Below are 240,757 nucleotides of genomic sequence, written 5' to 3'. Positions count from 1 at the left end.
TGTATCAATCTTCATGAAATTTGGTCAATATATCCGCAAACATTATATGAAACTAAGGAGATATCAAAAGTCTAAAAAAACTCGTCAAAAATAACTTATATATATATATATACGGACGGGGGAAAGTGCATAACCATCTGTACTGCGGGGCAGCGTATTTTCGTCCAGGTTCAAGCCCAGCTGCTTGAATGCATGACCTCCGAATTACCTCCCGACCTCGCGGGAATCTGAAGGATCGGATTGCCGAGAGCGTATAGTCTATCAAGGAGCTATAACTACGCTGACGGCGTCCCTCGAATGCTTGAGAAATGGTGATGGGCGGGTGCTTGTCGGTGGCGGTTGTCAGAGGTGCCTTTACAGTAAGCATGGTCTCCTGTAGGGGGTGGGGGTAGTTAGTGATTTAGAGAGCGTGTCCGGAGGTTTCGACGCTAGAGGAGTCCCTTCACCCAGAGAGAGTCTTCTCTATCTAGGGAATGTGTGGGCGACTAGGAGTTTGCATTTCGACCACCTTTTGGGTATCCCTTTATGCGCGGCACTGGTTAAGAGCACAACGTTAACCCACCCCCTCGGAAGGGGCAAGAGGGAGAAGTCGACATGTAGGCAGTTTGCTGCAGGATTTTGGGTAGGAATCGCGTGGTGGTAACAGATTTAAAATAACTTTCTCACATTGGTCAAGTACAACTAAGCACTGGTCGTTCCTATCAAAATTTTCCTTTCAGTAAAAGTGGCATAAAATAAGCTCTTGAAACGAATTGTACAATAAAAAAAATGGGATTATCATTTAAAATAACAAAGTTAGTGTCATTTCCCAGCTAGATGAGAAAGTTATGTTAAATCTGTTACCACCGCGCGATCTCTAGCCAAAATTAACTTGGGGTTTGTATAAGATCATTTTTTGCCAAAGTTAATCGTTTCCGAATTAAATGGGGGCCATCATGTTACAAAAAGCATACCCCCTCTCGCGCTTTCCGTAGAACATAACTCAGAAATTATTTAGAAATCGTGAGATGCGGTCTGGTGTGATGTAGGTTTCAGAAAAACATTTTCTTTATCGTGCCAACGTTTCGATCTTTTTTGAGATCATCTTNTGAGCCCTGAAGATGATCTCAATAAAGATCGAAACGTTGGCACGATAAAGAAAATGTTTTTCTGAAACCTACATCACACCAGACCGCATCTCACGATTTCTACATAATTACCGATTAACGGTCACTAATCACCACACATAACTCAGAAAGGTCGATCCTATCAAAATTTTATTTCCAGTAAAAGCAACATAAAATAAACACTAGAATCGAATTACACAATAAAAATATGAGATTATCATTTAAAATAACGAAGTTAGTGTTACTCCCCAGCTAGATGAAAAAGTTATATTAAATATGTTACCACCACGCGACCTCTAGCCAAAATTAACTTCGGGTTTGTATAAGACCCTATTTTTTCCTAAAGTTAATCGTTTCTGAATTAAATGGATGAATTACAGAAGTAGATACACTCTCTCCTTCACACCATTTTGTATGTTACTTCCGTATTAAATGGGTGGATTATAGAAGTTGATACACCCTGTATATATGAAAACAAAAACGTCGCGTCCAGTAAAGCACATAAAAAATTATAATTCGCTTTAAGTACACTTTTAAGTTTTTAAATATAATTTATTATAAATGTGAAAATTTTTGGGCCGGGGTCAGTCAGGGTAATTTTTTTCTTTGATGACCTGTTTCCCATTTAGAAATTCATAATTCTTCAGGATTTTCTCTAATATTCGAGGTATGGTAACTGTTGAAAGGCAACATTTCTCTTCTTTAAAATTTATAACAATTACTTTTGGTTTTTATGTCACTATAAATGTGAAAAATAAAAATGAAGTCTACGAAACCTATTCAAACATTTTTTTAATATATTTCTTCCGTTCTCATTTATTACTAGGCCAAGTTTGTGCTTATACGTTTGTGTTATAGGATTCTAAACTTCTTTGCCGTTTCCGAACAGTGCAGCTTTTTAAAATCATCACCATTTTTTTTTTCGAATAATTATACGAAAATCTTTCGTTGTATGATTTTCTCAAAAATTTGTCAATCAACATGGTTTTATACTCAAAATTTTTTAAACCTACTTTGCTAAGTCGCTTAGTTAGAAAATAATTATGTATTGTATACGTACATACAGTGACTCACATATTTGTTCACATCAGTAAACAATTTTCTATTATCTGTAGTTTGCAAATCCCGTATTTTTTAATCCAGACAACAGCAATAGGATTGAGTTCGTTGAACTGTTGGTAAACAAACATTCACCATAATAATCTTTATTTATGTTTATACCTTTGAATTGAGCCAGTTTATTACTAGTCTTCATGTGAACAGTTTTGTGACTCGGTTTACTTCATTGCAAATTTCGCAAAAACCATTCAATAATTCGTCTCAAATTTGTTATCAGATATCATCAATTTAGTTATTTTTCTTACATATTGAAAATATATCCTTTCCTTAATGGTTATGATCTATTCCGTTTAATTACAGTATGAAGCCATTTTCAACATTTTTGAAAGATCAAATAATAAAATCTCTAAAAGAAGGACTTCCTTATCGTGAAATTTCAAAAAAATATAAATTGTTATTATTGGGGTAATAACAAAACCTGAAAGATCGTCCGGAATTCACGACAGTTGTTTTCAAAAGAAGAGGAGTGGTCATAAAACAAAATTTTCCGAGGCCAAAAGGCGTTGTATCTACGCTCCGTTCGATCAGGACAGGTTGACAATGCTGTCCAAATTCAGCTTAGGCCGCATGTTAATGATAATATGGATGTCAGTGCTGAAACAAACGGAGATGTTTGCTGAGGCCGGATTAAGAGCGACGGGAACTGAAGAAACCGTTGCTGGCCAAAGAGTGGCTTGCTGATCGTGTTTTTAATGTCATGGAATGGCCCCCACGGTCACCTAACCTTAATCCAATTGAGCACTTGTGGGGAAAACTAAAAAATCTTTAGTCGATACCGCAGAAAACGGTTCAAACTTCGATCAACTTTGGGAAAAAAACACACGTTGAATGGGACCTAATTCATCCAGAACAGTACAGAAATCTCGTGAGAAGTATGCCCAGAAGGACTGATGCAGTTTTGAAAGTCAAACGAGGACATACAAAATATTAAAGGACTTTCTATGACACAATCATATTATCGTTCGCACACGATAATTTATTTTCTATTATTTTAATACTCATGATAAAGAAACATTTAATTTTTTGGGTGTTTTTTGTGTTAAGATAAATAAAATTATTAAAAAACTAGTTTATTTGATGTCCCACAATTGTTTTGTAAAGTAGATAATGATATAACCCAAATTGCATTCAGCTGTGAACGATCTGTGAGTCACTGTATATTCAATGTGTAGCTGGAATTTGCTGGGGTTTATTATTTTTTTAAACTAATTTACAATATTTTTTATCGATAAATAAAACTGATACAAGCGATTGTTTTGGGGAAAGAATAATTTCTGCTATCACATTTTTTGCCTACATCTCCAATTTGTTTCAAAAATAATAAAAATTGTGATAATTTTGAGACGATTTAACCGTTTCACAGCAATATTTACCGGAATTTAAAAAAATTGTTCTAATGGTTTTCAAATAAAACAGAATTATTAAATTTGTCGTAATATGTTCAAATTGTTAACAATAAGGCCATATTGACAGCGCTGGGCGAGATCAAACGTATGGGGAAAGGAAAATATGTTATATGTACAGATTCGCTCAGCGCGGTCTCAGCTGTCCAGAATAAATTCTCTGTCGACCCACTGGTTAGATTATTCTACGAGCAATTAAATGACATACAAGTTAATGGAAGCGAGGTTGTTATCCTATGGATTCCCGGTCACGTCGGCCTCAAAGGAAATGAGGAGGCCGACAAGGCGGCTAAGGAAGCGGCGGTGATGCCTAGTGACCCGGATATCGCAATCAGTCCAGCGGATGTTAAAAACTATTTAAGAAGAACGAGCTGGGACAACTGGCAAACCCGCTGGACTGGGATGACCGAAAAGCTGAACCCGATTAAGCCGAATGTTAAGCCGTGGGTCTTAGTGAATTTAGATAAAAGAAAAGCCATCATCCTAACAAGACTGAGAATAGGCCACACCAGATTAACACACGGACACCGTCTTATAGGAAAGAGACCCCGGAGGTGCCCCTTATGTGGCGCTAGGATGACAGTACAACACCTGATACAAGAATGCATCAACCTAGCGCCATATCGTGACAGGTTAGGCCTTCCAGCAGAGATGATTACAGTATTAAAACACAACAGCGAGTATACCGATAAACTCGTTGCGTATCTGAAGAGGATAAATATATACTATCAAATCTAGCTCTCTTCACACGTGGCTCTTTTTATCTTACTTTGGTGTGAATGTTTTTATTGGCGAGAATGGTTTCGTCTAAGGGAGTCGGACCTGTGGCGGAATATAGAGTACCCCATAGGGCCGACAACCGGACAATTTAGTTATTAGTGAAAGTGGTCGGGTCTGTGGCGGAATATAGAGTACCCCACAGACACACCACATTTAGGTTTAGTTTAGTTGTAGGGAATTGTATGAGTGAGAGGTGAGGCAGCGGCGTTTTATTCCACACCCCGCTGCCCACCTTATTTTAATTGTACATATTGCGTGGATGAAATCGTGTGAATGTATTTATTAGTATGCAAGTATTTATTTGTGTGAAAGGTTCATTTTAACATTATTTTTGGTTAGATTTTAAGGGAGGGCTCCGGTGGAATGTCCCACCCCCGAGCCCGCCAACCTAGGTTAGTACATTTTATTGTATGATGATTTTATTGTAAAAATTGTATTAGGGCACTGCGCCACGTGTGAGGGACAGCACTGGGTCACCAAGCATCCGAACGCCCCTCCACTACAAGAAGAGGGAGTCGGTAGTGAGGTGACACACGTATCCACGCGATACGAATTAGTCCAACGTATCCGGTCCTGAGAAAGATCGCTTAGAGAATCTCCAATCACTCCAACACAGATTCGCCTAGTCCAATACAAAACAATGAAAAGAAATAAAATTCCAAAACGAGGAAAAAGAAGAAGAAAGAAGAGGAGGGAAAAAAGAGATGAAAGGAAATAATTGAGAGAGGGTGGGGGACGAGGTTTATGAAAACTACTAACCCTCAGAGCTACAAAAGAGCGAAAGATCTGGAGGGAAATAGTGAGGCCGTCCCCCCTCCTTATGCTCCTGCGTGTAGGCGTGGGTGTTGCATATACGCTCGCACGCACACGCATAAAATAGATAGGAGAAAAAAAAAGAAGGTAAAAAAGAAGGGGGTAATGGAAAAACAAAACGAAGAAACACTAACCCCGCATTTAAATATTCTAGCGTGTCGGCTATGACCTTTGCCGTTCGCCGACCCAAAAATAAAAAAATAAAATAAGGCCGACAAATGATTATTTGATGTTTTTAATAATAACAATTATAATTATTAATAACACACCGGCACGTCGGGTGTTGCTATGACTATTTCTGTTGCGAACCCCACAAAAAATTATTAATAAATTAAATCTTTTAAATTTGTAGATCTATATTTTTGATCTGCCTGTTTTGCTAACCCTATATGACTTTGAATACACAGTGAATAATTCAAAATATTCACCTAACATTTACAAAAAAAATATTTTCAATTAACCCAATTCAATTCACTCTACGTATTTATTAACTTCATGTAGGTTAATATTGAATAATTTGATATGGTTATTTTGACCATTGATGATACAACCTTCCTTCCGTTAGAACAAATGCTAATTACTGCCCCAGGATGCTTTGAGCCTAAAGCTTTGGGGCTCATTGTTGGATCGCCTTTTGTTCTCATTGGATTTTCAGATATTAGTGTAGTTTATTATTCAATTTGCGCCATTCAATGGGTTATTAATTTTTTCTAATAATAACTCGTTAGATATCAAGACAAATCTTTTCTTGGTTTTTAATTTGATGTATTAATTTTATTTTCTGCTGTAAAAGATCTCATTTATTCTAATTAAGAATCTACAAACAATATTAATTGTAAGATATTACTTGGTCAAGCGGACCACGAAACTAGTGGAATTAAACATTAATGTCAAACAGAGGTATGGAAATAATATACAATATTATACTTCGCCGTTCCACAACATACGGATGAGAAAACATGGCCATAAAAATTTTAAGAAATTAGTATTGGTTCTTTTTTTTTCAAAGTAGATACATTCTGAAAAACTCTAGTTGATTTATCACAGAAACAGATGACAAAATTCGTTTAAAATCAAACTAACTTTCAAATATTTGATTACATTGTTCCAGGGATTGTGGTTATTATCAATTTTACAAAATATGAAACGTCGTGACTACTTTTAGTGAATAAAACAGCTCGAGCGTTGCTTAAGATTTAATTGACCAATTAATTTGTGAAGCGTTTTTCTACGGCTATTGGCAGATGAGTAACAATCGTGATAATTCTGAAGAAGTACATAAAAACCTTACATCTTTAGCAATTGTTTATATTGTTACGAAACAACATCATTGTCAAGCAACGCTGCCGTACTGGACCTACTAGGTCGACAAAAAAAAGAAGAGGAGGGCAGTCCTACGCTGAACGCGGTACCACAAACATCTCCCAAAAATAAGGAGACGCATTTATCAACGGCGAGCCATAAAAAATACCTATTCACAAGAATGAAATCTTTTTTTGTTTGATAATTAGATAAGAAAATTAAATTTTGATTTATAATTATATTTGGATGGTGAAAGAATTAATGTTTATTCTTTAATTAATTTTTTTTTATTGTAAAAAGGATTTTGTTTTTAGTTTTAAACTTACAACACAAACAATAAGAGGTTTATATAAAAAAAGGAAAGTTTTTACTTTATTTTTATTTTATTATTTAAGGTTTATTTTTTAATATTTTCACTTTCACCAGCTTTCACCCAGGAGGTTCTGATTCGCGGTACCGGAAACAAAAATACCTTAAAAAATAACTATTAATTAAGGTTCTTAGTTGAGATAAAAAAGTCAATGGCACGAGCGGGATTCGAACCCACGATCTTCGGCTAGATACACCGCTGCTCTACCACTTGAGCTATCGTGTCCTCGATCCACTCGGACACCAACTTCCCTCCTCAACCCCACCTTTTGAATTTTCCCTCCTTTTTGCCATTTAATTAATTGTAATATATTAATTGGTCAAGTGGACCAAGAAATTAGTGAACTTAATAAAATAAAAATAAAGTAAAAACTTTCCTTTTTTTTATATAAACCTCTAATATCTCTTGCTTGTTTTGTAAGTTTAAAACTAAAAAAAATTTCCTTTTTACAATAAAAAAATTAATTAAATAATATACATTAATTCTTTCACCATCCAAAAATAATTATAAATCATAATTTAATTTTCTTAACTAATTAACAAACAAAAAAAGATTTCCTTCTTGTGAATAGGTATTTTGTTATGGCTCACCGCTGATAAATGCGTCTCCTTATTTTTTGGGAGATCTTTGCGTTACCGTATTCAGCGTAGGACTACCCTCCTCTTCTTTTTCTTTGTTGATCTTGTAGGTCCAGTACGGCAGCGTTGTCTGACAATGATGTTGTTACGTTATATTTATATTTTTTTAACTTTAAGAGGTTGTATTGTCTGATTATGAAAATCAAGTCATCATTGCTGCCATTCCTTATAAAAAATAAAATTTATAACCATTATTAAATCCTTTATGAGAAAACTGATCTCACATATGATAGATTTTAAACACATGGCGAAATGTAGGACAATTTAAACAGATTTATAGAAATGAAGTTATTTTTAAGTGTTTGGGGAATAATGTGAATGAAAAAAACATTTTCACTTTAGTTAAAATCGTAAAAGCATTTACACCGTGCATTATGCTATTGTTTTATTAATTTTATTAATCACTGCAAGTGCTTACTTTGTATGAAATTAATAAATAAACAAATGAAGGAGGAATACTTTTGTAATGAATGTTTTCTATGTAAATTATTGTTAAGTGAGAAGAAATAATGCAAATTATTATTTTTTTATTCAAACTTAATTAAGGATTTAAAACCATGTATTAACTGATCTTCTCTGAATAAATGTCAGTTCGTTTTCACGTTTTCGAATCGGAGACTTGTCCTAATGGGCAGCTCTTGCTGTCGATCTCAAGACCAGGACACACTCGAAAACATCCTCGCGAACAACAGGGTTGTCCTCTTTTCGAGCACGTACTGCCACGAATGCCTGGAGGTGAAGAAGGAGCTCAATAAGACCTGGGGCGACTACCTGACTGTCGAGCTGGACCGGTACCTCCCGTCGGAAAAATTCATGAGCCTCCTGAGGAAGAAAGTGGGCTACTGCGATTTGCCCATGGTCTTCGTTGAGGGGGTCTTCATAGGCGGATACAATGAAATAAGAAACCTCAGTTCTGACGGAAGACTCACGAAAATGCTCGGAGAAGTTCCTAACAAAAGATACCAAACAAGGGGGATCCGGCCGAAATGTCCTTATTAATTGATTCGGGAAGTTAAGTGTAAAATTTGTCCTAAAATTCCGTTAAAATCTAATTCAATAAAACAATTTTTGAAAAACGTTTATTTTGTAGTATATACCTATTATATTTTTTTCACCACATGTTTTTTACAATTACCAAAATTTTAAAAGCTGTTCTTTTTGTGAGTGTCAAATTTCACAATCAGTAATATTTAATCGATTGTTTAATCATATAATTGAGTTTAAAAAAATTGCACAAACTGAAGGAAGATAGGTACTTTGAAACTAATCTTTTTGGAGAAGGGTTGTTTCCACGAAGGTGTTGAATAGTCAAAGTTAGTGTTCTTTTCAAAGCGAATTTCTCCAAATTTTGAATTTTTTTACAAAATGTTTAAGTTGGACAAATTGATATAATTTGTTTTAAACGAAATATGGTTGGATGAATAAAACAAATGCACGCACAACATGGCAAAAATTATCTTACTTTATTTACATTCACTAATTTTTATATAATTTAGCTTTATAATAAATCTAGTTAGAGTATAGTCTAAACTATAATCAAGGTAATAATTATGCCGGCGTTATTTTTGTGCGTTATTTGGTAAATGAATTCTGGGTTTTTTATTGTTTCGGGTAATAACCTAACGAATAGGAAATTTGTACAGATAGATGGCATAAGGTCACCTTTAACAAATAAAAGAGCTGATGCTCCCATTTCGGAAAATATGCCTAAATACAATATTGCTACGCTCCAGGTAGTCCAAAATGCAGCTCTAAGAATTGTTGGAGGATTTCCTCGCAGACTCTGATGGACTACATTCATTTAACTAAACATACCTACCACACAACCCACTAAAGAGCAATTGTAAGTTTTTATAATTCATGCAAAAAATAGGCCCTTAAAACCCTTTCTTTATACTAGGGAAGACTAACTACCGTAAATACAAGCATTAAAGGCTTAAACATATATTGTTTGAAAAATAATGAACATGTGTTAAATGGGAATGTGTGTCTGTCAACGGTACCTGGTTCAACGAAATAATGTGAAAATAGATACTAAGTCTTTTTCTGTTTGTTGATTTGTTGAGTACAGTATCTACTTGAATATTCTCATTGCCTTCTTGTAAACGATAATTACGTTTTGTATTTTCTAGATTATCCCTGATCTATCCTATCCCCGTCCATCTTTTTCCTCAATATTGCTCTGCGAGTCTTGTTCTTACGTAAATTTCTGCAAGTTTTTCTCTCACGATTTGTCTAAACATCTCATATTTGTGGTGTTTAGTGACCGTTAGTTAATGTTTATTCGGAGATTGTGAGATGCGGTCTGGTGTGACGTAGCTTTTAGAAAAACGTATGTAATATTTGGTGATTAGTGACCGTTAATCGATATTTATTTAGAAATCGTGAGATGCGGTCTGGTGTGACGTAGCTTTTAGAAAAACGTATGTAATATTTGGTGATTAGTGACCGTTAATCGATATTTATTTAGAAATCGTGAGATGCGGTCTGGTGTGATGTAGGTTTCAGAAAAACATTTTCTTTATCGTGCCAACGTTTCGATCTTTATTGAGATCATCTTCAGGGCCTGGGATTTACAAACATTGTTTACATATTACAATTACATTTTTGATGTGGAAAAGTGAATTTATACAATGCAAAATATATTTTATATATTCAATCAAAGTATCTCTACTCACTCAAAGTGTTTGTCTGAATGACACAATTACACAGAAGACAAACACTTTGAGTGAGTAGAGATACTTTGATTGAATATATAAAATATATTTTGCATTGTATAAATTCACTTTTCTACATCCAAAATGTATTTGTAATATGTAAACAATGTTTGTAAATACCAGGCCCTGAAGATGATCTCAATAAAAACCGAAACGTTGGCACGATAAAGAAAATGTTTTTCTGAAACCTACATCACACCAGACCGCATCTCACGATTTCTAAATAAATTTTAGAAAAACATTTTCTTTATCGCGCCAACGTTGAGTGAGTACAAATAATTCGATTGAGTCTAAAATTTCTAGCATTGTATAAATTCACTTTTCTCCACATCCTACATGTATTTGTAAAATTTAAACAATCTTTATAAATCCCAGGCCCTGAAGATGATTTCAATAAAGATCGAAACGTTGACACGATAAAGAAAATGGTTTTCTAAAACCTACATCCCACCAGAGCGCATCTCTCGATCTCTAAATAATCTCATATTGTTTCTAAAACAGTGTAATTTATTTATTTTTAAAACTTAAAATTTAATTTAAAATCCAGCGAGAGTTGCCATTAGTACGAAGTTCTTTGCAGGCTGGACCAAGACGACCTGGATGATATTTCGGGCCTGAAAGTAGCTAAGAAGCTCTTCGTTGCCAAAGAATGGGAGGGATTTTTATACTCTTGGCAAGACTTCCCCAATTTATTATTATTTTATTTCATTATTAGTTCACTCGATTTTTTCAATTTAATTTAATTTTGATCATTTGTGAAAACCAGTGCCGCAACACTTATTTATTTATTGATGATTTATTGCTCTTTATTGTTGCGTGTAATGTCGGGAAAGGGGGTATACATTTTCCTCTAAACTGTTTTATGCTTAAAGTATATTGTAAGATAATATGTTTCTTACCTTTAATTTAGACTAGGTGGAAAAAATGCAATAATGACTTCGAGCGAACTGAATACAATTGTGCAAACAAATAGTGTAAATGTGCAATAAAACTATTAATTTCAAATAAGAACAATGGAAAAACCGTTGGGCGTGAAAAAATAGAAATAACCCTGCCAAACTGTGGCAGGTTAAGAAAGACGTCGGTTCTTGATCCACGGAGAAAAGGCCGTACTGACAAAACTAAGTATAGGCCATTCAAGAATAACTCATGGGCACCTTCTGGCACGAAAACGACACTAGGTGCCCATTATGTAAAAGAAAATGACGGTTGCGCACATTTTCAATCGCGGAAGACTTAACGGCTTTAGGAAATATTTCAATATGTCGTCGGATCTATGCGTAGTCTTGGTGCCCGGCAGATCTCTGTGCCCGTACCTGAAGGAGGATTTTGAAATGTATATAATGTTTGTGTTGCCTCGTGTAGTGTGTATTGATTTACGGGAATGAATGTAATTTACAAGCGTGAAAGGAAATTCAACGCTGCCCGGAGGAACTTCTTTAGAAGAAGAATGCTCTGGGATGAGTGAGCGACGGCTGGGGAGTAAAAGTAAAGGTAGCCATTCACGATCGCTCCTAGCAGTCCAAAGCGTCGCCGTTCCAAAAACCACGTCAATGGCAAAACTGAACTGACGTGCCCGGCTGTGCCGAGTATTCGACCGGTCCAAACTCCATCGCGTCACTTCAAATATCTACGGCGCGACGACGGCATGGCGCGTTCGTGAATGGAAAAACCTGGAGTAAACGGTGGAATATTGGAGCGCTGGCTTGGTCGGTAATGGGAAAAACCGCGTTTTTTTGGCGCAGTCTGTCACTGAGCAAATATCTCCGTCGTACATTCTCAAAAAGTCAAAAACGTTTATTCTTTATTGGTCATGACATCCAATCGAGATTTTATTGTTGAGCTGATTGAATTGTATGAAAGTTTACCATGTTTATGGAAAGTGGTGGACAATGATTACCACGATAGAAATAAAAGAAATTCGATCCTCAACCAGTTGGTCGACGTTTTCAAAACAAAGGATACAAATGCAACGAGATTGATAACCCCTAACGCTGATCAGAAATCGTAGTAGAGAACTTAAGTTCTTTGTAGTTCATCCCTGTAGCAAGAAATCGTAATGTGGTTGCCAACCTTTCATGTAGAGTGATGATTTCTCTCATGACTGTCTTTTGTTTTCTAATCAAGAGGGTAACAAGCTGGAGTAAATATAAATAAGACATTAATTCACTATTTTCGTGGTCCGCTTGACCAATTAATACAAAACAATTAATTAAGGTTTTTAGTTGAGATGAAAAATGGCAAAAGGAGAGAAAACTCATAAGGTGGGATTGCGATGGGGAGTTGATGTCCGAGTGGATCGAGGTCACGATAGCTCAGGTGGTAGAGCAGCGGCGTATCTAGCCGAAGGTCGTGGGTTCGAATCCCTCTCGTTGCCATTAACTTTTTTTCATCTCAACTAAAAACCTTAATTAATTGTCTTATAAATAAGACGATAATTATTTTTTGTGTAAGGTTTTGGTTGAAATGAAAAAATAGTGTCACGAGGGGATTCGAATCCACGACATTCGGCTATGCCGCTGCGCTAACCACTTGAGCTATCGTGACTTCGATAGTTCGATCCACTCGGACACCAACTCCCCATCTCAACCTACAACCTTTCGAATTTTCTCTCTCAAGTGGTAGAGCAGCGGCGTATTTATCCGAAGGCCTTGGATTCAGATCCCGCTCGTGGCACTAGCTTTTTCATTTCAACCAAAACCTTACAAAAAAGATTAATTAATTGAAAGAAGTAATTTGGTCAATAGAACATTAAATATAATGAATAAATAAGACGTTGATGTGGGTACTACGGCTTCTGTTCAGGAACCACTTCTTACACCATTTCCTCTTCGATTTTTTGCTTTTAATATATAAATAAACAGAAGCGTAGCACAAGAGATCGTCATCCATTTTGAGAAGGTAATTCACTGGTTGACGTTCGGAGCGACTGGCAGTGGAGCGGTCGTGAATGCCCCCTCAAATTTCAGGCACTCCAAATGGAGCTGTACGGCTTGGCGCGGTTCCATTTGGAGTGATCGTCAATGGCCACCTTAAGTTATTAGCGTGATTAGCGGGTTGACCCCGCCCGAGAAATACCAAATACTCTGGGAGGATGGATGAGACGAGAATTCTATATTTTAATAGGGTGGTGATGTATATACATGTATTACATGTCTAATGTCTGTTCTGTAGTGGACATTCCGAGGTACAAGTGAGTGGATATAATTTTAGATTATCGACGTAGTTCTCGTATAAAGCAGAGAGTCAGTAACATATCTAGATGCTCAAATTCCCGCAGTTTAAACCCAAATAACGTGAAAAAACAAAAAAAATAATAACACAGAAGGACGGCAATGTGTAATAAATTTCATACATTTTCATATTAATTCTACTTTACGCACATAGTACAGTTTTGTTTTGTTCAATTTTTGCAATAAGTAGGTTATAAGATATTACTGTAATTGCCAATAAACACTTGCTGGGGTTGATGCTCAATGGAAATTAATTCTGATATCCTTTTTCAAGAAGTTAAATTTTTTATGAACGATAAAAAAAGTTTAAAATTAGTTGCATCAGTGGTACAAAAAATACAAGATTGCATATAGTCACTATTGACTGATATAAATAAAATGTAACATTCCATTTTTCACTGCAATTCTTTTAATATACTCGATATATGTAAAATGTGATAGAAAATAGAATAGAAAGTTTCTTCCAGGTTTGTTCCTGGGATTTAAACCTAAATGTAATAAGAAGATTTTTACTTAAATAGTTTCCGCATATGTTGAAATGTGTTTCCTATTTGGCAATTAATCGTAATTGAGCAAAGGTGTCGTGTTTGCACGAGGCGAAATGATGCTTTAGACGTGTTGTGCTTACCGAACCGGGGAGCATTCCTCGCCTGGATTACTTGATCCGAAGACATTAACACCGTCATTGAACAGGCACAAAGCACATTGTCTGTTTCGAGTGATTTACAGGCATCGATTGCTTTGGACGTGTTCCGTCGAATCCATAATTTAATATCCGAACTTCTCTTCCATGCCATAAAGGGATTCTGTTTCTAATTTAGCAATAGTAGTACAACTCGACTCAAGCTAATCTGGCGATGAATACAGTGATTGAACCCGATCTTCCGCCTGTTCTGGTGTTCTGACGATTTATGAAATTTTTTTTAAAAATAATTTGTAACAATTACAAAAACCAGCTGGAATTTTCAGACACCTTCAGCTATTCTTTCTATCCAATCTCTACCATATATGTTCAGGTCTACCTTTCCCTTTGGATAGTAGTCTCAAAGAAAAAGAAAAGTGAAACAGCTACTACAGTTTTGGGGTTATTATAAATTGTCTTTTCTATGTCTCCTTTCACATTTTCCGGAGTGAAATGCGTAACTCTTACTCTACTTTTTAAGCACTGTTGATGTTTTGTTTGTTTTTCTTTTTCAATTAAATAATCATATAATGAAGACGTGAATCCATAAAATCTATTAAAAATAATAGGACAAAAGCAGAAAGTAACAGAGAAACTCGGGGAGAGAAAAAGAAGAGCATTAGAATAAGTGATATATATCTAGATATGTAGATAGCTTGAAAAACAGTTATATAGATAGAAAAAAAAAGAGAGAGAGAGAGAGAGAGAGAGAGAGAGAGAGAGAGAACTAACAGTAGAGAGGACGTAAGATATATAGAAAAATAAATGCATACACATATAAATAGGGAAATAGTGTTAATGAAAAAGACAAACAGATAGATTGAAAAATATAGGAAAAGTATGATGGAGAAAATCATCCTTCAGTGGCATGTCAATATTTTAAAAAATAACTGTATTTACGATTTACATCCTTTTTATTTATTTATTTTATTTTATTTATTTTTTTTTTTTTTTTGTATCTTGTACATATAACAATTTTTTCTGTTTACTTGGGATATGTGGTAGTGGTAGTAGTAGTTTTGGGATAGGTTAAAAGCCGTTATATTTAGTGGTCTAATGACCAACTTACTTCTTTCAATTAATTAATCTTTTTATGAAAGGTCTTGGTCGAAATGAAAAAGTTAGTGTCACGAGCGGGATTCGAACCCACGAAAATTCGAAAGGTAGGGTGAGATGGGGCGTTGGTGTCCGAGTGGATCGAAGACACGATAGCTCAAGCGGTAGAGCAGCGGCGTATTTATCCGAGGGTCGTGGGTTCGAATCCCGCTCGTGACACTAACTTTTTCATTTCGACCAAGACCTTTCATAAAAAGATTAATTAATTGAAATAGGTTAAAAGGTTGGAATGAACCTTGAGGAAGCGTAAACGGATCATTTCTTTAACGAAGGCAATGGTCATTGTGGATCGTGAGGTTAGACAAGTAGTAAGGAACTTGGAGAATTCTTCTTGAGACGTTTGGAATGAATTAGATCAATATTAGTGGCTTGGCGGTACCTCCCAGCTTTCGCTTCGTCTGTCCCATTATGTCGAATTAATGTTTTGTACAGTATTAGACTGTTCTTTAAAGTCATGCCTGATTTCAGTCTTAAAATATTTCGTAGTTGTCGAAGTCGTCTGTTTAGCCTTCTCGCTTGAGTCTTACTTGATTTCACGTCAGTCTACTGTGAAAGTACAGTCCTAGGTCCTAACTTGTGACGTAATTTTGGTGGATTTGTCTTCCTTCAGTTTTAATTTCCACTTCCACACCATTCTTCGATGAGCTCAAAATACCTCTGGATAATGGATGTGGCTTGGGTAAGATTGGCGTTTGCAGAAAAATTGGCGGTAATGTTTATTTTGTAAGGACGGTGTTGGGCTATATGCTTCGGCAAGTCAGCAATGTAGATAGTATGTAGGATAGGGCCAAGAATGCACCCTTGCACAACGCCGGCTTGGATCGGTCAAAAATCAAAAAAACTCATTTCCCCACCATACTTTGAAACACAAAAGTTTAGAAGTACTTTTAAGAGTATTTCTGCGTGCCAGACCATGTCGAAAACTTGTCTCTAAAAAGCACCCGGGCGTCAGCGACTCTGAACCTTTGCGGATCGTGGAATGATGAGTACGGAAACCGAATTGATGAAAAGGTGTGATTTTATGTAAATCCAAGATAAGCATTAGGAGTTTTAAAAAAAGTCGAAAGATTTTGGACATTACTGTGACGTTTTGGACATTACTGTAGGAGGATATGCGGCTAAGAAGTTTGAGTGGTTTAATATGAGAGTAAGTAGAGAATATTTTCGTACCGCTACTGGGTCCGTCATCACTCAAGTGTTTTTGAATTGCTCAAACGCGTTTCTGCAATGCCCCCATCTTCAATAAAAAACTGTCTCACGGTTGTCAACAGATAATTCCTCACTGAAGATGCCGCAATGCCGAAATGTGTTTTCAAAATTCGAAAACCTGTGAGATGAGACGGACCCAGTGAGTAACCCAGTACCAGTTCAACATGCGTTCGCCGATTCGCAAAACAAATTATGAACACTGATAAATTAAAAATAATATTCTTTTATAATACAATATTTCAGTACTAAACAGGTATATATGACAAACGATTTTTATTTTTTACACTTCAATCGAAAAGACTATTGTTTTGAAGTATTAACAATTAAAAACGTAATCAATCTTTCATTTTATTTGTATTAGTCTTCTATTCAGTGGTTTCAGGCAAGCCTTTCGAGGGTTTGCTCCAACACTCTAAATGGAATCTAACGAGATTAAACATTCCTACAATACATGAAATTATACAGTCCTAAATCATAGCAAGCGTGCGGATAGATGATGTTCCAAGCTTTCATCACTGAGTGACGAGTTTTTGATATATGTCACGTTGAAACGGAGAGAGAGGGGGGTTATGATTATAAGCACAGTTATAAATAATATTGGGTTGACATGCAGGTCATTAGCGTTGCTTTACTTCCACTAAGCCTTTCCGATATTAGAATTACAATGTTCATCTCGGCTCATTAACAAAGAACAGTGGTGTAAATAGAACGGTGGAAATTTGTAGAGCCAACAAACGCATTACCCCTTGAATGGACCCTGAGAGCGACACCTATAAAGCCTCTTGGGCCGTTATAATTACGCCTGATTAATTACTCTCGGCGAGATGTAATCTCGAGCATTCTGCTCACGGGACCTTTATAACCCAGTGTTTATTATTTTTGGCCCAGGCGCATTTTTCAGGACTAACAATACTAAGTAAAATGAAAAATATTTACTAAAAAAGACAAAAACAGAAAAGGAATCGGAGGAAATCAAAGCGAAGAAAAGAATGTCGGATGGGAAGACAGTTTGGAATTTCAATAAGGAGATTGCGGTGTCGGAGGGGCAAAACTCGATCTTCCGGCTTTTGTTCCTTCTAGGACGAAATGCCGATTCGGTTAGATTTCATTACGCTTTCTGCAGAAAGCATGAGTCAATTTTTTATTTCATTTTTACCCTCACACGAAATATCTTCATTCATACGTATGCAGATGCGATGATTTTCGAAAAAAAGCCAATGAGCTTTATTTTTCCTATATAAAAACAAATTATAGAGTTTTAAATAAATAATACAATTTTATTACTAAATCTTATTAATTTAAGATTGATATTTTCACTTTGACTAAAAATGATATTAACACTTTTACCCTACTTTCTATTTATCTCTATCCATTATCCATATTTCTATTTTTCTGTATATCCTTTTATGTACTTTTATGTATGTATATATATANAGTCTTTTAGGTTTTTCAAAATTTTATATTTATTTTTTTCCTATATATTCTACATATCTACCTACTACTCTTTTGCTCCCACTCTCTCTCTCTCTCTCTCTCTCTCTCTCTCTCTCTCTCTCTCTTTCTCTCTCTTTCTATCTATCTATCTATCTATCTATCTATCTATCTATCTCAATATCTATCTATCTATTATAACATTCCATTTGTTTTTCTCTTTTTCTCTTTGTCTTTTTATATCTCTTTCTGCTTTTAAAAATCTCTTTTCCCATTTGATAGGTATTGTTTTTAATGGATTTTATTTATATAAATTTTCTTCATATGAGTTTTTAATTTTTTTCAAAACCATCAACCGTGGTTAAAGAGTAAGAGAGGAAAAGTTAGTTCCTTCTCGGTACAAGGTTACCCTCCGGAAAACCTCCGAGGTTTATATTAAACAGTCTACTTCCGAACTGCGCCTACATAATGAAGAGATAATTACAGCTAAGTAGAAGGAAAAAAGTTCGGAGCTCTCTTCTTCCAACTTTTTCCCAACTCAGCTGTCTTCTTGGAAGGGTGAGGAGGAGAGAAAAAAGAGAGTTGGTTTCTTTATCCATTACGCTCCCACTCAGCAATTATTCCCGGCGTTGCATTAACTCAGCACGGCTCCTTCCACAGTCCGTTTACCAACTTTCCCTCTTTGTCGCCACTTTTCCTCGCCACTCTAATTTTTAGTGATTTAAGTTGAGGCCGGAGTTGAATTATTTCGGGACGAGGCCAATCCGTTAATAATCCCTGTTTTAATGGTCTCCGATCTTTCAGGAAGGCAACATCAACATCATTGTAAGAAAAACTCGACTTTCCTTCCATCAGAACATTAGAGTTGTTGAACAAAGTTACAACAATATGAAAAGGAAATTCCACAATTGGTTCACCTTATAAAAAGGAACAGAAAAAAAACTCCAATCTACTTTATCACAGAAAAAAACATTATTTTAACACTTTGTAATGTCCTTACAGAACATTTTTTTATAACGCCTTATTCCAATTAAATTGAAACATTTTTGGTCATAAACAATCAGCAAAAATAGGCAACTTAATTTCCCGAAAAATTAATCATTTCATCGGCGAACATGTAGATTTAATTTTAACGTGAAATAAATTTTACAAAAATTCTACATATAAAACAAATCTTTGTACTCATCACATGTATTATTACTATTTAGATGTTATTATTTTTGTTTTAGCGAAAATATAAAATCTTAATGTTATTTACGTGAAAAATATTTTCAGTAATGATTGTGTTTTAATACAGCCTAATTTAGAAAAATATAATCTGTTTAAAATCCGTGTATAACTTAGCTCAGTCTAGACTTACATAAGCATTATAATTTTAAGTAATTAATCGTTATTGATACGTTCAGTTATGTTAATAGTAATAATTGAAATTGATAATTTATATATATTAAAGTTAATAATAAAAAATATATTTAAGATATTTACATTACATCGATATTTTATAATATTCATTGTATTGATATTAGAAAATATCAATAATTTTTACCAAAAAATTGTTATTATAAAAGTGGTCAAAAAGATGCCAGGTTACCATTGTAATATAGAATAGGCGGTGTATCTCATCCACTCTACCAAGCTAATCTCATAAATTCATTATAGTTGAAGATATAATTTTTAATATTGAAAATACATGTTTGTATTTGGTAACCGTGTAAAACATTAGAAATAGTTTCAAAGTCCTGATGAAGGGGTTTTATATTCGTCAAAAGCTGGTAAAAACCTGAGTGTTACCTTTCTTTCAAAATTTTCTTATCCCTGATTTTTTATATACGATTATAACTATATTAGTCTTTTCTTCGTTATTGGTCTTCTTAGGATGCAAATTTCTTTTGTATATGCCTTATTATTTGAATGTTTTCTTTTTAAATAAAAATCCTGATTATGCGACGTTTCGGCCATCCAGAGCCATTTTTAAGTCACAGGGAAACCTTAGGAAAAGACAGTGACACGAGCGGGATTCGAACCCACGACCTTCGGCTAAACACGCGGCTGCTCTAACCACTTGAGCTATCGTGGCCACGAACCACTCGGACGCTAACTTCCCACCTCAACCAAACCTTTCGAATTTTCCCTCCTTTTTGCCATTTTTCAAATGTCATGTAATCTATTTGATTCTCGGCGACAAATGAAATGGCCACGGAGAGCTTTAGTGAAGTATACTTCATTTTGCTTATTAAATTCATTAGGGTTCGTGGTCCGATTGTTAAGTTACTTGTTTCACTTAACCAAATAAATTCTTTTCAATTAATTAAGGTTTTGGTTGAGAAAAAAAGTTAATGGCACGAGCGGGATTCGAACTCACGACCTTCGGCTAGATACGCCGCTGCTCTACCACTTGAGCTATCGTGACCTCGATCCACTCGGACATCAACTTCCCATCTAAACCCCACCTTATGAGTTTTCCCTCCTTTTTGCCATTTTTCAAATGTCGTGTAATCGGTTTGGATTCTCGACGACAATTGAAATGGCCACGGAGAGCTTTAGTAAAGATAATCTTCATTTTGCTTATTAAATCCATTAGAATTCACAAGGTGGGTTGTGGTGGGAAGTTGGTGTCCGAGTGGATTACGTCACGATATTGGCGATAGCTCAAGTGGTAGAGCAGCGGCGTATTTAGCAGAAGATCGTGGGTTCGAATCCCGCTCGTGCCATTAACTTTTTTTCATCTCAGCTAAAAGCCTTAATTAATTGTAATGATTTAATTGGTCAAGCGGACCACGAAAATAGTGAATTTAATTTTTTGCAATGTTAAAATTAAGAAATAAAGTATATGACTTGAAAATGGCACAGAGTCTGCGAAACGTCGCAAAATAGTGATTCCTTTAAACTCCTTCAAACAATAAAGCCTACAAAAATTTAATTTTGTTACATATTAATTTAATTAATAATTAAAATTAAATATACAAAATTCCCCAAAGTTGGACTAAAATAACTTACAATAAATACATTGATTACAATTTCTTCTGTACCAAACTTTAATTTTAATTTATGAAATTTTATATTAATATACAAAAATGTATGTAAATAAAGANTATATATAAATTTGTGTGTTCTTTAATTTGATTGGTTTTTATTTTTATATATCTTTGTTTCAGTTCATCCTCTGATCCAAGTGCCAAATCAGTTGGTAGGAGCACCCCCCGGGACAAACGTCACACTCCAATGTTTGGTGGAGGCGTCACCAAAAGCAATCAATTACTGGACAAGGCAATCCGGTGAGTGAGCTTCGATTGTATGTTTTAGTGAAATTATATATCGCAGAAATAGAGACGGTCAATACGATGCGGGTGTAATAACGTGGACTTAATTCGAACCGGTGCTTTGGGAATAGTTTACGCTGGGTCCCTTGGGGATACGGAAAGGGGCTATATCAACCTTTAATATGCCTTAGAATCCAAGCTTATCTCTCGCAAGAGCCCCGATAAATTCAGCGGACCACCGTAGGCAGATTGAGGCTGTTTGGGGGAACCTTAGTCGCTAAGAACAACTCCTTCCCGAAATAAACCGTTTGTGTGAGAGGTTTTACTTCCCAGGCCTTTTTTCGACGTTGGGCGAAATCCAGGACGGCTCACCCGTGACAATATCTTTTGAACTAATCGGACGTGGATGAACGTCGGAATAGGAGAGTTGGCCGGTTTGCCAGCTCGGAACAAACTGCTAATTTCTGCCCCGTCACATTCTTGACTGCCGTTTCGTCCAGATAAGAAGGAAAACCGATATTTGCTCGAACGTGAAATATCTGTTTAGAAAGTGAGTTTCAATAAATCTCTGAGAGGAAAGTAACTATAACATTATCCCCGTTGTTTAAAAGTGCCAAGGAAAAAATGTTCGAACTTGCTTATTTTCTAATTCTTTTTCAGTTAAACTTTACGAACGTCGTGCCATGAAAAACCTGGGCCTGACAATATTTTACATTAACAAACTGAAAAAGAAAGTACATTTTGGCTTTTACTGAAAAATTACGTAGGTATCTAAATGTTTCCTTTTGTTTTAAATAAAAACTTAACTTATCCCTGTACTTATATTTTTTTAATATTCTGTTATAAAGGAAAATAATAAAGCTGCCATCACCATGCTCTTTCCTTTTTCTGTTTTATCTCGGTTAATCAAGCAGAAACTTTATTTTTTTATCTTTAAATGAAAGATACTTTTAAAGGACCTTACTAAATTTCTTAATTAAATATATGAATTATAGACTGTTTTAATGTGAAATGTATTTTTTGGGGATTGATGTATATAATATTATAGATTATTGTTTTTGTTTTTTTGTTGTTTTTTTACGAGGGTTCGCAACAGCAAAGGTTGTTGCGAGTGTCGATGTTTTTGAAAGTAGTCCATTTGTAAGTATGTCGGGTTCGAATGCAGGGCCACTGGATTCGAACCCGGGACCTTTACCTTACAGTGATGAGCGCCGTGTCAACGCCTAAACCGTTACGGACACCAACACCCCTATTGATTATTGTTATCGTTAATATAAACAATTAAGTGAGAAAATCATCTCATTACATATCCATGGATTTATCTGTTGAATCTTCAACACAAACCATAGAAACTTCAAATTTTCTTAATAAATCCCTCTGTTTCTAAATATTTTTTCAAGTGCAGACTGCGTTACTATCTGCTTATGTCTATATTCATCTATGATCAAACCGTCGGGTGAATCCGCTAGAACAAAATGATTCTTTTATTTTCCAGTATAGATTTATGAAGGAAAAATTTAAATAATTCAAAAAGATCTGTTTTTAATTATCCCTATAATTATTCTTTATTCGTGATAGACTAACAATATGTATACTTATACGATATAGTTAAGATGAACTATGTGAATTGAAAAATTTTCTCTCCCGTTCTCTCCCTCCTCTTTCACACTCTCTATCTTTCTCTCCTCTCTCTCTCTCTCTCTCTCTCTCTCTCTCTCTCTCTCTCTCTCTCTCTCTCTCTCTCTCTCTTTTTACAACATTGTTGAAATCGTGGATATGATTCACCCGCAAGACCCTTATTACTCTCCACTATATCATCAAATGAATTTACGCATTTCTGTCTCGCACTTCCTCCAGATATTAATCTGGTAAAGTTAATCATTAAATTTTAAATTAATAACACCATAATAACGACCAGTCTGTGGTCTGTCTTCTCTGGAGGTTTCCCGAGTGAAATGTTCAGCTGGAAGTGGAAGCCAGCAAGACGTATCAGTTTTGAAGGAGGGGTATAATCTGCGCCGTGTATAAGGACGAAATTCGACTATAATTCTAGTCCGCTAATGGAGATTTTTAGGGATATTTAAGGGTGGAAAATAGATTTACACTCAAAGACAAAAACACCGGACACCGAACGTATTTTGTTTATTTTAAACTATATGTATTACATCGTTATATTAATTATAACATACTTCTTTTAATGGACTACATCAGAAATTCATGACTTTTAATAAAGACTATTTAATGATGGTTTGAAAGAAAGTTCACCAAAAAAACCAAAACAACTTTTAATGATATATTAAAATTTAATTAACAACTTTTTACCTAGTTTTGCTCTTAATGCGTTTTTAAGATATATATTCAATCGTTTTTTTGGAATAGTATTTTTTTAAAAATACTTTATTACAGATTTTATCCTGAAAATTTTTGTCATCTTTGTACACCGTTTCTCAAATTTTTCTTTAGTTCATTTTTTCAAGTCAATATAGTTAATAGTTCATTGTTTCATTGTTTATAGTTTATTGTTCTTTTTTTATAGCTCAATACGTTTGAAATACGGTAAAATACGGTCCAATGGTTTCTTTAATTTATTCAAAATTGTTCATTTATTAATTGTATATTTACTAGTATGGCTTAGTAATTCATTGAAAAATATTTATTTAATATAATTTGATGGTAAAGTTGATGGTAAACTATTTAAAATGGGAACTGAAAGAAATACTAAAAAATAAAATAAAAAATGAAATTCATAGTCATAAAAAAATTAATGCAAAAATTAGAAATTATGTTTTTCGTGTTTGGAATGGAGTTGAGGTAGTGATTGATAAACCCAGGCCGTGGTGCGCCTGTCCTAAAGGTCAAATTGATCTCATGGGCCGTTTGTTTTGAAGTCCAATTTTTCCGGGCAATTATCCCCTTCAGATAAGGCCGATAAAGCCGCGATTTCGTAATGGTCCAAGTTTTCATTCGTGTACGCAAGTCGATAAAAGAAAGTTGGCCCAAGACGCAGTGGCATGACTCCGATATTTCAGTAGACCGCCGGATTCCCCTTCAACTCCCCGTCCGTCAGCAGGAAATGAAGCAACGAGGGGTCACGCCACCGCAATTACCAAAATGCCGTAATTACGTCAGCCGGAGGTAGACTTGCCTTAAAGTAAACTCATTTAAAGAAACGGATATGGAGTTTAGATGAAGAACTGCAATAGTTTCCCACCATGAATACGTAAATGTAAATGTATAAATTTATGTACATATATATAGTATATAAGTAGCTCATATCCTTATTTAGATTGAATTTTTCAAATTCTAAAATAATTACTCACCCTTACATACTTGTTAATATAATTTACACACTATCACAGAGATACACACACACCCACTTTTCAATTCCTGATTCGCATCTAGCACTCTTCGAAGCCCTTAATTACTAATTTTTATAGCAAAAAAATATACATTTTTGGGCTGGGCCCAAATACTTTTACCCAATATCTGGTATTCCACTTTACTATTATTAACTCATCCGGATTTTATCTACATGCAACGTTGTTACAACGTTGTTGTTAAAGTCACGATAGCTCAAGTGGTTAGAGATGCGGCGTATTGAGCCACAAGTCGAATGGGTTCGAATCCGGTTCGTGACATTCATAATTTTTCATCTCAACCAAAAACATTAGATCAAAATAATTAATACGGTCAATTATGACACTAAGCAACTATTGGCGAATGAATTCTTTTAGCCGTTGATAAAAACTTTTTTTTTATTACAATCTGTAATTAGTATTTACAATATGTAATTTGCGGATACATGAACTTATGTACAACTATTTACATTGAGGGGAGAAAATAATCAATGTTATCCTCCCTCTTCGCTTTGTTTATGTTTTGTTTACAGTTTACTCGGAAAGGAGGTCGCGGGGCCATTTCCTCTTAAGACGTCTTATGGGGTTGTAGGGATGGGTTTTATCAGACAGGGCTTGGACTATTTGGATGGTGGGAGAGTTTTTTGTGAAACTTGGTAAATTTTTGGGGAATAAATTTTTGGATATACGGAATTCGAAGGTCGTTGTGGAGGGTAGCATTTGAGACATAATAAGAAGCATTTACAATGGATCTGAGGACTTTAGATTGAAAGGATTGGAGACGTTGGATATTGGAAGGTTTAGCTGTTCCCAACAGTTCTATTCCGTACGTCCAAATCGGATAAAAACTAGAGCTAAATTTTTGGAATATATATCATTACAGCCATGTGATGAAACATAACGTGTGAGGAAATTCACAAATACTCCAAAAACTTTTTATTTATTTCTCTTGTTATAATTTATTATAGAATTCTAAATCCTTCTAAAGTTTATTGCAGATAAGTGGAGTTATTTTAGTTTTACCAGTACAGCAGATTGAGCAATCAATCAATAAATAATGTTACGGCATGTGTGTCGTACATGGGTGACAGAGAGTGGGATATCTTAGAGAGAAAAACGGAGAGTCAATCATTCCTCAGGATTGCCTTTTCTTTCAAATCCGATATTGGGGCAATGAAAGAATAATACCAATCTTACAATTAATTAAGGTTTTCAGTTGAGATAAAAAAACCAATTGCACGAGCGGGAATCGAACCCACGATCTTCGGCTAGATACCGCTGCTCTACCAGCTATCGTGACCTCGATCCGCTCGGACACCAACTTCCCATCTCAACCCCACCTTTTGAATTTTCCCTACTTTTTGCCATTTTTCAAATGTCGTGTAATCGGATTGGATTCTCGACGACAAATGAAATGGCCACGGAGAGCATTAGTGAAGTTTACTTCATTTTAAATCATTAAATTCACTAATTTCGTGGTCCGCTTGACCAATTAATATCTTACAATTAATTAAGGTTTTTAGTAGAGATAAAAAAGTCAATGGCACGAGCGGGATTCGAACCCACGATCTTCGGCTAGATACGCCGCTGCTCTACCACTTGAGCTATCGTGGCCTCGATCCACGCGGACACTAACTTCCCATCTCGACCCCACCTTTCGAATTTTCCCTTCTTTTTGCCATTTTTCAAATGTCGTGTAATCTATTTGATTCTCAGCGACAAATGAAATGGCCACGGAGAGCTTTAGTAAAGGTATTCTTCATTTTAACTTATTCAATTCACTAGTTTTAGATGATATAAAAAAGTCCGAGTGGATCGTGATCACGATAGCTCAAGTAGAAGAGCAGCGGCGTATCTAGCCGAAGATCGTGGGTTCGAATCCCGCTCGTGTCATTGACTTTTTTATCTCAACTGAAAACCTTAATTAATTGTAAGATATTAATTGGTCAAGCGGACCACGAAATTAGTGAAAATAATACCAATCTTCAGATTTCAGAACAGCTAACTGCTTAAAATCCAGGACTATCTAAGCTGAAGCCAACCATTCCCCTTCAAAAGTTCGCTCGTTTCATAAAAATCTAACAAAAGTCTAGCCCATTCGTATCCGCTTTTGCAACCAACAACTGTTGCATTCAAAATCCAACTTCTAACTTATCACTTGGCACTGACCAGTGAAAAATTCTAAACTCTAAAAGTCCAAAGTCTAAACTGTAAATGACTCGTGACTAACTGTGCACTCCGGCTTCACCATGTTCCATTTCTTGAACTTCTCGTTGGAGGAGATCCACGTTCAAATAATACACGAAATTTGTTTCTTCTACTTTTACATATCCTCATTCTAATATTTCAATACAGTTAATACAATAATCATTGCGCAATTAATTATTGATTAGTTACACAACTAGTTAGCTATACAAAAAATTATTTTGCTGACGACGTTTTTAATAACCAAACAATTGTTGAACCAACCAAGTTACGATTTCAATAACAATTAATACAATTAAATTTCATTTTTCTGATTAGCAAATATATTAAAACTAGTTATTCTTCCTGAAAAGTTTTTCTTCTTAAAACAATAGTTCGCTCGTGACATATAAATAATTAAAAATTTAGTATAGATAATAAATATACAGTAGAGAAAAGAAATTGAGGAAATTTATATTACATCGATATTTTACTGAACAATATTAATTATAACAGTTCTTTGTATTGGGGGCTTCGGTGGCCGCAACGGTTTAGGCGTTGACACGGCGCTCATCACTGTAAGTTAACGGTCCTGGGTTCGAATCCAGCATCCCTGCATTCGAGCCCGACATACTCGCAAATGGTTTTTTTTTTCAAAAACACCGGCACCCAAAAAAAAAATCTGTATCTTGCCACAGTATAAAAGATTAAATTTTTTCAACAAAAAAAAGAAAATAATTTATAACTATCAATATTTTATATTATGATAATAGTGATTTATGATAATATATTAACGTTGTCAAAGTGGTAGTAGACTTCTCGCCACTTAAGTCAACAAGTCACATTCCTGGTGTAGGTTTAATTATTAATCAACTTTGCGGAAAAGTCTTGGTCTTGGATACATCAAACGTCTTGGACTTGATACGGCTAAAAATATATAAATAATTAAAATAAAAGTTTCCCTTTCTGTTAGAGTTTTAATTTTTTATATAGGAAGTTTAAAAACAAGCAACTACGACCGAAATGGTTAACAATAGTCAAACGTTTAAATATTAAAGAGACAAAAAGTTCAAAGGTTAATTTAAAACCTTGACATCGTGATTCTGCTACAATATTTTATCTTTATGAAAAGTTTTTCTTTTTTAACCTAATTTTAAGAATCTTTTCCCAATTTTTAATGTGTAATTCACACCCTTCTAGTTAAGTCGACTTTTTTAACAATTATTTCTTTTAAAACACGTCAACACGTTGTGCCTTGTTGAGTCATGAATTATTATTGTGAAAAATAAATAACAATAAATAATATAATTAATAATAAAAATAAACGAATCGGTAAAAACAAAAAAACTAGGGAAACTTTTGATTATTGCATAGCTAATGCCGTATGTAGTTATGTACTGCTATGCCATGTAAAAACATTACAAAATATTTTTTTTTAAATAGAAACCTAAAAAAATAGCCTTGCCCTACTTAAGAGCCTATATTAATATATTTCCAAATTATAATACTATTTCATTATTTTGCAAATTGTTTAGTAATAGTTAATAGTTTACAACACTCAGATATTGTAATTTCTTTGTTTATTTAACTTTATTTGTGAGATAACTATCTAAAATAATTTTGGTAGATATTTAAGTTACCAAACTAAAAATAAAGTGTATTTGCTGGATGAACGTATTATGACACTTTAAGGATAAGGGACATGAACCATTAAACAATATTGATATATCCAATCAGAGGGACTTGACTGAAAAAAGAATCTCTGAAATCTCACAAGACGAGACGGACCCCGGCTTGCATGAAAGTAATTGGATTTTTTCCTTTAAGAAACATTTAGCAGGAAAAGGAAAAAATATACCAAGTACTAATATTTTTGTAGGCATAACTCACCTCCTGGCAAATCCGTTTTGGGGGATTCGTATATGGAGGAGAATATCAATAATTTACCGTCGGCTATATTTCCCTAGATATTGGGGTTGAACTCATTTTATAGACCACCTCCTTCATCCCCCTCCTAAATTTCTTGCAGCAATAAAGGCCCACTGAGTGAGAGGCTTAGGCACAGAGCATTTCGTATTCATGTATACGATATATTGACATAATACAGCGATGATTTAATTTGGGAGAGGACGCCTGCCGCACACTTTCTCATACGCTTTCAGACGTCTAAACCTACGATTTCAGGAAACGGTGTATGGCATAGTAAAACATCTAAGCGTGTTGAAAAACATTGAAACATTAACCAAATCAAGATTTATCGCATAGCCTGTAAATGTTCCAAATAAAACGAAAAATGTCAGGATATTCTTGTAAAACACTATCCCGCTTATCAAAACCAAGCATATCTGCTTTATTTTCACACATCGTTCTAAATTGTCACATACACCCAAAATCCTTCATAATGGTTAATCTGGTAGACCAACTCCAGTACTCATAGCGTCACAGAAATAAAGTTCGTTATAAAACATTCGAAATGTCAAGTGTGAAGCTTTTTAATCAAGTACATCGCTACAAATGCAAACAATATCCTAAAAGAACAAAAACTATTTTAATTTTCATCTAATATCTAAAGATAAAAAATTGAAAACATGTAACAAATTTTTCAGCTGTCGCTTATTATTCTGTTATGCTAAAAAGTTGATAGATTTCCTGCTAACTTAACTCATTTGGCTTGCAGATTTATTACCACTTCTGCCACTGTACAGTGAGAATAAATGAGCCAATATTTACCCAAATTATTGATATATCAAGCACTCGTGTCTACTTTCTAAAATAAATTCATAAATTTCAACTAGTTTTCTATCATATATTAATCTTCACCAACTCGTAAAAAAATAGCTGCAACGTTATGATATTATTGAAATTGAACTAGCTTTTGCATGTGCTTTTTTTCTTGAAAAAATGAAACATAATTTTTCAGTTAACGTGTTACAATTGGGAGAAAATTTTGAAAGATTTCTACAAAAGCGAACAGAAAACCGCAGAAATGCAGTGCGTTTTTTACTTTAGTAAAGCCAGTGTTATACATTTACTTTTGCCTTTAAAAACGAGCTGATGCAATAATTAGTGGATTATAATCCATTAGTGTAATATTTAAACATAACTTTGGTTAAATTTTTATTTTTTCCCAGATTTTTCTTGAGTGAAAAATATAAGTTCTTGTCTATAGGCTCTCCTAGAAAACAAATATTTTAAGTACTAAGTTAAATACTTTTTTCTTTTTTGACTAGGAATCTACCTTAATTTGGAAAAAACGGATCTTTGATGAGGTATCAACAGAACTACAATTCTTTAAGTTTTTGCCGAGCTTCATCAGAGCTTATTTATTAGAAAATATACAGTTAGAACATTTTATATCATTTACCAAAACAACTTAACAAGAAACTGCATTTATGATGAGATTATTTAAAATTAGGTGAAATTCAATTATACATTATCCCAACTTTAATCTACTTTAATATTTAGAATAAGAACGTGAGCTATGGAAGAAACCCGATAAAGGTAAAATAAAAACAAAATTACAAAAAAAATAATAAAAATAAATTTTTAAATAGTGCAATGAATAAATAAGCCAATTTTATTTATTTATTTCTGCCAATAATGGTCGGCATGATGATAAAAGTTTTTATCATTTTTGTTTTATGATTTTAATTAGCATGGTAGTCCACGTTTTTCTCCTCTCCCAAATAAATACCTAAATGTCATGGTGTGCATATTTCGGAGAGCAAATTAAACCAAAATTTTAATAAAACGTAATAAATGCAATTTTTTATCTAAGATAAGCTTTGTAGATTTTTTTAAATAAATAATTTATCTAAATTTATGCACAAATATGTATTTTTATCTCACAGACACAACAATGTCACTATGACCAGCATTGCACCCAGAGGACACAAATTAAAAGAAACAACCCAACGCTGGCACCTAATAAAAGGAGGTGTAGTTAAGGCAATGTGCCGGGTTCTCGGGATAGAAAAATGTAGGATTGGCCAGTTGGATTAAAATGAAACGAAACATAAAACTTGTGTAGAACTTTTGGAATCGGGAACGGATCAAACAAAAGGAATGTTGAGTTCCTTGTGATAGTGAGGTTAGTGACTTAGTAAGGAACTTTGACAATTAGTCTGAGGACTTTTGATTGGAAGGAATGGATACGCAAGATGTTGGAAGGCTTGGCAGAACCCCGAAGCTCCACTCCATATGTCCAAAGTTTTGTATAAGGTTAGTTTAATGTTGACGGTCCATACGGTCTTCGTAGTTGCTGTTGTCTCATACGTCTTGTGGGGATGCCACGTCAGTCTGCTGCCTAGGCATAGTCCTAAGTATTTGACTTGGATGGAAATCAGTGTCTCTGCGTTGTTGATGTACAACGAAGGGCAAGACTTTTTTCTCCTTTAATGTGAACACTGAGTACATTGTTCTTCATTCAGCCGTGTCTTTCAATTTGGCACCAGTCTTCGATGAGCACAAGGTGTTCTTGAATGTTGGAAGCTTGGATAGGGATCGAGTTGGAGAAAAAAATTGCATCTTCCGCGTAGGTGGTGATGTTGGTTAGCCACATTAAAAGAAAACTGGAATCCTAAAAGCACAACCTATACTGGGAAAGTATCACAGACATGAGGCAAAAAGACCACTCGCAAATACATTACAAAGTAGAATACTACTTTATGAAATGTAACTATTCACAGATGGCCAATAAAGGAAGAAAAAGAATATTTTTCCTAATAAAGCAATTCTTGAACAATATAAAACTCAGAAACATACTCCCGAGAAGAATTTTGTACTTCATAAAAGGAGCATAAAATTTGAAAGGAAACCATTAACATAGCTCATACGTAATAGACGAAATTTAAGGCGCAAAAGGAATAACTCCAAAAGGAAAAGTTAATATTTGCTAACTTCAAAAATAATGATATAGTCTTGATACTTTTGTGTTTTTTATCTGATAACTTGCGTCTATGTTAATTACTCAGTTTTTTTTTAAAGAAAAAGGGAAATGTTACAAAAACTCTGTTAATAGTGCACGTTTTTTCTTCAAGAATGGTCAGTTTTCTATATTTACACCTGCCTATAGGCATTAAATCTACGATGTGATGAAATGTTTCATGTTATAATTTATTTTAGTATTTACATATAACTGTTTTTTAGTTTTTCGTTTTTCAACTGGAAAAATTTACATGGCAATTTTGAAATTTATAGTTTTCCACCGTTGAATTAGCACACCGAAATGGGCCGAGTTCGATCGGCCACCCTCCCTCGATCCGCCGCCAACAAAACAATGACTGAAACAACTAATTATCTATGGAGGACGAGGCATGATAAACACTCATTAGCTACCTCAACAAACTATAGTTACCGCTTGCAATCTAACGAATAATAAACCAAGTAACTATAAAACCGTTGTCAATTCATCTCAATGCCCGCATTGCATCGGATGAAATAAACCTTTTGTGTGTGGAAAAAAAATGGCTGGTTCTAATTAAATGCATTTAGGTTTTTTATGGAATATGTAATTTATGGGATTGTTTAGAATTGCGGTGAACATTTGCAGAAGCGGACCGCGTGAGTTGTAAATAGCAGAAAGTGCAATTTTGTAGAATTTAAATTTTGACGTTGCGGCCCCCACGAGGGGAGTAATAATGAAATATTAATTTGCTTCGGTATCGGTTTTCCTGTTTAAAAAAACGGGCTCAGGAGATCTCGGTTTGGGCGTCACGTCCCGCCGATATGTAAATCAGCATCACTCGCATATCCACACAACGCAGCCACCGCTCTGGTTTTTTACAACCCTCCCGCCCTTTCGGGTCAGGCCCACAAACAAAATATATGTATATTAACGCACGGGTTTACTAGGAGGGTGATAAAATCCCGAAAACCTTGTCGCATCCCGCGCTCTAGCCCCGGGGGACCCGGTTTGACATCTTTGATTTTACGGTTTTCCATCTTTTACAGGTGAAATGATAGTCCAAAGCCCGAAATACGAGATGAAAGAGACCGCCGGGCCATACTACACAGCAGCAATGTTGTTAACGATAAAAGACATACAGAAAAGTGACCTGGGTGGTTACAACTGCGTCTCCAAAAACAGCATAGGCGACGCAGAAGGATCAATTAGATTATACAGTAAGTATACACATACATAAACTACAACTTGACCTTTTAGAGAATAGAATTAAGTTTGACGTTTTCTATACTTCTTGTTGAAAACTAATTTCACCCCATTCTCTTCTTTATTATTTACTATGTCTGGTGTTTAGTGCCCTGTAAAATAAGGGACCGCGGTGGCCTAGTGGATTTGGAGATCGTGAGGTGCAGTCTGCTGTGACGTAGGTTTTAGAAAAACATTTTCTTTATCATGCCAACGTTTCGATCTTTATTGAGATCATCTTCAGGGCCTGCGATTTATAAACATTGTTTAAATTTTACAAATACATGTAGAATGTGAAAAAAAACAAGAATGACACATCTAAACAGAAAACAAACACTTTGAGTGAGTACAAATATTTTGATTGAATCTAAAATTTTCTAGCATTGTATAATTCATTTTCTTTATCTAAAATTTTCTAGCATTGTATAAAATCATTCTTTTTTTTAATCTAAAATTTTCTCGCTTTGTATAAATTCATTCTTTTTTCATCTAAAATTTTCTCGCATTGTATGTTTATAAATCCCAGATCCTGAAGATGATCTCAGTAAAGATCGAACCGTTGGCACGGTAAAGAAAATGTTTTTCTAAAATCACCAGACCGCACCTCACGATCTCCAAATCCACCAGGCCACCGCGGTCCCTTATTTTTCTCTGTTTTTCTTTATTTTTCACTAATTTTTTAAACTATTTTTTAGTATGTTGTACATTGACGCTATTACTACTTATTTATTATTATTTGATACCTTTTTGCATATTTATTACTAGCATTATTTATGACTTTACTAGTATTTATTAAACCATTTAGTTATTTTTCATTTTCTACATTCCAAAAATATTAAATAACTTCTTTCAATTAACTATTATTTTTATGTAAGGTGTTGGTTAAGATGAAAAAGTTAGCGCACGAGCGGGATTCGAACCCACTACCTTCGTCTCAATACGCCGCTGCTCTAACCACTTGAGATATCGTGACTTGGATAACTCAAGTGGTTAGAGCTGCGGCGTATTGAGCCGAAGGTCGTGGGTTTGAATCCCGCTCGTGACACTAACTTTTTCATTTCAACCAAGACTTTTCATAAAAAGAATAATTATTGAAAGAAGTAATTTAATCAATTAGACACTAAACATATTGGATATTAAATAACGCTCAATGATTTAAAAGGAAACTATCCGAAAAATGACAATGGTCTCATTTTCCAATAACTGTTCGTCATCTACAGATATAACAATTTCCTTCGTCCCATATACTTTTACCTCGAATTCATCACCAGATGATGTGTTACTCTGACCTCAGGATGAAAAGCAGAATCTTAAAATTTGACATTACTGCGATTCTACCGGCAATCACAAAATCACAGTTGACTGGCCGTACTTTTCTGAAGTTTTTAACGATAAAAGCTGGACCTCATAAATAAAATATAAAACGAATGAATGAAGATAATAATTGTATGGGGGGATTCACTTGAAACGATTGAAAGTTTTTTTAAATAATTTGGTAGATTAGTCATGCTAAGCAATCTAGACCAAGCTCCATCGCAAAGTCACTCGACTAAACTCTTCGAATGGCTATCAAATGTGCTACTCCACACAAAACAATGTGTACTACCTACCAGCTAACTTCTTCACCTAATACATACCCAGATCTTGAGGTCCAGTCAGACTCTTGGACATATACATATCTTTCAAGGCCAAACATACCTAACAGCTAAGGGATGACACAAACCTCTATTCTAACGGATCTTGACTTAAGTTTTTAAATTTAAAAGAAGTCCAAATACCTCCTAGAGCCCGACGCGAACGCAAATGTCAAGCGTTAGGTTTGAAAATAAGACCAAGTCACATTTGACCCGTAGAATAACTATTCTGGCAACTGCTGGAAAGTAAGTGATCAAAAAAAAAATCGAGTGTCCTAGTACTCAGACATGAGTTCTTTTGCATGGGATCCGACTAGAGTTAACATTGGCCCAGATTTAACACAGTCGGCGAATTTGGGCTGTGGTGTAAACTAGCAATCTGAGTACGGACTCACTGTCTGGCTGATTAAGTTTTCCAACTCTACTGTTGAAGTCACCTCCAAGGATCACATTTGCATGGGAGTGGACGCTAGAAATTCCCTCCAGTGTTCTCTAGTTGATCAACGACGTAATCTTCCTTGATGTTATGTAGTAGGTAGATTAAGAATTAAGCCCAGTACGGTTGGGGTTTCTAAGTAGTTTATCTGGCGTCCACGTATCCAAAAACTCTTTCCCTCAGTTCTCAAGAGGAACAGTTTATCCCAAATAATATGTGCTCCAATCCAATGTGATCCAAATGTATCGGTCAACTTGGCAGAAATCATCTGAAACCTTTTTTACGATTTTTGATGTCGAGAATCGTTTAAGGAATTCATGCCGTTGTCCCTACGATTTTAGTTCTTCCACTATTCGCCTGTAATATTTACACTTTGCTGAAGTGAAAACGTAAATTATTATCTATCAAGGCTCGAAGTTGGCCAATGTCGCCCTTCATCGAACACCATGTTCAGTTCGTGCAGTTAAAACCAAACGTATAAATAAATTAATACTCAATATAAAATTTTATTAGAGCTCAAAGACACCAGCGTACAGATTTACTGCCAATCAAACACTAAATAATTTTGAATACTACTTTCAGTTTAAATTTTAACCATATAAGGTATTTGAGCTTTATTGGCCCACAACGTAACAAACAAAATATGTGATGATATTCTCTGTTTTTTAAATTTAAATTTCATCCGTTTAACATTTTACAAATACAAACTACATTAATGAAAGATAAATTAGTTAAATAAAATTGATAGTTCTATCGATAAGCGAAATCGATGGGTCAAATTCATGAAAAACAACTCTTAGCATTGCCTGACGGCATTAACCAGTGATATTTGCTAACCTTTATAAGAAAACAAGAGGGGGTCACGAGGAGTAGCTAATTTAGACCGTGCTCTATACTTGAAGTTCAATCCAATGAAGTTGGAAAATAAATTGAATGAACCACAGATAACGCTTTAAATTATCTTATTATTAAGTCAAATTGTACAAACGTTGATGTTTTTAATATGTTATTATTGCTGGGTTAAATTTTCGTTTTGATGTCCTTTGTCACCCTTTTGTAGAATAAACGAATGATTTTTCTGATTATTGATTTAAGTGACTTAGACGATCTAATCCACAAATTAATAAAATCCTGGAATATTGCGAATTTCTAAGCAAATTTGTAAGTTGGCTTTTTTTTCAGTCCGATTATTTTGGTATGCCTATCCGCAGAAGTTACACATTTTTATTCACAGTTCGTGAGATGCGGTCTGGTGTGATGTAGGTTTCAGCAAAACAATTTTCTTTATCGTGCCAACGTTTCGATCTTTATTGAGATCATCTTCAGCGCCTGGAATTTACAAACATTGTTTACATTTAACAAATACATGTAGAATGCGGAAAAAAGTTAATTTATACAATGAAAAATATATTTTTTTATATTCAATCGAAGTATTTCTACTCACTCAAAGTGTTTGTCTTCTTTGTAATTGTGCCATTCTTGCGTGTCGTGTTGAGAGTGCCAGTGAGATTTTGCTGTTTTGTGTTTACATATGTTGGATTTTGAAGGGGTGGGGAAGGAAGTCGGTATAGAAAAGACATTTTTGTATAAGGCTTTTTTCCACATTCTACATGTATTTGTGTTTGTAAATCCCAGGCACTGAAGATGATCTCAATAAAGATCGAAACGTTGGCACGATAAAGAAAATGTTTTTCTGAAACCTACATCACTCCAGACCGCATCTCACGATATCTGAATAATTATCGATTAACGGTCACTAATCACCACAAATTACACATTTTTTCCTATTTTAATCATTTTTTGAAATCATGGTTGTAGTACAGACATACTGAAAATGATGGTTTTTGATGAACGAAAATAGATTTACAATCACTGCATTTTTTGAGGCCTTATTGGCTTCCTCTTCAAAATATCCGTGATCTACAAATGATTTCAGTAATCTTTAAGAGCCCGGTCGTTTTTGTTCACCAAAAACCCAAAAATAACCATTGTTTTTCCGGTTTTCTGTTTACTTAATTGAAATTTTACGATTTTTTAAGCCGTTCCAGTGGAGAACAAGAAAAAGATGAACGACGACGGGCGGTACCAGTCTGAGGATGAAGACGACTTCGCCGACGAGGACGACGACCAGAACGGGAGTCAGGGCTCCCTCCGAGAAGAGGACGGCGAAAAGGACTCGACCAAGGACAATTCCTTATCAAGAGCGACGCCAGGCGCTTCGTCCTTCTTCGTCTCCTTCTTGCTGCCAGTTTTGGCCAACTTCCCAGCGATCGGCTACACAAAAGTGCGCTGAAAAGAAAAATCGTAGGGCAAAGTTTAAAGACAGTCAACATCTGAAGACTAAATTTTCAGATACTCTGTGCAAAAAAATAAATAAATAAATAAAAACACTTTGCCCATTGAGTTATACTGTGCCAACTCGTTGTTTACGAGAAAATAGCGTATTTTCTTGTGTTTCTATCTTTCAATAGCTGCTGGCATTGTATTCGGCTATGGTTTGAACATTTAAAATTGGATTTACATAAAAAAACATCTTAAAAATACATAAATAAAAACAATATTTACAGCATAAATTATAAAAACACTTTCCTTTTTTTTCTTTTCACTATGGATTAGCAAACCAAATCAATTTTAAAATTGTATCAAAATGGAATCAGAGATTGGATAAATAACAATAAAATAATTTAATAAACACATTTTTTTAATCGAGCAATAATCCAACATGAATATGCTTAAACATATTGTTTTAATACAGCACACTTCAACAGGTGCAACATAAATATTTTGCTTTTGGCAATAATAATTTTTTATAATATAAACAGTAAAAACAAAAGTTTTATTTATTTTATTTGACATTATCTCTGTGCTCACGTATTTTTAATATTTACTCAATTCCACACAAATATTATACACGAGTTTCCGATTACTGTAAAATGGAAAATTATGCAAAATCAGTCTTTACAGATTTAAAGGTGGAATGAAGATTTTTACAAATGACAAATCATAGCCAATGCGATTGATAAAGTGTGCAAAAAAGTCAAATTACAACCGAATAATTTTATTTTATTTAACATCCATGTTTGCATTTAAAGAATACCTGATTTATAAATTGTTAAAAAAAAATTAAAACTTTATAAACTTGTTTCTTGCTACGAGACACATGTTAAAACTACATCATTAGGTGGATATATCTAAGAAGTAACGAACAAAGGATGTTAACGGTTAATTTTACAGGCCTAAAGTTAATTTTATAAAGCATGTTGTAAAAATGAAATGCTTGTAAATGTCAGTGAAGAAAAAAAATCCTTTATTAATAAAAATGTAAAATATTTAAATTATAAAGGTAAAATTAAATAAATGCTAAATACATTTGTTTCTGAATGAAACTAGTCTATGGTTAGAGTTGTCTTCCTAATATTTAAACAAAAACAAAACTTTTTGTCCATAGTCAATAGTACCATCCCTGGTTGATTTCTTTTATTCTAAGTTAAATTGTTAGCTTGAATTAAAAACACATAATGTATATTTCTATCTATAGTTCTTTAGGTGTACATAAGAAGATTTTGGCTGTTCTAACTGTTTACCAATGAGAGGAAAAATATTACTTTATTGAATTTACAAAACCCCCACTTAAATCCTACACAATGTATTTATGAAAATAAAGTGGGGCGGATAAATGTTACTGATTAAATAAATACTGAGTTTTTTTAACATTGCGACTTTCAATGACTACTCTGTACTGCTCATAATTAAAAAAATGCTTACTGATCCAACTGTACCAGCTTTAGAGATAAAATCAAAACGTCAATAAACTTTTTACAATTTTATTTGTATCATTGCTGTTATTATTGTTATAAAACATAATAAAAATATGCAATGATATAAATAGGTGTGTTATTGGCCGCAACGGCAAACGCGGGGAGCAAGCATACCCGACGCAACGCAACGCGACCCAACGACACCTCATAACATGTCGGTGGGGTTCGCACATCTGATCGACGCAAGCACACGCCACTCGACATTCACACAGCACACGGGATTCAATCACGATAATATTCGCGAAATGGATAGCTCTGAGGAAGACTTTCATCGGCGGACAGAAAAACTTGGGCATATGAAGTGAACCTCACTAGACATGTATACAGGGTGAATTGCTACTCGTGCTACAAACTTCACCAGTAGATTCTTGACCCTAAAATGAACAAAAAAGTTCATATTGACCATGGTCCGATTCTCAACCATTTCAGAGTAATTTCGCTTTTTATCGATTTTGAAAGATATCACGTCCTGGCGTCGGAAAATCGTGATATCTTTTAATCTAAACATTTCTCTTAAAATCTATAAGCACCGTTGAAATCCCCGTTAATTTTTAGAGAGAATCAAAATCATAATTCCATTGAAATTTTTTAATTTAATTTAATGCCCATTTAGTATGTAATGCTTAAGAAGTTTACAAACAGCTAGAAGGTCAAGGAAGAAAGACCCAAACGTTTTGCCACCTTCATCTTCTTATTGAAAAATTAACGGGGATTTCAACGGTGCTTATAGATTTTAAGAGAAATGTTTAGATTAAAAGATATCACGATTTTCCGACGCCAGGACGTGATATCTTTCAAAATCGATAAAAAGCGAAATTACTCTGAAATGGTTGAGAATCGGACCATGGTCAATATGAACTTTTTTGTTCATTTTAGGGTCAAGAATCTACTGGTGAAGTTTGTAGCACGAGTAGCAATTCACCCTGTATAGTAATATCATACTATCATTTCATTTGTCGCCGAGAATCAAATAGATTACACGGCATTTGAAAAATGGAGGGAAAATTCAAAAGGCGGGGTTGAGGTGGGAAGTGTCCGAGTGGATCGAGGTCACGATAGCTCAAGTGGTAGAGCAGCGACATATCTAGCCGAAGATCGTGGGTTCGAATCCCGCTCGTAGCACAAACTTTTTCATTTCAACCAATAACGCACATAAAGATTAATTAATTGAAAGAAGTTATTTGGTCAATCGGACCACGAAGTATAATGGATTTTAGTATCTTATACAAGGTGTTCGGCTACTAAACAAACTTTGCCAGTAGATTCTACATTCAAAATGGACCAAACAGTCCTTATTAACTATTGTCCAAATGTCTACAGTTTCGGAGTTATTCTACTTTTTCTGATTGTTTACGATTTCACTACCTTGGTTCAAATAAACAATGATAACTCCAAAACTAAACGATTTTAGACAAATCCGTTGATACCATTGATAACTACGTTAAATTTCCAATAAGATGTGATTAGTACTAAACTTGTACACCTTCGTGAAATAAGCGTTTAAGTAGCGAAACTTCAAAAAAAATTTCAAAGCTGAAAAACTTACTATGGTGATTTTAAACTACTATTTCCAAACCAAGAGACCAGTAAACTTCAGAAAACGTACTCCATTTAAGATCCTTTTTGTGGTGTAATTGCTTTTTTAATTACTTTTTCCAAAGAGGAAAAAATTGGCGAAGGATAGGAAAACCGTGGTTGATCGATTAGTAGGTTTATAAGGATAGGTAAGGTGGAAAGATAAATAATAATAAAAAATAAAAAACTTAAGTAAATTTTGGATGAATTTATTAAGCGTTTGTTAATTTTGATTCTGCTGAAATTTGCTGGTCTCATCTCAACTAAAAACCTTAATTAATTGAATGATGTTAATTGGTCAAGCGGACCACGAAACTAGTGAATGTAATATTATACGTTGAATTGTATATTAGAAAAAGAAAAAATGCTTATCGATTCCACTTGTTTTTTCAGATGATGAAACAATAATTTGATTATCTGGATGGAGCAATAAAGGAACGAATCAGGAAAGCTAATACAAGTTACTATATACCATAAACCTTATATACATACATATTCAAAAAGTTAGTATATACACAATAAAGCCTGACACCGGACGATTTTTTGTTTATTTCAATCTCTATGTATCTTTATCGTTATATTAATTAAACGAGACAAATTTTTAATGGAAACGACCGTGATGAGTAGATTGGTGCAAGAATTAATCTCGTAAACCTCATAGTTTTCGAAATATTTTTTCCCCAATATTTCATTACAATTTGCAATTCTTGGTTAAAATATGTAATTTGATGAATATAGATATACAACTATTTACATATTTACTTTTTTGAAGGTATCCATCTTGTGGTCTCCATAATAAGATGATAGGTAGGAAATAAATTGTCTTTTTTGTCCTCTTGAGAACCTAATGGGATTGTAGGGTTGGGTTCTGATGGGCAAAGCTTAGGCGAGACTATTGGGGTCGTGGGAGATTATTGTGGAACTTGGTCAATTTTTGGGAAATTAACTTTTGGACGAATGATTTATAATTGATCTGAGGGTTTTGGATTGAAAGGATGAAGACGTTGGATAATGAAAGGCTTAGCGATGCTCCACTATTCTATACCGTATGTCAAAATCGGTTGTAGTATCGTTTCGTAAATTGTGAGTTTGTTTTCCGTCGATAGCTTGGATTGTCGTCCTGTAAGTTTGCAAGATAAATGTACCGCCTGTTTAGGTCCTGTCGTTTCAGTCGTATTCCACCTTATGCGTAAATCAAGGTGGAACCCAAGGTAACAGTCGGATTTGGGGATAGGACCGTTGTAGTATATTGTGAAAGAAAATTTTTAGTTTTTGAAATAAACGCAAAAAAAATTGCAAGATTTTTTTAGACATATTGGCACTTGTTTTCGATGTAAACGAGCCTGCTGAGTCGATTGGCTCATAAATTAAGCTCGTAAACTTTGTAGTTTTCGAGATAAACAAAAAAAACCGATTTTTTTACGTATGGACTTTTTTCAATGAACAACGACCCTGCTTAGTCGATTGAGGTAAGAAGTAACTTCGTAAACTTCATAGTTTTCGAGAGAACCGCAAAAAATCCGAAAAATTTTTTTCGACGTAAGGACTTTTTCAATGAAAAACGACCCTGCTTAGTCGAATGGCGCAAGAAGTAACTTCGTAAACTGTATAGTTTTCGAGATAAACGCAAAAAACATTCGAAAAAATTTTGTCGTTGTATTTGCACTTTTTTGCAATGGAAACGACTCGGTTGACTCGATTGGCGCAAGAATTAACTTCCTAAACCTCCTAGTTTTTGAGAGAAACGCGAAAAAAATTTAAAAACAATTTGTCGATGTATTTGCACTTTTTTCAATGGAAAGGACTCGGTTGACTCGATTGGCGCAAGAATTAAGTTCCTAAAACTTATAGTTTTCGAGAGAAATGCAAAAAATAAAAAAAAAAATTTTCGACGTATGCACTTTTTTCAAAGAAAAACGACCCTGCTTAGTCGATTGGCGCAAGAAGTAACTTCGTAAACTTCATAGTTTTCGAGATAAACGCAAAAACATCCGAAAAAATTTTGTCGATGTATTTACACTTTTTTCAATGGAGACCCGATTGGCGCAAGGATTAAGTTTCAAGAGGCGCAAAAAATCCGCAAGTTTTTTTCGACGTATTTGCCCTTGTTTTCAATGTAAACGAGTCTGCTGAGGCGATTGGCACAAAAATTAAACACGTAAACCTCGTAGTTTTCGACATAAACCCCAAAAAAATCCGAAATTTTTTTTTTAGACGTATGAATATATTTCAATGCAAACGACCCTACTTAGTCGAATGGCGCAAGAAGTAACTTCGTAAACTTCATAGTTTTCGAGATAAAAAATCCGAAAAAATTTTGTCGATGCATTTGCACTTTTTTTCAATGGAAATGACCCGGTTGACTCGATTGGCGCAAGAATTAAGTTCCTAAAACATATAGTTTTCGAGAGAAACGCAAAAAATCCGAAAAAAAATTTTCGACGTATGCACTTTTTTCAAAGAAAAACGACCCTGCTTAGTCGATTGACGCAAGAAGTAACTTCGTAAACTTCATAGTTTTCGAGATAAACGCAAAAACATCCGAAAAAATTTTGTCGATGTATTTACACTTTTTTCAATGGAGACCGGATTGGCGCAAGGATTAAGTTCGTAAACCTCATAGTTTCAAGAGAGGCAAAAAATCCGCAAGTTTTTTTTTTCGACGTATTTGCCCTTGTTTTCAATGTAAACGTGTCTGCTGAGTCGATTGGCTCAAAAATTAAACACGTAAACCTCGTAGTTTCCGAGATAAACCCCAAAAAAATCCGAAATCTATTTTTTTCGACGTATGAATTTTTTTCAATGGAAACGTCCCTGCTGAGTCGATTGACACAAGAATTAAGCTCGTAAAATTTCAGTTTTCGAGATAACGCAAAAAATAACAAAAAAACCACCCTTATAATACGGATCAATAATTTCAGTTGCTTAGAGTTGACTTGATAGGTAGTCACCTATCTGTCCGACATTTTTCCCCCATGTGTAAATGTAGTTTAATATTTTGCACAAAAGTATAAATCTTTTGTTATAATTAACCACATAAAAACCTTCTTAAACAATAAACTCCGTAAAACATATGTTAAAAAGGTATATGTTAAAACTTTATAAACTATTATAAGTCATTTAAGGCAAGAAAATGATAAACTCCATTACAGATTGAATTTCACTCGCTTATCGCTATCTTCCTAATTTAAAAAATAATTATATATTTATTTTATATACATATTTATTTCTTGTAACTGTGCCTATTACAAACACACCTACTATGTTAATTCACGGTGCAAATAAATTGTTAAAAATTAAGGGCTGGAAAAGTGTCTGTAACTTAAGGTAAGTACATTTTACATTTGTCACAGTGTTTTAGATTAAATTTTAGAAAATATAATAATTAATTAAGATAATTAATCAAATTTAGTTTTATTTTTTAATTATAAATTACTGTCATTTTTGGGAGAGTTTACAAGTTAATGCCTGCAATTTTTGTTGGCATATAATGTTAAATTACTTATTTAATAATTAATAACTTTAATGTTATTAAACACAGTTTTGAAAAACAAACAAAAATAATTTATGTGCAAGCTGTATTATATTACAGTCTTTATATTTTACCTTTTATTGATTTCTATATGCAGAAGTTATTTGGAGTTGAAGTGCTGGGTTTCATAAAAGTTAAATAATATATTTATACGAAGTTTGGTTCCTTAGTAGAATCACTGTTGAGATTTAACTTATGAAGAAACAAATACCAAATATTTCCAAAAAATTTATTTTTTCATGTTTATTTTGCATGTACTACTTTTCCAGTTTGTGCACACCAAAATATGCTCAAACGTGGTATCCTGATATTGAATATTTAAAGAAGTTCAATAATCCAGTCATGTATCCTGATGAGGTAACATCAAAATGGAAAATAGAACATTGGACCACGGAAGTCGTACCCAAAGAAAAAAAATTCAAAACAGTGCAGCTTAATTTTGGTCCGGCACACCCAGCCGCACATGGAGTACTGAGGCTGATCCTTGAGCTTGACAGTGAGGTAAATTTCTAAAAATTTTGTCGCCATTGCTGACTTATAAAACAAATATTTTCAGGTGGTTGTGAGAGCCGATCCTCACATAGGACTCTTACACAGAGGGACTGAGAAATTAATCGAATATAAAACTTATGTTCAAGCTCTTCCTTATTTTGATAGGCTTGACTATTCGTCAGTCATTTACAATGAACTGGCATACTGTCTTGCTGTTGAAAAATTGCTCAACATCGAAATCCCTTTAAGAGCAAAATATATCAGAAGTAACCACACATAAACAAAACCAAAAAATTCAATTTTTACAAATATAATCAATTTTAGCAATTATGTCTGAACTCTCAAGATTGCAAAATCATCAGGTATTCTGTGGCACTCACATTTTGGATATAGGCGCAATGACTCCATTTTTCTGGCTGTTCGAAGAAAGAGAAAAGTCTTTTGAGTTGTTCGAGAAGTGCTCTGGAGGAAGGATGCATAGCTGTTATTTCCGACCAGGAGGCGTAGCACAGGTATGAAAAATTATAAACACCTTTTTCATACTAAAGTTATGAATGGAATTTTTAGGACTTTCCGATGGGACTACTAGAAGATATATATGATTACTGTTTAAACTTTAGAGAAAGAATTGACGAAATGGAAGACATGGTAACAAACAATCCTATATTTAAAGAGCGTACCGTTGGCATTGCAGTTCTTTCTGCAGAGGACGCTCTCAACTCCAGTTGCTCGTAAGTTCAATAAAATAAGAAGTATATTATTATTATTTATTATTTTATTATTATTATTTTAATGCTTAGTGGAGCAATGCTGCGTGGTTCAGGAGTAAAGTGGGACTTAAGAGTTGAACAGCCGTATGATGCTTACCCCTTTGTCGATTTTGATGTGCCAATAGGCTTAAATGGAGACACATACGACAGGTACAATAAGCATAAATTTGAATTCAATTTAAGAAAAATCGACAATAAGCTTTTCAATAGATATTTGGTCCGTGTGCAAGAAATGAGAGAGTCTTTGAGAATAATTGAACAGTGTTGCAATCAGATACCGGAGGGTGAAATAAAAGTCGATGACATTAAAATATCGCCACCGACAAGAGCTGAAATGAAAGTATGTTGAATGAATAAATATTGTTTTTTCCATATAAACTAAATAAGTTTAATTTTGAAATTCCAGAATTCCATGGAAGCATTGATACACCACTTCAAGCTGTTTTCCCAAGGCTTCCAAGTGCCACCTGGTGCAACATACACAGCCGTAGAAGCACCCAAAGGTAAATTAAAATTTACAACAGTTAAATACATAATATTTCTACCGAATGGCAGAACACTGGCTAAGATGGGCAGAAATGCTCCTGTCAAGCACTGTTGATGAACCGCCGAGGACCTGAATCATAGAAGAGGGATCATCATCACCCGATTAAGACTTCATGTGAAAATGGATGCTTATTTTGGGGCCAAAGCCGGCTGTGTCTGGCATGCAGAGAAAGATTGCTCATTGTGTCCCACCTAATTGAAAGGTGCAATTCCTTGACTCCATATAGAGAGCATGTAGGAATGCCACCCTATAATTGTTCTATTTGGGACCCATATTATTTCTTGAAGGAAACAGGGCTATTTTACTGTATATATTACTGATAGATATCCTGTTTTGTATGCATTGTAGAGTGAAATTGAGTACCACCATTGAGTACCCATTTTTTTTTTTTTTTTTTTTTTGGGGGGGGGTTTACGCTGGCATATTACCCATGAAGTTTTCTATTTTCATTTTACTGTCGAGCGTGATCGGCCGACCAGGGCCAGGTCCCCGCCGCGCGCCCGCACCACTCATTCAGCTCCATCATCTTCTCATCTTCTAAATTTTCATGGTTGAAGATAATCAAAAAGAAACGTTTATCGACTTTAGAAATCCATAGATTATGTTGAAAGCTGATGGATTGTTGCTTATTAAGACAGATTCTAAGTTTATTGGTTTGGAAATGTTTGGGATTTTGCTCAGATTTTTTAGCAGTTTGTCTCTTTCATTTTCATATTCTGGACATTCAAACATTATGTGGGAAGGATCTGAAGGGCAATCGCAAGTGGGACAGTTCAGAGACGATGCCAAACCGATTCTCTTCTTGTAGCTACCCCATAGGCCATGATTTGTCTTCAGTCTAAAAATAGTAGAATAGAACTCCTTTGACATTCCTTCTGGGCTATCGCCTTCCGAAAACCATGGATTTTTCTTGAGCTCAGGGAACAGTGACCTGTAATAATTGCCAACATTTGATGCGTTGTATTTTTCTTGCCACAGATTTATAATACAGTTATATAATATGAGTAAAGGGTTATGGAAGAGTAATACTCCGCCACCCTACTTGAGTAAGGGTGAGTGTGCTTAGGCTTAAATACCTCCATGCATGGAAGGCAGAAATGACCTGGTGCTGAAGTTTGGTGCCAGTCATATAAGACCAAGATTTAACCCCAATCTGCTTAAATTCAAAGTGTTATCAATTCTGTACATATGTGTATGCATACATGTGCTGTGTTGAGCTAATATAAATCAATTAATCCATCTTTCTTTTTCTTTCTTTTTTTTTTTTTTTGTTACAGGTGAATTTGGAGTTTACCTGGTATCGGATGGCACCTCGAGGCCTTACAGGTGTAAAATACGAGCAGCATCATACCCCCATCTTGCTCTTATGAGTGAAATGAGCCCTCGTCTGCTGCTCGCAGATGTAGTCGCACTAATTGGTAAATTAAAACTGCTAATTTACATTATATATTTAATTTTTAAACATCTGAATTTTTTTAAACAATAATTGGTATTATTTGACATCATTGCATGGAATAAATAATAACAATGAACAAGATTCAGAAGTTTGAATTTTATTTTATTTTTATATTTGGATTTATAGATTTGCTTGATTTGCCTTGCAAGTAAATGTATTTTATTTTATTTTTGTTCCAGGCAGTATAGACATCGTCTTTGGAGAAATTGATCGTTGATGTAGGGAGCTCAGGGGAAATAAATAATAACAAAAACTTCTGAAAATATCACAGTTCTATTTTTGTTAAAGCACACTTTTAATACTATGCAGCTTAGCATTTATTTAAAACAATAATTTAACATTCCCTTTTACTTTCCAATAGTCAATTTTTGTTCAACTTGTTCAGTTTGTAACGTAAAAAAAAGTAGTTTGTAAACGCAAATCTAAAAGATTTAAATAGATTCGTTTATATCTGTTGTCTTTTTAAAATGATTTTTAAATTATTTTTAGGCTTTTTTATTCATCATTAAATATTTTTGTTATAAATAAAGATTTATGTATAGTTGTGCAAGCTTTAAGCATACCTAAATTGCTATATTAAAAAAATTACATAGATTTAAAAAACCATTGTCTTCAAATTATTGATAGTCACGAGACCAAATTTGTTATTTTATGCTTTAATTTAAAAAATTTTCATTTAAAAATTAATTTAATAAAGTTGAGTAAGAATAGGTTGTAATGTTTGAAAAAAGAATCTACTAAATAAAAACCAATATTGAATAAACCTTATTTTTTAAATTGCCTTGTATGGATTTATTAAAAAAAAAAATCTTTTTACAGAAGATATTTGAAAGTTTACCGACAAATTAGGACACTCAGTCAGTTAGAGAGTTGCCTTGGTGGACTTCTTCCTCCTCGATGGCACCTTCACTTCCGTGTTCACTCTCGTGTTCGCCCTCTTCGACTGGCAGATCAGGCTCTTTGGCGTCTTTTAAAGAGACAACGGACTGTTTCAACGGCAACGGCCTGTGCTCCATCATTCTGTGGTAAGGCCGCGGATTGTATGGGCTGGCAACTTCGATCGAAAGGATCGACCCAAAAAGGACGTGCTGAATCACGGGGAATTTCGCCAGAACCTGAAATTAATTGCCGCTCTTTTAGTTATTTATTGTAACAAATGTTCAAATTGCAAGTGATATAACACAAATACTGTTTATTTTATTTTTAATTTATTTTATTTTTATTTATTTTTTATTATTCAGAAATCGTGAGAAGCGGTCTGGTGTGATGTAAGTTTCAGAAAAACATTTTATTTATCGTGCCAACGTTTCTATCTTTATTGAGATCATCTTCAGGGCCTGGGATTTACAAACATTGTTTCAAATTTAACAAATGCGTGTGGGATATGGAAAAAAGTGAATTTATACAATGCAAAATATATTTTTTATTAAATTCACTAATTTCGTGGTCCGCTTGACCAATTAATACATTACAATTAATAAAGGTTTTTAGTTGAGATGAAAAAAGTTAATGGCACGAGAGGGATTCGAACCCACGATCTTCGGCTAGATACGCCGCTGCTCTACCATAAAGTGACCACATTTTCATTGAGACAAAGCGGGACAAATGGGATGAAATAAGAATTAAAATTTAGTTTTATATATTTTATTGTATACATTCATATACTTGTACAAAAATGTATTTATTATTAATTATTGGTAACTATAAAAATATTTGTAAAAAATAATAATTTGAACATCATGATTTTTAATCAAATTAAATTTTTTATTTGAAAAAATTATAATTTTCTTTCACGGTCATATTTTTGATCCGAGTGAATACTTTGCAATAGATTCGGATCATTTATTAAAATGTCGTGAAATATTTCACATGAATTGGTCAAATTATATTTTACACTTAATACAGATTTTAAAGTTTTACTGTTCAACTGCGTTTTTTCAGTTGTCCATACTTTATTGATACTAGAAAAAACAAGTTCTGTTGCTGCATTTGTTCCTGGAAGGGAGAGCGCAAATTCTACAATTTTCAAAATATTTTGATAAGGAATATTATGCTGTTTAAATTGAAGGAATAACTCTGTCCATTTTTTGTCTGTTTCCACATTTGCAGACAACCAACATTTAATTTTTTCATCTGTAACATATCTTTTTACCAATGACACCTCATCAAAAAGATCATTTTCGCAAATATTATTTTTCGGAAAATGGTTACTAATATATTCAAAAGATTTTTTCAAATATTCCCATAAAATCTCCTTTTTTAATGTCACCCAATGAAAATTTTTAATATCTTCGAATTGAACTGTCCATTCTTCAAGATATTCCAAGCAGTTATTATAAAATTTTTTGACATGTTTCAGAAAATCAGGTCGTTTAATGGCACCTTGTTCTTCCAACCTAGTGATGTCTTTTCGAATAATTAAAGGAATGTAATCCTTATCAATTCTTTCTCGTAATTTTGTTTTTAAATTATTGATTTCATTTGTCACTTCCGTAATTGAAATTTTGTCCCCTTAATAATTTTCACAGCACTGTCTAACGGCAGTCCGCACTTATCTGAATTAAGTCGAGACGTAAGGACAATGATCGAACACCACCGAGTAAATCTAACTCGGTACATTGCCTAATTTAGTGCATGCATTTTATGTGTTTTTTTAATGTATTTTTTATTTCTTTATATTCACCATAATACTTAATAAATAATAGGTAATATATTTTTACAGTACATTTAAAATAAGAAATGCAGATATTTTCTAAAAAGCGGGACATTTTTAAAAATCAGCGGGACGCGGGACAGTCCACCAAAAAGCGGGACTGTCCCGCCGAAATCGGGACGTGTGGTCACTTTACTCTACCACTTGAGCTATCGTGACCTTGATCCACTCGGACATCAACTCCTCATCTCAACCCCACGATCGAGGTCACGATAGCTCAGGTGGTAGAGCAGCGGCGTATCTAGCCGAAGGTCGTGGGTTCGAATCCCTCTCGTGCCATTAACTTTTTTTCATCTCAACTAAAAACCTTAATTAATTGTAATATATTTTTTATGTTCAAGCAAAGTGTTTGTTTTCTGTGTAATTGTGCCATTCTTGAGTGTCGTGTTGAGATTGGCAGTGAAATATTGCTGTTTTATGTTTATATACGTTGGATTTTGAAGTGGTGGGGAAGAAAGTCGGTATAGAAAAGACATTTTTGTATAAGGCGTCGGCTTCTTTGAGGTGAAAAGAGCCGACGAAGGGAAAAAACGTTGGTAATGGTTCGGCCAGAAATCAGATTTACACAGGCACAATTACACAGAAAACAAACACTTTGAGTGAGTAAAAATAGTTACTTATTACGAGTAAAATTACTGAATGTAAAAAAGATATTTTGCATTGAAAAAATTCACTTTTTTCCACATCCTACATGTATTTGTTAAATTTAAACAATGTTTGTAAAGCCCAGGCCCTGAAGATGATCTCAATAAAGATCGAAACGTTGGCACAACAAAGAAAACATTTTTCTGAAATCTACGTCACACCAGACCGCATCTCACTATTTCTAAATAATCATCGACTAAAGGTCACTAATCACCACACATTTATTTTTTATTTTATTTATTTTTTAATTTATTGCATTTCAACTATGAGGTTATATGAATCCTCGAGGTGCCAGTGTTTTGGAAATAACCCATTTGTAAGTATATCCAGGGCCGCTGGATTCGAACCCGGGACCTTCACATTACAGTGATGAGCACCGTGTCAACGCCTAAACCGATGTGGCCACTGACGCACCAACAGGATTTTTAAAAACAAATTATGGCACAGATTAATGAAAATTTCAAAAATGTATATCAACAATACATTTTATTTATTTCTATCAGAGAAAAAAACAAATTTAAATAAGATATTGAAGAAAAAAATCATTTCAAAGAAAGATTACATGAAAAAATGCATAAATGTATAAATTGGATGAATTTATATAATAATGAAAATATTAGCTTTCAAACAACAAATTTGTAAATTATGTAATTATTTTAAATTGTTTTAATTTTATTATGTAAATGCACTCTACTGATTGCTGATTTATGTACATTCAAATCTGCACATACAAGTGCATACCTACAATCCCAACTTTTATAATTTACCATAAATTAAGGGTAGGTCTCAAGAATTACCCACCCCATTTGTTGGCAATCACACTCTCACACACCATTAAAAACATACATACTTATTTACAGACCATTCCACATTCCTCTATCACCCTTGATACCTATTATTCCGAAATCAGCCCTCTCACATTACACATTCATGCTTATAAATACTTTCGCTCAAAACACACACTAGCGTACACAACAATATCATATTGAACATACAACAAAACTGCCCTATTTCTGCCAAGAATCAGAACAAGGATCCAAATGCTTGTTCAAACACAATTATCATATTGGGAAGCATTTCTATGCGCTCTCATATCAAGAACACATCAATCAACCTTCTCTGCGTGCCAGACACATAAGCAAGTGTTTGCCCAAAAGTAAGAATCTGTGTGTAAAACTCGCTTGACCTATCCTTAATCAGGTGAGTATGACCCTTCTTCTACGAGTCAGATTTTTTGACTAGTTGTATGTACTAGGTGTAATAAAATAAAAAATATTAACTTACTTCCGCTTTGTACATTTTTATTAGCCCGGCATTCACTTTTTCCCAGCTGAGGACTCCACTTATGTTCCACAGTTGGTTAGAATGCTCTGCAAAAAGACCAGTCTTGTTCTGAAATAAAAATTTCAACGATTTTTTTATACAACAGATATACTCAATTAAAATTAAAGTTAAACATTTAATCACCTCATTAATATATTTGATACACTTTAGAAACATGTAATGTTCACTGTATCTCATTATGATGTCTTCTTTGAGAAAATCCGATGGCTCAATATGAGGATTGCCTGTAAATATGAATATAAACCTTTATTGTTAATGGCCTTATGATCGATGCATATTAGCCAAGGAGACAATAATTATGCGTATGCATATTGTGGGGGGGGTATTTTGACAAAAATTCTAGAGGTGACAGTGGGAATCGAACTCATGACCACAGGGTCTATGAGCTGAGAGTCTCTCACGCTAACCATTTGGCTACTGTGGTCCCCAATATAAAACTCTTTGAACTTATCAGCTTGTAAACAAGTCTGTAGCATTTTTCAAACATTTGATTTTATCCCACTTGTATAGTTAAGATGTTTTTATTCGTCAGTTTCTTTTTCTTATTGTGAAAGGGGTAGCATTATTATGAGCTTGTTCCACCGAACAAAAACCATTAATTCTAGTGCATACTTTACACAATTGGAGCAATTAGTCATCAATCGTCCAAAAATGACCGGCATCATCATGATTGTTTACCACAATGTCCCTGTGATCCAGAAATTATTGAAGCTTGGCTAGGATGAACTACCCTACCCACCGTACCTGACTGAGATTGTCAGATTTTTACTTGTTCTCTAAAAAAATTCAATTAATGGGAAAAACTTTATTTCACTTGATGACTGCAGAAAACACATTGAGGAGTTCACTACTCAAAAACCTGAGAACTTCTGGGTGGACAGAATTACAAAATATCATTGAAAATGGTGACAGATAATGGAACAAAATGAGATTAATTTTTTTTTACAAATACTTGAAATTTTGAAATTTACCATCAAAAAACGCAACAGACTCATTTTACAACCCAATACGAACAATTACTATTAAAACAATTATACCAACCTATTAGTTGTGCAGATCCCCATATAAACGGTACAAATTGGAAATCGTCCAAGGCCCATACACCACGTGAGCCTGCTGGTTCCATTTTGTAGACAGTCTGCAGTTTCCTCACAACGTCCAGATATCTGTTGAAATGAATAAATTTAACAACTGCTAAAACAGGAATTCGAATATGCACTTAAAACAGACTTCGTGAAAATTATCAATCCTCCTGCCAGCTTCTCCCTTTCAGTCAGAGCGTTGATGTTAAACATACAGCAGAGAAACATGCAAAATGCCATTTCGTGGCCGGTCCCGTAGTCGATTCTTGTCGGGTTGCCAAAACTCTCTGCAAAATAGACCTGGGAGGAAGATTTTCTGTTTCAATTAAACGTCAATTGGTATATTTTATGGGGTATTACATGAATTTCAGCTATGGCGACATGGAACTTATCAGGGAAAAGGTTCAAAAACATCTCATGGCTTTCCTAAAAAATAAGTTGGGCTTTAATTACATCATAACAAATTTAAGTCCTTTTTTATGCTAAAAAGAAAATAGTTACAGTTTCACTTTAATTAACTAATTGAGAGATATTGTGCTGAGGCCTATAAGGATACAAGCCCACCTCTGAAGAAATTAAAAACATTTTTATTAATATTATAAAATATTAGTAATTTCATTATTTTGTATTAACTTTATCATCTCAAATAATAGCCTGTCAATACTTGTTCGTTTTGTCTGTCTGACTTATTTTGCATTAATCATATTCCCTGATCACCTTTCAAATAACACATAATATCTCACAACATTACCATTTAATTGGAATCAAGTTAAAAACATACCTTTCTAAGTTTCTCAAACCAGATTTTGAACGCTTTGTTTCCAAACCGTTGAGGCTGCTGTATCGGAGGAATCTGATCGATCCATTCTAACAGTGTGTTTAGGATTGTTAAGATCGCATCGGATATAGGGTTCTGCTGGTAGGCTGCAATACACGATCGGCCCTTTACCGTGTTGTTCATATCCAAGATAAACTGCAAATACATCTAAAAGAAAAGGGAAAATACAAAAATCGTGGTAGTATTAATTCGGGGGATCTAGATTGTCGACTTATACCTTGTAAGCTCCTGACTTTTCCCAGGTAGCCATGTCTTCGGGAGATCGCACGGCTCTCTGAGGAACCTTGAATTCGCGGTCCTCGGCAATCTCCCTTGGGGTTGAAAGGTCATCTTCACTTGCTGCACAAATGAAAACATCCCATTTTTATCAACTTTTTTAAAAGAGTGAAAATAAATTGTTCTTGAAATTTGTTTGTTTTTTTTTCCTTCCCCCCAGGGTAGATGATGGCATGGGATATAAAGTCCTAATTAATTTGAAAACTCTTCAGTAATATAAATTATTGTGAAATTTCATCTTGAAGTCTGCAGGCTAATCGACCATCTTGATCATTTTGGTATGCCTGTCATAGCAGTTTGGCATTAAAATGCATTCTAACTTTTTGCCAACTTTGGTAATGGTTTTGTGTGTATTTACCCTATTCATAAGTTTGTAAAGTATGAATTCCCATGTAAATGACAAAACAACAAAAATTAATTTATTTGTTCTACATTAAATACGTTATTCTGAGAAAAAAAAATTAAATTAAATATAAAACAAAATAGTGCAAAATGACTTCTGCTTGAAAGCAGGAGTTGTAAGCTCACAAATAGTTTTATGCATTACAAAAATAAGCAATAAACATATTTATGTAAACTAAATAATAGTGTGAGGTGATTGGTGACCGTTAATCGATAATTATTCAGAAATCGTGTGATGCGGTCTGGTGTGATGTAGGTTTCAGAAAAACATAGAATGGCACAATTACACAGAAGACAAACACTGAGTAAGCAGAAATACTTTGATTGAATACAAAAAAAATATATTTTGCATTGTATAAATTCACTTTTTTCCACATCCTACACGTATTTGTTAAATGTAAACATTGTTTGTAAATCCCAGGCCCTGAAGATGATCTCAATAAAGATCGCAACGTTGGCACAATAAAGAAAATGTTTTTCTGAAACCTACACACCAGACCGCATCTCACAATTTCTGAATAAATAATAGTGTCCAGAATATCTGCTGTTATTGTAAAGAATCCGTTTTACATTACAACCTAACCTATCCAGAAAAGTTCATTTCTATTTCAGCAATAAAGTGTTGTGCAAACTTCATAATGATGATTTTTTGGCAGTAGTTTGACGCATGAAGAACTCTACTTTCGAGCTTTTTCACCTGTCCTATTGCATTAAGCAACAGTCGATTTGCTAACTGAAAGATACTCTGCAAGTTCTTGAGCAGCTGTTCTGAGATTTTCTTCTACTAAAGCTCCCAGAATATAATCATTTAGGGAAAAGATCCTTACATGACCTGTTTTGTCTTCAAGGCTAATGTTTCCATCTCAAAATTTTTTAATCAATCTCTGAACATTACTCTCATTCACCCTGCCATAGCCCCAGGCATGTTTGTGCCATTAATGTTTCTGGCTATTTGGGCACTGTTCCGACCAAAACTCGTAAAACAAAATTATGCAAAAATCATGCGTGGCGAAGACTGTAACATTACCGACAAAGACAGCAAGAACAGGCAAACCAGGATCATAGAAGTCAAACAAGCTTAAGAGAGGTCTAGTAAAAACATCAATACTTTTGCGGGATTTCGGGATTTTTAAGAAGAAGAAAAATAACTTTATTCTGGGACTGGTATCCCCTAAGAATAATTTACTTGAAATAAATAAAGGAAGTTCCTTCTATGAAGTTAAAAGTAAAAAAAAAGATAGAAATCTTGGCACAATGTATACACAATGTAAGGCAGGCCAGAAGAGAAAATTACGAGAATTTAAACAAAAATAAGAAATGTTAATGTGAGGTCTCTGCTTGGAGGGAGAGGAGGTGATTATATAGATGGGATTTAAAGGAGGAAAAGGAGGCAGCATGACAAATAGAAAGGGGAAGGGAGTTCCAGAGTTTAGGGGCTAGGATCAGAAAGGATCTTTCGAAGGGTTGTATGTTGCGGAAGGATAAGGTCGATTGGGGATGAGCGGGTCTTACGAGTGAGATGTGAGGAGTTGAACTGCTATAAACTTTGGGCTGTGTAACTGTGTGAAATCTGATATTACATGTCACAACACCAGGCAAGTGGTTTTTTTGTAATTATTATCATATAATGTTGTGCTATTGATTCAACGAATCGAATGGACTAACTTCACTGGCTTTAAGCCTAGTTTTTCATTGGACACACAGAAATCTGTCATCTAATTGATATAATTTTTTTAAAAACCGGTCTCGCGTGAACTTACCCATTTCTGTTTTTAGAGCTACTCAGCCTTTTGCTGAAGAGGACGGGATCGCATCAGCTCGATCCACGATTCTGTGATTGAACGAAGTCAAACAAATAGAAAATACAGAACAAGAAGAAATGTTTTGCACTGATAACTTATCAGCCGACTGCCGAGGGTTGGTTTCACGGAGGTTATAAATAAAAAATGGAGCACGCCGATTTGGCGGTCAAAATCGATAGAACTTTTGAAAAATTAAAAAAAAAGTCAAAACATTTTAAATAATTATAGTTGATTCACTTAACAAAAGCTTGGAGTTAAATGTTTGTATGGTTGAACATTCCAAGCGGTATAATTACAACCAATCTCATCTCCTATCTTTCTGACAAAAATTATAGAGTTAAAGCTCCAAATTCTATCTCTTCTTCACGCTCAATTTGAGCAGGTGTACCCCAAGGCTCGATTATTGAACCTTTACTCTTTTCCATGTTTCTAAATGATATTTCATGTTCTTAATTTCTCCCAATTTCATCTTTATGATCATGACAGTCAGCTTTACATCTCTGAAACTATCTTTTCCCTCAAGTGACCCTCATTCTCTCAATCAATCGTCAAGAAATAAAGGCATTCTATAGACATTAAACCCTAACAAATCCCAGTCCTTATTAATTTAAAATATACCCATTAAATCAGATTGCCTTATATCAACAGCTCCCCTATCAATTTTTGTCCTAAAAATCTCGGCGTTATTTTTAACTCCCACCTTAAATGGCAAGACCGTGTGAGCTTTATTATTGAACAGGTCTACTCAAGCCTTATTCACTTTGATGCCTTAGCTTTTTTCACTCCACAGAAAATTAGAGTTTTCCTTACATTCCTATAGCTCTATTTTTTCACTTTCCTTAGAATCTCAATCAACCATCGCCTTCAAATTGCTTATCATTCCTGCATAAGATACTGTTATAAACATAAACCAAGAGATATATTTCTTCCTATATTAACGTCTTCAGCAATCTTAACATCCAATGCACTTATGAACTCAGAGTTTTAATATACACATTTAAAATTAAATTCAATAAAAGTCCTCAATATTTAACTACTTTTTTTACCAAATGCACTAATCATATCCCAAGCCTTCAACACTCCTCTAAAACTTTAGCTTTATCCTTTACTTATCCTTTAGAATTGCAGGGTCAAGACCAGTAAGTACGTTCTGCTTCCTTGTGCAGCTAATAAGCATATTAAAAAATTTAAAGGTGGTTGATACCAAAAATTTTTATTTGGTAGATGAATTTTTATTGCCATAAATTCACCTTGACTTGTGTGTTGTTTTCATATTTGTTATTTGTATTTGTATCCGAATTTTATGACTAATTTCAGTACTACACTACTGTAACCAATGGAAATAATAAATAAATAAAGGTAAGGAATAGACTGGACTTAAATTAGTAGATCTGGTAGTTCTAGAAAAGCAGACCTGGCTGCATTTAGAGATATTAAAAGAGAGATAGATAGATAGATAGAAAGTGAGAGAGAACATTCGAAGAGCACCAAGTGTGGAGAAAATTGTAGTTTTCTGTTATTTGAAAAAATTAATAAAAAAGTTTAATGTGGGTAGGCTATTTGGCTTTTAACAATAAAAAAATAAATACATATGTATTTCTGTTGAGTATAATTTTTGTATTTATCAATGTTAATTTCAGTCTCAAATAAAGTTATAATTATTTAAATCGGTAACAGCAATTTAACCTTCGAAAAAACTTTCTACTGATAAGAGGGAAGTGGGAAACCTCCTAATTTTTTATCAAATGCGTGAAGGTGCACCGTGGTGGCGTCCGGTTCCTGGTTTCTATTTTAATGACTTCAAATGACCAAATTATTGGGGACTTTGAGTTTTAATTTGATTAGGACCAGTTTAACCAGGGCGATGTCTTCTGGGCAGAGGGTAATATATATTAGAAGGGAGGCTAACTCGGAACAATTCCAGGTCAACTTCGACTTCGTCCACGACCAGCTCAACATCAAGAGGAGCTTCAACTTCAACCGGAACGTCTATGAGACCGTCGAGGCTTTCTTGGGCAGAGTGAAAGCCAATGTTGGTAAAATCTTCGAAAGGAAAACGAAGAAAAAGCTGAAAAAGGACGAATCGAGTAAATGAACAAATATGGATATTATTTGTTTTATACCTTATGGGACGTTACATCTTTGATCTTGTTCTTACAATTGTCATGCTAGACAAGGGTTCAGTTTTAGTCACGACTGATAACATCTTTGATATTCTTCAGAAAGTGATAGTACCAACTAGCATCATACACACCAACACAATTTATTCCTTGCATTACAACTAATAGTTGAAGATAATAGTCATAGTTATTACATCACACTGTCCAGTATTTTAAGTTAACAAAGATTCAATCTTCTCCACTGATCCATCTGTAGCGACAACATAATATGTCAGGATAAAAATCATTAAATTTTATACATCTTCATTTAACATATTAATTAATTTCATTCACAGACTTCTTGACCCATGGACACTCACTTTTGGAGCAAATGTGTCCAGCATTAGAGAAAGGTTGCTTTATGTATCCCTCCTAATTGAAGGGTGCAACTCTGGCTCTGTATAGAGAGCCTGTAGGAATGACGATATGAAAATTGTGTTTGAGAATGGACTCGAAAGCTTGATGCAGGGACTGAATGTTTTCATTTTCTTTCAAATTGGTCTTATCCAGAATTTTTGAATACAAAAGTAATAAAATATGCATAACAGAACCAGTAATTTTGAAAAACTCATCCCAGTAAAATCTGCATATAAAAACCTTTCTGATATAAACATGCAGTTAAAATCATGATATATGATGATGCTCAGGGGCCATTAACTCTCATATTCAAAACCTCACAGACTACTTATTGTAAATGTGTAGACTGTATTGTTAGCAAGTTAGTATTTCATAATGTGGTTAGTGAAGTCTTTGTTAATTTTTATAAATTCATTTTCGATTTATCCATCAGTAAAAATATTTTAATACTTGTTTGATTTAATTTTGTAGAAGTAGTGGAGGTTGGTGAACTAAGCATCCAGCTTTTCCATGGCCTGAATGAGGTAGAAAGGACAGAAAAATGTTTAGACGTTTTCTTTAGTGATAAATACAAGAATGGACTTCTGATGAAGTTTGTTGACAATGAGTATTCGGTGGCTGTCAACCATCCATGTGTGCTCCAGCTCACAATGCCGAAATTCGCCATGTCCGATTGCCCATTGTACCCAAAGTCTTTGAGAATATTCAGTGGCGACTTGGCCCATTCGGAGATGAGTTGGCAGGCAAGTCGGGATAACGGTGAGATCCTTCAATGTGGATGTTCTTTCAAATGCAACTGAAATTATCTGTCAAAGGTAAAACGTGGAAAGTCGTCGGGGATTGTATTTTGCACTACCCCACTCAGAAAGATGTCGGGAGCTTTTTGAAATTTGTGTGCAAACCAGGAAATGAAGAGCGTTTCGGACCTGAAGTGGATGCGGAAATACCGAAGAAAGTCAGCTTGAGCCCCGTGTCCTATCGGGAAGGCTATTCAGATTTTGCGCCTGCTGACCAGTACAGAAAATTGATATAATTATTTTAAATATATATTTGTTTTAAGTGTCTTTTTTGCAGGTTCAGGGTGATGTCTTACAACTTACTAGCAGACTTGTATGCTGAAACAGAAGTTGCAATAAAACAGCTGTTTGCTCATTGTCCTCCTTTCGCTCTTTCCATTGACTACAGAAAGCCACTTTTATTAAGAGAAATTATGGGTATAAATTACAAAATAACCTTTATTGTTTTATCAAAATAAAAAGTTTTATTAAAGTAGTCATAAAAACAATATCAAACAAAATAAAGTTTTTTTTTTTACAATTCATTCTTTTCAATCTTTTGTTAAGAAAAATTGATTTTGAAGGGAAAAGTTCATTGAATTATTATTCCCTATTGAATGTACAACAGAAACAATTTTATGCCCTTAAATGAACATCTGTGATAATGCATGTAATATTAAATTATACAAAATCATGAAATAATTAAAACAATCTTTCTTAGGGTACAAAGCAGATATAATCTGCCTCCAGGAGGTCGATGTGAAAATTTTCGAGTATGACCTCAGTTTTTTACTAGGCTGTGTCGATTTCGCAGGGGAGATGGCGAAGAAAAATGGCACCGTATCTGAGGGCGTTGCTACATTTTTCAATAAGACGAAATTTCGGTAAGGCCAAATTGTCATGGCATGTCTTCTCTCTTTCTGTCCTAGTGCAGGGGAAATAAATCAAGGCCGTGCAAGACCAAGAAAAAAAACTTTTCAGGTCTTTTTTTTTCTATAGTTAATTTTGATTTTTAGCCTTGTTCAACAATGCAAATATGTGTTTGGTGAAGAGGTCGATAAGGATAAAATGTTTGCAGATATTTGGGATCAGATCAAGCTTAATGAGAAGCTTGTTGAGAAGATAAAAGACCTAGGAACTGTATTACAGGTATTACCAATTTTCTTTTATAAAATATATAATATATACTCAAAGACAAAAAAAAACCAAAAAAAAAAAAACCAGACACTTGTATTTTTTTTTTTCAAACTATCTATTTTATCATTATATTAATTACAGCATACTTATTGAATGTAAAACAAAATTAAAAGAGATCAGAAATTTATGAATTTTAATAAAAATTATTTAATGATGATGGTTCTAAAGAAAATTTACTGAAACACTGGAAAATCATTTAGTGTTAGATTTAGATAAAATTTAACTAACAAATTATTAACTAGTGCTCTTAATAACGCTGGCCTTGCAGAGTGTCTTAAGTCTTCTAAGCATCTAGTAATTAAGTGATCAGATTTTGTCTTGTGAAAGAAAGAATTTCATTTGCCAACAAGAGCGGTTTGAAGCTTGTTGTTCAACGCTTGTTGGAGGTGGCGAACAAAGTCTAACCCACCGCCTTATTGTGTCCCATAAATGTTCTATGGGATTCATGCCAGGAGAACCACCCATTAATTCATTGTGGTATTGCCTACACACTCCAAGTGACTACTACATGCGATCAAACATTATCAAGCAAAGCACAGGTTTCAGAAAAACTACTTCACTGTACCTTAGTGCAGTCAATGATCCACTAATTATCTCAACTTACAACTTTTTCAAATTTCCGTCTTTTTGGCATAATTTCAAATTTTGTATAATCATATTCAATTCTCGGCAACACATGAAGTGGCCATAGGGAGCTGTTGGTGAAGTGTAGGAACTTCAGTAATTAATCCAAATGTTTTTCAGTTGATCCTATTTAACCAAACTAATGATTTAAATTGATTTAAAATTACACTAATTTTTTTTTACATTGGTTTGTCTGTAAGATAAAAGTAAACTTTTAATTATTATTATTTTAGATTTTGGTTTTGGAATCAGTGCAGAACCCATCGAATTATCTCGTTCTGGGCAATACGCATTTATATTTTCATCCGACCGCTGACCATATTAGACTCTTACAAGCAGCCATGGCGCTCCGATGGATGAACAGCACCATTAGCCAGTTTGAGGTGTCTACTTTTTGTTTTATTTTATTATATTTTTTTTACAATAGTTATTATTGGATTTTTATTTAAAGGAAAAAGGTAAAAATATATCAATGATATTCTGCGGGGATTTCAACAGCACACCTGAATCAGGGGTATACGAATTCATGACTGCCAATGTGATACCTCCTGATTACAAGGAATGGAGTTCTGGTAACTTGAAAGATTTAAAAAAACTTCTTTCTTTAACATTTTTTCTTATGTTAAGTTGAAGAGGAAAAAATAACAGGGCTGGAATTGAAGCACAATTTCCAAATAAAAAGTGCTTATGAAGTGACAGAAAAATTCCCGCTTACAAATTACACACCATTATTTTCTGGCTGTTTGGATTATATCTACTTCACTAGCAAGTCGCTCGATGTGGTCGAGGTTTGTGTGTGGGTTTAAATGTACAAAACAAATCAATAATATACATTTTTTTTCTATAGAAACTCAAGCTACCTGACGAACAGTTTCTCAAGGAACAGGTGGGCTTGCCAAATCCAAACTTTCCATCGGACCACCTCGCAATCTGTTCAACTTTCAAATTTATTTGAATTGTAGTCATCGTGAATTGTTAACGTGTAAATAAATTTAATACGGAATTCAGTTTTAACATTCTTGTTTTACCCTTTCATTAAGGATGTGAAAAATCAGGATTGCCCTGGTGTAAGCATGGGAAGAATGGTCCAGGCATATTTTATGAGTGCCCTGATAAATCCTGATTTTAAATAAGGGATTAAAAAAAAATAACTTTATTTATTTACTTCCGGAAAATGCTAGAAAACTATGTGACAATACCGATTTTAATTTCACTTTAAGCATTTGGCCTTCTAAATAGGATGCAAACAAAAATGTAATGAGTTGCCAGTATGCCTAACTTTTTTCATTTTTGTAGTAGAATCGTATGATCAACGCTTTCAAAAGGAGGGAAAATTCAAAAGGTGGGGTTGAGATGGGAAGTTAGTGTCCGAGTGGATTGAAGTCACAATAGCTCAAGTGGTAGAGGATTGGCGTATCTAGCCGAAGGTCGTGGGTTCGAATCCCGCTTATGACACTGACTTTTTTATCTCAATTAAAAACCTTAATTAATTGAAAACTATCAAAAGCTTTTGAAAAGTCAGTTTAAATACAAACAAGTTGTAGTCCTTTAGAAAAAGATTGTAATATATAATTTTGAAATATAAGTATGATTGTTAATGTAGATACAAATCAACATGAAAACCATGTTAATTTGTAATAATAACGGTTTTAAATATTGGGTTTAAGAAATTTAGTTTGATACTTTTAAAAACTTTGCCTACAGCAGGTTGTATACAAATTGGTCTATGATTACAAATATTATTATTATTACCACTTGTAAAAACCGGAACTATGTAACTACTTTCAAGGACATAAGGAAAAATTTCTGTAGATAGGGATTTATTAAGGGAAACTAAAATAGGAGCAATAGCAAGTTTGCAATATTTTAATATTTTATCGTGTATCCTATCCGTTGACACATATTGGCATGTTCTAACCTTAATCAGGTGAGGATGACCCTTTATGCATGAGTCAAGTTCCCCGAAGGCCACCTATTGACAGTGCTCTTTAAATGTCTAAAGATCTGAGAAAACATCATTATTTGCGAAATTTAATTTAAATATGAGTTAAGCTTCTTCTTAGATAAAAATGATCTTTTGAAGCTAATCAAATATTTTTAAATTTCTTATTGTTAAAGTTTTAAAATATATTAGGAAAAGAACTCATAACTTATTAAGACTAGTCAATTTAATTCAAACAAAATAAAAAAGGTTTTGCTTCGTCTGCCCTCAGATTTATGATATAAACAGACAGTATTATTCCGTGGTCAAGAAATATCGATGCTTCGTACTTTACTGCAGTGAATTGAAGTGTGTATGTATATTATTGAGTGGTAGTGTGGTAGTGGTCGCCGGTTGGTGAAGAGAAGTGGCATGAAGTGTGGAGGGGTTGAGGTCTGAGGACGCCGGTTGCCAAGGAGAGGGGGCGACGCCATGGATTCCCCACTCTTCATGCTCGAGTATGCAGTGAGCCGGCAGTCGTTTTCCAACATCATCCGGGGTGTGACGATGGAAGTTTCGCGAGTGGAAGAAGTGCCGTGTGTTTAATTCCAGTGGATCATCAGTCATCATGTTGCGGGCGGTCGTCTTGGTGACGGCGGCCGCTTTCGTCGCCGGCGCCCAGTACCGCGGTTCATCGAGGTCCGTCGAGAAGGACAGTCTGAGGCACCACGGCAAGTGCGAGCCCATCACTATACCGGTCTGCCAGAACATCCAATACAACGAGACGATAATGCCTAACTTGATGAACCAGGCTAAGCAGGAAGAAGCGGCGTACGAATTGGTCCAGTACTCCCCTTTGATAAAGATCAAGTGTAACTTGGACCTTCAGTTTTTCCTGTGTTCCGTGTACGTGCCGGTCTGTACGATTTTGGAGAAGCCGATCCCACCGTGCAGATCGCTCTGTTTGTCGGCGCGACAGGGCTGCGAGCAGGTGATGAACGTTTTCGGGTTTCCGTGGCCGGATAATTTAGAATGTAGCAAGTTTCCAGAGCCGCCGGATATCTGCGTCGGGGACAACAACCGGACGAGCTCAACCAGCGGGAAAGCGAAGCCGACCGGACCCCAGCAGGGCTACCCGAGGCACGAGGAACCCGCCGGCCTGCCCGAAGGGGCCATGGATTACGGTTTCATCTGCCCGTCTCAGTTCAAAGTCCCCAAGGGGATGGATTACCAGCTCAAAGTGGGCGACCGCGTCGCCAAAGACTGCGGGGCCCCCTGCGACGGCATGTTCTTCTCTCCGGAGCAGAGGAAGTTCGCGAGGATTTGGGTTGGCGTGTGGAGCGTCCTCTGCTCCGCTTCCTGCCTCTTTACCGTCCTCACTTTCACCATCGACACAGACCGTTTCCGCTACCCGGAAAGGCCGATTATCTTCCTCAGCCTTTGTTACATGATGGTCGCTTCGGCCTACATCGTCGGCTTCGGTTCCGGCGATTCCGTCGCGTGCAGGAAACCGTTCACATCGCCTGTCGAACTGCCTAAACTCCAGATGGTCTCGACTATAACGCAAGGGACCAAGCATGAACCGTGCACCATACTCTTCATGGTCCTTTATTTCTTCGGCATGGCTTCTTCCATCTGGTGGGTCATTTTGACGCTCACATGGTTTCTGGCAGCCGGATTGAAATGGGGACACGAAGCTATTGAAGCCAACTCGCAGTATTTCCACCTCGCAGCCTGGGCCGTTCCTGCAATCAAAACTATAACAATACTCGCCATGGGAAAAGTAGAAGGTACGCTTGTTTTATTCTTACTAGTTTTCTTTCCAATTTATTCCTACATTTAGTATTATCACGGAAAAAATAAGCCATATATATATTTAGTAGTCATAATTGACGGTATTAATTATTTTAATTAATTACACTTTTTATCTAAGTTCTTGGTTGAGATGGAAAAACTGGATGTGTAGCTAGCCTTCCGGTGGTGGGTTGGAATCCCGCTCGTGACATCTCTTTATCATCTCATCTTAGACCTTAGATAAAAAAGTATAATTAATTGGAAAAAAATAAGTTTGAACCTATATTTAGAACACAAATGTTGAAATATAAACAAAATGTGAAAATATTACTCTTGCACTTGTGCTCCAGTTAAAGTTTTCCGAAAGAAAAATCTACCCATTCCTTGTAAAAAGATATTTTACCTGGTTTGATGAAGTGCAGGTAAGATCTTAAGCTACCCCTCTCAGAAAAGACCGGCTTAGCCGGAGAACCAGTTATCTCGGCTATCCCAAGATTACTCACACTTTAACACCAAAGTCATATTTTTTTTGTCGTAAATGTCCATGGGGTAGAACAGAGGACCTTAATATATAAATCACAATAACATAAATCTCAAAACTATAAACCAGCAGGAAAACAAGTCCTAACGCAATTTTCTATTTATTTAATTGGTTAGTCATTGTAGTCAATAGCTTGATATTTTCTTAAATTGTGAGATTTTTCGTCTGTGGGGCAATGAACTCGATAAAATACAAATTTTTCTATTGTTAACCGAGTCGTGTGATATATTTTCTCGGAAAAAAATTATACTATGCCGTAGAGTACAGCCTTCAATGATAAATAATAAAGCCAGATCAGGGAATTAAATAGACTCCTGAGGAAGGCGTCAAATAGAGCAAAAAGTTCAACATCAGAAAACAATTTTTTTTTACCTTCATGGCTTCATCCCTGATCTCGTAGCTTTATTATTTATATTAAGTCGTAAATATAAAAGATCATTTTATTTAGTCGATTCCACGTCTTTTTTTATTTTCCTAAAAAGATTTTTTTTTAAATTAGGGGTAATCCAAGACTCATATGGTTTTTTTAAGGATTAGTTTATTTCACATTTTTTCTTCTCGTTTCGGGCTATTTTTTTTTCTGCCCATCATCAGAAACCCTAACAAGAAGTACAGTCAAATTTACTAATGCTATAATATGCACTAATTTGACCTTATTGGCTTCCTGATGATGCACAGAGAAAAAGCAGCCCGAAACGTAGGAAAAAAGTGTAATAAACTAACCTTTAAAAAAACCTCGTGTCTCTTGGATTACCCCCAATTTAAAGAAACTCTTTTTAGGAAGGTAAAAAACGATCATTAAAAATTTTTTTGTAAGGGCAATTGAAGTTAGTTCGGTCGTTTCTATTCATTTTTTCCTGGCACACGTGTTTAGTCTTCTCTCCATCTTCATTGGGTTTTTGGCTTTTTTTAAAGTAAATTAAAAAGCTATGAAATACGTCTTTCTGACCAAAATTATCGGAAACGACCAAACTACTTTCTCAGATTTGTTTACAAGAAAGGTTTTTATGATCCTTTTTATTATACGACTTATTATAATTACAAGTTATTTTATTTCTTCGGGAAAATGTTTGACAATACTCAGTTAAAAACCAATAATTTGGTTTTTTATCGTGTTCGTTATCTTCTTTTCCCTGGAAAGAACATTTTATGAAATAAACGCAGAAACGTGGTCGATCAGTTGGAATGAAAACATTTCAAACTCTCGCTGAACCGGCATTGGGTCCGTCTAAACTCGCGGGTTTGTTGCTATCTCTGTTTTGAAGTTCGAAATTTACTTGTTAGGATTAAAATCGTTTTGTTTACATAATTCTTGAAAAAGTGTAGGCGAAATGGAATCCCATCCAGATAAGGTAATTTCACGTTTGTGTTTCTATTTACAATTATGTGACATAGAAATCGTAGTAGAAAAATTTTCAATTTGGAATAAATTTTCACGGGCCCACTTTTTTTCTCCATTTGCTTAAGTTTATCCCATTTTGGAGGGAAAAGGTTTAAATTAATATAAATTATTATTAAAACTTACATAAAAAGAATTCGTTAATTGAAAGAAATAATTTGGTCAATTAGACCACTAAATATAATGGATTTAATAAATTATTAGGGTCGTCAAAACTTTTTTAAAAATTATTGAAATAATCTTCAGTGGTGAGTCTACGAGGATAGGCAGACCAAAATGATCGGAAATTTTAGGTTGACCTACAGACCCTATGAAAAAATCTAAAAATTATCCGTTAATGTCCATATTGGCAGCATAAACGTTCGCAAAAAGATCGTTCAAGTGGATTTAACAAAATAGAAATATTCATTGTATGTCTTTTACTAAAGATAAATCTTTCGGATTCTGTAATCGAACGTTTTTGTACTTCTAAAGAGGGTACATACTCCAAGAAGAGAAGCCGTTTCTCATAAAAATGATTTAGGCCGGCCTCGAGCGACGAACGAGCCATAAAATGGGCCGTTAAGCCAAAACGGTGAGGCAATCTTTCCTGATGATTTAAAAACACATTTGAAGAACGACGTCCGTGTAAATGTAAAAACTGTCAAAAATTACATTTGAAGCTCCTAATCTCTTAACACCGCAAATACTTTTTAGAATATGTTACTCTCATTCATATAAAAAAGAATGGCTAAGCTGAAAGTAATGAAAACAACAATAAGCTGGATAAGTAGAAGAAAAAAATCATTGTCATGTTTTTCTAATTGATAACATGATCGCATGAGTAATTCCTAACTAACAGGAGTGTTAACGTCCAACTACCCGTTTTGGGTGTCGCGGACGAGAGGTCAAACCACACTACATCTCTACATTTTTACGCTTTTGATTACTCTAATCCATTAAACCTTGGGCACCGCCGGGATTCGAACCCAGAACCGCTAGCCGTGGCAAATACGAGTCGGACGCTCTAACGACTGGCCACCGCAGCCCCCACTTTTGCTTATTAGTCTTATGGCAATTTTCAACAGCTTTTTAACTGTCATATGAAGACATCTACGGAAAATGATTTTGTGTGGTAGTTTTTGCAGCGTCATCAAAACGTGTGGTGTTTGAAGTCATCTTGCGCTGGACTATTCAGTAACGCCGGCCAATTTTCCCCTGATTTGCGTTTATTTGACGTAGAGGTTCCGGTATTCTACGGAAATGTCGGTTATTTTTTCTTTCAAAAAGCTGTTTATATAGCAGGCTTATTTTTCAATTCAATAAATGCGCCGTTGAGTGATTTTGTTTTTTATAAATGATGGATGAATTCCTGATGAACTGTCCTATCTGTAACAATCTTAAATATATGGTAATGGAAACGAAGTACTCCGATCCTGCGTAAATCTTCTTTATCTCTTGAATTTTTATTCAAATTCTGTATTGGAGCCATAGGATAACAATATAGCTTTTTTTGCCTTTCAGAGATTTTTTTCAAGCGTAATCTGTAAAATTCGTAGGCTACACGCCTATTCAAATTATGTTAAATTCAAATTACGTTAAATTCAAGTTACAAATTCAAACAAATTTTCACAAATCAAATTACATTAAAATTACAATTTACTCACAAATTCAAATCTATGAGCCAAACTATTATTCCTATTATTCGCCACAATTTTATAAAAAGTAATTATTCAGAAATCGTGAGATGCGATCTGGTGGGATGTAGGTTTCAGAAAAACATTTTCTTTATCGTGCCAACGTTTCGATCTTTATTGAGATCATCTTCAGGGCCTGGGATTTACAAACATCGTTTACAATTAACAAATACCAGACCGCATCTCACGATTTCTGAATAACTACTTACAAATGTTCCTCATTCATAGTACTATATTTTTTTAATGTGCAATATCTATTTAATATNGTTTAAATTTAACAAATACATTTAGGATGTGAAAAATATTTTTTTGTATCTTATAAATCCACCTTTCCCTGAAGATGATCTCAACAAAGATCGAAACGTTGACACGATAAAGAAAAGGTTTTTGAACAACCACATCACACCAGACCGCATCTCACTATTTCTGAATAATTATCGACTAACGGTCACTAATCACCACACATTTATAAAAAGTAAACACCTATTTTCCTGCCGAAATCCACCAGTGAAGCAGAAATAATAGGAAAGAGTTAAAACAGCCAGAGCAACTGTTTACATATAAGTACCATTATATTTTAAAAAATCGTAAACAAACAGGCTTTTAATGCTAATTGGATAAAGCATATGGTGATGGTGCTGAGCATAGAATTCTTGTCATCCCATCCATACTGATCAAACCGATAAATAGAAAAAAATCGTTTTACGACTCAGAATTTTTATTAGAATATAAATCATTTCTTGGCAACATGACATGTCGTAAAAGTGGGATGGGCGGATATGAATGGGTATTCATTATTTTGATGAGTTTTAGACTAATAAAAAATAAACTCCAAGTGGAATGGCGTTTTTCGTAATTTGTGACAAAATTTTATGTATCGTTTTCCTATAAATTTCATTACGGGCCGTTTGACCATTATTGGACCTCCAGTTTTCGCTTTTTCTCAATGGCTTCAAAAATTTTCAATCTTGTCAAGTTTTATCCGTTTTCCTCAGTATATCAGACCTGTAGGGAAGGTAATCTCCAATATCTTGGCAGCGATGGACGACCCTTCGGGCAGTTGTTCTGGAAATGTTAAGCACCCTGGCCACAAACGCTTGACTTCTCCCATCTTCCAAAAAAGCTAGCTAGCCGAATCTACATCTCTTAAAACCATCACTCAAACAAATTTGAATCTTAAAAGTCGTACAATTTAAAAAACTCAAGCCACAGGAAAGTTAGAAAGAAGCTTTGAAGAACAACCAACAAAGAAGTGATTGACTATTAAAGATTTATTTACAAATATTCTAAACACAAGTGAGAGATTTTATTTATTTGTAATAATTTAAAAGGGACCAACTATTGCTGTAAGATGTAGGATTGTCTATGATGTCATTAAAAATATTAAGGGTGGCCACTTTTTTGACTCTCAGTGTAATATTACGTGTTTACGTTAATGAAGATAACGTAAATAACAAGGGATTCAGACAAACGCATCTATTTATATTTCATTGGCATTTTTAAATTAAACTAATTCCAAACTCGATGAATTATGATGTTCTTTGGAAATAAGATAAAAATATTTATGTTATAAGCTCATATATGATGGTATTCTTAATGGGATACTCGATTCTTTTGGTATCTATTTATAAAAAAAAAGGCCCGTTCAAATGAAAAATATTTATGTTATAAGCTCATATATGATTGTATTCTTAATGGGATACTCGATTCTTTTGGTATCTATTTATAAAAAAAAGGCCCGTTCAAATGAAAAATGCTGCGGATTTATATAGTCGATTTACGCTTGCGGTAAAAGCAATTCGTGTGGGTGAATCCATTAGTGGAATTCCATTTTTATTATCTCGTTAAACCGTTCGTTCGCAGCATTTCCTTCGAGGGCCTGTTGCTTCGTTTGTCGCAAGACCTGCCAACAGGGATCCTCGAGGGGGTCCTTTTATAGAAATGAATTTTATCTGACTCATTTGGACGGTGACCTTTCTCTTAAGGGACTTTTTTCTTCTTTTAGCAGTATGGTTGAGAAATATTGTCGCCTGGCTTTAAAAGGAGTGATGTGTGAGTTTAGGTGAGTCCGCTTTCTAAACCAATCCCGAATGGTGTTTAACGAAATAATAATAAAATTTGCGAGGGAATTTCGGTGGATGTGGCCTTTTGTCACTTCCTGGTGAACAACGCAACTTCGGAACCTGCAATGTTTTATATTTTCTTATTTCCTTTATATTCTTATATATAAAATATATACTCTTTATATATAAAAGTGAACATTTGATAAGTGGTGTTTTGATATTCGGTGGTCAAAGATGTACATCGTTGGCCTATTGATTCCTTGGACTTTTCTCGCCAGAACAGGAATTTTTCAAAAGGCTAAACCGCAAAACACGCACTTTGTGTAATTGGATCGATTAACTTATTCTCAGTTTTTAATATCGACCTGATTTACAGATGGGACATAAACTATCAATTGCAATATACATTTTACGCAAAATAAAAATCTGGATTATTTCTAATTCTATTATCTCAGAAAAGTGTTACAAACAGCGAAACTGGCCGGACAAGAGATATGCAGTTAAAAGGCAAAGCAGACCAAACAAATCCAAGGTTCACGTCGTTTCTGTTAGCCTTTTATATTGCTAAAAAATTGAACAGATGCACACAAAATCCTGTCTTTCTCAAATACAACACCAGACGGTCAGGTAACGTGCAGTAATTATATGATTTAAATGTCTCGATTTTTCACGTCACTTGGTGATAAAGCATAAATCTTGATAGAAAGAGGCTAATAAAATAGTAAAAACAGCGGAACCAGCCAGGCCACGAGATAGTTTCTTCCGTTCAAAAAACTGCTGATTAATGATACCATCCAATGCTTGGTTTAGGTAGTTCATGATATCTTTTCACAGTTGTTTTTCTAAACAAATACTTAATTTTGCAAATAATTGAAGAAAATGTCGCATCTTAAAAAAATAATATGCAGAACGAGCTGATCTGGGATCGGGTTTAAAATCAATCAACCGTGCTGTGCTGTTTTGACGATATTGGCTTTATTAAGTATTCAATTTGTTCTTAATTTTTCTCCTGTGTGAAATTGTTTTCATATATGTGAAAGGTATAGCTTGTCGTTTTAACCGGATATTCCTGTCAGGATTTTGCTCAATCGGTTACGGCAAGTGCACACGTCTTGTGTAAATATTTCCTACATGTGCCGCTTTTTATGGAACGCCGGACATCTAGGACCTTGGCATGAAATTGCAAATCTTTAATTTAATTTATGCAATCGGCTCGATAATTCTCGATTGAACAAAGAAGGGGATTGATCGTAAGGAGAGCTCGTTTGATTACTTCCGCATCATATAACATTACTATTTATGGAGATTATGACCTACTTCGCATCAAAGCAGAATTTGTAAGCTTGTACTACATGTACGACCAATTTACTCTCAATTCGACAAATTGACTGATATGTAGATATCGTTTTTTATTTATTATTTATTGTGTATAGGTAGATACGCATGGACAAGTCAACAAATATAAAAGGTACAGAGGAAAAAATAAGTGAAATCCATCATGGATTATTTAACAGTTAAAATCTTCAGTTAAAAATTCTTGCAGGAAGTAGTATATTTTTTACAAGGTGTTTCACTTTTAAAAAACTGAGATCTTTCCTAAACCTTCCTACCTTACCGATTCTTCAGAGTACACCAAGGTTCGGCCTACTCTGACTATTTTCCTCTGGGAGAAGTACTTCAGGGCACTGTACTTAGACCGATCCTTCAACTCCTCTACATTACAAATAGCCCAACTTCACCATCCTTGCATTCTTTGCCGTCGACAGCTGTACTGAGCTCCAGACACATGTCTGCAAATAGCCGACGAACACAGCAAAACACCTGCGTAGAAGCTTAATGGAAGCGAGTGTACCCATGTATCATTCACCCTTTGAAGCAATAGCCCTCGTACAATATTCCTCAATAATATCCCATCCCAAAAACAGACTGCGTGCTACCTTGGGTTCCAGTTCGACTAAGATTAATCTGGAACCAACATACACGTCCAAAACGACAGGAATTAAACAAACGTTTGACTGTTCTACAGATTTCTGTTAGATGTTTCACAAAAACCGACTGACAATCTACAAGACTAGAACTGTGGGGCACTGCTACACCTTCCAACATTCAAAGAATACGGTCTTTCCAATCTCAACCTTAGAACCATGTCAGTGTTCCTTATTACATCTCCAATATTACACTTTACAGTGTCATCAAAAACCCCCAAAACATCTCTCGTTTCCACAATAGACGCTTCTTTCACCCCAGTCAAGTTTATAAATAATTTGTAATAGTGTTAGTAGGTTGGTGGTTTTGTTACGTTTTCGTTTGCGTTTCGACGGTTTCTTACTGAAGATGTCGAGAAACCGAAAAGAGGGAAACCAGGAAGAACAGACGTAGGAAAGTCGATCAGCTCAATAATTTGCAATGGTAATGGTTGATAATGATGATAGATACTAAGAAGTGGGCGTTTACGATCCCAGGCAGCAACCAGCTAGCTTATTAGCTCTGGCTTATTGTAGCTTCCTAGTTCCCTAGATCAGTGCAATCTACTCGTCCCTTATTCTGTTCTATCCATTCTATTCCTTCTTCTCTATAAGATCATTGACTGTCGCTGCTGCAATTGCATTTTCTGGGTTTTCTTTGTATCCAAGTTTATGTCTCCATTAAGAGGTTGCTTGCTTTTGAAGATGATATGTTAGCTGCTTCTTTCTTCTCATCTATAGATGGGATCATCATTGAATATACCCATGTTGTGTAAATGTTTTCTCAGGTAGAGACTGGTAAATAATTATATCACTCCTACGAGTGTCGATCCCTCTCTAATTGCAGCAGTGAGTTTGCCAGTCTTGATGAGGGTTGTAAATGTTAATGGAAGTAGGATCTTTCGACAAAACATGCTCCTTCCGATTCGTTAGATTATTATGATGACATTTGGCTCATTGTATTAGCACTGCCATATGCTTCTATTAGGATTATTCTGAAAGGTTTGCGAAAAGACAATTCAACAGAGTCAACGAGGGTAAGTAGGCGTAGGAAAATTAAATTGCGGACTGATGTTCAAGCTCCTTTTTTAATAATTGTAACATCTCTGGCTAAAATGAAAATAGTCGAATTATTGGATTCATATTACTGTTCATATAATAATTTTGCAATTACTTAGAATCATATTGAGTCATTAAAAGAGACATTGCTAGAGGGAAAGTGACAGCCTGAGTGCACAGAAATTATTTCGATCTCTTTGTGGAACCGTTGAATCAATTATAACGGGTGGAGAAATGTAACGACGTGTTTCGGCCTACGTGCAATCATCTTCGGTGAACGCGTTCCGGTTCACGGGTCATCGTAATTTTTTTAATTGCCACTTCAACGGCCTAGAATCGGCAAAACGGCTGTCGAGGAACTTCGTTTCGGCGGAAGCTGCAACCCTCGTCTGTGGTTTTGAGCCATGGGAGGAAACCGGAGCCAACCCGCAATCAATCTCTTCTCGTAGCGATATAAATCAAGACCGTAAACAAGGTCTTTGAGCGGTGTATTTTCATGTTGATAAAGGGGTTCTGAAGAACGGGCATTATATCGGGCTTTAGGGAAATTTACTGGCTGTTCCGTTCCCGATTGGAGAAAGGGAAAGGGCTTCATTTAATCCCGTAGTGCTGCAATCTTCTCGATTTGATGTTTATTCGGTGTAGGCCGAAATGGGAACAGACGAGCGATTTTCATCGTAAGTAGAGGGCTCACATGCCATAGAGCTGGTGATTGTCGGAAATTAACCAGCCTAGGAACGGTCAAACCCAATTATGGTACACGATAACATGAAAATGATTGTGAATATACATAAAACAGCGTCCTTCTTCGGAGCATAGGTCTGAAAATATGTGTCAGAAAAACTTTTAGAGAGTCTCAGTTTTCTTTGTACAGTGACATGCCCAAATATTTGGCTTGGTCTCCGTGATCTCCCAACCGGTCAACTCAGGTGATGGTTCAATGAAAATATATTATTGTCTTATGACGAACAGGAAGAGAGTCTCCTTTACTGAATCGCGCTAACTTTTCTGTGTTGCGACATTATTTAAGCCGTTAACTTCAGATACTGCGAGTTTTCGTCCTGTGGTCTGCGAGTGAGGTCTTGGTCGTTTTAGCTGCGTTTCACACGTCATCTTCAGTGCTTAGTGTGTCAGGTGGTGAAAAGCCGGAGCACTTCTGACAACCAAACGAGGATGGAGAGAACAAATTGATCGGAAACGTCAAACTACCGTACATTACCAGATATAGTAGTCCTATCCATCTATCCTTTCTTGGTCTGTACTTGTCTTTTTATGAACTTCTTTTAATTTTTCTCCTGTGTTTAAGAAACTACTAAAAAGCAAAATTCTAATTTTCTCTTCTCACACATTCCACATCCTTTTCGTGACACTCACAAGGAAAACTGATATAACTGAAGGATAACTGTACGAAAAGCCATATTTTAGTCAATATTCTTGGATTCAGCCTGATAAACAAGCTGTATGGTTCCCATCAAGAAATGGGTATGCAAAAAATGAATGATGAGGTTTTACAGTACCTCCCCCTAGCTTGAAATTTATGACTCCTTGGGATCTGCTAAGAGGATAATTGAACGCTGAATGTAAAAAACGATTCTGAGTAGATTGGAATTCACTCCCCTAAGCAAACAATCGTGATATTTTATTAGGAGCTATCAAACCACAAAATACCGTTTGGATCTCCTTTATCTCATGGATTAGTCATAGACGCACGTTGTACTCTAGAAGAAACTGTTACGGCTTGCGGTTTATTTTCCCTGGCAAACATCGCGGTTCTGTTGTATATGCGCATAGCTCGAACGTCGTGCAATAATTTCTGGACAAGTCCTTTAATAAAGTTGTTCCAGAAAGGCAGCCTTGAGATTTTAATCCTTTTTCGTTTTGAAAAAAAAAATTATGTTAAACAAGGCGAAGAAGTTATCTGTATAATCTAATGGGCGAAGCCATGCGAGTACAAGTCGTAAATGGATACGCCTTTTAAAATAGGCTAAATGCCTACACTCAGAACTTCAAAAAATGTCAACAATACTATATAAAACATTTGCTTTAAAGATATTTTCCTGAAAAATTCTTATGGTAAATAATATTAAATTTAATAAAATTGCTTACAATTTAGTTTACGCTTGAATTCTCCAGAAAAAACTATCTATTTTTCATTTGTTTTTGTTTTTTAAATACATTTTTATAGTATTGTTGTACGAAATTAACTCTTTCAAAAAGCTATAACATTTCTATAAACTTCCTTCTTACAATTACCAAATTTTACATATTTAAGAAAATATAGAAAATACTTATTTTTGTAGATAACTTTTTTGTATTTCGTAAAGACTTTTATTTATATCTTATGTAAAGATATCCCCAGTCAAAAAATTTCTGGACGCAATAGAACAGAATTAAAAAAATGAAAATTTTAAAAATATATGTTGTTTCCCCTACAGAATATTATAGAAAATTATTATGGCATATAGAAAAATATTGATTTTTTCAAAAATAATTTTACACATAAACTTAGATTTGCTTTTTAGAAGGAAGTTTATAGAAGAGTTACAGCTTTTTGAAAGAGTTAATTTCGTACAACAATACTATACAAATGTATAAAAAAACTTAAATGAAAAATGCATAGTTTTTTCTGGAGAATTCAATTTATGAAAGCAAATAGAGCATAACAGATAAAATGTAAGACAAAATATTACGTCGCTGTTTTGACTTTCTGATGTAATAATCCTTTTAAATCAAACGGCTTGAAGTTCGTAAAAAGAAATATGTACGCAATTCTAATAATAATATTCTACACTTACAGAATGTTGTTATAGCTTTTTTATATGCATAGGTACGCTGTCATATATTTTATTACCTTATGCAATTACAGCCATTTATCAGTTATTAAAACGCCTAGGTTTTTTTCCCTTTCATCTGGATCAATAATTTTTATGTTTTAGAAAGTCGAATAAAAAGATATCGGGCCACGTCGATATAATAAAAATAGCATTTGTGATAATGATTATCACAAATTGCCAGAAATATTCACTTATAGCCAATTTTAGAAATGCAAATTCCAACAAAAAAGTCTCTATTAATTGATTGGTCGGTCTGTTAGGAAGTTTAGCGAGGCTAGGCGAACGTAAGTTGAGAATGTTTGTTTTTGCAGATTTATAGTTATATTTAAACAATTTTCGAATCTGCCTCGTGACTGTCTTATTTTATCCCAACTAAAAACCTTAATTAATTGAAAGATATTAATTGGTCAAGCGGACCACGAAAACTAGTGTAATTATTATTAATATCTAAATAATAATAAGCTGCAGGGGGAGTCGGTGGCCGCAACGGTTTAGGCGTTGACACGGCGCTCATCACTTAGAGTAAAGGTCCCGGGTTCGAATCTAGGGCCCTGCATTCGAACCCTACATACTTACAAATGGGCTTTTTTTCAAAAACACCGGCACCCTGAGGGTTTATATGACCTCTGCTGTTGCGAACCCTCGTAAAAAAAATAAAAATAAGCTGCATAGCGTGTGTAGTACAAAATCTTCACTAGGCCGCGTATGGTGGATGGACAAAGGATCATGAATAAATGAACGGAATATTAAAAAAACGTAAATTGTATGCTTGGGCGCAAAACATTCTGAAAGAATTAATATATGAAAAACCATCCCAGGTGCATATAGACACCTTGTAAAACATATTGGAAACTTTATGAGGTCAATTTTTGTTTGTTAAAGCAGATTGAAAAATTGGGATATTTGTTTTGTTGTATTGTGAGAATGACTTTAAATATTAAGTTGTGGTAGAGTTGAATAAACCAAAAATCATATATATATATATATATATATATATATCGTTACGTGACTTACTGACAGTCAACACACAGACCAAACCACTGGATCTAAAGTGCTTAAATTTTGACATTGCCGTATAATGGATAACCTCAAAGAAAGTTTTTTTCCCCCATCCCTAAGGGAATCATATGGACAATTTTTTACCATGCAGCTTCATGTAATTGAAGGTCACAGAGACCGCTATTACGCCCCAACAGCTAATGAAGTTGCGTTAGTGGTGGCCGGTCAAGTATTTGAGAAAAGGGACAATATAGACAATATCTATTAGAAAGCCATACTAGCACTCTGCATCGCATTAGAAAGGTACATTGAAACAGAGTCCCGCGTGGACGATGTCGCGGGTAAAAGCTAGTTGAATAATAAGAAGTTTATTTAGAAATCGTGAGATGCGGTCTGGTGTGATGTAGGTTTCAGAAAAACATTTTCTTTATCGTGCCAACGTTTCTTTATTGAGATCATCTTCAGGGCTCAAAGAGTCACTCTCGACACGACATGCAAGAATGGCACAATTACACAGAAGACAACACGTTGAACCCTGAAGATGATCTCAATAAAGATCGAAACGTTGGCACTATAAAGAAAATGTTTTTCTGAAACCTACATCACACCAGACCGCATCTCACGATTTCTAAATATCGATTAACGGTCACTAATCACCACACAATAATCAGAAGGTAGTATACAATTCAGAAAGAAGAAAAATCTGAAAAAGTGCAAGTTTCGTGGGACTTCTTGGAGATGTTCGATTATTTGAGAGCGTTGTGCAAGTAGAGAGATCAAAATTGTTTATTGACTTAACCAACGTGTACTTATAAATGAGGCCGGAGTGTTGGACACCGCAATTACCATATCAGATGTTGAGTTTAGCAAGAAGGAATGCGTCTAAACGATGGTGTCGGTGGAAATCATTGCCGGACGGTCGTCCTTGGGGTTCCTGCCAGCCCCGGGCGTAGCAATGCCCCCTCATTGAGCCGTGTGGAACCCATTGTATTGAAATCCGAGCTTTTTTCCCTGCCGGTGGAAGTAGGCCGACCCGTCGTATATTCTCCGGGACAAAGACGGCGTCTTAATATACAGCCCAGTAAAACTTTTTGCCCGGGCCTTTTACGAGCAGTATGCATTTTTCAACGAGGCCTCGTTGTACGTTGGATTTGTACTTTTTGCCGTGCCTTTTCTATTTTGAATGTTAGTCCTTGAGTGCCTTGGGATACGAGGGAGGATACAAGTTTTTAGAGTTGCTATCTGATAAACGTATCAGTTTTATGTCATCGGTGTCTATTTACATCTATTTTGTTGTTTCCAATTTGACATGCTGCTTTGATTTGTTTGAATTTTTCGGCAATCGCCATCCGAAATACCCAGCTCTGAAGATGGCGGTAGGCAGTGCGATGTCTATCGGATGGCGAAAAGCCGAAACACGTCTGACACACGTTGGTACACGACCAAACTTCTTCACCACGCCCACTAAGAGTAGAATCTTACAATATAATATATAGGTACATAGATAACCATTAGGCCATGCGCTTCATAAAAGATATAAAATTTTATTTAGTGTTAGAAACGAAGTAATACAGTATGCCTCTTGATAAATATCAGCAATGATTGAAAATAAACTACATGCATCTCGCTACCAAAATATTTTGTTCTTAAGCCAAGTATCGCGACCATTTAGTTAGAGAAAATTATGTATAAGTTATATAGTAGGAAAGCCTATTTCACATGGCGTATTTGTTGGTTATTGGTACGTCTGGCGCAGAGTTACACACGTCTTCAGAGTACAAACCCTTTCCTCAATTTTCACTCTAAATAAACCGTCAACAATAAATTTCAACTGAAGGCGTTTCGTAGACAACAGATTTTAAATGACCTTAGAAGAAAAAAATGGAATGAAAAATCGTGGACTAAATAAAATAAAGTAAACTAAAAGTAAACTCAATTTTAGTTGTTCTTTTCAACAATTAAATTTTTTGTTTTTCCTTGCAAATTCATCCAAAGGTAAATAAATAATTTAAATTCGACTTCAATTTCAATTACTGTTGTGAACGAACGTGTAATGATGATGGTCTACGTTAAAATTAGTAGCCTACAAAACTCCATCGATGTTAGTTGACATCGACGATCTTAAGGAGCATCTTTTATCCACATCCATGATTTTTCCATTCTTCACAAAATAGGTTACTCAGGTTTCCTGAAATGGTGTTTATTGTAACTGGTCGACGTGAAAGAGTGAGTAAAGTAAAACTTTCATTTCGGTAATTGCTATAAAAATTACGATATCGAACTCAGACTAATGCCAAAAATTCTTAAAAATTATTATTCGGAGATAGTGAGATGCGGTCTGGTGTGGCGTAGGTTTTAGAAAGACATTTTTTTTTATCGTACCAACGTTTCGATCTTTATTGAGATCATCTTCAGAGCTCAAAGTGTTTGTTTTCTGCGTAATTGTGTCACTCTTGTGTGTCCTGTTGAGAGTACCCACTTTCACGATTTCCGAATAATCATTGACTAACGGTCACTAAACACCACACATTTTTAAAAATGTTCTAGTTTTAAAATCAGAAATAACAAATTGGGTTTCTCATTTAAAAAAGTTACGCAGAGTATATTTTATGTCGTAAAACATTGAACCAAAAAGTTATTTCAAGAACCAATGAAACAAATAAAAATTAGACATCACAATGGAAATTAAAAAAATAAAATAATCGGATCAAAATTAAGGAAGTTGGCGGGGACATCTTCCGTGGGACATCCAGTATATTTCTCCAATCTTATCAAATATCTATATTTCATTATAAAAAATATATCCACTTAATTAAATAGATATAAATAACATATTTAATTATGACTTAATGCCATGACTTGTTATTTTCCCCTTCATTTAAACTCTTTTAATATTATTGAAATCAGTATAATTTGTTAAATTAAAAACTAGCTTTCAGGCTGCCTCGTTCACACTACATCGCAGTTGTGTTCCATTTTTTCTCATCGGGGCATTCAATTAGCACATTTAATGAACTTTCATGTGTTCAATATGTGCATTTCATATCCTATTTCCTCTTGAACTTTTGAAGGTAAAATCTGCATCCCTTTTAAATGTTTAAATATCCTAGTTGGATAATGAATCATGAAAGAAAATCTATATTTAGAGTGACGATAATGATAATGACATGCGCTGTACAACAATGCAATTTGTTGCATGTACTGCATGCTAGAACGGTTCAATACTGCCCGGTATAGGGGTGCCTGTCCTCTACAAGTTTTAACACTTCAATGAAAATTCCAGTTAAAATATATAATGGAATGACTGCAAATAACTCAATTCTGTTGTAAGTATTGACAAACTAGATAATTGCAAGAACAGGGGCCATTGCGTAGTCCTTTTTACTGCAGAAACTTGCTTTATTTTATGAAAAACCTATTTACTACCCAGCAATTATCTTAATCAAAGCAACTTTCTACAGCAATCTATAAAAAAAAATAACTAGGTGACTTTAATTGTACTTTAATTAGATTCTCATTTTCAAAAACATCCGTTTTATTAAAAACAGCTCCCTGCATTGGAAGATATTCGTTTGTATGGCGTTTCGGCCGGTAGCAAATTGTTCATAGCCATCCAGCCTGTCTGCCTCGCGGACGAGACCTCCCATGGGCCGATTTCACCGAAGAGTTTCCATTTCGCTTTTGTCCCACGGCCGATTTTGAAGCGGGACCCAGTGAAAAACCGAGGGCTCAAACTAGTTTGCCTGTTCATCGGAACGAGGCCGCGGCAGACTGGCGAAAACGACCAAATGGGCAGGTTCTTGAGGATGGGTTATGCCCTGTGAGACAAACCATTTATCCAACGTGTGGTGTTTAGTGACCGTTAGTTAATGATTATTTGTTTATCGTAAAACGTTGGCACGTTAAAGAAAATGTTTTTCAAACCATTCAACAATGCGGTGAGATGGTGCAATGTAATTGCATTCTTAAATTTATTTTCTTCAAATAAATTCTTTGACTGGGCTTTCAATTTGAATTTTATTTTGGGGAAAGTGTAGTGACTTATAAGTAGAGACGAGATTTTTATGCAGTTGCTTATTTTGTTTGCCACCAACATATGACCGAGGAAATGATCTATCCGAATCATGTATCTAGGAAGCCGTAGGCTAAATTTTATAGATTATATTTTTGCATATTTGAAGAATATCGCATAAAATTGCATATTTCAACAATATCGCATATTTGAAGGATTTTTTTACGTAAAATTGCATATTTCAACAATATCGCATATTTGAAGGATTTTTTTACGTAAAATCGCATGTATCGCACAAAATATTTTAAAAATATATATATAAATAAACAATTTTTAGTAGCTGTAGTTTTAGCCCTATTTTTGAAAAACTGTAAAGTTAACTTTTTTAATTTAATTTTTTAAAATAAATATTATATATAATGATAAGCAACAAGTGTTAAATTTTTAATAAAAAGCAAATCAATGATCATAGTTTATGGGCCAATGCGTTCCAGACCTAGTTTTCCCATTTTTTATCTGGTTAGAAACTGACTTTGAGAAATTGATAGTATTTTTTAAATTTAATTATTATTTTTGTTAGTTTTTAAATGGAGTCGCATCGGGCACAATAGCCAAAGCTCAGTACATAATTTTTGATGAAATTTTGGGGTAAGGATGTGGGTCAAAAATTCCAGGTGTTTCTGTGAGAATCGAACCCACGACTGCGGGGTTTTTATTTTTATAAAATATATAATATTTATATAAATATAATAATATAAATATAGTCTACGAGCCGATAGCTGTCACTATATTTTACATGTGGTTGGGTCGTTTCCGATCATTTTCGGCCTACCCTGGCTGTTTCGGTTTTTTCGTCATCTTTAGAGCTCGATCTGTATTATCGATCAAACCTGAGAGAATGGACAGACCAACTTGATTGGAAAACACCAAGCTATAAATTCATAACACTGCAGGGCCCAAGAGGAAATTGAACTGATATTTGCTCTAGGATGATGGCGAAAATGCTGATGCGAATGATAAAAAAGGACCAAAACGACAGGTCTATCACCAAAGGAACATAAGAAGAATTCAAAAAAACATTGACGGAGTTATTTTTGGATAGATGACAACTTGACGCTCCTTGTTGAGAACGAATGTGCCGTCCTTGGCGACTGAGAGAATGCTGGCAGCAACCAAATTAGTAATACTTGACAGCAAAAGGCATCCGACGATGTCTTCTTTTATGCTTTTTGAGGAATCTGCTTGAAAACACGCGATGACAAGGCCGGCATATGCCAATAACGAGCTATCAGGAATTTGGCCTTCTGCCTCGTTATGTCTTATTTATTCAAGCATGACGCCTGGGGGAAAAAAATCGGCGAAAACACGTTTGAGGCCGGTAGATGTGTTGAACTTGTAAAAAGAGGTAGTGAATATGACTATAGTAAAAAGATCAACAGTTGAAATCATCAATTTCAAAGCCACACTGCTTTAAACCGGTGAATACATATTCAAAAACCTTTAATTAATTTTTGTTTGTTTTGTATCGAGTAACATAAGGGTGTTATAATACTTTTGTGAATTAATGAACACTTATTAAATCGTTCAGTCCATATTTGGCACCATTGATAATATCTCTCGGTATTCTTTAGATATTTTAAAGGCTGACTATGAATAAAATTCACGATGAAAAATGACAAAAAGGAGGGAAAATTAAAAAAAAGTGGGGTTGAGATGGGAATTTAGTGTCCGAGTGGATCGGAGTCACGATAGCTCAAGTGGTAGAGTAGCGGCGTATCTAGCCGAAGGTCGTGGGTTCGAATCCCGCTCGTTACACTGACTTTTTTATCTAAAATAAAACCCTTAATTAATTGAAAAATATTTGTCAAGCGGACCACGAAAACTAGTGAATTTAAAATTCACGATGTTCAGCAATTGGTGAGGGATGTTTAAAATTTTAAATGTTTACTTATGTTTTGTTATTATATCATATTTTTCTAAATTGAACTTTTTCAATGTCGTTTAATTGTTATTTTTCAAAACCGTAGAGCTTAAAATTAAAAAAGTTAAGTAACTATTTTTGCCCTGAATATCAATAAATATCTCTTGGAATTTAAAGATGACCATGAATCTCAATGAATAGGTTTTATTTACTACATATATATAAATGTACACAATTAATAGAGGTTTCAAGTTTTCTATTGTGAAAACAAAGAATTTAGAGAAATTTGGGGAGAAAAATACCCTTAACCGAAAGGTTAAATTATAATAGGATATCCTTCATTTTCTTAGGTTTATAATATTTTATAATTGCGTGAGTTAATATTATCATTAACTATCTCATTTATGAGCTGATGAGGGTTGTTCTCACAATTCACAAATCTTCTGTCACCTAGTAAATGTCTATGGATAATGCTTGGCACGCTTAGGAGAGTGGTTAAAATCATCAATAGCAGTTCAGATGGAAATGCACCCATCATTCTCATAAATTTGTTTTCTGCAACTTGTGTCTTAATTAGTTTAACATGTATTTGACCAAATGGGACAGGCATAAGTTAACTTGGGCCTTATATAGAGAAGGGAGAATTTTTTTGTTTTTAACATTTAAGCCAGATTTGTTATTTAGTAAATGGAATAATTTATGAAGTACTCCAATGGTTTTGTCACAGACAAGGTTGATTTGTGGATGTACGTCAGCTTGGAGTCCCTAACTATTTTAAGGAGCATTTACATGGTATTTCGAAATTATCGACCTGTACATTATATGTCACCGCGGGCCGACTTTTAGTGAATAATTATGTTGCCAAGGTTGGGTTTGATTTTCCATTTGTTAAAATATTTAAAAAAAAACAGGATTGGTGATGATGTCGATTCTAAATGAGGACACAAAAAAAGCTGCGTCATCAGCGTATTGTAAACATGCAGTTCGTAACTTTACCTTTCTGACTCGATTATTTGAGATCGTGAGATACGTTCTGGTGTGACGTAGGTTTTAGAAAAACATTTTCTTCATCGTGCCAACGTTTCGATCTTTATTAAGATCATCTTCAGGGACAAAGATCTCCAAATAATCATTAGTTAACGGTCACTTAAACACCACACCTTTCTGACATCATTAATAGAGATGCTACATTATGTGGGGTCATGAACTGAACCTTGTGGAACCCCGGCCTTTGCGTAGCAGATATCAGATTAACTGTTGGAAATGATAACGAAAACTTTTCTGTTGCATAAATAGCTATGGAGTAACTGGGGAAACTTAATGGATTAGCTTAAAAATTAGACCATTGTAAAACACACACACACACACACACACACACACACAGTCGAAGGGTTATCTCCATACCAGAGCAGTATGTTTTTTCAAGTTCAAGTGAGCTATTACATGAGCTAACATGGTCAGCTACGCAGTAGTGGGATGACATGAACGGAAGCCAAATTGATTTTTGGATATTATGTTGTTATAATTTAAAAGTAAATTGATTATTGTGAGAACAATCCTCTCAACTATTTTTTCAAACATTGTAGTAAAGAGATTGGCAGTTAGAAAGTTTATTTTAATCAGTTGTTTCCATTATGAGCATTCATCTCGCAATTCATTTACGGCTTATCTGAAGCTTCTAGTGAGAAAAGGCGAAAACTATGCTGACTTTTCAAAATCCAATTTAATATGTAAAGACTTAGAGTTTATAAATTGTTCTATCGCGTTCGCTTCACTAGATTCTATAGAATTTGGGTACTTTTCGTCTTTCTTTCAGTAAATTTAGCAGAACAAGGGGTCAATTACTCTCCAAAGTTAAAAGAAAAATTAAAGGTGTCAAGGATTTTCGTATTGCTGGGATTCCTTTGGAAATAGTTTTACGACCCATGCCTAGAGGATTGTATCTTTAAAAACTGCAGGTCAACTATATTGTCCCCGGTACGGTAAATCCCCGATTTTTAAGCCCTCGCCGTTTAAATCTTTTCATCGGTTTGACAGGTCGCCACTTAGCAGTTCTGTCTGGGACAGCTTTTAAATCAGGGTGGCCATGGGGTGCGTCATGTGCTGGAGGTCATGAGGTCTTCTCCGCAGTCAATTCGCCCCTCGTTCTAAACTGTGGCCCTCCACCCTCCTTTAGGAATTTCGGATCGATAAAAGACAAGCACCGTTAACTACGAGGACAGGGGTAATTAGCTAAATTCCCCACCTATCCGACTGTACATTGGAGTGCCTATTCGAAGGGTAGATGCCGAGCATATTCTAAAGATAATCTTCACTGTACTGGAAGAAAGCCAGAAAAGCTTCTCTCAAATACCAGTTATTCAAAGCATCTTATACATGAAACTCTGGGGAACTTAAACCTTGCATAATACAATCCTGCTCCTGCAGTAGCGAATATGCCAATCAATAATTTTTGTAAGAAAATTCCTTCCAAATCTAATTATTTTTAAGTATATGATTGTAGAACATACACATAATGGAAACGTCTGTATCATGTGTATATAGCAAACATATTAGCAACAATTATACAAATATGTCAACAACATTTGTTTTTAAGGCACAATCCTCTTCAATGTACGAAGTATAAACTCTATCAACGAATGGGCCCATAAAAATTCCCTAGTCCTCAATCTGTCCAAATCTACCGCCATAATTATCGGGTACAGGCAACTCTTCAATTCCCTCCCCAGCATCCCACCTCTCATGCTAAATAACCATCCCATCCCCTTCTGCTATTCGGTTAAAAACTTAGGAGTAGTCTTTGACCAAAACCTCTCCTGGCATTCTCACATTTCCCAAATTTCCCGCCATTCCATTGCCTCCCTCAGCCTGTTTCGTCGGTCCTGGCTTCTCTTACCTTTCTCCACCCGCAAACTCCTTGTATCTTCCCTTAAACTTCCCTTCTTCGATTAAAGCTGTTTGGCATACGGTGGTCTCTTGGAGGGGGAGAACACGCGATTGAAGCGTATAATGAATTGTTGCGTAAGATTTGTGTACGGCACCCCACGGGGATCTCGGGTGTCGGGATTGTACTCCCAACGTTCCTGGCTATTCCCCTCCTTCTATGCACAGTATTTCCTAGGTTGCTTTCTTTTCCAGTCCATCCACACTCGTCGTCCTCCTTACATCATTCAATCCCTCCAATTCAACTCCTCACATCTCACTCGTAAGACCCGATCATCCCCAATCGACCTTATCCTTCCGCAACATACAACCCATACCTTCGAAAGATCGTTTCTGATCCGAGCCCCTAAACTCTGGAACTCCCTTCCTCTTTCTATTCGTCACTCTGCCTCCTTTTCCTCCTTTAAATCCCACCTGTATAATCACCTCCTCTCCCTCCAAGCAGAGACCTCACGTTAACATTTGTTATTTTTGTTTAATATTCTCGTAATTTTCTCTTCTGGCCTGCCTTACTGGTATACAGTGTACCAAGATTTCTATCTTTTTTTTTACTTTTAACTTCATAGAAGAAACTTCCTTTATTTTTTCATGTAAATTATTCTTAGGGGACACCAGTCCCAGAATAAAGTTATTTTTCTTCTTCTTCTTCTTCTTAAGTATCGTTTGGTCGTTTCTGATCATCAGCAGTTTTCGTTTGTTAGATGCGTTTCGGCTTCACGCCATCTTCAGTGTTGGGCCAGTGTCCAAAAGAAATTGGATCTGCCATGGTCAAATAAATTAAGTTTTTATAAAAATAAAACCAATAAACAATTATGAAGGTTTCTAACGTGGCCTTATTATAATTACTTAATAACTTTAAGGGTAAAAAATGCTGTTTCATTATTCAATTGTTGATTGTTTATGAAAGAAACCATGAAAAATGCACAGGTCTGTCATTTAAATAAGGGGTTCAAAGGATAAGCTTAAATGACATATCAATAATTCTCGGAAATATTTAGCAGTTCACTTTGAGTTGATTGTCCTGTTGTTATTAACATAGATTGTTTCAGCTACTTTGTATAGAAATCTATGTGCTTGACATGCTACTCCCAGTGTGTTCAAGGCATTCAGATCCGCCAGAATTTAATTTTCAACCGAATATCGATCTGCGTTCACCGACCCCCGCGGCGATGCATGGTCGTGCGCTGGTTTTTATCGGTGGACACGACCGTCCTCCTGCAATGAATCAGCAGTCCGATCGGTTTAATTCTATGCACACGGGATCCCAGGAATTGACGCGGGTCTCCATGGCGACAAACACTCCCTAATTTGAGGGAATATGTCTTTTTCAAGCCCCTACCCGCAAGTAAAAGGACGAGGGGATGGCTCCTTCCCGCAAGTTTACATCTCCCGTCAGACCTGTTTGTACGTAGAGCGAGTAGAAATATTCCGTTCTCGCCATCCCACTAATATTCTCCAGGGATAAAGATTTTCTTATTAATGCGGCCGAAGATTGTACAGCTTGACCAAATTAGATAACGATTGGGTTGGTTTTGGCATATTTATCGGATGCGTGGGCATATCAAGGCTGACATGTCATCGCGTGACTCCGGCCAAATTTATCGATCATAGCTAAAACGAGTTTAACGGATTCGAGGATGAGTTGAGTGGCTTTATCTTTCCAGGTGATATCACGCCGCCAGTAGAAACGGCCTTGCTGATAAAGCGGCCGGTAATACCGGAAACTTTTTCACAGGCTTGAAATTCAACGGTACTCACAACTCTCTATTCTGTTTCTTTTTCTTCTATCTTATTCTTTTATTTAGTTTTTTCTTTCACTTCCTGTCTCCATCCAACTACTTTCTTTCCCGACTCTCTTTTCTCCTTGCTTCCAAGGCCAAAAGGAAGTAGGCCGATAATCTGATACATATTACATACTAAGATAAATATTTACCGAAAGTAAATCTTGGTTATTTTCCAAAAAGGCAGTTGTGAATGCATAAAATGTCATGGTGTATTTTCTTTCAAATTGACAACTGACAAATTTATATCGCCTGAAGAAATAGCTATTAATTATTTGTTTATGGCATGAGCTACGTAACTTTATAAGGCTAGGTTTTCCCATTTTTCTTATTGCAAAAAAGAATACATAATAAATTATATTCATTCAGAACTAGCGATAATGGTGTTATTTGCCGATTTGGCAGGTCATAATATTTTAGAAAAATCAATGACATTACAGTATAAACATCTACTGACAGAATGTTTTATGTAGGTTTGTTATTGTATTATAGATCGGTATTGGCAGTTTAACGATCCGAAACATGTTTATCATTAAAGGTCTTAATGTGTAGCAGTGTAGAATACGTAATATACTCATTTATTATTTTCCCATTAGCTGTGTATTTTGTGATTAAAAATATCTATTGAATAAAACCACGATATAATTATTCAGAATTATAAAAATATATTTTTTAAAAATCTATCTGGGATTTGGCCAATCAGTCCCTCCGTAAAGATTTCGAGAAACATATATTTTGTTTGACTTTATAACTGATCCTAATAATTTGAAAAGTAAGTATGAATACTTGGTTTAATGTTTATATTTACATCTGTATAGAAATGATAAATGATGGAGTGAGTGTGGTGTTCAATACTTTTTAAAAGGATAGTTCCTACTCACAGTAAGTTGTTTTGCAACGATCCGGATTTCGAGCCCTTTAGCTCATCATCAGGTTGAAGGACTTCTACAACCTGATGATGAGCTAAAGGGCTCGAAATCCGGATCGTTGCAAAACAACTTACTGTGAGTAGGAACTATCCTTTTAAAAAGTATTGAACACCACACTCACTCCATCATTTATCATTTCTATACAGATGTAAATATAAACATTAAACCAAGTATTCATACTTACTTAAGTGTGGTGCTATTTTTAGGATTAAGGAGTTTAATTCACAGCCAAGCAGTATTAAAAACTTGCCAACAAAATTTGTCTATATTGGAAGAAGGTTAAGAAAGTATTCCATTTATGCCAAAAGAGAATTAAATATTTAATTATTTCTAACTGACTACAATAAAATCATATTTATTTATTTATTGAACCCACTTTTGATAGTTTTTTCATATATACTTAACACTGCTGGTTAAAAAAAAATGTATCCAATATTTTTAGTTTTGGTATAGTACAGGCACAACAAAGTGATTCAGTTAATCATCGTGCAGAACTCAAGTGGAATTATCGCCAATTATTTAATACTTTTTCGCTGATTGATTGTTTATCCTTGCCCATTTATTCACCCTGTATGGCTAATCGCACAAGTTGATAGATACAGCGAGAACATACTTATAATTTAATTATGGAAATAATTGGAGCAGAAAGTATAATGGGTAATCTCTTTAACAAATTTGAGAATGATTCAATGAACGTTGGTTTTCCTTTTATCTTGAAGGATCAATTTTGTCAGGGGTTATTTTACATATTTTATAACATAGTCGCTGATTAACAAGAACTCGAAAAATAGATAAGTTTAGACGATTTAAGTTTAAATAATTTATCATTTAAAAAAACTGGTTATGTAAAGTCATTTTTTTTATCTTTACACACTTCACGTTTAATTTTTAACTTGGTTGCGTGTAATAATTATGTCTTGAACTCGTGTAAGTACAACCTGACGTGTCAAGTTACCACGGAATCTCATACTCAAGAAAAATAATAAATATCTGTTAATATTAAAAAAGAAGGCATTTCGTATAAACAAGGCAAAGGATTGAAGCGGTATTAATGCACATGTGCAAAATAAACCTTGAGCGGTCGGTAGCCCTATGTTTACATTACATCCCGGTTTTTCGTGAACCTTCGTTTCGTAACTAAATTTATAACTGCATTAATCACTGATAAGAGCGTTGGCGTGGCTGAGGCCGAGGCCGATCCACGTTTAAATCCGTTCCTTTTTTTCTTTTTTATTATTTTTTCTTTCTCTCGAGGCCCCACTCAGGCTGTGAAACCAACCGTTTCAACGTTCCTTAGAATAAATCTCTGCAGATTTGAGAGGGCGAAGTTCGCGAGGCTCGGTGTTCCCTCCGATCCGGCTTGTTATGTATTGGGCCGGGTGGAATTCACAAAATCAAGTTCATTTTTTTCAAAGGCAGAATTCATAATTCTATCATCTAAACTCTCAAAGCCGCTTTCTTGAAGAAGTCCCAAAGAAGTCACGGTGATTATGGCAAATCGTCACTTTGAACTATAAAACTTAAGTAATTACAAGATCTTTTTATTCTACATCAGCATTGATATGCTGGACAAAAAAGATGTTGAGGTAAAAAAAAGGAACTTATCCAGGGTGTCCTTTTTAGATGGCTCGGCTGAATTTCTCTTGAACCAATGACGCTACAAAAAAAAAAAGAAGTTTAATATTTTTTAGTCTATTTTCAAAATTTTACCTTTTTTGAGGATAAATCAAACAGGGTATCTTAGGCCCAGTTAAACTTTTCAAATACCACCCTATACATCCTGACACATCATTTTAAAGGATTTATACCCTGAAAACGTTGGTGCAATCGGATTTTAAATTGGTCAAAAAATGACAAAATTATGGCAAAACGTTTCAGAAAGACTTGGTCATTTGGTTTGGTCAAAAAATGACAAAATTATGGCAAAACGTTTCAGAAAGAAAACAACATTGGCCATTTGGTTTGCTATTCATTAATAACATTTCATGCTCGAATTGCCTGCTTTGCCTAAAGATGTCAGGATTTTCTCTATTTTAACACTCTTCACCGATGCTCAGAGCGATAGAGTCAGGGGAATGGATTAACAAGCATTTTATATCCTTTGCCGCAGTTCTCCAACTGAGGTTGCTGGCTTATGATTGGTGTTTTTTAAATGGTCCCACAGAAAATAGTCAAGTGGAATTAAATTGGGTGACCGAGGAGATCAACAGATTGGGCCATATGGTCCAATCCACCTATCCCGGAAGTGACGATATTCAAATAACATGTCACCTGCAAAGGATTGTATGCAGGGCATCCATCAAGCCGAATAATCTTCATTGTCGTTGATTCAGAGGGACATCATCTAATAGTGTTGGTAAAAGCTCACGCACAGAAGTGAAGAACTGAGCACCATTTAAATTATTTTTGTAAAGATACGGCCAAATTAATTTATTTCCGAGAAGTCCACACCAAACATTAATACTGTTAACCACCTGATAATGACAAGAGTACGAAATTCTTTGATTTTCCTCTGCCCACGTTCGAAAATTCCAACGGCTTAGTATGACATTAGAATAAGAACGTTTTCTTCATTCTCCCAAATCGACATTTGTGCAAGGAACTTTAGACGCCTGTCATAATCAGAGTGCCGAAGTCCCTGGACATGTTGAGAGCGATATGGCTTAAAATTATAAGTCAGGAATCTAATCTCTAATTTTATTTTTTGAAAAACCTAAAACCCTTCCAACATTTGGGAGAGAGGAAATCAGATTTTCGCAAACGTACAGTAAAATATTAATCCATTTATGTTTAGTGGTTTAATTAACCAAATTACTTACTTAAATTAAATATTCTTTTTAGCCGAAGGTCGTGGGTTCGAATCCCGCTCGTGCCATTGACTTTTTCATTTCAATCAAAACCTTACGTAAAACGATTAATTTCTACTTGTATTTACAATATAATAACATAAAAAAAGAAGAGGTCTTTTATATCTACTTTCGCCATCATAGGTTGAACTTGATGGTTAATGAAAAGTCGGACGGAATAAAAGTACTTTATTAAAAACCGACATTTTGAAATTGAATAATATTGTTATTTTTCTAAAAATATTTATAAATTAGAAATGGATTTTGTCGTTATTACACTTTGGATTCTAATGCTATTTCTGAACGATATTCGTTTTATAGATATTTATTGTTAAATGCTACTACATATAATAATTTAACCTTTAAGGATTAATCTCTAATCCTAGTTAGTTCAAGTAATCCTTGATATCAGCTGGATCCATTATGAACATTTGGAACATAGAGCAATTTCTATATCGATTATAGAATTGTAATTACATTAATAAGTTAATTTATGTGTATTACACTCAGGTCTATAGGGCCAATGGTTATTACGTACATACACAATTATCCAACACATAGACATACTATTTTAGGAACTAAATTTTTGAACTTTGGAAATTGAATTTAATTAATTTAACCTATCGTGAATCTGCAAAATATCTTTATTGGTTTTTCTTTATGCTGTACACAAGGTTATTTTGACTTAATATAATGGCGGTCTATATTATTATTTCATAACATTGATTTCACCACTAACCCGTGTTGTCGGATAATGTAAATCAGAAGAAGAAAGCGTGACGATATTCTTGATTTTTAATTGTAAACAATTTATGACGAAGAGTAATCAAATATACTGTGAAATTCGACTATAACGATTCCGCTTATAGCGATAGTCCGGATATAGCGATGTGAAACGGGTGTCTAGTTTGGTTTGCTATGTAAAAGTGAAGAAATAAATCCGGATGTAACGATGTTGGATATAACGATATTGTGTCTATAACGATATAAAACTAAGAAAAATGTTTTTTTATTCCGTTTATAACGATTTAACACAAAAATAATTCGTAGAATACCTATTCTATTTTTAAACGTAAACAAGTCTTGTCTCTTTCCAATCGTTTATTCGGTACTCGTTAGATATGACTCCTTCCTTTTTTCACCGAATTTTATCCCACCCCTATTCACAATTTACTTTGACCACCCTTCCTCCTATAGTCCTATTTACTGTGCACTATTCCTTCAAAATGCGAGTTTAGAATTTAGATTTAATCTTCATTTTTTTCCTTGTGCGAGATGGCGTCGAATAAACGCCGCGCGTTTTCAATTGAAGAAAAAGTGAAAATTATCCAAAGGATTGAGAAGGGAGAAACTATCAAAAGTTTAGTATCCGAGCTCAATATTTCACAATTAACAATATCAACGATTTGGAAATAAAAAAAAAATAAAATAAATAAATAAAATAAAAGCAATTTTCGAAAAAGATGTCAAATCGAAGAAAAAGCTTCGTAACAACCAACACGAAGATCTGAAGCAGTTCTTTTGGAGTGGTTTACGATGCAAAGAAGAAAAAACATTCCGATTAGTGGGCCCTTCTTGCAAGCAAAAGGAAATGAGTTATTCCTTTAATTTTATTCTATTGTATAATTATAATAATACATATTAAGCATTTTTTTAACTGTAAAAATTGAATTAGGTTTGTACTTATATTTAAAAGTAAATAATATATAAAACTGTAAGCTATAAAACTGTTTTTTTCCTCCCCCCTCTCATTCCGGGTATAACGATTTCCGGATATAACGATCAATTTTACCTGGTCCCTTCAATATCGTTACAACCGGATTTCACTGTAATCTCATTTGTAAGGCTGTTGTGATCAATTATGCCGCTATTGGCTATGGAACGATTTTCGCATTTGTTTATTTCATAGTACGAGGAACAAATTTCCAATTTGGTTTTTTGTAGTTGTCGTTTTGTTTTTGTCAGGTCTGCAGACAGGCTGAAAACTAGAGATCCTTGAAGCCGAACCGATCCCCGCATGTACACACGTGATGACGTGATTCGTGGGAATCTGACAATCGCCTTGGGTCAATGATGCCCTCTCTTCCCTGAATTAATTTCATTGCCTTGCATACGAAAACAAACATCCACACGATTGTTTTGAAACATAGCCAAACACCTTGGTCTTGGAATAATGGCGGTTTAATAACAGCATTTCATTCAATGTTTAACATACAATCACCTTGGTATTGCGATATAACCACAATAACACTTCAGACTTTTTACTAAATATTTGTCTATATGTGAGAGAATGACAGAAGAAGGGAGAGAGAGAGAGAGAGAGAGAGAGAGCGAGAGAGAGAGAGAGAGAGAGAATGAATGAGAAAGAGAGAATGAAAGAGAGAGAGAATGAAAGAGAGAGAGAGAGAGAGAGAGAGAGAGAGAGAGAGAGAGAGAGAGTGCAGGAAGGAAGGGAGTGTTATGAATAAGAATAATAAGTAATAGAATATTATTAAACATACAATTTTTTGTACTGCATGTTTCTGAATTCATAATATAATCTTTTTTTCTTTTTCAGGTAACTTTTAATCTGATAACTATCTGTTCGCTATCACACTTGTAGGGTAAGCCATGCTTTCTGTATGTTATTGTGTTTATAAAGAATATCACTATTTTGGTCTACCATACCACGCTGTATTAGACGTGTTTCGATTCGTTGTGTTAGTGTGCCTCGCCCTGCTTATTTCCCTCACACACCAAGAAATGCAGAAACGTAACACAGATCAAAACACCTAAGATGTCCAAAAATGATCAGAAAATATTTGATCTAAACTATACAATAAACTAAAGGTTCACCACCTCACAGAGGAAGTCTTACAATCTTATGTTGCAACTCGGTTGCAGTTTTTAGAGAAATGATGACAATTGTTAATAATGGAAATTTATTTTTTTAAATGTTTGTTAATTTTAACCCATGTGTCTGGTAAAAATGTGGTCCAACCCACATCGAACTGGACGGAAAAGAATTATTGATTATAACTGTTAAGAAATTCGTTTTGGAGCCTTTCCAAATAAATTTTTATAATCATATTGAAGCTGAGACCGGCCAATTTGAAACTCTTCTAAATAAAAATTGATCCTCTGATCAGAAAAATAATTTGAAAATGACTTCCAACCGGGTGAAATCTAGTTCGATCTCGGATTTATCCGGCACGGCTCGTCTGTTGAACATGGATGTGTACGTGCTGCCGAGAACGAGACCCACTGAGGCGAAAAATCACCGTGGAGAATCTCAGCGAGCTTTGAAGCTTTTAAACCATGTAGGAACACCGGCACACGTATATAGAGCCGTTGATAGTTTGCGATTTCCCCTTTTTGAAAACATATGTTCTAGCCGGAAATAGACTGACGGAACGAGGCCTCCACCCTGGATATTCCAGTCTCTATTAATAAAACGGGCCGCCTACTGTAAATTATGTCCGTTCTGTTGAAAGAGTCTGTAAACGAGGCTTGTTAATTATTTACGATAGTCCTTAACCGGAAGGATTATAAATATCCACAGATACTTGAGTAGAACGACGTACTTATTATTTTCATAAAAACTTTTTTGAAATATAAGCGATACTTGTAAATTTCCGTAACCTCCTGTTAGGCATCGCTGTTTGTAATAATTTTTGTTTAATCTATTGTCTTTCTCATTCTGAACAAGGTGGTTTACACCTTGCACCACAAAAGCTATGGTCTTTAGCTAAATCAGACAACCACCGAAAAACAAAACTGAAACGTGTTTTACCCGAGAAACAAACGCAGCGGTGTCACATTAGTGTAATTATAATCCGTGAAGCAATCCCTGACTATTTAATATGTAATTAACTATATAAAAATCTCAGATCTCAGTAATTACGAAATTAGTGAGTCGAGCCGCGTTTAACCTGTCAGAAATACGTTCGAACTGTAAATTGCTTTTGTGACTATAGAGGCTCATGTAGGCTTTATTAATTAAAAAACCCTTATTACCCGGGTTTTCAATTGTGAGTTTTGAAAATAAGAACAAAAGAGAAGACTAGTTCCTTTTTTGAATAGTATAATTATCTCTGATTATCTTCAATTTTCTTACTTTAATTATTCATCTTGAACAGGCCATTTTTATAAGACGCGAGAATCCTGCAGTCTCATTCTTTTTATAATGTACCATTTCTAAAACTTGACTGTATTTTTCAAGTAAAATATAACAAAGGAGATGAGAATTATTCCAGTGCTATTAATTTTTTTATGAGGTTCGATACAGTAGAGGTCCTTTTAACTCCCGGGGGGGCGTTGGTTTTGAAAAAAAAGCCCATTTGTAAATATGTCGGTTTCAAACTCAGGGCCGCTGGATTCGAACTCGAGAACTTTATCTTACAGTGATGAGCGCCGTGTCAACGCCTAAACCGTTGCGGCCACCGACGCCCCCGACATGTTTTTCGCAAATTGTTTAGAGTTTGTGCTTCTAGAAGCCAACCGTTTTGATTTGGATTGAACGCCGTGTCAGTTATTAATTAATTTATGACGCAACAAAACTTTGCATTTGATTCATTGGTCTGAACAGTTTATATACAGGGTATCTGAGGAGCGTTCTATAAAACGGCCAATCATAACCCAACAACCTCAGGTGCGACAAAAGAGTCATGGTTATTTTTTGACCTATCTAAAATACGATTGCATGCTTGTTTTCACCGTGAAAAATCCTTTAAAATGTTGTGTCAGGATGTATAGGGTCGTATTTGAAAATTCGAACTGGTCCTGAGGTACCTTGTAGAATATTTTTCTAAAAAAGGTACAAATTTGAAACTAGACTAAAAAATATTAAATACATATTTTTTGTTTTTTGGTAGCGTCATTTGTTTAAGGGAACTTCAGCTGGGCCATCTACAAAGGACACCCTGTATATTGGACATGATTCTCTGACGTCCATATCGTGTTCCTATGTCCAAAAGATATATTTTGGTCTGACCTGGTATAGTGTTATCTAATGCGGTGACATCTTTCTTTTCTTTTTTTTGTAACGAGGGTATTTCAACTACGAGGTTATTTGAACCCTCGGGATGCCGATGTTTTTAAAAAAGAGCCCATTTGTAAGTATATCGGGTTCGAATGCAGGGCAGCTGGATTCGAACCCGGTACCTTTATTTTACAGTGATAACCGCCATGTCAACGCCTAAACCGTTGCGGCCACCGACGCCCCTGACATGTTTTTCACAAATTGTTTAGAGTTTGTGCTTCCAGAAGCCAACCTTTTTGATTTGGATTTATTTGATCCGTTGGTTGAGGCAACATGTGTTCGGAGTCCTCATTTATTTCTGTGGATCGTTAGGAAACGCCCTTTCCCAGTTATTTCGGCATTTTCTTGTTCAAGTACATCGGGATACGAGGAGGAAGCTAATAACACTTGTTTTAGAATTTTAATGAGGCTTCGAAAAGTCTTGTCGAATGTATTTTGCAAGGATATGATCGTATCTACAATTCCCATCCTCCTCGAAATCAACATTACTCACATCCAATTGTTTCTTCTGCTTTCGTTTTGTTTAAATTTTCCCTTAGCAAGGCAGCAATACTGTTGGCGTAAGAACCTGCGCAATTTCTCACTTACTAGTTCTCTAGGTACAGGGTGTCCCGTGAACATACTGTCAAGATTTCAATAGGTGTCATATTTGACTAAATAGCTCCTATTGTCCAAAGTCTGATTCTCAGTTGTATTAGAGATATTTTACTTTTCAGGTTACTTCAACCTTTCACAAGTTTATTTAAATGCATTATTTTATTGTAACCTTAAGCAAATAAAACAAAATCATTTAGATGATAAACTTTTATAAGTTGTCAAAGTTCTTTTCTGCTGTGTAAGACAAATTTTCTTCATAGGTCCGGTTTCACGTTTAATTGCTTAAAATTTAATTTTTCTGTTTAACATTTCAGCCCTCTTTGAGTATGCATGGCAAAGATGCGTGGTGATTTTGAACATTTAATTTAATTTTTTAAAACTTTTTCCTTTTTCTTATGTTCAATTTTTTACCAAAGGGTCTATTTTTCTTTACTTTGTATTACTATCATTATTTTTGAATACAAATTTCAAAATCGTAATCGCAATTACTTTATGGTAGTTGACCTTTAGAATTTAAGTATATATTTTTACGGCTCATTAGTAAGGGCAACGTTTCTGTAACAGCCATAACTATCTTGTATTTTACTGAAATAAGAAAATCATACTTAAAGTTTACACAAGAACTTCAGAAACTCGAAAAAGTTTATATTCTATGTAATTTTGAATTTTGTTTGCGCCAGGTTACAATATTCAATTTTAAAAAATGATCTCAGAATTTTTAATACTCTTTCCGTTGGTGTAATTAAATTTACTGTAGGATTAACATTTTAACATACGAGGTATTTTTATGGAATAAAGTGAAAGGTTGAAAAGTGAAATATGAATAAATATTTATGAAAGGTATTGGTTGAGATAAAAAAAAGTCAGTGTCACGAGCCGAATTCGAACCCACGACCTTCGGCTTGATACGCCTCTACTCTACCACTTGAGCTATCGTGACTTCGACCGCTCGGACACCAACTCCCCATCTCAACCTCACCTCTCGAATTTTCCCTCCTTTTTGCCATTTTTCAATCAGCTTAAGTGGTAGAGTAGCGGCGTATTTAGCCGAAGGTCGTGGGTTCGAATCCCGCTCGTGACATTGACTTTTTTATCTCAACCAATACCTTTCATAAATATTAATTAATTGAAAAATGTTAATTGGTCAATCGGACCACGAATTGTAATGGATTTGAATAAAACTGGGAATCACACTTTGGACAGTAGGTACTTTTTAAAAAGTACAATTTGACATGTAAGATAACCTCCTGAATATTAACGTCTGTGCACGGTCTGACATCTTGTATACATGCATGTATTAATAATAAATAACTTGATTATTTATTATATATAACGCTATAACATATAACTTTCTTTTTATTGTAGCCTCAGTGGGAAGAGTTTTGCAATTGCTGACCGTCCATGCTTTCATCGCCGGTTCAATTGTGAATATTTATACTTTAATAGCGGAAACCGCTCATAATGTTGTCTAATGATCCGATAGAATCGGTTTTCTTCCTATGAGAATCTAGTTAATGATGCGGTTCTCCCCTTCCGTGAACCGGGCAGATCATCGAACAGCTTAAGGGATTCGACCTATCATTTTCCCCTCCACACTTAGCATACACGGAACCAAAAAAAAAAAACAAAAGGCCGTGATGATTTGCCTTCGGCTCTAATAGTCTAACTAATAGTCAAAAGCCTAAGCGGTGCTACAATTAATTTGAATTCAATTCTGGATCGAAGGAATGTTTTCGAGATTGGATGAAATTTCACGGTAATTGTCTGTTTGGACTGCGTTTCTTGAACAGAGCCCAAGTTGACTATTTTGAATATTGATAAGTAATTACGGGTTGATACCGGTATTTTAAGATGTGTAAGTGTTTTGTTTCTGGCCAGTCCGATTTCTTAAGCATCTATATTATTTATTAACATTCTTATTCTTTATAATAAGGCAAAATTATCACTCAGCAGCACCGAGCGCCAAATCGAATACCGTCTTGCTGTTTGTATATTTATGCAGTTGTTTAAATCCACGAAATGATATTGTTTATTAAAAAATAACATTTAGTAAGAACTGCTTTTCAGATTATTTACAATTCTACTCGTTGCTATGAAGATGTCTTACTTCGCATTAGTTCGTGGTTTAAGCTTGGGCGTTATAATTTACGAGCAATTTCAAACAAAAGCTGACAATGAAACAAATTAGACTGTTTACTTAGAGCATTTTTGATTTCTTTGTGTAAGGTACTTCGTCTTTTTTATGTTGCATTAACATAATGGCTTTTAATTATAAATAATTTGCATAATACTGTTCACTGACCATGCTAAACCGATACTAAATACCAATACGCTGGTATTCTGTATTTCTTACGTTGCCTGGTACTCATTTCGGCTGCATGCTATGTTCACTGAAGAATTGTAAACCCGTGAGGAAGCCCAAAAAGATTTTGAATAAAACGCTTTGAGGAAAAAACAAACAAGCGAAAATAGAATATACTCATAAAAACGATTAGGGTTCATTTCATCCACTCGCAGGCCGACCACCGTCAAGAAAATTTAATAACTGTTAAAAAACGTACCCAGAAAAGTGATCAATGTGGATCAGTTTCGATCAAAGTTAAAATAACGTAGTAGTTTATTAAAAAAAAAAGAAAAAAAGAAGCGAAAATGTAATGTACCCAGAAAAGTCATCAGGTCATTCCATTCACTTGCAGATCGACCAACGTCAAAAAAAAGTTAATAATTGTTTAAAAAAAATGCACAGAAAAGTAATAACTGTCGATCAGTTTCGACCAACGATAGGATAACTTAGTAGTTTGTTAAAAAACAAGCGAAAACATAATGTACCCAGAAAAGTCATCAGTTCATGTCATCCACTCGCAGACCGACCACCGTCAAGAAAATTTAATAATTGTTAAAAAAAGTACCCAGAAAAGTGATTAATGTGGATCAGTTTCGACCAAAGTTAAAATAACATAGTACTTTGTTAAAAAAAAAGAAAAAAAGAAGCGAAAATGTAATGTACCCAGAAAAGTCATCAGGTCATTTCATGACTTGCAGACCGACCAACGTCAAAAAAAGTTAATAATTGTTTTTAAAAAATGGACAGAAAAGTTATCACTGTCGATCAGTTCCGACCAACGATAGGATAACTTAGTAGTTTGTTAAAAAAACAAGCGAAAATATAATGTAACCAGAAAAGTCATCAGTTCAAGTCATCCACTCGCAGACCGACCACCGTCAAGAAAATTTAATAACTGTTAAAAAAAGTACCCAGAAAAGTGATCAATGTGGATCAGTTTCGACCAAAGTTAAAATAACGTAGTAGTTTGTTAAAAAAAAGAAAAAAAAGAAGCGAAAATGTAATGTACCCAGAAAAGTCATCATGTCATTTCATCACTTGCAGACCAACAACCGTCAAAAAAAGTTAATAATTGTTTTTAAAAAATGCACAGAAAAGTTATCACTGTCGATCAGTTCCGACCAATGATAGGATAACTTAGTAGTTTGTTAAAAAACAAGTGAAAATATAATGTACCCAGAAATGTCAACAGTTCGTTTCATCCACTTTCAGACCGATCAATGCAAAAAAAAGGAGTTGCTTTATATTTGCAATTAGGGATATCTTCCTAAGTTTATTTTAAGTTCTACACCCTTTGCTTAGATATAATTTTTACATTTTAGCTTGTTGCAGTGGCATTCCTGGTGCACGATCGGGTTGTATTTCGTGGTTGAACAATTATTAAAAAGTACTTTGCTTGATTTGCCCATTTTTCATATTTACATAAACAGTTCTGTGTTTATGTTACGCTACACAAATTTGCTAGCCATTTTATTTTAACTATTTTTATTTAGTAGTTTGATTTTTCGATCCGCCTATCCTCGCTGGTTTGGTCTGTCAGAAGCGTTTTTACTTGTCGCCATCTTTTTTAAAATTTCTGTTCTCGAAAGGGACTCCTCAAAGCAGAAATCACCCAAAAACTATAACTGAACATGGTTAGACTAGTAAACTGCGGGTCAATAAAAGATAAATGTGTAAAGCGTAAACGATATTTATCGACCGATTTATTAATAAATGAATCGTTTTCAATCCGGATGTTTAAAAAATTAATAGGACAATTCTGAAGACTGAACGGAAACACCTACCTCGTGCTGCAAATGATGTTCTAAGAGGAATTCATTTTTCTCCAGTGAGAATAAAAATGAATCGCTTTAAATTAAGAACGCGTTAGCTCCTTGTTAGCCTGCCTCACGCTCTTCACCAAACGAATAGGATATTCCCGCTCTGTAATTGATATCCTTGCCGTCTGCCAGTCTTAGCAGGAGCTAATTATTACCGTTTCCTTTCGACGAATCGAAATTTATACCGTCCGAACATTTATACCTGCGCTAGTTAAATAGAGCGGAGTAATTTAATAGAAACCACCGTGGTATGTGAGGTCGGTCATCGCACGTGCGGAATAATCTTCTATTGTAGGTGAACTCTATTTGACCAGTGGAGCGTGAACGCGTCGTGAGGGTCGTCTAGGATGAGTAATGGAAGTCTGCGTGTATCGTACAAAGAGATTGAGAAGAAAGAAAAAAATGGATCCTTTTCGACTCTGGAACCCCTTTGTCCTGGAAATTATCCACAATTGGAAATGGATTCCGGGCCGCACGCGGGACGAAATAAATATATCGGTGCCCCGAAAATCGAATGGCAAGATATTGCCTTGGAGAGAAATGAATCTAAGCTCTAATTGGCTTTTAACCCCTTTGAAACCTGATGCGCAAGTTTTTCTGATGTCTGTTTACAAAAAATCCCTTGCCGCCATTCATTGACCATATTTACTCTTTAAATCCTTCTTTTTTTGACGTAGAACAAAAATGCCCAGATTTGTCTAATTGGTTACATTTTTGGTATATGAAAGTATCACACAAAATATTTTGTCACTTTTTTAATATTACAAGACGACGATAGAGAGATGATGACAATTAGAACGAAAACCACTCAGTTCATTTGTCAAGGAATATAAATAAAAAATAGTTAATATTATACAAAAACAAATCATTGAGTTTTCTTTAGGAAAAACAAGACAGGATATATATTTTGAGATTTATATATATCTACTATAATAATACATGTTGACTCGATCTGGGTTAGTTGTTCGGTGCGTATACACTCGGTTGAGGTTAGTCAAATGCGTTTCGGCTTTGCGCCATCTTCAGTGAGGAACTGTCACCTGACCTTCAAAAATAATATGGTTTCGAGGAAAAAACAAATCCAATTTCAATTCAACCTTTTCACCTATTTTAAGGTCATCATTAGGTCAAAACAATCTTAAATATGTGTACCAATTGACATAATTAAGTTATTAGTAAATGGTTTCAAATTTATTTGAAGATCGACTCCATCCCAACACTACCAAAGACTGTGCGTTTCTTAGTGACCTGTTGTTTAATAATCTGTTGAAGTCGTGAGGAGCGGTTAAGTATGAGGTAGTTTAAAAAAACAAACACCTTTTTCATTTTTTGCCGACGTTTAGACCTTTATTCGGGTCATCTTCAGGGCATAATGCGTGATATCAAGAATCGCACCACACTTTATGCCCTGACCCGATTAAAATGAAAAAGGTGTTTTTCTAAACTACCTCATTCTTGATCGCTCAACTTTAACAAATTATTATCTAAGACTGGTACAGTGTCACACACACCTTAAAATTGGTCTTAAGCTTGACAGATATCAATTGAATTTGTTTTTTCGACCAAACCACACTGAGAATCAGATTATTTGTGAGTAGTTTTTAATATATGATTTCAAATATCTTTGAAGAAAGACTATTCCGAAGTGTGGAGTTACAAAATAAATCTCTAATATGTATTTATATCTTTAATACTAGAGAAAAACTGTGAAATTTCCTCCTGGGGTTGTCGGAGTGATGAACCTGTAGTCTGGTTTGGACTGTCGCTGTTTTGTTCTGTCAGATGGTTTCGGCCTTTTACCATTTTAGGGGAGGTGGTGGGTGTTATTTTGCCTGCCATATTTCTTATAATTTTGTAATAGGTAAAACGGTCGAAGGATTGTGCTGGTATTTCCTCTGCAGGCCAACAACAGGCCAACCGATGAAGATGACGAGAAGCCGAACGCGTTTGACATATCAAAATGGCAGTCGTTTCACATTAAGATGATTAATTTTTTTTTCATTTATTCATTTTTAGCTGTTAATATGGCTCTATTACTCATTTCTTGCTTAGATAAATCTAATGGATAAAACTCTTCGATTAAATCGTCGCATTGCCTGGGGTATTTCAAGTGTTTTTATGATATTATTTCCTATATCTAATAACCAAACTGAGAATTCAATCGAATCCCCATCCGCACGCATATTATTTGACAATTTTTATTTGCTGAAAGCTATTCCATAAGAAACTATTTTTTAAGCATGCTTCATTAATTTGACTCTTGCCTCCTTTTTACGACTGGTAAAACCTGTCGAAAGTTACTACCAAGTAATAAAATATTTCCAAACAAATGCACGACCGTCATTAAAAACATCTCTAAATGTCCTATCGATAGTTGTTAATATAGTTTGGAGAATCATCGACGCTTTATCCCAGATGAAAATATCTGTTTCTTTGAGTGCCTGTTTCATTTTACGTAACCATTTCAGGGTGACTCGTGAATAGATAAAATCATTACCTTAAATAAAGGCACAATTTTAAACAGATCTGGGCGTTACTTATGAAATACATTTTCCACACTACGTACAGAAAATGTTGATCATTTCAATTTAACAGCAATGTAATATAAAGATCAAGATAAAATATCGGAAGACGGTAGCAGCAGACAATCATCTGCTCTTCGAAATATTGGAGAACATTAACTACATGAAAAACATGGGTTATAGCTTGGGTCAGATCACATGCAGGTTTATCGGGAAATGAAAAAGTAGATCTATTGGCAAAAAAAGCTAGTATTCAGGATGAAAGTGCATCTTTCGCGCTCCATTACAGTGAAATTTTTAGCAAATTAAAGAATAAATACTATGCCATTTGGGAGAAAAGATATATCAGCTCGTGCAAAGGAAAATTTTATAAAACCACTCACTCAAAATTTGGGGTCTGCTGGTTCAAAGGTAGATTACTTACTAAAGCCCTGTAAAGGCGTTCGAACTACGCGATTTGCAAAGAATATCTATTTAGAGTAAATTAAGTTAGTTCGGATAGGTGCTTAATGACAGTGCGAACATATAATTATGACTTGTTTAAAATATCGCAAAGAAAGAAGAAGTCGTTTGATTCATTTGGAAAATGCCTGGACACCCGTTCAATTATAAAACTATCTTAGGGGCTATGAACTTAGAAGTGTACATAGCAATAGTACAATATTTGAGAGAAATAAATCATGAAGTTTAACAAGTTGGCTTAATAATATGTGACATGGCTATGGCTGTTTGGGCTATTGCAAAAACAAAAAAACAAAAAAATGTAAAGCTAGCCCGACAAATTTGGTCCATTTGTAATAGGCATGATCATTTTTGTAAAAGGCCAATTTACTTTACTGCGGCAAGGGAAAAAGGGCCATTGCAGCACAGGGCTGCTAACCGCGATGTAAAAGGGCGATAGATGGCAAGCCCTCCGAGGGCGTTCACCTTTTACGCTCATGGGGAAAAGCCCCCACAGAAGGATAACGAGTCCTTCGGGGGTGTGATAAACCCCCGATGCATTTTTCGCTGCTGGTACACCCTCGTAGAAATCGATATTTTTCTCATAACAAAAGCCGATTAATCGAGTTGTACAAATACGATTTCACTATGGACGGTGTCGAGAGATTAACGCGCCCTTTTTTTTAAGCATGCGATCTAAAGCGTGTCGTTGATATAAAAATCTGAAGATGAGTTACTTATACAGATGATGAGGTGCTGAGGAAGTTTCTTTTGTCTGCATTTTATGGCTGGCTCTGTCCATTACGTTAATGTCCTTGGATACCAAGAATGATCTAGTGCTCACCGCAATGGTATGTTTTGTTCTTAAATCATTATAGTCCCTGTTAAAGAGAATACAGTATGAGTAGAAACATGAAACTATTTGTCTTTTGTATGCATTTTTTTTAGTTTAAGGTGCTTATTTATGTATTTTTGATAGCGTATGTGTTTGCTTTAGTTATTGTATTTGTTTGATTGTAAATTCGTTTTTCGATTATAGCTGTTATGTATATGCATGTATAAGTGCATAATGTAAAAAGTGTTCTATTTCTCTCTCTCTCTCTCTCTCTCTCTCTCTCTCTCTCTCTCTCTCTCTCTCTCTCTCTCTCTTTCTCTTTCTCTCTCTCTCTCTCTCTCTCTCTCTCTCTCTCTCTCTCTCTCTGATATTGATTTGATTATCAATCGATATTCGTAAGTCAAGTATATAAAGGGGCGGTGAGGGTGATGGGTGATATTAATTTCTTGTGCCATTCCAACCTTTTACCTTTATGCTACAATTAATCCACATTTGATGTTTCCCTCCTACCTTTCACAATTACCAGGTAGATCAACCGTGGAACCAATGGTTTCATTCGAGGATAATAAAACGAGATGATCCGGACTGATTGGCTAAACGCCTGCGGATTTTCATTTCCGAATCCGTTGTAATTACGCGGGTTTCGGCAGGCCCTGATATCCTGAATAGGCAATCAAATAAGGAGTTATACACGCCTGGTTTAACATTCCGAAGAATAGTGGAAGCCCGTGTGACCGAACGGCAATTAAGCTTGAGAACTCGCGTTTCTATGTGGTGAACTATATGTAAATAATGGGGCCGTAATATTGTGGGAACTGGGTGGCAGCCACTAATTTGGGGGTGAATTAAACGACTTCCTTTGTTATTTCAAATTAGGGCACGGCATGCTCAATTTCGCAACACCGTTCCGAAAAAATGAAAACGTTTATGTGCGTTTAGGTGTCATTTTAACTATTAATGAAATCATGCGTTCCAAATTTATGTTCGAATATAATTCAAATTAGATGATTTACGCTGAATCCCGAATATTTTGATAAGTGAAGGATAGTTAACATTAACCCCTCACTCAAAGATAATCAGAGAAAATATGACAAAACAAAAATTTACCAAATACATATAATATTTGGCATACCATTGCCGAAAAGTCCAGTGTTCTAAAGATTTATACTTAATATATTTTAGATTTGTATATTTAAAACATATTTTTTTAAATAATTTATTTGTAGCCCTTACATATTTGAACATATTACAAATGTGATCACAGTATATTTTTTTCACACGGTGACAGCATTAACACTAATTCCACCGTTGCACCTGGAGAAAACATACCATGAGAAACAAGCAAATACTGGCACTCAATGTGAGGGATTAAGAAGCAGGGAGGTCTCGAAGCCGTCGTCGATTAGGCGACGTGGCAAGTGGATGGAAATGTGTAGAGAAGATTCGAGCAATAAGGTTGGGTTGGATCGAGAGGTTGGTGTGAAACTTTTGAAATCGGGAACGGATCAGTTCGTTGACAAAAGGAATGTAGAAGTCGTATATAGTAAGGTAAGTTTCTTTGTAAGGAGCTTTGACGATTTGTTTGAGGACTTTTGATCGGAAGGATAAGATGCGCAGGATGTTGAGTGGCTTGGCAGAGGAGAGTACATTTTTCTTCATTCAGTCCCGCCCTCCTCTTTCTGCTTCTGTCTTCAAGCTAAAGGTGTTCCTGGATGTTAGAGATAGCTTGGAAAGGATTCGAGTTAGAAAACTAAATTGCCGTGTCGTTCGCTTAGGTGATTATCATGGTAAAGGGGTGCTGGTAGTTCAGCAATATTGATAATATAAAGGATGGAACCAATAATGCTCCCTTGTGAGACGCCGCGCGGCTTCTATCTGTCTTTCCGAGAACTCGTTGCCACACCACATTCTGAAGCAGTATTTAAAAGCATGATTTGTAACTATTCTAAAAACAAAAAGAACAATTTTTCACTATTAATTCCCTGTAATACATAGTCGTATGTCTTCGACCATTGTTATAATTGGTACTCTATCTTTGTTTCTCTCTCTCTCTCTCTCTCTCTCTCTCTCTCTCTCTCTCTCTCTCTCTCTCTCTCTCTCTCTCTCTCTCTCTCTNTCTCTCTCTCTCTTTCTTTTTCTCTCTCTTTCTCTCTCTCTCTCTTTCTTTTTCTCTCTCTTTCTTTTTCTTTTTCTCTCTCTTTCTTTCTCTCTCTCTTTTTCTCTTTCTCTTTCTCTCTCTCTCTCTCTCTCTCTCTCTCTCTCTCTCTCTCTCTCTCTGATATTGATTTGATTATCCATCGATATTCGTAAGTCAAGTATATAAAGGGGCGGTGAGGGTGATGGGTGATATTAATTTCTTGTGCCATTCCAACCTTTTACCTTTATGCTACAACCATTTTTTTGTGCGTAAAACTCTTATTTTGCGCAAATGTAGCGGGATGTAAATTATTTGCGTAATTAAAAATAGACTTCCTAGCTTTACGCGTCCTAAAATATCAATTTACACCAAAATTTTTATTGCTTCTTGTTGTATTTTTCACCAAAGTAGAATTATTTCACATACTTCTTTACACATGTAATATGGATTACATAGAATAATCATTGTGCTAGTTAACTTAAATTACTTGAGAGTGAGATATTTTAAACGTTTAGATAATAATTATGCTCTGGGATATACCTTATTAAGATATTACTTTTCCAGTTAGGTATATACAGGGTGTCCCAGTTCCTTCTGACGAAACTCAGGGAATCGATTCTACTCATCGTTTGGAGCAAAAAATGCTCAGGAGAAAATTTTCTGAAAGTTCTCTATTTTGAAGATATTCGTCAATTTAGGTTTTTTCAACTTTTCACATAAAAACGCTTACAACTTCCAAAATGTTAAGACTACAACAAACCCAATTAAAATACAATCCAAGTTACACCATTTGAAAGAACGCTAAATTTGCTGTAAGATACTTCTTTGCAATAATCTGAATGACATAAAATGTTAGCCAATATCAGTTGGAACATTTCAAAATTACAAAATTTGATTGCACGTTCTACTGAGGTTACAAAAAAATACCTACAACTAGTCAAATTTTACAAAAACTTCATCTGTTACGTTGTATATCCAGGTTTTTAAATAACGTTCTAGTAGAGTTTAAAAACAACAATTGAATGTTCGAAAACATGAGCTAAGGTAAATTTGAAGGGGGGGGGGGTAGAAATTCAGAAAGTCAGTTATTTGCGTCAACCTTGTTATGTCTCCTAATGATAAACTAAATAATGAAGAAACATGATGGACTTCTTAACAGCAGGTGTATCGTATGTAAAGAGGATTATTCTCGGTACAAAAAGAGAATGTCTAGGAGATTTTTTCCATTTGCTATCTCCCTTATCCCTGGTGTGTTTAGGCTGGGGTGGAGAGTTACAAATCACTCCAGAGACGTGTCTTCCCCACATCATGGAATGTTATCCTTCGCCCTCTGGATAATAAGACCGTAATGGACCCTAGGTATTAATACGTGGTGCTCGTTTCCATTTTTTTTCTCTCGTGACCCTTTAGATTTTGATGGGTGATGCCTCTTAATAATCGCCCGTGGGTCATTATACCGGCCATGTTAGACAAGCTTAGTCCGCTCGTCCGGTTGATCGCGTCCAAACCACCAAAACGATACGTCGAAAATAAAAAATACTCATAACCCGGAGCCCGGAGGTGTTTGATTGCCATGGACGCCTGGGCCTACAATCTTTCATCATTAAAGATCAGGCAATTTCTTTTTATTGACACCCATGTGTATAAATGTGAGATCGAGACGGATAAATTAGAGCAAGAAATTACAACACGAATATATTTAATGGTTGCTCCGAGTAATCGGCGGCTCCATTCGACTGTGCCTCCAAATAAACTTGTTTCTCTCCTTGGAAAGCAGTTTGGGTTTATGTTGCATAATCTTTGTGTTTTCTTTTTGACTCGAACTATGTGGAACTGGAAACATGTTAATTACCGCCAATTATATAGGACTACACAATCGATAATAAACCACCATTTTTTTCCACTTCCATTTGCAAAAGAATTCCTGTGTGAAATTGCAGCAGTTACAGTAAAAAAGAAAATATCATTGTAGGCACCCCGGGTGACCTCTGCAGTTGCGCATCCTTGTAAAAATAAATAAATGATAATAATTTTATACTTTTAGATACTACAGTCACACACTTTAACACCACAAATTCACACATTTTAACACTACAAAGGCAAACATTTTAACAATGAAATTTAATTCATTTTAACCCTAAAGATTCACCCATTATAACGTTAAAATTTGATACATTTTAATAATGAAATAATTGGATACCTATTTACAATATTGGGTTGTCCGGAAAATAATGCAGGATTTTGGTATTAAACAAAAAAAAAGAAACTAGTTACTTTAAAGCAATGTTCTTTAATCAAAATAATTTCNTGTTGACATTCATACAAATGAGTAATCCTGTAAACGTAAACAGAATATTTTATATAGATTTTTTTTAATGAAAACTTAAAATCCTGCATTATTTTCCGGACAACCCGATACAAATCCCCACATTTTAACACTGAAATTGAAACCATTTTGCCACTTCCTGTGCCAAACATTTTAACAATAAAATTTGATGCATTTAACATTACAAATTCACACATTTTAAAGATGGAATTTAACAATGAAATAACTTGATTCTTATTAACCTACAAAATCACACATTTTAACACTGAAATTCGAACCATTTTGCCATTCCCTATGTCAAAATTTTAACAGTAAAATTTGATCCATTTTAACACTACAAATTCACACATTTTAAAGGTGGAATTTAACAATGAAATAACTTGATTATTATTAACAAAATCAAACATTTTAACAATAAAATTTGATGCATTTTAACACTGCAAATTCTCTCATTTTATCAACTAATTTTAGTAATGAAATAATTTGATACTTATTAACACTTCAAAGTCACACATTTCAACACTGTGATTTTATGTGTGGTGATTAGTGACCGTTAGTCGATAATTATTCAGAAATCGTGAGATGCGTTCCAACGTTTCGATCTTTATTGAGATCATCTTCAGGGCCTGGGATTTACAACATTGTTTAAATTTAACAAGTACATGTAGGATGTGGAAAAAAGGGAATTTATACAATGCAAAATATATTTTTTATATTCAATCAAAGTATTTCTACTCACTCAAAGTGTTTGTCTTCTGTGTTTGTCATTCTCTTGCGTGTCGTGTTGAGAGTGCCAGTGAGATATTGCTGTTTTATGTTTATAAACTCACTCACGATAAAGAAAATGTTTTTCTGAAAACTACATCACACCAGAACGCATCTCACAATTTCTGAACAACTGTGATTTTATCTATTTTGCCACTACAAAGTCACACATTTTAACTATGAAATTGGATATATTTTAACAGTACAAAATCACACATTTCAACTATAAAATGTTAAATATTTTTAAAAACTAAAAATTAAAAAGTGTGTTGTTTATCGGAAGTATGACCAGCTTAACCTTGTATCTGTGTAATAATGAATAAATAAAATGCAATATATTATTACTACTATAATGTTAAATGTAATCAAAAATATCATAATTCCATGTCGAAAATTAACTCTATACTACTATATCAGAAATTTAAAAAAAAAAAAATCACTTAAATAATGATGGATATGCGTTTTTTAGTATTGTATCTACTTATGTTCGCTTTAACAATGTAAAAGAGAATAGGAAATATGATTTTATACAAATTTGTACTTACAACTTGTATTATGTTGTACTAACAACAAACCGTACGATTTGACAATGTATCAGCTTGCCATTATCAAATTTTAAAAAATTAAATTAATTTTTTTAAAAATCAGAATAAATACTATCGAATTCTCATCCTCAAAATAACCAAGTACAGACTGGTTTCATAAAAAATATACAATTGCACATTTTATGAGTACAAATTCAGCTATGGTAGCTTCAGCTGCACTAATGAGTTTACACGGCGGATTTGTATGCGATCTGGCGCGTGCTTGGCACTCCAAGTTTCGACGTGCTGGTTGCTCTGCTGCTTGACTTCACTGGCGCCCTGAGCGTGGTTATGCTGTCTGTGATAGGTCCTCTGAGACTCTCGTTGGGTTTTTGTAAAACAGATACGCGGAACCGGAAAACAGTGGTGGTCGGTGTCCGTCGGAGGATCTGATTCGAAGAAGAGGTAGCCCAGTGCAGGTAGGCATGCGAGGTCCAAGCCGAGAATTCTCTTGTTTTAAAATCTTGTGGGTAGTTCATCTGGTAGCTAGTTCTCATACTGGTGCTGAATATAATTAAAATAATTAGAGAAAGAAGGATGGTATGTTTATTTTAAAGACACAGATGTCCAAGTGTTTTCGTTAATTAAATTAATTGTTAGTTATTTACATATATAATTTATAAATAAAAAAACATAATTTTGTGTTATTTGATTCTGATAATTGACACGCACCGTCAGTGGGTTCGATTCCTGGAGATGCCCTTGATCATTCTTTCTCAATTGGAAATCAGTCAGTATGGAGTATTGTAAAATAGTCAGCCATTTCATCATTTTTTTACAATAATTAGGTGAATGTCAGAATGTTTTGTTTATTATGTTACATAATTCATTAAAGGAACTTCATAATAAATAAATATTTATTCAGAAATCGTGAGATGCGGTCTGGTGTGATGTAGGTTTCAGAAAAACATTTTCTTTATCGTGCAACGTTTCGGTTTTTATTGAGATCATCTTCAGGGCTCAATAAAGATCGAAACGTTGGCACGATAAAGAAAATGTTTTTCTGAAAACTACATCACACCAGACCGCATCTCACTATTTCTGAATAATTATCGATTAACGGTCACTAATCACCACACATAAATAAATATGCTAGCAAGTCCTAAACACCAATTATTATTATTCTCCAAAAAATATTCTTCTCATTTGACAAGAAAATTTTACTCCCATTTGATGTATTTTCTCTTTTTACCAGCTTGAGGCCTCTATTCACGAAATAAGTACTGCTAATATAAAATTCAAAGGGTGAACATGGCTCGACTTAATTACCGGATTACACACTTTTTAAACCAGGTTATTTCAACTATGTGGTTATATGAACCCCCGGAGTGCCAATGTTTTTGAGAAAAAAAAAGCCTATTTATAAGTATGTCGGGTTCGAATGCAGGGCCGCTGGATTCGAACCCGGGACCCTTAGCTTACAGTGATGAGCGCCGTGTCAACGCCTAAAGGTCGATTCATTTCTACCAGCACAGAGCGTGTCCAGCACGTAGCGTGGCAGACACAAAAAACATCATTACATACAAAACATATAGGAACGTTCATAATTAGCGAACGTTTGCGGAGCGTGTGAGTGCAGACACGTACCAGCACCGGGCAGCATTGTCGCCGAGAATGTTTTGCTTGTGATGGTTGGGGCTGGTTAGGAGGGATCCTAGGTTAGGGATGTCTGCCGTTGTCTTTTCTGTCTGTGCGGTTCAATACGGTTAGTATGAATAGACGACAGACAAGATTTGTGCAATTCCAATAGCTTAGGTGCCTACGTATAATAAATTGCATTATAATTTTAATTATAATGTCCAATCTTGGTAAAACGAATTTGCGCTAATCCGAATTCGGGCTAAAATCCGAATCGCCGATCAGTACATATTCAAGATTTTTTTTAAATTTTATTTTACAAAATATGCATAATAATAATATATAATAATATAAATAATAATAATATATATAAGAATATTATATGTGATGAAATGTACGTAATTTGTAATACACGGACGTGGAAAGAATCCTGTCCATTGGTTTTCTGAAGAATAGTGTGTTGATCTGTCTGTTGCTGTGATTACCGCATAGTATGAATATTAGTGTCTGTGTCGTGTCTGCCACGCTACGTGCTGGACACGCTCTTGTGCTGGTAGATATGAATCGACCTTAAATCTTTGCAGCCAATTCTTTAAAGTTCACGCATGTTTATTAAGCTAGATTTATATTTACTCTGTGCGTTGTCGCTTCTATTGGATACAGTGGCCTGGTTCTTATCTTCTATCTTCCTATTGAAACCTCATGAGATTTGTTGTTAAACGACTTTAAAATATAAGCAATTTGATAGAAATGACAAATGACGGAGTGAGTGTGATGTTCAATCCTTTTTAAAAAGATCGTTCCTACAGTAAGTGGTTTTTGGAGCGATCCGGATTTCGAGCTCATCATCAGGTTGAAGGACTTCTACAACCACGTCTCTCGACATGAATTGCAAAAGTAAACCCCCTGATACCCCCGCCAACGCGGCGTTCCAATTAGCAGCTGGTTATTTAATGGCGCTCAATTTGAACGTGCGAAAAGCGGGAATTATAACACAAATAAATATTATAATAGCAAATACTTAATATTATTAAATTATTACAAAAATAATAACAATTACAATAATTAATTTAATTATTTGAACTTTAATATTATTTTTGTACATATTTAAAATGGGAGGTAGATCAAAATCTGTTATATTATTAATGCATTTATCACCATGTTCAATTTTACATTTTTTAATTTCAAATTTCTCATACCAATCTAGTTCTCTCTCTTTGTTGAAACTATGTAACACTGTTGTATTTAAATTTTAATTGAAATTATATTGTTTTTTTTAGATGGTCATTAAATTCCGAAAATTTGCTCGATTTAAATTGCCTCAATCGAGCAAATTTTCGGTATTTAAGGACCTTCTAAAAGAAACAAAACCTAATTTCAATTCAAATTTAAATTCAACAGTGTTGCATAGTTCCAACAAAGAGAACCTGGTTGTAGAAGTCCTGCAACCTGATGATGAGCTAAAGGGCTCGAAATCATCCGGATAGTTGAAAACAACTTACTGTGAGTAGGAACTATCTTTTTAAAAAGGATGAAGCAATTTGACATTTTATTTTTAAGCGAAAAATTTGGTTTTGTATTTAGTAGTATCTTCAATGATTTTGAGTGTTGGCGTAATAATTTTCTTTTTTTGTATTTTATTTAAGAAAAAGGAATGCAGTTGTCACATTAAAAATGCAACTTGACGAACTGGAAGGGGCGTTGTTTGGCTTCCACAGATGAAATCGTTTACAGTAGAGAGAAATATGCAGCTTGCATCCAATTAAAGTTCGTCGAACTGCATGGCGTATCAATTTCACGGGAAAACTCACGGTTTCGAAGCGGATCACTTCGACGAGAATAAGACATGAAGGTTTGATAGGGAAGAGAAACCGGTTCTCCGGATTGATACCATTCAGCCGGGTACGCTTCACGTTTACAGGACCCGTTTTCCCCTCATTTGGTCCCTTTATCGAACGGCAGCCACGTCCTATAGGCCGTCAGACGACAGGAATCGGCCAGCAAGTTTACTGGCGGTGTCCTCTCTTTTTCTAAATTCAGACGTTACAATTTTAGGATGCCAGCTACTTCAAGAAGCGGCCTTCTTTGCCAGCCGCGGCAGATTGACAACTTTTTTTTCACTTAAGGTATTTCTCTTTGACATCGTCTCATTATAATTTCAGCCACCTTGAGACAACCGGCTGTAATAAGAGGTATTATCTTTTTATACGCAAATCTACGGGGCGGGGATTAATTAAATGTTACGTCCGAATAATTATCGCCTATATTCGTGCGTAGTATTCGGGTTATTTCATTTGCGGCCGTGAAACTCTCAATAATTGAAATCATTATGAAAGTACAAGTTTTTGGACAATTGTAAGACTAAACCTAAAGCTAACCCTAATTCATCCACAATTTATTTTTTCACTCTTTAGAAACACCCAAATGTAATTTTCGAAGTGTAATTCCTAAAAACTGTATTATTATTAATGAATATATTTTTTTCAACAGGGGTTTTATTCCGTCTATGCCGCGGCTTCCCAAACTGTGCTCCGCCAACCCTAACTCGGGGATCGAGGCAAACTTTAAGAAAAATTAATATTTACAAAAATAAATTTAGAAGGAATGAATAGAATTTAAAAAAAGTCGCGGTTATTGAAGTCATCATGACTTTTCGCAATACTATGTGACGATATGGGAAGCCTTCATCATCCCCTGCTTCTCCATTGAGAAATAAAATGGCGCCTCTCGATTTACGTTCTGAAGTCTCATCTGGTTAATGGATCACAATGTCAAATTGGCCAACGTTTTCCCTGATGAAAAATGGCAAATTGTACTGACATATCAGATATTTCTATTAGAATTAATGAGATGAGTCTTTCTTTTCAAGAGAAGAGCATCATATTTTTGATGCTAATGACAAAGGTAGCACCTTCAAAAAATCCAGTTTTGGGTTTAATCTGTTGAGAAGGAAGAGGTGGTGTTTTCCAGTGTTAACCGATTTTTTAAAGAACAACTGGAGCTTGCGATGATTGATGCGGTCGATTGATGAAAAATGGAACACCTTCGAACCATTGAGCACTCCCAACTGCTCGAGATATAATGCTGCAAACCGTTTTCTGTTTCGTATTCAACTGTATTCGAAATTTGTTTTAACTTCAGACTCCACCTTGAAATCTACTTTCAATACTTACCCCCATTTTTGACTCCGACAGGAAAATAAAAATTTCAACCGCTTGTTGTAAAAGCAAAACTTTCTTCCATTTGCCACAACTTACCTATGCGAATCCGGATTTTCTATGTACTAAAACAACCTCCCTCTTCCCATTAATTCATTAAACATTCTTGTTCAAATTATTACTTTTGAAATTGGCTCGAGTTTTACATAACTACTGATTGCGTTCTGTCCAATTGATTTTTTTGTTCCGGGTTTTGTGTATAAAGTTAAGCATGTTAATCTAATATTTTACTTTTTTATATAAGCATCTAATTTTAAATACTTGAATGCGAGGGGTCGGCCCTGGATTTTGTTCTGTGAAAGGGGTCCGTTGGCTATAAAGTTTGGGACGCCCTTGTCTATGGAATAAAATAATTAAGGGCAACCACTTGCTAAAGTTTATAACCTTTAAAAAAAGTGATAAAACCTAATTTTCGAAAATCAATATCTTTGGATAATGTGCAATCGTGCTTCTTTCTTGCTGCAATCAAAGAAATTTATAGTTAACGGCAATAGTAAATTCGGAAATCCATTACAGTTCGTGGTCCGATAGACCAATTAACATTTTTCAATTAATTAAGATGTTATTAAAGTATTGGTCGAAATAAAAAGTCAGTGTCACGAGCGGGATTCGAACCCACATCTTCAGCTAAATACGCCGCTGCTCTACCACCTGAGTTATCGTGACTTCGATCCGCTCGGACACTAACTTCCCACCTCAACCTCACCTCTGGAATTTTCCCTCCCTTTTGCTATTTTTCAAATGCCGTGTAATCCATTTGATCCACTGAAAAATACAAAAAGGAGGGACAATTCGGAAGGTTGTAGGTTGGGGAGTTGGTGCGATCGAAGTCACGATAGCTCAAGTGGTAGAGCAGCGGCGTATTTAGCCGAAGATCGTGGGTTCGGATCTCGCTCTTGACATTTGACTTTTTTATCTCGAACAATACCTTTCATAAAAATATTAATTGGTAAATCCGGAAGGTTAATCGTCCTGTAAGGTCAATTAGTTTTTTGTTTAACATACAGCATTAACTAAAAATAAACATTACAAAATAAATATTATATATACGTATTATATATAAATAAATCTAAACGAATACTCTCTTCTCTCTCTCACTCTTTCTCTCTTTCTCTCTTTCTCTCTTCTCGCTCTCTTTCTCTCTCTCTCGCTCTCTTTCTCTCTCCCTCTTTCTCTTTCTCTCTCTCCCTCTTTTTCTCTCTCTCTCTCTCTCTCTCTCTCTCTCTCTCTTTCTGTGTCTGTGTCTGTGTCTGTGTGACTATAGATTAGATATGACAGCCAGTTAGTCGTATATAGACAGCCACATAAAATAAGACAGCGATAATTTAAAAAAAAATGAATTTTTGACAAATCGATTGACTACTGCATGACATGTTAGCATTATGAATTTGAGCGCCAGACTGATGTAGTAACAGACAAAATAAATTGGTGACCCAACATGCTTATAGTGTCTGGTGTTTAAAGCACTCAACACGACACACAATTACGCAGAAAACAAACTTTTCAAGCGCTGAAGATGATCTCAATGATCGAAACGTTGGCCCGTTAAAGAAAACGTTTTTCTAAAACCTACGTCACACCAGCCCGCATTTCACGATCTTCAAATTATCATTTAATAAGAGTAGCAAATCAGTGGGTCGTTGTTTGTCGGAGCTTGTCCGATATGTTGGTGGTGGGATACTGAATCTCCCTCGAATGATTCCCCTTAGCAGACAAACAGAAAGAGACAGAAGTCGAAAGGGAGTAGTGAGTGGATTTAGTCGTTTGTTGTGTGTGTTTTTCTCAATACGAAAATATGATTTGTTATTCGGTGACGCGTTTTCTCATTCATCTTGCTTCTCCCTCACAAATCCATACAATTAACGCTTTTTGCCTTTCATAGTGTGTTCATTGAATTTAATCCATTTAAAGATCTTAGGGCTTATAGAAATAATACCGGTAAAGGACAGTTTCTTTTAGGTGTGGTAGCTATCTTTGTTTTTCTATCTTTTTTCAAGTTATTCCGGGGCCAATTAGATCCCGCCGATGAATATCTCATGTCCTTCGGCCAATATTTTTTTTTTTTTACAGCGTGTGTGTTCATCGGTTAATGATCATGTTAATCATCGTTCCAATACACTGGAGTGGGATTCCATCCTTTCTTATCTAATTGGTAAAGTAGATAGCTGGTTCGCGTGACCGTCGGACGAACGGCAAACCCACAGTCGGACGGACACCTTCCCCCGTTATACTTATTCACACGAAACAGCTAATTACAGGGGTGAGAAACGGCAACATTTGCTCTTTTACCCCCTTTCAAAACTAGATAATTCAACAGCTGTCACGCCGGCGACTATTACAGACTTATTAACACAGTCCCGTTTCTACTAATTCCTTCTCGGTGACCTCTACTAACCTCAGTACTGGGCTGGTTATTTTTATCAAATTGATGCCTCCTTGTAAGCTGTCGGATTACATTTCAACAGCTCTGTGCAAATAACGGTGATGATTTTTGATTGTCGTTGATCAAACATTACGTAAGCTTGGTGAGACAATATACAATCATTGTTACTCAAGGAAAGTATAATATTGTATACGTAAACAATCGACCTCTCAGATGCTTCATAGCACAGAACAATGTCTATTGTTTTTCTTGTTGGTTGGCACATCAGAGGATAGTTGAATAATGGTCGTATTGTATAGAGGTGCTCTTATAGCGAAATGATAGCGGCTCGGATTGCAGTATTAATCTAAACTACTCATGAGATAATATGTGGAATGTTCGGCGTCAAATCCTTGGATTGAAACGATTGCTGATCGTTCAACGTGTGCAAATTTCCTGTAAAAAATCTTATCAACAGTCTTTTTTATTTTGTCATCAACCAAGAACTATTTAAAGTAAAATTTCAGCAATTCTGAAGAACTGTAGGATTATGGAAAATTCTTGATATAAATATAGAAAGTACAGTTTGGTCGTGTCCGATTTTGCTCTGCCTATCATAGCCTGATAAGGGGCCAATTAACGTGCCCATAATTTTTCCAAATTTAATGAACAATCTCAATTTATTTTGTAGATTCCTATTACTTTGGCGATGGTTTCGTATTGAGCCTCACCCTGTCATCCCTGACTACTGGTGATGGCGAGAAGCCCAAACGCATCTGGCAAGGCCAAACGGTGATACTAGTCTCGGACACGAACTATAGATTAATCACCTCACGCCGATATAGTTATACGTTATACTTTCGCTTGTTCTTAAATAAAATATAGTGAAATTCTAACATTCTGAAAACATACTATATATGTATTTGTTTTTTTACAAGCTCGGTTTAATTTGAGGTATATTTGGTGAACTGGACAGTCGAAGTTCAACAGATGAAGAATTACATTTATTATTATTTTTATTTATTTTTTTTTACGAGGGTTCGCAACAGCTGAGGTCATATAAACCCTCAGAGTGCCGGTGTTTTTGAAAAAAAGCCCATTTGTAAGTATGTCGGGTTCCAATCTAGGGCCGCTGGATTCGAACCCGGGACCTTTACCTTACAGTGATGAGCGCCGTGTCAACGCCTAAACAGTTGCGGCCACCGACGCCCCCATTTATTATATTATTTTGGTTTTTACTGCCTCCTACTCGACATCATCTTTCTGGATTAATCGAGTTGGTTCGTTGTTTTGTGACATTTTTAAATTGAAACACGGTATTTCTTTCAAAATTTGCATATTTCATTTGTTTATATGTGTGCAATCTGATCAGCAATCAGCACTTTACTGTAAAACCTTGGCAAAAGTGTCACATTCGATCATGTTTTCTGATTAATAAAATAAATTTGAATTGAATAAGGTACATTTAATAAGCGGGAATTATTGTTGATATATTGTTCGTATTTCAGTGTTTGTTAACATTTTTCTGAACTACTTCGTCGAATTTGAACGTTTTGGCCTGATAAGAATCATGAGTTTTCACAGTTAATTGTTGAGTTTTACAAGAAAATTGCATCGTAATTTCCCCTTTTTTAGTTCAAGTCGATATCGGGCCCAGTTCGGACCCCAAGGGTTTTAATATTTTGAGCCGGCCCAATGGCAATATCCATTATTGGATTGGGGGGTCTTTCCCTTGGTGTTTTTCCGTACGTTCTTTATTAAAGCCGAAACGCCGTGGACCGAAAAAAGCTTCTTTTTCTCACTTTAAGAAAATATCCCTTGGTACTTTTGAAGCTATGTGTTTCTTTATTTGGTCTGTCCTGGATTATTTTGTATCAAACTTCGTTTTCCTTCTTCAAGAGAATTTCTTTCTGACGGCATTCAGCTTTAAATTGTTAATAGCTTTGTGCAATTTTTTTTTTCATAATTGTCTAAACTAATCCTCTCTTCTTAATTGTCTTAGGTAACAATGCGCTTTCTGTTCTAAAACATAAACGGAGGAAATGAACTTTATTCAAAATGTGTGGTGATTAGTGACCGTTAAACGATAATTATTCAGTAATCGTGAGATGCGGTCTGGTGTGATGTAGGTTTCAGAAAAACATTTTCTTTATCGTGCCAACGTTTCGATCTTTATTGAGATCATCTTCAGAGCGTGGGATTTACAAACATTGTTTACATCTAACAAATTCATGTAAGATGTGGAAAAAAGTTAATCTATACAATGCAAAATATATTTTTTATATTCAATCAACGTATTTCGACTCACTCAAAGTGTTTGTCTTCTGTGTGATTGTGCCATTCTTGCGTGTTGTGTTGAGGGTGCTAGTGAGAAACAAAAACCAGCAATATCTCACTGACACTCTCAACACAACAAGCAAGAATGGCACAATTATACAGAAGACAAACACTTTGAGTGAGTCGAAATACGTTGATTGATTATAAAAAATATATTTTGCATTGTATAGATTAACTTTTTTCCACATCCGACATGTATTTGTTAAATATAAACAATGTTTGTAAATCGCAGGTCCTGAAGATGATCTCAATAAAGATCGAAACGTAGCACGATAAAGAAAATGTTTTTCTGAAACCTACATCACACCAGACAGACCTCATCTCACGATTTCTGAATAATTTATTCAAAATGATTATTTGGAGATCGTGAGCTGCGGTCTGGTGTGACGTAAGTCTTAGAAAAACATTTTCTTTATCGTGCCAACGTTCAATCTTTATTGAGTTCATCTTCAGGGCCTGGGATGTATAAACATTGTTTAAATTATACAAATACATGTAGGACCTTTTCAAAATTGTCAAGTCGTTGGTTAATAAAAGTGCGTTCTGCACTTTGTTGCTCTCAATTTCTACATTTATTGCGCTGTTTGTAGTAAGACAATGAGATGTACCATACGTTTTCCTTCTCAGGAAGATGTTTGTTGTTGTAATGCTCACCGTGACCTTATTTTGGTGCAGTTTACCCTTGGATGTTGTAATAGGAAGCTCATTCGACTTTCTCCTTGATCCCTATCTTTTTGTCTTGTTACACAGAACCATATAGCCAATCGAAATTACTGAAAGGAGTAATTAAAAATTCTTATCTCATGTTCATTGTCAGCTTATGTGACAAATAGTGTCTTCATGTTATGTTATTTTATTTTTTATATCATTGTGTTATAATATCTTGAATAATATTTGGATGTGATATTTGTTATATTTATTAGTTAATATATTTATTTATTATCTTTATGAAAATATACTAATATATAATCCTTTTTTTTCAGGTAAGCTAAGAATATTTGCAGTTTAGTTACAGTGCAAGTGTAATTATAGTAAGTACTTCATAAATTTTTGACAAATGTAACGAATAATTAATAATATAAAAAATATAGCTGGTGGTATTTTTAAAAAAGATTTGCATCTGCTTCCAAGCGGTCGGATAACGGGTCATGCCGTAGACGGCGGCAGCCTTGCCGGATCTTCGTTGACAAACGATGACTGTTTGTCGAGTTCCATTGGGACGTTCCCGTTACTCCTGTCAACGTTGATACCAGTGTATTTGTCCCGGGTTTAGCCTAAAGGGGTCCGTTTAGTTTCGTAGGCGCCCTCCTGGATTTTTTGGAGATGGTTCGGAATGGCGATCTCGTTGGACCGCATTTCTAAAATGGCAATGCTGTTTTTGCTGTGTCGTGGAATTTAAAGGAAGTTATGTTGTCAAAAACGGTCGGCAATATGAACAACGTCGTATCTCACAAGGAATAATTCTTTTGGAGACCGTTTTACCTTCTTTAAGGCAAAGACCGTTAGTAATTTTATAATTACAACTTGTTTCAGTTAGCAATTTAACAATTCTCCAGGAGCATGTTTAAAACTGCGATTTTTAAAGTGAAATACAGTGTTTTTTATTTCATAAAATATGTGTTAAAATCACTTTTTTAAAAATTTGATATTACCTTGTAGTTTTATTTATTATAATTATGGCCACACGTTAAAATGTTTATTCGGAACCTCGGTTGACCTAGATTGAGACTCTTCGCAGTTATTTTTATTCTCATAACCCTTATAACATGCCAAGTATGCAGGGGAGTAATTTATTAGCAATAAAAACTACACCAAGGCTGAAAGGCGACCGATTTTAAAATTACAGAAAATGAACATTAATAATTAATAATATTTTACATGTACAAATGAGTAAAATGAACAAATTGTTATGATCATATTTGAAATTATTAACTGTATTAATTACAATTAATAATTTCCGGCAGACGGTTTTTATCCATGCCGTTATTTTATGTTACGGCATATGTTTTGTTTTGTAAACATTTTTTGTACTAATAAAGCATTATTATTATTACAATTAATAATTTTGTGTGGTATTTAGTGACTTTTAGTTAATGATTATTCGGATATCGTGAGATACGGTCTGGTGTGACGTAGATTTTAGAAAAACATTTTCTTTATCGTGCCAACGTTTCAATCTTTATTGAGAACATCTTCCGGGCTCAAAGTGTTTGTTTTTCCCAACACTGGCACTCTCAACACGCCAGACAAGAATGACACATCTACACGGAAAACAAACACTGAGCGCTGAAGATGATCTCAATAAAGATCGAAACGTTGGCACGATAAAGAAAATGTTTTTCTAAAACCTGCGTCACACCAGACCACATCTCACGATCTCCGAATAATCTTTAATAATTTTAATTAATTTTATGTATCTGTCAAGTACATAAGTTATGCCGACTATATATTTGTAATGTGCTTAAATAATACCGGGTCGATAGGAAAAAATCACGGCATAGACAACACGTTACATCCATTCAAGAAATTCTTTTTGTTTTGGTTAGCAATAATTATTAAACAGTAAAAATAGAAATGAAGAAAGATCAAAGAATAATCCCGATCAATCAATTTGTACAAACTAACATTTAAGTTTTATCCAGGGTAATTTCAATTTATTTTCTAACAGGTTTATACAGTATGTATAAATGTATGTATGGTTAAGACATGGCTAATCGCCAAAATCGAGTCATGTTTAATCAAATGATCCAATATTTATAATTTGTTTAGTTCCCTGGGTTGAGAAAAACATTAAGGAAGTAAATAATGTCAAAGAAATAAGTAACTGTTAAATGACAACAGGCCGAATAAGGAATGTAGATAGAACTGGGACAACTTCTCTAGACAAGATATACTTCATAAATTCATACTTTATTCTGTATTTAAACAGTTTGACCGAATAGATTAATAAGCAGCTCTGAAATGAAACGGTAATTAAATAACAGACGAAAAGACTCGAAACTATAAAAAAATAATAATAATAACAACGTAAAGTTTCCTGGATGGGCTAATGTTCTACGTCGGTGACCGATGCGCCCGATTAGTGTTTCCCACGCTACCGGTTCTGGGTTCGAATCCGGGCATAGCCAATGAATTTTTAATTGAGAATAATTTTGAAAAAGTGTTGTCAAGTGGTTTGTCCCAACGTCCGCGAGACCAATCGGGTGCAGATTTGGAAGAAAAGCCATTGCGGGATTGGAATTACACTTACATAGATAACTTGTAGAAGAGTAAAAGTAATCAATTATACTCGAACACAGACTATTTTCATGTTGGCCTACAGAGTTATGTATGCATTAAGCAAATTAACCAAATGTTATTTTAAGCATATTGTATGATGAATACTATGATTTTTTCCCATTATGGATAATTTTTATTATGACATTTTGAAGGCGCGATTGTTTTTTAAATAATACGATGCATAAGTTAAGGGTTATATTATTTCGAATAACACACCTTCAAAAATAGGGCTAACATACGGCTTAATAAGTGCTATGATAAATGCGTGATAATAGATTTACAGTGAGAATAATGATCTTAAAGACCCATGAGGCTGTTATTAAAATACAGTCAATAAGTAGTTTTCAGGTGCCCCTTATGCAGAGAAAGGTTGCTCGTTCTGTCCCACATAATAGAATCATGCCTTGGCTCCATACAGAGGGCGTGTAGGCATGCCGACGTATTTAAGAAGAGTTCTCGAACACGGTAGCGAGTTTCAGGGTCCCCTGTTCCGCTTTGTAGGGGAATTGGCAATTTTTTATTGTATATAGCCTTCAAAATATTGTTTTGTATGAGAGAGTGTATTTATTAGAGTAAATGGGGAGGTGCTGTTGGTCGAATAGCAACCCCATCGCCCCTCGAGCTGTGTGCGTGACTTGGTTCGATGGCGGAATATTTATAAAAGTACCCCATCGACCCCGATTAGATTAGTTTGTTGTTGTGTTCAGGTTGATGGAATATTGAATATTCCATCCACCAAATAGAATAAATGCAATATATATAGGTGTGAATGTATTTATTTGTGTGAACGCATAGAATGTGTGTTTTCGCATGCGTTCGGGGCTGAAATGACATTTTAATTTTGTGTGAGTGAATGTATTTACTGGTGTGAATGGAGAGTGGCTGATGGTGACGTAGCACCTCCATCGCCACTCATGTTGCGTGCGTGACTTGGGTCTACGGCGGAAAACTTTTCAAGTACCCCATCGAACCCAAATTAGAGTAGTTTATTGTAGTGGAGTACTCCATATACCAAACAGTATGAGTGAGATCAATTTATATAGGTATGAATATATTTATTGGTGTGATTGTCGGATGCCCCTGTCAAAAAAAAGTTTTGTAACTGACTCATGAATGACTGCCTACAGCCAACATAGCGAGAATTTGCTGATTCGGTTTTTATTTGTTACAAATTTTTTAAAATTTTTATATTAATAACACAACAAACTACAATCTAGTAGAAGCGGAATCATCTTTTTACATCTGTGCACTTATAACACTTTTTTGTAAATATTTTTTTAAACGTTAGCATGGGTGTATATTTTTATACGTAAACAATTACATTTAATTATATATTTAACTATTAGCTTTAAATTAATTGATGACAACTGACTTGTGCCAACCCATGACTCATTTAATTTGTAGTCAACTGGTGTAAATAAACACTGTTATAAAAGTGTTATTTTAAATTTTGATACGTAGTAGAAATTTTATTTATACCGTTATGCTTAACTGGCAAAACACCAAAAACCAGAATTAGATAAGGTTTTTTTCTATTAAAATTTGTTTACGTCTGGCATACCACCTGAATTTATTATTAATAAAACTGCTGTCAACAAATTCTTACGTCGTAAGTCAACACTACAAGCAATATTAGGATGACAAGTATATACTGTATGTATTTTATTTAATGGATGTCTCGTATGCGAACCTGCTTCTTATTTTGTTTTCTTAAAGCTTGATTTAATTCATCTACCTGAAACACTCGGAGCTTGCTGGAAATATATATTCTTAACTTAAAAGTGCAAACAAAGAAGCAAGAATGAACTGATTTGGGAGAAAGTACTGGTGCCAATAAAAAGACAAGTTGCTCACTATATTTTCGACAAACTGGAATTATTTTGTGCATTAGGTAATTTGTTGATTTTGTAAAAAAGAAATTCGTGTATTTAAGAATTGGGGTGAAAAGAATGAGTATAAAAAATGGGTAACCACATGCGACCACATTTCGGCTTTCTTTGGTGTGGTTAACATGTGTTGACCGCATAACAATTTCCTTATATCATTCATCGGATGAAACTCCTTATTTTTTTACTCCATAAAAAACTGGTTTAATTGGTTACATATTTTTTATGCAAATAACAATTAAATATATCGAAAATAAAAACGCCAGTTTTAATTTGGTGTTTGATGTGGAGCCGAAGAAGAAAGCTGCTCAGATGTTAAAATTGGAAATTGGGACCTCACGTATTAATAAAATTGGCGGACTAATAATCTTTAATAAAAGTCGTTGTTGACAATCAAGCCGTGGGAATGGCTGGGAAATAAAATCCACGAGAGTGATTTCACCCCCGTTTTAGGCTTTACTCCCCGGCTGAGAAGCGGCCTTATCTGTATTACATCTGGTCGACCGGTCTTCGTCCGAGCGCTTCTCGTTGTCCAGTGTTTCATCCGAGTCAATGAGCGAGGGTTTAACGGGACTTTTATTTTGCAACTTGAGCCACTCGGACCAGCGGGATCAAGATTGACCCGGAGAAATCCCGGGAGCCGCTTGGTGATGTCTCGGCTGAAAATTAGGCCAAAGGGGAGTCATTGTAAAACATTCCAAATGCGTTTCAAATTAACTCTTTTATGACTAATTAAAAAATTCCCGAATGTGAAAATAAAAGTAATAAAGATAGTAAATCATGTTGTTACCAAGCCTTTTTTCTTAATTGGCCGATATGCTCATGGAGGCTCCGGTTAAGCCGTACTTAGTCAACTACCTGCTCGTCGCCTTGTGGACAAAGTTAAAATTGAACTTGTCATCCTCAAGATTAATGAAGAGAGGACGGTGCCGCATGACTGATTTTTCGAGTATGCCCTTTTAGAACTTGTCAGATGTTATTTAGTATCCTCTTTCGACGTTGTTTTTAAAAAGTTGGGAAATTAAAAAAAATATAAGAAGTAACTTTAAAAAAAATATTGATTCACTGTAAAATTATTTATTTTTAATGAAAATTTATCCACGTTTTCTCTATCATGGCTACTCGAGTGTAGTTTTTTATTATTGCTTTTTATTCACTAACAATAAATTCAAGAAGGTGTATTGATTTGGTCAATAATTCAATTCTTTAATTAAATATCGGCCCATCTATTTCTATAAAATTAAATCATCAGAAATGATATATTGGAAAGTACATAAATGATGGATAGTGGGTTCTAATTGATTTATGAACATCTTGAACCGCCGTTGTGGTTATGTAAATAAATAAAAGCATGTAAGAAAGAACAGAGAGATATACATAATAAACTGAAAGACATTAAAATACAAATAAGTGTATAAAAATTATTTTCTATCCATTAGATTTCGTGGTCCGATTGACCAAATTACATCTTTCAATTAACTAATCTTTATGTGAGGTATTGGTTGAGATAAAAAAGTCAGTGTCAAGAGCGGGATTCGAACCCACGACCTTCGGCTAAATACGCCGCTGCTATCGTGACGTCGATCCATTCGGACACTAACTTCCCATCTTAACCCAACTTCTTCTTATTTTCCCTCCTTTTTTGCCCGCTCGTGACACTGACTTTTTTATCTCAACCAATGCCTTACATAAATATTAGTTCGTTGAAAGATTTTATTTGGTCAGTCGGACCACGAAATCTAATGGATTTAATAAGTCAAATGAAGTATATTTTCACTATAGCTCTCCATTCATTTGTCGCCGAGAATGAAATAGCCATTACACGACATTGAAAAATGGAAAAAAGGAGGGAAAATACAAAAGATTGGGTTGAGATGGGAAGTTAGTGTTCGAGTGGATCGAAGTCACGATGGCTCAAGTGGTAGAGCAGCGGCGTATTGAGCGGAAGGTCCTGGGTTCGAATCTCGCTCGTGACACTGACTTTTTTATCTCAACCAATACCTTACATAAAGATTAATTAATTGAAAGATGTAATTTGGTACCTTTTGTACATCAATGAACTTTTAAAATTGAAAATATCTGGTAAAGATTTTAGTTATGCTGATGTTACATGGTTGATTTTTTTCTGGAATTATTGAAAATTTGCTTACATCTATTAACAATGATCTTAGACTTGTTAAAACATGGTTATCTTCTAACTGTTTACTTTTAAACAATGATACATCCAATGTTTTATATTTTTCGTTAAGTAAAAGGTTAGTTTTAAAGAGCTTTCAATTTTGTTTCCATTCGTGTATTTATTCATTTAATTGTAACTGTTCCCCCATAACGATTTCAATATTACTAAATACTTGGGCGTTATATTAGACTGTAGGTTAAATTTTAAGTTTCACATTGATTCTTTGGTTATGCTACTGAGAAAACTCCTTGATAAATTCAGTGTATAAAGAAAGATCCTAAATTTAAAATTGTTAATGGGAGACCAACAATTTTATTCCCCTCATGATAGAGAGACATGATATACAGTGTATAATGTAAATATGTAAATAACCTCAAATTACGAGTTGTATATTTTATTAATACAGGTACTAATAAAAAACTTGTTAAAATCCCTTTATTATACCTGTGTTCAGTCAATAATTTGCTATGGTATTTTTTCAATAATTGTTATTTAAATCCATTTTAACAAATTTAGTTCTCATGATTTCAAAAAATGTATGACTAAAAATTTTCAATTTCTTATTTGAATTTACTTTGTGGTATATTTGGCATCATTAGAAAATTATTGTATTTTTTTTCATTTTATCTTTACTTGAATTTATTCCATTTTATTTTATTTTCGTTTTTCTCTTCATTATTTTTACTTTTTCTTTAATTTCTTTTGCCTTATACACTTTCTAAGCTCATTTGATTTAATTTTTAGAATTAAGAATACTGTTTTATTATTTTATGCTAAATAGTTTTTCTTTTTTCTTTATTTCTTTATCTTACTGTATTACTGTACTTTTCGCAAATACAAACCTTATAAGAAAGACATGTTCTAATTTTTAATTGCAACATAAACGTTTGGTTGGTTGCTCTTTTTGACTTTCCACTCTACTTGTGAGGTAGAAATTGCCCAACGCTAATTTCGAAAAACGCGCAAAAAGGTCAAATTCATATTTTGACACGCCTCCGCAGCTGTCATTGTTGAACTCTGTATTTTTCAAAACAGGACAAATGATTATACGGGCAGCTGATTTGTTAAGATACAATATTTACGATTACTCCGGACCTCTGTATGGCCTGGATGAAAAAACAAATTCGGTTATTCATTCTGTCAAGATTTCGACCTATTTTAAGGTCATCATCGGGCGAAACAATTTTAAAGACGTCTACAACTTTCCGTAATTAAATTTTTAATAGATGGTTTCAAATTTCTTTGGATGTAGGCTCGGCCTCAACATTGCCAAGGACTTGATGCAGTAGTGCAATAGTGTTACAGTCCTTGGAAATGTTATGCCTGGGAAAATAGATCGAAAGTTTGGCAGATAACAATTGAATTTGTTTTTGTTTTTTCATCCGTATCATACAGAGATCCTGATCGATCGTGAGTAAAAAAAGTGATGGATACATCTTACACTTTAAATATTAACGATTACCCCGGTTTATCACGGCGGTTATTATTTTCTATTTGTTTTTATCAGAAATTGCAAACTGTGTTAGTAATTATAAAGGGAAAGGACAAAAAAGTAAACAAAATGCTTAATTTTTAAATATATAAATGGTCGTAATTACTCTTGAGCTCTTGAAAATGTCATTCTCCCTCACATCCGAGTATATAAAACAGTGAAGAAAATAAGTAGATGCAAGAACTTTTTGACTTTGGAAAGCAGTAGCGCATTAAACGGTTATGAACTGGTTGGTAGGCAGAGCTAGCCCGTCCACCTGACTGGGAACCGGTTGGTTTTTTCATTTCTCTCTCGTCTGGGACTCCATGGACTGGTACCCGGTACTTCTTTTGTTCACGCTCTCAAACATCGGGATTATCTACACGCGTTTCAGAAACTCCCGAACACGTCTCGTTCGTCCTTTGAGAACGATTTGCCTGGGAAAATTCAAGATTTGGCGAGATTTTTGCTTCCCCTGTATCTTCAGATTTAAAAAGAAAGTATTTTAATGCTAAAGGAGAATTAAAAATTTTCTAAACAGTTTAGATAGTAATTATGCGTGAGGTGTTTTGGAAATTTAGGGTATGGCCCAGTATGTGAATCACGATGCAATTGTTTCACATATCCCGGATTATCGGATTCGCCCAGAATTATGTGATCCATTTCACTTCCTTTAGTGTATTCCTCTTTTATTTGCACTTTAGAAAGAAAATTATCAAGTAGTTTCGAAATTGGCTCGTTTTGTTAACCTGCACTTTTTCAGGTGGAATCTTTGGTAGTTTAAATATTCCATGTGCGTTTCTGGCTCGTGCCTGTAAGATGAGGATCAGTTTCCCTTCTCATATCCGGCGGCCCTAAGCCGTAACCGGTTCGCTCCGACAATAGACGATTCTCCCCTACCGACAACCCCCATTCGTTTTGTCCCGAGCAGGTGTTACGCCCTCGTGTCTGAGCGGAACAAGTTGAAAATGCCGTCCTTTCAACCGAATTTTAGCGTTTTTGTTTGGGGTAGATCCCACGGGGACGTCGTATTTTACAGTAATGTTCAACAAATGGAACAATAGAGAGAGAAAAGGTCGACAGAAGGGCTGGCGAACTGGGAGGACAAGCCAACAAGCTTTTCGAGGACGGGGCGGGAAAACGTCTTTTATTTATGATCCCGTTTCCCGGCTTGGGCTGAAATGAAATTTTTCATCTTTACATGCTTAACCCTTCATAGACAAACAACAAAACCTACACAAAGAATATACGGACAGGAGATCATAATTTTTTTCCAATTTGACCTATTAGATTTTTAGCTTGTTAGTTGTAAGATGAAGATAAGATTCTTTAGTTTTATTTTTCTGTAACAATAATGATCGCTGATGTACTATTTATACTTTATCATTTTTTTTCACTGGACAAGTCCCAACAAGCTGCCATGTGTATCTTTACTCGAACCAATTCAATCTTCTACTTCCTCTCAAGATGAGTTTTTGAAATTTGAAACATAAACTAAGCTTAGATCGTTTAGGACATAGTAAAAATTTGAGTATTTAACATTAAGCCTTTTCTAATAGGGAGAATTTTAAAATTTTCATTTTTGTTACTGATTGACTTACTAATCATCAATTATAAGGTATTTCCCGAATAGCTAGAAACATGAAATTTAATATAAAAAAAAAGGTGCCTTATACATAAAATAAAGGAAAAAATCAGAAAACTGCAATTTTCTCAAAATTAGAGCCTTTTTTGTTGGAAGGGGTGTAGTATCATCAACAAAATTATAAGGCCTTTCCCGTGTAGGTAGAAACGTGAAATTTGGTATAAAGGTAGGTCTTGTATTCTAAAAAAAACTATTTAATATAATTTTTGTATACAATTTAAAACTATTACCCTAAATGCTAAGATCGTTCCTAGTTAAGACAGTATCAGTTTGTTTGTATTTTTTCCCAGTTTATTCTGAATGTTCGTGTGATATTTGAATCTACATGTTTCCATAGGGGAACTGGCTTGATTTATTCTTATATATTTTTAATGTAAATATTTTCATATTTTACGAAGGAAAATCATTAAAGGGGGCATCAGTGGGTGCAACGGTTAAGGCGTAGACACGACGCTCGTCACTATATCGTAAAAGGTCCCGGGTTCGAATCCAGCGGCCCTGGATCGACATACTTCCAAATGCGTTTAAAAAAAATGTATAAATAATAATAATAAATTTGGAGGTTTAAAAGAAGTTTAATTTTATGGTTTAGTTAATTAAGGTTTTTAGTTGAGATAAAAAGTCAGTGTCACGAGCGGGATTCGAACCCACGACCTTCGGCTTGATACGCAGTTACTCTACCACTTGAGCTATCGTGTCTTCGTCATAGAATTGGTGAAGCGGACCTCGAAAAATAGTGAATATTGTTTAGTAGATGATGGGGTTTGGTCTGCGAGTTGGCGAACTCATGTTGAACTGGCACACGGGCACTACTGGGTCTGTCTTCACTCGCGGGTTTTTTGTTTGAGTTATTCAAACGCGTTTCGGCATTACGCCATCTTCAGTGAAAAACTGTCCGTCATGTAGTCTGAGTAGGGTTTATATAGTATTGCGTCCGTCGCTTGTCGCTGGGGGCGTTGCGTTAGGGGGCGTGGTCTCCGTGCTTGTTGGTCGGTCTTGGTGGCGGTTATTTTCATTGTCAGTTATTATTTGTGCGTTGATGGTTTTTTGTTTTTTCCTGGTGTTGGTTGCGGTGTTTTGTTCTTCTGAACGTTTTCGTTTTTTGTTATGAAGTGTTTTTAGTGGTGTGATTGTGTGAGTTTGTTTGTGCGTTTATAAGTTTTACGTCTGTAAGTGTTATTTGTTTGTATATCTCGAGGTTCTCCAGTATGTTTAGTTTTCGTCCTTTTTGTGCGTTGTGTATTAATGTCATGCTTGTTTCTATTGTGTTTGGTTCGTGGTTGTAGTGTATTAAGTGTGTGGCGTAATTTGATTTTCCGTCATTGTCTCTGAAGGATCTAAGATGTTCTTTGAATCGATCTCTTAGTTTCCTTCCAGTCTGACCGATGTAAGTGTATACGCATTGACATGTGATGCTATAAACACCGTTGCTGTCTAGCAGGTTAGTTGTGTCTATGTTTCTTTTTAGTAGTTTACCTGTGTTATTGTTGGTCCTTAGTGGTGTTTTCAGTCCGAGTTTGTTGAACAGATTTGTTAGTTTGTAGGTTTCTTTTCCTGTTTATGTGAATGTAGTCCATTTGTTGTTGATTTGTGTTTCGTTGTTTTGTTTTGTTTTTTAGAAGTTTCTGTATGGTGTTTGTTTTGTAACCGTTTTTTATTGCAATGTTTGTTATTGTTTGCAGTTCTTTGTTGTAGTTTTCGGTGTTGAGTAGGATTGTTTTTTAGTCTGTGTATCATGTGTCGCAGTGCTGAAAGTTTGTGTTGGTGTGGGTGGTTGAATTGTGCATTTATTATGTTGTCTTGAATATTGTTTAGTTTATCAGAGTAAGAATATTTACCTACTTTTTATTTTATTGAAATACTTTATTGATTTTTATCACTTTACCTTGAATTTTTAGTGTACCTTTTTGTGTTTTTTTTACTTATAGTTTGTTGTACGGTTTTAGAATGGTATATTTACCTATAATTTACTGATTTTTAGCATATGCATGATTCATAATTTTTAGTCTGGGAATAATTAAAAAATTCTGCTAAAAAATATAATATCATGATGTCAACCTATCTTCAATTATTCTGACAGGATCGGTTTTGTTCAAGTTGCCTAGAAATTTTTCGCTGTTTGTCCGTTCTTACGTTATGTCAATGTCATCCTGTTCGGTTTATTTCATATATAGATCATCTAAAAACCCTCGGCATGCTTTTTATAATTCGATCCTTAATCCCCGAAATATGCAAATTCTTTCTTCAGAGCAAATCCACTGACGGGATAATAACAGAGCCAAAACGAGACTGGAATAATGCGATCTCGGCCCATTTAAGCGCATGCATAATGCAGATACGCGAATTGTATACTTTCGGTGATTTTCGATTGCCGCAGGTCCCTTTGTTGGTCCAATTAATTAATCGTCAACATGAATATTCAGCCAGACTCAGTCATTAACAGCGCTCCGAATGGTTCATACACATTCTAATCCGAGCTCGTCAACAGATATTATATTAACTATATATAATAAAATAAGTATTTATAATAAATTCTCAAAAATAACCCTCGCCACAGCTGGTATTTAAATCTGACGTTTATCAACCGTGGTTTCATTGTCTTCAGGATGGAAACTGACCAGGGGATGTAATAAATTAGGCCTTTGATTAATCGCTTTTAACACTGAATGAAAAATGGCCTTCCGAGGGTCTAGGTAGCTTCGTCTCCATGATTAAAATGTAAAAAAATTCTTAATTAACCACAATTCTGTTGCTCGTGTCGAAGATAGGTAAAAATTATACGTTTCAGGAAGAAAACGTTGATAAAGATCATTCCGGCCGAGTTAATTTTTTCATCGCTTTCAAATTATGCCAGAGTCAATCAAAAGAAGTATCCCTGTTTCAAGAATAAAAGCCAGTTTTCTAGTCTCAACATCATCGGTCAATGATCAAACAGGAACCAAATCAAACACTCAAGGCATGGAATAAAGCGGGTGGGGCAGAAGTGAAAGTGAAACGATAAGTTTCGTTTCAGCACCTAAAATTCAAGGTTCAAAAGGCAAGAATGTAGGAAAAACCGTCTTTTTTTACATACATGAAAGGAGAACTAGATTTATTGCTGTGTCTAAGCGTTTGTTTAATCTTACGACCAGCCTTGTACAATAATTGTTAGTTCTACAATACTGGTGTTCGACGAATACTAAAGTTTTTCTCGATATGTAAAAAATGTGGCTTTCTCCTCAGGCATACATAAAATTTTTATAGCACATTCATACTGGCATAAAAACACAATTTGTCGTTCATTATAATAAAATGGTTTTCTTTAAATGCCTACACATATACATTTATGATGGATAATATTTATGTTAATCACTTTTTTTTGTCAAAGACGATTAAAATTAACGCATGTTTTCTAAGTGTTATTCTCGTATGGCCCAATTTTGTCATATTTTAGAGCACGTTTTAATTAGTAAAAAGATTATTTCATCTTAGGCTTAAAAGAATTTATTAAAGCGTTTAGCGGACAAGGAAACAACTCGATTCATAACTCCAAATCGCTTTCTTTAACGTTATGATTACATAAAGTGATTCTGACAATGTGTTCTTTGAAAAGTTTAGACAGAACAGAATCTGAAATGGAGGTTGATAAGTTAATGTACCTTGTGATATATTGGAACTCGGCTTATTTTGGCTTGACTACGTTGAAAATGATCCTAAAAGGATAGGGTTTTCGATTTAAGTAGACTTGGTTTATGTCTTTGACAGATGTTAAAGGAAACCAACAGTTTAATTCAATATTGAAATCTATAAAAGAAAGTTTTTCCTTTGTGTAAACGGTGGAATGAAAAATTATACGATTCTGTTATAGTCCATTTCTTTGTATAAGATCCATTGACATAAGAAAACACTTTTGGTTTATAACTAAACTCATAAAACTATTTAGGCAATTGTGTTGCATGAATGAAAATTAACTCTAAATCCCGCTCAAGATGTGTTAAAACAAAACTAACAATTACATTCAAATTTTTCTCCCTATTTTTCACAAGAAAACATCTCGATTTTACCAGTTCACATTGAATGGAAATGCAACTATTAAACTATGTCAAACAAAGATTGTGACGATTTGAAAATAGTTTCTATTAAAACAAAAAGATAAGCGAACTTTTATAACGATTATTGAACTTTCATGCCAAAGGGTTGTCACTCCGCGATGTGCTGAGCCTAGGCGAGATCACCTACCAAGTTGCTGGGTTGCTGTATCCTCCCTTAAGATGGGCCCAGGTGACCGTCGCATTCCAACCAACGGGGTTAGGCTCCAGCGGGGGGGGGGCTTTCGAGCGCTAGGTCAGTTTAACCCCCAACACATGCAAAATATAATCTAGACTAAAACTTTCTAAAATCTAAATACATTCTCTTCTATCGTATGTACGGTGAATTCATTCTGGTTGGTCGGTAGAGTTCTCGATATCCTCAATCTACCTACACAAGGTTTTAATAATGTAATGTAAATTTTGGTCGATGGGGTACTTTTAAAAATATTCTGCCAAAGAACAGCACATACATATACACACACGGCTTGAGGGGCGATGGTGACCCTATATTTCACCATTAGCCTCTCACCTCTCACTCTTATAACTAAACGCACTCACACAAAGCACAGTACCACAAAACACAAATAACAGATGTATATAAATTTAAGAAAAACACATCGTCCAAAAAACGGAACAGGGGACCCAGAAACTCGCACTGTACTCGAGAACCATTCTTAAATTAGGCGACATGCGTACACGCTCTATGTAAGGGTCTAAGCTTTTATTATGTGGGACATATCGGGCAATCTTTCTCTGCATTTGGCTTTGCCCCAGGAGCAGGTGCTTGTGATTGAACCGCATAAGACCTATTCTTAATCGGGTAAAGACGATTCCTCGTTTCCAGCTCAGGGTCTCGGGGAGCCATCTACAGGTCGTGCTCTTGACGCAAGTATAATGCTTATTATTAAATTATACATACAATGTGATGTAATATCATCCCAGCTTGTAGTGCTAATTTACATTTATGTGGGCCTCCAGGCCATCAAAAGTCATCTCCAAATTCCCATCTTCCCGAATATATTCGTAAACTTATAACCTCCAAACGAAGAGCAAGGTTGCGATGGCAACGCCATCGTTACCCCTCTGATAAAGTAACATTTCACCGTCTCACTTATCTTTTGAAACTCGAATTATCCAAATACCGTTCATCCCAGTTCCAGTCATACCTTGAATCCTTATCCACCCAAGACAACTCCCTTTGGCTAGCTACTAGGAAGGTTACCAAACACTACCAAGTGCCTTCCCCAATTAGAAATCCAAACGGTGCTTGGGCCAGGACAAACGCAGAAAGGTGTCAGCTACTTTCCGATCACTTTTCCACAGTTTTTATTACTCATCCCGAAATGAATGTCACTTCACAATCAAATCATATCAATGAATTCCTTCACTCTCCTCTCCCTCTCGCTCTACCTCCTAATCCCATCCACCCCGCAGATGTCATGTACCAGATTCTCCGCCTTTCCAAAAGAAAATCCCCAGGCCATGATCTAATTACCCCTAAAATCCTCCGAAATCTACCCAAAAAAGCAATAGTGTACATTACCTCTATTTACAATGCAATATTTCGCACAACCTATTGCCCTATCCAGTGGAAACTATCTTTAATAACTCCAATACCAAAACCACACAAATCCCCCAGTGCCCCATCCTCTTATAGACCAATAAGCCTCCTTCCTATTTTATCCAAAATCTTTGAACGTATCCTCCTTAAAAGATTAATTCCTATATTTGCCTCTGAAAACGTAATTCCTAACCATCAATTTGGGTTTCGACCTCTCCATTCTACTGTTCAGCAGTGCTTCAGAGTAGACGACACGATATCTTCGGCTCTAGAAAACAAACAATACTGCTCAGCCTTATTTCTGGACGTTACGGAAGCATTTGACCGAGTATGGCACCCCGGCCTCCTCTATAAGTTAAAATGTATCCTCCCTCATTCCTACTACTTTATCGTGAAATCCTTCCTCTCAGATCGATGGTTTAAAGTAAGAATCGCCACCGAGTTTTCACCTATCACACCAATCAAAGCTGGCGTTCCACAAGGAAGTATCTTAGGTCCAATCCTCTACACCATCTACACTGCTGACATACCCACAATCCATACACACAAATCACAACCTACGCGGACGACACCGCAATCTTATCAACACACTCCAATCCTACCCTAGCAACAGAAGAACTCCAACAACACCTGAACCTTATTACCAACTGGTGCAATCTGTGGCGGATCAGGTTAAACGAACAAAAAAAGCCAACACGTTACATTTACGCTCAAACGACGAACCTGTCCACCAGTGCACATTTTCAACAAAATAATACCACCATCGAACCAAGTCCGCTACCTTGGGCTTTACTTAGATAGTAGACTTACTTGGTGGAGCCCACATACACGATTAAAACGGCAAGAACTCAACAAAAGATGTGGACTACTCAGACACCTTCTTGGACCAAAATCAAAACTAAGCATACATAACAAACACTCATCAGACCTATTTGGACCTACGGAGTCGAGCTGTGGGGCTCGGCCAAATCATCCAATATCCAACGAATTCAGTCTTTTCAATCTAAAGTTCTCCGCCGTATCCTCAACGCTCCCTTCTACGTCACAAATCAAACGATCATAAAGATCTTAAAATCCCTTTCGTGAAAGATCTTATCCATACACGCTTCTTCACTTTTCACTCTAAACTCTCCCTCCATCCTTACTCACTAGCCGTAACTCTTTCCTCAACATCTCGCCCTTACAATCCTCCACGCCGTTTAAAACGACGATGGCCTCGTGACCTTCTATCTAACCACCGAATTAACTTTTACTCCCCCCCCCCCAATTAAATAAAATTTGGTTTCTCTTCCCACTGCTTCCTGGTCTGACAGGTCTGTCAGATTAGTTTATAATTAACTATTTGCTCAATGTATGTTATGTACAGATAGCAATAAATAAAATAAATATTTATCACATTTATGTGGGAATTATAATAAACATTAGAAATTTGACAGCGAATTTTTCGTAATTATACTTTATTTTGAGATTGCCAGATGTTTAAGATAATAAAAAGTTAAAAGTATTGGTTTCCTTCATTCAAACTTGATGGAATGTCAAATATTCCTGATTCTTAGTGTATCTTGTGATATTTGATTTGTAAAATGCTACTTAAAAAAATTTGTTTTGCCAATTTGAAATGTATTCTTCAATGTCTCAATTGTGAAAAACAAGCAGTTTCGATTATTAATTTCATTCTAAATAGGCAAAAAAATGCGGGATTTCTCCTTGGGTTATACGTTAGGAATGTGATTCCGAGGATTATCTTAATTCTTCGCCGGGTCCCGTTTAGCCATGCATTAACCCCGATTTCCTCAGTATTCTTTTTATACGGCGTTATTTCCTTTTCTGATATCTGATTAAAAGAAAGGTCGGTTGAAACTTCTTTCAGTCTGACCGACCTTCGGCTCGTAGAAGCGCCTATTATTCGTTATCCTTCTCCACTCTGCCCGTCCAGCCCTAATTAATATGTACAGCGGAGTTATTAGATTGCCTTGGGTGAGATCAACGAGGAACAAAAGAAAAGAAATAAAAAATCACAGTGTAGAAACAGGGAGATAAAAACCTGGATGGGTTATTACATATATGTACCTATCCTTCGGATTCGTTATTTTCCACGCCACGTCCAACAAAACCCAAACGATATAAATGATAATATATTATTGTTTGTATCTTTAATATGTTTTATCCATCTTGTATTGAATACGGCAGTCTAGAAAAAATTCCACATAAACAAATAAATTCGACAATTTGTTAATGGTTTCATTTCCCTGGATGTAGTCTTATTTATTTATGTGTATAATTGTATGAATTTTCTGTATTTATAACGTATCGTACTTATTTTTCCTTTGAAAAGCACTTAAAAAGTATTATTCTGATCTAAATAATCTTATTTCCTTGTTATAAATAAATTAATAAAATGTACTGCAGTACATACTTGAAATCTCAAAACTTTATTCCTTTTTTTAAATTTAAGATTGTCTGACATCAATATTTTATTCTTAACTTTCAACTTTAGGATTAAGAATAGAGGTTCATGTTGTTTCTATGAGTGGAATAGAATGAAAATTCTTCCTTCATTATGCGAGTATTATACATTTTACAGTGTAAAATAAAAAAAATTGTTATTAGGCTTTTATAGAAATATTGTTTATATTGTAAACTTAATAACACGTTTGTTCGACTTATTTTCTTAGTTATAACATTTATTAAAATGTGGGGTGTTTAGTGACCGTTAGCCAATGATTATTGGAGATCGTGAGGTGTGTCATAGGTTTTAGAAAAACATTTTCTTTATCGTGCCAACGTTTCGATCTTTATTGAGAGCCCTGAAGATGATCTCAATAAAGATCGAAACGTTGGCATGATAAAGAAAAATGTTTTTCTAAAACCTATGTCAGACCAGACCGCACCTCACGATCTCCAAATAATCATTTATTAACAATTAACTGTATGGATATTTCGACCTTTCTTAAGTTTTTTAATACAAAACAAGGTAACTTTTCTTATATTATTATTATTTTCAAATGTTTTCTGCTCGAACTACACTCTTATGATTTAAAAAAAAAGCGTCGGTGGCCGCAAGGTTTAGGCGATGGCATGTCGCTTGTCACTGTAAGGTAAAGGTCCAGGGTTCGAATCCAGCGGCACTGTCTTCAAAACCGACATACTTACAAATGGCCTTTTTTCAAAAACACAAGCACCCTCTAGGGTTCAAATAACCTCGTACTTAAAATACCCTCGTTAAAAAAATAAACAATAAATAAAAAAATAAAAAATGCTTTATTCAGGGGCACACCTTAGTTATAAGCTTTATAAAAATCTAGATGTTTCAGCGTTTAGTATTTTCCTGTAATGCAAATACTTAATACAATAATTACGTGTGTGGGGTGATTAGTGACCGTTAATCGATGATTATTCAAAGATCGTGAGATGCTGTCTTGTGTGATGTAGGTTTCAGAAACACATTTTCTTTATCGTGTCAACGTTTCGATCTTTATTGAGATCATCTTCAGGGCCTGGGATTTACAAACATTGTTTAAATTTAACAAATACATGTAGGATGTGGACAATAATTACTCTGAAGTAAGAATAACGTTAGATGACTACTAAAACATTTGGATGGAATGTCAATAATTTTTCAGTGTTCTAGTTTCTGTCTTCCTACGTTCGCTAAAGATCCATCACATGTTCTAAAACCAGTGAATATAAATTCAACAATTTATGTGTGTGAGCCTGACAAACTACATTTTTTAATATTTAAAAAAATTCTAGAATACTAAACAAATATTATTGTGTTATAACAGACGTCAATATTTCAGAACATTATTTAATATGTTAACTAGGACTAAAAAATTGATTTTTCATCTAACTAATGTTTTAGTAATTAAACGATAATTTTACATTGTTGATAATTGGCCTTAGAGAAATTAAGTTAAGCTCATTAATAGGGGTAACTTTTCTGTAAACGCCATACCTTTCATTATTTACTGACTTGAGAAAACCTTAGTAAACTTTATACAAGAACTCCAGTAACTCGTGAAAGCGTGTGTTCTAACTGATTTTGTTCTTCTTTGTCTTAGTTTACAATAAATGTAAAAAACAAGAATCTCATAGGATTTTTAATGCTCTCCTGAAGTATTGACGTCTGTTCACGGGACCCACTGTACAACTCAATAATAATTGTTCCGTATTTTCAGTATCTTTTTAAAGCGATTGACCTAACCAAATTTACAGTAGTATTATTATTTTATTATATACTTTGTACAACTTTGTACAAAAAGTTGAGAAATATTGAAGTAACACGAAAAATGAATTATCTCGAATACAAGTGAAAATCAGACTATGGACAATAGAGACTTTTTGGTCCAATTTTACATGTAGAAAACCCGTCGTGTGGTATTGACGTAAGTTCTCGGGGCATATGTATTTATTGTGTATTATGTGTGGTGATTCTTTATTGAGATCATCTTCAGGGCTCAAAGTGTTTCTCTTCTGTGTAATTATGCGATTATTGCGTGTGAGTTGAGAGTTCTCGGGGCACTCTCAACACGACACGCAAGAATGGCACAACTACACAGAAGACAAACACTTTGAGCCTTGAAGATGAACTCAATAAAGATCGAAACGTTGGCACGATAAAGAAAATGTTTTTCTGAAACCTACATCACACCAGACCGCATCTCACGATTTCTGAATAATTATTGTTTATTATTATGCCTTTTATGTATTTTAGTACTTCTTTGGTATACAAATACCAAATGTAAATTTGACAGACTGTATTTTTAAAATTTATTTTACTACATAATTTTTTCTGTTTAGGAATAGTAAAATTCACTGCAAATTGCATAATTTATTTATGAACATGAGTGTAAGACTTGAGCTATCAGTGAACTTTTACCCTATGATTATTAAACAAGGTTGTATGATGTTCTACTAGAATGAAACAGTCTCAGCTTTCAGAATATATCAAAATGCATTAAATGTCAATGCTGTTGTAGTCCAGGGTCAAGGAGGTGGAGGTCGAAGAAGGAACTTTCCTTATTTTCATTTCATACACACGACCTTTAGGCCGATGAACTTTAAAACGCTGTTTATGTACAAATAATATCCTTCTGTTTAATACTGTCTGGATGGAATAAGATAAAACCACTGCTGCTTAGTCCGGTTGTTTTTCTGTCCGAAGATTAACTTTGCCAAGCTAAGACACTTTTTCAAGGCTACGAAGACTCTTGAAGGTCTACTAACAGCTTAAAACTTAAGGAGCAATCGACGGTGTATTTTTCGGGAAATAACGGAGGTACTCGGCCATTAATTTCCCATTTAAACAACTTAAGTGAGCTTCAGAGTGGCAGAGTCGTCAAGTCGGTAGGAAATTATGTTATAAATCCACCCTTTAGCTTTTTGTACCGTAATGAAGTTCATTCATCTCTGAATATTATAAAATACAAAATACATATATAATGCATAATAATAACATATAAAATATAAAATACACGTTTTTCTTTCATATCAAACATGTATTAGTAAAATTTAAACAATGTTTATAAATCCCAGGCCCTGAAGATGATCTCGATAAAGATCGAAACGTTGGCACGATAAAGAAAATGTTATTCTAAAACCTACGTCTCACCAGACCGCATCTCACGACCTCCAAATAATCATCATGTAACGGTCATTAAACACCACGCATTATAAAATACTATAGTTTTAATTGAGTATGCATGTCAAATAAGGTTTAAAGTTTTAAAAGAGCTGGAATTCTGATGAGTTTAACGCGGTTTAGAAAGAACAAAAATAGAACACTCCATTCAGAGTTAACAATTTACCAGACTTTAAAATAGAACGTCAATCTTCGTCCGCACGTTTTCGCTTTTTGCCTATAAGTTCGATTTTTACCTTCTTTCGATATAACCTATTTTACTCTATCGATGAGTAACTTCAAAATAAAACGCGTTCATATCTGAATGATGATTGTCTCACTTAGGGGGATTTTTTAAAGACTACCGTGTTTTTAAATTCTTTCTAGCTATTGACGGGAAAAATCTAACGGTGAAACGTAAGCGACAAAGTTATGGACGATGAAGTTGGAGACTCCTGAAAACAGGTTGTCAAGTGCGTTCCTCCTTGCCATTGTGATAAATTTACAAAACCTGTTCGGACATTCGTTCCCACTTTCCAGCATCTTTTTTTATTTTTATTTTTATTTTGCAGATTTAAAGCCAAAAGATGTTTCCCTAATCCTTATACGAAATAATTTACAAGATGATAAAAATTACCGTTCAGTGGGAGTGTACCTGGGTGAATGTTAAAACAAATCTTTAAGTGTTTTTCTATTATTTTTGAACATTTTGAGCATAATTGATCTTGGTTGGGATTGGATAATTAGTTTTATAATTATTTTGTCTATCCCGTTTCAAACTTGGTCTCGTTCTCTCTTTATAAAGTTAATTTAAATAAACCCAGGTTTGTAACCCGACGACTAGAAAGTCTTTTCCCACCACTTTCTCTGTAATTAAGTCTTCTGATAGATTTAATAGAAAATTGATGAATTTTAAAAGCTATTTATAATGTGCTTTGTTATTATTGGATTATAATAACGCGTATTGCATATAAATTTTGCAGATTTTGGAGAAATTTGGTGTAGAATTAAGCTTGTCTAATCATATCGCAATCTTAAGAGGTTATTTGGAGTGACTTCCAAGACCAAGGCTTATTTAAGGTATTTCGAAAATATACCTCTATTTCAAACAGACATTCTAGAAATATTTTTGGACGTTTGAAAGAGAATATTTAAAAATGGTAATGACTGAGAGTCAGGCGCCCGTCGAGAATTGGCCAGCCACCAAAGAAATTTCTAATAGATGTTAATTGACTTTGGTAGAAGTGTTTTTGATGTGCCGGTTCCCTCTTGAACGGCTCGTTTGTTTACCCTTTGAGCCCGTTCGGTGCCAAGAGCCGAAGGGACAAACAAACGGTCCGTCCTGCACAGCACGTCTTAAATGTAAAACGGTGATCAAAGGGTCCGCACGGTTTCGCGTGGGCGGCCATCCCAGCCGAGATGACAAACGTTACCAGGACGTAACAACATAAGGTGTCGGAATGTCATAATTTAAACTACTGATCCGGGAAATTTATGTCAATTTGAATAAAACGGCCGTTTAGAGACAGTTGTGACCTGTTCGGTTTAAATTATCGGCAGTTGGAGGGCTGACAGGAATTGAAATTGACCTCTCTTTGACCCGGACGTGAGAAAGATCCCCACTTTACTCAATCCTCAAGAAAGTTTGAATTTGTGACGTTTAAATTAACCATCAAATTGATTCGTTCCTCTGGATATGAATGAAATAGGAAAACTTATAATGATTTATTGTACATCTTTGTAACTACATGTTCTGAAATCTTTATTTATATGTATTTAAAATGAAAAAGAAAAAGGACTCTCCTCTGGAAAATCCTCAGAACTGTAACTGTAATGCAGAAATATAGATAAACAAATTGCACCTTTAGATTAAATCCATTTTATTTCGTGGTCCGACTGACCAAGTAACTTCTTTCAATTAATTAAGTTTTATGTAAGGTATTGGTTGAAATGAAAAAGTTAGCGTCACGCGCGGGATTCGAACCGACGACCTTCTGCTCAATTCGCCGTCCCTCCAACCACATGAGCTATCGTGACTTCGATCCACTCGGACACTTAACTTCCCATCTCAATCTACCTTTCGAATTTCCCTCCTTTTTGCCATTTTTCAACTGTAGTGTAATCACGATTCGATTCTTGGCGACAAATGAAATGGCCACGGAGAGTTTTAGGGAAGATGTACTTCGTTTTACTTTTTAAATCCATTATATTTAGGTGGTCCGAGTGAATCGAAGTCACGATAGCTCAAGTGGTAGAGCAGCGGCGTATTTAGCAGAAGGTCGTGGGTTCGAATCCCGCTCGTGACACTGGTTTTTTTATTTCAACCAATATCTTACACTTTAGATTAAAGTTAGTTTAAATAGTAAAATTTTATTTATTTTAAAAATTCGTTTTGATACCTACCTTAATATAAATTGTTACTGAAATACACCTCAAAACAAGTTTAAAATTTTTGTACGAGGATATATGATCACCCGGGGTGCAGGTCTTTTTGAAAAAAGCCCATTTCCATCCAGCAGCTCCAAATTCGAACCCGGGCCCTTTAACTTACAGTGTCGAGTCGCCGTGTCAACGCCTCTACCGTTGCAGCCACTGATGCCCCAATTAAAATTATAATTTCAATTAATTATTCTTTTTATGTAATGTCTTGATTGAGATGAAAAACTTTTTGTCACGGCTAGCCGAAAGTCGTGGGTTCGAATCCCGCTCGTGACACTCACTTTTTCATCTCAACCAAGACCTTACATAAAAAGAATAATTAATTGAAATAATTTACATGGTCAATTAGGCCACTAAACATAAATGGATTAAAATTTTAATATTGTGAGATTTTCTCTTGAGGGCTTGCGGGGTTGCGGAGTCATGAACTTAGTTTGGCCTTTTTCCGTTTACTTTTGACTATCGATCTTCGCTGTTTTGGTTAGTCGCCGTCCGTTATTAATTGACGATGTAAAAATAAATTATGGTAAGAAGCCTTAACGCGTCTAACAGACTCAAACATAAAGCAGACCTATTACCTCGACAACTGGGACAATAATATAAATATTAAGTTTTTCGTGGGTTGGTCTTTCCGATAATTTTGGACTGCTTAATTATTATTATTATTAAATTAACCAGACCAAAATTATCGGAAAGACCAACCCACAAAAAAAAAATTATAATAATATTTATATTATTAACCCAATTGTCGAGGTAATAGATACTTTATGGGTCTCGAGTCAAATTTAACGTTTTAAAAAAAAGTCTTCCTACAATTTAATAAATTTCAAAGTATTGTGGGAAGGCGACTTTTTATTAATGTTATTTCAAACCTACGACTCGCTACATCACTCTTAACTTTAGTTTATTTTCAAGTTAGAAATAAAGTTGGTCTGTTGACCGTTCATTGTGTTCTTTCTCATAATTTTCTCTACCTCGTTTCTATCGATATTCCGACTTTTCACTATTCAGAAGTATCCCCTAGTGAAGTCTTGTTATTTTTTATAGACTAGATGTGTTTGTTCGGCTGTTCTATTAATTGTACTACCTTTGTGGAAGTAATCTCCTTTTTTTAGAATAAATTTTATTTATAATAAGAAATGCATTGATAAAAATAAATGGATAAAAAGAACCTGATTACTTTAACAAACCCAGTGTACATTTTCGTTGCGATTCTTGGACATATTTGACATCGTTTTTTGTATATATATGTATTATTAGTTTTTCATGTAGCAGCGAGGACGTGCGGACCAACTTATACAGCTTAACTGAGATATTTAATTTCTACTATTTTGACTTTAAGCTATATTTGTTACCCTTTTAATGCTAAATGTACTGTACATCCTAATAGGATCGACCCTGTATAACAATGGTAGTAGTAGTAGTAATATATTTATTGACAAATTACATAAGACATAGGTACTACATAAATGTATAATTTAGGGGAAAATAGCATGGTTGTGTACATCCTAAAAGAATCATCCGAAAATTTAAATACTTTAGGTATATATTGTAGAAACCTCGGATTCACTTAGTGGGGGAAAAGTTTACAAAAACCACTAATCAACTAAAAGAACTCTTTGTAACTTTGGTATGAATTATGGTACGAACTGTTATTCCGTTGTTATTAAAATGTTATTAGCAGGAAGACATGCGGACCAACGATTTTCAGCGAACTTTGCAATGATGTTTTCTTTTTTTTACATTCGCCTGTTATTTAATGACTTCCCCAGTTTCAGATAAGGTTATTTGATTGACAGTAATCTACCTTATTTTTTTATAAGTCGGTTTTTTGATATGTTGGTATCCATTAACCACTTGTAGATCTGATGCTTAAACTAGATAAAGTTTAATAATGCTATAGGACATTTTAATGAAATCTTTGATGTTCTGAAGCAGTGGTAATCAAATGTTATTTCTGCCGCTTGTAACAGATACACCACGGATTTTATGTATTATCTATTTTTCCCCGCTGTTTTGAGCTTCTTATTTTATTTGTTTGTGATTTGCGATGTTTTTCTTCAGTGCAGTAGATTTTCTTCAGCGGTAAGTAGCAGAAGTAGATTACACACACGCATACGAAATTTTATCAAAGTGATATTATTTTTGAGTCAAGCCTTTGTTTTGCAATATGGAATTAATGCATTATCTTAAATCTACTCTTTATAATAATCCTGAAATGTTTTCCTTATCTGAATCGCCGTAATACGATACAAATTCCAAATCCTTATTTTCACTTTCTAAAACCACAGATCAATTTTGTTGTTGGTGTTGAAATATTTTTCGTTTCCACGGGTCTTTTGGATTGAAATACAGATCGATATAATATATTTTACTGGAATATTTATTTAGTTGTGAAACCAATTCCGGAAGGATCTGAAAAAAATGAATATTCACTTGAAAAAATGTTCATGCATAAAAGCGTAAGTTTAATAAAAACCTAAGTAACATAGAAAGGGAATGCATGTGAGCTAGGAGAGTTAAAAGAACCAGCTCGTAAACAAAAACTCCCAGATACTTTTAAACGTACACAAAAGTCATAATTTTTATGGAGAAGAACGAACAAGAACTTGTACGTTTGTTAAGTTGTTTTATCTTACCTTCTAATATAATGTATGACTTCTTTCAATTAATTAATCTTTATGTAAGGTATTGGTTGAAATGAAAAAGTCAGTGTCACGAGCGGGATTCGAACCCATGACCTTCAGCTAAATATGCCGCTGCTCTACCACTTTGTTATTGGTAGAGCAGCGCCATATTTAGCCGGAGGTCGTGGGTTCGAATCCAGCTCGTGACACTGAATTTTTCTTTCAACCAATACCTTACATAAAGATTAATTAATTGAAAGAAGTTATTTGGTCAATCGGACCACGAAATATAATGGATTTAGTAAGTAAAACGAAGTATATCTTCACTAAAGCTCTTCATGGCCGTTTCATTTGTCTCCGAGAATCGAAACCTGATTACACGACATTTGAAAAATGGCCAAAAGAGAGAAAAATTCGAAAGGTAAGGTTGAGACGGGAAGTTGGTGGTCGAGGAGCCGAAGTCACGATAGCTCAAGTAGTAGAGCAGCGACGTATTTAGCCGAAGGTCGTGGGTTCGAATCCCGCTCGTGACGCCGACTATTTTATCTCAACCAATACCTTAGATAAAAATGAATTAATTAAAGGCGTTATTTGGTCAATCGGACCACGAAATATAATGGATTTAAAAATGTATAACCATGATGATTTCGAGATCGTGTGATGTGGTCTGGTATAATGTATATCGAAAGAATAACTGTATTATTAAATCTTCTGTTATTTTTGCTGGAATAGAATAGTAAGAAGTTATATTCTATTGATTTTTTGAAAGTATTAAAAACCCAACATTTTTTCGTACTATAATAATGTCCGTTAAAGTTATTGTTGTCTGTTCTTACTAAGACTCTCATGGCTATTTTCGAGGGAATAAGCAGGATAACGGAGGATTTAAAGCCCGTTAACGAAGCCTTCCAACCAGCGAAGGAATATGCTTTACAGACCTCTCATAACGATTAATCACCTCCTGATCCTGGGTCGTTCTAGTTAAACCATTCCTTTGGAATAAATTTTTGCATAAGAGCAGGAGGACTGCTTCCCATCTGGTCTTAGATAAAACGGGTTTGTTGCCCTTAAAAACACTTGTCGTCTAGAAACGTGTTTCGCGTCGTAAAAGTTAAATTGAGAATGAACGTTTGATGAGCCATTAAAATATGTGTATCAGGCTGGCTAAATCTGGACTATTAAAAGTACAACACTTCCTTCCGTTTCTATTATTGTAATTTAGGTAATGAGTAATCTTAGATTTGACGTCTTCATTCGCTTAGGAAAAGAACTCCTTTTAAATTATTTTTACAACAGTCAAATTTAAAAAAAAAATAAACCTTATTAATTATTATATTGCATAGACGGAGACAACCAAAAAAAATTTAGTATGAAATAATAAGAAAAAACTAAATTTAATAAACCAACCTATCGAAGAAAAATAGCGCTAAAAATATCACCAATTTAAGATAAAAAATTTTTACAAAAAAACAGTGTAAAATTCTAATGTACAAAGGACAATTTAAAAATATGTTAATTGAGTTTTTTTTAAAAGCTTTTTAAACAGCAGTGAAAGCGTAATTGGCGGAAGAAAGTTGACTTTAATCCGTGATCGATCTCTTAGCTTAGCTCTTTTGATATTTGAACTTTGTTGGCTTGGTACTTTAAAAAAAAAATAAATTGCCAAGTTAAAAAACCGGAGAAGGACTCGAAAATAATAAATAATATAACCAAATATATATTAGAGATGTAGTATACGTTATTTAACTTCATTAAAATAAACAGCAACCATTTTTTGTATAATTTTTACCAATCATTTAATATAAAAATCATAAAATGTGTGGCAAGAAAATAAAAATAATCAATGTGGGGATGAAAGCGTAAAAATAATTATCATGTGTAACACACACACACACACACACACACACACACACACACACACACACACACACACACACACACACCACACCACACCACACCACACCACACCACACCACACCACACTACACTACACCACACGCAGTTATCAATAGAAATTTGATTGTTCTGTCCTCCTCTACTTTGATATCCTTGTTATTTTTTGGCTCAGTATCCTTTCTTCATGTTTCTCTATATCTTTCTTATTTACTCTTAGCCTTGTCTCTGACTGACTCTATCTATCTCTATCTCTCTTTCTCTCTCTGTCTGTCAGTCTCTCTCTCTCTTTCTCTCTCTCTCTCTCTCTTTCTCTCTCTCTCTTTCTCTCTCTCTCTTTCTCTCTCTCTCTTTCTCTCTCTCTCTCTCGCTCTGTACTCTCTCTCTCTCTCTCTCCCACTCTCTCTCTCTTTCTCTCTCTCTCTCTCTACCTCTCTCTCTCTCTCTCTCTCTCTACCCCTCTCTCTCTCTCTCTGTAAGTCTCTCTCCCCCCCCCTCTCTCTCTAGTTCTTTCTCTGTATCTCTGTACATTCATTGTCTATTCATTTATCTACCTACATATCTCTCGGTCTGTCTCTCTCTCTTTCTCTCCCTCTCTCTCCCTTTCTTCTCTTTCGATCTATCAATCTCTCTCTGTATCTTTCTCTTTCTCTCTCTCCCTTTCCTCTCTTTCGATCTATCCATCTGTCTCTCTCTTTCTTTCTATCTATCTATTGATCTATCTATTTATTTGTCGTTCTTTATTTACGCATACACTGACATCCACACATTTATGCTATATTTCTTACTACGTGGCCACTCAAGTGTAGAATTATTCCTCATTACAATTATTCTACTTCTCTACATTACCATCGGTCCATAAATATGTGTCTTATTACCTTTCTTATAACCTTTTATTAAATAATATTTTAATTAGTTTATACAATGAAAATATCACAATTTTTTTGTTCCTCAATACAATCCTGCCTACGAATCTCGGTTGGAATTTGGGAAGTTTGTCGAATTGAACACCGAGAACTGTCCATCGCAGTTTCACGGGCTGAGTGTCTATTTTGATAACGGAATGACCTTTATAACATACGACCTCGTTCCAGGCCTCCATTGCAGATTTTTTTTTTTTTTTGAAAAATGAAAGGCTCATTGGTGGCCTACATTTGTACCTCCTGGGGGAGTTCTTTTAAACTCTTCTCTTATTATCAAAGAATGTGATTGAAACACGTGAAAATAAATGATTTGCGAATTCCACAAGTATTTGTGCCGTTTTATGTTATTTATGCTGTCAGAGACTGCCCGAGGTCAATTTGTAACAACCGTTAGTGCATTTCGTTGATATTTGATGTCCTAAGATATTAATACTCTTTGTAAATATTTCATTATTTTCTTGATTTTGAAATTACCTTATCATACATACGGTACCGAAGTTTATAGTGTACTATATATTCCTTTTTAATTAAACATCCTTAGTAAAATAAATACTTACAAATCTGTACTTTTACACATCTCGAGCACGGCTTCAGAACATTCCCCTTCCAGTTAATATGTTTTTATTAGTATCCCGGCCCACATTCATGTCACCATGACTTATCGATTTTTGTGAAATTTCTCCATGAGGTCTGTGAGGGGTGATGGTGTAGTTTGGCCTCTTTGGATCATGATTGTCTGCCTATCCTCAATAGCTTGCAGGGTCAGACGTGCTTCCCTTATTCTCCACTTTCAGTGGAAAGTTTGGACTTTATTCATGCATTATGTAACCTAACTGGGGTGTAGTTTATAGATAAATATGGTGATATGGGAATAATGGGGCGTCGGTGGCCGCAACGGTTTAGGCGTTGACACGGCCCTCACGGCGTAAAGGTACCGGGTTCGAATCCAGCGGCCCGGCATTCGAACCCGACATACTTACAAATGGGCTTTTTTTTCAAAAACACCGGAAACCTGAAAGTTTGACCTCTGTTGTGCGAATGTTGCGAACCCTCGTAAAAAAAATTAAATTAAATTAATAAAAAAGGAGAATAATCTGTGTGAGAGAANGAGGGTGAGGGAGGGAGGGAGACAGACAGAGACAAAGGGACAAGTCAATTGTCAATTGCGCTGTTTTTAGTGTTATAAATATATTTAGTGTTAAAAATACTACAGATTTTTTTTTATAATAAGGAAATCGGAATTTTCGTGTAACTCGATTAGGTTTCGTGCTCCGATTGTCCAAATAAATTCTTTTCAAATTAATTAATCTTTATGTAAGATATTGGTTGAGATAAAGAAAATCAGTGTCACGAGCGGGATTCGAACCCACGACCTTTGGCTGAATACGCCGCTACTCTACCACTTGACACACTTGACCACTTGAGCTATCGTGACTTTGATCCACTCGGACACCAACTTCCCATCTCAATCCCACCTTTTTTTTAAATTTCCCTCCTTTTTTCCATTATATTTCGGTGGTCCGAATGGATCGAAGTCCCGTTAGCTTAAGTGGTAGCGCAGCGGCGTATTTAGCGGAAGGTCGTGGGTTCGAATCCCTTACTTAAAGATTATAATGTAACCTTTACCGGTCCATCCTGGCTATTTCACAGGTACAGGGGACCGAATGGAACCTTGAATTTGATAGATCTAAATCACAAAAATTAAAAGATTATTGAAGCGCACGACAGTCATTTGCTAGTCGGCCGAATTTTATCTTTTACAAAATGTTAATCCGAATAAAATTTGCAAATCGAGTTTTCGAGATTAGAGTAAATCAATCATATGCCGGGCCGGTTGATTAACTTAATTCTTGATGCTAATTTCACTTCTCTTAAGAAGGAACAGGTCCAATGAGCCGATCTTCGGAAACGACCTTATCTGCTGACTTTTAACTTTCTTCTGTTTATAATTTTTTAATTCTTCTGCCACCGTGTTTATCTGAGGTCAACGGCGTTCATGGCATTTTCGATTCATAGCGCACTCCGTGGAACGTGCCTTGGGTTCATGCCTGTCTTGTAAATCGGCTCCGGTGGGGTTGTAAGTACCGCCCCGGGTGGGATTCAAAAGGGAAGAAGTGTAAATAACAGTTTTTCGCCGATTACACGACTGCCGTGTGCGGAGGGTGAGTTAATTTCCCCTCCGCGGCACTTTACACAAAAGATGAAATATGTTCTTTACGGCAGTAACTCGCCACGTTTTCCCCATCCGAGCCCGACCGGTCAAACCTGTGCGAATCTAACAAATAATAATAAATTCGAAAAGCCGAGCGGTAGTGTATATTAAATTAGACGTCCGTGAAAACGAAATATGCACGTACAAAATCACATCATTGCAGCATATTATATTACACTGGGAAGTCCCTATATGCATTACCCACTTTTTGACATTCAAAAAACATAAATTTGTCTGATTTTCGTGGGCAGTAAGTAGAACTTTTAAACCTTGAGAGAATTTATTTTATATAATATAACCCCATCTTGTCTATACCATCTTTTTCCTCAGTTTATAACACTCAATTAATTTAAGCACTATTTTATTATAGTTTGGTAGGTCTATAGTAGCCTTTTTATAAAACCAGATCTTCTTTTCAAAATACAAACAATATTTACCGATCAAAATGCTTTTTAAACTGTTGACCTTTTTGCCTTGAAATTGTCTTTGGATAAGCTTTTTTTACTTCCCTCAAAGAACTTCATTGCCTCCGGCTTACCGCAAAATCCGAATCTCGTTCCGGAAAGTGGACAAGCTTGGTCACAGCCAAGTTCTTCAGCCCATATTAAGTTGGAAACTTGTATATCTTTCACTTCTTCCCTGTTTATTTTGTTAATAAATTTCTTAGTTCACCTTTCACCTTGACTTAACCGTTTATTTCCTAGGACAAAATTTGCGATTTCTAGAGTTTTCATTTTACAAATGAATAAATAATAAAAGCACGTGTGAAAAAACCAACTAACTTTTAAGCGATTTACCATTTTAAATTCTCGCCTTAAAACCTTACCCACTGCAGTCTAAGTTCGTTGAAAATACACAAAACCTAACTTAGTTTAACATTATTTATTTACCACTTAACGTTATTGTTTATTCACGCAATATGAAAATAAGGATTAGAAGATTTCCAGTATATCCGAGTATTTAGAAACTCTTAAATTGCAAAAAGTAATGGATTTCGACGTTAATGTATACGGTACAAGAACTTTGGCTAGTTTACATTTTTGGACCTTATCAAATGGTGCAAAATGTGGAAAACTCACATCATGTTTATTTTAAGAACAATCTGACGGCAAATATGGTCACAATAGCATACCGATCATATGCATATATTTTTTTAACTCAGTCTGCATTCCGTAAGACCTTATACGGCTTAGGGGATATATTGGACGCCGTTATATTATGAATAAAATATTTGAAGCGACGGTGTTTTAAACAAATGTCGATACTGCGGTTAAAACATGTTTAACCATCCAAGTCGGCGGAAAGTTCAACGCGCCAACTGGAATACAGCGGGATTAGACGGACCAGGGCAACACCAAAGACAGATATTTAACAAATTTAAATATATAGTTTCGTCTACGATAAGTGTAGTCTGCATGTTTCGACTTCTCGCTATCTTCAGTGCTAAATTTTTTAAATTTCTGTTATGATGTTGATCGGAAACGACTAAACTGCACGTTCATCATCTCGAAAATTTTACCTCAATATTAATAATTAGGCAAAAGAATAGGAAAAATAATTCTCCTGGTTGTTTCTTTTTTCTTTTTCATATCTTGTATTAATTTTATTTGGCGCCCGAAATTCTGAGGTTAAATTGTAGTTTAAACCCAACTTACGACAGAAATTACTTACGTTAACTGACGATTTATAAAATATTTTCCTGTGGGCGAATCAAGAAAATAGGTTACAATATATATAGTTTTTATTACCTAAAATTGTCAATTACATAAATAGTTTCTTCAGAAATTTTCCAATCCTCAAATTTTGATCAAATGTAGTTGAGGATCATTTTATGTTTTTCAAACGAAATATGTGTTCTTTCAAATGAAATAATCTGTAAAAACTGGTCGACTTGTTGGTTCCTGCTCAATCGCTGGTTCTGCTTGAGCAAAATTTAACTTGATTTTTCGTTAAAATTTTTTATAAACAATATCTTGTTAATAATAATTAATTGTAATATAAATCCATTTCTGTTTACTGGTCTAATTTACCAGATTACTATTTTCAATTAAATTTTCTTTTTGTGTAATGTCTTGGTTGAGATGAAAAAGCGAGTGTCACGAGCGGGATTCGAACCCACGACCTTCGGCTCAAAATGTCACTGCTCTAACCACTGGACACGATAGCTCAAGTGATTAGAGCAGTAGCGTATTGAGCCGAAGGTCGTGGGTCGAATCCCGCGCGTGACACTAATTTTTCATCTCAACCAAAAAACTAATAAATAAAATTTAAAAAAAACTAATAAATAAATAAAAAACTAATTGGTACAATTATAATATTTGTTTACAGTTACATCAGACATAAAATAAAAAGAACAAATTATTGTAAAATCAACAATGAAATAAATGACTAAAGTTAGAGTAAGTTAAACTTACAAATTATATTTTAATACAAAATTGGTAAACAAAAGTCTTAGATAAAAATAATAATTAAATATAATATTAATCTATTTATGTTTAGTGATCTAATTAACCAGATTATTTTTTCAATTGGTTTTACTTTTTGTGCAAGGTCTTGGCTGAGATGAAAAAGCTAGTGTCACGAACGAGATTCGAACCCACGACCTTCGCCTCAATGTGCCGCTGCTTTAACCACTTGAGCTATCGTGGCTTCGATTAATTATTAATAATAACTAATAATAATTTAATTAACAATTAATTATAATATACAACAGATCTTACTGTCTGGGTTTGGTCTTTCTGACGATGCATTCCGGTTTGCAGTAATCGGTTTTAAAAAAAAATCATAATTTTATATTTATATTATAATATTTTACTCTTATGCTTTTCAATTTCTATAACATAGTTAAGCCCACTTTAAACTAAAAATTATTTAATTGGTTCCATTGTTGGTATCCCTGGGAGAGATGCGCTAATAAGGACCACTCAATGGACAAAAGTATTTCTAGGAAAACCTTTATTTTCATATTGGTGAAAAAACTGTCATGATGTTGTCGTAGATGGAGGGCGTGGAGTAGTGAAAAGACGTTAGCTCCGGTATCCTCGGTGGGAAAATCATGTATTCAGAAGGCGGACCGGAACGGATCATAGTACGACGGCCGGCTTGGTGAAAAAACATCTCCGATGAATAACCGATATCAATGCAAACAGTTACGGATTTCCTCCGGTTTTTGCAGGAACGCCTTCTTGCGTCACGGTCCGCAAATTGGTACCGGCGGTGTTTGGTCGTAATTGGTCGCGCATGACCAGGCTACGGCGGCTTTCCGACACCTTCAACACGTACCTTAACACTTGTGGACATAGGATGTAAAAAGATTATTTTTTAACGCCATAAAAATTACCTTTGTTCCTACAAAAAAATCAACAAAAGTTAATAAAATATCGACCTCAAAAATTTCGTATTGTACGAATATGTGAAAGGTCAACGGTCTTGTAGTGAAAAAGAAGGAAGTATACCAAATTTGGCCAAACAAATTATCTGCCAAAACGGTTTTGGTAGATCAATCATGGAATGTCTAGAAGTCAGATAAAACGTGAATAATTTTGAGGCCTATCCGCAGTAGATTGTACCAGATCTCCCACAGATCCGTCTGTTCATTTTTTACAAGGTTCAGCCCCAGGGGCGTATACCTCGTTACTGATTTCCAGGATAGATCAAGGCTAACATTTCAATCATTCCGCCAAGATTCTATGTATTTTGTTGATTAGTGAACGTTCAAAGGCTAGCAAGTCGCTTAAGGTAAAGTTCAAAAATCTTTCATGTTTGACATATCTCTTGTAAATTTACATAAAATCTTCAAACGATACTTTTTTCATTACGTTGAACGGTTTTCTTGATTACTTAGACTTTCATTTCTAGAAAACTACTCCTAACGTATAATAAAATGTCCCTTAAATGTATAATTGACTAGCTTTGATCAAAACGAAGTTAAAAGTGTCTCATTTAGTTAGGGGACCTTTTGCGGCCATAGAATTATTTAAAAGTACATATCGTCCAAACCCACCTTGGGTTGGGAAGATGGCGAGCTGAATGATAAACATAGCTGAGAACTTTATTTTATTCCTCTAAACAGTTTGGGTCCTATTTCTAAGGACCTATCTGAAGCTCGGCAGGATATATTTCACCCTGAAGGTTAATCCGGGAATAACCAGATCAAAATTTATATTTGTGTCTGATTATTAGGCTTTTTTTTTAGAAAGTTTCATCAATCATGATTGAAGTCGAACAGGACCGAAAGTCACTCGAAACATTACCATCACCAAATCCGTTCATCCACGGTCTGACTCCATTCTAAAAACGTCTTTTCCTCTCCAACCCTTAGATTCTTCTTATGCCAACAAAATCTCCGGTTTCTTTAACGGACGTTTCGAAAATAAATCATGTTTTCCATGCCCCGGGCCTCCCCCGTATTGACTCTGGGACAAAGTGTTCAACGAGGCATAATAGAGTTTAGTGACTCTTTCTCATCGGATCACGCGCTCGAACAAGTTTGCTTGTCAGTGATATTTTCTGGGATCCCTCGTGGTTTAGCATTTTTAATCTGGTCGAGACGTCCGAGGAAAAAACGACGGGGGTGGTAACGTCTCTTTTTATACAACCGCAGTGGTTTGTCTCTACGAGAGACTCCGAGTTAACAGCATTTTTTCAGTTTTTGATGGTGATTTCACTGGTCTGACATTTATGCTGGAAAAGCGATAAAAGAGACAATTTTCATCCAATTCTCAACTATACTAAGTTAAATCTGTCATCAAGATGCGGTTAATGAATTAAAATCGCCCTCCACAAAACATAAAAAAATAAAATAAATGTACCAGCGTCAAGTATGTATGAATTGAACTGATCCACGAACCGCCGGTGTAGCTCAAGGAAATATCCTAGGCCCGGTTCTGTTGTTGGAATCCCTACGATGGACGTCCTGCCTATGAAGAAACCTTAAAAATCATATCCCCGCATTGAAAAAAACAACAACAAAAACAACAGAAAAATAAAACCCAATGAATCCACATTCAACAGCATTTGTCATTTGATTTCTATGTTAATTGTTTAATCGTTTGATATAAACAATTCGAAAAAGAAGAAGAAGAAAAAAAAGAATAATTTCAAAATCAAATTGAACGAAAATAAATGAGAAAATTAAAGTGAGCCAATGTTTCAAATTAAATGAAATAATATTAAATAAAACCATTCACCCGAAAATAATGCCTAGAAACTCACCTTGCTGAAACTTGTCGAATTCACAGCGGCGACGCAACTTCGGGCCCGAGTCCGTCGTAGACTCCGGTGTACAGCTTCGGCTAATATTTTCTTGGTAGTATTAATTTCGGGTTGAACCAAAAAAAAAAAAAAAAAAAAAGTTAAATCACTGGCACAACTTTAAATACCGAAAACGCCGGAGAGAATAGGAGGAGTGGATCGTAAGAGAATTCCATGAGCAGTGAGATTGGCTCGCGAAAGCGGAGGAGATCAAAGAAAAACAGCTGCTTGTGGGATTAAGAGTACGATCTATTTACATAAGTACAGTTGGCGTAAACATTTATTTTACTTAACATGAAAACAGCCTTGGGGTAAAACTATTTATAAATTTTGACATGCTATTTCAGTAATTATTATCTGTAATTATTGTAAATGACCACATGCTCATATAAAAATAAAGGAAATAGACAGAAATCTACTAATTCATTTTGACCCAGTATTTTATGCTGACAAAATATTTTATGACCAGTGTTGTTTTCTGTAGAAACGATACTTAAACGAGTAACAAACTTTGAAAACTATTTCTATATATAAATAAGTTTAAAGTGAAACTAAAAGAATCTAAATGCAACATCATTAGCTGGTCAATATCTGCTGTTCCCTTCTCGTTTTTATCAGTGTCATACGTACATTGGCTGCCTTCTCATGGCATGTGTCCTCCGGGTACAGCAATGGCATTAGTTTTGTGCTGTGTTCGTGTGAAAAAGCATACTGTGCACATTCGTAATATGCACAAATATGTATAGGCTACAAATAAATTTAAAAAAAGTTGCATACTCTGTCATCCTTTGGGAAGATCTATTTATAAAAGTTTTTTCTGGTTGTTCTTTGTAAATGTTGGTGTAGGCTAAGAAATATTCCATCTGTATACCTTACAAAGCAGAGAAAACATGCGGGATAGAATGAATACAATGGAAAACGTGTTGAGTCTGGCGCGTGTCGTGCTCAGTGGGTGTGACGACCGGTTGACGACTGTTTATCTAAAAAAAAAGTTTGTCTAAATTGAACTTGACTCTATTGCTTCCCCAATTTTACATTCAGGTTTTGTTTTCTTTGTCGGTGAGTTTATTCAAAAAATTAAACAACAATCTAGGAAATCACCTCTGTATGCCTTTTGTATTCGACACTAACCGCTAATTATCCCACGTAGGAGAGAGCGAATTCTTTTGTTCGTCGAGCGTAGGTTTCAAGTGTTTTTGACTTCACAGTCGTGTAAATCTATAAACAGGAAATTATTTATTTTCCGGACGAGCCGACCTCGGGTGAAATTAACACTTTCTCGAAATGACATCTGACACGCGTTTGTACGTGGGATCCTGGGCATTTTCGCCCTTTAAAAACTGAAAGGCTATGTTTAAAAAATAAACTATACTCGTAAAGGTCTTGGTTTTCGATAATTTTTTTTTTCCCGGGGGCTTCCAACAATATAGTCATTTCAGCCCCCTCTCACTGCACTGTTGTGGCCGATAGGGTACTCAATATTCCGCCATCGGCCCTACAGTCTAAAAGATCACTCACTTACAACAAACAAATAAATAAATTACTTATAAATAAATACACGACACAATAAAACACAACACAGATACACTTATTTACACAGATATTCACGTTTTATACACTATTTAAAAGTGAGGAAACACCCCCGTTTCTCTTAAAAAGCGGAATAGGGGATCCAACATTTGACTTGCTCGCCCGAGTACCGTTTTTATGCCAGGGTTCATGCCTACTCGCTCCCTGTAGGGGGCCAAGGCACGGCACTCCTCGACAAGATGAGACACACTGAGCAACCTTTCTCTACAAGCGGGACACCTGCGCGGGTTTTGACCCAGAAGCAGATGTCCGTGTGTCAGACGGGTATGGCCAATCCTCAACCGAGTTAACACGATCCTTTCATTTCGTTTCAGATTCTCATGAGGCCATCGTTCAGTCGTGCCCTTAACTCGGGCTTCTCAGACGACCCGGCCCACTGACGCTGCCAACGCTTTCCCACAGCGTTCTTTACTGCTCGCACAGCGTCACCGGGCCGGATCGCGGTAGCTTGGTCTGGAGGGCGAGACGTCCCAGCTTTCGCTGCCTCGTCTGCACGTTCGTTGCCCTCCAGCCCGACGTGTCCGGGTACCCAGACAACTACCACCGTTTTTCCCAGGCGCTCCAGCTCAGCATATCTTTCTAGAAGGAGCACGACAAGAGGGTCCGTGGCGAATCGATAATTAGTGGTTCAATTTTTTTTAAAACCAATTTGCCTATTTTTCCACTTTTATCAGTTGACCGAACTTTGACCGAAAATTTCGACTGTGCGGTTTTGATCTTGTTTGGAATCTTTTAGGGACAGATTGATAGTTTTCCCCATATTCTCCCAACTTATCCTTTCAAGTGTCATTTACTCAGAACCACATGTTTTATTCACAATTTACCAATTTTATCGGAAGTGTCTAATTTTTCGAATCACAAAGATTTACTAGACGGACACTAATCGGCTGATTAAAAATATAAAGGGGTTGTATAATTTGGGCCCTACTTCTACTTACTGCGTCGTAAAAGCATTACCATCCGTTAAGCCTTTGCAGCATGACGTCTGGAGGTTTGTTTAATACAATCTGTTTCGCATTAAGCCGCTTATAAGGAAGATATAACGATCCATTTAGCTCGTTAAACAAGGATAATGGCACTAGATCGGCCCCACCTACCTAACAATTGACAGAAGGGAGGCAAATCGGGCATACCTCTCCGTCCGGTATAAATATTAATAAATAGGGGAGGGTTTGAATGAGAAGCAGGTGGGTGAAGGTGCGCCAGGCAAGTTTCCTTTGTCCCTTGCCCAGTCGAATGGTTGAGGATGCGTCATTTCAGGGCCGCTTGGACGGGGCCGACCACGTTTATCATGTCCGAATTGAATTCACGATTGCCCCGATCCTCTCGAAGAATGACTCGCTTTTAGCATTTCAATAAAGCACACGCTTCTCGTAAATGGCGGCTCCTTGGGGCCGAGGATCGAGAGCCGGCAATTCAGGCTAATACTCACCGGTCCGAATGGATTAACTGCTGTGTGAAATTGGCTGTTACGCCGTCGGTCGAGTCATTTATCACTAGGTGATCTGGATGAAATGGTTGTATCTCGATGAGAAACGACTAGAACATTCGTGACAAATAATTCTTGTTAAAATTATAGCATTCAAAATAGTTCAATTGTATGATTAATATTAAAGGTATGCATCAGTGGTTTTAACGAAAGTCAATTTGTTTCAGCTTAAGCTTCTGTATTCTTAGCTATTACATTTAATTTAAATTTAGCCTTCGTTGTAATTGAAAGTGTGTGCGCGCGCGCGCGCGCGCGCGCGTGTGTGTGTGTGTGTGTGTGTGTGTGTGTGTGTGTGTGTGTGAGAGAGAGAGAGAGAGAGAGAGAGAGAGATGTATGCAGAGAAGCATATAGAGATGGTAATTGATTATGTATTTATCTTTATTGGAGCAAATTTACAATTAGAAAGATTATTGTTTTAATCTGCAAAGAAATTAGTTTAAATTAAAATAGGGCTACATATTTGTACATACGCTGAGAAGTAAAAAAGTGGCCACCCTTAATGTATTTAATTGCCTCTTATACAATCCTCCATTAATTATCCTACAGCACTGCTTGGTCCGCTTTAATAGAGTAGAGGTAAATCACAGATAAAATCTCCAATTTTTGTTTAAAACTGAATTTTGTAAATAAATCTTTGAAAATATAATCCATTCTTGGTCGTTTTTTCTGTGCAGCTTCTTTCTAACGTTCCGGTGGTTTGATTGTTTTAAGTTGTACCATTTGTTAGTTTCAATTTTGTATGAGTGATGGTTTGAAGTGACGCAGATTCGACTGGAATCATAGCATTGTTGGAAGGTGGAAGAAGTCAAGCGTTATGTGGTCAGGGTGCTTAACATTCCCAGAACAATTGTCTAGAAGGGTCGCCACCAAGATACTGGAGGTTTCTCAAGAAGGTATGGATCAGGTCGCCAACGTGTCACATCTCAGAGAGAGAGAGAGTGAGGGAGAGAAAGAGAGAGAGAGAGAGAGAGAGAAAGCGAGAGAGAGAGAGAGAGAGAGAGAGAGAGAGAGAGAGAGAGAGAGAGAAATCGTGAGCACTGAGTACATTTAAGCAACATTAAACATGATATACACCGAAATAATAGTACACTAGAATTTATTAAGTTTCGTGGTCCGCAACTTCACCTTTTGAATTTTCAAAATGGCAAAAAAGGAGAGAAAATTAAAAATAAATTTAAAGATTTAATTATAACTCAATTAAGGTTTTTAGTTGAGATAAAAAAATCAGTGTCACGAGCGGGATTCGAACCCACGACCTTCGGCTTGATACACCGTTACTCTACCGCTTGAGCTAGTGTTGAAATAACTTGAAGCCGCGATAGCTCAAGTGGTAGAGCAGGGACGTATTTAGCCGAAGGGCGTAGGTTCGAATCCCGCTTGTGACACTTGACTTTTTTATCTCACCAAAATCTTAATAATTGAAAAATTAAAATTTAATCTACGATGGGAGGCAAAAAAGTGGCTACCCTCATTTTTTTCGTAAATCGTTGCAATCGCTATAATTTTTATTTGTTATTGTTTACTGGATATATTTTTAAAAAATGCAAATCAATAAAAAAATACACCGAGTTTTACCAAAAATGTTACTATGGAAACAACGAAGAAAATCGATTCAGAACGGAGTATTTCTTACTTTTGTGTTGATCACCGCTTGCATTCGATGTGGCATCGATTTTGTGAGGTATTGAAAGAAACGCTATGGAATATTTTCATACGCGTCCAACAGCGCCATTCTTATTCCTGCAAATTCTCTGGCAGCACTATTCGACTTTTTAATATGACGACTTTGAGGAGTTAAATTTTATTTTCCAAAGATTGCTCCATTTTTCAATTGGTGATATGTAGTTTTGTAACATAAGAGAAGCTTGTGTAAAAGAGGGACGACTTGTTAATATTGCGGCGTCATCTGCGTATGTAGCGGTTAGTGCATTCTCATTTATGGGCATGTCGGCAGTAAAAATTGTGTATAACAGCGGAGCGAGTATTGACCCTTGTGGGACACCGGCTAGCACTTCTTTTATTTCAGAAGTCTCCGATCCTTGATTTACTGAGGAAAGCATTCCTTAATGTATGATTACCTTACCAGTACCAATAATTCTAATTTGTAAAATAATCCCTCATTGTCGAAGGTCTGAGAAACATCTAGAAACACTTCAGTCGCGTATATAGTTTCTGCTCGAGACATGAAGTAATGAAATTTGTAACTCTGTGAAGTTGATCAGTAGTAATGATGGGATAGAAAGCCATATTGATCGTCTCGTAAAATGTTGTTTGATGTAGCAATAGAGGTAATTCTTTCGTACGTGAATTTGTCGAATAATTTAGAAGGAACGGGTAACTAATAGGAAGATAATATGATGATAATTTTTATGAGGCTTTGGGTTCATTTTTATGTATGAAAGTTCCCATTGTATGGGAAAGTTCTCAATATCAAAAATTAAAAAAACGAAAAATTGAAGGGAAAATTAAACCGAGTAAAGCAATTTTACCAAAAATGTTTCTATTTTATGAAGTTTTGAATGTAGTGCATTGGAATATTTTCATAGTACTCCAACAGAGCCATTCTTAATTCTTGCAAATTCTCTGACATCACTGGGCGACTTTTTACCCTCTTTGACAACTCGTCCCAAAGGTGTTCGAGGTTTACGTTGAGACTACATGATGGCCACTCCTAGCCAACCAACCAAAATTGAAGCCCGTTCCAACAGCTACCAACCAACGATCCTAGCAGTGTGTCGCCTTGTGTTCCATAAAAATAAAACAGTCGCCAATTAGTGACATATAAATAATAACTTCTTGTAACACATCTTCAATGCATTGCGCAGTTGTTAGGGAAACCTCGATGAAGATCGAGTTTGTGCGACTTTCCATAGAAATGCCTGCTCAAACCAGAATACCACCATGTAAAAACCTTCTACCGAGTGAATATGTAAGGGATATATCGCTCTCCTGTTATTCTCCAAACCTTCTCTCGGCCGTCAGAAGACTTTAAACAAAACTTTGACTCATCTGAAAACAGGATTTTAGTCCAATCATGCTCAGATTATTTGATGTGATTTGTTGCGAAACTTAACCTGTTCTGTGCATCGTCAGATCTGGATCTTCGTAAAGGTGGCCATTCACGATCGCTCCTAGCAGTCCAAACGGAGCGACGCCGTTCCAAAAACCACCAAAACTAAACTGGCTTGCCCGGCTGTGCCATTCGACCGGTCCAAACTCCATCGCGCCACTCCAAATTTCTACGGCGCGACGACGGCAAGGCGCGTTCGTGAATGGAAAAACCTGGAGTGAACGGTGGAATATTGGAGCGCTGGCTTGGTCGTGAATGGGAAAAACCGCGTTTTTTTGGCGCAGTCTGTCATTGAGCAAACATCTCCGTCGTACATTCTGAAAAAGTCAAAAGCGTTTATTCTTTATTGGTAATGACAACCAATCGAGATTTTATTGTTGAGGTGATTGAATTGTATGAAAGTTTACCATGTTTATGAAAGTGGTGGACAATGATTATATTACCGCGATAGAAATAAAAGAAATTCGATCCTCAACCAGTTGGTCGACGTTTTCAAAACAAAGGATACAAATGCAATGGGAGATGCGTTATTGATAACCCCTAACAATGATCAGAAATCGTAGTAGAGAACTTAAGTTCTTTGTAGTTCATCCCTGTAGCAAGAAATCGTATTGTGGTTGCCAACCTTTCATGTAGAGTGATGATTTCTCTAATGACTTGTCTTTTGTTTTCTAATCCAAGGGGTAACAAGCTGGAATAAATATAAATAAAACGTTAATTTTTTTTTTTTGTAAGGTTTTGGTTGAAATGAAAAAATAGTGTCACGAGGAGATTTGAATCCACGACATTCGGCTAAATACGCCGCTGCGCTAACCACTTGAGCTATCCTGACTTCGATAGTTCGATCCACTCGGACACCAACTCCCCGTCTCAACCTACAACCTTTCGAATTTTCTTTCTTTTTGCCATTTTTTGGTGTCGGAGAGGATCGAAGTCACGATAGTTCAAGTGGTAGAGCAGCGGCGTATTTAGCCGAAGGCCATGGATTCAGATCCCGCTCGTGGCACTAGCTTTTTCATTTCAACCAAAACCTTACAAGAAACATTAAATAATTGAAATAAGTAATTTGGTCAATAGAACACTAAATATCGTTTCATCCATCCTTAAATAGTTCCTCCAATCAGCGGGTTCAAGGAAAAGATCTTTCATCAAATTGATGTGGGTATTACGGCTTCTGTTCAGGAGCCATTTCTTACACCATTTCCTCTTCGATTTTTTACTTTTAATATATAAATAAACAGAAGCGTAGCACAAGTGATCGTCATCCATTTTAAGAAGGTAATTCACTGGTTGACGTTCGGAGCGAGGTGGAGCCCCCTCAAATTTCAGGAATTCCAAATAGAGCTGTACGGCTTGGCGCGGTTCCATTTGGAGTGATCGTGAATGGCCACCTTAATACAGCTTCTTCTTAAATAAATAGTCCTTTGGTCATTAGCTTGACACTTAATTGAGAAAAAAAGACAAAATAAAATATCGATTTTTGACTGCATTCCATATCATTAACATCAAAGAAGTAAAGAGTTTTTGTTTCATATGATTATCAATGATCATATAGTATGTATTATATTAGTTATTACTAGTCAAACTATTATCCTTGTTTTGAAAAGCTAAAGTCTGTAATAACCTATCCAATGTCGTCCTGTTTCAACCGATGCTAATGTTTTTGACTCCCCCTTGTTCAGGAATCTATTAGGGTTCGGTAATGGTGAGAAGGCCTGGTGAGAGGGGAAAAAAGCCCCCGCCCAAAAACTACCTGAGCGACATTTCCTTATGTTTACAACCCTCGTCAAGACGGAATCAATCACCCTCGACTCCGCCGCGCCCCTTCGACCCACTCACCCTTCGGAAATGCCATACCTGGCACGGCGCTCGACCGACGTGAACAACAATTTTCCACCAGGCCGCAACAGTTGGTTTGCTTAGGACGGTTTTTTCCCCCCAGCGACAAACAAACACCGCCCCTTGTTACATATTAGCCGACGTCGAGGATTTTTCTCGGTTTAAAATATTGGGGCACCGCGCGATTTCGTATTACAAAAATGTTAGGGAAATTCATATTTTTAATTTATTATAAGCTAGAATGCCAGCGTAATTCAATGTCATTTTTCTGTGAAAAAACTTGTTTCTACTGGGTCAACATTTAGTTACACAATATGAATATAATAAATCGTCAACTTATTTCTTTAATGATACAAATAAACTTACGCTTAAAATAGAAAAACTCGGTTTAACAATTTTTAAATGAAATAATTTCCATTTTTAATTATTTTATTCAATGAAAAAAGTTACAAAACAGTAAATTCACTAGTTTTCGTGGTCCCCTTGGCCAATTAATGTCATTCAATTAATCAAGGTTTTTAGTTGAGATAAAAAAGTCAGTGTCACGATCGGGATTCGAACCCACAACCTTCGGCTTGATACGCCGCTACTCTACCACTTGTCACGACAGATCAAGTGGTAGAGTAGCGGCGTATCAAGCCGAAGGTCGTGGGTTCGAATTCCGATCTTGACACAGACTTTTTTATCTCTACTAAAAACCTTAATTAATTGAGTTACAAAACAGGTTGTAGACGTAAAACAAGAATAAGAAAAAAGTGGGAGGGACATATATCGTGCAGAAAAGGCTAGTTCCTTTTTATTTTTCAACTGTGCATATTTTATATGTTACAAGATATCCTGTCAATTACGAGGTTCTGATCTTGAGAATAAACGAATGAGAGAGAGAGGTAATCAGTGAAGGCTTTGCATTTTGAAAGAATTTAAAAGAAAGGGAAAGAGAATGAAAGGTAGAGACCGAGAGTAAGAGTAAGAGAGAGAAAAAATATACAAAATGATAATTCGGAGATCGTGAGATGCGGTCTGGTGTGACGTAGGTTTTAGAAAAGCATTTTCTTTATCGTGCCAACGTTTCGATCTTTACTATCGAAATCTTCAGGGCCTGGGATTTACAAACATTGTTTACATTTAACAAACACATGTAGGATGTGGAAATAAGTGAATTTATTCAATGCAAAATATATTTTTTATATATTCAATCAAAGTATTTCTCAAAGAAGCTCCTTATATAAAAATGCCTTTCTATACCGACTTCCCTCCCCCACCCCGTTCAAAATCAAAATACTTTGATTGAATGAATAAAAAAATCGTTTCTCACGAGTTCCGAATTATCATCGACTAACGGTCTCTAATCTCTCCACAATGGTGTGAAGGAGATATACAGTGTATCTACTTCTGTAGTTCATCCATTTAATTCAGAAACGATTAACTTTAGGAAAAAATGGTCTTATACAAACCCCAACGTTAATTTTGGCCAGGAATCACGTGGTGGTGATTCACATTTAACATAACTTTCTCATCTAGCTGTGAAATGAAACACTTCGTTATTTTAAATGAGAATCCCATATTTTTATTGTACAGTTTGATTCTAGAGCTTACTTTATGCCACTTTAGCCGAAAGGAAATTTTTAATAGGATCGATCATTTCTGAGTTATGCCCGACGGAAGAAGCGTGAGGGAGGGTATGCTTTTTGTAAGAAGATGGCACTCCATGTTTATTTGGAATAGGATAGCATTAGAAGTTAATTTCGGATAGGAATCGTCTCAGAATTGGGTAGGGATCATGGGGTTGCTTTTAGCTTAGCTTATATGAATGTTTGAAAAAAAAAATCCTTCCAGTAAAAGTGGTATAAAATAAGCTCTAGAATCATATTGCCCAATAAAAATATGGGATTTTCATTAAAAATAAGAATGTTAGTGTCATTCCCCAGCTAGATGAGAAAGTTATGTTAAATCTGTTATTTTCACGCGATTCCTAGCCAAAATTAACTTGCGGTTTGTGTAAGACTATTTTTTTTTTACTAAAGCTAATCCTTTTCGCAATAAATGGGCTGACTATAGACATTGATACGCCCTGGATAGAAAAAGTGAGAGAGAAATCGATATGTCAAGAAACATATAAAATAAGTCAGGGTGTGACGGTGTGGTAGGACACAGAGAAAGATAGAATGAGAAAAACAGTAAAACGATCGAGTGAGAGAAAGAATGAGATAGAGACGAACAAGTGAGATATTTTTTAAATTAACCTTTTTAGTAATGTGTAAATACATCAACATAAAAATGTTAAATCCAGAGTATTGCGGATTGGAAGTTAGTTACTTTTTTGTCAGGCTGTTCGTTCATCCTGAATTCATCAACCATCTCGAAATGCGAAGCGGTCGAAGTAGAAGAAAAAATGTTCGGAATCGTCGAAAAAAAAAAAAAGCCTGGAAAGGGAAAGCTTTATTAGCATGGGACGGGTTCTGCCCACGGTCGGCCGCGTCAGGAATGCTGTATGATTCCATTAAATGCTCAATATCAGGAAGAAATTTCCGGTCGGCGATGTTTACTATTTAATGAGAGCCTCTATCAAGGAGAAACAAGGATAGGAGACTTGTTTGAAAAACGTATCTCAGGCAAAAATCGCTTTATCTGTAAAAAGACTAGAACCTGTCGGTTCGACTTACCTTCAGAAAGGGTTAAAAACGACGTTTCTTTACGTCAAAAACTGAATCTTTTGCTCTATTATTCTTCCTTTCTGTTCTGTTGTTAAATAATATTGATCGAATATACGAGTTTTTTTTAATTGTTGAAGCATTGTATGCGAGTATGTTCATTACTGATGGCAAATCGTAAAACTTCGACTGAAACACAGCAAGAATAGGCGGACCAGGTTGTCAGCAGGATTTATATCTTAACTAATTACTATTTGGGCCAGCCTACGTTTTTGTGTGGTCCGTCGTTATTGTGTTTTATTGACTTATTTTCTCCGACTTTCTATTCAGACCCTCTTATTTAATTTAACGATTGATTTTTTTTAAATCTTCGGATAACGAACAGGACGTAAACTTGATACGTAATTGAAAAATTGGTCTAAAACCCGCGTTAAAAATCTATGTTGACATGTAGTTTTCAATTTAGATTTATTAGTTTCATCTTAACATTCCGTAATCTGCCCATTATTTCTCCTAATTCAGATGGCCAATTATAATCTTGTAAACATTAGACGTGTTAATTGTTTTTGGCCAATTATTTACAAGGCTATCATTTATCTTTTTGCAGATGAACGGTGAGCTTTTATTAAACTGGATCTACACATTTTATTATTAGCCTGTGTTCAGTTTCAATAATAATTTCTCAAATTTTTCTACATCTTTGTTTATTTTTACTTGTCAAAATTTACAAAGAAATGTGTATAGTATATTTTTCTATTATTAAGGAGAAATTGAAGAGCATTTATTTGTATTGATCAAAAGGTGCATGACATTAGCAATTAATTAATTCCAGAGATCATGGGAGAAGTTGTGCAAAAATCAATAAATTTAAAATACGTATTGCTCTGCATGATCGGTTATAATTATTTGAAGTTGGCCATGAGGTTTTTTCTTTCCTTGTTTTTATATGCAACCACGTATATTCAAAATGTATAATAAGCAAATCTGCTACATTTTGGTTTCATGGCATGAGTACCGTGAACGACCGCCGTCCTGTGGTGCCCCTGGTAGATATTTAATATTTCTGATAGATTATTCGGAGGTCGTGTGATGCGGTCTGGTGTGATGTAGGTTTTAGAAAAAAATTTTCTTTATCGTGCTAACGTTTTGATCTTTATTGAGTTCATCTTCAGGGCCTGGGATTTATAAACATTGTTTAAATTTTACAAATACTTATTTTAGATTAAAAAATGAATTTATACAATGCTAGAAAATTTTAGATTAAAAAAATGAATTTATACAATGCTAGAAAACTTTAGATTAAAAAAATGTATTTATACATTGCTAGATAATATTAGATTAAAAAAATGAATTTATACAATGCTAGAAAACTTTAGATTAAAAAATGAATTTATACAATGCTAAACAATATTAGATTAAAAAAATGAATTTATTCAATTCTAGAAAATTTCGATCGAAACGTTGACACGACAAAGACATGCTTTTCTAAACCTACGTCACACCAGACCGCATCTCACAATCTCCAAATAATCATTGACTAACGATCACCGCCAATACCACACTTTTCTCATTAATTTGTCGCTCATACATGGAACATCGTCGTCATCAAGTCATATGATCGCAGTGGCACCGACGTTTCAGTCTTCTGTGAGGGTTCGTTGGAAGCATAATGAAGTATAGATGATTTGTTAATGGATAAGGGCGAGTAGAAAATTTTGGAATTTAAGATATTGGGATTTGGAAAGAAAAAATGTTGGGTCCGGGCACTAGTCTGTAAATTTATGGTGTTCAAATTGTGCACTATACAATTTTCATCATCCTATTTATTTATCGTTTTTTTTATATTTAGCCTCAGTTTAGAATGTCTGTCTAAGAGCAGTTTGATCATTTTGCATCTCTGTATGCAGTGCACGTTAGTCGAATATGTTTCAATTTAACCTTTTTTCTAGTTACTATCGAAAATAACGTACGTGGTTTTTCCTAGGTATCATAATGTAGCTGAGTCAGACTGGAGTGAGGTTTTTTATTTTTGATGAAAACTATAAGGAGATTTTTGTCGTCCTTGATTTTCCAAGTGCAAAGCCAGGTTCAAGGCAGTGATCAGTAAATGGAAGGTCAGTAGTGCGGAGGGTAGAGTAGTAGTGCCGGTGTACATAGGGGAATACTACCGTTCATAGATATATGGAAGTAGAGGGACCTTTGGCTACGTAAAACTGACGATCGATAAAGTAAGAATTGAGGGTCAGGAGGTAGATAGAAGTTTTCGTAATAGGACTAACAAAATTATATTCAAATCGAGATATGTTCAGAAAAACATCCGGACCTTTCCAACTCAAGGGTTGTCGCGATGGTGTCTACAACGCGATGGTCTGGAATAAAGTTTATGGGTGTTAATATGGTTTATAGTTGGATAAGCAGAAGCTTTTAATAAAGCATTTTTCTCAAGATAGGAAGCAGGCTGATGGTAGAAGTTAAAATTTTGTGGATCGTAACATTTTCCAAAAGATAGGGAAATGCCCTGTTCTCTGGACTGCTTTGTAAAGGAATGTCGGGAAAACTATTGCAAAGGTGTTTCTGTTTATCAAATCATATTCAGGACTTTTTTCTTTGTGAAGGCTGCGGATTGTTTGTTTAATCGGAGAATATGATATGAAGTATCCAGGGTGGTAGTTATTTATACCGTATTTCGTGTTTATACGAGTGAGTAGTAAATGCTTTGTATTGTTGAGAGGCAAAGAGTTTTGCCTTATCCCTATCAGAAATGGACCATATGCTTTGCTATTTTGTGCGAGTTACGAGTTTTCGAGAATTTTGTGTATCAAAGAAAATCACAAAAAATTATTTTTACTATCTTAAAGTAATTTGGTTTGCAGGTGTACCTCTATGGTTGACAGTGATGCAATAGCATAGATTCTTGTTGTCCTTATTGATATTAAATATAGCAGGCTTTAATAAAATAAAATAAAAACAGTTAAATAGTTACGACGTGAATATATTAAAACGGTAGTTCCTGGGTGCAATCCAGTCTATTCTCGCTGTCTGCATGCTATTAGAGTCATTGGCCGCAAGGGTTGAAAGGGAATTTTAATTTGTTATCCTTGACAGTAATTATTTAATGACTCCACTTGGTCTGCGGTGTATTAGTAGTTCGTATCAATAGCGGTTAATTAGTGAATAGTTCTTAGATAGTTTCTTTCTAGTTCTTTTATAGGTCGATTAGTGACTATCTGAAGTTTTTAACCACAAAAACATTATTAAATTGTTTAATTAAGTTAATCGGGCGATTTAAGATTATATCGATTCAAATGTTTATCCAATAAATTTAGAATTCTATTCAGATAGATTTTACATGGCAAAATAATAATCTTTGGCAGTTAGGATATACACTTTTGCTCCCGCATGTATCACTTCCACAAACTACCACAAAAATAAATTTAACTGGGGGTTAAATAAATTTATCAATTAAAATAGCTTCTTTTTCATCCAGCCAATTTTTTGATCCAGAGCTTCAAATTTTACTGAGTCGTTTATCCTAATGATGTAAAAAAAATTAATAAAAGGAAATGATCAAAAATAGAATGTTTTGCATTGGTAACTATAAAACTGTTTAGGCCTGATTTCGAATTAATATTTAACCGCAAAGTTTTGTACTGCTTGCAAAATAATAAACGTGCAACTCTTTGGTTTTTCGTAATTAGAGATGCTACCCCAACCATCCATGCATTCTCCATTTTTTTTTCTTTTGTGCACTCCGCCTCTTACAGATTGATTTTCCTTATTCCCACACTGAAGCTTAGACGGTATCAAAGGATGCGAAGATTAATCCAGCCTCGGGCCACTGAGATGGGTTAACTCAAACGGACAAAGGAGTGCGTCTGTCAGACGTGAGATCATCACATCACCTCTCTCGCCAAGGGGGATGAAGTCCGTCCTCCTCCACTCGGCACGAAATCCGCCCGACTCCTCCTGTGATTTATCACAGGATTTGACCTATGTTCCCGCATCTTCCACACCTGCTCGAATATTCCCCAGGGCGAAACGTGACGGGATATCTTCATTTGAGCTGACATCCGATTTGAAATCCTTCCTTTGAATCGTCTACAATAAAATCGCTTTAAAGACAACGCAAACATCCTCATAACTAAAAATGTTCTATGGTTGTAGTTCATATTTCTTATATTTGTCTATACAACATCTTATTTCTGAATAAAACCCTTTTACACCTAAATATAGCTACTTGGGCAGTGTATGTACTTACAAACTCATCGGTAGGGTCATCTAGTTCAACTTAGTTCCGTTAGCAGCAATTTTATCAAGCGAAAAGCGGATCGATCTGAATACTCGAAAAAAGTGTAACTGTAATATCAAAATTCGACGTTAAAAATTCGTGGAACTCCGAAGTTCTGGTTTGTTCCAAATTCATCATCAGAATCGAAAAAACTGATCATAAATACGACATAATCTGTTATATACCAGAAAATAGCTGTAGTTACCTGGCTTCTACATATTCGTCATTTCAAACTTTAGTTCGAAATTCACCAATATGAAAAATTGTTCATGTACTTTTAATTTTTATCCCGGCTATTTGTAAGTCGCCGTTATATGTAGCTTCTTGCAGAAAACGTTAACGATATTTGAAGACTGCACAACGGATTTTGCCGCTAACTCTGTTTTCCAGGGGAGTTAGTGTTGAGTTGTTCACTGATATTATGTATTTTCTCTTGATTTCTGGCGATAGTTTGGCAAATGCTGAGGACCTAATGGTTGTAGAAGTTCTAACGTAAACCTATAGATTCGAGGCAAGTTCAGTTTAAACGAATAGAGGTCGAAAAGTGTGAAAAACTCTGAAAAAAAAGAGCTTTTATCTTTAATTTTAGGAAAAACTGAAACATTACAATGCATTTATTTAATCATATACATACCTATTATAACCACATTCTACACCTGTCAATCCTTTTTAAAAATGTGTGGTGATTGTTGACCGATTATCGATATTTATTTAGAAATCGTGAGATGCGGTCTGGTGTCAAACACTTTTTCCAAAATTAAAGATCCCACAACAATAACAAATAAATCTGACGTAATCTACAAGATCAACTGTTTAAACTGGCAACTTACATCGGCCTTACATCCCAATATCTGGACAAGAGAGTAAAGCAACATATCTATGATTGCAAAACCCTAAGCAAAATCCTAAGCACTCGCTACCCACCATCTTGAACACCAACACAATTTCGACATCAAAAATTCAAAAGTATTACACACAGAACAAAACAAATATAAACGTAATTTCTTAGAAATGATTTATATCAACAGAGATAAACACAGCATCAATTACAGAACGGATACATGTAAACTCAGTCGCAGCTACGCCAATATCATTAATCAAATTCAATACAGATAACATACCTATATCATCACATTACATTCTACACATCAAATATTTTCCACATAGTCTAATTTCCCAACAAATTAACTTTCCTTTTCCTATTTATCCCTTTCTATATAATCCTGAAAGGATAATCTGGCCGAACCATTACCAACACATTTTTTCCCTTCGTCGGTTCTTTTCACCTCAAAGAAGCTGACACCTTATACAAAAATGTCTTTTCTATACCGACATCCTTCCCCACCCCTTCAAAATCCAACATATATAAACACAAAATAGCAAAATCTCACTGGCACTCTCGACACGACACGCAAGAATGGCACAATTACACAGAAGACAAACACTTTGAGAGAGTATAAACACTTTGATTGAATATATAAAAAATATATTTTGCATTGTATAAATTCACTTTTCCACATCCAAAATGTAATTGTAATATGTAAACAATGTTTGTAAATCCCAGGCCCTGAAGATGATATCAATAAAGATCGAAACGTTCGCACGGAAAAGAAAATGTTTTTCTGAAACCTACATCACACCAGACCGCATCTCACGATTTCTAAATAAATACCTTTTCAAAAAGATGGTTCCCACTCACAGTAAGTTGTTTCGCAACAATTCGGATTTCGAGCCCTTTAGCTCATCATCAGGTTGAAGGGTTTCTACAAACACGTCTCTCGACATGAACTGGAAAAGTGTATATAAAAGTATGTACTTTTGCAATTCATTTCGTGTTTGTAGAAAACCTTCAACCTGATGATGAGCTAAAGGGCTCGAAATCCGGATTGTTGCGAAACAACTTACTGTTTACTGAAACCATCTTTTTAAAAAGGATTGAACTCCACACCCACTCCATCATTCATAATTTCTATTCTACACCAGTCTCTTAAAATCTGAGAATAGAACCTTATTTTCACAATTATTTTATTGAAGGACTTTAATGAAGGAAAGCTCTATTTCCAGCGAACTATCATTCCTGCTTGTATGTAAATAAAACAGATAAATATTTTAATGTTGGAACACCAAATATACATACCTTCTTGGTTAACAAGCTCGCTAGTCTCGGACAAATAACATTGGACGCTGCATAAATATACCTAGCAATTGTGTTTTAGTATCATTTAGTATCATTTAGTATCATCTTAGTATCATGTTACTCATCCATTTACAAATGTCACTGTTAAAGAATGTATTGAACAATACTATAAAACAAAAACTTATGGAGAACTCTATTAAAGAATTTGTAAAAAATGATATAATAGACCTCTTAAATATATGTCTACTATCTAATCATTATAAATTTAATAATAAATTTTATGAAGTGAAAGCGTTGCCAATAAGGTCTTCATTATGCCCACTTTGTGCTGAAATTCTTTTCAAATCAAACAACAAATTAATTAAATATGTCCTTTTTTGGAGACGCTATGTAGAGGATATTTTTGTTTATGGTCGTGAACAATAGAGGATCTGAAAAAATTCCTCTTATTAATTAATTCTTTACACCCTAGTATAAATTTTAGATTGGTAATAAAGATGGTTTGTTTAAACATTTTATACTTAAAATTGTCCATAATAAATAACCTAATTGAAATTGGCATATATAGAAAACCCACAGCTACTTAACTACAGACGCGATGATACCAGCAGGTTCTTCTCAGCCATAGGCCAAAAACGCTGCTGGATTCATTTGGTTCCTAGAATGTATATTAATACTCCCATTAACACCAGCTAATTATAAAAAAGAATTACAAACGATTAAAACAAACAATGGATATGAAGAAATATTTATCGATAAAAATATTTTTTTTTTTTTAATTTTTTTTAATTAATTTTTTTTTATTTATTACAATCTGCAATTATTATTTACAACATGTAATTTGCGGATACATGAACAACTATATATATGTACAACTATTTACATTGAGGGGAGAAAATAGTCAGTGCTATCCTCCCTCTTCACTTTGTTTTTTTTTTCAGTTCACTCGGAAAGGAGGTCGCGGGGCCATTTCCTCTTAAGACGCCTTATGGGGTTGTAGGGATGGGTTCTATCGGACAGGGCTTGGGCAAGACTCTAAAAATAATTAAAAGAAAAAATAATTTTTAAAAAAATCGTGAGATGCGTTCTGGTGTGATGTAGGTTTCAGAAAAACAGTTTCTTTATCATGCCAACGTTTCGATCTCTATTGAGATCATCTTCAGGGCCTGGGATTTTCAAACATCGTTTAAATTTAACAAATACATGTAGGATGTGGAAAAAAGTGAATTTATACAATACAAAATATATTTTGTTGTTCAATCAAAGTGTTTGTTTTCTGCGTGAGTGTGTAGAAATACTTTGATTGAATATAAAAAATATGTAAATATATTTTCCATTGTATAAATTCACTTTTTTCCACATCTTACATGTATTTGTTAAATTTAAACAATATTTGTAAATACCAGGCCCTGAAGATGATCTCAATAAAGATCGAAACGTTGGCACGATAAAGAAAATGTTTTTCTGAAACGTACGACACACCAGACCGCATCTCACGATTTCTGAATAATCATCGACTAACGGTCACTAAACACCACTTAAAAAAAAGCAACAATAGTTCTCAGCCACCCCCCAAACATGGATAGGTTCTCGTTGCTTGCCATATATTGGTGAACTATAAAAATAAGTTGGTAAAATTTTTAACGAGAATGTTTTAGAGTAGCTTTTAGAGGTACGTGTTCCTCTCAAAGCCTAAAGACAAGGTTGACAACTTGTCAAACAGTGCTTACCAACTTAATTGCAATGATTTCGATATTAAACATATAAAACAAAGCCGTAGAGAAACCAAAACGAGAGTTTAAAAAATACTAGCCTAAATCGAACAAATTTTCTGAATTTAAGAACCATCTAAATAAATGAAACAAAACACAAATTCAATTTAAATTCAACATTGTTACACAGTTTCAACAAAGGAAGGGAACTAGATTGGTTTGAGAAATTTGAAATTAAAAAATGTAAAATTGAACATGGAATAAATGCGTAAATAATACAATAGATTTTGATTTACCTCCTATTTGAAAAAACATGTACCTAAATAATATTTGCCATGGAAATTAATCACGAATTTAAAATTATTTTCTTACGAAATTTCTTAGGATAATATTTAGTTTTGTTGTAATTCACGTTTTTCCCATATTCAAAATTGAGCTGCATTAAGCTTCTCATTGGAATTGCGCGTTATCGCGGGTTGGGGGGGGGTCACTCTTAAAGTCATGTCGAGAGACGTACTTGAAACAATTTCAACCTGATGAGGGGCGTTTAATGCTTGAAATCCGAATCGCTTTAAACAATAAATTTGTAAGTAGAGCCATCGATTACATAAAATGAAAAAAAGACTCCCTACTTTTGACTATCTCGGTTCTGATAGACATAGCCGGTCTTCCTCAAAGCAGAGGACCGGATGGTTTTTTTCGTCCAGGTTCAGTTTGTTCCGCTTATTCTGGATTTCTTTTACATTCGATGAGTGGGCCGCCCTACGCAAAAAGAAATTGTCAACCGTTTTGTACTAATGCCACCACTCACTCTTATCCCAATAGACAAGGATTTTAGGACATAACTTTGTTTTTTCACTTTGTATTTTTCCAGTAGACTAAGTTAGTAAACTTAAGACGAGAAACTATTCAGACCGTTTATTAACTGCTGTCCTCTCAGGTAGCGAAATAAATGGCCAGGATCATTTGATAAAGTGGTCTTGCATCTGGTTCCACCGACATGCACAGATTATGCGAAAAATTATGGGGCCACATACCTCTAAAGTGGAATGATAAACTTCTAAATCTTATAATTATTTATTTTAATTGCATGTGTCAAATTATTTGAATTTGAAATTAATTTTTAATATTAATTTACATATGTTTAGTGATCTTAATTGACCATATTAATTATTCGTTTTATCTAAGGTTTTAGTGGAGATGAAAAATTTAGTGACACGAGCGGGGTTCAATACGCCACTACTCTAACCACTAGAGCTATCGTGACGTGGTTAGGGCAGCATCGAAGGTCGTGGGTTCGAAAACCGCTCGTGTCACTAACTTTCTCTTGTCAGCCAAAACCTTAGATAAAAAGAATAATTAATTCAAATATTTAAGAATTTATTGTTAACAGAACTGATTAGAGTTTTCCTATAATAGCTAGAATAAATAAAAGAATATGTATTACAAATATTTTAATTTTAATTTTTATTACAAGTGTCGAATAACTTTTTTTTGTTTTCAGGTAATAATGATTGAGACAAGGTGAAGACATTATACGCTTAAATCTGGTGAGGTAAACATTTTTATAAGTCAAATGTGCGTTTTGCATTAGTGTGCACACGTGTCCTCAGGTGTTTCCGACAACCGGTTTTTCCTCTTCCTCTTCAGGACATATGCGCCCGATGAGAAACCACCCCGTTCGCCCAGAAAGGTACCCAGACCTAGTTACGAGAAAGGACATCGTTCCTATCTCCTTCTTTTAAAGGCAAATACGAGGTCAGGTCTCGACGGGCAACATTCGTCTTGTGAAACTACACCTTCCTGGGAAAACAAAACGAGGCCGTATCGATCAAAATCATCCCAGTCTATATCCCACAGTTGTCATCATGGGGAATTTCTTAAAGAGGAGCCTTTTTATTCATAATGCAGAACCCAGGGAGAATGTTAACAATCCCAAAACCTTTTGCTTTCTTGTTGAGAGAAATAATGCTTGTATTAGACGTTCTTTCCTTAATTAAATTCTATTCAAGATTCTTTTTTTAAAGATTTTTTCTATAAAACAACAAGTCCTTTGAGTTCAAAACCAGCAGGATCAATGAAATTCTGATTGGCTTCCTAGTTAAAATAGTTAAAAGAGGTTTGTTACTTTATTAAGTTTTACCTCAGGGTAAAATTGTTAAAACGTGTTTGGCTATTTTAAGTTAGTGCGATAGCACAGTGAAATCTCAGTTGGCAGAAATAACCTGCATTCCACACACGAGTAAAAAAATACATTAATCCTGAGTCCTCGTGTTTTTGACATCATTATTCTCTTCCTATCTCTTTTGAATAATTTCATGAAAATTGTATAAACATGACCCATAAAAATGTAGTAAAACGGAAATTAATTTTATTTATAGAAAGATGTTGAAAATTGTTATGTTTGATGCTAAGTCAATTAAAATTCAAGTCGATTGAGAGGATGTATTCTATGAATATTCATTATCAATCTGCTGCCAAGACGGATTTTTCCTTTTGTAATAAAGAACCTCAATAAATTTTAACAAATTGACATCGAACGAAGTGATACCAACCAAAAATAACATAATGTTCTCCAATTAAATGGTTATTTATTTTTTACGGTGTGTATATGCGTAAATATTGCTGTTCCATCAAAATAGAGCGATTTGAAAGATAAATTAAGGATTCTCACGGCAGATTAAAAGACAAAAATGTGGCTAATAATTAGATCTTATTTGTTAGCTTTAAACGATTTTGCCAAGTTCATCAAATTAGTTTTGTGTTGTCAGTAGGATATATAAAGTAAAGTAATTCTTGTTATGAAGGTGGGCTTAATCAACTACCCTGTTGGGTGTCGTGGACGAAGGGTCAGAACGAATTCACGAATTAATCTGAAATAAAATCCCAAGGGCTATGCCAGGATCGAACCCTGAACCGCTGGTGTGCCAAATACCAGCCGGACGCCCTAACCACTCGGTCAACGCGGTCTCCTATTCAACAGGATCAAAGAAAATGTGTTGAGTAACCGGATTTAGCCTAGGCTTTATGTATATTGAGGATATTTTAGGGGTTGTTTGATAAATAATTTTGACAACTGTAATCACATTTTGTCGATCGATAAATCAGTAAAAGTAAAATAACTCGTGCAATAATGGAATACTTTTGCGAACGAGGTGTCAGAACGATATTACAAATTAATGTAAAATTCCAAGGGCGATGCCGGGGGATTCGTACCCAGAACCGCTAGCGTGGCAAATTCGATTTATAAGTCCCAACTACTCGTCCATCTACCCCTTGTTAATAGTACATAAGAAAACATTTTCAGGGTAGTTCACAGTACAGTAGTTCTTTGGGGCTCAGAGCGGATTTATCGTAGAGCGTGATTTTGCCATGTATCATCATATTTTATTGCTTAGTCAACAGGTTTCAAAAAATAATCCATTTTTAACAAATCCTTATTTTCCGTGAGGTAATAATAAATTCATAATTTGGCTAATATTCAGGAGATTTTGATAAATAAGCAAAAGGGCTTAGTTGAAGTTCAATTTATTGCTTACGTTCTTCTAAATCTGCATAAACCTCTAAACCGAAATGTACGTATGCTATATTCTTTCATAAACGAGTAGAAAAAATTTAGAAACGTCGTTGCTATTGATATTTCTTGTATATTTCTGAATCTGCTAGAGGTTATGGACGAAGGGTCAGAACGACTTCACAAATTAGTTTCAAATAAAATCCCAACGGCTATGTTGGGATTCGAACCCTGAACCGCTGGTGTGCCAAATACCAGTCGGACGCCCTAACCAAACCACTCGGTCAACGAGGTCCCCTATTCAACAGGATCAAAGAAAAAGTGTTGAGTAACCGGATTTAGCCTAGACTTTATATATATTGAGGATATTTTAGGGGTTGTTTGATAAATATTTTTGACAACTGTAATCACATTTTGTCGATCGATAAATCAGTAAAAGTAAAATAACTCGTGCAATAATGGAATGCTTTTCTGATATTTCTTGTATATTTCTGAATCGGCTAGAGGTTTATGGACGAAGGGTCAGAACGACTTCACAAATTAGTTTCAAATAAAATCCCAAGGGCTATGCCGGGATTCGAACCCCGAACCGCTGGTGTGCCAAATACCAGCCGGACGCCCTAACCTAACCAACGAAGTCCCCTGTTCAACAGGATCAAAGAAAATGTGTTGAATAACCGGATTTAGCCTAGGCTTTATATTGAGGATATTACCGTAAAAATGTAGCTTTCGTGGGTTTTCATAGAAAAACGAGAAGAAATAAGCGAAAACAGTTCCAAAATAAACACGAGGATAATTGTCGTACTAGACAGTTTTCCCAGACTTTAGGCCTTCTATTTACCATTATACGCGTATGTCTTTAATATTTTTTTCCATTGACGATAGTACTTAGTAACTTATTTATTTAATTATTATCTGTCCATTTATATATCCTTGTATGAATAACCAGAAACAAACTAAAAGTAGACAAAAATGAAAAATATTTTAGCTAATAGAACTGTGAATAAATCTTTTAGGAAAGTAGAAAAAGCGTTTGTGTATGTGTTTTGCGTGCGTTCGCGCTGTTGTGCTTAATACACTTTAATTATACAATATATACCATTTCTAATAATTATACAGAGTTTATACCATTTCTGACATTTGTGGTAAGATTAAAACAATATATCTTTAGAAAACATTCCTCTCCGTGACTTCTCGTGTTATTTCTTAAAATAAATCTCTACCTTGTAGTGTAAATCATAATAATTACTGTTTTAAGGAATTATCAAGGCATTCTCCTCTCGGACTTGAATTAGCGCATCTGGTCAGCACCGTATTTAAAATTTATTTCAGGATTTAAATATTCGCCGGGACTAATTTTTTATTAATTCGAATAATTGTCAGTATTCCTAAGTACCATTTCCATGCCTTCTACTGTGAATCTGAAGTGTATCTTGGCTTTATTAACACTGTGTATATGAAAATACATTTCATTTACTTTGATGGTCAATTAACGTCTTGGAAGCTTCTCATTAAGTGCGATCTCGCGGTCTTTGATTTGGGCCGAGAATGACTCGGTTTCTTTGTACGATTGTGGGAACGGAATCGCGTTAAGTGCGCATTAAGGAAAAAATGCCGCCCAGAGAGACAGAAAGGAGAAAGTAGAAAAGCCTTTTTTTTTAAATATACAGATAACGAACCGTCATGTTCTTTGTGAGTGTATTAGCTGTCTGATGCGTCTGTTGGTGCCAAGGGCAATACGTGGGATTAAGATCAATGAGTAGAACGCAGAGAATAATAATGACGTACATTAGAACGAAACACTATAATGATGCACTTTTGTATCAGCAACGCGGTAGAAATTGAACCGTTTGTCTCCAGGACCGTTACTCACGTTCAGCTCGGGAAAGATTCGCAGATCGGACAGAAATTTAGCCCGTGGTCGCGATTTTTAAACCTTTTGATGATGGTATTTTTCTATAATGGGCCTACTATCTTATTGAAGCTTCATTTTGAAAATTATTTAGTTATAACAACCGTGATTTATGTTTTTCTTTAAATTCCTACAATGTATGCCCAATTCATAATTTTATGTCGTTAAACCAGGAACTGGAAAACAGTACAGTACTAGAATTTACAGTTAATACAGATTCGACGAGACGAATACAAATGTGTTTGTGAATATCTCTCGTTACTTGATTACGAGCAGGTTAGAATGACTTTTAGGGTCAAACGATCCCAAACAGTATGACAATGTAACAAGGTTGGTTTGTACGAGACCGCAGGGCCGAAATGCGATGCTAGACGGACCGCAGACCGTGTGGTCGACGTTGTTAAGGAGCGCTAGTCCAACCTGTTATTACTGGTCGGAGCCCAACACCTCTCAGCTGTAGTTTAGTGCATTCCACCTTTCAACTCGTCCCGTTTCACTCGAGTACACAATTTTCGACGTTTCATGAGTCGGCACTCGTAATTTCTTAAAACTTTTATACCCCGTCTTCCAGGAGAGTAAAGTTGTATCAAAAACGGGTATTATGGCGAAAATAGACAAGAAGTCGTAGGGAATAATGCAAAAGAACTGCTAGGTTGTGTAGTGTCGGCTGGTCATTGAACGTTTGACAGGTTTCTGATTTATCTACTCTATGTTTCCGTCATATAATAGGAAAATATAATAATCCTAGGACGAAACTTGTAATTGGGCCATTCCTACTCAGATGCCACCAGATTGAGGATGGCAAGGAGCGTAACGTACCTCACAGGCAAAACAGCGAATGGAAGCTAACCAAAATGATCAAAAACCAAACTACAGGTTCAACCCCACAGGTCTCAAGAGGAAATCTTAAAACTTTCCTCTCTTAATATTAGTCGAGTACAGTATTTGGGTTAAAACTGCATAAAGAAACCCAGACTTGAACGTTTACCAACTTAAAATTTGGATCGAAAATAGCCACCATCTGTGGGGTAGTTAGAAGCTTGCGTGGCGTTGAACATCTGATAACTGAACTTTTCGGTCCTTTTATCTTCGCTACTCGTTTCGAACATAATAATTTACAAAGATAAAAGTGTAATATTGTCCAAATTGGCCTTGAAACTGCAAATGGGCTCAAATAAACTATTTTTCGACCGTTTATCGTTAGCAATAAACCTCGATTTTTGTTAGTTTGTTTTAAGATGAAAGATAAATATGCTCTTGCTTCTAAACAATGGCGAAATTTTTGAAAAGGGAAAAGCATCAAGTTTCTGAAGTTATTGATCGAAAATAGCCACCATCTGCAAGATAACGAACTTCCAGCTTCACATGCACGTTTTCTATTTAGATAAACTTGAACCTGTAGGGCTTTTCGATAAAAGTTCATACACCTTATTTTACAAAACCTTATTAAATGGCCTGCATTTGACGATAAAATTGATCGATATTTTTTTTTGCTAACTGCTAAGGTCATTGCCGTTCCTTACATATTTTCCATCACGCTTTTTTGATTTATTATTAGTACACTGTATGAAGTTCCAAACGTATGTTCCTAATTCATTATTTTGTACATGACTTCGTTGTTTTAAGTAATAGGTATACCACTAAAATTAAATAAAATATACAATATATTTGTTAGGAAGCCGGCAGGTAATTTGTAACCTAATGTCCTCTTATCATTCTCGCTAATAAATTCATTCACACAAGGAGGAATCTTTCAAGCGTTACAAATAAAAGTTGGGTATCAGCCGTGGATAATATTACTCGGTGACTCACCCGCCTATCACTAACTTACCCAAGTTGACAGGTCCAACTCTCCACTCCGTCACATAGTCCACACGCACTTGATATATACGGCGCTTATAAATACATTCACACATTTGTTATTACTCCAGTGCCCTGCCCCTTCCAAACGATCGATAATCGGGTCAAAACCAATAGAACTAAGATTATTCACGCGTTTCTCAGAGCAGGACTTCCCGAACTGTAGCCCGATTACGAGAGACTGAAACTATCAAACGAGGCCTGGTAGTGGGTCTCAGAGCAGCATTACGACGCTAATGGAGGACAGAAATGTTGTCATTGTTGCAAGACAGAACCCGTTCCATTGTGCCCGCCAGATCCTAAATGAAATTGAGAATGTTTTGACAAGGTCTTTATCAACACAAACGATTCGTAATCGTTTATGGGAAGTTGGCCTCACGTCGTATGCCCCTTAGAGACGAACTGCAGCAACAGCCCGCCAGCAGCAGCTCAGGAGAATATGGTGCATTGCTTGCCCGTATACTCGGTCATCCTTAAAAGGACAATGAGGATCTTTAACGTCCACACCTAGCCTTCCGGCCTTATCGGACGTTTTTATTCTCAAGATGAGAGCTGACGCACCTCCGCATACGACAGAAGTGTGTTATTGCCGCGGCAATGGTGTAGAGGCAGCTCAGCCCCGAGGGGCCAAGACATCCTCGCTCCCCGCTTGCCCATTCCGAGTGATCGGGTTCTTAAGCATCGAACCGTATGCCGCGCGCAAAGGGCTTCCTAAGCCGAAATACACCAGCCTGGTCTCCCGTGCACTCCCTAGATAGAGAAGGCCACTCTATCTCCCAGAGTTTTGAGGCTTCCCCAGGGTAGAAACTACCGGATCCGCTCCGGCTGCGGTTTCGTTTAAAGTGGAATTCCTAGCCATCCCCTAGAGGAGACTGCCTACGGAAAGCCGCCAATCGACCTCAGCCTACAACTGCGTGCAAAGCATACTCGAATAGGAGCAACTGATTCACTACCCGTTTCCATCCGCCACTCACGCATTCGAGGGACTCCGTCAGCGTAGTGGAAGAGACCTCCAATTGGAATGATGTTATGTTTACTGATGAGTCGCGTTTCTGTTTGTAAAGTGATATAAAGCGCCGAATAGTCTACCGAGAACAGAGGATTCGTACAAACTGGGGTTTGTGCTCCCTACAGTGCAGTTTGGAAGATGCTGTGTAAAGGTCTGGGTTGGGATTTACACTGTAGGACGAACTGGTCTCCATATTGTTGAAGGCAACCTCAAAGTCCGTTATGTTGAAGAAGTTATCGAGGAATGTATTCCTCAAACCAGGGATCTCATTGGCAGGGATTGTTGATTTCTGTATGATAATGCCAGACCCAGCCAGAGGCAGAGTTGTTCATCAGTTTAGAAAACGTGGTAATTTCCCATCTGCCACTTCCTCCATTGCCTCCAGACCTCAATCCCATGCGTTGTAGAGAAGGCTTTTCGATCACTATCCGCAGCCAGTGGCATGCATCAACTGAGTTCAAAATTAGTGACAACCTTATTACCAGTATACATAACAGGTGCACAGAGGTTTTAGCTAACAGAGGACATTTATACACGGTATTAATTGATTAAACAATTATTGTGTCCAGCAAACAAAATTATGGAATTAAAACCTTTTATTTTGCTATTTTTCAAAATCCCGCAATTAAATTTTCCTTCAATACACACATAATAATTTCTAATGAATTTTAATGCAATTTATAATAAAAATAAAATAAAAATACTAGGGAAGTTTATTACAAAATTAGCAATATCTCTATTCATTTTTGAGCAGTTTAAAATGGTTCAAACAAAATACTCAACGGAGCAACTATAGGTTTGTAAAATGGATTTCATAAAAAAGTTTACTGTCTTAGGTTAGCATTTAAATCTTGAAAGTATTGTTCCTATAAAAATCGATTCCTGGAGGGTATATAAGACAGCTTATTTTTAAATATAGACTACAAGCATGCAAGTGATTGGATTTGTTTAGTTTTATTATTTTAAGATCGTGTTAGCTCAGGGAAGTCGTGAAAGATCGTCCAGGGCATAAAACGAGCCAGTTGTAAAAGACTCACCCTCCGATTGTTATTACGAACATTAAACTTTGTTTTGTTCATTAAACTTAATTAAAGGGGAGCTAATTAAAGCAACAGAGAGTGAACCAGGATCTCATGACGTTCAACCCTCGCAGGTCCTCTTCGCCAAGACTCTTGGGCTAATTAAAACCAGGAAGGAAAACTAAACGGATGAAATTTTACTAACTTGCCTTTTGGAGAAATTTAACTCTTATTGGTGGTTTTATATAAACAAAGCAACTTAAATAAAACGTTATGAAAACGATTGTAGTTCGCAAAAGTCTAATTTAAACATTATGTTTGTATAAAACGTTATGTTTATTCTCATGTTTGTCTTATGGGAATATTTAAATTTATTAATCAGAACATTTAAAATTAGCTTTGTTTTCTTCTAAATTGTTTTTGAGGTTCAATGAGTCGATTCTTGGAGTGATTCAACGTTTGTTCTCTTTCGTCCTATTCTCGCCTAGCGTGAACTCTTCGGCGTTTCAGAAAAAGGAATTTGTTTGAATGAAGATTGCTAATCCGACGATTAGTTTGGCTACGTGACGGACGGAATAGTCTGAATCCGACCCGATGACTCTTCAACCCGGGACCCTTCATCCGAACAATGCCCGCGGATATCGAGGCCGTCACGACCCTGGGTGAGCCGAGAATCCGTCCCATTCTTAAGCATTTTTCGGCATTTTTCTATTCCCCAAACGTGCAGATAAGATTTACGCCGTGGAATGTCGTCGTTTATAAATAATGGGTCCTACTTTTTTCCGAAAAAAAAAAACGGGAATTCTCGTATACATGCTTAAAGATCCGGGCCACATGGAATAAATTCTGCGTGAACATTGCTCTTGGATCATTTTTATCAATCATCGCGTAAAATGTCACAATACCTTTATTAAAAAATTTCCAATCGATCCAATTCTTCAAAAATAATAACCGCTTGATGGCAGACCTTTGAGAATTGATTAATTGTAAGCACTGCAACTTTTGACCATTATATTATCTACAGTTTTTCATCCTTCAAGACAACTGACAGATGAAAATCCAGGTGAATTATCTAATCTTGTTCGTAAAAAGCAATTGCACCAATCGATCAATCCACATCTAAATTATAACCGTGCTGACCAACGATTTATAACTCGCTGTCATTTTCATATAATTATGATCGTTGCAAAGATCACCCTTATTAAATTTTGACTTAAATTTGCATTATTAATTAAAACAAGTTATGAAAAAGGGAAAAGTTTCCTCGAGAAAATTTAGGAAGCAATAAAAGTTATTTACTTACGCAGAAAACAAACACATTGAGTGAGTGGAAATACTTTGATTGAATATAAAAAATATACTTTTTGCATTGTGTAAATTCACTTTTTTCCACATCCTACATGTATGTGTAAAATTTAAACAATGTTTGTAAATCCCAGGCCCTGAAGATGATCTCAATAAAGATCGAAACGTTGACACAATATGTTTTTCTGAAACCTACATCACACCAGACCGCATCTCACGATTTCTGAATAATTAAGTTATTTTTTTGCCCCTTAACACTTTTTGTATGTACATTACTGAAAATTAAAACAAAAATGTCATAAACTTCCCGCTGGTTAAAGCAAATTTATCATACCATTGTGTATGAATGAATAATTTTTTTTGATGGCGTAGTGAAAAAGTTAGTTTCAACCACTTGAGTTATCGTGACTTCTATTAACTTCTATTGGAAGTCAGGAGAGCTTAAGTGGTTAGAACAGCAACTAAGGTCTTCGTTGAGATGAAAAACCTAGTGTCTCGAATGGGATTCGTACCCACGACCTTCGGATCAATTTGCCGCTGCTCTAACCACTGGTCACGGTAACTCAAGTGACTAGAGCAGCAGCATTTTGAGCTGAAGGCCGTGGGTTCGAATCCCGCTTGTTACACTAACTTCTCATCTCAACCTTAAAGTTTTATTCCTCTTGAAATCTAATACAGGCCAAAAAAGCGAGAGTAGGCAGACCAATATGATCGGAGGCGATCAAAAATAAACAATTATCTTCTATAAGGCATAAATAAATAAAAAAAACCTTACTTTCGTTTTCTTCAAAAAACGCTCAAGTTTGTGGCCTTATCTCCATTCAAAGTTATCACCTCCTCATTCTGTAAGTTACTCGTTGTACTAGAGAAAAACTTGCGATAAAGGACCACTAAATAGTACAGTGCCAACCAATTCGTTAACTCTTAGTCTTGGTGTTAGAAGGCATTTCTCCTATAAAAACACCCAAATCTTCGATTGCCGAATTAAATGTTTAATCAATATCCATTTAAGATTGATGCAATATAATTATAAAATGAAGAATAATTAATATATCAAGTGTACACTACTTTACTACTAGGCGTACACTAACTTCTAGGTAATTTTTTGTGGTGGATACCAGGAACTGAAGAGGTCTCCCTGAGCACTGCAACTGTATAGAGCTTATTGTATTCTTTCCTGGCTCCATTTTGGGGCGCACGCAACACTTGTGAATTGAGTCCCTTGTATGCCGGTCCACCAAAGACACTCATTTTCGAAGGGGGACCGAACAGAATTCAGGATCCCGCCCCAGATCTTCCATTGATGAGTTCCGTGTCAATTTGCATCGCGGCCGCGAGTATGATGCTTTAGTCATCGTTGACCCGTAGGACTAGGTAATATTTTAGTGCCAACATATTTTCTGCATGCTAGATGGTTCGCAATCTTTATGGTGTAGTAATGGTGACAACGTACAAATGTCAACTTTTTCATCGTTGTTTTTGTCCCTTGAAGGATGCAAGTGATAGTCAAAGACTGTCTTTCAAATGCCCTTGGCGCATTAAGGAAACAAAAGTATTTAAGTATGTTAGATTAAACACATCGTAAAACTCATAGGAACTGTCCAGATAACACATGGACATAAAGAAAACCAATAAGAGGACGAAGACATTTGACGTGGAGGGGCTCTGCGGTCTAATGGCTAGGTGTCACATTTCAGCGCTTTCACCTCCCTCAACGGTTAATTAAAGTGCATATGGGCAGATGGCTGTCTTCACCTGGTGTTTATACCACAGGCGGACGTCTTGCGACAAATACCGTCCAATTAAAATGCCCCAGCCGGAATTTTCTAATAGATCACTGACGGCTCCCCTTTAACAGGTCCAACGCAGCCGCCCACCAACGCGTCCTACCTCTCATTGCCACTTATACTATTGACCTAAGGGTCCTATTTTGCAGGTGATTGTACCTAGATTTCATTCCTGTCGAATCAAGTTAAGCCTTTAGGCTTGTATTTTCAATGTATATCTATGACCAAACGATATAGTTTTGTCTATTAAAAGTATTTTGTTAAATATAAATTTCCTTATAAAAATCAGTCCCTGCAATGCTAGCAGTTCAAGAAACAAATAAATTCAATATTTAAAGCTGTCAGATTTTTTTAAGTGCCAAAGAATCTTGCTTTCAAGGAACTTCCCGATCCTGGGAAGACCGTTAAACCAGAATGGCAAAAACGGGATTGCGAAGGGTAGAACAATTAGCCTGGAATCGTCTGTGAAATTAAAACGATTGTCCCCCCTTCTTTGAAATTAGCAAGGAACGACCACCCGCCAATCGACACCTCTGAGGATTCCGTGGCGTCGGACCGATTTGGGCACGGCTCGAACATAAATTGGGCTTGTTTTAATCACGTTTCCTGTAATTTATATTGTGCAATTTAGATAGCGGCTTAAATGGGTGCGTATTTCTTGGTTTTTTGTCTTGTTTAATTTAAAACAATTTTTAAATTACGCTCGTTCAATTTCTTTCGGTCGGATGTTGGACCTGCAAAACCGACAGGGCGGTGCAAAAAGGTGATTTTGGTACTTCGATTGTACAATATATAAATTATATATTCTGCAACGAAAGATTGATATTGTTACTCGAAGCTAGTAAAATGAGCAATAAACTGAAATATATTTAATGTAAGACGTATAAAAGAGGAAAGTATAATATAAATTTATTTTTCTTCTCTTATTTCCCTTACCCACGAATAACGTTGTCTACCTATATTAATTCTACAAAAAGAGTTGAAGAAAATTCTAGAAACACGCAGCAGTAAAATGAAATGAAAAAAAAAGATATAAGAGAAAGGAGGTTAGAGATTGCAAATATAAAGCAATGGGAGGAAAGAGGAAATGAAGAGTAGAAATATATTTATGTCAACTTTTTTTTATTAATATATATATTTCATTTATATCCCAAACGTTGATAGTAAGTCGGAATGGTAAAGTGCCTTAGGTTAAACCAAGCAATCTCAATGGCCTATGGCTTTTGGCTTTTGAATGAACCGTCATTCTTGTTTCCTATGGTCCATATTTTACCACTCATATATATCACTCATTTTTTCGTTCACTTTGCATTTTTGTAGTACTTGATATTCCTCGGGGCGGGGTTATAAGCAACCCCTTCCTTTCACGCTAATAAATTACTTTTACTCTCCAGAGGTCATATACTCACCCCAGAGTACTTGATATTCCTCGGGGCGGGGTTATAAGCAACCCCTTCCTTTCACGCTAATAAATACATTCATTACAATAAATTAACACAAACACAATACTCGATAAGAACATAGAGGTCTGGTCACATTCACTCCCCCAGAGTACTTGATATTCCTCGGGGTGGGGTTGAACCCTCTCCACTCTCGCTAATAACTTACTTCTACTAACCAAACGTCACACACTCACCCCGTGATGCCTTGTATTCATTTGATTTTTTTTCATATGTGTCAGTGCGATGTAATATTTTGTAAATTTATGATATCGACGCGACAGGATCGCTATGCGAAATTCTTTATCCATTTATCTATTCGTCTGTCTATATAGTTATGTATGTATCCCAGAATTAACCATGAAATCTTTTAGGTCTCAAATGGTGCTTCTAGTTGCACTATTCTTCTTGGGAAATTATAACTAATTAACGTTTTTTAATAGAACTGTCATTTAGTTTCTATCCTTGTCTCTAATTGTAGTAGTTGTACTTATGAGTTCCTTTTTGTCCCTATTTTGTGACCAGTTTAGATTGCTTTAGTCTTGCCTGTGATATGGATTCGTTTGATTTTTAATGTGTGCGTGACAGTGTGATGTTATATTTGATAAAGTATGGTATCGATGTAGCAGGATTGCCATGAAAACATTCTTTATCAATTTGTCTATTCATCTGGCTATTAAGCTATGTATGTATCCCGTACTCAACTATAAAATATATTACGTTTCGACATAGTCTCTTGTTTTGGGTGAATATAATTAATTCTTGTTTTTCAATTGAACTCTCATCTCCTTTTTACAACTTGTATGTTCTTTGTTTCAATGGGAAGCCTTATTTCTCCTATTTAGTTGTACTTACGAGTTCCTTTATGTCCCTATTTTGTGACCGGGTTAGATTACCTTAAACCTCCCTTTAATGTGGATTCGTTTGATTTTTAATGTGTGCGTAAAAGTGTGATGTTATTATAAAGTATGGTATCGATGCAGCAGGATTGCCATGAAAATATTCTTTATCGATTTGTCTATTCATCTGGCTATTAAGTTATGTATGTATTCCATATTTAACCATAAAATATTTTAGGTCTCGAAAAAAGTAAAAAAAATTAGTGTCTAGTTGCACCTCTCGTATTGGGCAAATATAACTAATTCTTGTTTTTCAGTTGAACTCTCATCTCCATTTTATAACATGTACGTTCTTTTTTTTCAGTTGCAAGCCTTTTTTTTCTCCAATTTAGTTGTAATTATAAGTTCCTTTTTGTCCCTGTTGTGTGACCGGCTTAGATTATCTTAGACCTGCCTTTGATATGGATTCGTTTGATTTTTAATGTGTGCATGAGAGAGTGATGTTATATTTTATAAAGTATGGTATCGATGCGACAGGATTGCGATGAAAACATTCTTTATGATCTGTCTATTCATCTGGCTATTAAGTTATGTATGTATCCCATACTCAACCATAAAATATGTTAAGTTTCGTCATAGTCTCTCGTTTTGGGCAAATATAACTACTTCTTGTATTTCAATTGAACTCTCATCTCCGTTTTACAACTTGTATGTTCTTTTTTTCAATTGGAAGCCTTATTCCTCCAATTTAGTTGTACTTATGAGTTCCTTTATGTCCCTATTTTGTGACCGGCTTAGATTACCTTAGACCTGTCTTTGATATGGATTCGTTTGATTTTTAATGTGTGCTTGAGAGAGTGATGTTATATTTTATAAAGTATGGTATCGATGCGACAGGATTGCGATGAAAACATTCTTTATGATCTGGCTATTCATCTGGCTATTAAGTTATGTATGTATCCCATACTCAACCATAAAATATATTAGGTCTCGACATAGTGTCTAGTTACACCTCTCGCCTTGGGCAAACATAACTAATTCTTGGTTTTTTTTCTTTTTTCTTTTTTCTATTGAAGTTTCATCTCCATTTTACAACATGTATGTTTTGTCTTTTTCAATTGCAAGCGTTATTTTTCCAATTTAGCTGTACTTACGATTTCCTTTTTTGGATCTCCATCTTTGATTTAACCTTAGTGATTTAACCTTTTGATTTAAGCAATTATTTCATTATGCCCATATGGGCGATCTTAGTGATGTGCGAATTTGACCCAATCCAATTCATGAGTGTTCGAGGCAGATGAGCGTGTAAGCACCGGTTCACCTAGTCATTTTGTGTGCTCTATACTCAAGAATTGCAAGCGAGCGTTTGAAAAGAACCCCTCGGCCCGTTAGCCTCTATAATTGTTACCATTATGCTTGAGTGTTAGCTTTTATTTCTTTTGTGCGTCCGCGTGTCAATAGTCTCTAGTGGTCTGTCTGTCGGCTCTGACAGCGTTCAAGATTCCTAAATAATGGGAGGACAATTCGACACGGAAGGCGTTGCGTTGTACCCAAGCGTTTTATGAAAACGGCTATTAATACTGTTTGAAGTTATTTTGGGGTCTTCCTATCCTCGCTATTTTGGTCTGAATCATTTCGAAATAATAAGTGATTGGTATGTTCTTCCCTTATTGGATCCGTGTTGATAACTCAGAATGATGGAAGAAACTATTGAGATCATTCAAGTTTTCTTTCACCCTCTTAATTTTCTTTTTATATAAGGTATTGGTTGAGATGAAAAAGTTAGATTCGAACGTCGTGGCCATTTTCATAAGTAAATGAAAATCGAATCCTGATTACACGGCATATGAAAAATGGCAAAAAGAGGTAAAAAGCAAAAGGTTGTAGGTTAAGATATGGGGAGTTGGTGCCCGAATAGATCGAAATCACGGTAGCTTAAGTGGTTAAAGTAGCGACGTATAGGCGAAGGTCGTGGGTTCGAATCCCGCTCGTAAAACAGACTTTTTCATCTCAACCAAGGCCTTACATAAAAAGAATAATTAATTGAATTAATACCTAAGGTTGTAATAGAACAAAGTTCCTGTTTGTTTCATGTCAGGCTGTGTTTGTTCTTAAATTTTCTTATCAGATGTGTGTTACTTACTCACAGGTGACCGTTGCACATTGGGTTTTTTATAAATCCTTGTCCAACAGATTATACAGTTTAAGGAAGATTAAAATGAATGGAAAAGAACAAGGATTTAATCAAATAATTTTAAAAACAATACAAATCTAATTAAGATGAAAATTGTCCAAATCTAATATGATTTGGGGTGTAGTTGAAAAGAGTTGGTCAGCAGACCAATTTTTTAAATTATCAATTTAATTACTTAAAAGTGGTCACTGGCTAGAAGGAGCAACACAAATTGTCCAGAGATCCTGGTTTTCTGTTTTTTTTTTTTAAATCACAAATCCTACCACTCAAAACAACAAGCTCATTTCATTACAAAAGTATTATTTTTTGTATTTATATGAACCAATAAATATTTTCTCTAATTCAGACTAAACTAAGATTGCCCAGTACCAGCACTGAGGATGGCGAGAAGGCGAAAGGCACATGACATACAAAGATAGAAGGATAGGGATGGTGAAATGATCGGAAAAATTATGCTAAACATCCAGAAAGTGACCTGTTCAAAGTTCATGTCCCAAACAATTTTATTCCTAACTTTACATTGTCATAAATAAGCAACAGTCGCATTGTTAGAGTAAAGTTTTTTTTAAATCTTTGCATTTTCTTGACTGCTTGACTTGATAAACTGTGTTAAGTATAGTGCAGTAGTTTGTTGTTTTTTCCTCACCCAATAACTTTTCCTTAACCAATAAATATTTACTCTAATTCAGACTAAACTAAGATTGTACAGTACCAGCACTGAGGATGTCGAGAAGGCGAAAGGCATATAACATACAAAGACAGAAGGATAGGGAGGGTAAAATGATGGGAAAAATTATGCTAAACATCCAGAAAGTGACCTGTTCAAAGTTCATGTCCCAAACAATTTTATTCCTCACTTTACATCGTCATCAATAAGCAACAGTCGCGTTGTTAAAGTAAAGTTTTTTTAAATCTTTGCATTTTCTGGACGGCTTGACTTGATAAACTGTGTTAACTATAGTCCAGTTGTTTGTTGTTTTTTCCTCACCCAATTATATAGACTTTCACCTATCTGCCAGATTGAAAATCAATTATTTTGATTAAGAAACTACAATCTCCGAAATTGTATACTATCTCGGTTAAAATTGTCAGTATTGAACGAAATAACCTTTGAATTCGATGTCTGCAGAGTTTATGATAAATATTCCTGTGAGCGCTCGGTATGTGTGGACGCTTAATCCAATCTGCGATCATATTTATTTTCTACTCCAGCCGCTTATTTAAATCTGGTGGAAATTTATTGGCCGGAAGCCTCTAGAGGCTTAAACACACACAGCAGACGCGCCCCTGTCCAGTTGGCCTTCGTTTTAAACAGATGTTCGAGCCGGGACGTCTTCGATAACCGTAATCACTGTCAGTACTGATGTTTATAATTTCAACGCTACTGAAAAACCCGCCTCGTTCTAAAAATAGGAAAGTGGATTTTAAAACAATTTCCATGAAACGTTGGACCGCGGGGGTTTGGGCATTTCTACCGGGGCTCTTCGTCGTGCCGGAAAGGGCTAACAGGATGTTATAAATATACATTAGGAGGAACATATGTTTACAGCCTTTCAGCCATCTTCCCTTGACACTTTTCCCACCCAATTACCGCCCTTTTGGTTGAAACTGAAACAAAATCAACCAAAACCCTCTGGAGAATTTAGCCAAACGTCAGGTTTTTAATTTTTTACTTAGGCATCATAACACGACTTATATAGCACAAAAGTATCCAAAAGAACAACCATTGAATTGTTTAATTAATTTAATTTTAATTATTTCTTGTTTTCATTTTAACAAGATCATATTTGCGAGTATTGGTATTTTATATAAGAATTTTAAAAAAAGTAAAATGCTCTGATCTGTTCAAGCCCTGGACGAACAAAAAGTGGATAGTTAGATGATAAAAACCTTCTTTGAAATCAGGAATTACTTTACTTCATAAAATCTATCTTTATTCTTGAAATTCTCTTTTCTCACACCACCTTACGTCGCTGAAAATTTATGATGGTTAATGAACAAGTTGTTGCACTGGTATAAATTGTATAGGAGGTTGCCCGCTGGAGTAGTTAAAGACATTAAATCGACTACTTACATGTAATAATGAAGATAATTCCTTCAATCAAGCACCACTGCAAGTCTCACAGAACTAGTATCTATTGGGATGAATATGCGTAATTTCTTGGGCTATTTTTTTCAAGCAGCGATATCCTCCTGTGGCATTATTTATTTGATTTCACAACTGGATAGCTGGTTTTTTCCTTTGGATGTTTCCTTGGAGTTTTCACTGAGTGTTGAAATAAATCGCATGTACATTATGAAAATAATTTAAAAAAAAAACCCCTATACCCGATCACAGGAAATATGAAGGAAAATTTCTCTAGAAGAAAAAGTTGGTGGAGTTCTGTGGAGTACTGACTGAAAAAGCAAATCTGATGATTTTAGGTTATGTGTCATTATCTAAAAAATTATTTGTATTTTTAATTTTGTGTAACATACATATAACATCAATCCTTTTTAAACATTTTCGTTTAAACAAAATTTTAAACCTGATCACGGAAAGTACTGTACATTTTTTGTTTGGTTTTTTAGAAATAGTCGGATACCACCAGTGGCTAATGTGCTATAACTATTTTTTCCAATGGAACTGGAAAAATATTCCTTGATTATTTATTCAGTATAAATTAATAAAAGATCTTACTAAATAAACAATTTCCCACGTTTTTGTCAAAATTTTATTGAACGCAAGATATATTAAAGTTTATATTGTTTATTTTCTTTATAATATCTATAAATGTTTATTATTATTCATCTTACTACTACATTTTATTGTACGCAATGCCAAGGTACATTTTCTTTGTAAATGCATATTATAATTATTATTACTAGTGTATATTATTGTAGGTAATGAAGGCCAACCCCAATCTGTATGTCTGAGACTAACATATTAAAAAAAATTAAAGTTTATGATAATCCCAATCAAATAAATGAAAACACAATTTTGGTAGTATGTATTCCCACACCTTCAAATGGCGGGAAATGAATTTCAAATTTGAACTAGGCTGGTTGTGTTTGTAAGAAGTAAAAATTACGGGGTAATCAAATAGATTAAACAAAAGAATCAGACCTGCCAGTTGGATGTAAACGTTGATGATAAACTTCCCGAATGTAAGTTGTTTTGAACAAAGAACTGTTGAGTAAGGATTGGGCAACTCGGTTGTTGGAAATGGAAAATGTTTTGGGGATTATTTTGTGCACGAGAGGTTCATTGTGTAGGGCGATGTTGGTCACCTGAAGTTGAGAAAAAGTAGACTATGGTTCTGTGGACTTTGGATTGGAATGTCAGTATTTTTTGGATGTTTGAAGTATAGTAAGAAGAACGGCAGTACCCCACAGTTCTAGGCAATAGTGATTTTAGTATTGCCATTTGTCAGTTAGATTTTTGTTGAAACGTTAGATTTGCGTGCCAGGAGTCTGTAGTAGTCCGAAACGTTGTTTAATTCCACATGGTTTGGGCAATGTTTATTGATTCCAGGTAATTCTTGAGACTAGATGGACGATCCGCGGGTAGCGGACGCAGTCTGTTTTTGGGATGGGAATATTGTTATGGAATATTGTATGAGAGGTTTTGCTTCCAATGGTGTATGATACATGGATGCTTTTGTTTTCGTTAAACTTTATACGCCAGTGTTTGCTCAATGAGGCTATTTGCAGGACATGTGCCTAGAGTTCCTCTGGAACAATCCGGGATAGGGCAGAGGATAGCACTGCTTTCGTCGACAAAAGATGCTACGTGGGGAGTGAATTTGGGATATCTGCGGTATAGAGGAGGTAAAGGATCGGTCCAAGTACGCTGCCCTGAGGTACTCCCACTCTCAGATAACAATAGTCTGAGTACGCCGATCTTTGACGGACTCCCTCAGTTTGTACAGTGGTTTAAATCTCCATATTCAAACGGAGGTCTAATTAGAAAAAATAAAAATTTAAAACAACAAAATGTCATCAAAATCAGCATCTAACATTAAATAACAAATATGTACCAAAAAATCATAATTTAGTTAAGAGGTTCCGAAGATTAGAGTACAGGGAGGTGGTCAATTTCCCTATTATATATAGTTGAGGAAGTGTTCCCTTAAACTATAGTTTAGGGATGTGTAGTAGACTGGGCCCTTTAAAAACTATTTTATCCCCCTTCTGTGCTTACAGCACACTTGCGAGTTCTGGTTTCCCAAGGCCCGAGTTTACAGGTTAAACTTCTTCTTCGGTTAAATTGTACGTCCGAAAACACTTCCTCCTTCGGACAAATGCGGTGCCACAGTTTGTATGTAGGTGTGTTAGAGTTTGCTCTGTTTCTTTGCAGAATCTGCACGTGTCGTGTTGTGTTATACCAATCTTCTTCAGATGCCCATTCATTCGACACCGTCCTGTTAGAATCCTGTTAGGATTCGTAGTTTTTTCCTGGTTCTTTTCGTAAATTCGGTTGTTTCATTCCTTTTAGAAGGTTCTTGGATCATTTATGTTCAATAAGTGCATTCCACTGATTCCTCATGTTCAAGTTGTCCCTTTGTCTAAGGTACTCATTGATAGTGTGAATCCATATACCAGAATGGCCTTCATCGCAAGGATGTCCGCATTTTATTAACTTAGCAAATGGTTTACTTAAATAATAACTTGTGACTTTTTTCAACACCTGTCTTTCAGTAACGAGTTTAAGTTTGTCATTCAAATCCCAGATCAATTTTAGTCAAAGTCCAATTTTTTGTTTTATCTCATACGAGCTATACCCTAAATAATTTTTCACGTGATTCGTGTCGATTCACCTGTATCGACAAATATTCAAGGTTGCCTTGTCGGCTTATACATATTTAATTCATTAGAGTCAGCAGTTTAGGCCAAGATACGGAAAACGCGATCAAGAGAGAAAGAAATACCAAAGCAATAAAACTAGCATTTTCTACATGGAACACCATTGATAGTAGTGGCCGGTATTTATGATGTTTTAATCTCCCATTGTGAGTTAATTGAGGGGTTATTATAATAACATAAACCCGTGGCATTTATGGCCCTGGGGGAAAAAATTCGAAGCGCTAACCCAAGGAATTGTGGCTTCTGTTCCCGGCACGTGGCCCTTTCGGTAGCGTGCCATGTCTCCAGACCATTATTTAGGACAGAATTATGAAAATCGCCCGGACCAGATCTCTGCTTGGTTTATGCCGTGCATTTTGCTCTTATGCGTTGATTATTTCGTTGAAGAGTTGGTCGGTCACGCTATAATTTTCATCTTCGCCGGAGAAATATTACGTGCGAGTTTTCTTTTTGGGGGGTATTACAAAGAGGCCGATTACAATATTTTACCGCGTCATTAAAGCTCGGGCCGATTCCACAGCTCTTTCATTACGCGATCATTAGCGAGTTTAGTACCGCGACTATTGGGTTAATTAACTTAAATCGGTGGATAACGTGACGATTTTAACCTCATGAAGATGGCACGAGACTAAAAAGGAAGGGTCTCAAATTGGCAATTTTGAATTCTGGCATCGATTTAAAATATGCCAATTTATTGTTTTTATATACGTTTTAAACAAATCCGTAAACTGATTATTCCGATAAATTAATTCCTAGTATAATATATCTTCATCCAGGTTCGAAATACCAGCAAAATAGCTAGAAACAGTCATTTAAGTGAATTACTGAAGCGTCCTCAGGAAGTTAAGTCCCAAACCGACCCAACAGTTGTTGTGTTTTAATGATTATGCCTTTTCGCTTAATATGTTTAAAAAAAATGTGGAGACATAGATACAATATGTAAACTGATCTGTCTGAGTATGCTAGATAGATTCTTATAGATAACTTCTTATCTTTACCTATTAATAGAGGTAATTAGTGCCCTGCGAGCTTTTCAGCCATACTCTCAAACATGATACATTTAAATTTGAAAGTCCGTCTTATAGATAAATAGATAGCTACACGGATGGAAAAAGAGATAGAGGTAGACCTAGAGATACATAGAGATAAATAAAGAGAATGAGCGATAGATAGATACACAGATACAGAGAGATATATAAATAGATATAAGAGATAGATAGATAGAGACTAAGATAGTTTACAGAAAAAGAGAAAAACTAAAGAGATAGAGATTGACAGATAAAGAGAGAGAGTGTGTGTGTGTGATGTACATATGTACAGAGCGAGAGGGAGAGAGAGAGAAAGAGAAAGATGGATAGAAAGATAGGGGTAGATATAAATATACAAATAGATAGACATATACATAGAGATAAACAGGCAGAGTGAGCGATAGATAGATACATAGATTCAGAGATATAAATTGATAGAAGAGATAGATAGATAGAGAGTAAGATAGGAATATACAGAAAAAGAGAAAAACAAGAGAGATAGAGATTGTTAGAAAAATAGATATAGAGAGAGAGAGAAAGAAAGAGAAAGAGAAAGATGGATAGAAAGATAGATGTAGATATAAATATACAAAGAGTTAAATAGATAGACATATACATAGAGATAAACAGGCAGAGTGAGCGATAGATAAATACATAGATTCAGAGAGGTATAAAAATAGATAGAAGAGATAGATAGATAGAGAGTAAGATAGGTATATACAGAAAAATAAAAAACTAGAGAGATAGAGATTGATAGCAAGATAGAGATAGAGATAGAGAGAGAGAGAGAGAGAGTGAGAAAGAGAGAGAAAGATGGATAGAAAGATAGATGTAGATATAAAAATGTATAAAGAGTTAAATGTATAGACATATACATAGAGATAAACAGACAGAGTGAGCGATAGATAAATACATAGATTCAGAGAGGTATAAAAATAGATAGAAGAGATAGATAGATAGAGAGTAAGATAGGTATATAAGAAAAATAAAAAACTAGAGAGATAGAGATTGATAGCAAGATAGAGATAGAGAGAGAGAGAGAGAGAGTGAGAGATAGAGAGAGAGAGAGAGGGAGGGAGAGTGAATGTGAGGGAGGGAGAGAGAGAGAGCGAGAGAGAGAGGGACAGTATTGCGTTTTTAAATGTTTGTCTGCGGGTTTTTTTGATATTTAATATAGACGATAGTGGAAAACTGATCCATCTGAAATAGTTTCATATTATGCCCATATAAATAATATTACCTTGGAAATTCGAATTTTATATTAAAAATCAGGAATAAGGCCATTGTAATAATTTTTTAATAACGGTTACTTTATATTTTTGCCTTTTAAACTATTATTAAAAATAGCGAGTGAGATAAATGTTTCGGTGGGGCTAGTTCGAAGCCATCAATTGCATTGTACAAATTTGAACAAAATATGCTCAATTAGCTCATAACTTTCCAATTATTTTGCCTAGTACGTATTATCAAAGCCGGTTGATTAATGAGCCTTGATATCAAATAACGTGATACCCGGCCGGCACGAATCAATGCAAATTTGTGACCTACCTCTGAGGCGCGTCTCCTGCAACTAATTTTCACCCCAATTTTAAGGATAAATTAGAGCGTTCATGTTCGACAATTGAGCCGAGTTTCATCAAATCGTTGTTTAATTAGCGAGAGATTAAAGTAAAGGATATATGTTTTGGGGAGGGGTCCTCAATCAAAAGCGACATCAAACGGTTATTACTCTCAAACCTCCCAGGGCGAATATAAGGCAAAACGAATTATATAAAAAACGTTTAATTGAATACTTGAGAGAGATTGTTAGTCTGAGGGTTATTACAAGGGATTTTTATCTTGTAAAAATTTAAAAGTCAGTCTTATGAGTAATTAGCTTATAATTATGTTCTTTAAAAGAATTAAATGCTAGAAATCAGATGTAGTAGGCATTTATTTCAGTTTCATTGTGTATTCGTGTTGTTACTTGTTTATCGCTTTCTCTCCCTCCCTCTCTTCATTCTCTCTCTCTCTCTCTCTCTCTCTCTCTCTCTCTCTCTCTCTCTCTCTCTCTCTCTCTCNTCTCTCTCGTCCTTGGTCTCAACTATGCAATAATAAATACACTTCTAAAAGCACAAAATGTGTCCATCCATTATATCCTTAACTTAAAATATGATTCTGGAATATATGATAAATTTTTGATATTAAAAATGTTAAAAATTAAAGATGTACAAATCTATTCCACAGCAGCATTTTTACATAAAATAGTACAAACTAAAAATCCTTCATACATTTTTGATCATTTTAAATTTCAATGCAATTCAACCAGAACAGCGACTCACTTAATTCATCTCCGAAAACACAGAACAAAAACACTTAGCAATTCATAAAAAATATTTAAAAAAACGTCAAATATCTTTAACTCAGTACCGAAACATACAGTGCAAATAAAAAGCAAAAAATCATTCAAATAAAACTTAAAGAACACTTATTCAGAAATCGTGAGATGCGGTCTGGTGTGATGTAGGTTTCAGAAAAACATTTTCTTTATCGTGCCAACGTTTCGATCTGAGAGTTGTGTTGAAACAGCAATATCTCACTGGCACTCTCAACACGACACGCAAGAATGGCACAATTACACAGAAGACAAACACTTTGTGTGAGTAGAAATACTTTGATTGAATATAAAAAATATTTTTTGCATTGTATAAATTCACTTTTCCACATCCAAAATGTAATTGTTATATGTAAACAATGTTTGTAAATCCCAGGCCCTGAAGATGATCTCAATAAAGATCGAAACGTTGGCACGATAAAGAAAATGTTTTTCTGAAACCTACATCACACCAGACCGCATCTCCCGATTTCTGTACAATTAATGGTCACTAATCACCACACATTAAAGAATACTTATTAAGCAAATATTTTTGAATATAACATTACAAATTAGCATTTACCTATTTTAATATTTACTTAACTTGACAATATATACCTTTACATTAACTTGTAAAATGTTTCTAATCATTTTATTAGTATTTTATTTCATTTTTAAGTCGTAAAATTATGTTCCGATTCTATATGGATTCTAACATAGTTTTTAAAATCTTACGAAAAATCTATATCTAATCATAACTTCATATTTATAGTTATATGTAACTATTAAATTTACCTATTTATATTTAACAGAACCTAGCCAAGTAAATTTATTGTTGTGATGTTATTCAATAATTATACGCTCTGTATGAAAATATAACTTACAAGTTTAACTTACCCAAACTTTAGTCATTTATTTCATTTTACAATATTTCGTTCTTTTTATTATATGCCTGATATAAATGTAAACAAATATAATTGTACCAATATTATTTTTTAATCTAAGTTTTTTGGTTGAGATAAAAAATTAGTGTCACGAGCTGGATTCGAACCCACCAACCTCGGCTCAATACGCCGCTGCTCTAATCACTTGAGCTATCGTGACCAGTGGTTAGAGTAGCGGCTCATTTAGTCGAAGGTCGTGGGTTCACATCCCGCTCGTGACATTAATTTTTCTTCTCAACCAAAAAACTTAGGCAAAAAGAATAATTAATTGGAATAATTAATATGGTCACTTTGACCACTAAACATAAATGGATTATAATTCCAATTACACGTTAAGTGTAAGAAACGTCCTAGATATCTATCTTTTGCGTATATTTTAATAAATAATTCATGTTTGAGTGTGAGAGTGTGTGTGTTTTGTTTTTCTACTCACCAGTGAACCCTCAGTGGAGGGGATTTAGATTTCTGCATACTGCTTAGAATATTATTTCACTGATTATAATTTTATTGATTGATTATATTTTTTAAATCTTTAAATTAGGTTAAATTAAACCTGAAACTTAAAATAATTAAATCTGTGTTAACAAAGTAAAGAACATTTTCCAAAATTCAAAATATATGTATATATTATTTTTTCAATCCGAATACGTTACTCTTTTAGAATAATGGTCCGTTTTTCCGTCAGGAGGCTGACGTTTGATTAAGTAATAAGTGGTTGGCCAATCCCGATTCGACTTCGACCGACCTGACAACAGTCATTAGCTCCTGGTAATTTCGCGATCTCCTCCATCTGGGAATCAAACCACCAACGAAGACGGAATTAATGAAGAACCAGCCGTGGCGGCGAAAGGTTATAATTGCAGGCTGAAAAGTGTATCTAGTCCTCCGATGTTTACCCAGTACCCTTTGTATTGTAATTTCAAAAAGATTTTCTCTTCCATTTTACATTTTATCCCATGAGTTAAAATTTTAAAAATTGACAGTATCTTTTTTATTTTGGTCTAATTAATTTTTTCACCTTCACGAACGTTAATCTAAATGCGAATTGTTTGGTCTTTCTAGTAGTATTATCACTGGCTTTGTGTGGGATTGTATAGCGACTGAATAGGGTGTTGATAATTTTCAAGGGTGGAAGATTGGTTAGGGTGGATTCGATTGGGGAAGGGTCGTTCCTGATGGCTAGGGGCAATAAGAAAAAAATAACCAAGTAATGCGTTGAGTGCTTGGCAAACAGCAACCCGAACCAGTAACAACCTGCATGCTTGAAATCGCTCTATAACTGTGAAATCTCAAGAATGTTTTCAAAATGACCCTTGTAAAGTCAGGTTAAAGGTCCAGGATTCAGCGACACTGGTGTCATTTGATTTTTTTTTTTTTCAGGAGTAAGAATAACATGAGCAATTGCCCTTGTAATAGAGCGTATCCAAGTAGATTTTACACCTTTTTACCCTGGAAGGTCCCATTCTCCTTGGAATTCGTTTTTAACAAGTGGCTTTCGATGTTTTCCAGCAATGCTCGAGGTATAAAGAGAAGACAATAAAAGGAATTTTCTTAGCTTCGTCGTTTCTTCTATCGTATCTGTTCGATATCCTTATAGGTTTAATGCTCATGGCCTTAAAGAGGCATTGAATAGCTTGTGAAGTTTATTCTTACAGTCTAATGTTAATAGTTTCCTTTTCCAGGGGCTTTAGACGGACCTGTATATCGGGGAAGATTGTACATGTACGTTTTTCAACTGTCTATTTATAAACCTTCCTTAGGAAAATCAGCCATTTAGAGTTAAAACAGCTAAACTAAATAAATATTAATTTTTTTTGTGTGTGGTTTTTAATGACGGGTTAGCCAATGATTATTTGGAGATCGTGAGGTGCGGTCTGGTGTGACGTAAGTTGTAGAAAAACATTTTCTTTATCATGCTACGTTTCGATCTTCATTGAGATCATCTTCAGGTCTCGAAGTGTTTGTTTTGACCAACACTGGCACTCTCAACACCACTCACAAGAACGACACATGTACATGGAAAACCAACACTTTGTGCCCTGAAGATGATCTCAATAAAGGTCGAAGCGTTGGCATGATAAATAAAATGTTTTTCTAAAACCTACGTCACACCAGACCACACCTCACGATCTTCAAATAATCATTAATTTTTTTTCGCATGATGCCATTTTGAATTTCGACCGTTCATGGAAGACTTTTGGAGGTGCAGACAAATATCGAACAGTGACATTTGTATCCAAATTATTTGTTTAAAAAAATACATATTTACTATTAAAGAAAATAAACTTTGTATTTGTTAATTCGTTCGATTTGTGAGGAGGGTCAAGAATGAGGTCGTTTAAAAAAACTCCTTTTTCTTTTTTCCCAACGTTTCGACCTTTATTCGGGTCATCTTCAGTCATAAAGTGTAGTGCTGTTCTTGGGGTGTCATACTGGGTTTGTGTAAATTGTTGTGCTTTCGTTTTCACAACGATTTCACAAACCACAAGAATAGCACCACACTTTATGCCATGAAGATGTCCCGAATAAAATACGAAGTAGAAAAACATACGTATTTTGTTGATTTATATGGTAAATTTGATATTTCTAAGTTTATGAGCAAAATTGGATTTGAAACCATTAAACTCCTAAAATTGCGAAATGCCGAAACGCGACATATAGACCGTCATAGGGTAGGCTGACCAGGATGATTTGAGACAATCTATTATAATTGTGTTCATTTATGACTATAACGTCTGCTCAAAATAACATCACATATTATTTTCCTATAGAGGAGTTAATAAAACAAATTTGTTATAACTTTTTACGGTTTCCAATGTTGTTTGGAGTTCATGATGGCCCTGGATATTCTAAAACTTCTGAGATATATTTGAAGATTGTCCAACCTTAGACATAACGGTGTGAGTGTCGGCCTGTGTTTAATATTGATTGAAAATCTGGCCTGGCAGGAATAAACGAATTCACGCCTTGGGTCCATTAAACGGATATCTGTTGAATTAATGGTCCTTTTCGAAGGAGAGCGAGCGTGTTTCTATGCAAAATATCATCAGTATTCATGGGCTGAGTCGTTTAAAGTTTATTCAAAAACGCCGATCGTGTCCGCCGGGGGATTGTCCATATGCTCGCCTGTTGGTTTACGCCTACGTGCAAACGGCAGCCTACACAATGGGAAGTTTCAACGCCAAGCATGGGAGTGGCCGGGCTAATTTCTACCGACGGACGACGATTATTCATTTTTAGGTATCAATTGAAATAAACCTTGGGATGTTTTACCCTATCAGACCTGATTATAAAATCTATCAGGGTAGGTTTATTGTACCCGTAATGGAAAATCTTCGATCAGGGCGTCTAATGAATCAAGGAATCCCTATACAAATCAAGTATTGAATATTTTCGCAATTGTTTTTTAAACAAATAACACGCCAATGTTAACTGAACCACAATTTTCTCTGGTAAATTCGTAAAAGTCTAGTCTTCATTCACTATCGTAGACAAATTACATTGCGTAACAGGAAACAGACAATCCACGGTCTGGTGGGTTTCAACATCTTCTGAACACTGCTCACAACAATTTTTCAAAATGTATATAAAGTTGATGTGTGAATATCATAAAAAAATGTTTTTGTTTTTTTAATTTTCTATCAAATATACTTTGCTACGGCTTATTTCTACTGTATTATATTGAAGAATAAATTTGATTTTATACCTTTCTATATAAATTGCTTGTTTTAAATTGGTTGTAAAAAAGTCCTGATCTTTTAAAAATGTTAATTAATCCTCTGTTATTTCATTGTGTCTGTTTCTTTGCCCTAAAATTGACTAATGCCTTGGTAAAATTGAATTTTTATTTGTTCAGTTATCTTTTCTTGTTATACCTACATATTACTTTTTCTGCTTTAGTACATGCTTTACTCAAGTGATCGATTTTGTTTGTACCAATAATGAAATCTAATGATATTTATTAAAGATGCTTTTAGGTTTTGACATGCTTTTAGACCTTTAGACGACGTATTTCTGACATTTTTCTGTGGTTTTTGTTTAATTCTTCTTCTTTAATTCTACACTGACATATATTTTTAACCACCCTAGAATAGATTTCTATCTTTTCCTCTGATTTTATTTAAATCTTGATGTTTTGGAATGAATTTTTACCATCAAGCAATATATATCATTTTTCTCTACCTTTATTTATTTCATGTCATTGGAATTTTTACCATCAAACAAGAGATTTCTGACTTTTTCTCTGATTTAATTTGCAATTAAATTACATTTATAAATTATTATTATTTTAAATATTTTAATTAATTTTCAGTATCGCTGCAAGCTTATTTTACCATCAAGCTGTATAGCTATATTTCTGACTTTTTATCTGATTTTAATTAATTCACGGTATTTTGTCGCAATTTTTAACAAATTATAATTTTTTAAATTTTCTTCTCTGGTTTCAATTAATTTTGACACGTTTTGTAACTATAGATTTCCGAATGATTTCCTCCTATTTTAATTAATTACTGATATTTCTGCAAGCTTTTCTACAACCAAGCAAAAAGTTCTCATGGTTTATTTGGTTGTATCATGTCATTTTGTGGCTTTTTTTTACCATCGAACAAGAGAGTTCTGACTTTTTTCTCCGATTTGATTTAATTCTGGGTATTTGGTCACGTTTGTTAATCACCCAATTATTAATTTCTTCCCTTTTTCGTCGGATTTTAATTAATTGTTAGGATTGCTGCAAGCTTATTTTACCATAAATTAATATATTTGTCTTTTTTCCTGGTTTTATTTACTTCATACCATTTTGTCACAATTTTTTACCACCAAACTACTACCAACTTTACTACCAAAAATATTATAATTTTCTGTTTTTCCCCCTCTGGTTTCAATTAATTCTTCATCTTTTGACAAGTTTTTTAACCACTCAACCTTAGATTTCCTACTTTTTTACCATCAAACAAAGAGTTCTGGACGTTTTATCTGGTTGTATCATGATTGTCGCAATTTTTCACCATCAAACAAGATATTTTTTCTTTGGTTTCAATTAATTCTTCACATTTTTACTCGTTTTTTAACCACTCAACTAAAGATTTCCGACTTATTTCCTCCGATTTAAATAAATTATTGGTATTTCTGAAAGTTTTTCACCATCAAAAAATACATTTCTTACTTTTCAACTGGTTTTATACAATTCATAATATTTTTTGTTATTTTTTTTACCACCAAATTAAAATATTCTGATGTTTTTCTCTGGTTTGACACATTTTTTAACCACTCAACTATAGAATTCCGACTTTCGTCCTTTGCTTTTATTCAATAGGTCATAATACTGCAAGCTTTTTTTTACCGCCAAGCAATAAATTTCTGTTTATTTATCTGGCTTTAATTCGTCATATTTTGTCGCAATTTTTACCATCAAATATGAGATTTCTGTTTTTATTTCATTCTTGATATTGTTGACATATCGTTTAGAATGTTATTTTGAATTTATTTTGATAGAAATGTGTGGTGATTAGTGACCGTTAATCGATAATTATTCAGAAATCGTGAGATGCGGTCTGGTGTGATGTAGGTTTCAGAAAAACATTTTCTTCATCGTGCCAACGTTTCGATCTTTATTGAGATCATCTTCAGGGCCAGGGATTTACAAACATTGTTTACATTTAACAGATACATGTAGGTTGTGGAAATAAGTGAATTTGTACAATGCAAAATAAGGCATTGAAGGCCCTGAAGATGATCTCAATAAAGATCGAAACGTTGGCACGAAAAAGAAAATGTTTTTCTGAAACCTACATCACACCAGACCGCATCTCACGATTTCTGAATAATTATTTTGATAGAGTTTAATTGATTGAAAACAGATTAAATATTTAACTACATTCACAAAATTTTATATAATGTTTACCAGGACAACGAAGTTCTGTTTACTTTAAAGAGTAATTAAATATGATTATTTTATATTTCGTAATATATATTAAGTTACCAATGCTAGAGGGGTATAGAGTTTTTTCATATTTAAACCAAGTCGTTGGTACGCCTTCCAGTACATAATATTCAAATGGGCAATAATTCTTATTAAGTTTGTGCTTTATTTTATTTATCGTTCTTTGTATTGTGTCAGATTGTAACTTTTTTTTATTTCTTTGTTTTAGGCGATGTGCTGACTGGAGTTTGCTACGTCGGACTTTGGAACGTCGAAACACTGCGAAAGTTCGTCCTTGCTCCGCTGTTCATTTACCTAGTCCTCGGCACCATCTTCCTCCTGGCGGGGTTCGTGTCCCTCTTCAGAATCCGCACCGTTATGAAGCACGACGGTACCAAGACTGACAAACTCGAGAAGCTTATGATCCGCATCGGTGTCTTTTCCGTTATGTACACGGTGCCCGCTTTGGTCGTCCTCGCCTGCCTCTTTTACGAACAGGCCTACATGGATCACTGGATGCTCACGTGGAACATGGAGAATTGCTCGATGCCGGGCAAGCACACGCCGTTCTCCATCCCGTGTCCCGTCGGCGAGCGGGCGAAAGGAGCCGGCAGGAAGCCGGACTTCGAGATTTTCATGATCAAGTACCTAATGGCGTTGGTGGTAGGCATCACCTCTTCCTTCTGGATATGGTCGGGAAAGACGCTTACCTCCTGGAAAGAGTTCCTCTACAGGATAAGAGGCCGGCGCGGCGAGGCATATGTATGATAAACGTGGTGCTTGGGAAACACTTTTCACCGTTTTCCCAAATCATTTTTACTTTTAGGGTAACCTTTGTCGGCCGGCGAATCGCGTCTAAGTTTTTAATAGATAGCCTGACGGTCAAACAAAATAAATGACGAGTTGTTATAACAATTGAAGCCCTTTTAAACAAACAAAAGGGAAGCCAAAATTTGTACCAACCCGATTGGCCGACCGTACGTTTACTTTAATTTGTAGATAATCCTTGTTGACTTATACAACAGATCAAGATTTCTGGTTAAATCTAAATTTGTCTATGATTTTATTCATTGTAACTATCTATAATTTCTAATTGTTCGAATTTACGACAAAATGTACAACACTCAAGTGCCTAAGGCGTTACCCTCTTCACACTTAATGGATTTTTATTGTAATATTGTCAATTGTACAGCTAGTTTTAGTTGAATTTTGTAAATATTCCCCCCAATCCCTGACTGATTGTACATAAAGAGGAGTCGGGGGGGATGCGATGAGATAGGCGCGGTCAAATATCTCGATCTCACATAGCCTCCGCCCATCGCCAACTAGGTTTTGTACTAATCTCGTTTTATTTTTTTTGAAAAGGCTTGCGGACCTCTGTACTAAAAACGAAAAAAAAGACTAACACGTTTTGTATCCGTTTTACCTCATGCGCCGGACCGAGCCGATTTCTGAAAAACCGTCTGTATATACAAATGTACATAATTGTTAAGAAATGTATTGAAATGTTGAATGTACATAGCCATCGATAGAGAAAACATTTTTTATATATACAAGTTATATAGACAAAGAAAAACAAATCACGACAATGTAGATAAACCTTGTTGTTTATTCAGAAAACAATACCTGATAATTTTATATCAAATTAATCACCTCAGAAAATATTTTTGCTCATTTTTGTACTCTCCAAATTGATGTATTAATTACAACAGTGTTGATAAAATATAATAAATTATTATTTTAAACAAATGTCTCTTTAATTCATTAAACCTTTAACTTTCTAGCAAAACAAGTGAAATATTTCAAAAGTTCGCAGAGTGCTTAACCTGCAGTTCTCAAGAAAGACCCAAATATAGTAAACTAGACTAATTATTATACAATTAATCATATGATTGGTTATAAAAAAAATGGAAGTGGAAACACACCACATGTATTTGTTAAATGTAAACAATGTTTGTAAATCCCAGGCCCTGAAGATGATCTCAATAAAGTTCGAAACGTTGGCACGATAAAGAAAATGTTTTTCTGAAACCTACATCACACCAGACCGCATCTCACGATTTCTGAATAATTATAATTGCAATTTTCCATCTTTTTTAACGTTACAGCTAAAACGGTACTCAGGCGACTAGCCAGAGCAGCCAAAAACATAAATATTTATAAATACAAAGGAAAAAGTTAAAATAAGGTATATAGGAGCACAACACAGATTTACCTCTTGGAAAACGTCAGTGTTTATTCAAATGGCGATTGGGCCCCGCATTGTCAAGCCCGTAGGTGAAAATCCATGTGGAAAAGTGGGCCATTCCTCTGGGAGAGTTGAGGGACCCTTATCCTTAACATGGAGAGGATATCCGGTGCTTCGATGGAGTTGTTGCCACCATCCAACAGGTGAACCAATAGGAAGCTAATTTTCGAGTGAGTCCAACTTTAAATTTGTGCAGAGGGAGAATGGACATTATCCGATTCATAAACAGAACTAGAGGAAATAAACTGAAGTGCTGGTTCTGAATCTTTTCGGGCATCTGGTGTCGCCTTTATTAAGCTGGTCGAACACTAGGTCGGTGGCGCGGAACCGACACCCCAAGAAGAATACATTGAAATGAATCTAACCCCGCACACTAGGCCGGTAGGGCGGCGCGTCGCGGAGCCGGAGAAAGTTACCAGACGCCCGTGCCTAGTGTGCGCCAGGGCGGTCGGAAATCGTTGAGTTCAGGTACATTCGGCTGCCCTCAGCCGCCATATTTGAAAAGACGAAGCCAACGATAGTGACGTGGGGACTCCTGGAAATACAAAATCAACGCTGCAGTTTAGCGTTTAGCCGAAGGTCGTGGGTTCGAATCCCGTTCGTGACGCTGACTTTTTTATCTCAACCAATACCTTACACTAACACCTAACATTGGCTCTGGCCTGTTAGATCGAGCAATGTTAACTATCCGATTCTTACAAGTCTGCTTCATCATTTTTCTCGATTTAACAGGACCTAACAGGGTTAACACAAAGTTCGTGAAAACCCCTACTGCCTCTCAGAAATTCTAGGAGATAACATTACAACAATTAACAGACTGATAAAATTTCTAAAGAAAACTAATCTATTTTCAAAAATTTAAATTAAAAATGTATCCATAAGAGTGACATCACGCCAGACTTTTAAGGCGTAAAGCTTACTTTAAAAACTTAAAGTTATACCTTATGTCGGTTGATGCCTTTATAATAAATGTTTTTTTTTAAATATAAAAAAACTATAAAGATAGTTATCGAATAAAAATTATTGCACTTAAATATTTTCATATACAAGGACTAGCAACATTGAGGTATAAATTTAAATTTATAGTCTAGTATTTGTGAACGTGCTTATAACCAAGTTTGAGGGAATTTGACTCCCTAACCTTTGTTGAAAAAACTTTTTCCTTGGACTATAGACCATAGACGACCATATTATTGCTGTTTGTTTGAAGTATGGATCGTTAGTTATTTAGAAAATTGACATTGACAAGTAATATGAACGTTATTCCGTGAACAGCAGGTTTTGGGTGAGGTTGATTATGAGGATCTTCCTAAAAGAATTGTTCTGCCCTCAGCCGCCATATTTGAAAAGACGGAGCCAACGATAGTGACGTGGGGACTCCTGGAAATGCAAAATCAACGCTAAACTGCAGCGCGACCAATGCGGCCGAAAACAGTTTCTACTTAGTGTGCGGACCTTCGCAATTCGAACTAACGATTAAACGAACTAAGGATTAAAATAAAACCTTTAAAGCGAACGGATTAATCAATTATCAGTCATGTTCTTAATCCGAGGTTACGGTTCGCTTTTTTAATAATTGTATACGTTCAACGTTGATATTGTTGATGGCGAACTGAAGGGCGAAAGGATGTAATTAGAGATACGATTAAATTTGCATTTACTTATGTTAAGGGAAAGACGATTAGTGGAACACCCATCTGTAAAGGAATCTTTCTTTACGTGCCAGGCAAGAATTGCCTTAAAAATTTTGATTCATCAGCCAACAGCAAACTTAAAGGCTTACGCAACATCACTGAAAAATATCAGAAATAAAATATGGATAAAATCGTCCTTAGAAAATTAATCGACCTGACGACCTTTCATACCCAGGTGAACAATGAATGCTGTCTTCAACACTCAAAGCTGGGCGTTTATGAGCCGTTGGTATTCAATATTCATTAAACGGAGACGTGATCAGTTTTATGGCCTTTGGTAACAAGGCCTTTTTGTCAATTCATGATGGTTTTATGGGAGTAGTTAGAAAGGCGAGCTGTTAAAGCTGTAAAAATCCAATCGTGCCTCATACAACCTGGGAGGATGATGGACACAAAAAACAACTCCATCCCCTCAAAGGTAATTACTGTGTTATCTAACACGCATTAAACGACGGCTTTAAAACGATTACGGTGGGATGTTTTAATTTGCAAAGGCTCATTGTCAGGGATAGTCAAGAGGCTTCAATTCATGCCCTTGCAGGAGGAATGTAATGGTAACTATTTTCATAATCCAATACGCCCTATCAAGCTGATAAAGCTAGAATACCAACAGCATACGAACGAAAAAAAATGATTAAACTAGTAACAACCTTCTTTTCCTACAATAAAAATAGAGTAAGTATAGTTTGTATTTTTTCTCACAAATCGGCTTTTTGTTGAGTATTTTACATGACACCTTTTGGTTTGTGCCATGGGCAAGTGGTGTGAGGGATAATCTAAGCCATAAATTATTAAGGGAAAAAAGCCTTACCTTTCTTTTAATTCTGTTGTAATTACAATGAATGAAATGCCATTATAGTTTAATAAAGTATTAAGGCAGGATGTAACATGATATAAACACTATATTCGTTTAAGAATAGGACACACGAAGTTCACAAATGGCCATCTTATGGCTAAGGAAGGTCCCCTACTTGTGTTGAGTGTAACGTGCCCAATACTGTGAAACATCTCACAGCCTGCAGAGCATATGAGGACGATAGGAAAATTTGTAATATGCCATACTAGGAGTATTCACGATGTTTGTAAGATGTTAACGCGTGTAAAATCTAATAGAGAAATGTCCAGTAAGATCGTGAATGCCCCCTTCTTTTCTTAGCATGCTTTTTGCAATTTTTCCGCAATTCTGGGCGTGGCGATTGGTAGAACGTGAATATAATAAAGCTACAACAGTTCTTGAAGGCTTGTAGATGTAGATATAGATGTAATTTCAGGGTATACTGCGCCCTTTAAGAGCTATTGTATCCCCCGTGTTCTGCCTAAAGCACATCGGTGAGTCCTATTTCATCAAGAAACTTGATTAATAGGCCCGGTTTCAGTGGTTGAAGCTCTTCTATGGTCACATTGTACATCCCAAAACACTTCCTCCTGCGGGCTAATGTAGCTCCGCAGTTTGTTAGTAAGTGTGTTGGTGTTTCTTCTGCTTCCTTGCAGAATCTACATGTGCCATCTTGGATTATTCCAATTTTCTTTAGATGTCCATTTAATCTACAGTGTTCTGTCAGGAATCCTGTTAGGATTCGCAGTCTATTCCTGCTTCCTTTGACACATTCTGTGATTTCTTTCTTGCCAAAATTGGTTAGAAGATTCTTGGATTGTCTATGTCCAATAAGTGAATTCCAAAGTTCTCTAATTTTATTTTTGTCCTTCTGTCTGAGATATTCGTTAATAGTGTGGATTCCTATGCCACAAAAGGGCATTCGGGTCCTATCAGTGGTGTGGCAGCCCCTTTCCTTGCAAGGGTGTCCGCTTTCTCGTTGCCTTCTACTCCCTTGTGTCCTGGGACCCAGCAGAGGCTGACTTTATTCTGCGAACCTAATATGTTTAGTTTGGTTTTGCAGTTCAGCACCATCCTTGAACTAATGGTATTTGAGCTTAGTGCTTTGATGGCTGCTTGGCTATCTGACATGATAGCTATATTCTTGTTTTTGTATCCTCTATTTAGATTGAATTGGATACATCTTTCAATTGCGTGAATCTCAGCTTGGAAGATACTGGTGTGTTTTCCCATGGGTTCTGAGTATTTGGTTCCGGGTCCAAATACTCCTGCCCCCGTACCTTCTTGTGTTCTAATCCATCTGTGTACCAAAGGATGGTGCCATTTTTGAGGGAGTTATTTCCCTTTCTTTCCCATTCCTTTTTGGTGGCCAGATGTATTCGGAATTTTTGGTTAAATTCAAACCTCCTGTTCATGTCATCTCTTGGAGCCTTGAGTGATGAATGGTTTTTCCATTCTTGAAGGCTTGTTGTTGTTTTTTTTGTTTTCTTTTGTGCTAAGTTGTAAGATGCCAGAAGTTAATAAAAAAAGGAAAATGAATCAACTCTTTCATTCAAAATGCTAACTATGCATTCGAAAAGTGCTAACAAATGAAGCTTCAATTCGTGCCGACATACCTAACTTGTATCCTAACGTCTTACGGCCTACAACTTTATAGAATATGGGATGTACCTTTTATGAATGAGAGTATAAAGACAGGTCAGAAATTAACAAAAGAAATGTACTGGACTGGTTTAATTAATGCGTATTAATAATTAAAATACGTGTAATCAAAAAACAGCTTTTAAATTCATGGCTGCCATGTTGGTTGGCCCTAACGGAGAGTAATGTGACTATATTTTCGACCTAACACCTGACAAATCCATTAGAGTTCGTGGTGACTAAATAACTTTTTTCAATTAATTAATCTTTATGTAAGGTATTGGCTAAGATAAAAAGGTGGGAAATTCAGGAAGGTGGGTTGAGATGGGAAGTTGGTGTTCGAGTGGATGGAAGTCACGATAGCTCAAGTGGTAGAGCAGCGGCGTATTTAATCGAAGGTCGTGGGTTCGAATCCCGTTCGTGACGCTGACTTTTTTATCTCAACCAATACCTTACACTAACACCTAACATTGGCTCTGGGCTGTTAGATCGAGCAATGTTAACTATCCGATTCTTACAAGTCTACTTCATCATTTTTCTCGACCTAACAGGACCTAACAGGGTTAACACAAAGATCGTGAAAGCCCCTACTGCCTCTCAGAAATTCTAGGAGATAACATTACAACAATTAACAGACTGATAAAATTTCTAAAGAAAATGAATCTATTTTCAAAAATTTAAATTAAAAATCTATCCATAAGAGTGACATCACGCCAGACTTTTAAGGAGTAAAGCTTACTTTAAAAACTTAAAGTTATACCTTATAATAAATGTTTTTTTTAATATAAAAAAACTATAAAGATAGTTATCGAATAAAAATTATTGCACTTAAATATTTTCATATGCAAGGACGAGCAACATTGAGGTATAAATTTAAATTTATAGTCTAGTATTTGTGAACGTGCTTATAACAAAGTTGGAGGGAATTTGACTACCTAACCTTTGTTGAAAAAACTTTTTCCTTGGACTATAGACCATAGACGGCCATTGTACTGCTGTTTGTTTGAAGTACAGATCGTTAGTTATTCAGAAAATTGACATTGACAAATAATATGAGCGTTATTTCGTAAACAGCAGGTTTTTGGGTGAGGTTGATTATGAGGATCTTCCTAAAAGAATTTTTCAATATTTATTGATTATTCGTCTAGTGTGGAAAACTGGTCTAGATAAATGATCAAATTTCATACCTTTTCAGTAGTACAAGGTAATTAAGGCAATTAAGTTGAGATCAATTTGATTTTTAAATTTAAAATTGCTTCGTTAAAATTTAATACACTTCATGTAGGATTGATATTATCTGGTATATCAATTTTTTAAAGGAAAGGAAGGTGTATTAGAGTAATTAGAGTTCATTACCGAACCAATTTTTACATATAAATTAATTCCATTATATTTCGTGGTCCGATTGACCAATTAACTTCTTTCGATTAATTAATCTTTATGTAAGGTATTGGTTGTAATGAAAAAGCTAGTGTCACGAGCGGGATTCGAACCAACGACCTTCGGCTCATTTGTCGCCGAGAATCAAAGCCTGATTTCTCGACATTTCAAAAATGGCAAAAAGGAGGGAAAATTCGACAGGTAGGGTGAGATGGGGCGTTGGTGTCAGAGAGGATCGAAGTCACGATGGCTCATGTATTTAGCCAAGGTCGTGGGTTCGAATCCCGCTCGTGACACTAGCTTTTTCATTTCAACCAATACCTTACGTAAAGATTAATTAATATAAATTAATGTTATAGTTGGCGGTAAAGTCTAAGGAGGTGCAGCTATAAAGTTCCAAAAGGAAGACAATTATGAATCAGAACCCGGTCTTTAACAGAACATGTCACGTCTGATATCCTCGAAATATCGTGAACCGAGGTTAATTGAATGAATTAAAACGGAACCGGTTTTTGTGTAGAATCTACTTTTTCCCGTATCGGCGGTCATTAAAACGAGGAAGCCGGGGGTCGCATCCAGTTCTATAGCAGGCGAAGAAAGGCACGTCCCGTCCTTGGCCGTAGCGTAAGGTCATTATGAGATTCACTTTTGACTTAGTTACTTTCCATCCCGGTTTTTTCAAATGGGAGGCGGTTTCGATTTTCAACTTCGGCCGGCCTAGAACGGAGAACATACTGGGGGTCTTGAGGGAGCTCGAGATTTCGTCAACGGGTCAAAGTTCGACGTCGAAATTGAAAAACGTATGTTACCTAGGGTGTAAAAAGGTCATTCGTAAAACGAAGAGATCATTGAAGCATTTATTTTTCTACTCGCAATTTAATCTAATCCTTCTCACTACAAACAACAAATTTTATCGAAGCAAATCTACTGTCAAAAATAGCGAGAGTCGACGAACCTTTAGCCCTGACATCCTTGCCAGTCGATTATATTGCTAATGCTGCCTTAAATTTTTCATCTCGATATTTGTATGGAACAAAAATGTAAATTGAATAGTGTAAATAAATAGAGTAATGATCAATATTTATTGAAAATGTAACAAAGGGCTGTTTGTTTTATTTAAACCACTTAAAAAATAGCATTCTTAAAGAAACAGGGGAGAGCTTGAAGAAGAAGAACCTTAGTCGGTACATTTCAAAATATTTTTGGTTTGAAATATTTCGAGAAGCATAAAGGACTATTCGGATAAAATTTGACTACATTAATTCTAGCTTGATGCAATTTTTTGCTGTATTTTGGAGCCAAAATTCAACTTAATTTTTCTGCTTTGGTTGTTATTATTTATTATTGTCTCTTTTTATGCGTTTTGTTTTATTTTTATGTTGCATATTTCTTCTTTTTTTATGCTTTTTATTAGGTTATAGTTGGGTTTTATAACTTCTGATTGCCGTTTTTTTTTTCTTTGTTTAGTGTAGACATTTTGGCTAATATTTCTGCTTTGGTTGTTTGCTATGTTTATTGTCTTTTTTTTCGTTTTTCTTTCTTTTTGTACGTTTTTATTAAATAAAGTTGGGTAATGAATTTTGGTCAGGACAAAAAATTGAAAAAAATTGACCCACTCTCTAAAATTTCATACCGTCACCACCTTCTTCCCATTTATCATAAAATTTCTGCATTTTAGACCGATATATTTAAAGAAAAGGCTATTCCGCTAGAAAACTTATTAAACGAAGAGGTTGGTATGAAATTTGTCAAGCTCCCCCATTAATTTGTATAACAGGTTTGCAAATTTAATTTTTACAGATTTTAAATTTAGCAATTTTGGAAAGTTTTTTTGTTGCTACATAAAATTAGATTGGATATACTAGAAAGGTGTCTTCTTAAAGGAAATTTAACGCTCTTTTCATTTCTTCGGTTATTTACCCAAAAATAAACAGTTCAGAGCTAAGATTTGTGACGAAAATAGCAAATAGTTGAAAAAACTTAGAATATTCAATATATGCAAAAGGGTGAGAATCGGAGCATAGTTCAGAACTTTTTTGTGGTATTTGAAGTGTAAAAGCACCTGACGAATTTTTTGGTACGAGTAATCCACCCTTGATGGTTAAATTAAGGTTGATGGTTAGATTAAAAAGTATTTTAAAAAAATCATTCATGCCTGAATATGTGTACCAAATTAAGTCAACATTTAATTTTTAGAATATGAGCTAGAATTAGAAATTTAAATTGTTAGAACTATTCAAAATTTATGTTTTGCAATATTTTGAGTACGAAAACAACGAATAGAATTTGGCTTATTTGATCATTATTTGTACATGAATATGTGTACCTAATTTGGTAAATATTTATTATGTAGAATAGGCGCTAGATTCAGAAATTTCATTAGTTAGAACTATCCAAAATTTATGTGAACCGGATTTGGTCAATATTTATTTTTATGAATAGACGCTATATTCAGATATTTCTTTTATTGTCTTTAGTTAGAACCAGCCGAATTGTATACTCCTGCTATACTTGCTTAATAATTTTTTATGTCACTATTTTTCATTATTCTATCTTTTCTTGAAATCCTTTTGTTAAATAAAAGACTTTTATTAAAGTAATATTTTTTTGTACTCCACCCTCATATTCTGTTTTAGAATTCTTTCTCGGCTATAGCCAAATCATAATATGCTAATGATCTATGAATATACTTTGCATCATCAAACACATAGGTCCATTTTGGATGATCGATTATATATTGAGGTCAATTTTCGATTTCCATGCGTCGCGGTCGGATTACAATTTTATCCTGTGGGATATATTATAATAGCTGTTTATATAAGCCGTATGCCATTAAACAGATAATTGAATATCGAACAAAGCCCCCATAAAATGGTAATTAAAGTCGTCTCTCGTGCGAAATTCCGAAAAGGAGATGTGGGTTAGCCCGGAGTTAGTCCAGGATCTCTGCGGTGATTGGGAGGCGGCCGGATCACCACATTGGGCAACGTACGTGATCCCCTTAATGCCTTCGCCGTTGGGATTATCCGAGCAAATTGGAAGCGGTTTATCAGGGTTACTGGACCAGAAGAGAGTCCTGCAGTAAACCAACTTCATTCATCGGAACACCGACAATCACTGCGCTGGAATGGGACTTTCTTCTCTTTCCCTTTCGAGTTACTGGATTTGTAGAACAGTCTTCATAGCAAATGGTGAAAGGTTTTTTTATATAATTGTATGTGATTAAACAAAAAATTTGGTTAGAGTTCACAAACTAAAAAATAACCTGACATGAAGCTTTTTAAGGTTGAAATAATGATAATAGGTATGAAATATGTAGGGTCATAGGGAGATCATCAACAAGGATTTCGTGGATTTAACTTACTCCTTGGGCTAGGGATGAACCATATCGATCTTTAATGGTATCTTTATTTCACCATTCGATAATAGTACTTAGTACTCTTTACAGCTGGTGAGATACCGGCATGATGAAAGCATGAAAGCAAAGAAACTGGCGAAAAAACTGATATGAGAAGGGATTTGTTAATGAATTGGAGAAAACTGACAGCAGAGGGCAGCATAGACGACACATGATTGTTTTTTGAGTCACTACAAAATTTGATAAATAACCAAAAGAAGCAGTGCGTCAGAAAGAAAAAAATTGAAATACTGGGTAAATGAAAAATACTACGAAATAAATGATACGAAGCAATATTTGTTATTCTGGAGTTCGGGCATGTTTTTGTGTTAGATACAAATAGTTGGTGTGTGACTATTATTGCGTCATCGATTTCGCGCAATGAGAGGAGTGAGCATGAGTTTGGTTAGGTTAGAAATAGTTAGGTTATGTTAGGAATGGCTAGGTTACTTAGGGATTAGGATTAGGATTAGGGTTAGAGCCAAGTTAGGTCTTTCTCTACAGTTTTCTTCTTTTTCCTTTCCCGTTTATATACTATCTATCTATTATCTATCATCTAGGCTGATGACTTGCAACTCTCTTTCCTTTTCATCTCATGACCTTCAAATCTCAATTACAGAAGTCCAAGAAGATCTAAATGCTATCAGCCCTTCTCTCTCAATATCAATAAGTCCCAGGTTATAGTTTTTGGGTCCGAACCCCTTCTCCAATCCTTACCTTCTATTCCTCCGTTCTATATTAATAACCAACCTTTTATCCATCTGTCAAAAACCTTGGGATCATCCTTATTCAAAACTTATCCTGGAAACCCAGATTTCCCAAATATCCCACCGATTTTTCTCCACTCTCCGTCAACTCCGTCATGCAAGCCAACTCCTCCCAATCAGCAACCATAAACTCCTGGTCTCTTCTCTTGTGCTTCCCCATTTTGATTATGGTTGTTTGGTCTACGGCGGAATCACCTGCGAGCTTGTTTACAGTCTCAAAAGAATCATGAACTACTTTCCTACGTTCATATTTAGCTCTACAAAGATCTAATATGCATCGTGAACTGAAATGGCCCTCCTATGGAAAGCTATACGTTGTTGGTTCCTTCCTCTATAAACAATTTCTCCCCATTCCCCTTCCTATATTTATGATTTGTTAATATTTAAGTCTTCTATACACACTCGCAACACTGAGAACCTCTGAAATTCCCTACCTAACTCGATTCGCTGTTTCATCCCTTTACACCTTTCCGTCTTTTTGACTACCTCCTGTTCCTACAATTTAACACCGAGGATGGTGAGGATGGTTAATTTTTCCCATTTTTATTTAATTTAGTATGTCACATTTTTTGTTTTTTCTATTACATTAAAATATCTATTTTTTGTATTCATTTTGATACAAATTGTGCTAATTTCTGTACTGTTTTGTTATTCAAGGGGTCTAAAGTCTCAGAATAAAATTTATTTTCTACTTCTTCTTATTCCTCCCCACCATTTAATAAATTTGAACTTTTGAATACTTAGCTTAATAGTTAGGCTTTCCAGTCAGGTTTCATACACTTTGTATTGCATTTATAGTATCTTTCACTTACATTAGAGCACTTTCACGATACTTTCAGGGTATCGATACTTGTGTTTAGATACTTCAATGAATCGATAGCTTTGTTTTGATACTTCGGGTAAAGTATCATTATTTTTGTTCCGCTACTTCAGGATAACGACATTTTTGTTATGATCCTTTAGAGTTCAGAGTGTCGATACATTCGTTTAGATACTTTTACGATATTCGGAGTATCGATTGATACATTTCTTTATGTAGCATTTGTCAGTCAAATTAACCTTTTTTTCAACCAAATGAAACTTTTTTCAATCAAATGAAACCTTTTTTCAATCAAATGAAACCATTTTTCAAGCAAATGAAACCTTTTTCAAGCGAATGAAACCTAAAACCTAATGATAATAATTATGTAGAGGAATAAATAAATGATTTTATAGTACTAACATTAATTTTTATGATGATTGAATATTAATATTACAATAATTGAATCGTAAGGCTTAGGTAGAAGAACGTTTCTTGCGAAGATCCGTTTTCGCGTTGGCGAGGGTATTAGCGGGTTCACTTTTGCGATTCATGTCGAGAGACGTGTTTGTAGAAACCCTTCAACCTGATGATGAGCTAAAGGGCTCGAAATCCGGATTGTTGCGAAACGACTTACTGTGAGTAGAAACCATCTTTTTATTATTACAATTATTGTTAGTACTATAATGTCATTTATTTATTCCTCTACATAATTATTATCATTAAGTATTAGGTTTCATTTGCTTGAAAAAGGTTTCATTTGCTTGGAAAAAGGTTTCATTTGATTGAAAAAAAGTTTCATTTGACTGAAAAATGCTACATACTGAAGAGTACTTTTGTTTAGATAGTTCGAAGAATCGATCATTTTACATAGACTTTTATATAGATCATACTTTTGTTTAGATATTTTAGGTAAGGAATCAATATTTATGTTTTGATATTTCAGGGTGTCGATAATTTTGTTTGTATTCTTCTGTGTTTTCATAGTTTTCTTTCCATACTTTAGCGGGTCAATAGATTAGATTCATTTCTTCCGCGTCGATAATTTTTTTCGATTCTTTGTGTGTAGATATTTTGGTTTTGATAACTACTTCGGAATATCGATATTTTTGTTGTGATACTTCATGATATCGTTAGTTTGGTTTCACTATTTCAGGGTATTGATAATTTGCTTTGGTAATTCAAAGTGGGTTAATATAGGTTTTTTCGATGCTACTGAAAATTGCAGTATCAATACTAGATTTTCGATACCAGACTTCGTTGACTCGCTTGAATAACTTTACTTACGCGAGGGAACATAAAGTATAGATAGAAATCGATAGAAAATAGATCTATTCATATTTCTATGTATAGATAGGAAACGTTGAAACAATTGAAACAACTTTAGAAAAAAACTTCTATTTTTTACACTTTGTGCAGTGAAAGTTAATGGAATATTGTCACCAGTTAGGTCATCAGTCATCACTGAAGATTATTTTTGATCGATGCCAATGAACTTCTTTTTATACGTGGAACTCAATCGATTTTCTCTTTATAGTTGAAGCACGACTCACCATGTGATTAATAAATTTTCTACAAATGTTTAACCGCTGTTAAACATAAAAAAACCCAAAACGGTTAAAAAAAGTTATACCAATAAAAGTCAAACAAAGGAGGTAAAAGCATCAGAACAATACACAATAACAATTTCACAAGAATCTGGATTATTATTAAACAAAAATAAATGTTGTGAAACATTGTGTTGAAGAGTGCGAGAACTTTGCGTTTGTAGCATAAGTGATTTAGTTAAGTTTAAGTAAGGAGATTTCTATGTATAAAAAAGTAAGAACTGTTGACCAAATCATGTGATGATGTTAAACCGCGAAAATAAATGGATCCAAAAAATCCAATTCCAATTATGGAGAAGAGAAGTGACAAACAACATTTCATTTTATCTAAACTATGCCAATTCGTTTGACAAACTTGTTTTAAGCCGATTATTTATCAAATGGATACAAATTCGTTTACGTTATACTAATTAACTTCTTATTAGAATTTTTTTAAATAAGAAGCTCAAGTTAATAGAGGCTCGTGGGTGAAAGAAAGGTCTTTAAATTAGAATATAGAATAAAGATCCCCACTTTGAAAAGGCAAGAAGTGTTGTATAGCAAATAAGCAAAAGAGAAGGAAAGTACAGTAAGTTTCTACAAGGTATAAACAAAAGTTATGAGCATACCACAGTAGATAAGGTCAATGTCGCTGAATATAAAGTCAGTGTTTAGTCAGATGCCAAAGGAAAGAGCCATAATATTAGAAATCATCTAGATAGTTTACTAATAAATATATGTGCTTCGTAATAAAAACGACGAATGTTTCCAACATCGGCCAAAGTTTACCGAGGAAACGGAAGCAAATTTCAATAGATTTGTATCCAATAAAATGCAAAGGGATGTGGAACATCGTGATCGTTCGATATGCCAGGATTCGACTAGTGTGGGAGCAGATTAAGAGATCCTTCGCTTCTGTTTGGAAGAAGTGTATTTGATCATGGAGATATGTTCGGAATCCCTAGCATGAGTAGTGGCCATCTCAGTGAAAACCGAGTTGATGGGACGGCAGAGTGGTCGGGAATTAAGCAATTCAAGGGTACGTCGACCTTTTTCATTCCCAGACCTGGGTTCGAGACTTTTTAACGCACCGCTAAACCATGCAATTTGACGGCCTTCGAGACGACTTGACCTTTATCCCGTTTAACTGTAAATTGGCGGAATATGGAGACAGTTATCGGAAGCAGGTAATTACAGATAACAGATGCTTTTCTTGATTCTTTTCTCGGCGAATCGAACCGTATGTGTTATAATAATGACAGAATCACTGATCTAAACTATTTCATTTTCAATTTCATGTTTTTGTTTCCAAAAGAACTGATTATGACAAATTGTACTAAATTGTAGCGAAAGAACGTAAAAGGCTCCTTTTTAAAAAGATAATTCCTACTCACAGTAAGTTGTTTTGCAACGATCCGGATTTCGAGCCTTTTAGCTCATCATCAGGTTGAAGGAATTCTACAACCACGTCTCTCGACATGAATTGCCAAAGTGAACCCGCTGATACCTCCGTCAACGCGACGTTCCAATTAGCAGCTGATTTTTTTAATGGCGCTCAATATGTACGTGCGAAACCCGGAAATTATAACACAAATAGATATTATACTAATAAATACTTAAGATTATTAAATTACTATAAAAATAATAACAATTAAAATAATTAGTTTAATTATTTGGATGTTTGATATTATTTATGTACATATTTAAAATGGGAGGTAGATCAAAATCTGTTATATTATTAATGCATTTATCACCATGTTCAATTTTACATTTTTTAATTTCAAATTTCTCAAACCAATCTAGTTCTTTCCCTTTGTTGAAACTATGTAACACTCTTGTATTTAAATTTGAATTGAAATTATGTTTTGTTTCTTTTAGATGGTCCTTAAATTCCGAAAATTTGCTCGATTTAGGCAAGTGTTCTTTTACTCTTGTTTTTATTTCTCTACCGCTTTGTCCTATATATTTAATATCAAAATCATTACAATTGAGTTGGTAAACCCCGCTTTTTGCCAAGTTGTCTACTTTGTCTTTAGGTTTTGAGAAGATGTTTTTAAGTGAACCCGTACTTCTAAAAGCTATTCTAAAACCTTCTTGTTTAAAAATTTTACTCACTTTTTCCGATAATTCAACAATGTATGGCAAACGACGGAAACCTAATGATTCATTTGTGGTGGGGTGGCTGAGTCGTATTGTTGATTCTTTTAAAGTTAATTTTTTTATTCTTTTAACTACCAACCTATCAATAAATATTTCTTGATACCCGTTGTTTTTTGCTAAGGTTTTAATAGTTTTTAATTCTTTTTTATAGTTATCAGGTGTTAGCGGAAGTTTTAACATCCGGACTATGAGCCAAATGAAACCAGCAGCTTTTTGGGACCATGGGTGGGAAGAATCCGCTGGTATCATAGTGTCTGTGGTTGTGGGTTTTCTATATACGTCTATTTCTATTGGGTTGTTTATTATGGACAGTTTTAGTTCTAAAAAGTTGTCAAAAAGGCTTTGACACTTTTTAAAATAAGCAAAACCAATGAATTACCGTTAAAAAAAAATATTTTGTTGATTTGTTTGTTTCTCTGTCTGTTAAATTCTACCAAAAATGGTGTGGTCATTGGAGTTTTCAAAAGACCTAGTCAAAATCGTCGAAAATTGATCAAAATTGTCCCTGAAATCAGCTACCAAGAATATAAACCGGCTTAAACTGGGCTATACTAACATCCAAAATAAGAAGAGTTGCCTGGATCCAGGGCAACGAAAATGCAGATCGGGCGGCGAAGAGAGCTGCTGCTAGCCCGCACGACTCGGGTATCCTTATCAGCCCGGAAGATCTGAAAAGAAAAATGAGAAATTTAATCTACAATTAATGGCAGGCCCGCTGGAACGAGATGAACCAAAAATTAAAAGTGCATAAAGAAACGGTGAGGCCATGGCCCGTGGAGAACTTAAAGAAACGAGACAAAACAATATTAACAAGGTTGAGGATAGGCCATACCCGTCTCACGCACGGCCATCTCCTGGTGGGGAGATGCAAAAGTTGTTCTCTATGAGGAGACCTGGTAACGGTAAGACATCTATTAGAAGAATGCAATAGGTTAAGAGTATACCGAGAAAGGTGCGACCTACCCTCCGACCAACGAGCAACTCTAAAACATAATAGTGACCACATAAAGAAATTATTTAAATATTTAGAGCAGTGAACGCATATCAATTAATTTGATCCACCCCTTAGTAGAACTTTGAATTTCGTATGTATGTATTTATTGGCGAGGATGTTGCAGTGAATGTTATGAGTAAGAATGGGCTGCTCGATGAAATATTCAGTACCACGACGGCTCGGATTTTTGGTGGGGAGTGAATGACGGAAGTTTTATCTGTAGTTTTTAACTGTACTGTATAGCGAATGTGTCTAGTGGATAAGCGTATTTATTGGAGTTAATTTATTTATTAGCAAGGATGGAATGTATGTTTATATGTTTAAACAGTGTAGGTGTGTATAAATGAGGTCGTGGCGTCATCGGAATGCGCAGTACTATGACGGTCCGCCAAATGTCAGTTTAGGATTAGTATAGGGTGTATGTTATTATGAGTGAGGACAGGTTACAGACGGAATATCAAGTACCTCGGGAACCTATCAATATGTGTGAAAGGTGTTCTTTTAATTAACGAGTAACGAACACAGGATGGGCTACCAAATCCCTACTCGAAAATGCGAGAATTGTTAATATGCGAGGTGCCTGTAATGGCCATAGATGCTGACTGGCGGGAAAAAAAAATTGCAACACCACATAACCGTGACACATCCACACAGAAAACGCACACTTTGAGCTCTGAAGATGATCTAAATAAAGATGGAAATGTTGGCAGATAAAGAAAATGTTTTTCCAAACCTACATCACACAAAATCGCATCTCACGATCTCCAAATAATCCGAAATGTGTTTTCAGTCCATTTTCATTTTGTATATTTTTATTATAGGCGACATTTTCTATCATGCCATTGTTGAAAGAAGTTTATTTATGTGTATAGGGAGTATGGCTTGATAAAAATTAAAAAAAATGGCCGAGGAATACACACACATATAACTAAATTCTGAACAAAACGGTCCGCCTGATTCATGCTCTTGCGAAATCTGACAAGATATATGGGAGTGTAGTGGACAAAGAGTCCTCGAAATTATTTCCAATGGGGCTATACTGCCAATCTTTCTTATGCTGTTCTTGTTTGGCTGAAGCGATGAGAAAGCAATGTAACATGAAAAAATGCGAAGTTTACAATGAAAAATAGCTTTTAGGATCAACAAAAGGTTTTGTACAGTATCATGCCAATCAAACACTCTTCTAGCTAATATTCCATACCATAGATAAAAGTGGAAGAACTGCAAATGGATACCTGCGTACTAACCTGATTTAGATGTCCCTCTTGAGAAATGGGAAAACCATGCTCAAGTGAAAAATTATCTGGGTGAAGAATAAAAAACTACATGCTTCGACGTATACATTGACGGTAGTCGAATAGCAGGTGGGTTATTTACCAGGACGGAAGACAGATCCACGTAATCTAGAGAAGCATATGGTACAACCAATGAACAAACAACCAACTACTGGCGATTGAAGATGCTTTAAGGCGGTGTTTAAACTACAACAGCGATTATGAAAAAACATTGATGTGAAAATGGATTGTGCAGTTTTCCCTTCAGTTATTGAGGACAGCGTTAATCAACCGTGGTATCGATCCGAACAGATTGTGGGAGTTGGGAAAAAACAGGCAATTGATGATATAATTAAGATGGATCAAAGCACACTTCGGACACCGAGGAAAGAAAAGGCAGTTGAGTTCGCAAACGATTCGGCTAAAACTGAAATGTTAGCCATCACACATGGCGGAGCACCTTTCTCATATGCAATACTCGAAGAAATTGAAGCATGGAGAAATGGAATGAAATATGGATAAAAGCAAAACAAGGCGACACAACAAGAAAAATGATATCCAAAAATGACCGAGGGCATTTATAAGCCATCCTTTCAAGATAACTATGGCCCTCACAGATCACGGCAAGAATAATACGTATCTACAGCATTTTCATATCGTTAGAAGAACAGACCAGTGTGGAGGTGGAAAACAGACGTGGACACATATTTTTCAAGTCTGCAAGCTGTTCTGAAACATAATAGCCTCTTTGCTAATGAGCATCCTACTACAGAAGGAATGTGGCCAGCAGATGAAAAAGACTTAATGTGCAGTCATAGAACCGACTTTTTAAATTTTGTAAACTCGTTGGACTTAACTATATATAAANCATACAAATGAGTAATCCTGTAAACGTAAACAGAATATTTTATATAGATTTTTTTTAATGAAAACTTAAAATCCTGCATTATTTTCCGGACAACCCAATAGTATCTTCCCACCCAAAGAATGACCTAAGTCTATCTCTATTTCATCTACCTTTCACCGGAACCAATAACTAGAACAAACGGAATGCTAATTGTGAAGTACTCTGTTGTTATTATTTCTGTTTTACTATTTCCAAGCATTGTTTTTTTATTTTTTTAATTACCATCGTAAGCAATTGCTATGTTAATCTAAACACCTCATCCCTAGCATCCATTTACAACAATATTATATAAATCGGGTTTCCTTTCATGATTTGGGGGAGAGACTTGTGAACTCTTAAACGTGTTATTCTATTTACGTCAATTTATTTGTGTAAATTGATGGACACGATGAATTTCACTTTCAAATTAGCTGTCCCCGCCAATTTCGGACATTGGGCCCTGTAAATTGAATTCTAAGAATAAATATAATTTCATCCGAGGTAAGGGCAATTCTGGATTAACGGGTGACTCAGACCGCTCGTACGCACTGCGGGGGAGTAAGGAGTAAATTGGTTATATATTGTATCGGGCCGTCGTATGTTCACAGAAATCGATGAAGACGTGTCGAAAGACAATTCCCAACCCCCCGTTCATACGACCAACCTGAAGAATTGGTTCGGGGGGGGGTCTAATGAGATTTCACCACCTCCTGGGGGAGTCGTCTGCGGCCCTGGGAGTGTGCAGGGTAAAGAAGAAACAGAACAAACAACCTTTGTTCAGCACAAACTCAAGTCTATTCAGCAGTCCGGTCGTGAAACAAATTGGACCAGTCTGATGGAAGGATATGGAATCGGGAGTGAGGGAGTTAGAAAAAAACGTGAGACAGGGAGAGAGTGAGTGAGAGAGAACGAGAGAGAGTGAGTGTGTGGGGGGAGGGAGAGAGACTGAGCGACTGATGTTTCTAGACAGGCAGATAGAGATGGAATTTGATTATGTATTTATCCTTTATTGGAGCAAATTTACAATTAGAAAGGTTATTGTTTTAATCCGCAAAGAAATTAGTTTAAATCAAAATAGGGCTACATATTTGTACATGCTCTGAGAGGTAAAAAAGTGGCCACCCTTAATGTATTTAATTACCTCTTAGACAATACTCCATTGATTATCTTACAACACTATTTGGTCCGTTTTAATGTATTAGAGGTAAATCACAGATAAAATCTCCAATTTGTGTTCAAAACTGAATTTTGTAAATAAATCTTTAAAAATATAATATATTCTTGGTCGATCTTTCTGTGCAGCTTATTTCTAACGTTCAGGTGGTTTGGTTTTTTTAAGTAGTACCATTTTTTAGTTTTAATTTCGTATGAGTGATGGTTTGAAGTGATGCAGATTCGACTGGAATCATAGCAATGTTGGAAGATGGAAGAAGTCAAGCGTTATGTGGTCAGGGTGCGTAACATTGCCAGACCAACTGTCTGGAAGGGTCGCTACCAAGACTGGAGGTTACTCAAGGAGGTGTGGATCAGGTTGCCACTGTGTCTCATCTCAGACAGATGATCGTTTTTATTGTTTTGAATGGACTCCGCGTAAGCGACATTCTACCGCTGTTGAGATCAAGAATCACTTCAGCAAGTTAGAAATGTTAATATCAGTTTACGCAATCTAAGGTGAATCTGCATTATATGTGAGAAGGCCTGCCTCTGGGCCAGAACTTCTCACAAGGCTCGGTTTTTGTAAGAAATCACGGCAATGGTCAGGGCAAGATTGGACTAAAATGGCTGGTGTTTAGAGACCAATAGTTAATGATTACTCGAGAGATCGTGAGATGCGGTCTGGTGTGACGTAGGTTTTAGAAAAACATTTTCTGTATCATGCCAACGTTTCTTTCTTTATTGAGATCATCTTCAGAGTTCAAAGTATTTATTTTCTGCGTAAGTACGATTCTCAACACGACATACAAGAATGACACAATTACGCAGAAAACAAATACTTTGAACCCTGAAGATGATCTCAATTAAGATCGAAACGTTGGCCGATACAGAAAATGTTTTTCTAAAACTACGTCACACCAGACCGCATCTCACGATCTCCGAATAATCATTGGACTAAAATCTTGTTTTCGGATGAGTAAAGGTTTATTTGAAGTCTTTTGATGGCAGAGAAAGGGTTTGGAGAAAAACTGGAGGGCGATTATGTTAAGGTTTTGGCAGGGATTTTTACAGAAGATTGCACAAACTTGATCTTCATCGAGGGTTCCTTAGGCCTTGTACGCACTGGGATTCTTTGAGTCGACTCTTTGAATCTCCGGAGAGTCTCGGCTGCGTCTAGCCTGAGTCCGGGCTGCCGCTACTCATTGTTGCGATGAATCTGGTTGTTGCGGGTTAACATTTTCGGACTCTTTTGATTCCCATCCGACATGGGATTCTTTGACTCAATGTTGCGCAACATTTGCCAGTGCGGACGTGAATCGGAACAAGCGCTCTTTCTTCATTTGTTTAGTTGACGTTCTAGTGGGTGTAGCCTTGAAGATTTTGATACTGTCTTGTATTTAAGGTATGTTGTGGATGGAGTACCGAGTTGACTTTACAGTTTATTGAAGTCACACATTCCCATCGATGTTTTTGGGATATATCATTCACGGAATACAGAAATCGGGAATTGAAAAGCCAAACATTGAACGGTTTAACCTAAAAATTCAGTGTCACCGTCGCCGAAGTTGAAAAAAATGCACACTTTAAAATGACTTTAATGCACTTCCGATTGGATGCACTACGTACAATGCAAAAAAGAGCAAGGGAAATTCCTGAGAGAGCTAGTTCCCCCGTCATTTTCGCAGGAACTGGTGAAAGTGAAGTGAATCTTGGTCTGGACACGGTTTTTTGTCGCGGAGCAGAGTCGGGGCTGCATCGCAACAATGTATCTACGCAGCCCCGACTCTGCCCCGCGACATGAATCGATTCAAAGAATTTCAGTGCGTACTAGGCTTTACAGCTGCTGTTCCTTATAAACCGCTAATTGGTGACAGGTTTTATTTTTATACATGGCAAAGCCCCACATAGTTAGATCGTTGGTGGCTACTTGGAACATTCTTCAATTCAATGTTTGGAATGGCCTGCATGCAGTCCCCAATATCCAACCCTTTTGGGGGTAAAAAGTCGCCCAGCGATTGCAGAGAATTTTCAGGAATTAAGAATGGCGCAGGTTGTCACAATCTGTTCTCGATTCAACAAGACGGGCCCAACTCTCAATCCTTTTTTTTTTTTTTTGAGAAACAGAGCCCCAGAGGTCTTGATCGAACCTGAATACAGCCGATCAGGTGCCTTTTTATAATAAAATTTAATTAAAGTTTAAAAACAATTTATTAAACACACAAGAAAATAATAATTAAAACCAATAAATTTCCTTTTAAATTTTAAACAAACAATTAAAACTTTTTATAAATTTAAATAAACAGTAATTTCCTACAAAGCGTTTGCCAGACCATTTAGAACAAGGGTGGATATGTACTCACTATTTACAGTCAATCCGCAGTGGACCGAAGCACTCTATTTTAGGGAATACAACAGGGATTTGAGGATCGCACACTTCTCTTGTCTCTCATCTCTACGGAATCTTGTTCACCTCTCCGACTCGACTGTCTCTTCCCTATTCTCTTTTATTTTTTACTCTAGGCCTAATCACGAAATCTAAATCATAACATTGTCACTTTGAAATGAATTGAAATGTGACAAAATTTCTTATTCAGTACTGAATTTAATATTTCTTCGTTGTTTCCATAACAACATTTTTGTTAAAACCAGTTTAATTGTTCATTTAACTATATCTTATATTTTTCTTTAAAATTAACCAGTAAACAAAAAAGTAAAAATTATAACAATTGCAAGGATTTACTGAAAAACCGAGGGTGACCGCTTTTTTGTCTTAGTGTAGATGATACTAATGAAAATAAACACGGTCTTCACACATTGAAGAATTTGTGTTCTTATGTGGTTTGTCATTACTTCTACTACTAAAATTACATATATATATTAACAAATATTAAAAATATTTTGACACAACGCATAAAAAGGACGAAAACTAAACATACTGGAGAACCTCGAGATATACAAACAAATAACACTTAAAGACGGAAAACTTATAAACGCACAAACAAACTCACAATCACACACCACCTTCACACCACTAAAAACACTCCATAACAAAAAACGAAAACGTTCAGAAGAACAAAACATCACAACCAACACCAGGAAAAAACAAAAAACCGACAACGCACAAATAATAACTGACAATGAAAATAGCCGCCACCAAGACCGACCAACGAGCACGGAGACCACGCCCCCTAACGCAACGCCCCCAGCGACAAGCGACGGACGCAACACTATATAAACCCCACTCAGACTGAATGACAGACAGTTTTTCACTGAAGATGGCGTAATGCCGAAACGCGTTTGAATAACTCAAACAAAAACCCGCGAGTGAAGACAGACCCAGTAGTGCCCGTGTGCCGGTTCAACATGAAATATTAAAAATATTTTTTGGTAGAAATATGTAATTTAAACATGATGCACCAGTGACTGTTTTGTACGGAAACAATAGAACTACAGGGAGATTAAGCGGATCGTCGATATGAATCAAATTGCTGCCAGTCCGCAGTTCCCAAGTTTGATAATCACAAATTCATGAAGTTCTGTTTAGTTCAGTTTAAACAAAATACATCTAGTGCTTTTAGTTGTAAATATAGCTCGTATGCTTTGCGATTGGCTGGCTGTTTCTAAATTGTATAAAACATTAAAAAAATTGTGCACTTTGGCAATCTTGTACGGTGTTTTTATCTAGGATCTATCTATAGGAAGGACGTGCGGGTCAGATATGGCCAATTTTATCCGATTCGATTTCCCGGAAAAAACAACAGTTGGAGATTATCGCCTTGGCGACTGTTCGTTCAAATTTTCCACTGAAAAAAAAAATGCTGAAAAGCTTTGAAAAAACAAAACGGACTGCCGACATGAAAATAGCCTTCATCTTGCACATTAGGCTTAAAAATTGATGCCGTTTAAGCTGTCTTCCAGTTTATCTTATCCGGCAGGCGTTGGAGTTAATATCCCTTCTAAGCATATTTATGTATATCAATTCATTGGCGGATTCGAATAGTTCAATTCCCTGATGGTTCAGCGGTATGAAGATTAATCCACTTCGAAATACATGAAAAATCAATCGAATTAGACACAACACATCGTATAATTGTCAATGTAAGCTAGTTACACTTCCGAAATATTAGGGTGATCGAAAAATTATGTCAGGTTTTTTCTCGTTTGACATTTATCATCAATTAGATGAACGATTATTTACAAATTATTACTTTTCTCCCCCTATTAAATTCCACTGTCACCAAAAAATCCATATTGTCAGTTGGAATATTATTATTTTATTAAGGTGGGGCAAATTTTCTTAATACATACCGTACTAATACACTCTACAACGTGTCTTTAAAGTCTCGAAAACCTTCGTGTATGAAAATATTAAAACATGAAAACTTTTATGGTGGATGAGCAAGAACATTAATCAGTCAAGAAAACTAATTGAGTCTAATTTTTTACTAATTTTTTTGGAGTGTTGACTTTTTATATTTCTCAGGTTTCTTTCCAAGAACTAGAAAGCCATCAAACTCATTTTCTTTTTATTGATATCGATTTCTGGGACATCAGCCTCGGTTTTTTTTAACGCGTGTTTCCGCATTTAATGTTTTATTGTTTTATTCCGCATGTTTTTCATGTTTAGCATTTTCGAAAAAGAAAACGAGACTGATGACGGGAGGCTGATGCCCCGAAGTCAATATAAAAAGAAAATTAGTTTGATGGTTGTCTGGTTCTTGAAAAGAAACCCAAGAAATTGTGACTATGATTATGCTGGAGCGTGTGTCGAAGGTTTAGTAATTAAATCTAAAAAATATATAATTAATAACCATTATTATAATTATAACATAATGATTATTCTTGCATGATTCACACGTTTAGTAGATCGTTACTATCGATTATAAATGGTAATATCTACCTATATTTGTTAAATATAATATGTATACTTAAATATATATCAAAATGTATACTTAAATATATATTAAATTTATATTAAATTAATTATATTAAATATAATATGTATATTTTGAAAGCTATTTTGAATATATTTTAATTATTTGCTTTGAGAATAAGAGTGAGAAAAACATTTTCCATTGATTACATAAGCTTAAAATTATCTCTTTTCAAATTACTTTATTATACAGATTTGTTAACTTACGTAGTTAAATGATTATCGATATTAATTGCGTCAATTTAAAAAAAGTTCTAAAAAAATCTAAAACTATAAAAAAATCTAATATAACTATATAACTATAAGAAAAAATTATAATTAATTATAATAAATTATATATAATGATAATAAATTATATATAATTATAANTATAATAAAAAAAAATTTAACTATCAATTTTGGATTCTTTTTGGTGATAGGTTTTTATTTGTATTTTCCCCATAAGCTGAATTTTTTTTTTTTTTTAATTTTCATTGTAGTTGGAATATAATTGAATATACTTCTTTTATCTGAATTGTATTCAAACTGAACATAAACTTAAAATTAACTATTTACAAAGTATTATATTATACAGATATGCTGTCTTAGGTTGTTAAACCATTATCAATATAAATTGCGTAAATTTAAAAAAACGTTCCCTTTAAACTATGTATTACAAAAATACATTGATTTAGTAACAAGAGACTTTACCAAAGTTAAAAATTAGACAAGATCTCAATATAATTTGTATGCATTAAAATCAATCTCTACATGTTATATAGTTATTATTTTACGGCAGCGTAGTTCTTCAACCAGCTTACGGCTTGAGTGCAACAACTCCGGTATGGTCTAGTGGCTAGGATACCTGGCTTTCACCCAGGAGGCTCGGGTTCGATTCCCGGTACCGGAATAAATTTTTTTTACTTTTCCGTTTTATAAATTTACTCAAAAATATTTTGATATTGAACTCTCAGGTAATTTACTTGACCAGATTTTTAAATAAGAGGAAACAAAAAGTATGTTTAAACAAAAAACCAGACACTCTTATATTGTGGTTTATTATTCAGATATCGTGAGATGCGGTCGGGAGTGATGTAGGTTTCAGAAAAACATTTTCTTTATCGTGCCAACGTTTCGATCTTTTATTGAGATCATCTTCAGGGCCTGGGATTAAACATTAATTATATTAATGTAATTTAATGTAAACATTAAATTACATTGTAAATCCCAGGCCCTGAAGATGATCTCAATAAAAGATCGAAACGTTGGCACGATAAAGAAAATGTTTTTCTGAAACCTACATCACTCCCGACCGCATCTCACGATATCTGAATAACTATCGATTAACGGTCACTAATCTCTACACATTGTGGTTTATTTCAAACTATATGTATTTTTATCGCTATATTAATTGTAACATACGTATTGTAATGCAAACCTAATTAAACAAGATCAAAAATGCATGAGGTTTAATTTAAAAAAATGTAATTATGATGGTTTGAAAAAAATGATTTAAACACCTGAAAATTATTTAGTGACAGATAAAAATTTAACCAAAAATTCTTTATCTTTGTTCTTAATATTTTATTATGTTACTATTACATTAATACATTATTAATTATGTAAGCATTAATTACTTAATAAGTTACTTTCTTTCAAACCAGTGTAATTAAATAATTTTTAACTTTGATTTTTCCTTCTCGAAGGTGGGATAAAAGGCCATCTCAAAACTACAACCAGTTTTTCTTTCAATCCGTACGTTTCGGATTTATTTTAATCCTTCCTCAAGTGAGTTAATGAGGTGGTTAAAACAGTGGTTCAGTCATTAATATTTTTTAACAGTTTATTTTAAAAAAGAGCCAGTATGGCACATATTTAAGTCTTTCAGACTCTGAACAAACGTTTTTTCTTTTTCCCCCCTTTTTTGTTTGTTTTAAGAGTTAGATGTGTTATAGGAATTAAATTTTCTAAAATGGTTCAGAGTTTTTACCAGATATTTTGACAACTTGTAGGTGGGAGAGCCGAGAGAACAAAAAACGTTTGTTCGGAGTCTGAAAGACTTAAATATGTGCCATACTGGCTCTTTTTTAAAATAAACTGTTAAAAAATATTAATGAGTGACGACCACTGCTTTAACCACTGCGCTAACTCACCTGACGAAGAATTAAAATAAATCCGAAACGTTGTGGATTGAAAGAAAAACTGGTTGTTGTTTTTTTGAGATGACCTATTATCCCACTTTCGAGAAGGAAAAATCATAAGTTAAACTGTTGAGGTCGAAATATAAGAAAACATCGTTCTCTCAATAATTTTTATTAAAACTTATTCATGTTATATTAATGCCACTAACCACATAACTGTTCTATGTTGGGTATTATATTGTGGGTGTTATACTAACCACTAACCTTAACAGTCTGACAGTTGGGATGAATACTCAAGGAAAAAATAGCTCCAAAGCTTGGGCGGGTTTTACGTTCCGAACCCGAAAAAAGTGAAAAGCAAAGTTATTCGCTTCGTATACGATTTCCGAAACTGTTGAGCGAAAACTGCAAAACCCGAGCACAAATCAGTTTCAGTGGATGTTATATGTATGCATTGCAATGCTAAACACTTTGAGCGTAGAAAACCAGAACTCCTGCAACCACAATGGCCTTATTTTAATCCCAGAACAACAAATTTTATTAAACAACAAAATTAATTAATTGTATAAGCGATATACTGGCACTGCCACAAACAAAGAAATTCCTAAAAGGACCTTCTTGGACCTAAGATACCAGGACAGATTTATCGATTCACATAATTTGTTGCCATGTGATGGTGTATTTCCGTCATATGGTCAATTATATTTTACAGACTCTTCCTCCAAAGCGGCGTTCAGGATGCCCAGTTAAAAAAACACTAGACAGCTCTTGGTGGCATTTTGTAAAAAAACCGTCTGCTGAAGCGTACAGGGTTGCAACTGAAACAGTTTTATCTTGAACTTGCGTTTTGTTGATAGCGTGCCGATTATGCGTAGATGTAACCTCCAGCAGGAGAATTAGCTGGAATTTTCCGTACTTCAGAAGTAGATCATCGACTCGTGCACATTCGTCAAAGGACTCCAAATTTAATTTATGTTTTAAGCACTCGTTATGATTCCGTGTTGTACCTACTATGATGAGCCTCTAAATTGACTAACTAAAACGACTAACAATGTTTCAGTTTTCTCTCTATCGATTTGCTATTCGCAATCCGTTTTCCCACGTTCATAAATCATATCGTTCCATGATTCTAACTTTAGAACGGGGCAATTGCCTAAGAGGCCACTAGTTAATAATATTCATGGAATAGAATGCATTTTGTAACTTGATATTGTTAGATATTGTTTTTATGTTATCAATGTAATACCAGATACTATTTCAATGAAACGTACATTCGTAAAAAAAGTAATAGGTTTTTGAAAATTTGAGATATACTTTCGAATTTTACCCCATCCACCGTGGAATTGAGCCAGACGGGATACTATGCAGAATCGGCCATGATTGTGTTCCGAAACTGGACCAATTACCAGGTGTTACTTCACAGCCATAATTATAAAAGGGCAAGACAAAAAGAAGGAAAGGTTTCAAATTGAAAGACGTCGGCCATTAGGGAATGGTGAACAGGAAAAAAGGCGACGTTGACCTGGCCATTATGATGCGAACGATGGAAAAATGAGGCCTCATTAGTATTCGGGTTACAATGTTAATTAACTGCTATTAATATCCATATTATAACGCCCACCGGTCTTAAGAACTTTGTCGTTCTCACGAAACCCCGCGGGGGTCTCTTTTGGTATAGGTTGGCCTTCATCCAACAACCATTTACAGTCCATTTTGGGCATTTTACTATTATATTTCACCGGCCTTTCCAAATCAGGATCATTATATTTTTTTTCGAATATCTAATCTCAATCTTATTAGTTTAATCCATTAGATTTTGTGGTCCGATTGACCAAATAACTGATTTCAATTAATTAACCTTTATATAAGGTATTGGTTGAGATAAAAAAGTCAGTGTCACGTGCAGGATTCGAACCTACGACCTTCGACTAAATACGCTGCTGCTCTACCACTTGAGCTATCGTGACTTCCATCCACTCGGACACCAACTTCCCTTCAAGTGGTAAAGCAGCGGCGTATTTAGCCGAAGGTCGTGAGTTTGAATCCCGCTCGTGAAATTGACTTTTTTATTTCAAACATTACCTTACATAAATATTAATTAATTGAAACTTATTAGCTAATTTTTGCAATATTAAAAAAGAAAAAAATAAGGATCCTGACAAGAATTTTTTGCAGTGATATTTATTTGATTTTTACTTACATAAAGAAAAGCAGATAAATTAATCTGGTCGTCTCCGATCATCTTGGTATGTTGGTCCCTGGTATGGATCATCGCTGGTTTGGTTGAAATTTTGCCATCTTCAGAGGTGGGACACTATCTATAAATCAGAAAGGACAATTTTCTTACAATCTAGAGTACATAGATAGACATTATGAAGTCCAAATATAGAAGAAGAAGAAAAATAACTTTATTCTGGGACTGATGTCCCCTAAGAATAATTTACATGAAATAAATAAAGGAAGTTCCTTCTATGAAGTTAAAAGTAAAAAAAAAGATAGAAATCTTGGCACAATGTATACCAATAAGGCAGGACAGAAGAAAAAATTACGAGAATATTAAACAAAAATAACAAATGTTAACGTGAGGTCTCTGCTTGGAGGGAGAGGAGGTGATTATACAGGTGGGATTTAAAGGAGGAAAAGGAGGCAGCGTGACGAATAGAAAGGGGAAGGGAGTTCCAGAGTTTAGGGGCTCGGATCAGAAAGGATCTTTCGAAGGTATGGGTTGTATGTTGCGGAAGGATAAGGTCGATTGGGGATGAGCGGGTCTTACGAGTGAGATGTGAGGAGTTGAATTGGAGGGATTGGATGATGTAAGGAGGACGACGAGTGTGGATGGACTGGAAAAGAAAGCAACCTAGGAAATACTGTGCACGGAAGGAGGGGAATAGCCAGGAAAGTTGGGAATACAACCCCGACACCCGGGATCCCCGTGGGGTGCCGTACACAAATCTTACGCAACAATTCATAATACGCTTCAATCGCGCGTTCTCCCCCTCCGAGAGACCACCGTATGCCAAACAGCTATAATCGAAGAAGGGAAGTATAAGGGAAGATACAAGGAGTTTGCGGGTGGAGAAAGGTAAGAGAAGCCAGGACCGACGAAACAGGCTGAGGGAGGCAATGGAATGGCGGGAAATTTGGGAAATGTGAGAATGCCAGGAAAGGTTTTGGTCAAAGACTACTCCTAGGTTTTTAACCGAAGAGCAGAAGGGGATGGGATGGTTATTTAGCATGCGAGGTGGGATGCTGGCGAGGGAATTGAGGAGTTGCCTGGAACCGATAATTATGGCGGCATATTACAAATATTTGTAATTAAATGCACATATAGATAATTATTAACAATATAGTTAATCTTTTCTAATCGTACATATCATAACAACATATATTTGAGATGAGACCTTTTAATAACATTTTAATTTAATTAAATCTGAATAATTAAGTTGTAATTGTGAATTGATGGTATTTTTACAATAGCTAACATAAAATCAAAAGGTAAACCCTCACACGTGTAGTTATATATTACTTACCTAAATTTATTTTTATTATATACATATATATCATTATTATTTTTGTAATAATATTTTTAATAATATAATTACGTCTAATTATTCAGAAATCGTGAGATGCGGTCTGGTGTGATGTAGGTTTCAGAAAAACATTTTGTTTATCGTGCCTACGTTTTGATCTTTATTGAGATCATCTTCAGGGCCTTGTGTTGTCTACATTTCAACAAAAAAGTTCTCTGGCTGATAGCCGATGGGAGTTTCTTCTCATTGTTGGCGATGTCCTTCAGAATACTTTTAGCTTCGTGTCCATATGTAGTTGAAATTTGTTCATAGAATCCCATCTTCTTCGTTCTTCTCGTGTAGAAATGTGTGGTGGTTAGTGACCGTTAATCGATTTATTCAGAAATCGTGAGATGCGGTCTGGTGTGATGTAGGATTCAGAAAAACATTTTCTTTATCATGCCAACGTTTCGATCTTTATTGAGATCATCTTCAGGGCCTTGTGTTGTCTGTATTTTAGCAAAAATGTTCTCTGGTTGATAGCCGATGCGAGTTTCTTCTCATTCAAACGTTGGCACGATAAAGAAAATGTTTTTCTGAAACCTACATCACACCAGACCGCATCTCACGATTTCTGAATAATTATCGATTAACGGTCACTAATCAC

General features: G+C 35.3%; 5 protein-coding genes and 1 non-coding gene across 6 annotated transcripts in view; 5 read left to right on the top strand and 1 right to left on the bottom strand.

Annotated features, from left to right (window-relative positions):
* Positions 1-37,310, top strand: part of LOC106672553 (lachesin) — a gene marked incomplete at its 5' end in the record, with an annotated part of 140,836 nt that extends 103,526 nt beyond the window's left edge. The window contains 3 exons of the mRNA XM_024228547.1: positions 21,075-21,194; positions 32,672-32,842; positions 36,977-37,310. Of these exons, the coding sequence (XP_024084315.1) occupies positions 21,075-21,194; positions 32,672-32,842; positions 36,977-37,230 (545 nt within the window). The remainder of the gene's footprint in view (positions 1-21,074; positions 21,195-32,671; positions 32,843-36,976) is intronic.
* Positions 37,311-43,403: 6,093 nt separating this feature from the next.
* Positions 43,404-47,393, top strand: LOC106672601 (NADH-ubiquinone oxidoreductase 49 kDa subunit-like). The gene is made up of 10 exons (XM_014404148.1): positions 43,404-43,657; positions 44,132-44,363; positions 44,419-44,620; positions 44,679-44,866; positions 44,922-45,085; positions 45,155-45,274; positions 45,335-45,464; positions 45,531-45,627; positions 46,949-47,089; positions 47,307-47,393. Exons 1-10 carry the CDS (start codon positions 43,593-43,595, stop codon positions 47,342-47,344), a joined length of 1,377 nt encoding a protein of 458 aa, XP_014259634.1. The 5' UTR covers positions 43,404-43,592; the 3' UTR covers positions 47,345-47,393.
* A 488-nt stretch (positions 47,394-47,881) lies between these two features.
* On the bottom strand, positions 47,882-56,350 carry LOC106672602 (serine/threonine-protein phosphatase 2A activator-like). Its single transcript, XM_014404149.1, has 9 exons — positions 56,188-56,350; positions 53,967-54,088; positions 53,693-53,896; positions 53,272-53,337; positions 53,060-53,211; positions 52,871-52,995; positions 51,953-52,053; positions 51,770-51,877; positions 47,882-48,242 (listed from the first exon to the last, which is right to left on the bottom strand). The coding sequence occupies exons 1-9, from the start codon at positions 56,189-56,191 to the stop codon at positions 47,982-47,984; spliced, it is 1,143 nt and encodes a 380-aa protein (XP_014259635.1). The 5' UTR covers positions 56,192-56,350; the 3' UTR covers positions 47,882-47,981.
* A 1,598-nt stretch (positions 56,351-57,948) lies between these two features.
* LOC106672605 (2',5'-phosphodiesterase 12) lies at positions 57,949-62,349 on the top strand. Its single transcript, XM_014404153.2, has 10 exons — positions 57,949-58,316; positions 59,217-59,504; positions 59,561-59,759; positions 59,820-59,959; positions 60,243-60,405; positions 60,538-60,670; positions 61,576-61,725; positions 61,794-61,914; positions 61,970-62,130; positions 62,190-62,349. The coding sequence occupies exons 1-10, from the start codon at positions 58,034-58,036 to the stop codon at positions 62,295-62,297; spliced, it is 1,746 nt and encodes a 581-aa protein (XP_014259639.1). The 5' UTR covers positions 57,949-58,033; the 3' UTR covers positions 62,298-62,349.
* Positions 62,350-63,777: 1,428 nt separating this feature from the next.
* On the top strand, positions 63,778-209,984 carry LOC106672598 (frizzled-2). Its single transcript, XM_014404145.2, has 2 exons — positions 63,778-65,053; positions 208,942-209,984. The coding sequence occupies exons 1-2, from the start codon at positions 63,892-63,894 to the stop codon at positions 209,478-209,480; spliced, it is 1,701 nt and encodes a 566-aa protein (XP_014259631.1). The 5' UTR covers positions 63,778-63,891; the 3' UTR covers positions 209,481-209,984.
* Positions 209,985-235,278: 25,294 nt separating this feature from the next.
* Positions 235,279-235,350, top strand: Trnae-uuc. The gene has a single exon. It is a non-coding gene; the product is annotated as a tRNA-Glu (tRNA).
* Positions 235,351-240,757: the final 5,407 nt, after the last annotated feature.

Source organism: Cimex lectularius, unplaced genomic scaffold, assembly GCF_000648675.2.
Source record: "Cimex lectularius strain Harlan isolate CLEC.00 unplaced genomic scaffold, Clec_2.1 scaffold139, whole genome shotgun sequence".
In the NCBI taxonomy this organism is placed as follows: domain Eukaryota; kingdom Metazoa; phylum Arthropoda; class Insecta; order Hemiptera; family Cimicidae; genus Cimex; species Cimex lectularius.
This window is presented reverse-complemented; position numbering and strand designations above follow the sequence as displayed.

What these genes read in the sequence shown, in the direction of transcription:
- LOC106672601 (XM_014404148.1), top strand. Translation starts at nt 43,593, where the DNA reads ATGTTAATTCACGGTGCAAATAAATTGTTAAAAATTAAGGGCTGGAAA. An exon ending in AAAAGTGTCTGTAACTTAAG is followed by an intron (nt 43,658 to 44,131) that starts GTAAGTACATTT and finishes CTACTTTTCCAG; the next exon opens with TTTGTGCACACCAAAATATG. An exon ending in TCCTTGAGCTTGACAGTGAG is followed by an intron (nt 44,364 to 44,418) that starts GTAAATTTCTAA and finishes AAATATTTTCAG; the next exon opens with GTGGTTGTGAGAGCCGATCC.
- LOC106672602 (XM_014404149.1), bottom strand. An exon ending in GGTTTGAGAAACTTAGAAAG is followed by an intron (nt 53,338 to 53,692) that starts GTATGTTTTTAA and finishes CTTATTTTTTAG; the next exon opens with GAAAGCCATGAGATGTTTTT. An exon ending in TCGCCATAGCTGAAATTCAT is followed by an intron (nt 53,212 to 53,271) that starts GTAATACCCCAT and finishes TCTTCCTCCCAG; the next exon opens with GTCTATTTTGCAGAGAGTTT.
- LOC106672605 (XM_014404153.2), top strand. Translation starts at nt 58,034, where the DNA reads ATGACCAAATTATTGGGGACTTTGAGTTTTAATTTGATTAGGACCAGT. An exon ending in TTTATTAAGAGAAATTATGG is followed by an intron (nt 59,960 to 60,242) that starts GTATAAATTACA and finishes AATCTTTCTTAG; the next exon opens with GGTACAAAGCAGATATAATC. An exon ending in ACCTAGGAACTGTATTACAG is followed by an intron (nt 60,671 to 61,575) that starts GTATTACCAATT and finishes TTATTATTTTAG; the next exon opens with ATTTTGGTTTTGGAATCAGT.
- LOC106672598 (XM_014404145.2), top strand. Translation starts at nt 63,892, where the DNA reads ATGTTGCGGGCGGTCGTCTTGGTGACGGCGGCCGCTTTCGTCGCCGGC. An exon ending in CGCCATGGGAAAAGTAGAAG is followed by an intron (nt 65,054 to 208,941) that starts GTACGCTTGTTT and finishes TCTTTGTTTTAG; the next exon opens with GCGATGTGCTGACTGGAGTT.